General features: G+C 40.3%; 1 protein-coding gene, 1 non-coding gene and 1 pseudogene across 2 annotated transcripts; 2 read left to right on the top strand and 1 right to left on the bottom strand.

Annotated features, from left to right (window-relative positions):
* Positions 1–88,776, top strand: part of LOC142455425 (large ribosomal subunit protein eL20 pseudogene) — a 106,079-nt pseudogene extending 17,303 nt beyond the window's left edge.
* LOC142455856 (small nucleolar RNA SNORA42/SNORA80 family) lies at positions 65,217–65,351 on the top strand. Its single transcript, XR_012785970.1, has one exon. It is a non-coding gene; the product is annotated as a small nucleolar RNA SNORA42/SNORA80 family (small nucleolar RNA).
* A 47,430-nt stretch (positions 88,777–136,206) lies between the features above and the next one.
* LOC142454352 (myomesin-2-like) lies at positions 136,207–246,035 on the bottom strand. Its single transcript, XM_075555685.1, has 36 exons — positions 245,929–246,035; positions 244,532–244,684; positions 238,948–239,086; positions 238,644–238,801; positions 235,966–236,058; positions 222,925–223,013; positions 222,794–222,844; positions 219,872–220,036; positions 207,803–207,964; positions 204,950–205,091; positions 201,895–202,094; positions 201,177–201,230; positions 195,734–195,861; positions 192,242–192,425; positions 189,092–189,266; positions 187,297–187,418; positions 184,666–184,853; positions 183,949–184,075; positions 182,240–182,418; positions 180,622–180,736; positions 179,210–179,366; positions 179,012–179,118; positions 176,465–176,509; positions 175,784–175,920; positions 170,580–170,724; positions 170,410–170,469; positions 168,351–168,418; positions 161,134–161,247; positions 160,872–160,959; positions 160,294–160,332; positions 152,872–152,977; positions 139,510–139,673; positions 139,217–139,253; positions 138,463–138,485; positions 137,799–137,854; positions 136,207–136,524 (listed from the first exon to the last, which is right to left on the bottom strand). The coding sequence occupies exons 1-36, from the start codon at positions 246,033–246,035 to the stop codon at positions 136,207–136,209; spliced, it is 4,395 nt and encodes a 1,464-aa protein (XP_075411800.1).
* Between the last annotated feature and the right edge of the window lie 42,323 nt (positions 246,036–288,358).

Below are 288,358 nucleotides of genomic sequence, written 5' to 3'. Positions count from 1 at the left end.
AAAGAATACAATAGGTGATTTATTCAGGAGGTAGGGAACCCCACCAGGACAAAACAATGGAGGAAACTGGAAGGAAGGAATATTGTCTGGAGAGGAAGCCACTTTAATTTTATTCTATTTGTCCAGAAACTTTTTGAAGACCCTTTGTAATAGTTAGGTTTGCTATCAACGTGACTGAGCCAGGGTTCTCAGTAGTTTGGCCATAATCCCCCGCTATGTGATCTCAACAATGTGATCAACTACACGTTGTGCTCTAACAGGACGTAATCAACTCTGGACGGCCAGAAGTCATAGTGGAGTTAACTTCCTTGATGAAGTCCCGGCCTTGATATGATGGAAGACAACCTTTTGGGAGGTGTGTCCTGCTCCATGGAAGCAGAGAACATCACTTGTCACTTGTTCTCTATCTCAATCCTCCATCTGGTTTGTTGATTTTCTGCTATATTGCCCATTTATCAGGGGTCTATAGACTTTAGATTCATTTATCTACCCATTTTCTGGTTCAGCATCCCCTACAACTACATGACTCAGAGAAGCTTCCAGCTTGCTACCTGACCCACAGACTTGATTGAACCAGTCTGAACTTACCTGTTTCTACAACTGAATGAGCTATTTATCAATAAAACCTCCTTCTGTGCACACACAAATACAAGCATCACTGGTTTTGCTTCTATACAGAACTCAGCCTAACATCACACTCATATGTAAGTTTTGTGTCCTTTCAAAAATGAATTCTGAACTGTTTTTATTTTTATTTGGGTGTTGGGGTGTGACAAATCATTACAGTCTTATAAAGATTTCTGAGGTTGATGTCACAAAGAGTTGCATTCACTACATTCACTTTCATTATCATGCTCTTTAATTTTCAAGTGTCAGAGCCATCTTGACCCCCAAAATAGCTATATAATAAAGGAGAAAAGGAAGGAGGAAGAGAAGGAGGGAGGGAAGATAAGAAGACAGAGAAGAGAGGAGGAATTAAAAACCAAAGCTGTGGGTAAATTTCTGTGATGTATTCTTGAAAAATCACACTCAGTTATATGCTTATCCAGCTAAATCCCTGTTCTGTCTCTATAAAAGAAAAAAACGTTCTAAATAAAGGTCACCTTTGTAGATATGTGTGAGACTCCATAATATAGTTTTGTTTCTCCTCCAGGAGATATCCCTGGTTCACAATAGAGCACTTTTCTCAGCGGTCTCCTTTCTCACTCCAATGAACTCTTTCCCTTTCTTTACTCTCCCCTATGTGCAATAGTCCTTGCATACTGCAGACCACCATTAAGTCCTAACTACTAAACAAAAGGTTGGCTGTCTAAGTGCTTCAGAAGAAAGACCTACGATCCTCTTCCAAAAGGTCACTGTTGGCCATTGGAACTGTTGTTCTCTTTGCTCACAGGTAGTTGCCGTGAATTGTAACTGACTCCATGGAATTGGGTTTTTTTCTCCGTACCTGCATTTATGGGAGCCATTTACAATACCATTCAATTCTCCTTTGAGGCTGAATGGGTGTGTTCATACTATCATGTATTAATATACTTTATGGTTGCTCGTATCAACATCCCCGCCACCCCAGTAACTTATTTGCCAGGAGTTATTTAAGTGGGATTTTTATGCTGGGGTGTGGGATTATCAAAGCCTGAGAGCCTAGCATTCTTACAGTTTACCATAGCTCTGAGTGGGCAGCACTGGACGTATCACTTGAACTCTGCACTCATGCCCAGAGGTGCTAATTCCCTAAGGGATTATAATACCAATGACTCTGAATTGCCCTGTCTGTTGTCCTGGAGAGAGGGGAGAAGTGATGAGATCACAAGGTAGAACCAAATAGACCGCTAAATTCCAAAGAGAAGACAGCTTCCCTGGACAGCCGCTGGTCTGTGTCAACTCTCAGGTGGAACAAATGCATCTTTTTATATTAAGTTACTGATGTTTCACTGTCAGTGTACTATTAATTATATCTTAACATAATACAGAAGCAATAACAGAAACTGCTTTTATTTCCTTAATAGACCATTGTGGGCATAAAAACCAATGAAATTTTTGCAGGAACTGTGTGAAGCCTCCCTATATATAAAACATTTTTATCAAAGCAAAACACGCAATCTCACACACACCAGAATCCAAAGTATCCAATGCAATGAATTCTTCCAAGAAAGACACAACAGAGCCACCAAGGAAAAGAATTTAATCTTTAAACAACTGTCATCACAGAGTGCTTACTGTCTGTTCAACCTCTGCAGGCATTCTGATACCAAGTGTGGAAGCAGCAATATTGGCTCTGGGAAGCAAGGTTCAGCAATAGAGCCCCAGGGGTAGAGATGAAATGTCAAACACGGGGGGCATCAAAAATGGTCAACATTTACGAAAATAAATGACTCCCCAAAATGGAAATCAGGCACTTTAGTAAACAAGAAAGCAAACAAGGGAGTTAATTCCACTGCTTCACCTGCCATACCTTATATGCAGCTGAAATTAGTGTGTGATAGGAAAGCATAGTCATTTAATAGACAATATAACAGTGGAATTACATGGGTTTATGTTAGATTGTATATTTGTTGATATTTATTAATTATAATGTTGTAACTAGATGAAAAATCACACCACTTTTTTGACTCCAAAGAGATTCAAACCAAGAAAGTTTTGTTAATTTGTCAAATGTGAAAATGATATAGATCTTCATCGAGGATGTTATCAAATAATTCCTTACATTTTAAAGAAGTTAAGAAAAGCGAAGTTAGCGATGTCACTGGCACTCTGGTATTGAATGCATATTTGTTTATCAGCATGAAGCAGCCTTTAATCTCTGCTCATAGCCAGAAGCAATCCAAGTTAACATTTAATTAGAACATTCCAGTTCTAAACCTATTGAGGTTATTATCTGAAGGTAGTTTTACCCTTAGCAACTAACAGCGAGTCCACAAAGTGCTGTAAGGCTGGGCTGGTCACGTTTTAAAGGAAGGTAAAACTAAGCGATCCCATTCTTTCCATATGCAAAGGTGCTCATGAAGTGACAACATACAGATACATGTTCAGCGACCTCTTTGGGACAGCACTGGTGGGCTACATGTACTTACCCCTCCCTCTATTTGCACTGCCATCTCCATTCTCATATGCATTCTTTACATTCCTTGTAAAAACTGGAAAAGTTGAATGCTACGTTGTTTTCCAATTTTTAAATCATGTTCTGTAACTCTAGTGGCAGATGCAAAATTTAAATGCAGACAAAAATTTTAATTCAGATATTACCCACAGTACAGGAAGTTCGTGGCAACAGAAGGAGACATTTGGTAGGGAAGTGATAGACAGGCCTGAGGGGGTGGCCCCATTACCAACTAAGTAGATAGCACCACCCTCCCCCCAAGAAGAATCCACTTCAGAGTACAGCACTGAACCTACAGCTCAAGAAAAGGGACTTCTCTGATCGGAGCACACAGGAGCCAACGAAAGGGGAAAGGTAAAAATAAAAAAAAGTGAAGCACATCCTGAGGATACTCAATGTTCCTGCTCAGAACAGCAATGCACAGAGATGACCACAGGGCCGGCCTCACCACGGATACAGAGTTCCTCATTAACCCATTGCACCATTGGGGACAACACTAGAGACATGGAGGGAATTGTGCCTGCCATGAGCACACTATGCAGAAGCCAGCCACTGGGGGCATGCAGCAGAGCAACGAGGGGAGCAAAACAATGAAGTCCCCAGGGATAGATGTGGGGCCAGGGCATGGCACCCCATCAGATTCGACTGGAAAGCGCTCGTGAAGGACAACAAATAGATCCTGAACTATTTGTATGTTTTTCTGTGTTGTTGTAGCTATTGTTTTACTTTCTCTTGTTGCTTCATTGTACTCAATTTTGTGATAGTACATAGCATGCCTACCTGGAAGAGATAGGTGAGATAAATAAGCCGGAAGAGGGAACAACAGGATGACAGTTCTGGGGGACATGGGAGAAGGGGAGGTGGGGGGAAAGGAAGTGCGTATTAGTAAACCCAGGGGCAAGGGAACAACAAGTGATCCAAAATCAGTGGCAAGGAGGGTATAGGAGGTCTGGCAGGGCTGGATCAAGGACAGTGTAACTGAGGATTTCCTGAAACCCAAATGAAGGCAGAACATGATAGTGAGACAAGAGGAAAGTACAAAGAAATACAGCAAAGAACTAGGAGGCAAAAGGCATTTATAAACATCTAAATACAGGCATATACGGATGTAAATATATTTTTAAATGACGGGGAAATCTATGTACATATATTTATAGGTTTAGTATTAAGGAAATAGATGGACAGTGGGCCCCTGCTCATGGACTTCCTCAACACAAGAACACTTTGTTCTAACAATTGGGCAGTCTGAGATGCTCACCTTCCTGGCACGATTGCTGATGGTGCCCGGCTACTAAAAGATATAGCATCTGAAGTCTTAAAGGTTTGAAGATAAACAAGCAGCCATCTAGCTGAGAAGCAACAAAACCCACATGGAAGAAGCACACCAGCCTGTCCCGACTTGATCATTGTGGACAAAGCCGGTTCATAAGCAAAAGTGAAGAAAGCTGATATTGCCCAGTTATCAAAAGATATAGCATCTTGGGTCTTAAAGGCTTGAAGATAAACAGGCTGCCATATAGCTAAGAAACTACAAAGTCCATGTGGAAGAAGCACACCAGCCAACCCTAACCCTATCACTGAAGACAAAGTAGGTACATAAGCAAATGCGGTGAATAAAGCTGGAAATGCTTTCGCCACCATTGGACCCATGGGACTTTCCAACAACCAGCCTGTGATCTTCCTGCATTCAGTGTCACTGCATGTGCTGCATGAGTTGAAGAGGAATTTATGGACTGTTATCAAACATACGGGCTAATATCAGAATTAATATGGACTTGATCTGGACTGAGCTGGGATGTTTTCTCAATATACAATTGCTCTTTGATATAAATCTCTCACACATACCATATATACTCAAGAATAAGCCAACACAAATATCAGCCAAGGCACCTAATTTTACCACAAAAACTGCATAAAAAATGTGCTGAAAAACTCTGCTTATACACAAGGCTATACGGTATATGAGTGTCAATGAATTTGTTTCTTTAGTCCTCCTGGATTAACACAACATCATGATTGAAGGAAGTGTCCTTGCAATCTGCTGATGACATAACCTTGCTTCTGAAAGCCAAAGTCAAAGACTGGGACTCCTTAGCCCAATTCAAGATGCCTGTCAAATTTCTTACTCAAAATCGCAAAACATTAGTAGGCATCACCACTATCAAGCTTGTACTTTAAAGATTTTACACAAATTTACAATCAGACTTAGGAATAGGCCAGACACAAATGATTTACCTTAAAAAGACACCCTTCCACCCTAGATTTAGTCTTGTTGACATTTTCATTTCTGTCAAGGAGATTCATGTGATGGTGACCCCATTTGTACAAAGTTGTGACCCTAGTCACTACTCATATCAACAGTCAGTTTAAACCCAAAAAGCACACCAGTTGTCTTGGGGTCCACTCTGACTTATGTTGACTTCATGCATGTCATAATACAACTGTGTTGGTTTTCAAGGGCTGTGAATTTTCCAACAGACATCACCAGACCTTTCTTCTGAGGCACTTGCAGGTGAATTTGAACTACCAATACATGGTTTTTGGAACCAAGTATATAGCTGTCAAATTTGCAAGTGAGAATTTTGACAATTTCAGAAAGTTTCCTGAAATACTATATTATGCTTCAATGGAAAACTTTGAGTGATCCAGTCTGTATCATTGAACCAAAAGCCAGTTAACTTTTTACTTGTTTAAATACATTAAAGAAACATTTTTACAGAAGCAGTAAAACTCGTCCACCCTCTCATCAGCATGTCAGATATCACTTCTGCTAATAAAAATTGTATTAAAGAAATTAATTTCTAGTTGCTTTTGAATTTCTACTGAATTAGCTAAATAGCTACATTTATCACTAAAAATTATTGTATTAGAAACTCAAGGAGAGAGAATTTTTTCTTAGTAAAATATTATAAATATGTAATAATGACTTCCATAAATGAGAAGAAAAAAATCCTAAAATATGTGTTTAATAATTTAGTGCAGGGTCAGCAAAACCGTTTCTCCCATTGATGTTTCATACATTTATGAGAGTAAGAAATTATTCTGGCGATGTGCTACTGAGCATTCAGGCATACATCATAAGGGCCCTGATTATCATCTTGCTTCCCTAGGGAAATGTGATGGTGTCAAGGTCCCCATTTTGGAAAGGATAAAGGTAGCCTTACTGAAAAATGATTTTCATGCAACCATAAGTCAAAGAAGTCCATGCACTGGACTGTAACTTCCATCTATTGGAACTTTCAAACAGAAGTATTATTTCAATGATGCCTACCTCTGAAACAGAGATGATTGCTTGGAAATTGAGGTCACACCTGCTTAAATTGCCAATGGATGTGCAACCTGAGATAAGTGTCATTTAAGCAGTAAGAAAGCAATAAAGCAAGAAACCTGATTTATGCTTAGATTGGGTACATGATCAAATAGAAAAAGTTAAATGCCTCATCACTTAGTCAAAGACAAAATGTGATACTAATTTCAAAATAACATCTTTCATTTGTAAATACATTCTCAAAAAAAGTGTTGAATGGTGTTATATCACTTCCATATTTATTGCATTTAGCTTATGTCACATGCAGCATACCTTGATGTCCAAGAAAATCATGAAGTAGGAAAGAACTGTATATTCATTCCCATTACATAGCTAATGACTTAGAACCTCGGAGGTGAAACGCGATTTTCCCAAAATGCCCAATTCAACTCAAAATATGATAAAGGAAATAAAAAACAAAAAAAGTATCCTGAAACACTCTGACAAAATTTAGTGTGAATATTTAGTCAGTCCTTCCTCCTAAAGACCCATGACCATTGGGTGTAAAAAAAAAAAAAAGGACACACAGACATATGAAAATCTATTGTACATTGGAGTAGGAATTAACACTTCGGAGGTGATGCATACTCTGTTAGGGTGGGACCCAGGAGTTTCTATGAACACCAGGTAATAAATAGAGTCTGGCTAACACAGCTTGAGAGCCCATTGAGTCTGTTAACCTATCCTATAGTTCCCCAGCCCTAGTGTGTATAATTAAATACATTAAATTGAAATACCTGCAGTTGTAGTGAACACAACATCGGGCCTCTAGCCTATGGTGTACCTTCTACTGTAGTGGCAAGGGCCAAAAGGAAACATCTAAAACTGCCTTGCCGCCGCCACCACTCTATCTCCGGCTAAGATGCTAACTTCAAAGCAATATCACATCCAAGAGCAGGTAGGCACAACTTAGTACCCTAACTAGTAGTATAAAGTGGTGGTCATATATTAAATATTTGAGGCTTTTCAGCTCTGTACCAATTATTCAACTCTATCATTGAAGTGTGAAAGCAGCCATATATAATACTCAACAATTATGTTTGACTGTGTTGAAATAAAACATCATTTAAAAACAAACTTCTCCAAAAGGTAGTGATCCAGATTTGTCAGGGGAAGGGACAGTAAAGTGCTTATCCCTGACAATAAAGATAGTGCATAGTGGGCTCTATGATCTCTCTGTTTGACACACGAGAAATCAGATGCATCCAAGAGAAAGACTATAGATCACAGGCAGAACCAAGTTGTATCCCTGGTCACATCAGCTACACAGGATGGGTTATCATTGCCAGATGAGATAAGTAAGGTCTCAGACATGGTATATGACCACTAATTTGGCAAACATGCCCTTTTCCATTCCTATTAGAAAACAGGTTGAAAATGAGTTTTCACATATAAGGGACAGAAAACAACATTGTCATTAATGTTACATCAGTAGTATGTTTAATAGTACATCTTTAATAGTACCATTTTTAATAGTCCAATCAACTGGACCAATGGGTGTCATAACAAATGGTGAAAAGATTGAAGTTATCAAGGATTTTGTCATGCTTGGATCCACTATCAATGCTCACAGAAACAGCAGCCAATAGATCAAACGATGCATTGCATTAGGCAAATGTGCTGCAAAGACCTCTTTAAAGTGTTGAAAAGCAAGGATGTTACTTTGAGGACTAAGGTGTGCCTGACCTAAGCCAGGACATTTTCAATCACCTCATATGCATGTAAACGTTGGTCATTGCATAAGGAAGACTGAAGAATATTTAATGCATTTGAATTGTGGTGCTGGCAAAGATTATTTAGAGTAACACGGCCTGTCGAAAGAACAAGCCAGTATGTCTTGAGTGAAGTACAGTCAGAATGCGCCTTAGAAGTAAGGATAGGGAGATTTCTCTCATGTACTTTGGACGTGTTATCTGGAGAGACCAGTCCCTGGAGAAGAGCATCATGTTTGGTCAAATAAAAGGTCAGCGATAAAAAGGAAGGCCCTCAACAAGAAGGATGGGGGTGGCCTTATGAAATTTTGGTGTCTGTTTTTCAGTCTATGAAATCCAGGATGAATGAACCTATGAAGACAGCAAGGAAAATGGGGTTGTTGGTTTTATTTTATTTTTGGGGTGGGGTGGGGGGGTACCTTGGGGGAAACAGGGGGTAAAAGGGAGCTGATGTCAAGGAGTTCAAGAAGAAAAAGAATGTTATGAAACTGTGGTAGCAATTGTACAACCACTTGGTGTTAATGAACTACAAAATGCTGTGATATCTGTATTAGCTCCCAATAAGAAAGTGTCGGGACAAAAAAAGAAAGCTTAACACATTGGCTGCAACAATGGTCTCAAACCTAGCAACCATTGGGAGGAGGGTACAGGGCTGGGCTGCGGGTTGCTGCGAGTCAGAGCTGACTCAGTGTCACCTAACAACACAGTCAAAAACCAATGGTGTTTTGTTTTTGTTTTTTTCCTAAATATATAATACGTCTCAGTCCGAACCACTCTTATGGTACGTGCTCAATAGCTCCATAGGTCTACTGGCTAGTATTTTGGACAAAATGATTTTAGTCTGAAGAGACCTACCACCTGGCATCCTAGAGGACAGCACTCAGAGCCATCGTGTGGATAGCATAATGTGATCAAACAGGACAAGCAAACAGTGGCTGGTTTGCTGTAGGCTTGGGCAAGACAAACACACTCCAGGATGGGAGAGGTTTTGACCCTCAGTTTTCTCCTCCATAGTGGTTTCACTCGGTTCTGAGTCATGGATTTATTTACTTACTTTATGTGTTCTTACACCATCCCCACGTTCTTTAATACTGTAAAGGCGAAACTGAGGAACAGGGAGGAAGACGGACATGACAGGACAAGGGAAAGCAGAAACAGAAATAGCTTTATTGGGGAGGGGGTGGGGAGCTCCCTGACGAGGTTCTGTGACCTAGGCCAACAGGTCAGGAAAGTCTTGCTCAGCAGCTGGGGTTGAGGGCTTTTTAAAGGTGTGGTGAGGAACATGATGCAATTAGCATATGGGGCGTGGAAACCAGGAGAATTGCTGGTCAACTCCTTGCTGCTTTCTTTGAGCCAGAAACATCTGGTTTCACTGGTTATCTTATCTGGCGCCGGCTGCTGCTGACCTTTGGGATGTGCAGGAAAGCTGGTGCAGGGCCCGGACCTGCTTCAACTTAGTCCAGAGGGGGCTGCCTAGTTCAGACCCGACCCAAACAGATACATTGGGGTCCACAGTTGAGATTACTATGTCATCCATCTTCCTTAGCCTTGACCCCATTTTTCTGACTTTATCAAATATGATGCCCTTTTCTAGTGGTCTTTTTGATAATACTTTCCACGTCAGCAGATGAAGTGTCATTCTGGTTATATATTATATCAGATTGATTAGTTCATTCAATCTACTTTGCCAGCACAATAATTCAAATTCATTCATCTTTCATCTTCTTTTATAATTATTCAAATTTTTCATGTATATGAGACCACTGAAAGACCATGACTTAGATCAAGTACAGTGCCTGTGGAGTTGTCGAGAAAATTGAATGACTTATTATGTATGAAGTATGGAAAACAATGTGTGGTACTAAGTGTGTAGAAGGTATTTCTATTATAATCTGTGTAAAATACAATTAAGGCAAATAGAAACGAAAGAGACAAGATTTGTGGATATTTTCAAACTCATTGATGATATGTAAGTTCCATATTTACACAGCTGTACTTATGAGTTCATGATGTTTGTATAAGCTGTTCTCATCTATGTTAAAACACATTTCACACTGTTCAGAAATCCCAATGTTCCTGCAAACAACATTCACAGCTCAGCAAACTCTTCTTAGGGGAAATAGCCCAAGTAGGCCTTCTCTGTATGTCTCCAAACACGAATTACCTTGAAATTGAAAATACCAGGAGGCAATGTGGAACCTGTGAAAGCTCTTTAATCAATTAAAGCCTAGATGAGGGAGATTGAACTCGGTCTGGTTTTTATATAGGGCAACAATTCAGCACTGCTCTTTTTATTCACTACCTAAGTAAAGACCAGGCTTAATATATTCTAGATCTTTACAAAGGGATCCGAGGCAGGTGATAATAAAGCAATGTGAGCTACATAATGGGCTATAACAATTTTCGGAATTCCTGGAAAGGATTCAGAGGGCTGGGAGTTAAGTGAATATGAAGCTTTTATTTAGTGTTCAGAGAACCAAAAACTAACAGCTCACTGATATCTGCAGCTTCATAGGGAAACCACTTTCAAAATTCTGGAACCCACTAAGAAAGTGGCATGGCGGCCACGTCTGACCTCCTCCAGCTCCAAGGCTGATAGTCACAAGGCAGAGGTCAGATATGCCTCCATCTTCCATCCTTCTTAACTGAATTCCGACACCACCCATTCCTCCCAAAGCACTCTACTTCTCTCTTATTGGCAGTGAGACTTGTCCCCACCTCTTCATGCTTCTGAGACAGTTCGTTTTATACTCAGCAGAATGCAATCACAATTTAACTGTCAATAATCATTCACAACTGAATCCTATCAGGAACTCGTCCCACCTTTTCTTCTCCAGACCCCTCTGGAAAGGGTCATTTGAAAGGAGTCACAGAGAATCTGGCTAGAAGGGTCACAATAAATAAGTCACTGCATTGCATCAGCCACGTGGAAATGTGGTAGAAGTCTTTCAGACAATAGGTTTATCTTGAGTCCCTACTGCCCCCCCCCAAATATTATGCGTTCAATAGCCTGTTGGGCCATGGGCCTCGGTTCATGGGGCTCTAGTGACAGACCAGCTGTACACAAAGGACTCTTTCATGTGGATTGGAAAGTGTTTGAAATTGGTTGTTGTTTCTCTCGGTACCAGTTACAAATGTATTCCTACTCTTTTCTTTTCCTTGGTCTATTTAAATTAATGGTTTTTGTAATCTTTCATTGAAATTTCTAAAATTTCCCACAATGCTCTATGTGAAGAAAACTGATTATCAACCACTTTTTGCTGTGTTTTCAAATTGTCCTAAATGTTCCAAAGGCAATTTGGTGTCATGACGTGAAGGTGGAAGCCGAACTCCTGAAATTTATTTCAATTTGGCCACCTGAGTGAGTGAATTAGGTCTCCCTCAAATTGTTCATCTTAAAGTGGAAATAATCACTAAATCACAGATCATATGAGATAATATGTATACAATTCTCCAGAAAGTATAAATGTATGAATTTTTAAATTAATAATCTTTTTACCTATAATTTCCTTTATACCTATTAAATTAGGAGAGTTTTGTAGTTCCCTTTTTTTACTACTAGCAAGTGTCTGCTATGGAAGCTATTAACTTGAACCATGAAAGTGTTATTTTGAAGGTCAAAAACAGCCCAATAACAATTTCATATAGTGCAACCTAATATTATTGAAGAAAACAAATATACAATTGCCCTGAAGAAATGCTCTTAGACCGAAGTAGGATTATTAGTACTGATGGATTTCTAACTATTTCCACTACATGAAAGAAAGGAAAAGAAATTATGTGATAAAAATTTCTCGCTTTCTGATCTTTGTCTGTATAAATATCACTCACCAATTCTGAATAAATATAGAACACTATCTAATATAGTAAATAAATATAAATAGATTGTATTTGGTCATTCGACACACATGGTCTTTCTTTCGGTGAAACTCCCACAATTAAACGTCAACTGTGCGTAGAAGGAAGATCGACCATGCAGTTAGCAGTCCAGTGCTAAACCCACTTGACCAGAGTCCCTACGCCTTTATTTACTTAAGGATAGAAAGGCAAATCATAACTTATAATGAATGAAGTGTAATACAGTGATGAGCAGGACGGCTCCAGGTCTTTGTGGAAAGAGGGAACTCCCTCTCTCTTCCAGGGAGTGGTCTGTGGGTTTGAGCTGCAGCAGCCCTGTGTGTTAGTCTAAGGGTTTATATCACCAGGGCTCTCCCTACACTCACTTCCCTCAAGTCAGTTCCGACTCACAGAGGCCCTATAGAGAGGCAAAGCACCTGTGGGTTTCCAAGAGTGCAAATGCTTGTGAGAAGAGAGGCTGGTGGTTTCAAGCTGCTGATCTTGCCTTCAGTAGGGCAACACAGAACCACGAGGCCACCAGGATCCCTTGGGCTCTTGTTAGTAAGTGAAGAATAATTTTTTAAAAATATAATGGTGTGAAGAAGGAAACATCGTAAGATGACATGTGATCTGGACTTTAAGACTGAGCAGATTTTTCACCATGAAGAAAAGAGGAGAGGAAAGGACCCCAGACAGAGAGAACTGCAAGTGAAAGGGACACACTGAAATAAGGACAGGGGTTAGCACATGGAAGAAAGAAAGCTGGAAAGAATTGCTTAGACTTGAGAAACAGGAGGGTTGGAGCTAAGATCTTAATTTTTGAAAACAAGAAATTATCCTATTAAATTGATCAGAAGTGGGTTTGTTATTGTTGCTATTGTTTGCTTTTTGTTTTGGAATATGATTCAATCCTACAAAAAAATAAAAATATGAATTGGTAAGTGGTCACAGAAACAAATTTATATCTACTTTAAATCTGTTGTCCACTATTCAATATGCAAAATATGTAAATCACCAGCATATGTCAGACTTAAAAAGTCACAAAACACATTCTTGTTATTTGTTCTTAAGAGCTTGACTTTTTCCCCGATCAGAGGTTTGGGGGAGTAGATACATTCCCTAATGTATTTCTAGGAAATGTACACTTGAATAACCCAATTTGCTTTATGGTCTCAGATAAGTAATTTTCTATTTGTATAACATTGTCTATGCCCAAATGTAAATTACCACAAAATCTAAAGGGTCACCCATTTTTCAAAGTGAAGATGCAATTACATCTTCTGAATAATTGAAATAACTAAATATTTAGATATACAAAAAAGTCTAATTTAAATTTAAAGCACTTTCATTTCTGATTTTGGTTATACTAATTTAGTCATTGATTGTACTGATTGAACCAAGGTACAAGATTTCCTAAATCAGTTTGGGCCTCAAGCTCTTAGCGTGTCCCCACCCCATTGCAGTTTCCATAAAGCATAGGAAGCATCTCCAGATCCACTCCCCACCCTATCCCCTTTCCTAGGCACTCCTAGAATGAAGAGTTGAATTCAGCACAACCTCTATTATAACTTTCATACTTGGAAAACACAACTCTTCTAGGTCTCATATAGGAACAATACGGGAATATTCTGATTTCCCCAGCAGCTGCCTGGTTAAAAAGCTGCGGGTGCAGACCTTGTGGGACCTTTTGGATTACTAGGAGACAGTCCAGTAGCAGGAGCTGAAGGCAAATTTCCATTCCTTGCATTCCTTGATGAAACATTTCCAGACACAATGGTATCATTCAATTCTTGGAGTCCTCAACACTTCTTAAAGTGGCCACTTTTGTTTTGTGTGGCAGGTTACACACCCCAGCTGCCTTGTTGCCATCACTCTTCACTAGGCTACAAGGCAAAGCAAGGAATGAACATGTAAACCGCTTAAGTTGCACTGCCGAGGGAGGCTGAGCTAAGACAAACTGCACACTTAAAACTGAGTGTCACGTTTACATGGTGACTTACTTCTTTAAAAAGTAAAGTATAAAAGTAATTTCCCAGTGAAGGAACTTAGCAAACTGTGCCACAGGCAAATGATCAAGGTTAATCTCAGGAAATTAGTGAAATTGGTATTTTGTACTCTTACTTTGATGTAGTGAGGAGGGCACTTAACTTTTTGGCCTTTCACAACTCCAAAACCTAACCATGAGAAATGCATCATAATTCCCACAATGCAATAACTCCAGCTTAACAGTGAGAAGGGAAAAAAAATCAGACAAGTCCTAATTGAGAGACATTCTACAAAACACTTGAATAGGAGTCCTGAAAACTGCCAAGGTCCTACAGAATAAAGAACATTGGAGAAACAGTCACAGTCTTGGAGCCTGCAGCTATATGGTAACTAAATATGAGGTGGTGTTCTAAATGGGATTCTGGAAGGGAAAGGAACCTCCAACTCACTCACTCATTCACTATTATGGAGGCTATGCTGAGTCATAGTGACCCTATAGCAACCCTATAGGACAGGGTAGAATTGCCCCTATGAGTTTCCAAGTCTCTAATTTCTTAGGAGTAGAAAAACCCCCACCCTTCTCTCACAGAGTGGTTTTGAACTACTGACCTTGTGATTCACAGCCCAATGTGTAACCATTATGGTACCAGGGCTCCTAAAGGGACATTTGGAGGGAAGGAAGGACTATTACCATCTGCATAAAGTGTGCAGAGTTAAAAGCAATGCTCTAACACTGGTCCTTTAACCAGTTGCAAGTCCTCTCTGATCAACTGTGCTTCATAGCAATCTCATATGTGTCAGAGAACTAAATTCCATAGATTTTCAATGGCTAATTTTTCATATGTAGATTGCTAAATCTTTCTTTCAATGTCCCTCTGGGTGAGGTTGAACAACCAACCTTTCACTTGGCAGCTGAAAATATTGACTGCTTGCACCATCCAGGGGCACCCTTGGTCCCTTAGCTGTGACAGAAGTGCCAAAGTAATGTACAATGTAATGTACGATACACTAAACTGCTATAGTGATTTAGGGATAAGAGAGTGGATGAGAATTTTAAGGGCACTCTTTATACTATTTTCTGTAAACTTAATTCTATAATTTTAAAAGATATTCTAAAATATTTTAGTCACTAGTGCTACAATATAATGTTTTATAATATAAATCATGTAATGGAAATATATTTAAAATTATGTAGCAATATAATTATACAATATACACTATACTATATGATACAATTATAAATTATATTACCTATAATATAATATAAATATAAAATAAATTTATTTTCTACCCATAAATACTACAAATGGTAGTTTAAGAAACAGAAAACTTTCCTCATTGTTAGGAGGCTAGAAATCTCAATTCATGGTCCAAAATCTAGGCAAAACCTTTCTTTGTCAGCTCCTAGGTAAGGTCCTTCTCTATCTTTTTGACTTCTACTCCACGGCTTGTTGGTGATTTTAATGTAGCATGGCATCTATCTTCCTCTATCTCTGCTTTCTTCTTTGTACCTATTCTGTTTGGTTAATATTCAAATGAGATTGGTTTAAGAGACACCCTATATAATGCTACACTAGCACACCTACAATCAATGTCTATGGAATCTACAGTCAAGAAATAAAATGATATATTTTATTGGGCAAATCTACTGAAGAAGATTTCTTTTAAAGTATTAAAAGTAAGGCAGTCACCTTGAACACTTGAGGACACTGGAGGAAAGATCTTGTATACTTTCATCATCTATGAGGGTGGCATTCCTTGGCGATTTCCATGTATCTTGGTTCTAGGAGGTTCTCATTACAGGAACTTTAGGTCTAAAGGACACACTGTTCAGAGCACACCTTTCTTGGTGGTAGTCATGTCCCACTGATCTTTATTCACTTGTTTAATTTCTTTTACATGTCAAAAGAGACTAATGAAAAATACAATCTAATCCTTTAACATACAAACTCTTATTAACATAGGTGATTTTAATTTTGCCTTAACATTGTAGAGGTTAGCATTTGCAACATATACGACAATTACCGTATCCCCAGCATGCGTATCTCCTTACATGCATATGAAAAGTGGGCTGACCTAAGGAAGATCAAAGAAGAATTAATGCTTTTGAATTATGCAAAAAATGTTGACTAGCCCATGGAATGCCAGACAAATCTCTCATGGAAGAAGTGTAGCCAATGTACTCCTTACAAGAAAGGAAAGTGAGACTTCATCTCCCTTACTCTGAGCACGTTATTGTGAGGGCCAATCCCTACAGAGATATCATGTTTGGTAAAGGGTCAGCGAACAAGAGGAAGACACCCAATGAGGTGGTATGACACAGTGACTGCAATAATGGTCTCAAACAATTGTGAGGATGGCAGACAACTGGCTAATTAATATTCTGTCCTGCTGTGCATAGGGTGACTATGAATCAGTACTAACTCGATAGTATTTAAGATAGCAACAACACTAATAAGAGTATACAGTTTCATTACCATATTAAAAAATACCCAAATTAGATCGCAACTACAAACATTAGAGTTAGGATTTACAATACATAATTGTGGGAGACACAATTCCATCCATAGTAAAAATTTAAAAACATACAAAAATAACTGAGGGAATCAGAGAGCAACAAATGTTGGAGGGGATGTAGTGAGACAGGAACTCTTCTCCACTGCCAGTGGTCACTTAGATATGTACAAACTGTGGAAAATGATCTGCAAATATTTAAAACAAATGAAAATTGAGTTAGCTTATGACCCAGCTATCCCTCTCTGGGTATTTAACCAAAAGAGGTAAGAAATAAAAGACGACGGATCATCCATGCTCCAGTGTTTATTGTAGTGCAGTTCACAATTGCAAAGAACCGAGAACTCCAGGAAGATGGCCGCCAGATAGGTAGCTCATGCCGGGAGCTCCGAGGAGATCATGAGTGGGGAGAGTTGGGGGCGGAGTAGGGGTATCAAATCTGTCTGTTTGATTCCCAAGACCACTCAGAGCATCTCTCGAACCCAGAAGTAGATGCCCACCTGATCGCCAGGGTTCCGTGCAGACACCTGTGGTCTCTGGTGCTGTGCTCGGGATGCCTGCTTTGTCAGGACCGGCACCACAGGACAGCCAGGTGCACGTCAGAGGCTGCGCCCACCTCGGTGCTCCATGTAAAACCGGCAGTCGATAACTCCATCCTACCTCAGGGTGCACGGATCCGTGTGTGTGCTCCTGCAGGCATAACCCCCAGGCCCTGCAGATTCGGGCCCCACCGGGCATCCCGCGGTCCAGCAGGCCAGACTGGGCCAGACCCTCCCCCCTTCTCCCGGGAGGCGTACACCTGGCGCCACAGCCAGGCAGAAGACAGAGGCTGCGGTCCTGCCTTAGTGCTCTGCACAAACTGCCAATCTGACCTGCCAGCACGCTCTGAGGTCTCAGGACAGAGGTGCAGATCCGCCAGCCAGTCCTTTCCCTGGGCCTTCCCCCCTCTAACCCCCTATACTCATGCACACAAGCAGAGATTCCCATCCTGCCACACCGCTTCAGGCCTGCCAGGCAGAGGATCCAAGTCTGGCAGAACTTTCTGCAGCTGTGGCATAGGAACCAAAGCCATTGGAGCTTGCACACTGCATTCTCCCTGCTCACTCTGTCCCACCCTTTTGGCTCCAAGCAGTGCATCTGCACAGCAGTTGCCAGCCCCCCTTCTACCTGCCTACCTGAGGGAAGTGTCCCTAGCCAGAAAGAGATCACCCAACCTCCAACCCATCCCCTAAATACACTCCCTTGCACTGGGGCCAATACTTTCTATCAGACTGCAGCGTGAACAGCTGCAAACAGACATAATGGTGACTGTAGCACAAACCACAGGCCAAGGTGAGAAGGAATCCCCAGCAGGACAAAGGTGAAACCCAACCCCGCAAGACAGTTGGCTAAAGGCATCCAGCTGAAACACCAACACCAACCTCTCAAAGAGAGAGCCCAGGGCTCTGAGACACTCAGGGAAATGGCACCAATTTCCAACAAATTGACCAAAAACAACAAGCTGCTTCCACAATTTCAACAAGAAAAGAAAAACAAAATCCAATGCCAGAGGACCACCTGGACTTAACAGCAATCATAGAAAAGACAGAGGCTGTCCTCCCACACAAAGAAATCTTCAGAATGCTGCTTGGTGCCATATAGGACATGAGGGAAGCATTACAGAAAAAAAAAAAAAGAAATGATAGAGGAAATAAAGGCCCTGCACCAAAGGGAAATACAGGAGTTAAAGGTTGAGATAACAAAAACTAATAGCAAACTCATGGACTTCGCCCAGAGAATGGAGGAGGCAAAGAACTGCACCAGTGACCTAGAAGATTCGCAAGCAGAAATTAATAAACGTGAGAAAAAGTCTGACAAGTCCATCACAGAAGCTGATGTAAACCTCAGAGCTATGTCTGATGCTATGAGAAGGAACAACATTAGAATTATCAGCCTGCCGGAGGAAAGCACATCAAGGAAACTAACATCCAAAATAGTAATGGAATGCTTGGAGGAAAACTCCCTAACTTAATGAATGAAAACCAGGCAAATATTCAGGAGGCCGAAAGAATGCCAGCTAGACTGAATTCCCAGAAGAAGTCGCCAAGACGTATAGTTGTTAAACTATCCAACTATGAGGAAAAGGAGAAAATTAATGGAGCAGTTAGAGAAAAAGGGCAACCACATATAAAGGCAAGCAGATAAGAATATGCTCAGACCAATCAGAAGACACTATGAAGAAGAGAAGACATGGAACAACATATTCCAAAAATTGCAGGAAAATAACGCAAATCCAAGAATACTTTAACCGGTCGAAATATCTATCAAAATTAATAGAGAAGTGAGAATGTTCCCGGACAAGGAAAGCTCAAAGAATATGCTAAAAGGAACTCAGCACTACAAAAGATCCTCACTGACCCAGTATGGGCAGAAGAACAACACTCACCAAGCACATACAAGAGACCGCCATACAGAACAACTCCACCCAGACACCATCAAAGGGAAAACAGCCCCCAAGATAGAACTGGCTCAACAATGGAAAGAAGGCAAGAATGAACCACAAACACACATATGCACAACCCACAGAAAAGAAAGGGAGGTAGGAAAACACCCAACAGAAGAGAGATAAAATGACATCACAGAGTCCACAGATAGATGTAATAACCCTGGATATTAATGGTTTGAACTCCAGCCTTCAGAGACAGAGGCCAATAGACTGGCTAGGAAAACACAAACACTCGATCTGCTGCCTGCAGGAGACACATCTCAACATTACGGATAAAAACAGGCTGAGAATCAAAGGTTGGAGACAAACATACCAGGAAAACTTTAATTCAAAAAAAGCGGGGGTTGCAATCCTAATCTCAAATAAAATTGACCTCAAAGTGCAAACCATAAAAAGAGATAAGGATGGACACTATATAATGCTCAAGGGAGCATTACATAAAGAACCAATAAGCATTCTAAACATTTACTCACCAAACAATTGTCCAGCAGAACGTCAAGCAAACACTGCAAAGGATGAAAAAAGAAATCACAGCCTCAACAATTACAGAAGGTGACTTCAACACACTCCTCTGTGAAAAAGATAGATCACTCAGGAAGAAACTCAACAAGGAGACTAAAGATCTAAAACTATAATTAGACAACTTGACCTGATAAATATCTATAGAGCTCTCCACCCAAACAAAAATGAATTCACATCCTATTCCAGCCCACATGGCACATTTACGAAAATAGACCACATGCTAGGGCATAAGTCGAACCTACATACATTCAAGCACATTGATATCATACAGACCTCTCACTCTGACCACTGTGCCATAAGATTGGAACCAAACAAAAGGAAGATAAATAAATCAAGGGCAAACCACTGAAGAATGAATAACTCTATTGCAAAAAGAGAGCATACTGGCGCAGGTCAGAGATGGAATTAGGAAATTTATAGACACCAACAATAATGAAAACACGACATATGAAAGTGTATGGGACACAGGAAAGGCAGTCATCAGAGGAAGTCTCATAGCATTACATGCACACATAAAGAAGGAGAAGCTTATTATTGATACACTGACACAAAATTTATAGCAACTAGAGAGGAGTCAGCAAGAAAATCCAACTAAAAAAAGAAAAGAAATAATAAGAATTAAATCTGAGATTCAGGAGAGAGAAAATAAGAAAACTTGGGGAAAAAATCACTGCTGCTAGAAGTTGGTTCTTTGAATGGATAAACCGAATCAACAAACCTCGCACGAATTTGACCAAAGAAAGGAAGGAACATATTTTAATAACAAGGATGAGGGATGAAAGAGGGAATATTACAACAGACCATAGTGAAATCAAAAGGATAATTACACAGTACTATGAAGGACGGTACTCCAATGAATTAAAAAACTTGGAAGACATGGATGAATACTTGGAAAAACAATCCCTCCCTAGATTATGCCCAATGACCATCAAGAACCTCAACAGACCCATACCAATAGAAGAAATAGACAACGCTATCAAAACATTACCAACCAAGAAGACACCGGGACCAGATAGATTCACAGATGAATTCTATCAAACATTCACAGAAAAACTGACACCAATCCTACACAAACTTTTCCAGACCATAGAAAAAGATGGCAAACTCCCAAATTCCTTCTATGAAGCTAGTATAACACTGATACCTAAATCAGGCAAGGATTCCAGAAGAATTGAGAACTATAGACCAATTTCCCTAATGAATATTGATGTAAAAATCCTTAACAAAATACCAGTCAAGAGAATACAAAAATATATAAAACAAACAATTCACCATGACCAAGTGGGATTCATACCAGGGATGCAGGGATGGTTCAATATATGAAAGACCATTAGTATTATTCGTCACATTGAAATGAAGAAAACTAAGAACCACATGATAATACCAATAGATACAGAAAAAGCATTCGACAACATCCAACACCAATTCATGTTTAAGAGACTCAAGAAGATAGGAATGGAAGGAAAATTCCTCAATATAATATAAGCTATATATGAAAAACCAACAGCCAATGTGATAGTCAATGGAGAAAAGACAAGATCAATTCTTCTGAAAAAGGGGACTAGACAAGGATGTCTCTTGTCCCCCACTCCTATTTAACATCATGCTGTAGGTCCTAGATAACAATATAAGGAAAAGAAAGGAGATCAAAGGTATTTTTCTGGGGAAAGAAGAAGTGAAACTATCATTATTCACAGATGATATGATTTTATATATGGAAAATCCACAAAGTTCCACAAGCGGAGTACTGGAAGCAATAGAGGAATATGGCAGAGAACAGGTTACAAGATCAACAAACAGAAGTCTATTGCACTACTGTACACACCAGAGAAGGACAGAGAAGAGGGGATCAAAAAGGAGGTACCCTTCACAATAGCCAAGCACAAAATGAAATATCTAGGGATGTACCTGACTCAAAAAACAAACTATCTATATGAGGAAAACTACAAAACCCTATTAAAAGAAACCAAGGGAAAAAAATTAAAGAAACCAAGGATGACCCCAACAAATGGAAGGAGATCTCATGCTCGTGGATTGGCAGACTTAATATTGTAAAGTTATCAATTCTACCCAAGGCACTACATAAGTTCAAAGCTATCCCATCCATATTCCAGCAACTTTCTTCAAAGAGTTGGAAAAACAGATTACCAACTTCATATGGAGAGGGAAGAAACCAAGAATTAGCAGAGAACTTCTCGAGAAGAAGGACCAAGCCGGTGGCTTGCTTTACCCAACTTTAGCACCTACTACATAGCCACAGTGGTCAAAACAGTGTGGTACTGGTATGACGATAGATACTCAGACCAATGGAAAAGTTTTGAAAACCCAGAAATAAAATCATCAGCATAGAGACAACTGATCTTTGATAGGGACCCAAAGATAGCAATGGGAAGCGGATGCCCTCTTCAACTCATGGTGCTGGAAAACATGGATCCATAGCTGCAGAAAAATGAAGCAAGACCTTTACCTCACTCCATGCACAAGAAAAAACTCAAGGTGGATCACAGACCCCAAACTATTGGGGCCATCAATAAGGGAATTGGGAAATTTGAGAACCCTGGCACAGGGATTACATAGGCTATCGGAAATCAGGAAGGGCACTAACACAGAGGAGGCACAAATTAACCAATGGGACGTACTAAAGATAAAACACTTATATACATTGAAAGAATTCACCAAGAGAGTAATAAAAGAGACTAGAGAATGGGAAAACATCTTTAGCAATGACACATCAGACAAAGGCCTTATTGCTAAAATCTACAATACACTGCTAGACTACCACAAGAAAAAAACCGATTGTCCTCTCAGGAGGTGGGCAAAGGACCTGAGCAGGAGTTTCTCAAGGGCAGAAATCCAAATGGCCAATAAATATATGAGAAAATCTTCCAGATCTCTAGCCATAAGAGAACCACAAATTAAAACAACTATGATATACCACCTAACACCCTCAAAGATAGCCCAATTCAAGAAATCAGAAAGTAACAAGTGTTGGAGGGGATGCGGAGAAATAGGAACTCTTGTCCACTGCTGGTGGATCTGTAGGTATGTACAACCATTATGGAAATCGATTTGGTGATATCTAAAACAGTTGGAAATTGAGCTACCTTATGATCCAGCAATCCCCCTACTGGGCATATACCCAGAAGAGACAAAAAACAAACCACGGCCAGACATCTGTTCCCCAATGTTCATCGCGGCACAGTTCATAATTGCAAGGAGTTGGAAACAGCCCAAATTCCCATCAACAGACGAATGGATTAAAAAACTCTGGTACATACATACAATGGAGTATTATGAACGCATGAAGCACATCGCCACCTGGGAAGAACTGGAGGAAAATATACTGAGTGAAGTAAGCCAAGCACAAAAGGACAAGTACTACATGAATCCGCTGAGGTAAGCTCAAAAAAAAAAAAAAAATTCAAAGGGGGCATAGGGAAGAAGATGCTATATACATACGTCCCTGGGGTGAGGCCCAGGTAATATGGCAGGGACCAGACTAAACTCAGGGATGTATATGGGATACATATGGTAGCCCATTAAAAGGAAGGAGGGAAAAAGGTATGGGTAGCTGGGGTGAGGGTGTTGGTTGTGTCTCCACAGGGAAAGAGGGACCAGACTTCAACCCGGAGCTCCAAGACAAGAACACAACACGCTGACATGAAGCAGGGAACTGACAGAGAGGCCTGAGGGGCAGGCCCCATTACCAACTAAGTGTATAGCACACCCTCCCCCAAGAAAAATTCACTTCAGCGGACAGCACTGGTGCTACAGCTCAAGAAGAGGGGAAGAGGGACTGGTCTGGTCAGAGCACACAGGAGCCAACGAGTGGGAATAGGGGAGGAAAAAAGAAAACAAGAAAAGAGTGAAGCACATCCTGGCTCACCAAGCCCTGAGGACAATGTTCCTGCTCAGAGCAGCAATGCACAAAGATGACCACAGGACCGGCCCCACCATGGGACACAGCATTCCTCATTGACCCATAGCACCATTGGGGACAACACTAGAGACACATGGTCGGAATTGTGCCCACCATGAGCTCACCATGCCGAAGCCAGCCTCTGGGGGCATGCAGCTGAGCAGCAGGGGGAGCAGAGCAATGAAGTCCCCAGGGATACAGGCTGTGCCAGAGCATGGCACCCCATCAGACTTGACTGGAAAGCACCCACGAAGGACAACAAACAGACTGTGAACTAGTCATATGTATATTGTGTATGCATGTGTGTTGTTGTTGTTGTTGTAGCTATTGTTTTACTTTCTGTTGTTGCTTCATGGTACTCAGTGTTGTGATAGTACATAGCATGTCTTCCTGGAAGGGATAGGTGGAATAAACAAGCCAGAAGAGAGAACAAAGGGATGACAGTTCTGGGGGGACATGGGGTATGGGAGGTGAGGGAAAGGAGATTGTTAACAAGTCCAGGGACAAGGGAATAACAAGTGATCCAAAATCAGTGTTGAGGGAGGTGTGGGAGGTCTGGCAGGGCTGGATCAAGGGCAATGTAACTGAGAGGAATTCCTAAAACCCAAATGAAGGCAGAACATGATAGTGAGACAAGAGGAAAGTACAAAGAAATAGAGGAAAGAACTAGGAGGCAAAGGGTAGTCATAGAGATTTAAATACAGGCATATAAAGATGTAAATATATTTATATACGACGAGGAGGAAATAGATCTATGCACATATATTTATAGGTTGAGTATTAAGAAAACAGTTGGACAGTGGGCCCATCCACAGGTACTCCCTCAACACAAGAACACTTTGTTCTAACAATTTGGCAGTCTGAGATGCTCACCGGCCTGGCACCGTCACTGATGACAATGGGTGCACAAACAAATGTGGTGAGATGGTGCTTGGCTACCAAAAGATATAGCACCTGAAGTCGCTGAAGACAATGGGTGCACAAGCAAATATGGTGAAGAAAGCTGAAAGTGCCCAGTTACCAAAAGATATAGCACCTGAAGTCTTAAAGACCTGAAGATAAACAAGCAGCCATCTAGCTGAGAGATAACAAAACCCACATGGAAGAAGCACACCGGCCTGTCCCATCTTGATCACTGAGGACAAAGTGGGTGCATAAGCAAAAGTTGTAAAGAAAGCTGATGGTGCCAGGCTATCAAATGATATAGCATCTGGGGTCTTAAAATGTGATGATAAACAGGCATCCATCTAGCTAAGAAACAACAAAGCCCACATGGAAGAATCACACCAGCCTACCCTGACACAAATGCTGAAAACAAATCGGATGCATAGGCATATATGGTGAAGAAAGCTGATGGTACCCAGTTGTCAAAATATATAGAATCAGGGATCTCATAGACTGGAAGATAAACAAGGGGCCACCTAACTGAGAAACAACAAAGCCCAGATGGAAAATGCACACCAGCCTCTGAGATGCCAGGACATCAACGGGATCAGGTAACAGGCATCAAAGACCAAAAAAAATGTTTTTTAATCATAGCATTGTGAATGAAAGGGAGTGCAGAGTGGGGACCCAGGGCCCATCTGGGGAAATTGGACATCCTCTTGAAGAAGGGCTGTGGGGAGGAGAGGAGCCACTCAGAGTGCAAGTGTAGCAACGATGAAATATACAATTTTCCTCTAGTTCTGAAATGCTTCCACCCCCACCCCACCCACCCTGTTATCATGATCCCAATTCTACCTTACATATCTGGCTGCACCAGAGGATTTACACTGGCACAGATAAGAACTGGAAATACAGGGAATCCAGGACAGATGAACCCTTCAGGATCAGTAGTGAGAGTGGCGATATCGAGAGGGTGGAGGGAGGGTGAAGAAGAAAGAGGAAATAGATGACAAGGTCTACATATAACCTCCTCCCAGGGGGACAGACAACGAAGAACTGGGTGAGGGAGATGTGGGTTGGTGTAAGATATGATAAAATAATAATTATTTATAAATTATCAAAGGTGCAGGGGGAGAAGAAAGTGGGGCGGGAGAGGGAAAAATAAGGAGCTGATACCAAGGGCTCAAGTAGAAAGCAGCTGTTTTGAGAATGATGATGGCAACATATATACGAATGTGCTGGACACAAAGGATGTATGTACGGATTGTGAAAAGAGTTATATGATCCCCTAATAAAATGATTTTTAAAAGAATTAGAAACAATTTCCATTCCCATTGATAGTTAAGTGGATTGTAAAACTCTAGCACATACACACAATGGAGTACTATGTATCATTAAAAAGCACTGGTGATCACATAAAGCACATCATTTTGAGGGAAGAATTGGAGGAAATTATCCTAAGTGAAGTTAGCCAATCATAAAAGGACAAGTACATGAGTCCCCTAAGGTAAGGTTAATCAGCACAATAGATATAGAAGAAAAACCACTTATCTCACACTATACTGGTGGAGGTACAGGCAATCGGGTGGGGGTCAGACCAAACCCTTTGTGTTATTCAAACACAAAGCAAGGGAAATCCCGGGGGGTGGGGGTGGGGTGGGGAGAAAGGCACTAATTCACTCATAGGGAGAGCATTGGTTATGTCTCCACAGAATTGGGAGTGTGCATGCAGACCACCCCCCCACCACCACCACAGCGCACCAAACCCTCAGGGCAACGTAGCCATGTGGAGAAATGCACATGCAAAAAATTGGGCTCCAGGGTCGGCCCGAATCAGAGATGGAGGGAGGGGGAAAGAGAAGCTGTGCCAAGGGCTCGATAGAAAGTAAATGTAGAGAAAATAATAGTGGCAACATCAAATATGCTTCATAAAATGGATGTATGCATTGTTGTAAGAGCTGTAAGAGCCCCCAATAAAATGATGTTTTAATTAAAAAAATAACTGAGGGATCACTTCTTAATATATGAGATTTATTACAGACCCTATGTAAACAAACTCTTACTTGCTGAGAAATAATTTTGAAGGGACAAATCTCATTTATAATTGGGAAAATATAGTTTTTCAGAATTTGATTGTAAATATTATGTGATGACTGTTATTTTCCAATCACAGGTGTGTTTACCTACTGCAGATATTGCTGTAACTATAAATATTTTATGAGATAACCATGAGGTGACCTCCTTTAGAAATGAAGAAAATGGCAGACTACAAATCCTCTTCAATCTCTGGAATATTCCTTGATTGCAGACTCAGTGTAGATCGTTGACAGCTAGCGTGCAGCACCAATAAAGCAGCCAGGCGTCTCAGGAGTAGAGCAATAACAAATAACAAATTAACAACCTGAACATCTGGTCATCTGCAGGTAGGGGTTGAAGTATAATGCTGGGGACAGGAGGTCTCCTGGAGATTTCTGAATATTTTATAATAAACATCCAAGCTTACCCTTTTATTTCTATAATTAACAATAAGAGCTGTATTTCTGACCTCTTTGAAGGAGATGCACAAGGACAAAATGTCAAGAAATGGAAAATTCAGAGAAAGTGAGGTATATAAGTGTAAGTTATAAATGAGATGCTTTGAATTTAAGTACAGTCATTTGCAAATATAGATAAAGATGTATTTCTGAAGAATTCTTAAATTCTATTATTACATAAAAATTGTTTCCTTTTGGTTGGTTTTTTGGTTTTGTGCGTGTGTGTCAAGCACATTAGTACATTTATTGCCCTCATCGTTGTCAAAACATTTGATTTCTACTTGAGCCCTTGGTATCAGCGCCTCATTTTTCCCCTCTCTCCTTGCCCACCCTCCCTCATGACCCCTTGATAATTTATAATTTATTATTATTTTGTCATGTCTTACACTGTCGGACATCTCCTTTCACCCACTTTTTCTGTTGTCTGTCCGCCAGGGAAGGAGTTATATGTAAATCCTTATAATCTGTTCCCCCTTTCTACCCTACCTTTCCTCCACCCTCCCAGTATCGCCACTCACCACTGGTCCTGAGGGGTTCATCTGTCCTGGATTCCCTGTGTTTCCAGTTCCTATCTGTACCAGTGTACATCCTCTGGTCTAGCCAGATTTGTAAGGTAAAATTAGGATCATGATAGTGGGGGTGAGGAAGTATTTAAGAACTAGAGGAAAGTTGTATGTTTCATCGTTGCTGCACTGCACCCTGACTGGCTCATCTCCTCCCCACGACGCTTCAGTAAGAGTGGTGTCCAGTTGCCTACAGATGGGTTTTGGGTCCCCAATCTGCTCTGCCCCTGATTCACAATGATGATTTTTTTGTTCTTTGGTGCCTGATACCTCATCCCTTTGACACCTCATGGTCACACAAACTGGTGTGCTTCTTCCATATGGTCTTTGTTGCTTCTCAGCTAGATGGCTGCTTGTTTATCTTCAAGCCTTTAAGACCCCAGATGCTATATCTTTTGATAGCCAGGCACCATGAGCTTTCTTCACCGCATTTATGTGCCCATTTGTCTACAGCAATCTTGTTGGGAAAGTGAGCATCATGAAATGCCAGTTTAATAGAACAAAGTGTTCTTGCATTGAGGGACTACTTGAGTGGAGGCCCAATGTCTATCTGCGACCAAACCTATAAATATATGCACATAGATCTATTTCTCCATCATCATATGTAAATATATTTACATATGTATATGCCTGTATTTAGACCTCTATAAATCCCCTTTGCCTCCTAGTACTTTCCTCTATTTCCTTTTACTTTCCTCTTGCCCCAATAGCATGCTCAGCCTTCATTTGGGTTTCAGTAATTCTTCTCAGTTACATTGCCCTTGATCAAGCCCAGGCCTTGATCAAAACCAGGCCTCTTACACCCTCCTCACCACTGATTTTGGATCACTTGTTGTTTCCTTGTCCCTGGGTTTGCTAATACCACTTCCTCTGAGGATTAAGGTACACCTGACCCATACCATGATTGTTTCCGTAGCTTCATATGTACCATATATATTCGAGTGTAAGTGGACCCGAATATCAGCTGAGGCACCTAATTTTACTACAAAAAAACTGTATTAAAAATGTGTTGAAAAACTAGGCTTATACTTAAGTATATACAGTATGTGAAAGTTGGACAATGAACAGGAAAAAGAGCGGAGAATTTTATGCAATTGGTTAATGGTGTTGACAAAGAAAAATGAGAGTACAGTAGACAGTTTTGTAGACTATCAGACAAGCAAACAAATCTGTCTTTCAGGAAGAATATTCAGAATACTCCTTAAAATCTAGGATGGTAATGCTTTCATTCACATACTTGGGATATATTATCAGGAGAGACAAGTCCCTGGAGAAGAACATTGTGCTTGGAAAAGTAGAGGGTTAGCCCCAAAGAGGAAGCCATTCAAGGAAATGTACCGACACAGTGACTGCCACAATGGGCTCAAAAAAAAATTGTGAGGATCGCATAGGGTGGAGGACTGTTTCATTTTGTTGTTCAAAGGGTTGCTATGAGTGAAAACCAAGTCTGTGTCACCTAGCAAAAGTAACCAAGTGTCAAACAAAGCCACCTACTAATCCAAGGTTGAATGCTGAGAAAACAAACCAACATAGTCAGTCATAGTGCACATTGTACCAGGCCCCGAAAACCATATTTCAAATGTACCCAAATCAATTTTTGGTTTTTGTTTGTCCAGTTACCATGATGTTTGCTTCGTTCACGTTAACTGGTAATCCGCATTGAAGGCTGCAATTCCTGATCTTCATCAGCAAGTGCTTTAAGTCCTCCTCACTTTGCAGAAGAAGGTGTGCATCAAAGGTTGTCAATAAGCCTACCTCCAACATACTTACTCTTTTAGTCCAGCTTCTCTGAACATACAGACTCAATACATAGAGTGAGAGAATTCAACCCTGATGCGCATTATTCCTGATTTTAAACCATTCGGAATTCCCCTTGCGCTGTTCAAACAACTTCCTCTTGTTCCATGTTCAATTTCCACATGAACATAATGAAATATCCTGGAATTATCACTCCTCTCAATGCTCTCTGTAGTTTGTTTTTAATTTTATTGAGGGCTCTTATAGCTCTTATCACAAACCATACATATATTCATTGTGTCAAACATCTCTGTGCATATGTTGACATCATCTTTTTCAAACCATTTCTTTCTACTTGAACCCTTGGTATCAGTTCCTCATGTTTTTTTTCCTCCCTCCCCCACCCTTGATAATTTATAAATTATTCTCTTTTTTTCATGCCTTACACCAACCACTGCCTCCCTTCATCCACTTTTCTGCTGTCCATCGCCCTGGGAGGGGACCATATGTCAGTTACTATTATTGGCTTCCCCTCTTTCACCCCTCACCTTCCCTTACCCTACTAAGGATCCCTGCTCCCCTTATTGGTCCTGAAGGATTTGTCTGTTCTGGATTTCCTGTGTTGAGATCTCTTATCTGTACCAATATACATGTTCTGATCTAGCCAGTTTTGTAAGATAGCATTTGGGTCATGATATTGTGGGGAGAGGAAGCATTAAAGAACTAGAAAAAGGTTGTGTGTGCTATACCGCACCGTTGTGACCCTTCACACAGATGATGTCCAATTGATCATTGATGGACTTTGGGTCTCCACTCTGCTCTCCCCCTCGTTTCCATTGATATGATTTTTTTGTTTTGTTTTGGATCTTTGATGCCTGATACCTGATCCCATAGATACCTCATGATCACACAGGTTGGTGTACTTCTTCCAGCTGGGCTCTATTGCTTCTCAGCCAGATTGCTGCTTGTTTATCTTTAAGATCCTAGATGCTATATCTTTTGATAGCTGGGCACCATCAGCTTTCTTCACCACACTTGCTTCTACATCCATTCTGTCTTCAGCGATCGTGTCGGGAAGGTGAACATCACAGAGTGCCATGTGAGTAGAACAAATTGTTCTTGCATTGAGGGAGTACTTGAGTGGAGGGCCAATGTCCATCTGCTGCTGTGATATTTTATAAATAGATATAGCTACATAGATCAATTCCCCTATCATTCTCTGTAAATGTATCTAAATATACACATGCCTGTATTGGGTGTAGTGGGGGCCTGCTAACCAGAAGTTCATCAGTTTGAAACCATGAGCAGCTCCTCAGTAGAAAAAGAAGGCTCTCCATAGTTTACTATTATCCACAGATCCCAATGTGTTCGTGTAGTCAGTAAAACACAAATAAACATCTTTCTGGTATTTTCTGCTTTCGTCCAAGTTTTATCTGACATCAGCAATGATGTCTTTTGTTCCGTGTCCTCTTCTGAATCCAGCTTGAATTTCTGGCAGCTCCCTGTCAATATAGCTACTTTGGTACATTAGCAGAATTCTTCAGTTTCTTCATCGCTTGCTTTAATTGTTGGTGCATACATTTGAGTAATGGTTGTATGGATTGTATTTCCTTGTATGCGTTATCCCATCACAGACAGCACTGTCCTTCAGGATAGTAGTTGTATGTCCTTGTATCACAATGAATGTAACACCAGCTCCATGATACTATATTTATGCCTTCTGTTTCATTTTTAACAACTTCCAATTTCCTAGATTCATATTTTGTGCATTCCATGTTACAATTATTATTTGATGGTTGTGGCTTTTTCTTCCTACTTTGAGTTTTGCCCCTCAGCAAATGAAGGTCCTGAAGTCTACTCCCAGAGGCTTTCCACTAGCCTCATCACTATGGCCGACTCTATTTGAGAAAGTCCCTCTTCCTCACTCGTATTTTGAGGGCCTATCAACCTGAGGGGCTCATCTTTTGGTGCTGTATCTGACAATGTTCTTCTTCTATTCATGAGGATTTTAGTAACTATCTTTCAATTTTATCCATAGGGTTTTCACTGAAGTCAACAGCCTAGTTCTTCTTCATAATCTGTTCTTAGTCTGGAAGCTCTGCTGGCATTTGAAAAACAAGTGACGCAGCTTCCAGCATCACAGCAACACACATGCCACTACCTTAAGGATAAATGGACATAAAAGAGATAGAAACATAAAATTACCTTACTCAACTGTAAGACAATTTTAAAAATTATCGTGTAATTTTTCTCATCAAAGGAGAAGGGAAATAATCAGGAAAACATCTGAAGTACAAGAAACAAAAATTTTTCCCAAATATCATAAAAATGGTAAATTCACAGATTCAAAAAAATAAGTGAAGAGGAAAAACAGGTTAGACCATGTAAGGTCATGCTGTATTCAATTTTCTGTAACATAAGGCAGTATGGAAATTGGAAGGGAAGAAAGCTTTCTTTACTCACAGCTACCATGATTGTACCAAGGGAATATTAAGCAATCAACAGAAAACTTATTAAAATGAATAGGTGAATTTACCAAGGTAGCATAAAGCAAGGGAAATATATTTCTAGGTGGCAACAATAGACAAATATTAAAATATGATGTATGATAAAATATTCAAAAACTTATTAATATACAAATATGCAATACCCATACAAATAAAACCACAAGACGTTGCTGAGAAATATTTTTCTTCTGTTAAAAGATCATTTTAAATGCTAATAAATGAACAGTTATACTGTATTCATGGATCCGAAAATGCAATATGATTCTTATGCAACTATTTCCAAATTCTGCCACTCCTCTATCTATTTGTGGCAGTGTAGTGACTGGATCTTGCTGTGCCTTAGAATGCTCTGCCAGCAGGATTTCAAGCACCAGCAGGATCACCTAGGGGACTAGGTATCAGCGGAGTTTTCAAACTCAGAACAGACGACAGAGAAGGCATTTGCTATCCATTTCTGATATATTATCCACTGAAAACTTTATAGGTTTTAGCTGAAGATAGTGAAATATGCTGCTGAATGAGGACTCCTCTGGTTAGAAGGTGCTCCAAATATGATAGGGACAGAGGCACCTTCTCAAAGTAGAGTGAGCCCTCATAGTGTGGTGGAACAAACATTTCAGGACCTTAGTTTGCTGTTGGGCGTGCCTCAAAAGGAGAAGAAACAGCTGCAATTATATGTCAGGAATTGGATCCAGAATATATGAAGTATCAATATAAAAAGTGGAAGCTGTGTGACACATAGGAAATAATATTTTCTTCAGTATTTATCATTTTGTTTTATTAAATTTTGCCAGAAGAATTGACAAGATGTTGGTAACATCAAGAATATCATACATGAAGAAATTAAATACATCATACATAGGAAGACAAAAAAGAAAGAAATGAATGTCAGAAGAGGCTGAAACTTCACTGTAGCAAAGAATAACTAAAGTAAATGGGGGGGATGATAAAATAAATGTACTGAATAGAAAAATTCAAAGGGAATCTAGAATTAAAAATAAAGTGTTATAATGATATGTGCAAAAGGAAACATGCTCAGCACATTCCAAGGTGAAATACATGAAGAGAAGACTCAGGCCTTAGGCTGAAATATTGAAGGATTCTATGAGCAAAGTATGTGCAGTAAGGAAACAAAGAAGATAGGAATACACAGAGTCACTGTATCAAAAGGAATTGTTCCACATTCAACTGGCTAAAGAGGTATCATGGGATCGAGAACCACTGATATTGAAGAAAGAAATTAAGCAGCATTGAAGGAATTAGCAAGAAATAAAAAGCTCTAGAAATAGATAAAATACTAGTTGAAGTGCTTCATCAAGTTGAAAAAGCACTGTGTTCACTCACTAATTTTTGCCAAGAAACTTGGAATACAGCTACATGGTCAGATAACTCGGAGATATGAAAAAAAGGCTTACTGAGGATCATTCAAAAGTGGTTGTGGCAGGACCTGGACAGGGCACTTCAAGAAACCCAAGACGGAAGGGGAATAGGATGTGATGTGAGGTATATCATTTGCTAATATCAGATGGATTTGGGCTTCAAGCAGAGAATACTAGAAAGATGGTTATCTGTGTTTTAATGACTATACAAAGGCATTCAACTATGTGGAACATAACAAGCTGTGGATAACATTGTGAAGAATGGAATTTCATAACTATTGTGTGCATGTGAAAATAGTATATGGAACAAAAGGCGGTCATTTGATCAGAAAATGGAATACTGTTTGTTTTTAAATGAAGAAAGCTGTGGTGTGTAGGGATGTACCCTTTCACCATACTTATTTAATCTCTATAATGAGCATATAAACAAAAGAAACTGGCCTCATTAAGAAGACTTCAATATCTTGATGAGGAGAAGACTGGTTGACCATCTGCCATGTGCAGATGATACAATGTTATATGCGGAAGGCAAAGATGCACTTGCTGAGGAAGGTGAAAGACTGTGGCCCAAACTATGGATTGCAACTCCGTCAAAGAAAGAAAACATAAATTAAGAAATCCCAATGGTCTTCACAGTTAGACCCTCATGATAAATGGAAGAGATGGAAGTTGTCAAGGACTCCGTATTCCTTGGATTCACACTGGCATTAATGGACGCAGTTGTCAGGAGATCAAAGGCTGACTGCATTGAGAAAATCCGCTCCCAAGATCAATTGAGAGATGTCATTTTGAGCATGAAGGTGCACTTGACCGAGGCTTGATATTTTTTTTGCATCATATGCATATGAACGTTGGAAAATGAATGAAGAAAATTTGATGTATTGAATTATAGTTCTGGAGAAGAATATTGAACTGTCAGAAGAACGAGCAAATCTGACTTGGAAGATGTAAAACCAGAACACGTTATTTTTCTTTTTTTCTTTCCCTAACCCTCCAGAACACTTCTTAGAAGCAAGGATAGTAAAACGTCATCTGATGTACATTGGACAAATTGTTAGGAGAGACTCATCCCTGGTCTTTGAAAAAGAGCAATACCCTCAAAGAGGTGGATTAACCCAGTGACTGCAGCAATCGACTCAACCATGACAACTGTAAGGGTGGTACAGGGTTCACTCTGTTGTGCATAGCATCCCTCAGAGTTACAACTGACTCCAGGAGCAATAACAGCAACCCCAGCAGACCCAAAGTGATTTGTAAATTCCACATGATCCTAACCAAAGTCCTGGGAAGCTGTTTTAGAAAATTATTATAGCTTGATTTCAAAATTTATGTGATATTTTTATTATGCAGAATAGAAAATGTAAGTAAAACAAAGATTAAGGGATTTTTTTTAATTTTAAGACTTACTATGATTAAGTAAGTATGATATTGGAGTATGATAGGTATATAAATTAATGGAGAACAGAGTTCATAAGTAGACAAACAGTTAATTTTCTGGTGTGAAGATAATTTAATGGAGAAAAAAAATAGTCTCCTTCAAAAACAAAGTTAAAACTACAAGATTCCCATAGTGAATAAATAAAGATTATTTCTTACTTAGTAACACATACAAGATTAATAATAAAGGAGTACAAACTGATATAGCTAACAGTTAAAAAAACTACTAGAAGAAAATATTGGAGAACATGTTCATGAGCCTAGATTAGGAAAATAAATTTTATATACAACCTAAAATGTTTGAACCATAAAATAGAAAATTGATAAAATTGATTTCATCAGTTTTTTGAAAATCTGTTCTTCCATGCAATCATTAAGAAAATAAAAAGGAAGCCACAAAGATGAAGAAACAATTTGCAATATGAAAAAGTATTTCTGTTTAGAATGCATAAAGAATTCCTATAAAAATGAGGCAAATCAATGAAAAAGCATGAAAATATTTCAATAGACAATTTACTAAAGAAGATATGTGAGTGGCTAATAAATAGAAAATGCTCAAGTCAATCAACATGTAAATGCAAATTAAAACCACTATCTGATCCCACTTCATAATCAACATGTTTGCTTGTTTTTTCTTATTTGTTACTGTTGTGGGGTGCCCTGAAATCCATTCCACCTCAAAGAAACCCTGTGAACCACACAAGAGACCCAATATACACAACACTGCCTCACCCTGCACCATCCACACAACTGTTCTCATGCCGGGGTCCATTATTGTGGCAGCCATGCCAATCCATCTCATCAAGGGCCTTCCTTTTTTTTCACTGCCTGTCTACTTGGTCTAGTCTGATGCCTTTCCAGGGGCTCAGCTTTGCCAGCACTGCACTTCAAATGCAACGATTCTTCGGTCTTCCTTATTCAGTGTGCAGTTTTCACCCGCATACAGGGCAATTGAAAATACCACAACATTTTACTTGTATTTGGTATTAAGGATATTGTTCTATAATTTATATAATACAACTATTATTCTACTTTTTGCACTAACTACTAAAGCTAGGGACAAATTAAAAAATTGTATCAATGTCTTCAATCTGAAATTGTTCCAACATGCAATCAAGATGCATTGAGAATTATCAGTGATTGTAATGCAAACATTGGAAACAAAGAAGAAGAAACAGTATTTTGAAATATGCCCTTGGTAATAGAACCAAAGCTTGAGATAACATTATACAGTATTGGAAGATCAACAACTTCTTCATTGCAAATACCTTTTTTCAATAAGACAAATGGAGACTATCCACATGATAGTACTACAAGATACTACTACTCCAGATGGGGTAGGTAGAAATTAAATTGATTATACCTGTGAGAGGGAAGTTTAATATCAGCAGCAAAAACAAGGCCATGGGGCTGGATTTTCATGAACATCACAGAATGGATTTGATGACACCAAGAAGAACTCAAACCATCATTAAAAAAGTACAGGAAAGGAAAAAAACATCAAAGTGATGTCATAAGAGATTCTGAAACATTCTCTAAGTCATAGAGGAGCTAAGGAAAATGGAAGAAAAGATGAAATAAAAGAGATGAACAGAAAATAGCAAAGGACAGCTTGAAAAAACAAAGTACTATAATGAAATGTGCAAAGACTTAAGAGTTAGAAAACCAAAAAGAAAGAAAACTCTCAGCATCTCAAATTAAAATAACAGAGGAAAAAACTGAAGCCAAGAAAGATTCAATGGGCAAAATATGGAATCGTGCAGGAAACACCAAAGAAGATGCACAGAATACACAGGGTCCTTGTAGCAAGTAGAACTAGTCAACATTCAACTATTTCAAGAGGTAGCATATGAACCAAATGCTACTGAGGGATGAAATCTAAGCTGCAATGTCAGCATTAGCCAAAACAAGGTTCCAGGAATTAATTGATGCATGCTAATCAGAATGATTCAAGAAGCTAAGGAAGCACTCACTCATCTATGCCAAGAAATTTGGAAGCCAGCTACTTGGCCAACTAATTGAAAGAGATTCATATTTGTATCCATTCCAAAAAAATTTACCAGATAAAATGTATGAATTTTAGAACAATATCATTGATATCACATTATTTATTACTCAATCAGTTCTGATTGCTATTCTTTCTATGGAACAGAAAAGAATACTGTCTGGTCCTGCACTACCCTCACAATCATTCTCTTTAAACCCATTGTTACATACTTACACAACATGTCCCTCTTTTTCAATGATCTTTTATATGGCATGATGTCTTTTGTCAGAAATTGATCATTCCTGATAATGTATTGCCACCTTGGTTGTTAAAGAGAATTTCTGGTTGCACTTCATCTAATACTAATTAATTTGTTCTTGGAAGCCTACGGTATTTTTAATATGCTTTCTCAACACCATAATTCAAATGCATCCATTCTTCTAGGGTCTTCCTTATTCAGTGTTCAACTTTCATGTGCACATGAGACAATTGAAAACACCATAATTTGAGTCAAATGCACCTTAGTATTCAAAGTTATATCTTGACTCTTATACTTTAAAAAGGATCTTGGCAGCATATTCAATAAATAGAATATTAAATTTTAAAATACATATATTAGCAGGCATGTGATGCAATATAAAATGCTCAGATTCAAATATTATTTATTGAGTCATAAAATGGTATAACTAGAAAATTTATAATTTGTATTACCATTTTATAAACAATCCTTCTCCAATATATTTATAAGAAAAGAATTAAAACATATCATCAAAAATTAGTATATAAGCCCCACTCAAAGAACAATTAGTTCTTACAATGTGCCCCTGCTCAAAGCCTACTTACCCTCATTAAATAATCACTGAAGATATGGCTGCTATAACAAAGTGTGGCAAAGAAGCAAGATGAGCCCTGACTATCAGAAAGAATAACATCTGGGGTGGTAAAAGGTTTGTCTTAATACAAGCAGCAATCTAAGTGAGGTGTTAGCTAAATCCATGCAGGGAGAGAGCATACCAGCCCATGTGATCCAAGGGTTGAAAAGAAAAGATCTCAGATAAGAGGAGGGAATTGTACTAGAGACTAAATTCTAAGCACAGTTTTGTACTAGAGACTAAATTCTAAGCACAGCTAGGAGTGACAGTGAAAGCCCAAAATCTATTTGCAGAGTCCCCAGGGGATTAAGCCTCCATTGAATTCTCTTCCATCATTGACCAGGGATGTTAATAGTCTTGCCATCACACAGAGTGCATGGAAAGTGAATAACTGCACAGATAATTAGGTTAAATTTTGTTTGACCCATGTTTAATTTGTTCTAGTTTCTATTATATTCTTTTCCTTGGATTGAGGTTTTTCTGTTTCATTTTGTTATTTTGGGGCATTTATATGAAATCCAGAATAGGTAAATCCATAGATACAGTAACTAGATTAATAACTCCTTAGGGTTACAACAAGGAGGTTGGAGAGTAATGAGGAGCTAATGATAATGAGTACAAGAATGAATAAGATGTTCAAAAATGGATTGTGGTGATGATTCCTTAACTCTATTTTTAATATATTTAAGCCTTGGAATTGTATGGTATTTGAAATATATGTCAATAAAATGGTTTTACATTTTTAAAGAAATTATAAAATAGATTTGTGCATAAATATCTGCACAGCTTTATTCCTAGTAGCCCAAATCTGGGGGGGAAATATAAATATGTGTCACCATGAACAATGAGTTAATAAATTGTTATATATAAACTGACACATTATACCCCTTCTCAGCAACACAAAATACAACCTGTCGGTAAAAGTAGATATATTAATATATCTCAAAAATCTTTTTCTGAGCTAAAGAATCATAACAATAATATTGAGGCTATTAAAATTGGAATGTTATATGATCAAAAACTTCTAGCAGCTATACTCCTTCCTAAAGAAGTAAGAGCCATAGCAAAACACACAAATACACATCAATGTTCATCACATCAGAGTTCACAATAACAAGTAAATGGAAACAATCCAAATGCCTATCAGTAGAAAAATGGATAAAGAAACTAACTTATATACACACAATGGAATACTACGCAAAGCTTTAAAAAAAAGAAAACCCCGCAATGATGAAACCAGAAAGCATTGGTACCATGGGTGGACCTGAGAACATTATGCTGACTGAAATTAGCCAATCACGAAAGGACAACTGATGTATGATACCATTATTATAAGAAAGGGGGGGGAGTCAAAGACCAGAGGGTGTAAGTAGACATTGGAGCTCACCAAGGTGGGGAGACGAAGTGAAAGGAGATGAAGTGACAAACTAGAGGGTTGACAGGTGTTGATTTAGGTGAAAGGGAGGAGAGAGGTTCACAACAGGGATCAGGGGAATCAGAAAAGGGGCATGGGACAAACTGCTTCGGGGGTGATTCGTGGTTTGAACTGTTGAATGCAAAGTTGATGTCTGGTAACCCTCCACCACCTAATTCAAATTCAAAAAATTGATTAACAAATGAGTCCATTTATATGAAATATTGGGTCACGCAAGCTTAATTTATGGTGATAGAAAGCACATGCATGGTTTGCTGGAAGTAGGAATGAGACGTGTAGTTTGCAGCTGCACAAAAATGTCTTTGTTTTTATTGTGCTTGCTAGACATACATTTGTCAAAACTCATTCATGTGTATATATTCAACATGTATATTTTACTGTTTTTTATTATATTCAATAGTCAGGAGATAAAAAGAACAGCTTTCCTATGAACAAATAACTTTCCATTTCAAAATGTTGCTTTGAAATAACCCAATTAGCTTAAAACTACTCTCCCTGAAATCTCGTAACTCTTCCTGAATTCCAATCTCAGTATTCCCTAATCTCCAGGAGGATGCTGGATACTGAAGTCAGGAAACTACACGAGAGGGTTCCTATTGTCATTATAAACAATAGATATGAATAAAGGAGGTTGAGGGAAAGAAAAAAATCTAATATTATTTTTCTTAGAATTTAACCAAAGAATATATCAGAGAAACTATTTTTTGTGATAGTGTACAGAGTTGTTGAACACATGGGACAGAGGGGAGTCATATTTCACAATGTCTTTCTCCATATTTTAATTCTTTTGACGAACTCTTTTATTCATAATTAAAGAAAATTATATTGTGTCCACTAAGCCTGGCGTGTTGTGTCAAGGAGGTTGAGGTGACAAGCTGGCAGAGAAAGGAGGTCCAGCATATGCCCCTGTTCATTGGCTTCGCAGGAAGAGCATCAGCCATCACATGCGTGATAATTATACAGAAAGTTAGTGACCTGTGACAAGAGGAAATCTAGCAATGCTGCCAAAAGGGTTGTATAGTCTGGGTAGACTGGAGAAACAAATCCATGGACCACATATGTGTGTATAAGAAAGAGATTTATATACAAGAGCAATTGAACATTGAGAGAACATCCCAGCCCAGTCCAGATCAAGTCCATAAGTCCGACATTATCCCATATGTCCAACAGCAAATCCATAAAGTCCTCTTCAGATTCACAAAACACATGCAATGATGCCAAATGCAGGACGATCACAGGCCAGTGAATAGAAAATCTTTGGATCCAGTGGTGTTGTAAGTATCTCAGAGCTGGCAGGGGTCTCTACCTGGCTCCTCCAGCTTCAGAGGTCTTGTCAGCTGCAGTGTTTCCCAGGGAGTAGCAGAGAGAGGCGTGTTCCGCCTCCAAGGAGGAAGTACCAGGTTTCCTAGAATTCTCTGGAGAAGGACATGCCCATTGGTTATCTCCCTATTGAAAGCCTAGACTCCACCCCTACACTCTTAATCCTTAAATTGACACCATATTAGGTGACTGCCACAAAGGCCAAATCCTCAGTACATAGATGAAGTGCTTTTAAGAGAAACAACTCAACAGATCTCTTTAAATTAGAAAATAGCACCTTCTAAAAGACAGGACTACCATGTAGTCCAGGCTACACAGGTTTATTTGGTGGTCAGAATGTGCCAAATGCAGCTGCTTCATTGGTTTATTTCAGAGGGTAATAATAGCCTGTATTACTATTATATTAATTTATAAAAGGTACACAAATAACAAGCCAGGATCAGAAGCCAGGAGTAGACTAACATCTTTTGTTTCATTCCAATCACCATATACATTGTCTCCCACAGATAAGATTGAAAGACTCTGAAAGTAAGAAGAGGATCATCAGGATTCTCCCTTGCCTTTGAAATTAAGGTTTGAAGAAACAAATGGCACAATGCAAGCAATTATTAAATAACTTTGGTTCCTCATGTCTATTGGCATATAGATAGATGTGAGGGCCATGATACATGCATACTACTGAAATGAATGGCGTGTGCGGGGAATTTCAAAACGTTCATGGAAACTTGCATTCTCTGTTAATTGCATCTTTCCATGAACTTTTTGAAGTCCTCTTGTGTGTTGTTGGATGAGGTGGTCTGGAGATAAGAGGTGAAATAAGTAGGTCAACAGCTGAAGCAGCAGGGGAAGAAAACTCAGTAGATAAGTTTTCATCTTTTTATTGTCCTCCCCATAGAAAGATCATTTTACATTTCTGAATCTGTACAGCAGGTATCTTATAATTCCCCTGGTCTTATCCAAAAGAAATTCACAAGTCATTTTACCATTTAATGTATTTAAGTAGCACATATAATGTGTCTAGCACATGGTAGGGGCCCATTTAGCTTCTGTTTTATTGGATTTAGATTCTTTTTCTATCATTCTAGCTTTGCAGCTTTGCACTTGAATACCTCATTCCAAAACTGCCCTCCAACTATGAGGAGAAGCGGTGCCATTGAGAATGGTGGAAAAAATTGAGATGCAATTCGTGGTTATTTCTGTAAATAACAGATGCGATGCTGTTCAAATTTGGTTGAAAATACGGCATATAAATCATATAATGTGATTTGTATCGCTATAATCTGTCCCACCTATGAATCATGCAGCAAGTTTTTCCCTACAGATTGGCCTCAGCTCCTTGTTCAAAATAAAAAAAAAAGGAAGGGAGGCCATAAATCTCAAAGGAGTAGATATGCTTACGACATCTTAGTGTGGCTGAACAGAAAATATGCATATTCATGACAAAAATGAATAAATAAGGCACAATGCATAAGCATATGGGTAAAAGATGCAGAATATAATCATCTTGGATCTTGAGCTCTTAATAGCAGTAGCTAACTTTGTACAGAGGGCTTTCTTACAATAATGTTTTGTTTGTACTAACAAATCTCTAGTTTATTCTCCTCTGCTGCAAAAGTGCTATGCTAAATTGCTCCTGAAGGATGAGTTAGAATGATGGATTATAACTGATCCTGATGACATGAAATCAGAGACATACAGCATTTTTCAAAATATATGCATGTGTACAAATTTTATTTTTGTTTTCAAGCAAAATCCAGCCATATTATATATATTATATAAACCGGCACCAGTTCCTGGCAAATTGATTGGAACTCAAAGTGAGCCCATGGACGTCATAGTGGAATTTTTCTCCAGAGGGTGTTCGGTGTCTCACTGGTTAAGTGCTCAGCTACCAGCCAAAGGCTAGCTGTTGAAATCACCCAGCGGCACCTGGGCAGACAGGCATGGAGATCTGCTTCCCAAAGATTCTTGCTGGCATCTAACAACGTTTCAATGGCTGATGTTGAGGGAAGTATATTGGTAGTAGGCCCTATTCTGAAACATTTCTGGGTCAACTCAAATCTCCAACTTTTCAGTTAGCAACTGAATATATCAACCATTTGTGCTGACTAGGTACTTTATATGAATTCTATAGCATTTTGTTTCCCTTTATACTGTATATCATGGAAAACCCAAGCTTGTTTTCATCAACGAGTTTTCTTGTATATCTATGCATATACAAGTTGTCATTGGGTGACATCCAGCTGGTTTTGACTCCTAGTGGCCCTGTGGACAGCAGAGCAATGTACACTGGGCCCTGCACTATCCTCATAATTATTATATTTGGGCCCATAGTTTAAAGAAGCGTCAATCCATCTCATTTGAGGGTCGTCCTCTTTTTCGATGACCCTGTACGTTTCCAAGCATATGTCTTTTCCTGGGACAGGGCCCTCTTAACCTATGTCTAGAATAAGTGAGACACAGTCTTACTAATCTCCCTTCTAAGAAATATTCTCACTGTACTTGTTCAAAGACAATCTTGGTTTTTCTTCTGACAGCCCAATAATTTTTGTCAACACAGTGATTCAAAGACACCAATTCTCCCTCAGTCTGCCTTATTCATGGTGCAGCTTTGGCAGTTCATATGAGGCAGTCACATGATCCCTTAGGAATTGTGCCAGCCTCAAGGCCCTCCATGAATCTCCCTGTATCTCTTACTAGGTGTACTTGGTGTGGGGCAACATATTGTTTTCTGAAAGGGACGAACAAGCTCTTCATTAATCATGACGACCACACTAGCATGGGCTAAAATAAAACAACAAGCAACTGGGACCCTGAAGCAGCTGTAGACAGAGCAAGGGAAGGGAAGTTGAAGAAAAGGGAAATAAAAATAAGCAGGAGCAGGTAGTATATTGTGAGACCTGATTAACCACTCTGGGAGCACAGAGGAAGGAGGGCAATCGGAGAGCCCTGGGCAGTAGGAGAACCATGGGGAAATCCCCAAGTGAGAGCTGAACATAGAGCAAAGAGGCTAGAAGCACTATCATGAACCTCCCATCGCTTTATTATTTTGCCTAGTGCTGGCCCTGTCTGATCATATTATTTCAACCACTGTCGGTAGGAGGATGACAACCAAATCTACATCAGCAGGGTATCATTTGTCACACTGGAAAAGGTTACTTACTAAATGTCACCCTTCTGCCTTAACTGAGTTATGATAAGTAATTCTAAAAGGTAAGCAATTTACTCTGAGAGTGAGTTTACTCACCATAAAAAGCAGGGTCAATATCTTTCTCTGAAGTCATATATTATTGCCCTTTCACTCTGAACTAAGCCTAAATAAAGAGTCCACTTAATCTTTGTAGTGATATTTTTCTGATTTTTAAAATATGAAATACTCATAGAAGAATTTTTAAAATACAAATAATCAAAAGATAGATTAAAAAGTCTACTTTATATAATTAGTATCAAATTAAAAGAGCACAGAAATTCTTAGCACAGAATCTGGCACAAAATAATGGCTAATCACAGCTAAATTGTATAGAGACTTTGCTGTAGTTTTGCTTGGTTTGGTTTTTTTCATCTGAATGTAATTTAATATGGATGGAGAGTTACAATATTATAAGTAACTTGGCCATAAGCACATTTGTTGATTCACTATTTTACCTCTTTATTAATATAGCTTTTTTATGCATTCATTTTTGTGTGATTCATGATATATCTTTAAACAAAACTTGTATACTTTATAATTAAGGTTGTGCTTTTGATCTTAGTACTGGTTATGGATAGAATTCTTTGCCTCAAATATATGTGTCAACTTGACTCATCCTTCTCAATTGTTTGGTAGTTATGTAAAGATATAATTTTGGTAGTTATGTAATAATCTCCCATGATGTGATCTGTCAGGCAATTTTAAAGGGTGTAATGCAATACTCTTACTTGTTTCACAGCCTGACTTGAAATGTGACCTGCATTTCCTTTTCTCTTAGAAAATAATCTGAAGAAGTTACCACAGAGAGAGGGAGTTATTATTCACCAAGGAGGGAGAGCTAGAACCAGGTCATGTCTTTTGATCTTGAACTCCTTATGCTAAGAATATTCTAAACTCAAGAGCTTATGTATGCCAAGTCACACGAATCTCTTTAAGGAATGCTGGGCCCCCAAATTTAAGATACTCTGAAAGTCTTCAATGCCTGTCTTCTCTCCACTCTGCCATCTTACTTGTACAATTTCTGGTGCTTGCACTATTTTGAGCAAGTACCTTTACCTTGCTGCTCCCTTTCAACTTCTAAAAAATTAAACAGTTGAATTAGATCACTGTTTACCATAGGGAGGATATCACTCCATGTGGTCTCTGGAACAATCCAGAGGGGGCTCCAAAAACAGATACTTACACTTTATCCAGAATTAAAGGCTGTACTACAAAAGTTTTTTCACCACCAGGGAGCTTCTGAGTAAATTGTTTTCCCCTGAAAAGCTCCAATAAATTTGGGAACCTCTGAATTAGCTTACCTCCAGGATTCTTTATTAATCTGGGCATTCTAATCCCCACAACATATTTCTTAAACATCACATCACCACATGGAAAAAGCTTTCATGTAAAAACTTTGAGCTTTTTATAGATAAAAACCTTTTATGTAAAAAAACTTACAGAAATAGCTAACCAATGGCCAATGAGACTCCCCTTTTTTCCCAGTGAATTCTGCCTTAAAAGCATATCCACCTCTAATGAATGATGAGATACTTACATAATTTGGTGTCAATTTGAGGATTGAGAGTGTAGGAGTAGAGTCTAGCCTGTCAATCAAGATATAACCAAGGAGGCCTCTGTGTGGGCTTGGCCTTCTCCTGAAGGTTCTGGGAGCTCCTGTATTTCCTCCTTGGAAGTGGGTGACACTCTCTCTGCTCAGTCCCTGAGAGAGGCTCTACTGACCAGACACATGGTACTATGCTGAGAGGAACTGGAGGAGCCACATGGAGACCCCTGCCAGCGCTGAGATGCTTCTACCGCCTTTGGATCCACAAGACTTTGCACCCACTGTCCTATGATCTTCCTGCATTCAGCATCATTGCATGTCTTTCATGAGTCTGAAGAGGACTTTATAGATTGATATCAGACATATGGGATAATATTGGACTTACAGACTTGATATGAACTGGCCTGGAGTGTTTTCTCAATATTCAATTGCTCCTGTAGATAAAGCTCTTTCCTGTACGCATACGAGTGTCTATGAATTTGTTTATCTAGTTTACCATAACAGACACAGTGGGCATCCCACAAGCCAAGTGTACAAGATTGAAATTCTCATGTTTACTCATTGGTTGTTATATCATAAATGCTTTGAAAGTTCACCATGTTGTTAGGTGCTGTCAAGTCAGTTCCAATTCTTAGCAACCATAGGTGTAACAAAACAGTCTACAGTCTGACTACATCCTCATACTTGTTCTTATGTTTGAGCCCATTATTGCAGCCATTGTGTCCATCCATCTTGTTAAGAACTTCTTCTTTTTTTGCTACCCCTCTACTTTACCAAGCATGATGTTCTTTTCCAGGGACTGGTCTCTCCTGATAATATGTCCAAAGTGTGTGTAAGGTGAACACATCTTTGCCTCTAAAAAGCACTCTGACCTTACTTATTCCAAAAAGGATGCAAAGTCATCTCACCTACCTTGGACAGTTTGTGAGAAGAGATCAATCCCATGCTTGGAAAAGTAGAGAAGCAGCAAAAAAAGATGATGTTCTTTGACAACATGGATTGACACAATGACTTCAAAAATGGGCTCAAATCTAAGAACAATTGTGATGAAAGTACAGGAGTGTGCAGTGTTTCATTCTGCTGTCCACAATGTTGCCACAAGTCGGTACAGATTCAATAGCACCTAACAACAATAGTTTGCTCCTCTGCCATGAATATACAGAACTCACAGCCAAAATTTATGATGAAAGGGTTCTAATAAGAAAGTTAACCGTTGTCAAGCCAGTGTGAGATACTAAGGACATTTGCATATCAGGAGATGTTACACAGTTCTTGCAGGTATGCTAATAAATGCCCCCAAAGTGAAGGCTCTGCCACTGGGAGCCTCAACCTGAGAGAATTCAGCTCAAGCTCCATGAGTCAGCACACCAGCTCCCTGAATTAACTACTGAGCCCAGGCAACTCAGCCTGACGGCACTCCGCTCCACTTCCTTGGGCTAGAAAGTCCAGCTTCCCCAGTTAAGTGCCCAGAGGCAACCATAGCCAACTTTCTTCACAAAAACACTGTTTTTCATGGTCTATGGGCTGAGAAGTCCACCACTCTGTTCATGCTTTGGCTTCTGATTCTTCTGTGGTTCCTCTCATGGCATATTTGTCTGGAGTGAGAATGTTCAGTGCACAGGGATCTCAGGTCCATAATATGCTCCCCACTTCTGGATCTTGCTTGTAATGAGATCCCTCCTCCTACTTCTCAGAGGACTCATTTTATGCACAGGTAATACTGTTCACAATTATTCCGAGAAAAAAAACCCGCCAGTGTCTTCCCACACCATCATCCTAGACCCAAGCAGGAAAAGGCCTTTGGCGGGATTTAGAGACCAGCTAGAAGGGTCATATTAGATAATGAAAGCATCAATCTTTTCTCCTTGAGCATGATGTTATCTATTGGTCCAGTTGTGAAGATTTTCATTTTCTTCACATTAAGCTGTAATGTATATTGAAGGCTGTAATGCTTGCTCTTCACAACAAGCACTTCAAATCCTCATCACTTTCAGCTAATAAGGTTGTGACATCTGCATATCACAGGTTGTAAATAAGATTTCCTCCAATCCTAATGCCAAATTCTTCTTCATATAGTTTGATTTCTCGGATTATTTGCTGAGCATAGTGATTGAACACATATAGTGAGAGGATACAATCCTGACACACACCTTTCCTGATGTCAAACCAGGCAGTATTCCCTTGTTCTGATTGCACAACTGTTCTTTGATCCAATTGTTCTGCATGAGAACAATTAAGTGTTTTGAAGTTTCCTTTCTTCTCAAGGGTATCCAAAGCTTGTTATGATCTACACAATTGAATGCCTTGGCATAGTAAATAAATCACAAGTAAACATCTTTCTGGTATTCTCTACTTTGAATCAAAACCCATCTGACATCACCAACGATATCCCTTGTTTCATGTCCTCTTCTGAATCCAGCCTGAATTTCTGGCAAGTTCCTTTCATTAGACTGCTGCAATCATTGTTGAATGAAATTCAGCAACATTTGAATTGCATGTGATATTAATGATGTTTTTTTTTTTGAGCATCCTGTTGGATTGCCTTTCTTTGGAATAAGTACACATATGGATCTCTTCCAGTCAATCGCCAGGTAGCGATCTTCCAAATGTTTTGACATAGAACAATGAGTGCTTACAGAGGCTCATCAGCTTGTTGCGTCATTTTATTTGACATTCCCCCAATTCAAGGAACCTTATTTTTGGTTAATAATTTCAATGCAGCTTGGACTTCTTTCTTCAGTTCCATCAATCCTTGTTTATATGCTACCTTTTGAAATGGCTGAATGTCAGCTAATTCTTTGTAGTACACCATCTCTGTGTATTTTTTCAATCTTCATGCATCATTCAATATTTTTCCCATTGATTCTTTCAGTATTACAACTCAAGGCTTGAATTTTTTCCTCCAGCATTTTAATTTGAGATATGGTGAGAGTGTCTTTCTGTTTTGGTTTTCTAACATGAGGTCTTTCTTTGTATTTCATTATAATATTTTACTTTATCTTCTAGAGCAAATATTTGAAAATTTCTGATCAGCTTTACTTGGGCATTTCTTTCACTTGCCTTATCTACTCTGTGATTAAAAGCAAATTCAGGATTTCTTCCTGCACCTACTTTGATCTTTTTTCTTTCTTAATGATCTTTTGCTTTCTTCATATATGATGCTCTTTTTCTTAAGATTTACTAGCACTTCTTCCACATAGCATACAATTCAGTAGTTCAATCACATCAAAAAGAGTTGTGCAATAATTACCACAATCAGCTTTAGAACATTTTCTTTTTCCTTGTCTTCATTATTAATGTAATTACTTTAACTTTGGAAAAAATATACATAAAATATTCTGAAGTTCAACAAAATCTACAGGTATAATTCAGCGCCATTGATAATACTCTTCATGTTGGGCAACCATTATTGATCTCCTCTTCCAAATTGCTCCCTCACCATAAACATAAACTCAGTGCCCCCAAAGCAAAAACTCCCCCTCCTTCACCCATGGTAGCCATTGGTTAACTTTGTTTTCTTTTATTTTTTATGAATTTTCTTGAAGTAAGATTCACATAGCATACATTTCCATAGTTAAGGCGCTTTTAAGAGTCCCATATACATCATCACATTCAGTTGTAGTGCTCCCTCTCCCTCCCGCATTCATTAATTGCTTCCCAATTTCCCTCATGCTCCTCAAATCTCGTTGCCAAAAAACTATCAGATATTGTCTTTATGCATCCACTCCTTCTGGGCTTCATAAACTGTGAAACCTAACATAAATGATAAAAAACAAAAAAGAATAGAATAACAATATAAAGATGAAAATAAAGAATAAGAAAGAAAAGACCACCAACGAGATTTTAAAAGCCAGAGAAAAAAATTTATGTAGTTGAAAATGCAAGAAATACTTGAGCCTAGAGCAATCTTAGGTTGGGACAAGAGGTAGGTCAACTCACCAAGTATCCTATTGTACCATGGTTCAATCCATCATAATCAAGTTTACATTAATCTGGCAGATAGTAATGCTTTCCAAGTCACTCACCTGTGGCCAAAGGGGATCTGCCAAAGGCTTAACATGACTAGATACTTTGCAGATGGATTTGGGGCTCACTGTCCTCCACAACCTTTTACAAATTGTGAGTTGACAATTTAAGCTCTGATACTTTTCCCTTCATGGTTTTGGATTTTGTTACCATCATCTTTGGATAACACAGGCTGGTGTGCTTCTTTGTTGTGCATTTAGTAGGTACTTTCTTAGATGGCTGCTTATTTGAATACAAACCTTTAAGATTCCACACACTACTCCAACTGATGACTGGGCACCATCTGTGTTCTTTACCACATTTGTTGTAACAGTGTTATCTTCAGTGCTCTCTTCATGAAGGTGAATATTAAGCAGACCATGTTATAAAACCTAACTGTTCTTGGAATGGAACAAGAATTAAGTGTGAGCCCAGAATTCAACTGCTTGTCAATGGGTGATGCATGATTCTGGTTTACTTTGGCAGTCATATTATGACAAAAACAAAAGCCACCACCACCACCAACAAATAAGAACAAAAAAGAAAAGCATTACCAATCACCTCCCTGGGTATAAGGTGATTGCCTTGATAACAGTGTATACAATGGCATCAAATTTATGGATTTTTTATATGAGGAGTTTATGGGAGTACAATCAAACTGTGATCTGCAATCCATGAGGTTTTGCTTTGAAGAAATTGATTTTTTTAATTGATTGAATTCTGTTTGCATTAAGCATGGGAGTTGGTACTAGGGGAAACTTTACCATAACATTCTTACAAGGGCAGATTATTCCCTGTCAGTTTAATACCTGTTATATTAATGCAAGAGGAGCATTAAGATATTAAATATATGGTAATTCTCGGTCCCGTTTCATGTGACACCCTCTAACCCAGGGGTCCCACCCAAGGTCAGGGTGGCTATCCTTTGCTTCCTCTCCCATCAAGGAATTTCAAGTCCAAGTGCTACTGGTAGGTTTGATGTAGGGCCCAGTTTGTTCAGTCAGGCTTCATGTTGATTTCTTCGGTATGGCCGTTGGGGGATGCCATGTTCCAAGTGAGGCCAGAGTCTAAGGTCATCATAGTGCTTAGTCCATGGCCTGGTTCACCAGGTGTTGGGTAGACACTTATTGAAAGTGTCTACCCGAGAACATAGAACTGGATTTAGTCTACCCCGAAGTTCCCTGCAATTATTGTTTTGCATCCCTTCTGAGTATGAGGTTGCTCCTCCCCATTTACACACCACACCCACCAAACGAAGTACAAGTCCCTCCTCTGAAAAGTCAATGATTCCCCTCCCTTGGTCTTATCTTGATTTTCCAGTAAGGTTCTCCTGGCATTTCTGTTTAGTGTCTGTAGACTTGGCACAGCTTTGTCTCCATGTTGTACAGCCTGGAGTAGTCGGTCTTTTCCTTTTTCCTTCTGCTTGAAGGAGTGATCCCAGCTGATGTGAGGTCTCCTCTTGCATGGTGGTTCGTGTGAAGTACACATAAGGGGTTGATATGTGGTCCGTGACCAGTAGGCAGTGTTTCTAACTCTTTGTTTGGGAAATGGTCTCTAAGATTTGTTTAATTTGTCTTTATAGTAGTGGATTCATACATTATTTGTCCCTTTGTGATTGACTAACTTTACTCAACATACTGGTTTCCAGGTCCTTTCATGTATATGGCATTTCATGCTTTCATCACTGTTTTGAGGGTGCATAGTATTCCATTGTGTGTGTATCATGGCTTAACCATTCTTTCACTATTGAGCATTTGGGCTGCTTCCAATTTTTTCCTATTAAGAACTATGCTTCTATAAATATGGAAGAGCATACATCCACTTGTGTTGTGTCTCTTATTTCTTTGGGGTATATGCCTAGTAGTGGTATTATTGGGTCGTATAGGATTTCGACTCCCAGTTGCTCTGTGACCATCATTAGTCTCGACATCTCCAGCATTGATTGCTTTCTATTTTTTTTAATTGGGCTATCATTGTTGGTGTAAGGTGTTATCTCACTATTTTAATTTGCGTCTCTCAGATGGCTAGTGATCATGTGCACTTTCTCATGCATTGTTAGTCATTTGTACCTAATTTTTGTTCAACTGTCGGTTCATGTCTTTTTCCTACTTAATTGGGTCACTTGTTATTGTCTTATTGAGGTATTGTAGAGTTCTGTATGTTGTTGTAATTAGACCCTTGTCCAATGTGTCCTTTGTAAGAATTATTTTCAGTCTGTGGGCTTTTATTTACTCTCCTGATGAATTCTTTTGATGCATATAAGTGCTATAATTTCAGCATGTCCCAGACATATATCTTGTCCTTCATGGTATATGCATCTTTATTATACTGGGGTTTCTATGTATGTCCTGCAGTAGGACCCTTGATTTTGTTCCAGTTTTCATGTTTGATGATCTTGATGTCATCCCACAGCTCATCAGATTTTCTGTGCTGAAGATTCAATGTATCATATGTATTCTTGATATTTTCCAAAATTCAGGTAGGATATACTATGATATTTTTCTTCAGCTTCAACTTGTATTTACTTATTGTATTTAGTTATGAATGCCTGCCCCACAGTCATCCCCTGCCATGGTTTAGCTGCTGACATTAGGCTTATCCATCATTCCTTCTCACAGATGTAGTCAGTTTTATTTCTCTGCATTCTATCAGGAGAGGTCCCATTATATAGTTGCTATTTATATTGAAAAAAGTATTGGCAACAAAGAATCCCTTTATCTTCCAAAATTATATCATGTGGTCTCCAGCTTCATCTATATCACCAAGACCATATTTTCCAACTACTGTCCTTCCCTTTGTTTCCAATTGTTGTATTCTAATCACCAATGATTATCAGTTCATCTTGATATCATGTTTGGTCAATTTCAGACTGAAAACCTTGGTAGAATTCTTCAATTCTGGCAAAAATTAGAATAATATTTGTATTGGCTGGATGTATTTATATTAAAATAGATACTATCTTATCAGGCACTTCAAGGTAGATCTTTAAATGTCCTTTTTTAATGATGAATGTGACACCATTCCTCTTAAATGTGTCAATCCCAGCATTGAAAACCATATGATTTTCTGATTCAAATGACCAATACTGGTCACTTACAGGTCACTAAGCCTATAATGACAACCTTTAGGTGTTCTATTTCATTTTTGATTACTTCCATATTCCTAGAGTCATATTTTATATATTCCAAGTTCCAATCATTAGTTGATGTTTGCAGTTCTTTCTTCTCATTTTGAGTAATGTCCCAGCAGAAAATAAAGGTTCTGACAACTTTACTCCTTCCACATCATTATGGTCAACTCTCCGTTGAGAAGGAAGCTCATACTCAATCATAGAGGGCCTTTTGACCTCAGTGGCTCTTCTTCAGGCGCTATCTCTGACAGTTTTCTGTTGCTAATCATAAAGTTCTGAGTATTTGACAATGCTTTGCTGATATTTGTATGGTTTTGTACAACTAATTCTGAGAAATAGTCTATCCCTTCTTCAGATCCTGTTCTTAGTCTGGAAGCTGTACTGTTTACTTTGGGTGATCCTGCTGGTATTTCAAGTACTAGTGACATAGCCTCCAGCATCATAACAACATTAAAGACACCACAACCCAACAAAGTGACAGACAAGTAGTAGCAGTTCACCATAGGGTGTTATTATTCTTTATTGTGGTGACCTCTAAATAGAAAACTCTTCTGAAAGAAAATAGATTTTCCATGATCCTACTTGCCTTTTTCTGTCTTTAAAAAAGAAAAAGTATCAGATTGCATCTACCAATATAAACATAACTCAAGTTTTAATTGGAGTGAGACTAATTATTCCCACTTATATCATAGGGATAATGTGTTGTGTGTGCTGCCCTTTCTTAAAATGAAAGATTTATAAATCAATGTAATAGCATTTTAATCATTTCATTCTGTTTTGTAATTTAGCATATTAATTTGCCGAGACACACCAGCAGCATTTAAAGTCTTCATGAACATAAAAGGAAACATGAAACCAGGCACATCCATTATTCATACGGCTGAACAAGGTAGCTGGGAAGGCAGAACTTGATGTGTGTGCATCTAATATAGAAATGCCAATAATTTATTTCAGAGATTAACAGAAACTCAACTTGATAAAGACTAATTTTTATATATCTACAAAGGCAAGGAAGATCAAGGTAAGTATTTCACCTAATTCATTTTACTGGGCACTCTCTAAAACTATTGGAACCGTGTATGAGTTGGTTATGTGTTTTATTTTTATAAAAATGTGAGTTGAGTGCTGGGAAATACACAAGCACAGCCAGGGCAACAATGATCTAAAAAGTACCAGATGAACTCAGTAGCTATTTACTGAGATAGTGCTGCAACCTCTAGTTTTCTCAGAGAGTAGGACAAAGGGTTTCGCTTCAGGAGCATTTGATGAATGGAAGATGAGTCTGTGAAAAGAAAGGATACAAAAGGGAAGAAATTAAATCAAAGCATCCCTCCTGCTACCTTAACCTCGTAGAAAGTCCTTTCTTTTTATCTGTAAATTGGTGATTCTTCCTCACTGAATGTTTCATCATAAATAAAGTAATGTATGTGCAAGTGCCAATGATAGCTCCTGCATATAGCAAAGGAGAGGCAGCATGAAGGTGAAAGAGAAGAGGAAACGTCTACCTACCGTACTACCCAAGCTTCCTCTCATCTGTTCTCTCTCCCCCGTTGGGGGGAGGCTTTCTCACCAGGATGAGGGCTTCTACAGCAGTGCACAGCCAGAGGAGCTGCGTTTTCCTCGTCGACCCTCTCAGAGTCATTGCTAGTGCCCTCCTGAAAACTGAACAATAGAGCGCTCGAAGATACAGAGAATTACTAGTCTAAAAGAGTGACTTGTATCCTATAATGTTGCAGCTATATACCAATTGCCAACTACATTTTGGAAACAAAAAACACCTTTAGTCAACATAGCAGCAAATAAAAATCTAACATTTTCGCCTGTCTTCAATTTCATGAACCACACCTACTGTTCATCCTTCTGACCGGGCTGGTATATCCACCATGTGCTGAAAGTATTAAATAATTTTATGAAAATATCCCTTTGGCTGGAGGAGAGTAATTTTAATTCAAGAGGAAAATAAACAAACCAAACCCTATGGGGGGCAAAAATCCCTAATCAGGGAAACAAATATTTAAAAATTCTCCTTGAGAGTGTAAAACCAAGCAAGGTTAAACCCAGGAAAGCCCATCTGTTCTGCATGTTGGTTTGATAAATTAAATAAGAAAAGGTTAACTATAATGCGATCAAAAAAGGAGAAATCTGCTTAGTCTCCCCTGAGGGAATGTTAATTTTATATAGCTCGATACAATAAGCTAATTACTTACAACCGTTGCAATTTTTTATCTGTTTCTCAGTCAAAATATATAGTCATTGCCATTTTTATTAATAAATATTTATTTTAAACTCTAAGTAATATGAGTCACATTTTAAATACAAATAAGTATTACAAAAATATGAAATAAAATATTTCAATACCAGAAAGTGAAGGGCTAGATAAGCCCAGCATTGACAGCTTCCTCCAGCATAATACATATCTCCCACTTCAGCATCAAACAGCCAGAAAGCTCATAGTTCTTCTGTTACAAGGAAAGAGCATTCTTAAAGTAGCACCCCACCTTCTGTATTGATGTTATGTTTCCTGCTATCGCTCATCACTTCTAGAGGAATCCTCTGCTACTGTCTTTCAGGTGAAGACAGCTTCATCATCATCATCATCGTCGTCGTCATCCTAGGAGGTCTCATCACTTTTGTATTCATCCACATCATCATTTTTTAATGATAGACAACAATATAAATCTTAGATGTAATTTGTCTTTCCCGCATTTCTATGACATTGGACGATTATCATCTTCAATTTACAGAAAAAGAAACTGAAATAGAGAGCTCCTAAGGAAATTTCTCCATATCCTATACTTTGTAACTGGAGATCAGTTTTGGACAACAAAAATTTATGCTTCTAAAATCACAAGTGATAATCACATTCACAGTATATTCTCCAATGCATAGATGATCATAAGCATAAGTAGTTCACAAATGTGTAATTGCATATATATAAATACTTGAGAACAGTCCAGCTCAATGGTAATTAAATATAATTTCTACTTGAAAACTGTAAGTTTTCATTAAATTACTGAAAATTTAGAGAAAGGTGCTGGAAAAAATACAAGGAAGTTGTAGTTGGTATTTTTTCAAATATGTTGTTAATTCATAGTGCATTATAAACCATTCACTCAAAAAAGTTGAACTTTAAAAAATGTATTTTATTGGGGGCTTGTACAACTCTTCTCACAATCCATACATCCATTCATTGCGTCAAGCACATTTGCACATTTATTGCCATCATCATTCTCAAATGATTTTCTTTCTACTTGAGCCCTTGGTAGCATCTCCTAAGTTTCTCCCCTCTCTCTCGCCCCTTTCCCTCATGAAATTTTGATAATTTATAAATTATTATTTTGTCATGTCTTACACATCTCCCTTCACCCATTTTTCTGTTGTCTGTCCCCTAGGGCAGGGATTATATATAGATTCTTGTAATTGGTTCCCCCTTTGTACCCTCACTTCCCTCCACCATCCCGATACTGCCACTCTCACCACTGGTCCTAAAAGATTCATCTGTCCTGGATTCCCTGTGTTTCCAGTTCCGGTCTGTACCAGTGTACATCCTCTGGTCTAGCCAGATGTATAAGGTCGAATTGGGATCATGATAGTGGGTGTGGGTGTGGGTGTGGGTGGGAAGCATTAAGGAACTAGAGGAAAGTTGTATGTTTCATCGGTGCTATACTGAACCCTGACTGGCTTCTCTCTTCCTTGTGACCCTTCTGTATAGGGCTATCCAGTTGCCTACAGATGGGCTTTGGGTCCCCACTCCACACTCCCCCTCATTTACAATGATATGATTTTTTTGGTTCTTTGATGCCTGATATCTGATCAAGAAGTTGAACTTTTGTCAGCTCCCTTACCACTATTTTGCAACTAATTTTAAAAATTAAATTTTATTGATACATCTCATATAATTCAGTATTTTAATCCTATCAAAAATACTTGTACATTTTCTTCTTTCTCTAACTCATTGTTATTTTTTAAAACATTTTATTAGGGGCTCATACAACTCTTATCACAATCCATGCATATACATATATCAAATGTATAAAGCACATCCGTACATTCCTTTCCCTAATCATTTTCTTTTCTTTTTTTACATTTTATTAGGGGCTCATACAACTCTTATCACAATCCACACATATACATACATCAATTGTATAAAGCACATCCATGCATTCTTTGCCCTAATCACTCTCAAAGCATTTGCTCTCCACTTAAGCCCTCTGCATCAGGTCCTCTTTTTTTTTCCCCTCCCTCCATAACTCATTGTTATTACCTCCGCATTTCCCCAGAACCTCCCCTGCCATATCCCCAGAAAAAATTCAATCCAGTTACTGTCTCTATAGATTTACCTATCCTAGATTTCTATACAGAAAAACACACCAAAAAAATTTACCACAATAACAAAATAAAATAGATTTTTAAAACTCAATAAAAATATCTTAAAGCTATTAAAATCATTCCTAATCACTGTCTAGAAAAAAATAACTGTTAAGATTTTTAGTACATATACTTCTAGATTTTAGAGTCTAGAATTGGTATGCTTCTTCCAATACCTTTTTAATTCCACCGTTATTGCTTATATTTCCCTGTAAATTATAACTTGTGAACAATACACTTTCCATGGTAAGTGAGCACATAATTGTAGATAAAGAAATTCTACAGGTAATCTCAACTCCATTACAGAAATGTTGCTGCAATTGTAATAGATCGCCTAAATAGGGGTGAGAAAATGAGGACCCTTATTATTATAGCCATAATATTATAACATCATATTATCATATGTAAATATCACATAGTGTATTTTAAAAATCAAATTTACTCTTTAGTATTTAAAGGGTAAATGAGGGAGAGGGAGCGGGGAGGGATGGGAAAAAATGAGCTGATGCCAGGGGCTTAGGTGGAAAGCAAATGTTTTGAGAATGATGAGGACAATGAATGTACAAATGTCCTTTACACAATTGATGTTTGTATGGATTGTGATAAGAGCTGTATGAGCCCCTAATAAAATGATTTTTTAAAAAACTCAATCAAAAAGAAAGAAAATGTTGAAAAGTAGAACAGTTTTAAAATAGGTCAAAGAGAGATAAAATGATGAGATGTTAAATATAAATCTAACTGCATCTACCATAATCCACTTTCCAATTCACTCTCGTAATAGCGAAGCTATTCACATCCCTGCTTTATGGTCCAAGGGAACTCAATGGAGACTTAATGCACATGTATTTCCCCTGCACATTCTGTTTTTTTATTGAAACAGCTTTTAAGTGATTCAAGGGTGAAATCAAAAGAGATACTACATTTTACCCTAACTATATACAATAATTATCTGTTTCTTGCTACCTAACACAACTACCCTATTGACCAGAAAAGGAAAACGGAAGTATAAACAGATCCTTTGTGTTTGGGGAGTTAAAAAGGAAGAAAAGAGTATGGACTCATGGGCAAGGAGGGGGGAAATGGATGGCCATGGATCCAGTGCTATTTCTGCCTGGAGCCCGCTTAGCTGCTGGGAAAGAACAGGAAGAGAAGCTGAAGAGCAGGTATTAAATAAGGCCATCGAGGGAAAACAGGAGGGAGATGTCTTTGTTCAAATCTGGTTGCTCTCAGAGGCCCTGATCGTCCTTATGGCTGCAATAACAGAAGCTCCCACTCTAGTCTGTTTAGGAGAACTGAAATGCATTGTCACACACTTCTAAGGCCAGATCCCAAGTCAACATATGTGCGGAGTCATTGTTGATGGAGCAGTGGCGCTGTTGGAGTGGCTCAGGCCCATAGTAACTTTATGTACAACAGAATGAAACACTTCTCAGTCCTGAGCCACCCTCAGTTTTGTTACCCTGGAGTTCGTTGTTGTAGCCGTTGTGACAATCTATCTCATGGGGGACTTCCTCATTTTAGCTGACCCTCTATTTTACCCAGCATGATGTCCTTATCCAGGAATGTCCTGATAAGATCTCTAAAGTATATAAAACAAAGTTTTGTCTTCCTTGCTTCTAAAAACCATTCCAGTTGTACTTCTTCAAGGGTAGACTTGTGTGCTCTTCAGGGAGTCCACCAAACTTTCAATATTCGTTGCCAGCACTGCAGTCAAACACAAGAAAATCTCTGTGGTTTTCTTTGTTCACTGTCCAGCTTTGACCTTCATATAAGGAGACTGAAAATACTGGGGCTTGGGTCAGATACACTTTAGTTCTCAAAATGAATTTACTTTTTGACCATTTAAAGGTTTTGCACAGCAGATTTAGGCAATGCAACAGGCCATTTGATTTCTCAAATGCTGCTTCCATGAGTGTTAATGATGTGTCCAAGGAAAAAGAAGTCCTTGACAATTCACTATATCTCCATTTATTGTGGTTATCTTTTGATTCAGTTGTGAGAATTCTTGTTTTCTGTACAATTGAGTTACAGTCCATAATGAAGGTTGCAATCTTTGAACTTCAGCAAGTGCTTCCACTCCTTGCTTTCAGCAACAAATTTCTGATATCTGTATATTGAGGGTTGACAGTAAGTCTCCAAATTCTGATACTGAATTTTTCTTCATATCACTTTCTCAGGTTATTTGCTCAGCACATAGATTGAATAAGTATGTTGAAAGGATACAACCCTGAAGTACACCTTTCCCTATTTTAAACCACATGATATTCCCTTGTTCTGGTCCAACAACTGCCTTTTGATCCATGTACAGGTTTCTCATGAATACAATTAAAGTGTTCTGGAATTCCCATTCTTCACAATGTTAGCTATAGCTTCTTGCGATATGCATGGTCAAATGATTTTGCATATACGGGAAAATAAAAATCACTCTTTGATATTCTCTGTTTTCAGACATCAGCAGTGATAAACCTTATTTCGTGTCATCTGAATCAGCTTGATTTTTTGGTAGTTCTTGATAGTTCTCTATCAATGCACTGCTGCAGCCATAGTTGAATTATCTTCAGGAAAAATATACTTGTATATATTATTAATGATACTGTTTGACAATTTTGCCATTCTTCTGGGTCATTTTTCTTTGGAATGGGAGCAGATAACAAATACTGATTTCTTCTAATGATTTGATTAGGCAGCTGCCTTCCAAATTTCTTGGTATGGCCTAGTGAGGGTTTCCAGTGCCTTGTCAGTTTGTCAAAATATTTCTATTGATTTTCTGTCAATTTCTGGAGCCTTATTTTTCACCAGTGTCTTCAGTACAGCTTAGACTTCTTCCTTCAACACCATGGGTCCTTGAGCACAGTCTATCTCTTGCATTTATTGGAGGCTGACCGGTTCTTTTTGGTACAGTAATCGTGTAACCCTGCCATCTTGTTTTGCTGCTTCCTGCATCATTCAATATTTTGATTATTGAATCATTCAATATTTCTTGAGTTTCTCCTTCAGTTATTCCAGTTTGAAATATGTAGAGTATGTTCTTCTTTTTTTTCGTTGTTTTTTTTTTACCTCCAGGTTTTGCACATTTCATTATATTACTTTCTTCTCCGGTTGTTCTTTGAAATTTTCTGTCCAACTCAATAAAAACAGCTTTTGCCCGAGTAGTCATGTCACTGTGGAGAAAGAAAGGAAAATTCGGAAGGGTTAAAGGATTTCATTCGATGAAGGGTTGAAGGGTTTCTTCGTCTTTCTGTTCCTATCTTGCTTAAAAACTTCTCAGTCCTGTCCCTTGAGCGGAAGCCGTTCATTAGAAGGGAATCACATTTCCGGTCTGTCTCCGATGGTAACTTCCGAAGGTATCTTCTTCCCAGCATTCCTTGTTTACTTCCGAGGTTAGAAATGCTGAAGGGAGAGCGCGTCGCATCCCTCCACGTCTGAGCTGATCCAAAAGAAGCTACAGGGTCAAGTGGAGAAATATCGAGAGCTGCAGAAGGACTTGCGTTCGTCCATGTCCGGCGGCAGACACTTGAGGCACACGCAGCCGTAAGTAGGCCGTGCAGGCGGAGCTGGCCCTGTGGGCCGGCTCCAACGCGGGTTTGCACTGCTGGGTGCGGGGCTGCTCAAATGAGCTAGGGGAAGCCCGGGCCACAGTGGGCAGGAGGCTGGACTGTGTTACAGCCCAAATGCAGCGCTACGAACCCCAGCAGCGCGACCGAGGAAGCCCTTGCTCAGCTGCAGCAGGAGTCCCCGCAGGCCCCGGGCCACAAAGGCCCGGCCTTGTGGTGGTAGGGAGGGCAGGGGAGGGAATGAGGCAACTTTAGGGTCTATACTGTAGCTAATAAAATGTGAAAACACACACACACAAAAACTATTTGCTTTATCCAGTCTACATTCAAGATCATGTTTCATAGTTTCTACTGATATCCACTTTGCTCTTTTCCTGTTTCCCTCTCCTTAATGCCCTATGTTTTTCTTGATGTGATCCCACAATTTGTGACGCTTTGATTACCAGTGTCAGAGAACTAAAAGCATAGTGGGTTGCGTGTTGGGCAGCTACCCGGGAGATTAAGATTTCAAAACTACCAGTGACTGGGGGGGTGGGGCAGGGAGGCATTCGATGATCATAAAGAATTCCATCTCAGAAACCAGTGGGACAGTTCTGTTGTGTTTTATATTGTCATTATGAGTCAGAATAGACCCAGTGGCAGTGAGTTTGGTTTTTGTTAGCGAGATGGTCACTAAATTCAGGTGGGAGATACTGAAGGTCATATTTTGACTCTTGTGAACTTGTTTTAGTTTTCTTAAGCTTGAACCTCATTTCACTTGTGAACAAGTGATGTTCTGTTCCACAGCTGACCTGTGGCCTCTTTTGGCTGATGATAATGAGCTTCTCCATTGTCTGTTGCTGCAATCAATTTGATTGTTGTGTATGCCGTATGTGAAGTCCAAATGGACAGCTGCTTTTTGTTATTGAAAAAGGATGCTTACTGTGAAGAAGTAGTTGGTCTTGAAAATTCCGTCATTCAATCCCTACCTTTTCTATCACCAAGGTCACATTTTCCATCTACGGAGCCTTCCTCCTTGTTTCCAGTTTTCCATACCAATCATCAGTAATTATCAATGCATCTTGATTACATGTTTGATACATTCCAGACTGAACAAGTTGATAGAATTCTTCTATTGCTTCATTATCTGCTTTTATCATTGGTGTGTAAATTTGAATAATAGTTCTATTAACTGAATTTCTGTATAGGCACATAGGTATCCTGTTATCACAAAAAGCATTGTATTTCAATGTAGATCTTGAATCATTCTTTTTGACTATGAAAGTGACACAATTTTTCTTGAATTTGTGATTCCCAACATGAATGATATGCTTTTTGGACACAGAAAGGTCAATACAAGTGCATTTCAACTCACTAATGGTTAAAATGTCTATATTTATTGGTTCCATTTAATTTCTGACATCTTCTAATTTTATGAGATTCATGCTTGGTATATTCCATGTTCCTGTGAATAATTGCCATTTGTAGGTGTTTCTTTTAATTTTGAGAAATGTCCTATCAACAAATGAAAACCACTAACAGCTTCCACCAACACTATTTACACCGCCTTTCCTCTGAGGGTTATTTTGAATGTCTTCCAATTTAAAATAATATATTCCAGCACTGTTCAACTTCTATTTATGATGTTTTCAGTTGTTAATTCCTTATTAGTTTATAGACTATTTCATCTTCCTAGTCTGTCCTTCGACTGGAAGCTCCACTGACATATGTTCACCATGGGTGACCTCCTGGTTTTATTAGAAATACCAATGGCAAGCTTTCAGAATGACAACAACACACCAACCGCCATAGTATGACAAACTTGGTGGCTGATTCACGTTCCCACAGAAGTGTCTACGATAATATCATTTCCTGTCTATTGTCACTTCTGTTAGACGCGGGCATTCTTTCACTTGGGAAAGTTTCTTCACATGAAGGCTCTTCTGCTTCTCTCTATATCTTCTCTTTGTAAAGACACCATTAGAATAGGATGAGGACCATAAGATCTTTAAAGAACCAGTTTCCAGACAAAGTCACATTTGCAGATGCCTGAGAGGTAAGGATGGCAAGAATTAATCTTACACACTTCGGGCATATTTTCCAGTTCCTGGAGAAGAGGCATCATACTTGGCAGAATTGAAGGGCAGTGAAAAAGAGGAAGGCCCTTAACAAGATGGATTGACACAGTGGCTACAACAATGGGCTTTGGGATAGGAACACTTGTAAGAATGGTCCAGGACCACTCAGGGTTTCGTTCTGTTGTGCGTAGGGTCACTATGGGGCTGAACTGACCCAACGGCTCCTAATAACAAGAACAGCAATAACAATAAAATGTATGCCTTTGAGTTCTTTTTAAACAGTTCAATTCTAGTCAGTTGAAACTATGACTATATATACATTGCATACCAACCAAATCTGTTGTGCCCTTGATTTTGACCATAGTAGGCAAAGCCTCGAGGGGCATATATTTAATAAGTATATTTTGTTTTGGTTGCTATGTAATTCATAGTTACATAAAGGACAGAGTAGAGCTGCCCTATAGGGTGTTTTAGCTGCAATACTTATGAATGCAGATCACCAAGTCTCTTCATTTACAGAGAGGCTGGTGGATTTAAGTCACAGAACATGAAGGCCCATCAATTGACCGTTGTGAAACCAGTATTTAAGTTAACACCTAGTTGTAACAAAATAGGAGAGCAGCCATTATCATTGAAAAAGACACTCTACATTTTCATTGCTTGAATATATGTCCAATGAAAGGCCTCAAATTTTTCACAAAGTTAATTAAATTATAACTGACCTTGGGATTGTATTTTGCTAAACAATACACTTTGGGAGCTTGTTTAGAAAATTTTGGGTTAGGTTGTTTCTTTTCATTCTTTTTTTTTTAAATAATACTTCACCTTTCACATCTAGGGTGAGAAGTCTTTTTCACTCAGCACTTTGGACACATTATTAATTGTGATGTTGTGGGTAATAAATTGCCTACTTCTGTTGCTATGACTTCTCTATTTCCCTGTCCCCATGCATATTTGCACATGAGCATCGAACACCACTGTTGTTAGGTGAGCACCAGGAGGGCCCACATTGCACCATCACTGTTGCCAGGTTACAGAAACCAGGTGGAGTCAAAAGATGCTACATTTTCTTTTTGCGTGCATAGGAAAGAAGAATTGGAGGCTCTTTCCTCCAAATGCCAGTCACTTGGTCTCTTTAGACTCACAGGTCATATATACAGACTGAGTAAAACAATTCTTTCACACATATACAAATCTTGGAATGTCAGGTACAAGCTAGGACAACAAAATTTTGTTTTAACGAAGATCTGTGTCAGAGCTTCTGTTACGAGGGACCACAATCTCAAGGAGTTGGGCTAGGTTTGCAGGTCCTGGCCCTTAGCGAGAGGAGGGAGGAAGACTGGACAATATCACAGGATGCTCTGAGACAAGATAGAGGGGATTAACACAGGATCACAGCTATGGGGGATTTCTAGCTCAGGATAGCTAAACAATGAATTTAAATTCTCCTAAGGGCAGTATGTTTCCATCACAAAATAATAGTGAATTGACTCTTCAGGTCACACCCTATCATGCTCCACTCTTCATCTTAAGTTTTCAGATTGATGAGATCTGTTTATGATGAAAATATTCATATTCAGAAGGAACTCAATAGGAACCTAATTTATTTGAGAACTTTTCAATGGATCCTACACCTTACTATTTTACTCTTTAAAGTACTGAAAATGTGAATAGATTACAATTTTTCCTTCCTATTTATGGATTACACTACTAATATTCCTCAGACCACACAGGCTCATGTGCTGCTTCTGTGTGGGCTTAGCGGACACTTGATTTAGATGGTTGCTTGTCTTCAGACAAGCCGTTGAGACCCAGGCACTATTCTTTCTGGTAGCCAAATAGTATTTGATTTTTTCACTGCACTTTTCCATGTACTTACATCTTCAGTGATCAAGGCATGAGGTGCTGAGCATTGAGCAGGGTGACACAGTAAGAGCTCACTAACTCTCCTTAGTTTAGGCCTTAGACCAAGTGTAAGTTTTAGATTCATTCATATGTCTAAGGTTTACCTGTATTTGTGGTTCACTTTAGAGGCTGCATTATTAGCTTGAGAAATAGTGTAAATAAACTTCTATACCAAATACATTTGGTATTTTAATAACAATATTAGATAATGGTATAGAATTTAAATGCCTGTAAAGCTTTTTAGACTAAAATACATTCAAGTTTACCTGCACATCTTTGAAACAAATGGCAGAATGCGGTTCAAAAAATCAAATAAAAGGCACACTCACTTGTATGCAAAATGAAGACATATCACAGACAGCAAAGAAAATCTGAAAATGGAAAGTATATGGGAGTCTCAAGTGGTTAATCACCGGGTAATCTAAAAGCAGTAGAAATTTGAACTAACATCTAACAACTCCAGGGTCTACACTTGGAGACAGAAGTCCTTTGCTTCTTCTACTAGGGCACTGCAGCTAAAAGTCCAAAGGAGTATTTCAGTTCCTTTTCATTTGGTGGAACCTCTGGAAAAAGTTGTATAAGCCCTTCAAGTCCCCAAGCGAGCAAGTCTAAGTTCTAGGCAGCTTACCACATGAGTCTTAGATCACTAAAAGGCAAGGGGAAAATTCTGTCATAAAAATATGGTAACATGACACACGGCAGATTCTCTCCTTGGGAGCCTATACAAATGAAGTTAAGCATTTCTTCTGTGGCAGGCTGCTCTTCTGGAGTTTGTTTACTAGCAGAAGTAGATCACTCAGGACTTTGTACCTGCTCTCAACTCTAATAATGAATCTGATTTTCTTTTCTTGCTGTCCGTTTCTTTAAGCAGCCTGAAACTTTCAAAAGAGTACAGTGCTTTGACTAGTATATTGCCGGACCTAGCAAAATACTCCGCTCCTTTTCCTGGGCTATCATTTAAATTCAAAATGACTTTCAAGTGAAAATTTTTGGTATATTAAGATTTAAATAAAAACTTAAAAGAAAATATTAATAAGCAAATGGTTCACACATGGATATTTTAACTTCTAAGGAAGCCAGAGGCCAAAAAAGCAAAACTAATAATATTAGGCTAAATGTTTGCAAAGAGAATGGTAAGTATCACAAAGTATATGTCTATTTTCAAACAACTCTAATAGCAGTTACCATCCATAAAACTTCAGGTTCTATATGAACAAATAACTTAGTAAGAAATTTGACTGATAGCCTATTTTATAACCTATAGTTAACTTTACCAGTTTATGCCACCATTATTTTATAAATTAAATCTGCCCAAATAGCTTTCCATCTGAAAACCATGTTTTAAACTTAAAAATTAAACAATCTGATAAAAAGTGAAGAAAATAGTTACATACCAAGGAAACCTTTAAAATACCCACAGTACAGTGCCCGGGTTTGGATTTATGGCAGGCCTCGCCCCATGGGCCTCTCATCATGTCCCATCCAGAGCAAACCGTCGCCCGGAACCACTGCCTTGCCTCCTAGCTCATGGGCTTCTGGCACTGAAGCGGGTTGCACAATGTTTAAAAAAATACCCACAGTATATCCACATATAGAATTTATACACACATTCAGTCTATTTGATAATTAAATATTCTTGGCAAATTTTGTATCAGCTATTATTCACAATCTCATCACCTTTCAGAGTTCCAGGAACCCTGATTTAGACTTGTGGACTCCAACTCAGACTATTAGTCCTTTTAATAAATCCACCAGAAATTTCGGTTCAGTACCTCAGTAGATTCACAAATCAGAAGTTCATCTGTACGTGGCAAAGCGTGACATGGCCATGGTTAAGTCACAGTCAGATATATAAATAGATACCATTTTTAAGACATAAGTGGGGAACTCACAAACAAATGTAAACTAAAAAAGTCAATTAATAAAGGAAGCATCCCAAAATACCACATTCAAAAGTTTCAGATATAACTAAACTTCAGTTACCAACATTTTTTGTTGCTGTCTGTCAAATATATGATCGAGACAATGTTGGAATGACTTATTGGTGAGCTTTTTTCAACTTTCCTCCACTGGCCAAACACACCTGATAGGATCATTTGCATTTACTATTAGAACGAATAATCATGCATGTAATGTTTGTAGCGATCCACAGCGTTTCTCTATCCAAAATGTATTTTTTTTCCTTATTCCAAGAATAACAATGCTACAGAGGTTTCGATCTTTTTCTTGCCTCTTCCTTTTTACATCAAAAAAAGTTTATACTTTCACTCACTTTTTTCAGATTACTCTATCTTTCATATCCTGACCCCACCAGACAGTCTGTTCTAAGACAAGACTACTTTCTTTATTCTTCTAAATAGAAAAAAAAAAAAACCTTACCATCAGCCGTTCTGTCTTCTCTCCAGCTCCTTGCCCCAAGTTATAGTAAGTGCCGTCAGGGGGATTCTCACCTAAAGTGTTATACTTTACTAACTGAAAATGACACATTTTAAACCATGGAAGACAAAGTAACCTGAAAAGGCACTAAGTCAAAAGGCCAATCCCAATCCAGCCTATAGGCAAAAAGATAGGTCTAAAAGAAACAAGCCCACAATCAAAACCACACCCTATTATAAGATACTCATAAGATATATTATTATAGCATACAGACAAAACAGGATGCCAAACATTTACAGTAGTTTTACAGTATTCCTGTGCATCTAAATGAGCTCATGGGTAGAATACATTCAAACTGTAGAAATTCAGGAGCAGCCACTCTTTCTGAAACCATGTCCTTGTTTGGTAAATCTAATCCAACCTCCATCTGGAAATCAGATCATTTAGACAATGAATTCGATTTCTAAACTTGTTGCTTTTTCTTTGTGGCCTGAAATTTAATTCTTTTCTTTATTAATGATCATTTTATTGGAGGCTCATTCAGCTCTTAAAACACTTAATACATCAATTGTATCAAGCAAATTTGTACATATTTTGCCATCATTATTTTCTAAACATTTACTTTCTTTTTTAACCCTTAGTATCAGCTCCTCTTTTTTTCTTTCCACCCGCAAGTCCCCTTTATAAATTATTATTTTCCTTATCTTAGACCAACCACTATCTCCCTTCACACACATTTCTGTTGTTCATCCCCCTAGGCTGGGTGTGTGGTGTGTGTGTGTGTGTGTGTGTGTGTGTGTGTGTGTGCACTAGCTATGCGATGACTTTTGTGATTGGTTCTCCCTTCCTCCCCTCCTGCCCAACCCCCACCTTCCCCCTTTCTCCTAGTATTGCTACTCCCATTTCTGTTCCTGAGGGTTTTATCTGACCTGGATTCTGTTAGTCATGAGCTTTTATCTGTACCAGTGTACATGCTCTGGTCTAGCCAGAACTGAAAGGCAGGACGAACATCAAGATAGTAGAGGATGAGGAAGCCTCAAAGAACCATAGGAATATTGTGTGTTTCATCATTGCTATACTGCACCCTGGTTGACTCATCCCTTCTGTGATGAGTTATGACCCTTCTGTGCGGGGATGTCCTATTGCCTACAAATGGGTTTGGGGTCTCTGCTTGGAACCCCTCATTCGCAACAATGTTTTGTTGTTGTTTTGGGTCTTCTGATGCCTGTTACCTGATCCCATCAACACCTCATGATTGCACAGACTGGTGTGCTTTTCCATGTGAGATTGTTGTTTCTCTGCCAGATGGCCACTTGTTTAACTTCAAGCCTTTCAGACTCCAGATGCTATATCTTTTAATATAACAGGCACCATCAGCTTTCTTCACCACATTTGCTTATGCACCCATTTTGTCTTCAGCAATCTTGTTGGGAGGATGAGCATCACAGAATGCCTGGTTGTTAAAACAAAGTGTTCTTGCATTGAGGGAGAGCTTGAACAGAGGCCCCAAATCCATGCACTTCCTTAATGTATTGTCATATAATTATATATACATAGGCCAATGCCTCTAATTTTATGAATTAACATTACATGAGTGCACACTTCAGTTTATACCTCTATCCAAACCTTTGCTTCTTAGAGATTTCCTCTGTTTTCTTTTACCTTCCTCCTGCCCCACCATTACCCTCGCCCTTCTTCTGCCTCTTAGTAATGCCTCTCAGCTAGATTGCTGTTGCTCCAACACCACCGGGATCTCTACATCCTCCTCATTTTGTGGCTTTTAATTCCCTAATTGTTCCCCTGTCTGTGGCTTTGTTTCCTCATGGCTCCTTTCCGCTGCTTCTTCCTCCCCCAAAGTCCCTCCAGTACTAGTAGTCCCATTGTTTTCTCCTAGGGCTTGCTTCCTATGCCTATCTTATATTCATAGTCAAAACAACAATAACGAAGACAAAACAAAAAGAAAAGAAAACATTGAATAAAAAGAGGGGAAAAAACTGAAAGAGCATATGAAATACAGGTCCATCCGCTGACCTTTATGACTATTAAACTCAGCAGTTCTGAGGAGTTCCAGGAACTGCTCTTCCTAGCCTGAAGTCTGTTTGGGGGCTCATCAGGGGCTTTGTGGTTTGCTTTGCTCCTTTTGCTGATCTGTTATGCTCCCTTCTTGTTCCACCCCACTGTGAGGTGGTTTCAACCGGACTTACTCCCCACCTTGTATCCCCAGTATTGTCCTCCATCACAGTCTGCTCCAGTGAGGGGACATCATGCCTCAAGCTGTTGTCAGCCCCACAGTCCTCTCTGTGTCGTAGCAACTCTGTACAGAGATGTTGTTCTGAGGGCTTGGTGTGCCGTAATGGAGTCTAGTCCCTTGCTCTCTGTTTTTCCTTCTTGGTTTGCTTCTGTGTGGATGTGGCAGGCCGGCCTTTCTCCCCAACTTATAGGTTTTGTGTTGTTTTCTGGAGCACATACTTCTAGGGAGGGGTTCAGTTCGACTCTGATTGGGGCTGGCCCTGTAGACCTCTCTGTTCATGAGTAGCTCCATGTGGTTAACATTGCCCGAAAGGTTTGGCACACTGTGGTGGGGTCTGCATTCACACTACCATTTCTGGGGAGCCATAGGTCATACCCTACACCTGGGTAGATGATTCTCCCGTTGCCATTGTGTTTCCCCTTCCCCCCCCCCCTCCTTTATCCCTGCCCTCTGTCCCCTTCTTGGTGTTGGAATGGCATGTACATCCTGGGGTTTGATATGTCTCCAACCTAACTGCCTGTACCTCAACCCATAAAGTGTGAGATAAATGACTTTTCTTTTATACTTACTATGATTATTATACTTACCTCAGTGGACTCATATTGCACTTGTCCTTTGTGTTTAGCTAATTTCACTTAACACAATTTCCTCCAACTCTTCCCATGAGATTATATGCTTCATGCAATCATCAGTGCTTTTTAGGGATGTGTTGTACTCCAGTGTTCTAATCCAGTCATCTATCAATGGAAATTTAGGTTGTTTCCAATTCTTTGTGATTATGAATTGTGCCAATAAACATTGGAGTGCAGATGACTGGTTGTGGTCTATGTCTTACGTCCTCTGGGTGTATCTATATACCCAGTAGAAGGATTGCTGGGTCATAAGGTAACTCAATTTCCATTTGTTTTAAATATTGCCAGATGGTTTCCAAAGTGGCTGTACATAGCTACACAAACACCAGCATTGGAGGAGTGTCCTATCCTGCCACATCCTATCCAACATTTGTTGCTCTCTGATTTGGGCTATCCTCAGGGGTACTAGGGGTATCTGATAGTCATTTTAATTTATATTTATTTGATGGCTAATTAATAAGAGCATTTTTCATATGTTTATTAGCCATTTGGGGCCCCTCCCCTCCCCTACCCCCAAGAAACTTCTATTCAGATCTTTTGCCCACTTTCTTAAGGAATTGTTTTCTTACTTTTGTATGATAGGAGGATATTGTAGATTTTAGTAATAAGCCATTTGTCTTTTGTGTCATTGTTAAAAATTCTCTCCCAGTCTATAGGTTCTCTTGTTACTCTCTTGGTGAAGTCTTTCGACACACAGAGGTGTTTTATCCTTAGTATATCCTATGTGTTGATTTCAGTTTCGTGTGTGTGTGTGTTTGTGTGTGTGTATCTGTGTATCCTTCCCTGTTATAGTTAGTCTATTCCCTGCACAAAGGTTCTTGGTTTGTCCCAATTCCTTCATTGATGGTTGAAGTCCATTTTGTCAGGGATAAGGATTGCAACCCCTGCCTTTTTTTAAGTTGCTGTTTGTCTGGTATATATTCTGCCAGCCTTTTACTCTTAGTCTGTTTTTGTCTGCAAGCTAAAGATGTGTCTCTTACAGGCAACAGATTGATGGGTTGTGTTTTCTGAGCCAGTCTGCGAACTTTTGTCATTTCGTGGGTGAATTCAGGCCATTAACATTCAGAGTTATTACACCATTTGTGTTTTCATTGCTGTTGTGTTGGATGTTTTTCTAGCTCCATATCAGTGTGCTGTGTTTTTGTAGGGAGCTTCATTCTTGCCTTCTTTTACCTCTGAGGCAATGTTATCTTGGTAGTTGTTTTCAACTCATTAACTTCTGGATAGAGTTGTGCTATATGGCAATCTCCTGATTGTGCTTTGTCAATGTTGTGATTTTCTGCATAGTTGGGTATGTGTGGCTTATTCTTTGAGTTTTTCCTTGCACAGGCAAACACTTTCCTAATAGATAGTTTGGCAGAGTAGAGGATTTTCGGATTGGCGTTTCTTTTCTTTCAGCTTTTGGAAGATGTTACTCCACTCTCCCCTCCTCTTCATGGTATCTTCTGATATTTCTGAGCATATTCTTGCCTGAACAACATTGTTTGTGACTGCTTTTTTTTTCTCTTTATATTCCTAAAATTTTTCTCTTTTTCATCGAAGTTGAATAATTAAACTATTATATGCCATGGTGAGTTTTTCCTGGGGTGTAGTGTAGTTGGCATCCTTTCTGCTTCCTGTATGAATGTCTGATTCTCATTCATTAAGGTAGGGAAGTTTGCTTCCCATAATTCCCTACCTAATTTAGTTGTAGGCTTCTTTGTTGTGTCTTATCCTAGAAGACCAAGTATTCGAATATTGTTCCTTTTCATAGCATCTGTTATTGTTCTCAGGTTTTCTTCCACCTCTGATGATCTTGTTTGACTGTCTTTCCTGTTGGTTGAAGTCTGTCTGATTGTCCTTGAGATCGCTCAGTGGATTTAGCACCTCTTCTACTCTGTTGATGATGTCCGTTATCTTGTGTTTTCCTTCTGTTACCACATCCATTAGTTCTTGTATTTCCCTTTGGTGTTTGGACTTCATCTGCTCTATTGGGGACTTCATCTCCTCCATAATTATGCCCTTACTCTGCTTTGCTTTCCTCATATCCTGCATCACCCCAAACAGCATTCTGAAAATTTCTATTTGTTACAGATCCCCTGTTTCTCCTATAAACATCATTAAGTTTAGGACTTCTTCCACTGTCACATTTTGTTTTTCTTGTTTTATTGTTGAGATATGTTGCTGTCTGCATTTCATTTAGAAAGAAATGGGCACCATGTCCCAGGAGACAAAGGGGCCCGAGCCTCTTTCTCTGTGTGACTGGTAAGACTGTTTTCAAGGACTACCTGTGGCCTCCTATGGTGGTGGGTCAGAATACTGTGGAGGTGAGGTGCTGCAGCAACTCAGTGGCTGACAGTGGTAGGGGGAGCTGAGGGTGGGCTGAGGCCAATGACAGTAGGTATGCCACTGGGCAAGATTGGGGTGGACCTGAAGCATAGGAATGGGACTGGTCTAGACTGTCTGCCCACAATTTGCAGTCTTTTAAAGACTGCAGGGTCCCAATCTCATAGAGCCAGTTCTTGGCTTGGGCTGTGGCTTTCAGCCCCTGGCTTTTCCTGTTTTGTTATGTTAAAATCCTAGGCTGTGCTCTAGGATGACAGTTCTTCCTGTCTTTTTATGTTAATATTATGCTACTGGATCAGGTTTCTGGCAGCTTACATTCAAAGTTACACAAAGGAACACAGCTTAGAATTGTAAGAAATTTGTTTTTCTTTTTATAATAGGTCTGTGGCATGCTGTGTGCTGTGCTGCACTCTCCCCCAGGGGAGGGACGCCAGATTAGCCTAGTGGTTGGGGGGTGACTGGATCTGAATTCTCCCTGGCTGCACTCTTGCTTCACTTCTGACTCTATCCTGGACACCTATGCAGGCTCTATTTTGTTACAGGTAAAAATATCCCAGGGGCTCTTCACTTGTTGCAAATTTGTGGCTAATTATCTTTTGTTACCCACACTGACAGGCTTGGATTTAGGGAAATAGGGAAAGGGGATTGGTGATGTAGTCACTCCATTCCAGTTTGAGAGGATTCAGAGCCCAAGAATGCAGCTTCAGGGTAGATACCAAAACTCAAGTGTGAGGTCTTGTGTCTAGTTCTTGGTGGCTGTCCTCAAGCCTGGGATTATGACTACCTCTAGATAGCAGAGTGGGGAAATTATTGCATGCTGCAGGTCTTGAATCTTAGGCATAGTAAGGGATAATGGAGCCCATCTTGCTCGATCTGGTAAGGCAGTAGCAGAGCCCAGGGTCAGACATAGTGAACCTAGAGCATTTCAGCCAGCTCTCAAATCGCTTCATGGGTGAAAATCACAGGGGGAGGTCTAAACCAGACCCCAGTACCTTGAATCTGCTTTTAGTACCCAGCCTCCAATATTGGCCTCCTTACCTCTTATATTTCTGATCTAACAATAGGAGCACCAGATGGGTGATTCTACCTGGTTTCCATTTAGACTTTCCTCTTGAAACTTAACTCTTTGTTAATACTTCTAATTAAATTTTCAGTCAGATTGGTAAAGTTTTAGTTATATTTAACAATGAGTACTTAAGTCATTCTTGTATGCTTCTTATAAGAACTCTTTATAGTTAGAAAAAATGAACACACTAACAGATATGTATACTGATGTATGTATATCTGTATATTAATCATATACTCATGACCACAGATATGTATTAAATTTATTATAATATCAAATTACCTAAATAGTTTGAAATTGTTTTATGTATTACAAGGCACTACTAAAATGTAGTTAACTAAGTTTTGACATTTTTTTTCTATCCAAATTCAGCTTCCTTAAATTCTTTAAAATTCCTACATGTTGACTTAAAATAAACTTGGTTATTGAGTTGATTTAAATGCATAGAATAACCTTTAAAATAGAGAAAAAGTAAAGTGTTTCCCAAGGTTTCATAGGTTGTAAAATTCAAACCTGCCCCAACACACACACAATTCTTTTTCTAAACAAACAAGTGCAGTGAGCCTACATGGTTTTAAAGGAGCAGACTCCCAGTTCACTTTTAAACGTGAAGCTTAAACTGGCGAATGGTGCTTTAAACAAAGGACCCTTCTCAAGATGCAGGCAAGCTGACCTCGCAGTAACTAAATCTCCGAGCGCAGGAGAGAAATATTTCTAAAATGTTTCTGCCACCGGTGGGTGGCGCAGAGCTAGCCAGTCGGACAAAGAGACCTGTTCCATAACAGATGGCTAATATTAAACTAGGCCACAGACAGAAGGTCTCTCTCACATGGCACAGCCATTAATGAGCTGACTGCCCTAGAGCCATCAGCTTCCAGATGAAAGCATTTTCTACCATTTCAGTAGATTAGCTCACTATGAAACTAGAATTGCAAATTTATTTCAGTATTCAGATTGACAGACAGTGATGAGATTTCTTAGACATTGTCATGACACATGAAATCACCAAGATTCAGCCCTAAGAGGTTAACAAACTCTGAAGAAATACCTCAGATTGCCAGTGACACATATGAAATCTCCCAGATTCAGCTCTACAAAGCCAAAAGATACCGATGCGGTTTCTTAAACAGATTTCCAATGACATAAAGGAGAACTCTCAGATTCAGCCTTCTCTCCAGATGAGACAGATTTGAGATTTTTACAGATACAGAAGTGCAATTGATAAATAGAGATAGACGTGCACTTACTCAGAAGAATGGCCAAACCAGAAGTTTAGAATCCTGAATTCTGGGAGAAGGCGAATAGGAGATGGAGGAGCACCAGCCTGAAGAGCTTTTAATGGTTAGGGCCCCCTTGGAAATCCCTAGAGGTCTTCAGGGATCATGTCTCCCACCAGTCTAGTCCCAGTAATTTATAGGAAGCTCCCAACTAGCATGGAAAAGGTCTCCAACTTGGATTTTTCAGCTTACCTGAGGCTTTTGCAAATTTCCTTTGGTGTACACCAATAGGTTGTTAGGTGGGTACCAAGAGGGCCCACGTTGCCCCATCACCATGGCCAGATTACATATACCAGGTGGAGTCAAAAGATGCTACATTTTGTTTTCACATGCATGGGAAAGGAGATAAGGGGGCACTTCTACAAGTGCCGGACTCTCTTCCCTACTCTCTACAAGTGCCAGACTCTCTCTCATCCTGTTCTCACAGGATGTATATACAGGCTGGGTGAAACAGTTCTTTCACACAGACACAAATCATGAATGCCAGGTACAAACCAGGAGAACAGTATTGTTTTAACAAAGATCTGTGTTACAGAGTTTCCATTATCTAGGGACCCTAAATCTGAAGAAGGCAGACAGGTTAGGTATGCAGGTTCTGGCTGTTAGTGAGTGGAGAGAGGAAATCTAGACACTACTACAGAACACTCTGTGAGACAATACCGTAATATACTCTGTAAAAAGCAAGGTCACAGGGTCACGTCTGTGGAGGATGTCTAGTTAAATTGATTATAACTCTTAACTATATTTTATTTCCATCATGAAAAAAAATAAAGGATTGGCACTTCAGGTAACCGTCTACCACCACTGCATACAATTTAAGATTGAGCACAGGTTTCCTGGCACAATCTAGAAGTGTATTAATAAGAACAGAGAAGAACTAAACAGCTGCTATAGATGACAAAGATAACTTACTGTTGTTGTTAGGTGTCATTGAGTTGGTTCTGGCTAATAACAACCTTACATACAATAGAGCATACAGCAGTGAAGCACAGCCCAGTCCTGCACCTTCCTTACAATTGTTGGGGTTTGAGTCCATGGCTGCAGCCGCTGTGCCAATCCATCTCAAACGTCTTCCTCTTTTTCTGCTGACCGTATACTTTATCAAGCATTAGGCCCTTTTTCCAGGGACTTCCCTATCCTTATAACGTATTCAAATGCTACCGTATATCAGATGGAGTGAGAAAATATTGCCTTCTCCTTTTTTTTATGCTTCCTAGTGTTAGATGTCATCAACTTATTTCTGACTCATAGTGACCCTATGAGTCTTAAGAACCTAAGAACAAACTACAAAGAAGGACTAGGCTGCCCACATCAGAGGAAGTAGCCTCTGAAAACGTTACACATAGAATCTAAACTTTGTCAGATACTGAGGGCCTACTAAAAGGAAGCAGAACCATTTAAGAGATGTGCCTGAGGATGGGCCCCAAAGAATCGGTGGCACTTGAAATGTGATGGATGAGGAATCAAAGGTAGAGTCAGCCATGGTGATATGAATGGAGTAAGGCGTGTGGGAGTGGAGCCTTTGGGATTTCATTTGCTGATGGTAAGAATAAACAGCTGGTGGACCTTCATTTGCTCAAGGTAAGAATAAACAGCTAAAATAATTTCTAATATTCAGAACTCTGACTATATGAATGATCAATCTGAGAATATTGAAAGTCATCACAAATGAAATGGAACACTAGCAGGTCACTATCCAAAGCATTAGTGAACTGAAATATACTGCTCTTGGTCATTTTGAACTAGCAAATCATGTGGTTTTTTATGCCAGGAATGACACAACCAAGAGGAATGGGTGTGCATTTATCATCAAAAAGGACATTTCAGGAGCAATTCTGAAGTACAGTGCTGTGTATGATAGAGATATATATGTATCCACCTCAACTCCAATCAACACAATTATTATTCAACACAACTATTATATGCACAAATCACAAAACCTAGTGATGAGGAAATTGAAGAATTCTACCAGCATCTTCAGTCAGAAATTGATAAAATGTGCAATCAAGATGGATTGATAGTTATTGGAAAATATGTTCTTGATGATAGAAAAGATGGCGATTCCCTGATAGAATTTTGCAAGACTCTATTTTAACAATGCAAAAGTCAACTATACCCTCAGACTTCACCAGATTGAATACACAGAAATCAAATTGACTACCTCTTTGGAGAGAGAAGGTGGAAAAGATTAGTATCAGTAGTTAAAGCCAGGCCTGGGGCTGACTGTGGAAGAGACCGTCAATTGCTGATATGTAAGTTCAGATAAAGCTAATGAAAAAAAAAAGTTGCAGTCCATGAGAGCCAAAATATGACCTTTAGTTACTCCACCTGAATTTTGAGAATGTCTCAAGAGCAGATTTTATACATTAAATAGCAATGAGAGAAAATCTGAAAGCTATGGGAGAACATTAAGAACATAATTCTTATAAAAAAAAACATAATTCTTGAAGAAAGCGAAAGGTCATTAAAAAGACCAGAAAGAAAAAAAATAAAAGATCAAAGTGGATATCAGAGACACTCCAAAAATTGCACTTAATCATAGAGTGCTAAGTCAAATGTAAGAAATGATGAAGTGAATCAATAAGAGCTGTATAAAATTTTCAAAAGGCACCTCAAGGAGGCAAGATCAAATATTATCATGAAATATACAAAGAAATAGAATTAGAAAATTAAAAAGGAAGAACATGCTCAGTATATCTTAAACTGAAATAACTGAAAAATGAAATCAAGTCTTGTATTTCATTGTTGAAAAATTTTATGGGCAAAATTTTGTGATGTAAGAAGCATAAAAAGATGATTAAAAGAATACACAGATGTCCTCACCCCAAGTCAGTCCTGGGTCTTCAGGGATCGGCTCAAGGGGAGTCCCTCTGGGACATGGGGGTACAGTGAATGATATGACCCTTTGTTGGGCATGCCTACACAGTAGGGTATGCTGGGGCCCTCTAGCGTTTCCTGTATGGGCTCCAATAAATTTCTTCCCTTTGCTTTAAAAAAAAAAAAAGAATATACAGAATCACTGTGCCAGGAAGAGCTGGTCGGCATTCAACCATCTCAGGAGTAAACATGAGCAAAACCCAATGGTGTTAAAAATGAAGTTGAATGAAAGAACTAGGAGGCAAAGGACACTTATAGTGCTTTAAATATAGGCATGTATATATGTAAATATATTACACTATAATATTAGAGATATAGGTTTATGTACATATGTTAAGTATTAAGGTAGCAAATGGACATTATGCCTCTCAAATCCTCCCTCAATGCAAAAACACTTTGTTCTAATAGCCTGGCGTTCTGCGATGCTCACCTTCCCAACATGATTGCTGAAGACAAAATGCGTGCATAAGCAAATGTGGTGAAGAGAGCTGGTGGTGCCTGGCTATTAAAAAATCTGCAATCTATCAGGGGTTGGAGGGGGTTATGAGAGAGATAGAAAAAAAGAAGAGCTGATCCCAAGGGTTAAATGGAAAGTAAATGTCTAGAAAAGAACGATGGACTATATGTACAAATATGTCAGATACAATTGATGTATGGTTTGTACCAAGAATTGTAAGAACCCCAAATAAAATGATTTTCAAAAAAGATACAGCATCTGAGGCCTTAAAGGCTTTGAAGTTAAATAAGTGGCCATCTAGCAGGAAAGCAACAAAGCCAACCTGTAGACAATTGGACATGCCCTCACAGAAGAGTCACAAGGAAGGGATGAGCCAGCCAGGGTGCAGTATAGCACCAATGAGACACACAACATCCCTCTACTTCTTTAATTCCCGCCCTACCCACCCACACCCGCCCTGCCACTGTCTTATCCCCAGTTCTACCTTAAAAATCTCGCTAGACCAGAGCATGTGCACTGATACAGATAAGAGCTCTCAACACACGGAATCCAGGACAACTAAAACCCTCAGGAACATTAATGTAGGAGCTATACCATGAGGGTAGAGGGTAGGTGGGGAAAGAAGGGGGAGAAAGGGAGACCTGATCACAATGATCAATGAATAATCACACACACACACACACACCATGGATGCAAACAACAGAAACATGGGTGAAGGGAGACAGCGGATGGTGTAAGATATGAAAATAATAATAATTTATTAAGGGATCATGAGGGTGGGAAGGGGGGAGGGAGGAAGAGAAAAGAGAGGAGCCTATACCAATGGTCAAGTAGAAAGAAAATGTTTTGAAAATAATGGCAACATATGCACAAATGTGCTTGATACAACTGCTGTATGGATTGTTAAAAGAGCTGTAAGAGACCCAAATAAAGTAATTTATTAAAAACAAAACCAAAAATATGAAGTTGAAGCTGCACTGAAAGCATTAACCAAAAACAAGGCTTCAGGAATTGTTAGAAAAACCAACTGAAATGTTTGAACAGGCTCATGAAGCACTGGAAGCACTTAGTCGTCTGTGCCAGAACATTTGGAAGACAGCTACTTGGCCAACTGACTGGAAAAGATCCATATTTGTTCTCATTCTGAAGAAAGGTGACCCAACAGAATGATCAAATTATAGAACAATATCATTGATATCACATGCAAGTAAAATTTTGAAGATCCTCCAACAACGATTGCAGCAGTACATTGACAGGAAGCTGCCAAAGGTTCAGGCTGGATTCAGAAGAGGACATGGAAAAGGGATATCATTGCTGATGCTTCTGAAAGATGTTTACTTGTGTTTTATTAACTATTTGAAGGCTTTTGACTGTGTGGATCATAACTGTGGATATACTTGAGAAGAATGGGAATTCCAGAACAGTCATTGTGTTCATGTACTCTTCTACAGGGATCAAGAGGCAGTTGTGCAAACAGAACAAGGGAATATATTGTATGGATTAAAATCAGGAAAATAATTATTCAATATGTATGCAGACCAAATAATCAGAAAAGCTGTATTGTATGAAGAAGAATGTGACATCAGGATTGGAGGAAGGCTTATTAACAACCTGTGATAAGCAGATGACACAACTTTATTTCTGAAAGTGAGGAAGACTTGAGACTTTTGTTGATGAAGATCAAAGATTGCAGCCTTAAGTATGGATTACAACTCAGTGAAAAGAAGACCAAAGTCCTCATAACTAGAAAAGATTGCATTAAATAATTTTATCTTGCTTGGATCCACAATCCACCCTCCTGGAAGGATCAGTGAAGAGATCAAAAGATGAGTTGTATTAGTAAATCTGCTGACTAAAACTCCTTTAGAATATTGAAAAGCACAATGTTACTTTGAGGACTAAGGTGCACCTGACCCAAACCATGACATTATCAATTGCCTACTATGCATGTGAAAGTTAGTCATTGAATAAGGAAGACTGAAGACCAATGCATGTATTTGAATTGTGGTAAAATTCATGTATTTGAATGGTGGTACTTGAGAATAATATTGAAAGTACCATGGACAGCTAAAAGGACAAACAAATCTGTCTTGGGAAATGTATGCCTGGAGTGCTTTTTAGAGACAAGGATGGTGAGACTTAATCTCATGTACTTTGGACATGTTATTAGGAGAGTCCAGTTCCTGGAGAAGGACATCATGCTTGGTAAAGTAGAGGAGCAACAAGAGAGGAAGACCATTAATGAGATGGATTGACACAGTAGCTGCATCAATGTGCTCCAGCATAGGAGCAATTATGAGGCTGGTGCAGAACTGGGTAGTGTCTGGTTCTGTTGTGCATAGGGTCACAATATGTAGGAACCAACTTGATGCCACCTAACTATAGTGACCCTATGCACAACAGATGGATACACTGCCCATTTCTACGCCATCCTCAAAATCATTTGAACTCATTGTTTCAACAACTGTGTCAGTCTATCTCCTTGAATGCCTTCCGCTTTTTTACTGGCCCTGTACTAAGTATGATATTCTTCTCCAGGAACTGATCTCTCATAGTAATATGTTCAAAGTATATATGAAATGAAGTTTCAACACGTTACCTGTTGATAAAAATTTTCAGTTACTTCATTTGCTTTATTGTTTGGTGCATAAGTTTGAATAATTTAAAGAACTGCTCTTCCTTTCAAAGACAAAAATAACCAAAAAATACTTTGCCTTTAAGTACATTCCAAATCATTATAATCTTATAAAATAAAGTAGAACTGCCCTTGTTGGTTTCTGGGACTATAAATCTTTACAAGAACAGAAAGTCTTACCTTTCTCCCATGAAACTTCTAATTAGTTTGACCTTGTGGCATATGGATACTATCCCATCACAACATTATACTTCAATATAGATCTTGAAATATTCTTTTCAACAATGAATTTAAAGCTATATAGCCTCAATTTGTCATTCTTGGCATAGTAAACAATATGATTGTCTGATTCCCAATGACAAATACCAGTCTATTTCAGTTTACATATGCTGGGGACAAGGAAGATGGAAGAATTGATGCATTTGAATTGTGTTGATATGCAATATTCAAAGTCCTATTGATTACTGGAATAATGAACAAATCTATATTGGAACAAGTATAGTAGTCACAATGCTCCTTGGATGTGAAAATGACACTCTCTGTCTAGCATAATTTTGACCTGTTAACGGGAGAACAGGCCCTGGATATAACACAGCATTCTTAGTAAAGTGGCAAATCAGAAAAAAAAAAAGATGAAGATGCTCAGCAAGATGTATTGACCTAGTGACTGTAGCAATAGGCTCAAATATAAAAATTGTGAGGATCAGACATGTGTAACTGAATTAGAAATGACTGGACAATTGGACGGCACCTAAAAAGACCAACATCCTTCCCTAGGTTTATTATTATTTATGTAATCCATTTCATTTTTATAACTTCCAATGTTTGTAGACTCTTACATTTTATATTTCATGTTCTTATAATCTGTGGATGGCTTCAGAAGCTTATTCTCATTTTGAGCCACCCTGTCAGCAAGTGCGGGCTCTACACACTTTGCTTCAACCATGTCCTTAAGGTCAACTCTACTTTGAGGAGGCAGCTCTTCTCCAGTCATGTTTGGAGTCTCTATCCTCCTGAGGAGTTCATCGTTGACACTACATCAGACACATTCCTACTGTTAGTCTTAAGCTATTCACAGGCCAGCTTTTCAAAAGTAGATTGCCAGGTAAGTTTTCCCAATTTATCTTAGCCTTAAAGATTGGCTGGAACCTATTGACATGAGAGACACTGCTGGTTATTGAAATACCAGTGGCCTAGCTTTTAGGTCCACGCTAACACAGAAATTATTGCTGTATGAACAGGAGAGTTATGGCATATTTTTGTAGCTTATGACAAGTTCATTCAATTCATATGAGGGAGTTTCTAAAAATGGAATTAAAATATAGTAGATTTTGTTTACAAACTTTGGAGCCCTTAATATTTGAGAACATTTAGAATATGTTTCAAATAAATTGTATCCCACTTTCTCTTCCAGTTCCTTTCCCAATACAAGTGAAGTGCCTGCCATCTATCGAATAACGTACGTCTTTTCTGAAGACTTGCTCACATTGTATTGTCCTTGGGTGCTAACTCAGAGATAGATTGATTTCTCATATCAAATCATTTTATAAGATTTCACCATGCCATTCATTTGTGTCCTAATTTTTTTTTTTCGGGTTAGGGTTAGGCTTAGGCTTAGGCTTAAGCTTAGGCTTAGGGTTAGGGTTAGGGTTCCATTTGTGTCCTAATTTTATCTTTGAACTCTCTCTTTATATTTTGTTAAATACTTAACTTTTCTTTTGGAGGGGTAGGGAGAGCAAATCCCTTCCAACACATTTTAAAATGAAAGAAAGCATACTGTGATTAATTTGATGATGGTATGATAGAAAAATATCCTGTTTTAAGTATTGGTAATCTAAGTCTGGGGGAAAGAATATAAACCAAATTCTGAGCATATATTACCTGCTTTGAGAGGAGAAAAGAGAAAATTGGAATGCTGGTGAGGAGAAAATTATTTTCTTTTTACTAATCCCTGACATTGAATTTTTCCAATGAGAGTACTAATTAATTTCAGTATCTTAAAAAGGTTAAAGAGATCAAATTGAATGTTGCTATTTTCACACTTTCTTTGCTTCTAGTGACATGTCTTATTTTTGTAGACCTACTTTTGTCTTAGTGAATGAGTGGTATTGAACTTTTTCCTTGGGTCTAACGTCATTGTTTTCTTAAACGATGTTCACTCACTCAAGTTTGTAATCTCTGTACCTGAACATTCCATGTAGTGCAGTCTAAAAATCTTCCCTATATATAATTCTTTCCTCAATAGCATTTTAAATTCTATACCATGGACTAAATTAATGATATGATTTATTCTCACTCATCCCATTGAGTCCATGCTGAGCCCCCTGTGGGTTGCTGGGACTGCGTCTGTTTATGGGAGTCAAAAGCCCAGTTTTCTCCCTCGGAGTTGCTGGTGATTTCTAACTGCCCACTCTGGATTATAGCCCAGTGAGTAAACACTACACCAGTATTGTTATTACAACGACGGACTGTCCCATTGAGATGATCTGTATTATTTCTCCAGAAACTGATCATTATGCCCACACCTTTGATATACTAATAGATTTTTGGACTTTCACTTAATCATAAGCCTAAATCTAAGAACAACTAGTTCTTGTGCTCTGGCCCTGCTTTGTACATACCCTAATAGAGGGATCACGTTAGCAAAGTGTGCTAAAGAAATCAGATTGTGAACGGCTATCAGATTTATCTTTTATGTATGGAAGAAAGAACACAAATTGAGTATCTAAAATTGGAGGCAGAACAGAAAGAGATCTACAATGGTTTTAACCTAAGCTCCAAAACAACCTTGGCGATATGGAGGGTTTTTTGTACATTTATAGCAGATTAGTAATAACATTCATTAATGGTTTCTAGTAAGTCATTTTATATTTGTCTTCTTAATATATACAATTTATAATAAATTAAAGGAACATAATATTTTTAAAATAAAATATATTAGTAATTTAGGAATATTTGATATTTTATGTGTTTGATGAATCCTTTAATTTCTTTTCAAATGTTAAAGATAATTACATCTATTTACAATAACATTTTTTAAAGTCCTCTTATATGTACACACACATAATTCTCACTTCCTTCTTATTGTTTCCTCTAAGTTTTCCACTTTCACACAAACTCCCAAAATAAATTTTACTTTGAATAGTACCTTTCCCACATCATCAAAGTGAGTTAACAAAAACAATAACTTATTTAAGATTTAGGAATTACAATAACCTGTAAAGAACATCATAGAAGAAAGAATCATTAGACTGTAAGATGATGATTCTACAATTCTGAGGCCAAATTGTGGAGTAATAACACATTGAAGCGTTAGATAACTTTGGATCTAACAAATTACTCTGACTTAAAGGTATTTATAGAATGTTGAGTTACATAAGACATACAAATTTCATTAGGAAAGAATGCTGACGGATTCATTCTGTCATTTGGAATTAGGTAGGACACCTGGTGTGTGTTAAGATCATTGGGGCCGTGTTGCATAAGTTCTTGCTAAAATCGTCAACCACACCCTTTACCTTGCTTAGTAACTGCCAGAAACTTGGCACAAATAGTCCAATATACAGCAGTCTCTTTATTATCCTTCACACCTCAGGACTATCACTGCTCTAAAAATAAAGTTACATTGCCTCTACATTTGCAAATATGCAATGACAGCACTAGGTAGCAGGAATAATTTCTAAATTGGCTAACATTTCCAATAAGACAGGAATCATATTCCTTTTTAAAAGATTCAGTTTTGCTCTGGGTGCATATATTATTGCACATGGACACTAGTTTCAAGAAGATGTCAGTTCACTGTAAAGCACAATTTCCTAGAAATGTGAAGGAAGTCAAGGAGAGAAGTCTAAGTACTTATGTAAAAGAATTAAACCCAAACTTAATAAAGTTTGAGAACTCACAATTAGAGAGATCTATATAATTCAAAGGCCATTGGCTTTTGTATAATTTCTTCCATATCTTTGCTATGTTAAATTGGGGAACTTATGGTCAATGCTTAAAACAACACTACAGGAGTTGAGATTTCAATTTTACAAAGGAGAACTCAGATAAATCATTTAAAACCCTAGCATTGATCTTAGCACCTATTCAGTTGTTAGTTGACTATAAGTTAGATCACCTTTTATTATGAAAGCATGATGTTTAATACATAAAAATGATTGAGCATTTCATATTGATTTTTAGATCATCTTTTATTATGAAAGCATTATGTTTAATACATAAAAATGATTGAGCATTTCATATTGATCTTTAGATATTTTCAACTTAAAACTTTGCAGTAAGCCAAAGGCAAAACTGAAGCAGCAACTAAGCAACTCCTGTTTCGCTGCCTCCACCACTCAAGAAGATACTGAAAATGGGAAAACTTCCAAATGCCAAATGTACCACCGTTGAGTCAATTCTGATTCATAGTGATCAGACACAGTGATCAGAATCACATAGTGATTCACAAGACAGAGGAGAACTGCCCGTTGGAGTTTCTGAGACTAAAAAGTTATGAGAACAAATAGCTTCCTCTTTCTCTTCCAGAGTGGCTGGTCAGTTCAAGTCGCTGACCTGTGGCTAGCAGCAAAATCAGTGCCATAGTCCTCTGACACTGTGAACACAGAATACAATACCTTAGATAATTCCAAATACAGTCCACTCTAACTAGCTACAAATGTGTTCTGTAGATCAATTAGAACAATTGGTGATGGGCCCCCTGGTGATCCAGTGACGACTGCTGCTAATCCAGCATTTCAAAATTGTGAGTCTTTCCTCAAGAGAAAAATTCGACTTTCTACTTCCATAAAGTTACAGTTTCCAAAACACACAGGCACAGTTTTACACTGGCCTGTGGGGTCACTATGAGTCAGAATCAGCTTGATGTCAATGAGTTTTGCTTTTTATCTTCTTGCAACACTATTTTCCCTTCCATTGCTATCGTTCCAACAAATGTGTGATAGAAGTTCAGGTATCCATTAGAGACAGTAAGTTATTAACCCTCTGATTTGGAAAAAGCCAGGTAAAGTTTATGATCAGGGATAGCTTCTAAAGGGGATCAGTATGTTTGCTCAGCAAGATATTGTGCCAATTTTGACAACAAATCAACCAGGTCCTAATTTCCATTATGCCTAAAAGCAAGTGAACTTTTTATTACATACTGACATTGTATTTTTAAAATTCAAAATTATTTAATGAATACTAGACCTGTACCAAAGTATATAGTTTTCTAGCTGTCTTTCCCCTTCTTATGTTTACTGTATCCAACAGATTTTACAAGTTTCTCATCTTTAGTACCACTCAAATTTAAATGCCTTGTCAAGTCTCCCCTAATAACATAGCAGCCTTAGTCTTCCTCATATATGTTCAGTGTACCAGTTTTATAATGCCACTGTAGGATCCATCATATTATATCCATTACTTGGTTGTTTATATGTCTACCTCTCCCAACAGTCCTTGTAATTGTAAATAAATGGATATGTACCTCCAAAAGCTACAAAGTGGCCCTGGATAAGATTGACTGTGACAAATGGCTGCTTAAATTGTCAGTCATTTCATGACAGAACACAGGTTAGCCTATGACTAGAGATGGAAGGGAAAGAAAGTGTGCAAAACTAGATGCTACATTATGGAAGAGGAAAGCAACCAATCGGTTGCCATCAAGTTGATTCCAACTCATGGTGAATGTTTTAGAATGATTAGACTGTTCTGTAGCTGCTTCTAGGTGGGTTTGAAAAGCCAACCTGCTGGTTAGCAGCCCCTTGCTTAACTGTTTCATGCGGGAAGAGTAGCTAACTGACTTAACTCCACTCATGACAGCAACCTGGAGCGACTGGCACCACCGATCTCCAATTTTCTCCCCGCCCCAACCAAATGCCCAGCTCACTGTCGTCCAGTCAATGTCCACTCCTAGGGACCTGTAAGACGTGCATAACTGCCAGTATGAGTCTCCAAAGCTGTAACTTTTACAGGAGTAGAAAGCAATCAAATTCCCAGCAACTCCTCGTCCCTCTGACCAGTCAGAGGAAATGTCAGTGGGAGAAGAATGTAGGACCCCAGCCTTGATGGAACTTTGAAATTTTCTAATTCCTTCATATTGTGGCATAAAGATGAAGAATGAAGTTTGGGCTCAAGAACACAGTTTTCCTGAGCCACTAGGGGAGGGCTAATTCTGGTACTGTTTGTTACTTGTTCTAGAGTGGCATTTTACATTTGCCCTGTGGGAAATTGAGTGAGTGTGCTCTGAGAGATTAGTGCTTTGAGTTCTACGGTTTGGGCACAAGCCACAGAAAGTTGAAGTTGCTGTGCACATAACAGACTAACCTTGATCTGTGTATAGTAAATGGGCTTAGTCATGTTCAATGTATTTATGTTCAGGTCAGATTTTACAGTGTTTTTCAGTTGTTTTCATTAACTAAAAGATAGTGTTCCTATTTCTATCCAATTGACCAAATCAGCATTTTCTACCTGTGTCTCACAAGATTTAACGCTACAGCAATTTGATAAATCAACTTCTCAGAAAGAATAAGGTATCAGTAGTTTAACTGATTCGACTAATTGTCCCAACCAGCCCACGAGGCTTCATCTGTTAATTAAATACATACTCTTAAAATGTTCTTCTAGATGCTGTGTGAAGGAGGGAGAGCTGATGGTTCTGTAAGCTCCTTAAGATCAAGAACAAACCATTTGAAAATGCTTTGCATTCAATGAAAATTTTTATTAATAGTATTACTATCTTGGTTATCAGTGTCAAAATATGGCAAAAGAATGGAGGATGGTGCAAAGAAGAAATAACTAGAGTAGTCCAGGTGATTATAAATGACTTCATGACAAGACAAGATTCTAAGAAGTAGATGCAGAAATACCTCCGAATGCCAAGGAGTGCTGTAACTTCCCCAAGCCACCGCATCCCGAGAAGTACAGTTGCTCAACCAAGGTCACTTTCATTTCGAATCTGCTGTTCTCAAATAAAGAATAAGCACTTAGTCGATTGAAATCTTATAAACTTAACATAAACAGTGATAAACTCAGTAAAATTAAAAACAAAATTATCCTACTTGACATGTGATTTCTATTGCCTCATTGGCCAAGCTCTCTTCTGTACAAAGTTTTCCCCCTGCTTTATAATATCAAGCAACAAAAGGAAGACAAACTAACTTATGAACACTAAAAGACCCAGATTTGTGCTTCATTAGTGAAAATTTTCTGTCTTCGAATAGGTATTATAAGAGAATTGTGATAGGAAAACCTTGTTGATTAAGGATATTGACATTGATGCCAATAAATTATATACCTGTTGTGCTAGTTAAGGTTTTGTATCATGTTGGGTGGACCAGGATTCTCAGTGGTTTGGGAGTTAACACCAGTAATCCTCATGACTTGACCTAATGTAATGCAATCAACACCAATTAGTTTTAAGCCTCCTTGATGAGATAAGATTACTTATATAATACTCTTTCTCAGGTCACGATCTTGATTCAATTAAAAAGCACTTTCCTTAGGGGTGAGATCTACTTTCAATATAAGGACTCTGTAGAAAAGCTTGCTTTATTTTTTGTTGGGTCTGAATCCTGCATCTGACTCACTGATCTTCAGTTTTCTGTTCTTGATCCAATGGCCTGCCATACTGACCACTAATCCTGGGTGCCATCAATGGCCTCCCATCTGACTTGCTGACCTTGGATTCATTCACTTTTATAGCCAAGAGCCTGGAGTCATTCTGTCTGTCTTTGGTTCAGTAGCTCCCAGAGCTACTTGAGTCAGCAGGAGCCTCTAGCTTAATATCTGACCCACAGACTTAGTACCTGCCAGACTTGCCCTTATGTACGGTGTGTGAGAAAAGTGTGCGTGAAAGCAGAAAATACCAGAAAGATGTTTGGGTGTGTTTGCAAAGATACTCAAATAGAGACATCATAGAAAACTATGTATAACCATACAAAGAAAGGGAATTATAGACCATTTTGTTTTGCTAAAATATAACATGTACACAGAGCAAGAAGATACTGTTTGAAAAGAACATAAAAATACAACATTGTTGAAAATCAGGAAAGATTTCATGGCTGAATTCTTTCATTATACTCATTCAATATGCATGCTGAGCAAATAATCCAAGAAGCTGGATTGTATGGAGAAAGACAAAGTATTAGGGTTTCAGGAAGGCTTATTAACCTCCGATATGCATATACAACCTTAATTGCTTAAAGTGAGGAGGACTTGGAGTATTCAGTGTTGGAATCAAACACCACAGGATTTAATATAGCTTATAAATCAATGTAAAGAAAACTAAAATTCTCACATTGAACCATACCGGTAATAGACACTATCGTGATAAATTTATGATAAGTAGGGAAAAGATAAAAGTCTTAGGAATTTCATCTTACTTGGATCCACAGTCAATGCTCATGAAAGAAGGAGTCAAGAAACCAAACAACATGTTGTATTTGGAAATCTGCAGTACAAGTCCTCTTGAAAGTGTTAAAGAGCAAATGTGTCACTTTGAGGATAAGATGTGATTGATCCAAGCCATGATATTTCCAATCACCTAATACACCTTCAAAAAGTGGACAATGGCCTTTTGCAGGTCGGGACGAGCGCGGAAGGTCCGCCCTGAAGGCCTCGGGCATGCTTCGTGAGTACAAGGTGGTGGGCCACTGCCTGCCCACCCCCAAGTGCCGGACACCGCCACTCTACCGCATGCGCATCTTCGCCCCCAACTACATCGTCGCCAAGTCCCGCTTCTGGTACTTTGTGTCACAGCTGAAGAAGATGAAGAAGTCTTCCGGGGAGATTGTGTACTGCGGGCAGGTGTTCGAGAAGTCCCCTCTGCGGGTGAAGAACTTTGGCATCTGGCAGCGATACAACTCCCGCAGCGAGACCCACAACATGTACCGGGCGTACCGGGACTTGACCACCCCAGGCGCCGTCACCCAGCCCGGGCCCATTCCATCCAGATCATGAAGGTGGACGAGATTGATGCTAGCAAGTGCCGCCGGCCTGCGGTCAAGCAGCTCCATGACTCCAAGATCAAGTTCCCATTGCCCCACCAAGTCCTGCGACGCCAGCACAAGGCCACGCTTCAACCCCAAGCGGCCCAACACCTTCTTCTAGGCTGAGACCTCCCACCCCAGTCTGCCCAATAAACGCCTCGGGGACCGGCAAAATAAATAAATGAATGAATTAATGAATAAATAAATAAAATATATAGATAAAGAAAGGAAAAGTGGACAATAAACTAGGAATATTGAAGAAGAGTCAATGACTTTGAATTATGGTGCTGGCAAAGAATATGAAAACATCATGGACTGTGGGAAGAAACATGTATCTTAAAGTAAATTGGTCATTAGAAGACTTGTATTACATGCTCTACATATGTTACCAGGTGACACTAGTCCCTGGAAAAGGACATTAAGCTTGGTGAAGTAGATGGTCAGAAATAAAAGGAAGACCCTGCTACAATGGATTTACCCACTGGCTGCAAAAAATGGGCTGAATATAGCAACAATCGTGGAGACAGTACACCACAGAGAAGTGTTACATTCCTTTGGATAGAGGATAGCTATAAGGGAGAATTGAGTTAAATTCCACATACCTGACAGTATATAATCCAGCCAACAGAAGTCATTGCTTACATTTGAATTCAAGGCTTTCTGATTCTAAAATTCTGTGCCCGTTCTGTGCATTTTCACTGACCTGTTAAGTGTTAATTTTTGCAATCATGAAAAAAAAAAAACCCAAAACATTTTGGGAATATTTTTATTTTGATTTGAAAAAAAAAGTTGTGTATCCTATTTCATAGCCGTCTTTAATGACTAACTCATCCACTTATAATAATACAATCATTACTAATATTTGAAGCATATACTTAATGTGCTGCCTACACAGTTATTTCAACGTGTCTTTGGTTTAAAGCAGTGGTTCTCAACCATCCTAATACCATGACCCTTTAATACAGCTCCTCATATTGTGGTGACCCCCAACCATAAGATTACTTTCATTGCTATTTCATAACTGCAATTTTGCTACTGTTATGAATTGGGTAACCCCTGTGAAAGGGTCTTTCGACCCCCAAAGGGGTCATGACCCACAGGTTGGTTTAAAGTAAATAGATGGAAGCATATTTGTAAGATGTCTAACTGTCAGTAAAATTGGAAAACTACGCAGCTTTAGTTTTGCTTACTCGGGTGTGTGGGTGTTTCATTTTCTTTTTGATAAAAAAAGTGCTGAAATCCTTGAAAATATTTACACAGTACCACTGTGTATAGAAGTAACACTGAGCCGCTATCCCCGGAAGAATTTATTTCAGAGGACAGCACTGAATCTGCAGCTCAGGGAGAGGGTCATGTCTGATCAGAGCACATGGGAGCAAAAGAAGGGAAAGGAAGAGAGAGTGGAGCACATCCTGGCCCACCAAGCCTTGAGGACAAGATTCCCGCTCAGAGCAGCCATTCCACAGAGAAGACCATATGGCCGGCCCAACTAACATGACATCCCTCACTGGCCCATAGCCCTACAGGGGACAACACTGGAGATACAGTGTGGGAATTCTGCTCAATCTGATCCCACCACGCAGAGGCAAAACACTTAAGGACATGCAGCAGAACGGCAAGGGAACAGAGCAACAAAGTCCCCAGGGAATACCAAAAACAGACTTTGGCGTCAGGGCTTGGTGCCCCATCAGAAAACACTCCTAAAGGCCAACAAACAGTCCTTGAACTAACTTCAGACTTTTTTCCTTGTTGTTGTGATTTGTTCTCTTTTTTGTCACTGGCTTGTTGTTGTTTTGTTTTATTTTGTTGCTTGGTTTTGCTATGTCTTGTTTTTGTGCATGTTATTATCTCTACAGGTCTGTCTAAATAAGATATTCTGGATGAACAATCTGGAGGAGAAAACAATGGGACCGACAGGTCCAGGGGGACATGGGAGAGTGGGAGGTCGGGGGAAAGGTAGTGGTGTTAACAAACCAGGGACTAAGGAACAACAAGTGATCCAAATCGGTGGTGAGGAGGGTATAGGAGGCCTGGTAGGGCATGACCAAGAGTAATGTAACCAAGAGGAATTACTGAAACCCAAATGAAGGCTGAATATGATAGTGGAACAAGAAGAAAGTAAAAGGAAATAGAGAAAAGATCTGGGAGGCAAAGGGCATTTATAGAGGTCTAAATAAAGGCATGTACATATGTAAATATATATGAGAATGGGGAAATAGATCTATGTGCATGTATGTACAGGTTTAGTATTAAGGTAGCAGAAGGTTATTGGGCCTCCACTCAGGTACTCCCTCAATGCAAAAATACTTTGTTCTATTAAGCTGGCATTCCATGATGCTCACCTTCCCAACACAATTGCTGTAGACAAAGCGGATACATAAGCAAATGTGGTGAAGAAAGCTGATGGTGCCTGGCTATCAAAAGATATAGCATCTGGGGTTTTAAAGGCTTGAAGTTAAACAAGCAGCCATCTAGCTCAGAATCAACAAAGCCCACATGGAAGAAGTACACCAGCTTGTGTGATCACGAGGTGTCGAAGGGACCTGGTATCAGGCACTGTCAGAACAAAAATTATATCATTGTGAATTAGGGGGAATGCGGAGTGGAGACCTGAAGCCCATTGGTAGACAATTGGACATCTCCTCGAAGGTTGGGGAAGGAGACAAGCCAGTCAGTGTGCAGGGTAGCAACGATGAAACATACAACTTTCCTCTAGTTCCTAAGTGCTTCCTTGCCCCCCCACCCCCCACCCATTATCATGACCCCAACTCAACCTCACAAATCTGGCTAGACCAGAGAATGTACACTGGTACAAATAGGAACTGGAAACACAAGGAATCCAGGGTGGATGTTCCCTTCAGGACCAGTGGTGAGAATGGCAATACTGTGAGGGTGGAAGAAGGGTAGGGTGGAAAGGGGGAACCGCTTACAAGGATCTACATATATCCTCATCCCTGGGGGATGGACAGCAGAAAAGTGGGTGAAGGAAGACACTGGACAGTGTAAGATATGACTAAATAATCATTTATAAATTATTAAGGGTTCATGAAGGAGGGGGTAGCAGGGACGGAGGAGCTAAAAATGAGCTGAGGCCAAGGGCTTAAGTGGAGAGCAAATGTTTTGAGAATGATGAGGGCAATTAATGTACAAATGTGCTTAACACAATTGATGTGTGTATGGATTGTGAGAAGAGTTGTATGAGCCCCTAATTAAATGATTTTTTTTAAAAGAAGTAACACGGAACCCTTCAACACCAGCAGTGGGAGTGGCGACACCAGGAGGGAAGGGCATGTAGAAAGGGAGAACCAATCTCGGAGATCTATGTGTAACCTCCTCTCTGGGAGATTGGCAAGGGGGAGGTGGGTGAGGGGAGACGCCGGGGAGTATAAGATAAGATATAATAATTATTTATAAACTATCAAGGGACCAGGGGTGGGATCAGGGAGGGAGGGGGATGGGGGGAAAAAAAGGGAAACCGAGCTGATTCCAGGAACCCAAGTGGAAGGTGAATTATGAGAGTGACGAGTGCAACGAATGTATAAGGGTGCTTTGCTCATTTGATGTATGCACAGATTGTGATAAGAGCCTTATGAGCCCCAATAAAAAGATTTAAAAAAATGATTAGGGCAAAGAATGTACGGATGTGCTTTATACAATTGATGTATGTATATGTATGGATTGTGATAAGAGTTGTATGAGCCCTTAATAAAATATTAAAAAAAAGAAGTAACACGGGCCTAGGAGTTGGGCTGCTAACTGCAAAGTTGGGGTCCAAGCTCTTCATCTCCTCCTTGAGAGAAAGATGTTGCTGTCTGTTCGTGTAAAAAGTTGCAGTTTTGCCCGTTGCTGGCCCTCATGGAAAGATTACCAAAGACATGAGTGTCACCGCAAAGTGTGCCCTGCTTTCAGAAAGAATAACATCTGCGGTCTTAAAGGCTTGGCTTAAAACCAACAGCTATCTAAATGGAGTGTCAGCTAAGTTCACATAGAAGAAGCACTTCAGCCTGTGTGATCCCAGGAATGGAAACAATAAAATTCATGACCCAGAGAGGAAGCATAATTAGAGCTTAAATTCTGAGCACCCAGTTGGAGAAGGCTATGAATGGCAGTAAAAGGCCAAAATCCACTTTTGAATGCAAGGCTTCCTGCAGGGTCCCCTCCTGGATTAGGGCTTCAGTGAATCCACAGTGACCAGGCATCTGCATAGTCTTATCATCAGACACACTGCATTGGAGAGTGGACTGATGCAGATGCAGTTAAACTCAAATTTAATACCTTATCCTTTGCTCTTCCTTTTGAGTCATTTTAAAGTTGTTCTCATTTTTAACATTTTCTGCTTTCTTTTGATTGACGTTTTCTGTTTATTATTGTTGCTCTTGGGTTTACAGGTTTTTGGTGCTTTTAAAAAATGTTCTGTATATGAAATTCAGGATAGATAAATCTATAGAGATAATAACAGGATTAATAGTTTCTTAAGGTTATTACAGGAGAGGTAGGGGGAAAATGGGGAGATAATTTGTGCCGGAAAGAAAATATTCAAAAATGGATGTGGTGATGATTTTACAACTCTTTAATATGATTAAACCATTTAATTATATGTTATATCAATTATTTGTCAATAAAACTGTTCAAAAAATATGTATAGTCTTGAGAGATGTTACCAAGAGAGAGCTCAAGGTTTCAAAAACTCCCCTTCTCTAGTTTTTATTTTGTTTTCCAGACATATTTCAGTCGAGAGACAACATTCAAACCATAATCAAAGAAAAGGTTAGAACAGAGTGAACTTATTGAAGGATATACTTTTGGAAAGTAATCTAATCTAAAGGTCCCTCTCTCACTCACTGAAATCCCCCTGTGGGTTTCCAAGACTGGAACTCTACAGGAGTGGTGGTTTTGAACTGCCAACCATGTGTATCGCAGCCCAGTGAGTAACCACTACACCACCAAGGCCCCATAGCTAGTCTAAAGGCCTGCTAGAGCTGGGCCTTTATTCAGCTAAGGGTAGACCTCTCACAGTTGACAGGCTTTCCAGTGCGTCTTCTGTTAGTGGTTTGTCTTCTGAAGTGTACCTTTGCTTGCCAGGTATGTACATCCCTGCACCCCTACACCCTAGACTTCATCTTGTGCCCTTGTCTCCAGACGCCAAACCCAAAAGTCCTTTCAACCATTTGGGAGTAGTTTGAATGTACTGTCTTTCCCCACCCACACTTTTCACTATCTCTGGACTTTTCCATAATGAAAAAAATGTGTCTCATGTGCCCTTCATCTTCCTCTGTGCTGAAGAAGTATGTGGGAAATGTGTCTCCCTGCCAGCTTCACCTTTTTCCCGTTGCCTTGTTCTGTCTAGCGAACCGAAGCTCTGCATGAGGTCACTAGGAGTTGTTGTGGACTGGCTTTTGGATCTGTGTGCCAAGAGCTTTCCTAGGTATTTTTAAATGCTTCCTCCACAATGGATTCCTTCAGCATAAGAAAAGGCAGAATTCACCTATTCATTACTTTCAAAAACCGTTGATATATCATCAGCTTAATCTTAAGAGGAAATATTTTATTACCTTAAGTATTTCCCCCCTGGTACAAACAGTAATGGATTATTTTTTCTCCATGACCCTTGACCTAACATGATTATAAGCTGATATTATCTGGTGTATGAAAGATATACATACTAAATCTAAAGTGAGAAATGTGATGTACTATTGCTCTTGCATAGATTAAAATAGGCTAATAGATGTTAAGAATAACTTATAAGGGAATATGTTTTATTAGCATTACTTTAAAAGACCGGTTCAAAATCAACCCAAATAAATTTCTACAGTATTGAAGTCATTATCATTTCTAGGCTAGGTGACCTACTTTTAACAAACATAATTGACTCCCAAGTTGATTCTATATCTGTATAAAATGGAAATGGCAGAAAGCTGAATCGGGTGTGTGACACAGTCGCTCAAGGGGTGATACTTCTTCACAGAGAAGTGACTGGAAACACAGTTGAACCAATTCCAGGTTCTCACAAACAAGAGGAAGGCAGAGCCAATATCACCAAGTAAAGAATCCTAACTAGAGTGGATGACTTAAGTCTTCCCAAATCAGAATCTAAATGTGCAAAGCTTATCCTTACACAGTTTATGACAGCCTCTTTGAATGAAAAGAAAGAAATCCCTGGAATTAGCCTTTCTAGTTTTGTTGTTCCCAATGTTTTAACTGCCATTATTAATAGAGGTGCTCTTCCTTTGACTTACTCTTTCCTTTCACCTTCTCTCTAGCCTATTTCATGAGAAACAATTTCCATTATTTACACTCAAAATAACCTTCTAGGAAGCATCCACCGATGTCCTGAGTCTAAAATAAGAGCATAAACAGATCTAAATAGTTAGATCCTGAAGGTTCTGTTTATTTGGGGCAACTAGCTACTAAAAACTTCAAATTCAATAAATTTCTGTGATTTTCCTATCAGGTTACTGACTAGAAAGTATTTTTTATCTTGTCATGTATATATACTGAGTTCGGTGTTTTACAAATATTTCATATAATCTTCATGAAAATGGGGTAAAATGGTGGCATTATCATTTAAAAACTAGGTAAAAGATGTGTGTGTGTGGGGGGGGTATCAACTACCCATGTCCCATGGTTAAGAACAAAGTCCAGAACAGAGCACTGTTGCTTTAAAATAGACCCAACTTCTTAGACTTACATTGTTGATTTGTATTATATATATAAATCATATTTCTTGTTTGTCAAATCAGAATTAATTTTCACTGGGGAAAAAAACGACAAACCAAATTGAACACAATCTAGATCTAGATGTACTGAACGAGCTACTCTATTCTGCTGCTGCCCAGCCCCAGCCCTCAGCCCAGGCACACTAGAAAACTATGAAAGCAAAGATTTACGTGACTGCATCTGGAAATCAGTTCAGGGGATGTATTTGAGTTTATATTTATAATGTATTTTAATATCTATTGTAAAACTGAAGAAAATTTGTTGAATATCGAAGAGGTTTAGTCTTCCAAGCCTCCAGAGTAAATAATGAACTCATACATTGAGACAGTCTTAAGGGAATATTTGAATTTGTCGAATTGAAGGCAAATGACATGTTGATTGAGCAACAGTCTCAACAATTATCAACTAAAGCCACGTTGTTTCCAGGAACAGGAAAAGTAATTAATCTGTAGAGGGCTACACCCTCCAACACCCTCAAGTAGGTGCAATTTGGTTGAAGCATATAATTTTCAATTACTCAGTAGTATCATTGAGATATATTGGGATATAACTTCTATCTGTTACACCAAATATTTTAAAAGCAGTTTGTTTAGTGTTCACTACAGACTTTGAATCATTACATCTTTTATACCTCATGTTAACACTGAAGCTTTGACCTTCTGCTATAGTTCATTTGTGGGCTTGTTAGTTTATTATTTGATATTTTTAATTGCTACCCTCCAAAAAACATGTTAATATTTCACCAAACTTAAAATATACATATTCATTCTAACAAGATGTTTCATTAAATATTCATACTATAACAAAAGAAGAAAAACAGATAAAAATAAGTAAAAGATTTGAGATAAAGGGAAAATGAAAGTAAAAGAAAAAGCAAGGATTCCAGGAGGAAAAATTAATACCCAATATATCTGACTTAAGCTCATGTGTGCTTTACTAGTGTTGAGTTGAAACTTTGACTCTGAGGCTTGTATAGCTAATTCTAAAGATTTAAAGTCTTTTCCCTTAAAAGATAAATTAAATGTCACTGTTATCATACCCATAAGTCTCGACAAACCACTTAATTGCAATATTGGAAGGAGATTCCATTTTCTGGCTAGATTCAATTGGAACTATACTGTTGTAAAGCTAAAAAGTTGCTAGTTTGCTTGTACACACACAAAAAAAATCCATGAAAAAGGAAAACTAGCATTGTGTAGAATTGAGTAAAAGTGAAACCTCAAGAAATATATTAATAAATGGAATGACATATATGGGAGTAAGGGTTGATATAAGTAAATGAAGATATTTCAAGGCTACATTTGAATTCAGGACATAAAAAATAGGCTACCGTGGCTTCACACCAGATGGACAGGAAGAAGCTGTTTTTATTCATTAAGGATCATGAGTGAGATGTGTACCCAGTACAGCTCAAAACTGAATTGAATTCTCCGAGCTTTGAACCATGTTTGGTGGTTCTCTAAATAGGGGTCTTGTCAGGTAGGAAATCCAGTGATGTTAGGCAGACAGCATTCAAGGAAGTGTGGTTCAGTAAAATCAAATGTTGAAGAAGTTCAAAGAGCGGTCTGAGAACTGAGTTCCCTGTGGGTCTTACCTAAATTACTCCTATGTCATGGTTATTCAGTCACAAAGAGGGATGGAGACACCAAACCAATCAGGCTCAACCACCTCTCTAAAGGTGAACTAGAGGTAATTTTGGCTGGTCTACAAAGCACAGAAAGGCTGCACAATATCTAGATAAGATGATGCACTTCCTTTAAGGCAGCGGTTCTCAACCTGTGGGTCACGACCCCTTTGAGGGTCAAATGATCCTTGCACAGGTGTCGCCTAAGACCATCAGAAAAACAAATATTTCACAATATGTAATTATATATTTTTGTGATTAATCACTGCTTTAATTATGTTTATTTATGTTCACTTTGTAACAATGAAAATATATCCTTGCATATCAGCTATTTGCATTACGATTCATATCAGTAGCAAAATTACAGTTATGGAATAGCAACGAAAATAATTTTATGGTTGGGGGTCACCACAACATGAGGGTCGCGGCATTAGGAAGGTTGAGAACCACAAAATCCACCAAGATGGAACAAAAGAAGTATGGACTAAGCACTATGCAATCATATAAACTAAATGGCATATGAAATTATAAGCAAAAAGAATTTCCATGAAAACCTATAACCCATATAACACTGCTTAGATTCCACACAGAGGAATCAAAAATAACTCCATGAGCCAGGAACATTTGAGCTTAGCCTTGGATAATTGAGAGGATGTAGACACTGAGAGAATTTTAGATTAGAAAACAGGTAGAGGAAGTTCCCAAAAGAAATGAGTTAGGAGTAGCCAAAGACAAGATCAACACTGCAAGAATATAAGATAAATGTAGCGAAGATATTGTGAGGCGTCGGTGAATTAAATATTTGCAGGATTAGATAATTGATTGTATTAAATTACAAGGAATTCTGGTGGCATCTTAGTGAAAACATTCAGTTGTTGACAAAGATAGATGGTTTAAAGCCACCAGTGGTTCGGAGGGAGAACGAGGTGGCAGTCAGCTTCCATATTCAATTCACTGCCATTGAGTTAATTCCGAATCATACTATCAGATGTAGTGGATCAGCCCCTTCTAGTTTCTGAGGTCATAAAATTTTACAGGAAAAGAAAGCTTCATCTTCTGCAGAATAGCTTGTTGGGTTTTACAGTTAGCAGCCCAAGCTGTAGGCCTGTACGCCCCCAGAGCTCCATTGCCTAAAGGATACAGCCTCGACAATCCAATAAGGTTTTATGGGGGGAGTTGTTTTTATTAACTAATTATCAGGCTTGAGGAGGTAAAATTTTAACCAGCAGGCAAAAAGGAATAATTTAAGCTTTTTTGAATTGAAAATCTCTTTATTGATACTATGCTTTAAAAAAAGTAATCAGGCAACAAAAGTGAGAGTCAGATTGAGGGAAACCAGATAATGAAATGTGCAGGTAAGATAAGACACCATTGAATTAGTACAGAGAACTTACAGTTGAGTGATGCCAAGGAACTTTTAAAAAGGATATAGATTAAATGTAATGAGTTATTTAACAATGCTCCATATTATCCATCTCTTAAAGGATTGGCTACTCTCTGTTCTAGAATATATCCGAGCCTCAGGAATTTAGGCTTCTTTGAAAGATAATACTCTTTCAAATGATAATACTTGGACAACAGAAAAGTGGGTGAAGGGAGACGTCAGACAGTGTAAGATATGACAAAATAATAATTTATAAATTATCAAGGGTTCATGAGGGAGGGAGGAGTGGGGAGGGAAGGGGAAAAAATGAGCTGATGCCAGGGGCTTGAGTGGAGAGCAAATGTTTTGAGAATGATGAGGTCAATTGTGTTAGGGTTCTCTAGAGAGACAAAACCAGATTGCTAATAATTTTATATATGTTTATACAGACAGATATATAACATAAGAAATAAACAATTAAATTATAAAGCAGTACAAATGGCTCAGTGCAACTCACTCCCATGAGACAGTTGTGAGACACTGGCAGTCCTTCAAGTCTTGAGGGCCGCCAAGTAGCCCTCTGTAGAGCAATGCAGGCTATCCAGACACTGGCAGCAAATAGCAAGGCAGGTCACCAGCAGTCAGCCAGATGACAGGGTCTGACAGTCCCTATCTCAAGAGATATAAATTCCAATGGTGTGGCGAAGCAGGTCTTGAAGGAACCTCAAATTTCAGCGGCACAGTCCACGGGTTAGGTGTACCACAGGTAGTGTGGCTTGCAAATGGAGGCACAGAACAAGCAAGGCAGCCGCACACTGGTCTGATGATCAAAGAACGAGAGACAAGAAAGATGAGTCTCTCCGAGCCATTTATCTCTCCGCCCTTCAATTAATCCCACATGTGTTTATCAGCCAGGTTGGCACAATAAACTAACTACCTCAATCCACCCCTTGCCAACTTGACACCTGTACACAATTCTTTCGCAATATATAATTATATAACTTCCAGACATTAATGAAATCACACTTATACACTGACAATTACACTGACAAATACACTGACAATTACAAACCTCGCTTTTGCAATTGATCACATGGTAATAGCTGATATGTAGAACTACCTTCTTCTACTACCTATTCTGTATTACCTTTACCCTCAGCAAGCACCTCAGCTTGCTGTGGTTTTTTGCTTGGTGGGGTGACCCAGACCTTCATTCCTGAGGGGTCTAGGTCATTATAAGTCCTGTCAGGATTGGGTTGCTGTAACTTATCATTTAATTTAATTACAGGGCATGCTAGCTTTAAGAGTCGGCCTATGGGATCTCCTGGATTCCAGATATATTCTTCTTTACCTCCATTATGTAGCACCAGTCCAATTTCTCCTTGGTAATCGAAATCAGTCACACCACCTAGCACAGTGAAACCCTTCCTGACCTGTTGATCCAAAGGCATGAGAAGCCCAAAGTGGCCAGGGGGCATTCTCAGCTGCCAGTTCAGTGAAATTCGTGCTGTGTTTCCAGATGGGAGAGTTCCTTCCTTCGGGACCAGGATCTCCAGGCTTGAAGAACACAGGGTTGCTGAGACAGGAAGCAAAAATGCTGCAAGGGGATCACTAGGAGTAATAGTGAGTGGTGCCACTCCAGCTTCCACCCCTTGGTTCCTGGACCCATGAATTCTGGCTATTGGAGACACAGCACCATATATTGGCCGCAGGTTTAGAGCGTATACAGCTTCCTGGAGAACATTGCCCCAGCCCCACAAGTTGTTGCCACCCAGTTGCCAGCGTAATTGTGTCTTTAGGAGCCCATTCCATCGTTCTATCAAGCCAGCAGCTTCAGGATGATGAGGCACATGATATGACCAGTGGAGTCCATGGGAATGGGCCCATTGCCACACTTCACTTGCTGTGAAGTGAGTTCCTTGATCTGAAGCAATGCTATGTGGGATGCCATGCCGGTGGATGAGGCATTCTGTAAGTCCACGAATGGTAGTTTTGGCAGAAGCATCACGTGCAGGGAAGGCAAATCCATATCCAGAGTAGGTGTCTATTCCAGTAAGAACAAAACGCTGTCCCCTCCATGATGGAAGTGGCCCTATGAAATCAACGTACCACCAAGTTGCTGGTTGATCTCCCCGAGGAATGGTCCCATATCTTGGACTTAATGTTGGTTTCTGTTGCTGGCAAATGGGGCACTCAGCAGTGACAGTGGCCAAGTCAGCCTTGGTGAGTGGAAGTCCCTGTTGCTGTGCCCATGCATAACCACCATCTCTGCAACCATGTCCACTTGGTTCTTGTGCCCATTGGGCGATAACAGGAGTGGCAGAGGAAAGAGGAGGACCAGTCTCCACAGCGCATGTCATCTTATCCACTTGATTATTAAAGTCCTCCTCTTCAGAGGTAATCCTTTGGTGAGCGTTCACGTGAGATACAATTAACTTTACTTTCTTGGCCCATTCAGAGAGGTCTCTCCACAGCAATGAATGTACAAATGTGCTTTACACAATTGATGGATGTATGGATTGTGATGAGTTGTATAAACCCCTAATAAAATGATTTTAAAAAAACAAGAAAGATAATACTCATTAATAAAGGGTTTTACAAAAATATGTAAAACTTACTAGCAAATAGAATCTGTAGTAAATGGAGTGATGTTTAAAAATCTCAATTACGTAAAGGAACACTCATCTTTCGTTTTAAGTAGGAAATCACAGTGTGAAACAAAGTATGTAATAAGCAATATTACTACAAAATCATGTGCATAATGGAAAAAATCATCTAAAATTAGGTGGACTGCCACAAAAGCTATTTTTTCAGAGCAAGGATATCAATAAGATATCCATTGTTTTATCCTTCAAAAGCCCATGTATTTAATTGAAAACACAGCTTTACATTTCTGATTAAAAACTTTCTACCATTGTAAATAGTTAGTCCCTGAACTCACAGGGGCAGTACTTCCCTGTCGTATAGGGTCACTGTAAGTCAGTATTGACTCCATGGCAGTAAGTGAGTAAGTGAGTCTAGGTTGTCTAGAGAAACAAATTCATAGACACTCATATGTGTATAATAAAGAGCTATATACAAGAGCAATTGAATATTAAGAAAAATTGAATATTAAGAAAACTTTTTGCTGAACAAAGCTGAGTACCTAGAAATGCTGTACAGTTTGTGAGATGAAACTAGAAGAAAAACAAGTCATGGATCCAGAAACAGTAGCTGGAGACTCTAGTTAGAGTAACAAGATATAAATGTTTAGCTTTAAGTTTATGTATTATAGTACAAAATTTATGCAGTAAAAAGACAGGCTGAAAAATAATTAAAGAAGTAAGAAACAAAAATATCCAATAGAGGCAGTGAGAGTTGAAGGAACGAGATGATAAAATAGGAGAAGAAATGAATGAAAAATTAAAGAAACCATAGAAACCAACAAAAATGTGCTGCTTAAAGAAATTTAAAAGGTGAGAAAACGAGAAAGAATGAATAATAATTTTGCAATCCTGAATGAAAATTGGATAGCACACAATATTAGGAATAAACATGAGGGTTTAATTACATACATCCAAAGTCTAAAAATCACAAGAAAATATTAGAAAATTCAGTGATAGTGAATTGACAAACTTATATAAAATGAACATTATAATAAAGACATTGTTCTTATAGTGTCAAAAGAAATAAAAACACTGAATAGACTTATAATCGTTTAAAAATAAAAACAAAGTATATTACTTCTGTATAACATTATAAGTGAATCCTACTGAATTTTCATGGGAGACATAACCCATGTTTGATACATTAAAAGTAGCAGAGATTTAACTGCAGGGCAATGTTACAGAAATCCAGTTACATGTATTTGCAAAAGAAATTCCCAATAAAATACTGGTAAACCCGTGCTGTTTATTTTTAAAACACTTGTTATAATTATGTGTCATTGAATCAGTTCCAACTCATAGTGATCCTATGCATAAAGCAGTGCTCAGTCTAGCCCCATCCTCACGATCATGGTTATGTTGAGCCCACTATCATAGCCACTGTGTCAATCTATCTTCTTGACAGTCTTCCTCTTTTCTGGTGACCTTCTGCTTTAAAGAGCATGATGCCTTGTTCCAATGACTGCTCTCTCCTATAAATTTCCAGGGTACATGAAATGAAGCCTCGCCATCTAGTTACACTTCTTCCAAGACAGACTTGCTTGTTCTTCTGGAAGTCCATAGTATTTTCAATTCCTTTTGCCAGCACCATAATTAAATGCAGAAGCTTTTCTACATTCTTTCTTATTTATTGTACAACCTTCACCCATATATGAGGTCATTGAAAATTCTATGGTTTGGGTCAGGTGCCCCTTCATCTTTAAAGTGATCATCTTGTGCAGCAGATTTGTATAATGCAATATATTCTTTAATTTTTTGACCACTGCTTCCAGGAGCATTGATTGTGGATCCAAATAGAATGAAATCTTTGAAAACGTCAATCTTTTCTCCATTTATCTGGATGCTATCTGTTGGTTCAATTGTGAGGATTCGGGTTTTCTTTCCATTGCATTGTAATCCATACTGAAGGCTGCAAGTCTTGATTTTCATCAGGAAGTGCTTCAAGACCTTCTGAATTTGAGCAAAACAAGTCTGGGCCATCTGTATATGGCAGGTGGTTAGTAAGCCTTCGTCCAATCCTGATGTTGATTTGTTCTTCATACAATCCAGAATCTGATAGCATTTTCTCAATGTACAGATAAGGAATTCACATCAGTAATGGAGATGTAATTCACAGGAGAATGAGAATTATTGTACAACCTGAAGAACGTAATCAGTATAACTGAATTGTACCAGTTTCTGTTGTTAAGTGGGTGTATATTTTGCTGTGAAAATTTTCTTTCTTTTTTACATCATTTTATTGGGAGCTCTTACAGGTGTTATAGCATTCCATACATCAGTTTTATCAAGCATATTTGTACATATGTTGCCATCATTATTTCCAAAACATGTTCTTCTTGGGGCCTTTGGTCTAAATAAGCTCTTCTTTTTCCCTCTCGCTCCCTACCCTCCCAACCTTGTGAATCCTTGATCAATTATGTATTGTTATTATTATTATTTCATATCTTACACTGTCCATTGTCTCCCTTCACCCACATTTCTGTTACTCACCCCCTTTGGGGGCAGGGTTATATATCCAGTCTTGCAATGGGTTTCCCCCTTTCTCACCCTTCCCCCTCCCTGACCATCCCCTTACCCTCATGATATCCTTACTCCTACTATTCCTGAGGGAGTTAGTTATCTGTCCTGAATTCCAGGTGTCAAGAGCTCTGATCTGTACCAATGTGTGTTCTTCAGCCAGATTTGTAGGGTAGAACTGGGTATTGGTAGTTGGGAGGACGAAGTATTCAGGAACTGGAAGAATGATGTGTGATCTGTCGGTTGAATCATCCCTTCCTTTTAACTCTTCGGTGAGGGGGCTTTGGGTCTCCAAATGTGAATATTTTCAACAACAAAAATAAATATAAGAAATTATTTTCAGTATACCACAATTGGCAATCTAGCAAGCCATTAGAAAGACATATCAAGTATGTTTTTACTGTACCATTGTACTAGATATTTAGGCTGTAAGTGTCATGGAATATATGTGTTGTTGTTAGGGGCCATATAGGGACACAACAGTGTTTCCACTGCCCAGTCCTGCCCCTCTTTATGTTTTTTGTTATGTTTGATCCCATTGTTGTAGTCACTGTGTATACACAAACACATATACCCACAGATATATACATATATAATCTAAAATTTGTGGGAAATCCAATTCTTTTACATAAAATTTCCTTGAATTTTTAAGCCCACATCAAGTTCTTTTTTTATTTCAAACTGTTTCATTGGCACATAATTTGCATATCATACTTGAATAAAGTTCTTTTGATATTTTATTTCTTTCCTGTCCTTTCAGTGACCTTTTGCTTTCTCTTTGGTGATGTTCTGGGTGTCATGCCACAGCTCATCAGGTCTTCTCTCATTAAAGTTCAGTGTTTCAAATCATTATTGAGATTCTCAAAATTCAGCTAGATAAACTCAAGGTCATATTTGGCTCTTTTCGATTTGTTCTGAATTCTTCTCAACTTCAACCTGAACTTACATACGAGCAATTGATAATCCGTTCCACAGTCGGCCCCTGGCCTGGTTTTAGCTGCTCTGATATTGAGCTTCTCCATTATCTCTTCCCACAGATGGTGTCAGTTTGATTTCTGTGTGTTACATCTGGAGAAGTCAATGTGTATAATTGCCACACTAGAGTTGTTGGGAAGGGTATTTGCGACAAAGGTTTTTGCCTTACAAAATTCTGTCATGTACTCTCCAGTGTCATTTCTATTACCAAAACCTTATTTTCCTACCACTGTTCCTACTCTGTGTTCTCAGTTTTTACATTCCAATCACCAATAATTATCGATGCATCTTCATTGTATGTTTGAACAATTTCAGACTAAAGACATTGGTAGAATTCTTCAATTTCTGCATTACCAGCTTTAGTGTTTGGTGCATCAATTTCATAATATTTGCATAGACTGGATTTCCTTGTATGAGGATACATAAATTCCTATCACAGATAGCATTGTACTTCAAGATCTTGAAATGTGTTTTTTATCAACACGATAAATGAGATGCCATTCCTCTTGATTCTGTCATTCCCGGTTTAGTAAATATTCCTGGTATAAGACATTCTGATTCAAAATGGCCAATAGTGCATTGTAGGTCACTAATATCTGCAGTGTTTATCTTTTGGTTCTATTTTTTTGACAATTCCAATTTTCCTAGATTCATTCTTTGTGCATGCTAATTTCCAATTATTACTTGATGTTTGCAGTTGGGTTTTTTTTTTCACTTTTGAGTCATGTTCCAATAGAAAATGAAGGTCCTGACGACTCTAGTCCTATGTGCTTTCACTTCACCTGTGTTTTCAAAGCAGTTGGCTCTGCTTTGAGAAGGTAGCTCTGCCTCCATAATATTTTGAGTGCTTTTTGACCCAAGGGCTCATCTTCCAGTACTATCTCTGACAATGTTCTGCTGCTGCTGCTGCTCATGGGGTTTTTCTTAGCTGACAGTGTTTTGATGCTATTCATAGAGTTTTCAGTGCCCAGTTCCTCAGAAGTACACAGCCTATTCCATCTTCATAGTCTGTAGTTTTCTGGAAGCTTTGCTGAAATCTGTCCACTTTGGGTGACCCTTTTGGTATATGAAATACTAGTGACATATGTGCCAGCAACACGCAGACCACCATTGTACAACAAACTGACAGATAAGTGGTGGAGAACAAAGGGTACAGTAGGTATAGAGAAAGAAGCACCAGAGGAGGGATACACGTGTGTCATATAAGATCAAGGAACTGAGGAATAGAGGCTGAAAAGAAGCACGGACCTTCCCCCAGAGCTGACAGATACAGAAAGCCAGTGTCCTGAATTGGGACTTTTAGCTTCACTACCTGCCAGAAAATAAATGTCTCCTTGTTAAAGGCACCCAATTATTATATTTCCATTATAGCAGTGCTAAAAACCTAAAACAATCAAGATTATCTTTTAAGTTTGAACAGTGTCACAACGGTTGCGCTTGATTTGGCTATGCACGGACAGACACATGCTCAGTTTGGTAGCTAGATTACAATATGTATGGACGTTCATTTTAATGGGCGTATAGACTAAAATTAAAACATTTAAGTAGATATTTTCTTAAACAGCTCCAGCAATGCAAAGTGGGCTCATCAGGAAGCATCTACTGATGTCTTTATGTGTTTTATTTCAATTTATTCATGTCAGTAGAGTATCTATCATGTGCCAGGCATGATTCTCTGACCTGAAATTACAGTCATGAAAAACATGAGCACTTTGCCCTCATGGAGATACAATCATTATTAAAGTCTTGCCATGTTGATTCGTTACATGCTTACAAACAGTGCTTAAGTGTTCTTCAAAACAAATATTAGTGCCAAATTTTCTCCGGTGGTCTTGTGTGTTAGTCTATGTTTTCTAGAGAAACAAAACCAGTGACACTGATACATGTATTTAAGAAAGGACTTTATTTTAAGAAAGAATTTTATATCAAAAAGTGGCCCACCATAGTCCAACGCAAGTGTGTGGGTCTGGTGATAGCTGGAGCCCTCTTTAGACTCGCACGGGTGCCTGTACATGAAGCAGGAAAGTGACATGGGAAACCGGCAGATCACAAGCTGGTGGTTTCAAGTCTATGGATTCAAGACCTGGAGGAAATGTCAGGGCACCACAACTCCCAGGGTGAGCAGGCCACGTGGGCTACCAACCCTGAAGCCAAGTGCACAATCCAGGCAAGTAGGAAGGTGAAGAGCAAGAGAGAAGTTCTCAGTTGCCTCTCATAAAAAAGCCACAACCCCGAGGAACCATTATCAGACCTAATTAATGGGTTGGATTTCACCCCTACCGCCCCACAAGAACTATCAAATTTACATAAAATCGAATCCTCACATCTTGTTTGCCTCATTATTTGCCAGAAAATCCGCTGTTTGTGGGTAATTTTAAAAAATGTATCTCAATGCCAAACTAAGTTATTTCACATTTCAACTAAAGGGGTCCAAAAAAACCTTAAAATTGTATGAGTTTTGTCCACTAATGAAGTAAAGTCTTAATTGGAAAGAAAGCAATGCTCATTCCTGATTAATTCAAATAACTAATGAGCACCTGTAAGATGCATGAACTGGACTAAGTGGTAACATTGCATAATGCATGATGATCCCAATACTTAGAAATGAGTAGTTTAATGAATGAGCGATTCCATAAATACTTCAACAGAGGTAGGGCTTATCACTTTGTGAAAAAAATTATAAGGAAGGTAGCCAGCAATCCTTGCCAATGTTCAGCCATCCCATTGATTTTGGCTCATAGAGACCCCATATGCCAAAGTAGAAATACTCTGTCACCATAATCTTTAAAGAGTGAGAACTTTGGAGGTATGTGGTTGAGCACATGATTGTTAACTAAAAGGTGGGCATGTGGAACCTACCAGCTGCAACCCAGAAAAAGATGTCAGTCTCCTTCCATAAAAATGCCAGTTTTGGAAAGCCTTTGAGGCAGTTCCATTCTGTCCTAATGTTCCAGATGAGTTGGAACGCACACAATAGTAACGGGCTTTGACGCAGTCATTAAGAGGAGTGCCTCACCAGGCCTCCCCGCCTGTGAAATCTCCAATCTGGTGTGAAATGTTTGGTTGCTTGGCCAGTGTGTAACCACTGAACCATCAGGGCTAATTAGCAATAGTGTAGGGTGAGAAAAATTTTTTTAATAATTTTATTGGGGGCTCTTCCAGCTCTTATCACAATCCATACATACATCCATTGTATCAAGCACATTTGTATATATGTTGCCATCATCATTTTCAAAACATTCTCTTTCTACTTCAGCCCTTGGGATCAGCTCATTTTCCCCTTCCCCAACCTCCCTTCCTCCCTCATAAATCCTTGATAATTTATTTTAAAATATTCAGATCTTACACCAGCAGCTGTCTCCCTTCACCCACTTTCCTTCATCTGGTCCCCCGGGGAGAGGGTTATATGTCTTCCATTGTAATTGGTTCCGGCTTTCAACCCCCACCTTCCCACACCACCCACCTACCCACCCCTACCCCCCAGTATATGAAGAGCAGATACCATGGAAGAATCCATCTACATCTTAGGAACTCTTGAGAAAAGCCTAGGCTAACAACAAAGGATTGCTTTCCCCTACAGCCAATAGAGACAAAGCATAGCCTTATTGATGGTCTACATACAGACTTCCAGCCTCCAGAAGTGTGAGAAAATCAACTTCTGCTCTTTGATGCTACTCATTGCCATTGAGTCAGTGCTGATTCATAGTAGCCCTATCGGATAGGGTAGAACTACCCTGTGAGTTTCTGAGACTATCACTCTTTCCAAGAGTAGAAAGCCCTTTCTCCAGGGGAGCTACTGATGGTTTCGAATTGTGGACAGCAGATTTCAGCCCAACCTGCTAACACTACTCTGGCCACTAATTTATGGCAGCCACAGAAAGATAAGGCAATAGTGGATAGTTTTCTTCCTCCCTTAATCGTTATAAGGAAAACCAAAGAAATATATGCCTGTGAAGTTTCTTTCATTTAAAAAAAGAAGCTGCAGCAGCAAGGCATTTTGAAAATAGTCGTAACTGAGAGGAATTACTGAAACCAGAATGAAGGCTGAACATGGTAGTGGGACAGGAGGAAAGCATAAGGAAATAGAGGAAAGGAGTAGGAGGCAAAGGGCATACAGAGAAGCCTAAATACAAACATGTACATATGTAAATATATTTATGATTATGGGGGAAATAGACCTATGTGCATATATTTATAGATTTAGTAGTTGGGTAGCAGGTGGACATTGGGCCTCCTTGCGCACAATCCCTCAATACAATAGCACCTAGCTCAGCAAATGGTCATTCCATGATACCCACCTTCCCAACATGATCATTGAAGACAGACCTGTGCATAAGCAAACATGGTGAAGAAAGCTGATGGTACCTGGCTATCAAAAAGATATAGCGACTGGGGTCTTAAAGGCTTGAAGGCAAACAAGCGGCCAGCTAGCTCAGAAGCAACAAAGCCCACAGAAAAGAAGCATACAAGCCTAAGTGAACACGAAGTGTTGAAGGGATCAGGTAGCAGACACCAGAGAACAGAAACCATCATTGTGTGATCACCTTCCCCACATAAACGATGAAAATGAATATGTGCATAAATAAGTGTGGTGAAGAAGGCTGATGGTGCCCTGCTATTGAGAGATATAGTGTCTGGGGACATAAAAGCTTGAAAGTAAACAAGCGGCCATCTAGCCCAGAACCAACAAAGCCCACATGGAAGCAGCACACCAACATGTGTGACCATGAAGGGCCAAGGGGACCAGGTTTCAAGCAAAAAAGGGGTGGGGGAGGGGAATCATATCATCGTGCATGATGGGGACCCAATGCCCATCTGTAGACAACTGGACATCCCTTGCAGAGGGGTAGTGGGGAGGAGATGAGTCTCTCAGGGTTCAATGTAGCAATAATGAAACTCACAACCTTCCTCTAGTTCTTAAACACTTCCTCCCCTCCACTATCATGATCCCAGTTCTACCTCCCAAACCTGGTTAGAACAGAGAATGCACAGCAGTACAGTTGAGATCTGGAAACACAGGGAATCTAGAACAGATGAACCCCTCAGGACCAACAGTGAGAGTGGCGATACCAGGAGGGAAGGGGGATTAGAAAAAGGGAACTGATCTCGGGGATCTACATACAACCTCTTCTCTGGGGGATGGGCAACAGGAAAGTGGGTGAAGGGAGACGCTGCACCGTGTAAGATAAGATAAAATAGTAACTTATAAATTATTAAGGGTTCATGAGGGAGGGGGAGCGGGGAGGGAAGGAGAAGGAAAAAGGGAAAATGAGTTGATTCCAGGAACCCAAGTGGAAGGCGAATTTTGATGAAAATGACGAAGGCAACGAATATATAAGGGTGCTTTACTCAATTGTTGTATGTATGGATTGTGATAAGAGTAGTATGAGCCCCAATAAAATGATTTATAAAAAAGAAAAGAAAATAGTCGTTCTGGGATGGTAGATGGCAGAAGTACATGAAGCAGCATTTGAAATGGGCCTTCTAGAAAGGACCTCACCTTGACCAGCATGCAGCCACCAGAGGCAGTGCCCCTCCCCTCCCCCAGGTAGAGCAGACATTGCTGAGGCCACACGGGATGCGCATTCCCTTTCCCAGGTTCCAAAGACCACTGGATTCAAGTCTATTCCGTTCATTCCAGGAGCTCTGTACCTTTCTTGCTAATCTTTAGAAGACTTACTCTTCTTCTCTACATTCAGATTCCTGTGAATGTGATTATCTTACTCTCCTTTTAATGTCCACACTATTCTGACCCCCAAATTGGCAGCTACTCAGCAAAGGGTTTTGCAGCATAATCTGCTTAATTGATAAACTCATCTTGGTTGAGTTCCTCAGGAATTGATTTATTGTTTCTGATGCTGCTTTCTGTAGGTTTCTGGTAAATCTTGAAAACATGTTCTAGTGTAACTCATTTATTTGATTTTCACTTAATGAGCAATCAGAAATTATATGGCCTAGAAGGAAGCCACCAGTATTATGTTTCTCATATTATAATCTGCCTCTTTTAAACTTTCTAATTGAATAGTATATGGGAAGGAGGTCAAATAAATTGATAAATGTTAATGATTGTTGGAACAAACGATGTCAGAATTGATCACTGAGTTTATGCTATCATTGAACTAAGAGAAAATCCTAATGAAATTAAGGATTTCCCGCCCCCCCCCTCACTACTGCCTTGAATTGGCAGCCATAAAACAGCAGAGAAACAGAAGGTCAGAAAGATACTGATGCATTCACTCCTGTTTGCATCTGATTGGCATAGCTGTATTCAGCCCTCAGCTCATCTAATGTTGAGGAGTTAAGATTATAAATGTATTTTGTCATATCTTGCCCTATTCGGGGTCTCCCTTCCCCCCTTCTCTGCTGTCCCTCTCCCAGGGAAGAGGTCACATGTGGCTCCTTGTAATCATAACGAGGTATAAATTACCAAGGGCATATGAGGGAGGGGGGAAAAGGGAGGGAGGGGGGGAAAAAAAAAAAGAGGACCTGATGCAAGGGGCTTAAGTGAAGAGCAAATGCCTTGAGAATGATTGGGACAGGGAATGTATGGGTGTGCTTTATACAATTGATGTATGTATATGTATGGATTGTGGTAAGAGTTGTTGGAGTCCCTAATAAAATGTAAAAGAAGAAAAGAGGAGAAAAAAATGATTAGGGCAAAGACTGTACAGATGTGCTTTATACAATTGATGTATGTATATGTATGAACTATGAAAAGAATTGTATCAGCCCCAATAAATTGTTAAAAAAAAAAAAAGATTATAGATGTACAAATCATCAGAAACAGAGAAGCGGACATTATGCTACTCCAGAACTATAGAGATGAAAAGTACACTAGAAAATCTTTGGAATACTTGCTGCTAACTGAAAAATCAAACATTCAGAAAAGAAATCATAGTGGGAACTCCAATATACAAGAATAAGGCCATACATACTTCAGTGATTAGCAGAAGTGTGTCAAGTTGACCATCACGGATGATGTACGATGGCCCATGAATAGAGCTTAATTGAGATCTGCTACTCTCACTTTCACAGATAAGGCAACAGAGGCACAGAATATTAAATGCAACCTAGCCAAAGTTGCATAGCTAGTGTGTGACAAGCCAGACCTAGCTCGAATTCTGTGTCCATCCCACTCCTCCCTGTGTTAATAATTTTTCAAAAGAAATATTTGGGGGGATGTTTGCATGACTGAGGAATAAGACTAATCTCTTTAATAAAATAAAAGCAGAATATTTAGATATGAGTTGTGAGTTAGAGATAAAGTAGGGGAACTGGTGGTGAAGAGAAAGTCAAAGGGTACTGATTTTACTGCTGGCATCACAAAATAGAATTTACTGGGGAGAGTTTATTCAAATCTCAATTCTTTTTAATACAATCATTTTAATCTTTAATATACTTTGATATATACTTTTCAATATATTTCTTTTTTAAAGAAAAGTGCCATGGTTCTACCGAAAAAGTGATGTTTAAATGGAATTTTTAAGGCAGTGAAAAATGAGATCCTTATATGCAATCCTGTTTCATCCATTGTTTAACTATGTCTCAAGCAGTAATTAAATTAAAAATGCAAAAGTTAGCCATGTTTAGTCACCATTCCTAATGCAGAGAAAATTTCTAATGCCTCCCAGTGCCTTCTTCACCAAACTCTCCATTATGAAATAGTCATTAAAATTCAGAAGCACTATACGCGCTGAGAAAGTGTTCAAGGGCAAGCAAGGACACCTGGGTGAACATAGCTCCCTGGAGATCCAAAACTTCCTCTGGTCCAGACCCTCCATCACCGTATGATAGCTTTGCAGTATCATAGGTTTAATGTGAGAGATTTCAATGCTGTAATTTACTGCTTTGAAAAATGAGTGAGGCTTCTGCATTTGACATGCCTCTTTGAAACATGGAATATTTAAAATTCATATCCCAAACTTAATGTATAGATAGATCACATATTTTTATGACTTCGCTGATGTAATAAGAGCCTTGTAATATCTCACAAGGTATGTTTTATTCCTTCTAATGTGTATCATGTGAAGATTAAGAGGGTATATTATTGCCTTCAAAATGACCTGCTATTTCCTGGAAACAGTGATTTGCCGGACCTGTCCTTGTCACTGGTGTAAGTATAATGCCTTTAATAATCTTACATTCACTAAGTGATGTGTTTGTATCAAAAAGATGGATCTAGTTTAGTACCACAGTCAAGAGTTTAGTACCTGTTCTTTGAGTGCCATCTAGAGGTTTCAGTGAACTACGAAATGCAATGAACTCAAAGTTTGAATACTTTTCCCACATTCATTGAATAGTAACATTTGAAAGGAAGGGAAAGGATAAATCTAAGGGTATCTTGTAAATGTCACTTCCCATAAGAACTAAGAGAAACCCAGCTGAGAAAGTAGCATGCACCATAAAAGAGATGGACCCCGGGTTCTTGGCCAAGGTGTATTATGAAAACAAGGACCACTATTTAAAACTCTCAAATTAGTGGCCAGCAGTCCTTTGAGCTGCTAAATCAAAACCACTTGGAAATTGGTCTTGGAGAATTTCTAATATGGAGTTCTTTTTTAATATCGACATCAAAGGTGAGGCAAGGGAAGCAAAGCCTTAAAAGAAACACCCCAGGTAGTGGCTCCTTTTAGTACTTCAGTCTCAGATAAAAGTTGAGAGAATAAAGCTGACACTACACCTGCCCTGCTGACAGGCCTGCCCACTGTGTGCTGCCAGCAGCAGCCCAAAGGAGAACGGGTTATTTTAGGACCTGTGGGAATCCATGAAAAGTGATTCTAGAGATTATGAATCCCCAAGCTAAGTATTTAAAGCTCAGTCTTGTCATCTGTGTATGTGGGTAGAGATGCACGCTAAGTGTCAGGTTAAATATAGCTCTGGATATCTTGGAATCTGTTTTTAAGTCAAACATAGATGGTGAGAGATATATTTTAACGATTGGCATTAAGTTCCCCAGACTTAGTTATATACCACCTTTCTAAAACTTTATACTTTAGAAAGTAAGCCCTGCAAGGTTAAAGACAGAAAGGAAAACATCCTCTCTGGCTGAGAGCATTGTAAAATATAATAACTTAACATTTGATCTCCATTTGGACCAATTTAAAATATTTATACAAGTGTTTACTATTCTCTGCTTTCTTTTCAAATGAGGTACTTCTCGGTTTTATTTTGTCATTGTGGGTTTTTTTTTGTTTTTTCTTTCTCATTTTTGTTTTAAGGGTTTTTCTGTATATGAAACCCGAGACAAGTAAATCTATTAAAACACTAACTGGATTAGCAACCACTTACAGGCTTTCCAGGGGAGTTTGGGACAAGATGGGGAGCTAATAACGTGATCAAAAGACAGAAGAAAATGTTCTAAACTTGATTGTGGTGATGACTGTACAACTCTTCTCAAAATACTTGAACACGAAGCTGTGTGATAGTGAATTATATGCCCATAAAACTACTTTTAAGAGGAAAGGAAAACCTTTCTTAAAGTCTCCTGAGTTTCTGTGGGATGTTGTAGCAAATCACATAGCCCAGGAACAATGGAGAGTAGACTCAAGGAGGGAGTGGATGGAAAATGGAGCAGAATAAGAGCTGGATTCCAGGGACATCATCTCCAACTCTATGCAATTAGTCTGGTTTTAGCTCTTCTAAAGCGAATTATTACCACAAGCTTCCTCCTCAGAGAAGTGTCTACACTGTTGGCATGGATGAAGCAAAGCTTTGGAACCTTCATTTGCTGATATGGTGCAATGAAAAGTGAGAAGAACCAGCTATAAGACTCATTAATAATCAGTACTTGGAGTGTATGCAGTATGAATCTAGGAAAATTGTAAATTGCCAAAAAGGAAATGAAAACATAAATATTAACAGTATAGGCTTTGTTGTTGTTGTTAGGTACCATCTAGTCAGCTCCAAGACATAGCAACCCTGTGAACAATAGAATGAAACACCGCACAGTCCTGCACTCGCCTCACAATTGTTCCTAAAACAAGGCCCATTGATGCAGCCACTTTGTCAGCAATCCATCTCATCAAGGGATTCCCTCTTTCATCCACTGTCCACTTTACCAATCACGATGTCCTCCAGAGATGGGCGTCTCCTGACAGTAGAGGTCTAAAGTATGGAGTGAGCTGAAATAAACCAATATTGGCTATTTGAGAGTCAATCATATGACCTGCTATGGCCCACTATACTAGGAATGATCAGTTAAAGAATAGCATGACATTCATTGTTAAAAGAACATTTCAAGGTATATCCTGGAACACAACACTGTACGTAAGCATGTCCTTATGCCTCCAAGGAAGCCCAGGTTATACGACTGTTATTCATATTTATTTACCAAGTGCTAATGCTAACGCTGAAGAAATTCACCAACTTCTGCAGTCTGAAATCTACCAAAACATACAATTAAGATTCATGAATAATGACTGGTAATTGGAATTTCAAGATGGAAACATAGAGAAGAATCGGTTAGAAAAATATGCATAGAATTATGAAGGGAATGATGTCTGAGACCTCATGAAAAAATTTTGTTAGACCAATGACTTATTCATTGTAAATACCTTTCCAACAGCATAAAAACTGACAACATGTGTGTTCATGTGGAACCTAAGCACAGATCAAGAGGCGGTTGTGGAATCAGAAATGGGGCATAGTGCCTGGAATAAAATTAGGAAAAGTTTGGATCAGGGTCATGTCCTCTCATCAGACTTTTTCAATCTGTATGCTGAGCAAATCATCAGAGAAGCTGGCTTATATGAAGAAGAATGTGGCATTAGGAAGAAAGCTTATTAACCAACTGAAATGTGCAAATGACACAAGTTTGCTGACTGAAAGTGAGGAGAACTTGAAACATTTGCTGGTGATGATCAAGTGCTGCAGCCTTCAGTATGGATTACAACTCAAATAAAGAAAACCAAAATCCTCACAACTGAACTAATGGGGAACAGGGTAAACAGAAAAAATAAAAGTTGTCCAAGATTTCATCTTCTTTGTATCCACAATCAATGCTTACTGTGTTAGTCTGGGTTGACTAGAGAAACAAATCCATGGATACTCATATGTGTATAAGAAAGAGCTTTATATAAAAGAGCAACTGGATAGTGAGAAAACATCCCAGCCCAGTCCAGATCCAGTCCTTAAGTCCAATATTAGCCCATGTGTGATACCAGTCTATAAATGCTCTTCAGACACATACAACATAAGCAGCAATGCTGAATGCAGGAAGATCACAAGCCAGTGGGTGGAAAGTCTTGTGATCTAGCGGCAGCAGAAGCATCTCAGCACTGGCATGGATCTCCAAGGGTTTCCTCCTGCTCCAGGACTCTGGCTTCATCAGTGTAGCTCATCTGGCTTGTCAGGTGTGTAGCAGAGGAGTGTGTGTCCCACTTCCAGGGAAGAGGACCAGAGTTCCCAGAATCCTCTGGAGAAAGTCATGCCCACACAGAGGCATGATTGATATGATCTGATTGGCAGACTTGACTCCACCCCTCCACTCAAGTTGACAGGTGATTATGTAACTGGCAAACACAGAATCAGTAGTCATGAGATAAAAAGATGCATTGCATTGGGTAACTACTGCACAAGACCTCTTTAAGATGTTGAAAAGCAAGGATGTTACTTTAAAACCAAGATGCTCCTGACCCAAAGCACAGTAATTTAAAATGCCTCATATGCATGTGAAAGTTGAACATTGAATAAGGAAAACCAAGGAAGAATCAATGCATTTCAATTATGGTGCTTTTTGTCAAAGAATATTAAAAGTACCATGGATTGCTTAAAGGACAAACTGTAAGATGTATGGCAAGAATGCTCCTTAGAGAAAAGGATGGCTACACTTCATCTCATGTACTTTGGATATGTTGTAAGGAGAGACCAGTTCTTGGAGAAGGAGAGCATGCTTGATTAAAGGGGCAGTGAAAAAGAGGAAGACCTTTGTGTTAGTCTGGGTACATTAGAGAAACAAATCCACAGAAACTCATATGTATAAGAGAGAGTTTTATATAAAGGCTAAATGTGCATCAACAAAACATTCCAACACAGTGCTGCCTAAGCAAGTCCAACATTAACCCATATGTCCTACACCAATCCACAAAGTCCTCCATCTCACAAAACACATGCAATGACACCGACTGCAGGAGGAAAGCCAAATCAGTGAGTGGGTAAGCATCTCAGTGCTGGCAGGAGTCTCCACATGGCTGCTCCAGCACCCAGCGCTGCATCAAGGTAGGTCCATGTGGCTTCTGCGGAGGAAAGGAGGGCCCCCAACAAATCATCACTGGTCCGGTAGGTGCAATTGTACAGTGATAACAATTAAAGGTTATAGTGAAGTCATAGAGAGCATGAGAGATAGAGGAGAGATTGGAGTAATGGAGTCAGACACAATTCATGGTGGCATGCTCACCTCAGCCCCACTAGGTGGTTCTCGTGGGGAGAGCCCAGGCATGAAAGCAGGAGAGACTCACTTTATTGCTAACCCAGGCTTATCACTACTTAGGGGGAGTGATTACAGGTAACCACACATCCCAGGAAGGGGCAGTAAGTACAATAGGCATTCACATCATAGGAAGGGAATTTTACGATAGGCATGAGCATGACAGGAAGGGGATGAGCTAGGGGTGTGCACATAGGAATGGGAGAGACTAGAGGTATACATGTGACAAGATGGGCGGACCCTAGATTCATGATGGCGGCCTAACCTTGGTCACCCTTACATAGGCTTGACCTCTCTGGGGTCTCCTACAAGGAAACAGACAACTACTATCCTTATCAGAAGGGAGTGGGTCCTATTTGTGGGATAGACAGTGGTGACTGCTTGCTCTGGATGGCTGATAACCCTTAGGAACAATAACTCCTGATCTACCTCTGATGACCTCCAAGTGTGTAGTCATTCGCAAGCAGCTAAGTTTGGCATATATTTGGGGGAGACAACTCGGGAGAAATCTTTCTTTTTGCCACAGGCTTCTCCTCAGGGGTGCCTTGCAGGAAGTAAGCCTTGTCAGCTGAAGCAGGAAACTGGCTAAGGCAGCTGCACCTTTGCCCAACCAGCAGAAAGCAAGAGACCTGAGAGCTAGAAAGGCAATGCTCACCTAGCCATTTATCTTTCCACTCTTCAATTAACCCCACATGTGTTTATGGACCAGGTTGGCACAATAAACTTTAACTATCTCAACCTAGGACTAAAATGGATTGACACAATGGCTACATTGATAGGCCTAACATGAGGAGAGTTGTGAGGATGGCACAGGACCAGGTAGTGGTTTCCTTCTGTTGTGCGTAGGTAGTCTTGCTGAATCAGAATTGACTTGATGACACCTAAAAACAATAGCATACATGTGGACCTCACTGTGTATGGGATACACAGGAATCAAATCAACTAGGTATATGTAAAGAGATATTGAAGAAGTGCAACATCAATTAGGACAAAATCAGGTGCCAGCTGTAGAACAGACCATCAATTGCTCCTTTGAAAGTTAATGTTGAAGCTGAAGAAAATTTAAACAAATGCACATAGCCAAGTTACAACCTTGAACATATCCCACCTGACTATAGAGACCATCTCAAGAATAAATTTGACATATTCAATATTAATGACCGAAGGCCAGATAAGCTGTGGAATGACATCAGGATATCATGCATAAATCAAAAGATCATTTAAAACACCAGGGGTGGACATGGAGACCAAACTTGATATTATAAGAGACTCGGAAATTTATGCTCTTGAATGTAGATAGTTAGAGCAAGGCAGAAGAGTGAACAGAAGATTCCAAAAGAAGCCGGGAAAGACAAAATAAAGTTGTATAATGAAATACACAAAGAACAAGAGCTAGAATACTAAAATGAAAAAGCACACTCAGCATTTTTCAAGTTAAAATAAATGAAATATTTTAACTAGAGTTTTGACAGTGAATTCTCTTGGCAACATGTTGAATGATGCAGAAAGCATCAAAAGAAGAAAGAAGGGATCTATGGAGTCATTTTACCCAAACATAATTGACTAATGTTTAATTATTTTAAGAGGCAGCATGTGATCAAGAACCAATAGTATTGAAGGAGAAAATCCAAACTGTGCTGAAGTCATTAGTGTACAACATGGCATGAGGAATTGCATTGTAACAATTGAAATATTCCATCAAACAAATGCAGCACTAAAGGTGGGCATTGGTCTATGCCAAGAAATTTGGGAGATGTCTGGCCTAGTCAACTGACTAGAAGGTATCCTTAAACATGATTACTACAAGTAATGTTGATTCTATCAAATGCAGAAAGTATCTGACAATATAATTAACACAACACACAAGTAAAAATTTGCTTACGATAATTCAAAAACCATATATGCAGTACAATGGCAGGGAGCTGTCAGATTTCAAAACTGATTCCGAAGAGCACATGGAACAAGATGAGATGGATATAGGCTAAAGCAGAGACGATCATACAGATGTTTACTTGTGTTTTATTGATTGCAGTGGGGTTTGTGTCGTTGAAATTTTTGTGAATAATATTATTAAGAATGAGAATATAAAGGGAACCGATAATAGATCAAGAGGCTACTTTTGGAACAAAGCAAAGGGATAGTAAGTTGTTTAAAATGAGGAAAGGTGTGTGTCAAGGTTGTGTCTTTTCACTATACTATTCAAACTGTATGCTGAGAAAATAGTCTAAGAAGCTGAACTACATGAAAAATATAGCATCAACATTGAAAAGACTCAGTAGCAACCTTTGATATGTAGATGATACAGTCTTGCTTTCTAAAAGCAAAGACTTGAAAAATCTTAATGATGCCATTCAAAACAGATTTCACCTCAACATAAGAAAAATCCACATAACTAGGCCAGTAACATTATGATAAATGGAGAACAATGAAATTATGAAGGATTTCCTTTTCCTTGGATCTACAATCAATGTCTAGGGAAGCAGGGGTCGGAAAATCAAAAGACATACTGAGTGGGCAAATCTGCTGCAAAAGCTCTCTCTAAGGTACTCAAAAACAAAGCCATCACTTTGAAGACTAAGGTGCACCTAACCCATGTCATGGCCTTTTCAATTACTTCATATGCATGCACAGATCAAAGAAGAAGTCATGTCTTTGAAGTTAGGGTGTGGGCAAACAATATTAAATATTACATGGATTTCAGAAGAATTAAAAAATCTGTGTCAAAAGAAATACAACTGGAATGTTCCTTAGAATTGAGGATGATGAGGTTTCTTCTCATGTAATTTTGACATGGTCTCAGGAAGGACTAATTGTACAGAAGGACATCATGCTTGGTAAGGTCAGGGGAAAAAGAGACAGACCTTTACCCAGTGAATTGACACAATGGCTATCATAATGGGCTGAAACAGAGCAGTGGGTGTGAGCATATCACAGGCCAGGCAGTGTTATGTTCTGTTGTATGTAGGATCATTAAGTTGAAGAGATTCAACTTAACATAAAAACAAATGCTTGGTATCTTTCTTTCATGCCCTGTATGAATTATGGAGGAGAGATCCCAGGCCATTTACTCAGAACTTACTTTCCCAACCACTGGTACCCAAAGATGAACTAATGGCAAGTGTTTTCAGTCCTAAACACATTTCCATATCCCTTTTAGAAAAAGATAGGAGAGCCACATTGGTTTGACAGGGCCAAAACTGGCTGTCAGAAGTTCCCCATTTATGTGAGAACTGAGAATAAAAATGCCCATCCAACACAAAGCTGGGGTGAGAGATAAGGAAAGAACACAGTACTGTGTTATCACATCATTATAAATGCACAAAACATTTTTAGAAATGCATCTCAATAGTAACTCTGGCTCCCAGACACTAACCCAGAACCCTAAAGTGACAAGAAACTTCATGAAGAGCAGTAAGAAAATACCAGCACATGGGCTATAGATTTCTTCTTCATTGACATACACACAAACTGACTTTCGTTTCAAATTAGTTGAATCAATATCTTTTTTAAAACGCTTTTACAAAATGCCCACCCACTTATGAAACACTGAGTAGTTTTATGTCACAAATATGAATCTCTTCATTTGTTTAATGCCATCATTATTGCAAGTGTACTTTTATGAAATTTAATTTCTAAATCTATTTACGGATTTAATTTTCTAAGCCATTAGAGTTCACAGACAGATTCCCACTGCACAGCTGGGTTAAAATGTTTCATTGGAAAGATACAGGCTTTTCTGAACGCAGCATGCTGGTCACCATTGAACGTGACAGAAGAATTAAATGTGGTGCCATCGATGGCATATATTACACTCTCAGGCATCAAAAAAAAAACGTCAAAAGTGGCCATTCCTTTGCAGAAATAGAAATGCAGCTGGAATATCGTATAAGAAATATGTCTCATTTTAAAGATTTGCAAACAGAGGAGACCTTCTGTGAATGCTTTGGAAAGTAACTAATTCTTTTCAAAGGCCATGACTTCCCCTTCATTTTTCTGTGGACAATCTAGAAAATCAGTGCAGGCAGTTCCTGTGTTTTGAATACCTGATATATAAACAACCTATAGTTATAAGTAAATCCCTGTAAAACCTATTATATTAAAATTTTTAGGTCTGTGAAATTATTCTTAATAACAAATGGACAGTACAATGTGACATACTGGAGCCCTGCGGCAAAGTGGTTACGCATGGTGCTGCTTACCAACTTCTTCAGAGAGGAAGCTGAGGGTTTGCCGAGGGTTTCTACCCCAGTACAGAGCTGCAATCTAGGAAAACCACAGAGACAATTTGACCCTGTCCGACAAGGCTGCCTTGGGTCAGAATTGACTCCGTGATAGTGAGTTGAGAATTGAGTTGTGACGTGCATCAAAACATTTTAATTCTTATTGTGTTTTATATATGTTTTAGTGTATCTGGAATTGTTTGTTCCTTGCTTTAGGGTTATTTATTTTTCCATGCATTGAAAGGTACACAAGCCTTTGAAATTACATATTAGCACAAACTAACTATTACAAACTTATGTATAAAAACAATCTAAAGAAAAATATTTAGAAATGGAATTCATTCACCATCCAGGGACTGCCAGCATTTATATTACTTAGAGTTACATATGCTTAATGATATCATTGTTGTTAGATGATGTAGAGTCATCTCTGCTTCATGACGCTCTTATGTACAATAGAATGAAACACTTTTAGATCTGGCACCATTCTCACAATCATTTCTGTGTTTGAACCTATTTTTGTAACTTCTGGGCCAGTCCATTGTATTCAGGGTCTGCTCATCTTTTTCACTGACTTTATACCAAGAATAGTATGTGTACCCAGGACTAGGTCTTCCTTAATACCTAGAAACTAGAACCAGATCTCCACATCCTCCCTTTGAAGGAGCATTCTGGCTGTACTTCTTCCAAGACAAAATTGTTCTACTGAAAGATGTATTCAATATTATTTGCCAATACCATAATTCAAATCAATCCATTATGCTTTAATCTCTCTTATTCATTATGCACCTCATATCAAATGTGTTTCTCATATCAGATGTGGAGGTGTTTGAAAGCACCATGAAAGCACTTGTGTCAGGCATACCTCTGTCTCAAGGGGATGTCACTTTACAGAGACCTTTTGCAGCAAATGTACTCAATGTAATATATTGTTTTATTGCATTTTACTGGTGCTTCCATGGGTGGTGATTATTTTTCATGTAATATAAAATCTTTGCAATTGCAATCTTTGTTCCATTTAACATGTTGTTTATTGTTTCAGTTATATGGATCTTTGTTTTCTTTGTGTTGAAGTGCAATATATATTGAAGGCTATCGTGTATGATCTTCAATAAGTGCTTCAAATCTTCATTTTCAGCAAGCAAGATTGTGTTATCTGCATCTAAAATGTTATTAATTGGCTTTCCTACAAGCATAATGCCACTTTCTTCTATACATAATCCAACCCCTTAGATTATATTTTCATCACATAGATTATGTTTGGTGAAAAGATAAAGCTCTCTCTTGACTTTCACCTATCCTAGATTTAAAATCCTGAAACATATCATGATCTGTTCAAACAATTACCTTTTAATCCATATACAAATTCTTAGTATAATCAAGAGCTCTAGAACTCTTATCAAAGTTTGTTAAAATCCACATAGTCAGATACCTTTGTATAGTCCATGAAACACAACTATATATCTTTCTGCTATTCTCTTATTTCAGCCAATATTCATTTGATGGATCTAGAAATTAAATTCCTCACTTCATATCCTCCTCCGAATCTGGTATGAATTTCGGGCAATTCCTTTTCAATGTATAGCTAGAAACATCTTTACTTACATGAGATCTCAATGACATTGCTCAATAATTTCGGCCATCTGATGTACCATCTTTCTTTGCAATGTGAATGCATGTTGAGCTTTTCCAGTCAGTCTGTTAGCTGTCTTCCAAATTGCTTAGCATAAATGAGTGGTAGTTTCCAACATTATATCAATTTGTTAAAAAAAATCGTATTTTAAGTCCTTGCCAATTGCTTTATCAATAGGATAATATTGATTCACTTATCTGCACATCTTTTATACTTTTTAATTTATTTGTATCCTCTTTTATTTTTATTTTTTTATCATTTTATTGGGGGCACATACAACTCTTATCACGATCCATACATCCATCCGTTGTGTCAGTCACATTTGCACATTTATTGCCATCATCATTTTCAAAACATTCTCTTTCTCCTTGAGCCCTTGGTATCAGCTTCTCAGTTTTTTCCCTTCCCTCCCCAACTCTTCCTCCCTTAAGAGCCCTTGGTAATTTATAATTGTTTTTCATGTCTTACACTGATCAATGTCTTCCTTTATCCACTTTTCTGTTGTCCATCCCCCAAGGAGGGAGTTATATTTAGATCATTGTGATTGGTTCCTCCTTTCTCCCCACACCTTTCTCTTACCCTCCTGGTATCCCTACTCTCATTATTGGTCCTGAGGGGTTTATCTGTCCTGATTTCCCTGTGTTTCCAGCTCTTATCTGTACCAGTGTATATCCTCTGGTCTAGCCGGATTTGTAAGGTAGAATTGGGATCATGATAGTGGGAGAAAGGAAGCATTAAAGAAGTAGAGGTAAGTTGTATGTTTCATCAGTGCTATACTGCACCCTGACTGGCTCTTCTCTTTCTTGTGACCCTTCTGTAAGGGAATGTCCAGTTGTCTACAGATGGGCTTTGGGTCTCCCCTCCACACTCCCCCTTATTCACATTAGTATGATTTTTTGTTCTGGGTCTTTGTTGCCTGATACTTGAACCCATGGTCACACAGGCTAGTGGGCTTTGTTGCTTCTCAGCTAGATGGCCGCTTGTTTATCTTCAAACCTGTAAGATCCCAGGCTATATCTTTTGATAGCCGGCCACCATCAGCTTTCTTCACCACATTTGCTTATGCACCCGCTTTGTCTTCAGCCATCGTGTCGGGAAAGTGAGCATCATGGAATGCCATGTTAATAGAAATAAGCATTCTTGCATTGAGGGAATACTTAAGTAGAGGCCCAATGTCCATCTGCTACCTTAATACTAAACCTATACATATATACACATAGATCTATTTCCCCATCATCGTGTGTGTATGTATATATATATACACACACACACGTGCATGCCTATATCTAGACCTTTATAAATGCCTTTTGCCTCCTAATTCTTTCCTCTATTTCCTTTTATTTTCCTTTGGTCCCACTCTCATGTTCAGCTTTCATTTGGGTTTCAGTATTTCCTCTCGATTTCATTGCCCTTGATTAAGTCCTACTAGGCCTCCTACCCCATGGGTTTTGGACAACTTGTTGTTCCCTTGTCCCTGGGTTTGTTAACACACACTTCCTTTCCCCCACCTCCCCTCTCCCATGTCCTCCCGGAACCATCAGTCAAGTTGTTTTCTCCTCCAGATTGTTTAACCTGCCTATCTTATCTAGATAGACCTTCAATGATAATGATATGCACAAAAAACAAGACAGAACTAAACAAAGCAACAAAAGGAAACAAAACAACAACAAAAACAACAACAGCAAAAGCCTATAAATAGTTCAAAGTCTGTTTATTGACCTTTAGGAGTGTTTTCTGGTCGAGGCTGACAGGGTGCCATGCCCTGAACCCAAAGTCTATTTTTGGTATTCCCTGGGGACTTCATTTTTCTGCTGCCCTTGCTGTTCTGTTGCACACCCTTAGTGTTTTGCATTAGTGTGGTGGGATCACATCGTGCACAATCCCCACACTGCACTGTGCCTCCAGTGTTGTCCCCCATAGCTCTATGGGTCAGTGAGGGAGGTCGTGTCTTATAGTGGGGCCAGCCCTATGATCCTCTCTGTGCATTGGCTGCTCTGAGCAGGAAGATTGTCCTCAGGGCTTGGTGGGCCAGGATGTGCTCCACTCTCTTCCTCCCCTTCATTTGCTTCTGTGTGCTCTGATCAGACATTTCCCTCTCCCTGAGCTGTAGCTTCAGTGCTATCCTCTGAAGTGAATTCTTCTGTGGGGAGGGGGGACTGTCCATGTAGTTGGGATTGGAGTTGGCCCCTCAGATCTCTCTATTGGTTCCCCTCTTCATGCTGGTATGTTGCATTCATGTCTTAGAGAACCAGGTTAAAGTATAATCCCTCCTTCCCTGTGGAGACATACACAATACCCTCCCCTTAGGTGGGTTAGGGCCCTGTTCCCTTGCCACCCATGTCTTTTTTCTTTTTCTGCTCCTCCATGTTAGTTGGCTACCACACGTATCCCTGGATTTGGTCTGGCCCCTGCCATACTACCAGAACCTCACCCCAGGAATGTTTCCCTATGCCTCTTTTGAATTTTTTTAAGCTAACCTCAGCAGACTTTACTTGACCTTTTGTGCTTGCCTTAATTCGCTTAGCATAATTTCCTCCAGTTCTTCCAATGCAGTGATGTGCTTCATGAGTTCGTCCCTGCTTTTTATGGAAGTATAGTATTCCATTGTATGTAGATAACACAGTTTTTTAATCCATTCATCTGTTGATGGAAATTTGGGTTGTTTCCAACTCCTTGCAATTGTGAACTGTGTCACAATGAACATTGGAGCACAGATGTCTGGCCATGGTTTTTTTCTTGCCTCTTCTGGGTATATGCCCACTAGGGGGATTGCTAGGTCATTTAGTAGCTCAATTTCCACCTGTTTTAGATATCACCAAATCAATTTCCATAGTGGCTATACATACCTACAAGTCCATCAGCAGTGGATGAGAGTTTCTGTCTCACCAAAGCCCAACAATTGTTGCTTTTTGATTTTTGAATTGGGCTATCTTTGAAGGTGTCAGGTGGTATTTCATTGTTTTAATTTGCATTGGCCACAATGAACATTGGAGAACAGATATCTGGCCATTGTCTGTTCCTTAATTTTTCTGGGTATATGCCCAGTAGGGGTATTCCTTGGTCATTTAGTAGCTCGATTTCCACCTGTTTTAGATATCACCAAATCAATATCCATAATGGCTATAAATACCTATAAGTCCATCAGCAGCGGATGAGAGTTTCTATCTCACCAAAGCGCCTCCAACAATTGTTGCTTTCTGAATTTTTGAATTGAGCTATCTTTGAGTGTGTCAGGTGGTATCTCATTGTTGTTTTAATTTGCATTTCTCTTATGGCTAAAGATTGGGAACATTTTCTCATATGTTTATTGGCCTTTCAGATTTCTGCCCTTGTGAAACTCCTGTTCAGGTCCTTTGCCCACCTTCTCAGTAGGCAATTATTATTTTTTTCTTTTTGGAAGCTAGCAGAGTATTGTAGATTTTAGTAATAAAATCTGATGTATCATTGCTAAAGATGTTTTTCCACTCTGTGGACTCCCTTATTCCTCTCTTGGTGAATTCTTTCAATGTACACAGATGTTTTATCTTCAATATATCCCACTTGTCAATTTGTGACTCATCTGTATTTGTGTCCTTCCCTATTTCTGATAACCTGTGTATTCCCTGTGTAAAAGTTTTCAGGTTTGTCCCAATTCCCTCATTGATGGCTCTAATAATTTGGATTTTTACCTCGAGGTCTGTGATCCATCTTGAGTTTATTCTGTGTATGGAGTGAGATAAGGGGCTTGCTTCATTTTTCTGCAGGTAGATCCCCATTTTTCCCAGCACCACTTGTTGAAGAAGGCAATCACTTCCCATTTGATATTTTGGGGCCCTTATCAAAGATCAGTTGTCTGTATGGTGATGATTTTATTTCTGGGTTTTCAGTTCTTTTCCATTGGTCTGAGTATCTGTCATTGTACCAATACCATGTGGTTTTGACCACTGTGGCTATATAATATGTGCTAAAATCAGGTAAAGGAAACCCTCCCACTCTGTTCTTCTTGAGGAGAGCTCTGCTAATTTGGGGCTTCTTCCCTCTCCATATGAAGTTGGTAATCAGTTTTTCCAATTCTTTGAAGAAAGATGATGGTAATTGCATCAAGATTGCATTAAACTTATGTAGTGCCTTGGGCAGAACTGACATTTTTACTGTATTGAGACTTCTAATCCACTAGCATGGGATATTCTTCCATTTGTTAAGGTCACTCTGGGTTTCTTATAATAGTGTTCTATAGTTTTCCTCATACAAATCTTTTGTTTTATAATCAAGTATATCCCTAGATATTTCAATTTGTGTTTGGCTATTGTGCAGGGTACCATCTTTTTGATCTCCTCTTCTGTGGTCTTGTCCAATGTGTATAGCAGTCAAATAGACTTCTGTTTGTTGATCTTGTATCCTGCCACTCTGCCATATTCTTCTATTGCAGTGGCTCTCTACCTTCCTAATGCCGCAGCCTTTTAATACAGTTCCTCATGTTATGGTGATCACCCAACCATAAAATTACTTTTGTTACTACTTCATAACTGTAATTTTGCTACTGTTATGAATAGGGCAACCCCTGTAAAAGGATCCTTTGACCCCCCCCCCCCACAAAGTGGTTGCAACCCATAGGTTGAAAACCTCTACTCTGTTGCTTCCAGTACTCCTCTTGTAGAGCTTTTGGGATTTTCCATATATAAAATCATATCATCTGCGAATAACAACAGTTTCACCTCTTCCTTTTCCAGGCAAATACCGTTGATGTCTTTGCCTTATGCTGTTACCTAAAACCTCCAGTACAATGTTAAATACGAATTGAGATAAGGGGCGTCCTTGTCTGGTCCCCTTTTCAGAGGATTGTTTTTGTCTTTTCTCCATTGACTATCACATTAGCTGTTGGTTTTTAATATATAGATTGTATTATATTGAAGAATTTTCCTTCCATTCCTATCTTCTTGAGTGTCTTAAACAAGAATGGGTATTGGATGTTGCCGATTATGTTTTCCACATCTATCGATAATATCATGTAGTTCTTACAGTTTTTCATGTCAATGTGGCAAATAATACTAATGATCTTTCGTATGTTGAGCCATCCCTGCATCCCTGGTATGAATCCCACTTGGTCATAGTGAATGATTTGTTTTACATACTTTTGTAATCTATTGGCCATTATTTTGTTAAGGATTTTTGCATCGATGTTCATTAGGGATATTGGTCTGTAGTTCTCAATTCTTTGGGGATCCTTGCCCGGTTTCAGTATCAGAGTTATACTACCTTCATAGAAGGATTTCGGGAGTTTGCAATCTTTTTCTATTTTTTGGAACAATTTGCGTAGGATTGGTGTCAGTTCTTCCCTGAATGCTTGGTCGAATTGTTCTGTCAAGCCAGCTGGTCCAGGGGGTTTTTTGGTTGGTACTCCCTTGATAACCTTGTCTATTTCTTCAATTGCTAGGGGTCTGTAGAGATTTTGGACATCCATCTGGGATAGTCTAGAGAGGGATTGTTTTTCCAAGAATGTGTCCATGTCTTCCAAGTTGTTGAATTCATTGGAGTATAGTCCTTTGTAGTACTGCGTAATTATCCTTTTTGATTTCATTACAGTCTGTTGTAATATCCCCTCTTTCCTCCCTCATACTTACTATTGATATGTATTCCTTCCTTTCTTTGGTTAGGTATGCCAGTGGTCTGTCCATTCTGTTTATCCTTTCAAAGAACCAACTTTAGCAGTGTTAATTTTTCCATAGTATTCTTATTTTCCTGCTCCTGAATCTTAGCCCTGATTTTAATTATTTCTTTTCTTTTGCTATTAGTAGAATTGTTCTGTTGACTCTGCTCTAGTTGCTGTAAATTTTCTTTTCATGTGTGCATGTATTACTATGAAGCTTCCTCTGATGACTGCCTTTGCTGTGTCCCATAAGTTTTGGTATGTCGTGTTCTCATTCTCTTTGGTTTCTAGAAATTTCCTAATTTCATCTCTGATCTCAGCCGGTACACACTCCTTTCTCAGTAGAGAGCTATTAGGCTCCAATTGTTTGCCCTTGTTTTCTTCATCTTCCTTTTGTTGATTTCCAGCCTTCTGGCACAATGGTCAGAGAGAGAGAGGTCTGTATGATATCAATGTGCTTAAATTTATGCAGATTTGACTTATGCCCCAGCATGTGGTCTGTTTAGTATGTGCCATGTGGGCTTGAAAGAATGTGAATTTATTTTGTATTTAGATATCTGTAGATATAATATCTAATTGTAGTGGTTAGATCTGTAGCCTCCTTCTTGAATTCCTTTCCCTGTGATTGATCTTTCCAAAAGAGCAGTATATTGAAGTCACCTACTATAATTATTTTCCTGTGATTTCTTTTTTCATCCTTTGGAGCATTTGACTGACGTATTCAGTGGGTCTCATGTGCGGGGAAAATATATTTAAAATGTTCAGTGGTTCTTTGTCTACTGTTCCCTTGAGCATTATATAGTGCCCCTACTTATCTCTCTTTATGGTTTTCACTTTGAGGTCAGTTTTATCTAAGATTAGGATTGCAACCCCTGCTTCTTTTGAATTGTTGTTTGCTTGGTATATTGTTCTCCAGCCTTTGATCCTCAGCCTATTTTTGTCTAGAATCTTGAGATGTGTCTCCTGTAGGCAACAGATGCATGGGTGTCTTTTCTAAGCCAGTCTGCTACCCTCAGGTTTTTAATGCCTGAGTTCAGTCCATTGATAGTCAGGGTTATGACATCCATCTGTGCACTCTGTGATGTCATCTTATACCTTTTGTGTTGGGTGTTTTCCTATATCCCTTTCTTATCGGTGTGTTGTGCATGTTTATGTGTAGTTCATTCTTTCCACTCTTAAGCCAATGCTGTCTTGGGGGCTGTTGTTTCTTTGTTGACCACTGGGTGGGGTTGTTCTATGTGAAGATCTCTTATTTGTGCACAGTGAGTGCTGTTCTTCTGCCCATACTGGTTTGGCAAGGATCTTTTGTAGGACTGGGTTTCTTTTAATGTATTCTTTGAGTTTTTCCTTGTCTGGTAAGACTCTTATTTCTACATCTATCTTGATAATTTGGCTAGGTATTCTTGGATTTGCTTTATTTTCCTTCAATTTTTGGAATGTGTTATTCTACTCTCTCCTCTTCTTCATAGTATCCACTGATAGGTCTGAGCATATTCTTACTTGGGAACCTTTATATATGACTCCTTATTTTTCCCTAACTGCTCTTATGATTTTCTCCTTTTTCTCAAAGTTGGATAGTTTAACTATTATGTGCGTTGGTGACTTCTTCCTGGGATTAATTCTAGCTGATGTCCTTTCAGCCTCCTGAACAGTTGCCTGGTTTTCATTCATTGATTAAGCTGGGGAACTTTTCCTCCAAGAATTCTCTCACTGTTTTTGTAGTTCAGTTTTTGTTGTGTCTTCCTCCAGTAATCCAGTCATTCTGATATTGTTCTTCTTCAGAGAATCAGACATAGCTCTTTGGTTTTCTTCAGCTTCTCTGATTATCTTATTAGACTTTTGTTCATGTTTGTTAAAGTCTGCTTGGCTTTTCTCTAGGTCACTGGTGTGGTCTCTGACTCCTCCAGTCGATTGGTGAATTCCACGAGTCTGCTACTGGTTTTTGTTATCTCGTCCGTAAGCTCTTGCATTTCCCTTTAGTGTATGATCTTTATCTCTTCTATCATTTCATCCTTTTTCTGTATTGTTTCCCTCATATCCTGTAGGACTCCAAGCAGCATTCTAAAAATTTCTTTCTGTAGCAAATAAATGTCTACGTCTTCTATGTGCATCGTTAGGTTCAAGACATATTCCAACATTGGCTTTTGTTTCTCCTGTTTTGTTTTGTTATTTGTTGAGGTCATTGGAGCTGATTGCTCTTTGGTTGTACTGCTTTAGAGGAGCCCAGTGCCATTTTTCTGAGTCGAACAACACTGGGATCTCTCTGGGAGACTCGTGGGAATGCTTTTTCAAACTGCCTGCAGCTAATTGCACTATGGGATTGGTCTGCTGCTTTATCCTCATTTGGCTACACTCTTTCCCTAGTCAACCAGTGTTCTGTTATTTGGAAAGCAATTTGAATGATCCTCTCAGGGGACGCTTGTTGGGTAGTTGTGGACCCACGAGGATGGTGCCACACTGAGTGATCTCACAAGAAGCCATGATGGTGTGGCCTATGACAGCTTAGGATGCTACAGAGGGCATTAGGGGTTGCCTGATGTACTGGGAGTGCCACAGAAGGCAGGTGGGTGTGCCCGCTTTGGTATAGAGCACTGCAAATGGTGGGCAGAATTGTCCTAGTCAGGGAGATCGCTGTGGAGGTTGGGCAGAGATTCTTACAGCAGTGTGGAGGGCTGGAAAGTGTTGGCAGAGCTTCCTTAGATCATGTGAGGCAGGAGGAAGTTCCCTCACTCACATGGGCCCACAGAGGACAGGTAGGAGCTCCCCCATCCATGTAGTTGGGACTTCCCCTGGAAGATGGGTGGAATTTCCTTTGGAGTAAGTTGGGTGGGATATAGACACTACATAGGAGCTCCCCCATCCACACAGGCAGGACTTCCCCCAGAGGAAGATAGGCGGGCTTTCCCCAGATTCTTGTTATGCTGCAGAGGGTGGAATTCCCCCAGCTAGGTGGAAGGCAGGTATGAACGCCCTAGGCAGGTACAGACTCCTAAGGGGAGTGGCCTGAGGTCAGCAATGGCATATTAGAGAACCGGGAAGATAAAAAGAAAAGAAACAAAAACCTAAGGCCAGTGAGACTTTGAGAGAAAAGAGGGGAGACAGTAACAAAAGTACAATATAGCTGAGACTCGATCCCTGACTGTGGTGCTGCAGGGGTTTAAACTCTGCCCCCAAGGTGGCAGCAAGCTATGGCTGTGTTGAGATAAAGCTCTTGGACCAGCTCCAAAGGATCCCGGCTCTGGCCGAGACATTGATGGGGCTAAGGTTAAACCCTAGCCCGCCTTCAGAGTGGTAAGCCAAAAGTCCCTAGCTTCTCAAAAGCTAGTGCATCTGTCCTACTTATCTTTATTATGCTCCTTTTGTGAGCTGGCAGTGTGAAATTTCCCTCTTAGTGACTCTTCTGCAGAGTCCCTCTGGTATGTGTTATTCAGTCACCATCTTGCTGGAAGTCCTAGCTATTCATTTATAAGGACAACCAGTTAATCAATCAATCTCTCTCTCTCTCTCTCTCTCTCTCTCTCTCTCACTGCCACCAAGTCGATTTTGACTCATAGAGACCATATAGGACCAGTTAGAACTGTCCCTGTGGTTTTCCAAGACTGTAACTCTTTAGGGAATAGAAAGCCTCATCTTCTCAAGAGGAATGGCTGATGGTATGAAATTGCTGACCTTGAGTTAGCAACCCAGTGTGAAAGCACTACTCTAATGCGCCATAGAGTTATAAAATTTTATTCACCAATATTAAGGCCAATGATAAATAAATTAAAGCTTATTTATCAACTTAGTCTGGAACTGATCAAACATGCTGTCAAGATGCATTGATAATTTCTGGTGATTGAAATGTGAGTGTTGAAAATAAAGAAGAAGATATTAAGGGCTCAAGTAGAAGGCAAATGTTTTGAGAATGATAATGGCAACAAATGTACATATGTTCTTGACACAATAGATGTATGTATGGATTGTGATAAGAATTGTACGAACCCCCAATAAAATGATTATATATATATATATATATATATATATAAAATCTTGGTGATAGAAACAATGCTAGAGATATCATGATAGGATTTAGCAAGACCAATGACTTATTCATTGCCAGTGGGTCTCACTGAGTAAAAAACAAAGGAATCAAATTAACTATGTCTATGGAAAGAGACACTGGAGAAGCTGATTATCATGAGTTACAACAAAGCCAAGGACTAAATGTGAAACAGGCTATTAAGTGATCCTATGCAAAGTTGAAGCTAAACAAAATTAAATAAGTGCTCAAAATCAAAGTACAACATTGAGTATAAACCATCTGAATTTAGAAACTATCTCAAAAATAGATTTTACATATTGGACACAAATGAACAAAGACAAGATGAATTATGTGAAGACATTTGAACTCCATACATGAAGAAAGTAAAGGATCATTAAATATACATGGTGGAGAGTGGGGTGGGGGACCAAAATGATGTCAAAAGAGATTCTGAAATCTGCTCTTGAATACAGAGTCACTAAAGTGAACAGAAGAAGCCTGATCAACTGATTTTGGATTCATTGATCCCAGAACCACAAGCTTGTCATCTTCCTTGTTTCATCAGCCCCAGAACTGAAGTCATGTCCCTCCTCAAATCATGCCTTTTATCTATAAAGAAAGAGAGAAGTAAACAGATGGTGACCTCACAATCATTAAGAGAGAAGAACTGGGGGTAAAGTGTGATCTGTGGATGCAGAACTCCTGAGCTGAGAATCTTCTACTCAAGAGATAGAATTGTAACATCAAAGACAAAGAGAGCAAGAAGTAATGGAAAGCATATGAAGGCAACAAGAACAGGAGAGTGACAGAAGGACAGCAAGAGACAGCACAGTGAGCTTCTTGCTCTCTGTCAAGAAGCTTGCTGACAGAGGGGTGCTTCTATGCACGTGGTAGAGCCAACTTTACTAACTGATGGAACTAGAGCTAAGTACCTTAAGGTTAAAGCTAGCTGAGTAGAGAGGATGCACTTGCATATTTATCCACACAGCAAAAAAATGTTTTGCAAAACAAGCAGAGGATGGCTGAGCAGTCGGGAGCTGTTGAAAGAGGTATGCCTACAGCCAGCTATTCTGATCAAGGAACTGATCCTTAATTGTGTCATGTTACTTCATCTCACATATTTTAGACATGTTATCAGGGGGGCACACTTCTCTGGATAAGGACATCATGCCTGGTAAAGTAGAGGGTCATAGGAAGACCTAAATGAGATGGATTATGAAAGGCTCAAACATAGCAGCCATGGAGAGGATGGCCAAGGACCGAACATTGTTTTGTTCAGTTGGACACAGGGTTTCTATGAGGCAGAACCAATACAATGGCACCTAACAACAGCAACAATTTTCCTGGTAAGCAGATAATTTTAAGTATTGTCTATAAGTTCTGTGTGGCCATTTCAACAAAGTATCAAACCCAGTGTCAACATAGATTATGCCCTGGAAGGAGCAGTCGGTGTCAGAATTAGTTATATTAAAATTTAGAGAAATAGAAAATAAATGTATATGTACAAATATGCTTGATACAATTGATGAATGGATTGTTAATAAGAGCTATAAGAACCCCCAGTAAAAATGATCTTTGAAAAAGAATGGAGAGAAGAATGTCTGCCCTCTGCCCATGGAAAAGAGGAAGCCTTGGAGCTGACTCTAATCTCTTCTGAAGCTAAAGGATGCCAGATAATGCCTCTGCCAAGCTATTTCTACAACATTCTATAGGATAACCTATCAGTTACTCAAAAGATGAGACTGTCTGGTCACCTGTTAAGATTTAGTTTCAGGATCCCAAAAGATGAGTTCTACTCTGCCCTACAGGGTCATTATGAGTCAGAATTCACTCTATCACATGGCCTTGGTTTAGAATTGGATAACTGGCCAGTACTTCACAAGACCGTGAAGTCCATGAAAAGAAAAGAAAAAAAGAGAAGACTAAGAAACAGTCCCAGCAGAGGTGACATGACTATAATCATGATTAATGTGGATTGGATCCAGGAACACAAAGAGACTACAACTGGAAAAACTATGAAATCTCAGTAAGTGTGAGTTAGTAGCAATGTACCAAACTCCATTTCGTAATGATTACAATTATAACATAATCATAGTGGCATTGCCTATATCAGGAGATATCAATTTGCACTAATACAAAAGCATAAATATGTGGCACTCATACAAAGGTAAGATGTAAAAAACAGAGGAAGTAGAAGGAGGTCTGCCTGAGGACTCTCCTTGCAACTCTTCTGTAAATCTAAAATTATTCCAAAATTAAAAGTTTATTAAAAATATATTAAATAGCTTTAAGAAATTCACAGCCATTGGAATTCTTTCCTTTGAACAATATAAAATAAATTATCAGGAAAATTGAACCCACAGTTGCTGTACTAGAATGAGAATTTAAACAGGAAAGTAAGTGAATCCTGTTAAGCTAAATCAAGGCCGTCTATCCACGACTACACTTGCCAAAGATGTTTTTGGAAATCCTCCACCTGCAGTAATAACAAACTCAGCTAACATTAACCTGAGTAACAAGGAAGAAGGGAATTATGAAAACTTCTTGTTGATAATCATTTAACCTGAGCAGAGACCTGCTCCACTGGCGTTTGTGCTGTAAGGGACGTATTTAAATTTCTGTTTTTAATATCATAGGGTTGTGACTGGCCTCAATAACACAAAAAGAAAAGTATTCTGAACTAGTGAAGCTTTCTGTGTCACAAAGCAACATATTTACGATACAACTAAAATGTTAAAATGGGACTACTATGGCAGAATTTCAATGTCTTCTTAAAATAGCAAGTAAAGCTTCAAGTACGGCAATATTCATCCTACACATTTTCTCGTGTGATTTTACTGTGAGACCTTCGGGAGTTAGCCAGGTTTTTATTTTTCCTCCATGGCTACTGCAATGATCATCTCAAATGACTATTTTCTTTCTTCTTAATTCTTTTGCTAATTGATCAGCACATTAAATAAAACACATGGTTATCTATGCATTTAAGTTTTCTCTGCTGGGAATTTTGGGTTCCCAGAATGATACCCACTAAGTATTTTGATGGCTTGCACACAGATACACTCTGTCTTAGGTCTTATACTGGTGTGAGTTCCTCTCGGATCCAGGTGTTGCAATCGCCTTGCCATTGAGCCCTAAGGATAAAAGGGTTTGAGGGAGCTCTATGGTGGGTGTGATTGCACATGTCGGGCTCTGTGAATTGGAAGCACACCGTCTGCATGTGCTGAAATGCCATAGTCATCCATAATTAAACAAGCCAAGGAAAGGAACAGAAGTAGTTAGGTATGATTTGGTACAGGAAAACCATGACAAGGTGCCTTTTAAAGTTTTATTCGCCTAAAGCAAGAGAATACAGAGTGTAACAGGGTATACATGCTTAAGTGATTCCACAGCTCAGACTGCAAAGAGCTACTAGAACTTTCTGATTACCAAAAACACCACTATCAGCATGACAACAGCCTTACAAAAGACCCACCACATGCTCCTATTGCACTAGTTACTGTTCCATGTGCAGATAGCAATGAACCTGTTAACTTTCACCTTTCTAGACATGTTTCCAGTGTCTGCCGATGAGTCGTATGGAATTATAGGTTGCTTAGTGCTGTAGAAATATTTTGATTTTTCACTTAAATGACATAAAATAGTAATAAACAAATACAGATTAAAAGCCTAATTATCTACCCACACGTGACTTCCCTTAAATTATGGTTATTCATTTGGAACAAACACACAGCACTCCAGGCATATGCACACGTGTATTTTGTTTCCTTCTCCGGGTATGTGCTGCTTCTATTCAGCGGGGGATGAGCTGGATGCAGGGATGAGCTTTGGTTTGGCTTGCTGGGGTAGTGATGCATCTGGTATCTTCTCACCGTGCTTGTACACGCTGATGGTGATGTCGATTTTTTCACCTCCATATTTGTTCTTGACGTTGATGCTGTACTTTCCTGAGTCCTCCGAAGTCACACCTGTGATGGTCATACTGGCATACTTAGACTGCTCCATCTTGACTGCAAAGTGATCGCTCAGTTCAATATCCTTGTCATTCTTGAACCAAACCACTTCAGGGTCAGGGTTCCCAAACACCGTGCAGGTCAGATTCAAAGTCTGCAAAAGGGAAAAGTGGCAGAGAAGGAAGAATTAGAAAAAGACAGGTATATTACCTATGTGGAGTCCATTAGCTTTCAGCCTGGCCGTTACATTAGTAGGTTCTTCGTGCCATTTATTTAGTCCATTGTATTAGACACAATGTATCCATAGGATAACAGGATGCAAATAAGTTCACAATGTCATAAGGGAGCTGATAAGGAAAATCAATGATAAGTTTTTCTGTTTACTCTCATTTTGAATTCATGGATGGCCCTAGCTCATTAAAGAATTTAAAGGTGATTAAGGACTACATTTTACAGTATATATATATTTAGCCTGTTTCTAAATGTTCTTCATCTTTAGACTTATGGGTCTGTTTTATCAGTCTCAAATGAAATTCCAGTAAATATATTGCCTGATAACCAGTAAGTTCAAGGTAGCAAAAGCATCCTTGACACTGAGTTAAAATGTGCTTTCAGCCTAAAATAAAGTAAAATGATTTCTATATTCTCAATTACACCTTTATTATGAAATACATAATTATTCCTTCTCAGACCTATCGAGACTTTCTTTAACTGCTTAAGAAAAGGTCTATAAATTTTTGTATTTTGGGCCTCATAAAACTCTCTCAAGTAGCTATGTCCTAGTGACATTGAGGTAGACTCACTGGAGCAACCAAGAAGTACCAATTAGATATTGATACTTTCTCTGACAAGCCAACAATTGAAAACTCCAATAAGACGCTTCATCTATGTATTCGAGAATAACCTTGAAAATTGGAGCAAGAATTTTATTTTCATTTTCTAAACATGATACTATTTTATTTACACTTGAAGCTGTATGCCTTACATTTTCGTACAAGAGTAGTAGTGCGTGCTTACGTTCGCCTCACTCCTAGTAAGCTGTTCTTTTAAATGACTATGGAACCGAGGGCATCAGAACCTGGTGTGGACCTAAGGTCCTCAACAACAACAACTTCCATCGTTCTGCTTTCAGATCCCTGATTACACAACATCTTCCCAGTGGGCTGAAGACACTACCAAATGTTTCAGAATATCAAGATGTTATATCCTTTTTAAATACACAAAAATGATCAGAAGCAGCCCAGAATAAGGCAGAGATGGGAGAGCAAGTGCGGAGTTCTGAAGTCTCTGCAGGCTGAAGTCCATGTAGCACATAGCATGCCCTCGAAGCTTCCCATGACTAGGCCGTGAAATAAAGGGATTGTAGTACGCCATGCATAAACCCCCACTCTGCCCCGGCTTGGTCTCTGGCTCTGCATCCTTCCTTACCTTGCCTTCCATAATGGTCACCACGTCAGGTAAACCACCAATCACCTTGCCACGATCTGGAACATTAAAGTGATTTCATTGAGGAAGCATGAAGTGAGTCGGTCCTATGTCAGCACCAGACTAATACGAAGATGAGTTCAAAGAGGTGTTTGCACTCTGCAGGCAAAGGTCACTAAAGCAAATCTATATAGTTGAAGTATGAACCAAAGGCCAACAGAAATCATTTATGAGGAAGTGTTCTGTTCCTGGGAGGTCATGTAAAGCTAGAGAAAGCACGGTATGTGACCTGGCGTTTGAGGAGGAGCAAGATGTCACCAAGGTTTAACATCAGAGGAAAGCCACACCATCTATAGCCACAATACATTAATGAAATAGAGACTCTCTCGGGTGGCTGAAGGGCTGGGTTTCTGCCAGCGGAGGTTAAGAAGGGGAATAAAAAAAGAGGCCAGATGAACTCATAAGGAGCTAACGTGGAGGCCTGGTAACAAAAACTATGTTGTTAAAGAAATATATGTACCTGTATATGAAGGTCATAAGAGTTTTCAAATTGGGGTTGAGAGTTTGCTGTTTGTTATTTACTCTATAAAATTAATACTCTAAAATGTGGCCCCTTTGCCCTATACAAAGAAGAAATTGCTCTTGAAATAATATAGCATTTACTTACTCTTCTCTGCAAAAGCCGCTGCCCTAGAAATTAAAGGAGGCAGGAAGGAAAGTGAGAAAAGAACATTGAGAAAATGCTAGCAAAAACAAAAAAAAATCACACTTTTAAGGGATTTGGTAGAGATGAACGCAAAAGAAAGAAAGAAACATGTTTGATTTCTCTGTGAAGAAACGTGCTTAGGTTAATAAAGATCTGTGAATTCACATTGGTTTCATGCCTCCCACTACCCATTTTGAGAAGGAAATAACCATATTTCCCAGATGCTAAAACATAAATTCCAAAGCAGAAGTTGGTGAGATATTTTCCCAATTAGTTCATTAAATTACACTGAAGATATTTTGATATTTTTAAATCATTTGGTTTCATATTTATCTTAGTCATTCAACTAATTTTAATTAAATATATAATATGGATCAAGAACTGTTGGATATTCTATAATTCAGACACTAGACGCAAAAGAAAATATCAAGTTATTCCTTTTAAATTGCTCTGTGTGGTGTCTTCCCATGATTGTCACTATTTTATAAATCTTTCTTTTTAATCATTTAAAGTAGTCCAGAGTGATTATGCCTCTTGAAGATTAATTTATAAATGTTAATTTTTAAATTTATAGTTTATAAGAATGTCTGCTTTGCACAAAGTGATCACATTCCTTGAATCTTTCCGACACCGACAGACGCTCCCACACATATACAACGTGGCTCTAAGTCAACGAGATCCTAAGATTACGTAATAACCAAGCATGCAGACTTACTTGAGTTGCTGGAATTCTGCAAATGCATCATCAAAGGCTGCAATGAAAGATTTTTTTTGTCATTAACTGTTTCAATGGGCTTAGCCTTTTTTTTAATTCATTCAGAAGCACTGTTTTGAATTCAGTTAATGAAAACGGAAAAAAAGCTAAATGAGTAAATTGATTCAGAAGTAATTTCCTTTGAGCAAATGTTATCACATCATATTGCTTCTTGACATACATCTTTCCTTTCAGCATTCTAATTAGATCACTACATACAAAATAATTAGTAGTTTAAAAAGTTGTCAGCTTACCTTGTCCAGATAGGTCAAGAGTACGTTGATGATTGTCTTTGCCATCAAAAATCTCAAAGGTGTATTTTCCCTTATCCTTCTCAGTAGGCTCACAAATCTGCAGCCAGGCCATCTCTGCACTCCCTCCTGCTCGCATATGCTCACTCGATGCAATCTTAGCATCTCTTTAAAAAAGCAACAGGAATAACCGATGTCAATTCACAATTGCCACATTATATGAAAGATGCCTATGGAGCAATATTATAAGTGTTTGGGTGAAAATCTTTTCTAATGTGTTGCTAATATCACAGGAAATGTATTAACTACATCTGTAGTTCAGATCTAAAAATGTTTTAAAACTAGTAGACTTGGTACTTTGTCAGGATGCACTATCATTAATGATATCATTATACACTGTCCCCAGAATGGACTTGGAAACACTCGATATGACTCCTTTCTTCTAAGGGAGTCAGGAGAAACAGTCACCATGAGTCGGCATCGCCTCTGTGGCAGGGAGAAAAAGCAGCCGTCTGGCAGTTGCAGCATGGAAATTCGACGTATTTACACCAGGCCTATGTATATAAATTACTTCCCAGAGCTACTTGACTTCGTGAAAGAGGGGGAAGATTGTCAACAGTATAGCCAGGGGAACATAAAGCAAGGGGCTTCAGGGATAGAGTGAAAATGAGAATGTGAATCTATTTCTCACGTGTACCATCTCCAGAAGAGTGAAGTTACCTCAGCAGCTCCGTAAAGGTGCCTTCTCTGGAGTGAACCGAGATACCATGTCTGGTTGTCAGGCATGTGATATATTATATTACCTTTGCAACTTGCCAAGTATTCGCTGCATCTAGTTAGGGAAAGGAATTCCACGGGCTTCCTCACCGTAATATAATTGTGTTCCTTTTTCTCCTTCATTCAAAAAACAGTATCAACCCACAATAAATACATAGAGACATTAGTCAACTGACTACTAGTCAAAAATTGGTGGTTTGAACCCCTCTCGATGCTCGTCGGCAGGCAGACCTGCCGGCCTGGTCCGGATGAGCCTGTGGAACAGGTTCTACTCTGAGCACGTGCAGTAGGTGAATTGGAATCACCTTGACAGCAGCTCACAGCAGCAGTAGTTGTCTTCATAAGATGTGTTCTCTGCAAAACACCCACATCGGTGACGTAAATGGTGCGGAGAACAGGGAGAAGTTACCAAATACTCATGAAAGAAGTAGCCCGTAGAGCATGGTATTGAAGAATGGGTAGCTGTGGCCCGCGGGCTACTAGAAGAAAGAAGCCCAGACAGAGGGGCAGGACCCCCCGCGTGTCCACAGCACAGCTGAGACACTGCGCAGCCACGAAGCAGAACTGGACCGGAAAAGTGAGAGCTTTGCAGATGGACATAGTTGGATTTTCCATCTAATTTTAGAATAAAATTCAGTCAAATAACTTAACCTCTCTGATCCTCTACAGAAAAAAAAGAAGGAATGCCTACCTTCTAGGATTGTTTAAAAAATCAATCATTAATGGCAACTTTTTGGCCAATATCTGACACAGAGCAGACAGTCAAAGCATGGGAGTTGTTTCCGTTCCCATTAGCTGCGTCCCAAGAGCCCATCACCACTTCCCATCGAGTTGATTCCAACTCATGACAAACTCAGGTGTGTCAGAGGAGAGCTGGACTCCATAGGTAGGGGTCCTCAAACTACCGCCCCCGGGCCACATACAGCCTGCCGAGGACATTTTTCTGGCCCACCGGGTGTTTTGGCCCCGTTTTGTTTTTTACTTCAAAATAAGGTATGTGCAGTGTGCATAGGAATGTGTTCATAGTTTTTTTTTAAACTATAGTCCGGCCCTCCAATGGGTCTGAGGGACAGTGAACTGGCCTCTGTTTAAAAAGTTTGAAGACCCCTGCAGGGGTTTTCCATGCCTCATATTTTGAAAACAGATGACCCGTCTTTTATTTCAAGGCAACCCTGGGTGAGGTGGAGTAATCACCCACTCGTTAACTGAGCACAGTAACTGTCTGCACTAACTACCAAGGCAAGCAGAGAAACAAAACAAAGCAAAAAACATATTGCCAACTCAGTGACCCTGTGAGACCAAGTAGAACTGGCCCACCAGGCTTCCAGGAGTGTGCACCTCTCCAGGAGCGGACGTGCTCATCCTTTCCCGGCGGCACAGCTCAGGGGGGAATCACGGACTGCAGTTACCAGCCTAATGCTTAACGCACTGTTTTACTAGGGTCCCTTACTCCCGTGGGACTTCTTACCAAAAGAAGGTCATGGTAAAATAAAACTGCATGATCATTAAAGAAACACGCCATCTTGAAAACCTAAACCCTTCAAGTGATGACCCTAAAGCATCACTGAAGATGAGACCAGGCACAACCCCATATATCTTGGTCAAATAACTTTTGTTAACCTTCGGTCATATGCCATACACGAAGCAGGAAGAAAGAGAAAGCAGCAATATCTCACCAGCGACTGCAAAATCAGGGGTGAATAGACCAGCACTTAAGAACATGGTGTATGAAAGCAGACGGTGCTGTGTTCAAACTGCCATTTTGTCCCTTGCTGGGGGGGGGGGGGGCAGGGACAACATGAATTAGCCCATGTTCCTCATCATTGGGTGGGTGAAAGCACTTGCGAGTGCTCAAGGTCACAAGTACAGAAGGTACATGCCCCTGGCCAAGTGTCCATGTGTTCAAAGTAGGAGAGTTTGTGTGAAGGTGATAGAGAGGCCATTCCAGCATTCGCGCTTACTGTTTTCTATGTACAAAAGGAAAACTACATTCTGAATAGTCATTCTCAGTTCTAAAAGAAAAAAATCCTTCCAAAGAAATGTACTGTGTGGTGGATTGGGCAATCAATCCTAGACCTTGAAACGCTTGGACTAGTGAAAATCACATCTGTGCAAACACCCAACATAAACAGACATCAGTGCACAATAGGGAAATCACAGCTTGATTTCCAAAGATGTCTCTATTCCCGCTATGTGCCCACAATTGGGGATTTTGAAAGGCCAATCACTGATTGTTGATCAGTAGGGAACTGAGCCGGCTGTCATGATTTATAGGCTACCGTACGACATTCACAAAAACATCAGCTCAACAAGTGTGTAGAGCCTCCTCTGACTCGACTATGGAAAACTCCTTTTCCTCCCCAAGCACTACCTAATGCCTCTAGCCATCTTGTCACACTGTGCTTGTTTGAGCTGGTGAGGTGAGGGTTAGACTGCATCTCAGAGTTCAAATAGATGCATGCATGTGTGTTCATGTGCATAGGCTGCACACATGCCCCCACACACAAACACATGTCTTATCCACAGGGTTGTTTCAGCTTCCTGAGCAAACCACAATGTGTTGATGAGGCGGGGATTTCCCTATTAGTTGTGATACATCTATAAAGTCCTCCATGTTGCCTGTCCCGACTCACTAAATCCTGTGATAGAAACAACACGGCCTTCCTGCTCTGCACTTTCTGGACATTGCTTTGGGATTCACTCCTTGATCTGCTGAGGTGGGGATGGTTTCAACCCCACCTGGGGATTTGCATTCTGAACTGTAAGCTGTGCCTGGTGACAGCTGAAAGGATAAAAAGGTTGCCTATGTTTGCTAAGTTCAAGTTAAGGCTGGTCAGCATTCCAATGAGAAGAAGCACCAATTACTGCAGTCCCGTTTTATTCCAGTGGCACTTGATACACAAGTCCCGGAGCTGGAAAAGTTGTTTATCCCATTAATTCAAATATGTCTTACTCAAAGCACTAAACAAGATGCCCAAACTGCTGTACTCCTGATGTATACATTAAGATGCCCAAAAGTCTCTGCTCTGTGTGGATAAGAGAAAGACAGGCAGACAGAGACACAGACAAGACAAACAGAGAGAGCCTGACTAATAGTCCTTCAGTGAGGAATGGCTAGAAACAGCCTTGAATGGTTTAGCTGTTGTACTAGACAGCATGAAAAAAAAAGCTAATAGAGTTTCCATTTTTATCAGCCGCATCGTATACAGCTTTATTCAAAAGGTGAAACTCATTTGACCTGAGATTCACCTTACAAATGCTCCTGGAAGTAGAGATGAATTCAATCTTTTAGGTGGTTATGTTCAACTTAAATATGCCCCGTTCTAATAGTGATCTATTCCCCTTACAAAATTAGCAATTTACTTATAGAATGTGCACGTGATTACCTGATTTTCATTTATATTGAAAGTACCTGATTTTTTTAGGGGAAGGGAGGAGTGTTCAACCACTTAAGTAAATATCTGTTGACAGATTAAAGCAGTCACAATGTTACAATAAATAGATGCAAATGCCTCACTTGCTATGATGTAATTGAATACAGATCCCAGGTGGCAAAGAGGAGCCCTGGTGGCGTAGTGGGTAATGTGTTGCGCTATGACTCGTAAGGTCAGCAGTTTGAAACCACCAGTCACTCCAAAGGAGAAAGATTAGGTTTTTCTATGCCCTTAGGAGTTCCAGTCTCAGGAGCCACAGAGGGGGGCAGTGCTACGCTGTCCTACAGGGCTGCCATGGGTCACGATCAACTCAATGGCAGTGAGTTGGTTTGGGGTTTGACTCAGAGTAGTAGAGACTGACTGTTATGAACTATTCCACTCTGCCTCACTTTGACCCACTGAGCCGTAAAGATGATTTCATTTTTAAGTTTGACTTCAGTCAGCACACTATTGGATTGAGTTTTATTAAAGCAGCCTCACAATTTGGGTAGACCATTTGAAAACGCGCGTACCTGTAGCCTCAATGCAGCTGGTGTTGAAAAGTGAAAATCTTTGCAATGGAAAGAGAGGTGTCCAGAAAATGCCGTCATTCATTGACTGACTCCGTGCAGTACCTCAAACCCCGAATATTTTACTACTAAAACTCCAGGCTCTGGTACAACCCCAGGCTTTGACTAGGAGGCAAGCATGGTTCCATGAGCCAGCAATTCCATCACACAACAGCCGGCAGTGCTACTCTGTGCTCCAGAAACAAGTTAAAAATATTCTCTATCATTATAAGAAAAGTAGATTTTTAAAAATACATGTCTCTTCTCATTTGTGCAAAAGAAATACAAGAGATTGAATACCTACATCCAGGTAGGTGGGAAAGGAGGGGGAATGTGGACAAATTAGTAGGAATGGAGATTGTCATTGTCTGGGTTTACCTTTCCATTATTAGGCTCTGATTTTTAAATGCTTCCTGAGTTAGTTTATTGTGCCAACCTCGCAGATAAATACATGTGGAGTTTTTGAAGGGCGGAGGGATAAATGGCTCAGTGAGCCTCGCCTTTCGAGTTCTCGGGTCTCCTGCTTTCTGATGGTCAGACCAGGATGCAGCTGCCTTAGCCAGTTCTTTGCTTCACCTGGCAAGACTCACTTCCTGCAAGGCATCCCTGAGGAGAAGCCACATGGATCTACCCCGATGCAGCCCTGGGTGCTGGGGAAGCTGTGTGGTGACCCCTGCCAGCGCTGAGATGCTTGCACATTCACTGATTCAGCTTTCCTCCTGCAGTCGGCATCATTGCATGTGTTTTGTGAGATGAAGGAGGACTTTGTGGGTTGGTGTCAGACATATGGGTTAGTTAATGTTGGACTTGTGGTCTTGGGCAGCACTGGGTTGGGATGTTTTCTTGATGTGCACTTAGCCTTTATATAAAACTCTCTCTTATACATATGCATTTCTGTGGATTTTTTTTCAGACTAACATTTCCCATACGAAGGAAGGAAGGAAGGAAAGAAAGGAGGTAGAAAGGGAAGGGGAACCATAATGAACCAGAATGCAGAGGGAATCCAAAATTAAAAACAAACGATAACAATTGGAATTTGGAAATTGAGCAGATAATCAGAGAGACTGGCCAACATAAAGAAGAACTCAGCATCAGGATTGGAAGAAGATTTATAAACAACCTGGAATATGCACATGATAGAACTTTGCTTGCTGAGGATGAGGACGACTTGAAGCCCTTGCTGATGAAGACTGAGGATTGCAGCCTTCAGTATGATGACAACTCGATGTCAAGACCCACATCCTCACAATGTATCAATAGGCAATATTAGACTAAACTGAGAAAAGACTGAAATTGTCAAGGATATGGAAGTAGCAGTCAAGAGATCTAATAACATATTCATTGGGTGAATCTGCTGCACAGGATGTCTTTAAAGGGCTGAAAAGCAAGCTTCCTTCTAAGACAAGGGCAGGAAAAATGCAGGATGACTGAAATGTGTCTTGTTGACCCAGAAAGTAAGGAATTACTTACAACGTCGGGGACATGTTAAAAGAACACAGAAGACAACCTGAAAAGGTTCCCAATGGCCAAAGAGGAAGAATGTGAGTAAATAAATGAATGAATCATAAGAATGGCAGCATGTGATTGTAGCCTTAGTATAAAACAAATATCTATGAATCCTTATTAATACAAATAAATAGGAAGAAGCGGTAGGGTTTCCTTACCAAGAGTTCTAATTAGTTAATAGAGAGGAAATAAGGGGCCTAGAAAACTGCCTCCATAAAATAATGTGGCAATCAAAATATATTACCGAATGCTTCTCTTACCATTCAGAAGAGATGCTAAACCCCAAATATCATTTATGAAATCTTAAACAGGCAAAGGCAACACCACACCAACTAGATAAGGAGGACCCTTAGCCAAAGGTCATCATGGTGACCCAGGGTTTGCAGAGAATGGAGACTTAAGGAGGACTGGCAACAGTGTGGTTGCCAGCAGGTAAATGCAACACAGTTGCAGGTAGGGCCCTATATGGGGCTGGAACCCTGATCAGGCCGTGTTCATTATGATGGGTAGAAGGCCAAGGCTGATGGGATGTGACTTGTGACCATGTGACCTTAGCACCCACTGAAGCTTCATCTGGAGCATGCCCAGACCAGTCCTTGGGGAGGGGCTATCCAGCTCTTCCTCGTACAGACGAGGGGAATAGCAGTAATCCACTCTCGAATCGACTTTGACTGAGGAAAAAATTATTCAAGCTGCCGGTTAATACAATTCAGCTCACAGCCCTAGAGTGGATTCCAACTCACAGGACCCTGTGCAACAGAGTAGACCTGTCCCTGGGGACTTCTGCGACTGTAAATCATCATGTAAATCATCATGACTCTTGGAGACTAGAAAGTCTCCCCTTTCTCCTGAGGAATGGCAGGACTCACACCTCCACCAGGACTCCTATTGGTGGATAATGATCAGAAGGAATTCAAGGGAGGCTGAAATTATGTGGAGTCTCATCAATGGATTGTGTGATTCCACTGTGACTTAGTGGAAACTCAGTCTCTGAAATCTAAGTTCTAATACCATCTGTCCAATTTGTGGAAGAAAATTTGGGGAGGCATCAGATGTTTGCAGTCTCGAAGTATCTTCAAGATACTTGGTAATTACCAAAGAGGACACAGTGGCTGCACGCAGGAGAAGCTTGGCAAATAGCACTTCCCTCCTGGGAAAGGATATTGAAGGCAGCATAACAGAAAAAGTTCCCCTCTCGGCGGGGTCAGGAGTTGATTAAGGAGCAAGTGACGGCACCCCGCGGTGGAACTAGAACGCCGCACCTTGATGGTGGGAACACAACATGAAAGTCATTTAGAACTTTGTTTGTTCTAATGTTACATTTATGCCTATCATGTGCTCCAGCCACTCCTCTCAGGTGTCCACTTAAGATTTGACACATATAGGACCAACACAACTTACTGATCAACAGAGGATCAACATATAGGACATATATTGGCCCTCAAGAGGTGACTAGATAAACAAATTGTGGTTTCTTTATACAATGGCATGCTTCTCAGCAATAAAAATGAAGCACCTATTGGCAGATATTACAAAATAACTAGATTTGAAAGTAACTGTGTTGTGGGAAAGAAGCTGGACAAAGAAGATTACACACTGTGTGATTCTAATTCTAGAAAATTTAGCACTGATATGAATCAACAGAACACAGTTCGAGGATGCCTAGGGAAGGGAGTGGAGCTGGGGAGAGGATTACTAAGGAGGATGAGAAACTTCGGGGGGTGCTAAGCTCACTATCTTCATTCTGGTGACGATTCCACCGGTGTATACTATGTCAAAACTAGCTGAAGTGCATGCAATTAGACATCGACAACATTGATTTCTGTTTTTGCTTTGTTTCATTGCTGTTGTTGTTTTTACAGTTTAATTGAAATTTCAGTGGGGAGAATTTGCATATTGAAGCTTTGTGAGGGGAATTTCCTTAGTTGAAGTAAAATGTACATTCTAAGATTAAAGGATGCTTTCTCTTTTCTATAAAGGCACTGGGATTTATTTAGTGGCCAATATACTTCTAAGTTATAAATTGTCAATACTTTAGCAGCTTGAGATTAGCCATTCCTACATGACATATTAATTTCACCTTTAAGCAAGACAACAGAATCCTTTTTCTGAAGAACATTTTTGCTGAGTTCTACTTTGTGTGCTTCTAACTCATTTTGAATAGGTTTCCAACTCTTCCCTTACAGTGACATTCTCTACATGCCTTGATATATTACTCGGCATTCTTAACCCAAAAACAATTGCCCTTGCTTGCGTTCCCGTTTCACAAAATTCTCATCATACACTATTGCTGCATCGTCACCCATTAGCACAGTCTTCGCATGCCCACAGTACAAAGCTGCGGCAATCACAGGCCTCAGAAGCCACAGAGTAACTTGGAGCAGATTGAAGAAATGTTCATATTCTATAGTTTTTCAGTTGTTTTCTAATACAAAGCTATTAAATGGTCAAATACTAAAGTATAACAAATGTGATATTTTAATGACAAAATGTAACTCTTTCATGGCTGAATGCTTTTCTGCCTTGGACTCATCTATACCATATGTTTTCAGTAATGAAAAGCATTCTGAGGTAAAGGGAAAAGTATTTGGGAGGTAATATGAATGTTTGACACCCTATATGGGTCGCATATGTCTCAACTGGACTCAGATGGTAGAATTCTTTAAAAGCATGCTGTTAGTAATACTGCGTTACCTAAGCAGACTGTTAGTAATATTACTAGGTGGCAATATGTACTATGACCGGGATAGCATATCCCAAAAAAACTGAGAAGCTGAAATTTTTGATGGGCAGTATACGTCCCCTGAGTTACAAAAGGGATAAACTATAGTTTAAACTGTACTTTAAACTATGGTATTCCATTGTTTAATAGTCCAGTGTAACTAAAAGTTATGTTTTATTTACAATTTTTTAACTGCCATCGAGTCAACTCCAACTCATTGCACACCTGCAGTACAGAGTAGCTTTGTTCCCAAGAATTTCTGAGACTGTAAATCTTCACTGGAGCAGATGCTGCCCTCCTTCTCCCCCGGGAGACTCTGGGCTTGACCCCTATGCCATCAGGGTGCACTTACTTACTGTAAAGTTAAATAATTCCTATGATTTGGGGAACAAATTCTAATTTAGAAACAAAATATTAATATAATACCACTTTTTTGAGTCTGTAGGAAACCAGGTGGCACAGTGGATTAAGTATTGGGATGTTAATTTAAAGGTTGACAGTTTAAAACCAACTCTTGCACTGTAAGAGAAAGATGAGGCAATCGGCTTCCATAAAGATCTACCACATGGGGAACTCCAGAGGACCTTCACTCTGGCCTTTAGGATTGCAGTGGGTCTGAATTGGCTAGCCAGCAGTGGGCTGCCATATTTTTTATGAATATGTATGGAAGGTTACTCATAAAAGCAAACAAAGCCACTGTTCCTTGGTTGGTTCCAACTCATAGTCAACTCTAGTGACCTAGATGGAGTAAAGCATCGGGACTGTTATGTGCTGATGTGACGCGACTCAGAAATGAAAAGAAACAGCCGTAAACACCCACTGGTAATCAGAACAAGAAATGTACAAAATGTGCGCGTAGGAAAATGGAAAGTCACCAAGAATGAAATGGAATATATAAAGATCTATATCTTAGTCAGTGTCACTCAAAAACCCACTGCTGGCAAGTCACGGCTGATTCACAGCAGCTCGCACGGGCCACTTTGAATGGGCAATCATATGATTTAGTATGCCGGCAATGACAAATTGAGGAGGAATGGTGGCCCATCCATTGGCATAAAGAACATTGAAAGGACTATACTGAAGTTCAGTGTTGTCAGTGATAAAATAATATTCATGAACAAGGCAAATTAATAAGATTGTCATTCGAATTTACCCACCAGCTACTACAAACAAAAATAAAGAACTGAAGAAGCCCTGGAAATGCCCACTGAGCTATCCCAAAAAAATTTGAAAGATAATTCCTGAGTAGAAGAGATCCGCGTCTGTGCCCTTTCCAGACAGAGGTGACCAGACAGAATGTGAGCTTCATTAAACAATGCCATTCAGAGCACGAGTGTAAAGTTTTGCTTATGATAACTATAAAGTAATTGCAGTAGTACATGAACAAGGAACTACCTAAACTTCAAGCTGGATTCAGAATAGAGACAACATTGTTTGTGTCAGATGGAGCTTGGCTGAAAGCACAGAATGCCAGAAAGATATTTATTTGTGTTTTATTGACTATGTAAAACACTTAATTCATGAATCAGAACAAACTATGAATACATTGCAATGAATTATAATTCCAAAGCAGAAACTATACATAGATCAAGAGGCAATCAATCTAACTGAATAAAGGAATATTACATGATATAAAACCAAAAAGTGTGTCCACCAAGACTCTATCATTTCACCATTTTTTCAAATATGTGTGCTGAGCAAATAATCCCAGAAAATGGACTGTCTGAAGAAGAACGTGGTGTAAGGACTGGAGGAAGGCTTATCCAAAACCTGGAAACACTTGCTAATGCAGAGCAAAGAATATAGTTTTCAGTATTGAGAAGAAAGAGTAACGAGTAAGAATCAGTAATGAGAAGAAAACAAAGTCCTCACAACTGGATCATGAAAATAAAGGGGGGAAAATGAAGTTTTCAGGGATCTTATTTTGTTGGATCCTTAATTGATGCCTTTGATGTATTGCACTGGGCCAAGATGCTGCAAAAGGTGTTTGTGAAGCATGGAGGATAAAGGCTTTGCGGTACTTTGAGGAAACGGGAGAGCCCGATTTGGGCCACGGCATTTTCCGTGGTCTCATATGCATGTGACAATGAATCATAGATTATAAAGGAAGACTAGAGAAGAAGTGATGCATTCAAACTCTGAAGTTGGATGATAATATTAAAACTAACATGAACTTCCAGAAGAAAAACCAATCTCACTTGAAAGAAGCACAACCAGCTGCTCCTTGGCTAGACTTCATGTCAAGAACTTTGGGTATGTGCTCATGAGAGATTAGTCTCTGTGGAAGCTCTCGGTAGAGGGTCAGCTACAATGGGAAGTCTCAGCAAAATGCACTGATACGGTGGCTGTAACAATGGCTCAGACATAACAAGTGTGAGGCTAGGGATTTGTTCTTTTGTACCTAGGGTCACGATGAGTCAGAACCTACTCTACCTCTCTCCCCCCAACAATCACATAGAAAATTATGATGATACCAGTTTCTCTTCTTTAACTTAGTGGGTTTTTTATCTTATCTATGCCCGTAACTGTCTACCTTTTATCTATCTATCATCGTTCTCCCTACTAGAGTGAAGATTTATACAGTATTCTAACAGTGGTTGCAATGAGGCAAACTAGCATTTAAATATCTTCTCTTTCTCTTACTTAATGCGTGACTTGACCAAAATTGTTTGTGTTTCTTTCACTAAGTCTCAGTTTCCACATCTAAGGACTAGTAATAATGAATTCATCATGCTTTTGTAAAAGTAACGTAATGCTAACATGCACTCGCATGTATATATGTGTTCATATAGGAGGGGTGTGTGTAGATAGAGGTGTGTCTACCCTGCTCCCTACAATCAGGACAGAGCATGCTATGCACAATGTGCCTGGCACTAGAAAGATAACGCTGAAGAAGAGATATCCTCCCTACCAAGGGATGAGTATATTTACAACTGACTGTAGGACATATATTACAACTGCATACAACTAACTACAAGGCAATAGGCTGTAAATAACAGGGAAGCACCGAGAAGGGTGTGATTAATTCTCCTATTTCAGGGAAAGACTTGATTCAGCTAGAAACATAGATTTATTCATTGTCTTAAAAAATAAATCCTTACAAACAATTATATCACAGAAATACACCAGAGTTTCAGTTGTGAAATCCTTGCTATTGGACTCCCTGATAAAAAGACCCTGATTTTAATTGACTTCCCTAACAAATTCTATAATGATTCCACCTGATTCTATATTCTACACTATTAAAAATACAGAAGCCTAAGATTCCAAATAAGATTCCTATAAGATTCCAATATATCTTATTGTCTAATGTTTCCAAACATTTTAGAAAAAGCATGGCATGTAAAAATTAAACAGGCAAAGCAATGAAGAATCTTTGTAATATCTTAATTTAGTCATAGATCCAACTAAATAAAGTAAAAACTTGAAAATTAAAATGATCATAAATGGCAATTTTCCTCCTCTAATTAGTAAATTATAAAGATGAACTCTCTAAGGGTGTGCTATTATAAGATCTAATATATTAAGGAGCATAATATTTTGATATGTATACATCCTTGAAAACTGCCCTGAAAATGTTACCCCTGTTTTCTTCACTTAGACGCACAAAAGATGTGGTCCGTGGTTCAGCTGCGCTCCTCTCTGAAATCTACTTTTACTCTGTGGTTAGCGCCTCTGAGAATGAGAATGTCAAAGCCAATGCTGTTTTCTGCAGGGGCTCTTAGATCCGGGTGTGCTGCCTTAGCTGGTTGTTGCAGATAGAAGCTTCCGATACAAACATGAAAGAAGCTGGGCACAGTGTCTGGGGAGGGCAGGGTTCATCTGATGCGGTGAGCCCGTGGTACTCACTCACATAAAAATCTGGCAGCTGCCTTAATAGTGATAATTACCCAGGTAGAGAAGTGACAAAGCAGCAAATGTGAAGTACGGAAAATGTGCTCTTTACTCAGGTTGATCTTGCTTTCCCACTTTCTTCTTTAATGTTAGTTATTGGGTTAACTTGGGCCCTCTGCTTTTTAATCAAGTCTAGTGGGAAATCAACAGACTGGAAATGTTGTGTGTGGTTTCTAAATATTGCTATTCCATTACCTCTCTGCTAACGTCCAGTCAAGTGCATGCTCCAAGCGGAACCACCTTTGGTAACAGCATTGCAGAAACGTGTTTCTTTCTCATTATCCTCCCCCCTTTGGCATTTCCACTGCCCTGGTTACCCAACCACACCAGAGCCAAAGGTGGTAAATATTTCTTGAAATCGTGGCTTTTTGAGAGGACGGTCAGGGCCACGTGCTTTAGGTGTGAAGCACGGTCTCCCCAGCCACCAGCCTTAGGCACCGTCCTTGTATACAGCATGGTTACAGCCAACTCATGTTTTACTTACTTGTGATACCAATTCACTTTCATTTCTTCTGTAAAGTATTTCATGAAACACTGAAGTCGTATTCCTTCTGGGGTGCAGAGTATCTTTAGTGGAGAAGCAGATGCTCCTGCAGGAAATGAAAATACCCAGATCTAAGAGAAGCAATGTATGCTGTGTTACACTGGAAAGATGCTATTTCCAGCTGTCTCTGCTATGTCCATCTGTAGCTCGTGTCCACATTCGCACAGTGATACATTTTCATGCCTGTCAACCACAGATTCTATGCATTTTCCTTACCATGTTCATTCACTAAATACGAATTCACCATCCCACGATTTTTCAAAAGTTCTTTGCAAAATACTGTGAGGGATACATAATCTATACAAGAATCATCATCTGATCTTTAACACCTTAAGAAGCTTAATAAGAGGCAGCAAAGTAGTATAAATAATACTCTTGCATGGTCAATGCTACAGGAATTTATCCGGATCTCAACTTTGGGGGAAATCAGTGAAAGGGAGGTTAAGAGATAATATGAATGAAGAGGCCAATGAGGTAAAACTAGGACTGGTCTTTCAAGATGAGTAAAAAATAGGTAAGAAGGAAAGAAACCATAAGAATGTCAGCAAGAAAAAAAAATCTAAGAAAAAGTATTTTGTGTGGAGAAAATTTTAGGCTGATTTGATAGGGATAAATCCCTGGGGATAGGAGATAAGATGAAAGGAATAGGGGAGATTAGGAAGTAACATATTATATGAAAGACTGAATTTATAGTCAATTGTCTGAGACATATAACCTTAGGGAGTTTTCCCACACATATGGTGCTTCTTCCCTTGGAAATTATATTTATATAATTAGTGAAAATAATATGATCATAAACTGGTTTCGAGCGTGTTATGAAAAAAAAGTCTTTTTAATACTACGTTTAATGTTTGTGAGTAACCTGAAAATTTAAGTCATGCAGTGTCTGTGGTTGGTGGATAGCAGGAAGCAGTGCCACGGGCAAAAGGGGCGGGGTGGAGAAGCAAGGAGAAGGTGGGCAGAGGCCGTCCACATGCTCCCTGGCTGGTCATAAAGTGAAAGGGAGAGATTGGAAATTAATAACTAACCAAACATCTCTTCTCCACCACCCTCCCACGTTATCTTCTTAATAGACAGAAAGGAAAATCAAAGTGAAAATAACCGACAGCATAGAGGAAAAAATAGGAAGAACACAGGGCTTAAAATGTTGCAGATTTGTGAGAAAGGGGGAAGAAAATTAGAAGCCCAAGAACAAAGAGCAGAAAGCTCATTTTCTCCTGAGTCTGCTTCTCCTGCGTGTCTTTCCCTGTTGTTCCATCACACACATTAAAAAGGCTTGAAAGGATTCACTAATACCTGTTTCTTCTTGCACAATACATACCACAGAGGTGAGGACCCTGGACACCTTGGAACACAGAAACTTTGTAGTGTGGAAAAAGACCAAACAGTGGGAAGTTTAGAGTCATTTTTCAGATTATAGTAGAAATTGATAAAGGATCATAGGGACAGAATGTTTTCCAATGAACCAGAGAGAGAGGAAAGGTAACAAATGAAACCATAGAGTGGATCCAGGAAGAGCCACACTAGGAAATTTCTCAACTCAAAGGCAGGGACCTTGCCAAGTAGTTTTCCTAAATACTGATAATCTACCCCTGAACACTGAGTTAAATTATACCCTACAGAAACATATGGGTTTCATTATAGCTAGCAAATCAATGGATAATTAACTTTCCAACCACCGAGAGGAAAGGACCACAGGATACATTTTCCAAGTAATCAGATTACAAGGGCCTAATTTCCAAGAATGATAGTGGCCATGGCAAACATTGACTAGTATGCTTAATTCTTATTTTCTATCATTATTAATACCTGGTTTTAAAGGCTTAAGAAGTCTTTATCCTTTATTGTACAACATTTTAACCAGGTAGATATATAATGTTTGCAATATGCCATGCCAAAAATAAACAGTCATTTAATGCTTTTGTTTTAATCAACTGATTTTCAGATATTTGATTAGATACTGTAGAGTTCTATAAATATAAGTAAAACAAGGAATATACTTTTAATTTGGCCCAATTTAAGTAATATTGCACTTTTAAAATCTTTTATAATATATCATTTTCAATGTGAAACAATTGTGTGGGTTGCTATTAAAACTCAACTGCCATAAAGTCAATTCTCATTCACAGTGAACCAATGTGACAGAATAAAATTACTTTTTAGTTTTCTAAGACTAGCAATAATTAAGCAAACAGCAGCCTCACATTTTTCCCACAGAGCAGCTGGTGCCTTTAAACTGCAGACCTTGCTGTTGCAGCCCAGCGCTTTACCAACCGCACCGCAAAGGTTTCTTGAGTTACTGTTGCTGTTGCAATTACTAGGCATTAAGTCAGTTTCAACTTAATAATCATATGTTCAACAGAAATAAATATTGCCCAGTACTGCACCATCTTCACAATTGTTACATGCGAGCCCATTGTTGCAGTCCCTGGGTCGATCTTCTTAATGGTCTTCCTCGTTTTCGCTGATGGTCCCAGAACCCTGGTAGCATAGTGCACTACACGTTGGGCTGCTCCCCCAGGTGAGGACTTTGAAGCCAACTGCAGTTCCTTGGGGAAAGGATGAGGCTTTCTACCACCATGAAGATTTAGGGACATGGAAACCCACCGGGGAAGTTCTACCCTATCAGGAGGGTACCTGTAAATTAGAACTGACTAGATGGCAGGACGTTTAGCTTGGGTTTATTCTCTCCTGGTCACACATCCAAAATTTATAAGACGAAGTCTCATCATCCTGGCTTCTAAGGAGCATTCTGACTATTCTTCCTTCAAGGCAGATTTGCTTGCTGCTGGCAATTTCTACCAACACAACAACTCAAATGCACCCATTTTCTTCCACAGGCCTTCCTTATTTGTTGTCCAGCTTCCAGATGCATAGGAGGTGATTGAGAATACAGAGACTTGGATCAGAAGCACCTTAGTCTTCAAATGTATAGCTTTTCTCTTTAAATAGAGCTTGGGCAGCAGATGCACTCGATGAAACAATTCATTGATTCCTTGACTGCTGCTCCCATGATCATTGACTGAGGATCCAAGTAAAATGAATTCCTTAACAACGACAGTCTTTTTCTCTGGTTGTTGCGAGGCGAGGTCCAGCTGTAAGGAATTTTGTTTTATTTACCTTGAGTTGCAAACCATACTGAAGGTTGTGGTCTTTAATCTTCATCAGTAAGTGCAACATACAACTCCCCCTCCCCCAGGGGGATGAACAACAAACATGGGTAAAGGGAGACGGTGGACGATATAAAATATGAAAATAAAAATTATTTATAAATTCTCAAGGGTGGGAGGGGAGGGGGGAAGAGGTACTGATACAAAGGGCTCAAGTAGAAAGAAAATGGTTTGGAAATGATGGCAACATATGTATAAATGTGCTTGATACAACTGATGTATGGATTGTTATAAGAGCTGTAAGAGCCCCCAGTAAAAGGATTCATTAAAATTGAAGGGGGAAAAAAAGTGGCTTCGAAAGGGATTATTTGAGCCAGTTGACTTCAAAGCAGAGAGGTCAGCTAAGTAGATTGTGGTGACTATTTGGGGGGCAGAAAAGAGATATTTCAAAAGGGTAGTTTTAATAGATTTCCTCATAAGATACAGGAAGATCCTGGGGGCTTATTATGTAGAAAATAAAAACTGCATTTGGTGAGAAAGCTAGGAAAATTGCACCAATGAATTTTATCTTTCACAACAATGCTGTTCATTATTCTAGAGTAGCAAGGATCCCTCTACACACGTTATTGGGAAACTTTCCCCCATTTACCGGAAAACCAAACAGATGGCATCGAGTCAGTGCGGACGCCCAGCGATCCTAGGGCAGCGGAGACCTGCGCTGGGAAAGTTCTGAGACTGGAACTGTTTGCCTTCGTAGAAGGCGCCTCTTTCTCATTCGGAGTGGCAGGTGCTTCCAAACTGCAAACTTTGCCGATGGCCGCACAATGAGTATCGACTTCGACACCAGGGCTCCACCCACTCGCCCTAGATCCTGTATATTGATACTTAAGTCTCCTTGCCCCCCAAACATTTGTGTTTCATAAAGGGTTCTGTGATTCCTTGGCAGTGTTTTATTTTTTGCTTATCCTTGTATAGAGGAAGGGACATTAGATTCCTCATCTAGGATCACTGAAGGTTTACATTCTCTCATTTGCTATGGTGCTAATTAACTGAGGGATGAGAACAAATCATCTGTCTGTGACACTCGTCCTTACCCAATGTTATGTATAGGCTTTTGTAAGATTGTGTGCAAACAAACGGACTTTGTCTGGCTTTTTGCTAGGTATAGTTCAAGGAGATATCTAAACCGAAGAATTTTATTCTTCTATTTTGCTTTCTTTGTATCAAAAGTTAACAAGGTAGAATATAGAGATTTTAAAAGTGCATAATAGGCACATTCACGGAAACTGAGGATTTAAAAGCATGGCATGTACGTGTGTCATCATACAAATAAATATAATTGATGTGCACTTTTTATAATGTGCTAAAACGTATACATTTTTAAATGGCTGCACTTATGATAGGGGGAGATGTACTAAGGTTACTTGGTTGAGAGTGTGTTTCTATTTTAAGTGTGTTTATATTGTAATTAAAATTGAAGAATTTTAAATCCTGAAGAGATTTGGGATATCATCTATCCCAAATCCTTTATTATATAGATGAGAAAACTGCAGGGAAGTGGGGTTCAAAAACTCTCTATGCACAATGAATTTGATAAAAGCTGGAACGTTCCTAACACCAAAGAAGAAACCATTTTATTCTGTGGGCAAGCTAGAGACCGGCATGAGGACATCATTTGCTCTATTGTTACACACAATTCCTTCAGCTTCCCTCTGGAGATTGACAGCTGAGCCTGGAAGTCCAAAGGTTGAGAATCCCATATTTTAAAACCTTAGAGAACAATGCATATAGGCTCTGTCAACCAAGGAAGATTTTAAATTTGGTTTAGAAGTTAAGAAAAATACACATAGTAGTTCCCTGGCTGTGACAGATTCCTGTAAGCATTCTTCTTCAGATGTAACATTCCTTTACATTAACCAGGTATTATACCTGCTACCAGACATAATTATAGAACTTGACCCCAAACGCCTCACCTGTGAAAAGGTAGGTCGTCCCTCAATGAGGCATAAGGCCACTCTAGCATTCTAATATGTACAGTAAGGCTTCTCTAGCCCAATGGTTAACTTTCAGCATTTCCCTATGGAAAGTGTTCATAATCACAATTGTCAGAGGATTCATTAAATGGCATAAATGTAATGATCGCTTTTATTGTTTGGACCAAATAAGATTTCTTTCAATCAAGAAATCAATTGATTAGACTTAACAATCACACCCATCTGAAAACCTAAACAGAAAACAATTGCAAAATATTGAGTTAAAAAATATTACCTCATAAAGTACATGAGCTACCAATAAAGGACCTTGTAAAATTGATAGTCTGTTGTCCCAACTTTCCTCAGGTTAGTTCAGAAATCTGAAATTATTTTGTAAAATTAAGAATGTGTGTCCTCCATGGAAAAGCGACCCACAGCAGCAGCCGGGAGACAGTGCCGATGTGGGTGCACCCACGTTTTCTGAGTGAAACAGGCTGCGCCAGGGGCAGAGCATGTGGGGCACGCTCGCTCAAACACCCACACTACACACAGTGCCTGTCCCTGTGGCAACTGCGGCGCACCTGCCCCAGGCCTGGGGTTTTCAGTTGTCGCCCGTGCCGGTGAAAGCCGTACACTGAAAAGGGGAGGACCGAAGAAGATTCGATGCGTTTGCTTGATGGTGTTGGGGAGGAATCCTGAAATCACCACGGGCCTCCAGAAGAACAAGCAAATCTCTCTTGGAATCAGTACAGTCAGAATGCCTTTTGAAATAAAGATGGAGAAACTTCACAAACTTTGGGCAGGTTCTCGGGGGGATCAGTTCCTGAAGAAGAACATCGTGCTGAGCAATAGAGTGGGTCAGCAAAAACGTTTTTAAAAGAGGAAGGCCTTCAATGAGAAGGGTGGCTGCAACAGTGGGCTCAAACGTATGAACAATTGTGAGGATGGCATAGGACCAGGCAGTGTTTTGTTGTATTGTGCATAGTGTCTCAATGAATCAGAACCGATTCAAAGTCACCTGACAGTAACAGCCTAAAGTGACAACCCCAAGATGTCTTTCCAAGATTAACCCAGGAAGTCGAGCTTTATTGGGATCACCCAGAAATTTCCCTGGCTAATATATCCTCACTCAGCCTGCCTTAGAGGACAGAAAGACCATTCCCAACTAGCACCGGAGAAACGCTCTCGAGTAAAGGAGTCACAGAGGGTCTTTCCATCACGTGAGTTCCAATCAAAGACCATGAGGCTGCAGCGGGAAAAATGACTTTGTCTTCATTTGGCCCCTTTTGCAGGTGCATTCACTTGTTCAAGCTCCCATCGATTACATTGGAATTCTGGGGCTTTTTAGAGTATTTTGCGATAGTTTAAGGCAATATAAGTGGAGTGTAAGAGTTATTCCATTCTTCAAATGACTTAATTTACCTTTGCAGAGCATTTGCCTAGCCATATGGTACTATCTGGCTCATTAGTAATGAAGAGTAAAATTCACATTTCAAATGTAGTCATTTATTTGGCAAGCAAAAGCAAAAAGGAATGAGATCTACCTCCCAGGCAAATGACATAATAAACATAAAAGTTTATCAGAATGCCAGGAAAGAAAAATTATGTGAGACAACGGTTAATCCTGAGACTGAGGCGGCAATGTGAGAGATTCTAGTTAGAATCACAAGATGGCAAAATACTCATGAATAAACCTCTTAACTGCTCTGGGACCTAATTATTTGATCTGAAAATATAAACTGATTATTTTTAAAGAATCCACAGTAATAAAAGTTTATCATTCCTAGCACAATAAATTATGCAAATAAAATATTATTGACTTAATAACCAATTACTCTCACCATTTCCATGGAAAGGCAAATGGAGAAGGTTGAATTATTTGCAAAACTAAAGAGAATATGGTTGAAGGCATAGGACCAAGGTCAGAGGTTTCAAAATTCATCATTGCTATTCCATATGTGTAGTAAAGATGCTGATAGCAATTAAATACAAAGCATTCATCCAAATTAACCTAAGGCAAACTGGAAGAAGATGCTAATCAGGAAGTCCAAACCAGGTTTTCTTTGTTCTTTTTTTTTGTAAATATAATGGCTGTAGGGTCCTTAAAAAAGCATCACTACAGCAGGCAGAGAACTGTTCTGCCTCTTAGTCCTGGGCCTGTCACAGGATACGCACTACGGTTCCATTAGCTTCCTCCTCTTGCGGTAGTAAATTCCCATCTCCGGAAATCGTGGTTTTAGCACCCAAAATGACTTGAAAATCAGAAGGCATTTACTTACCACAGACTCTACTCATTGCCAGAATCATATCATCATACACTGAAAGGGAGAAGGGAAATGGATCATTACGATATATAATTTTATCAGAAAGCAGCATTTTCATGTTTAATTAAATTGATACAGGAAATCTTGATGTTCATTTGAAAAATGAAACATTAAAATGGCAGTATTTATCCATAAAAGGTTTATGTGTATAATAAATCCTTCTAACTTATTCACGTTTTAAACAAAGAACAAGAACATTTCACTCAACATAAATCCAACTATACATTTAATTGAACAAGTTCAACACTGTATCAATCATTTTAACTACATTAGTACTGGAATAAAGCTTGGCTTATGATGATGGACTAAAATGACATTTCATATAAACCAAAGCAATATCATATATTTTTCTAAAACACTGAACCAGCTTCGAATGCAACTAAAGTGCAAATATATTTTCTTCCACTGTGTCACTGCTAAAGCAGCAATATGCACGACAGCTGAACATACATGTGAATGGGACTTCATAACATATCCCATCCTGTTGGTGAAATGGATTCCGTTTTAGTAGAACAAAGAAGGTTTTCGTTTACCTTTGCCAGCTACCTCAAGGATAGAAACATCTTGACCTCTCTCATCTTTCAAGGATGCTTTGTATTCACCTTGGTCCTTCTTTGACAACTACAAATAAAACATATCCCACACTTGTGTAAAATCAATACTTCACTATAAAATATAATAAATGCTAATGCATTTCTTTGAGAACCATGAGAATTCGGGGTGCAAAATGGAAGAAAATGCAAAATGTATGATTTACATGAAAGACACATGCTTGTTTTGCTTCGATGTCTATACCTTTGGTATAAGCAGCTCACAGACTCCTTTTTCGAGATCAGGCAATGTTTCCGTTTCATAAAGAACATCATCCTTTAGCCATTTGAAAATGGTTTCCTTCTTAGTGTTCGCCACCTGCATGACAAAAATCATAAGTGTAGAATGTGACTTCCTCTTACTCATAAAAAAACAAAACTAGTATTAGAATTTTACATCACAGGCCTAAAACTTAAAACAACAAAAACAAAAACAACCATTGCCGGCATCGAGCTTTATTCCAGACATAGCTTCCGACAGAGACTCATGGAAAAGCTGTCGCTCTTAAAAGCAAATATATTTCTAAATCCCAGTCTCTAAAACAATTTAAACCCTTGCGATTGTATATCAAAGAACAAAGCATCCCTCGTCATTCTGGCTGATGAAATTCGGTAGTGTAAGATCAGTTGGTTTACATGCAAGGGAACAGTAAAAGCAAGTCACAAGCAATACGCTTGGCTACTGGTAAAATAGAATATTCTCAGAGGCCTGTAAAACCGATGAATGACTGCTTCTGGTCAGACACCACTCTCCTGTGTCTACATAAGGAATCTGAAAAGCAAAAGGCCAGATGTAGAGGAAATCTTTCGTTCGACTCAATATTCTCACAATTGAGTTCCTAGCATTAGCTAAACAGATTACTTACTTCAGCCTAGAATTTCAAATTTTCTTCAGAGTTTGGCATCAATCTAATTTCTTACTGTCGCTTACCACAACTCAGATATTTTTAATTGTTGGCATTCTTCTTCTAAATAAAATTATTTCTCATTACTTCTGAACTCTGTTCTCAATGATAAATATCCGCAATTCATTGATTTGTCAGAGAGTCCAGATTGACTGGGTGACGATGAGTGCGGTTTTGAGTTTAGAGGTGGGGTTTCTATGTCCCTAGCGAACTCATTTGTCTCCTTGCTGAAACATTTTCAACTTTTCTCTGCCACTCGAAGATGTGGGCAACTCTAGCTGCACGTCCATGTGTAGCACAGGCAAGACTGTTCGTTCGATAGCACTCCCTCCCCCCTAATTCACACTTGCTAGCAGCAGGTGCTCTCTCACTCTCCACTGCACGCCACGAGAACGTCCCAGCAGATTTCCTTTTATTTATGATTGGGGTCTCGCTTATCTTAAATATTAGTCATGAGAAAATGATGTTCTATAAGTTATAATATGAATGTGATTTTCTATAAAGTTATGCTATATCCTTGCGTATTTTTACTCACAAGTGTTTTATGTGAGTAGAACAGAAATAGTTGTCACTTAAATATTATTAAACACAAAATTAGGAAAACGTTTTATAGAAGCTCAGGATTGACAGGGACTGTGTATGCAAATTCAGTGCATCAAATTGCCAAATGCCCAATCTCTGGTATTATTTATTTTCTTTCTCCAATAGCAATGTTTAAAGATTTATGGATGACTTCACTGAGGGAACATAAAATGTGTTTAAATATTTATAGAAGGTTATATACCATTAAAATGTTATCAAAGCATATTTTGAATCCGTCCCTGCCAGCGTGGGAGTAGATATATACTCATATGTAATCTCCCAGAATCAGAAGAATAATAAACCACACTCTCCTGGTTCTAGTATCTAACATAAACAGCCCCTGGAACATTTCCCTTAAGTTGCTACAGAGCTGATTTTTTCTTTACGAGCTGGTACTAAGGTCCCCTGGTGGCATTGTCTGCTAAGGGCTGGCCTGCTCACTGACAAGTCAAACCTTCCATCGTTCCAGGGAAACAGAGGATAGCCATTCCGGTCACGCTTTACAGCTTCTGAAACCCAACCAAGGCTCACTACTAGTCAGAATGGGCTTAATCACAGCGGGTTAGACTGGGGTGTTTAAGATTTGAAGATCTGTATCTCTGTATACACGATGATCATTTCGGAAAACTCCTAACGTAAACAGCTGATGCGGAGTAGCTTTATGAGGTTCCCCTCCCTTTAAATGTCCGTTGTTTTTCATTTGTGGAGACAACCCTTCTAAGATCTATCTCCCTTTCAATTGATATGCAAATGTACCCATTTTCTTTTAAAAATGCTTTTGTTTCTGAGGCTACCTTTAACACACTACTTCAAATAACTGCTCACTGCTCATAAAGTCTATGTACTTTCCTTAAAGCAGTTACAAGAATAACATGAAACATGTTAAGTGTCAAAACTGTAATCATTTAAAAAAATGTGCTAACAGAAAATCTAATCATAAATTAATGACCAACCCTAGCAATAATTAGAAGAATAGTTAGGTCAATCTAATCACATAAAGTTTGAGGATTAACCTAGAAATCAACAAGGGTGTATTCGGAACCCTTACCCCACTGGGATGGAGTCACGTTCAATGTATTGTGACAAGGAAGGCAGATGAAAACTGTCCCATAAAATGTCTGTGATATTGAGCTTTGCAGACGCACACAGCCTCATCCATCTTCTGCAAAGCAGTGAGAAGATTTGAACAGCCGACCTTTCAGTTAGCAGCCCAACATTTACCCTACAGCACTGCCAGGGCTCCACAGCCATCACTCTGCCAGATTTAAATCATAAGTCTCTGTCCTCTTATCCAGCCCCTGCACAGACCCCACACCTTCCTCCTCTGCCATCTCCAGCCTTCTGCTCCTTGAGTACAGTGTCTCATGCCAGTGCAGAGAGTTGCCGACCTCAAAAGCTTACCACATCAATGTCCCCCTCAGAGGCAAGGGGTCCTATTTTCTCCTTTCTGCTTTCTTTGGCTCTTGTGCGTGTGCTCTTTAACCTAAGGATCCTGCATAGTGGATCCTTGTTTCCTCTTGAATGATCTCTTTCTCACTTATTTAGTTTCTTTTTTTCAATTGAACATAGCTGATCACGTTAACCACAATTAGACTATATGCAAGGTACCTAGTAAATCTATAAAACTCTTCATTCTACCAAATCCCCCCATCAAATATCTGAATCTTTCTCCATATTAACTAAGTATATCTAGAAAAATCTATGCATGTGCACAGATTTTAGCACTATAAAATTGCTTTCTGTATGATTACTCATTAGATCTATTCAACAATTGTTTTAATACTTGTGAACTCCCTCTCATACCTCCTTAGTGATTGATTACAATCCTCTCCGATGACCTATATGCAGCTCATGGGCCTCATTCTTAACACTCCTAACTTTTTGCTGTAAAGAGAACAATTTGTCTTTGCTGCTTGGTTGGCACTGTGCTGACTCCCTCCTGTCAGTCCCCCTTAGTGCTTCAAGGAGTTGCCTCTGCTGGAACACACCGTCCTCTCCGAGGCTTCTCTGCATTTCTGCGTCCCCTCCTTTATGACACTGCCCTTCATACACCTCTTCTTGCTCCTTTGTCTTCATCTTGTCTTCTTGTTTATTCCCTCAGCCTATAAACAGGATTGAGTTTCTAAACGAGAATAAGAAAAACTTCCTTGTCTCCTCTTTTTCATTACTGCCCAGCACCCACTTCCTCATTTATCTTTCATTTCATCAGCAATTTAAACTCTGTCGCCACTAAGTGGTGACGGGAATAGTCTTACAAGTCTGACGGTGATATTTTAACCTTGCTCTTTTTTTTTCAGTCAGTTGAAAAGTTTCATTTATTAAAAGTTTTATTTTAATTGGTCTAATTATTTTAATCCTCAAGTGTTTTAGATTTAAAACTCATTTTTAAAAATGTGTTTTCTCTTGTAAGCAAAGGAACATTTTTTATAGAGTGTGCTGAAAATTAGGGAAGTCAAGGGTACTGGTTCTGTCAGGTGCAGTGTTTAGAGTGTTGTTCTGATAAAATCCGGTTGCTCTGAGATGGCCTGAGAATGCCAGTTCCTTTGGAGTGAAATTGCAGGGAAGAAACTCTGGGATGGGTGAAAAGTCCCCATAATCACTTGACTTGGTTTTATACATAATCATCTGAGGTTTTGATAGTGAGGTAGCTGTACAGAGTGTCTTTGGGTCCAACATACATGAAAACACAGGATTGCCTGGATTCACACAAGGAGATACTTGTTCAGATTTAATTTCTGTGTCTGAATGTGAAGTTGAAATGATTCTCAATTCCTCCCAGACGACCATGATCTCAGCAGCCAGGTCCATGCAGAGAGAGTGAATACATTTCCAGTTATGGCTTTATATACTTCGGGGATGTGCAAATGTCCCTAATTTCATCATGACAGGAAGGGGTTTTCTAATAGGAGGGGGACAAGCTAAGGCTGTGCACGCAATAGGAAGGAGAGGAGCTAGGAGTACACATTTGACAAGATGGGCAGATTCTAGAGTCAAGATGGCAGCTTAACCATGACCCTCCTTGAGTTTGCTTGACCTTCTAACCTTGCTCTTATTAAACCTCTCTATGACATAGACTCCTTGGAATTCTGTCTTCAAATTTGTTATCAGGCCACTTCTTTTTGTTTCTCCTTTCTTTCTCCTTAAAGAACTCCAAGCACGCTCCTGTTAGACTCTGATAATCAGGTGTTTTCTAGAATTCTATAATTCCCCATTCCTTTTCTGCCTATAAAGTCTGTCCTTTGACATCTTATCCACCTACAAGGTTTTTTACCGCAGATGTATGATGACTCATATATCTACAATGTTCATTCATTGAGTGCCAAGTGTATGACATCAAGTTCAAGCTGGTTATATTCTATGAGCTTAACAAACTGAAAACTTGAAAAGCTGAATTTATATGCAAAATCCTAAACATCAGAGATCGTATAATGCTGATTCAAATTAGCAGTACACCCTCCTACTCAGTGATATAAAATCATTTACCAAATGCCGGAAGTTTCAGCTCCAAATCTGTTCTTAATCATTAAATTGTGTCCCTTAGGTGAAAGCGTACCTAGAAAGTTAGTTATCCAATCAATAATTCATACAAAAATTGTTCTGCGGCATTGGTTGTGATCAATCACTCTCTCATTTCCTTCTTGAGACAGTCATTTTCATTCATCCAGTTTCCTTGCCAGTTGCTGCCGCTCATTTGAAGTCTGGGTACAACTTTCCCTTTTGGTCTTGTGTAGATGAAGGTTCTAAGGAGCAGATTCTTCAGGGATGTTGTTGTTTATTTTCTTAGCCCAATCTTTTGTTTGGCTGAGGAGTGGCCTTGAGACTCAGAATTGTCTTGAGTTTCCAGTTAGAATGCAATTTCTGGGCAAATTCTCAGGGGTTCCCGTAGTCTCTTCCATACATACATCTGGAATTTTTTTTAGCTTTGTAATTATATAATTCAAATACCATAAAATTCACTCTTGTAAAGCATACAATTCCGTGGTTTTCAGGACAGCCATAGACTTGGGCATTCTCCAGCAGTATCTATTCCCAAAGCATTCTCACCACTTCAAACATTCTCATCACTGGGCCACTTTAGTTTTCCTTTCAAGGGATAATGAATTTTTTTAAGTAATAAAAGATATAATGTTATACTGTTGTTATATAATTATGCAAAATATCATAAGAAATGGGATTTTTTTCATTTGAATTTTGTTCTATATTTCACTCATTCTAACTGGGCTCTCTGTGCTGGTCCTGATATGTGTGGAAGATCGTGGTAGCCAAGCACCAACCAGCTTTTCTGTCCCAACTCTGAGGAAGCCGGGGTCCCTGCAGGCCATTGTTGTTATGAGTTGCCGTTGAGTGTGCTCTGACTCAGCGACCTTATGCACAACAGAAGCACACTGTCTGTCCTGCACCATCCTCACAATTTTTCCTATGCTTGAGCCCATTGTTGCAGCCAAGGGTCTTCCTATTTTTCATTGTCCCTCTCCCAAGCATGACATCCTTCTTCACAGATTTATTTCTCCTGATAACATGTCCAGAGTATGTGAGATGAAGTCTCACCATCCTTGCCTCTAAAGAGTATTCTGGCTGTACTTCTTCCAAGATAGATTTGTTTGTTTTTTGGCATTCCATGGTACTTTTAATACTCTTTGCCTGCTGGAAATTCAAATTTATTGATTCTTCTTTTGTCTTTCTTATTCAATGTCCAACTTTCACATGCATAGAGAGTACTGAAAATCACATGACTTGGTTTAGTACAGAGGCCCTTCTTTGAGAACTTTCCCTTCTATTTTTATTTTGCTGAGTTTTTGTTAGGAAAGGGTATTGGATTTTATCAGAGACCTATATCTCAAAGTATCCTTCTTTGGGGACTATACATTTTAAAGGTTGTATTTCCAACTCTAGCCTTTCTCTTGAGAATTCTGCACTCTACAATGTATACCACATCAAGACACCAGTATTAGGATTCTCAAGGGCACAAGTTCTGTTCATTTTCAATACTCCTTTAACTTGGGGACAAAAAGGTATATGAAGAGGCACAGCAGGGTTGTAAGGTGGGGAGGGTCAGGTTTGTCCATGACATTCTCATAAGACAATCTTTGCTGTCCTTGGAGAAGGGGCAGCTTTATTGCGACAGAGAAAAAGCCTCTTGATGCAACTTTCTTAATGTGACTCTCACCGACGAATCTTGTTCTCACTAATGTGGCTTTCAGTTCGGTGCCAGTTTTTGAAGCTTCATGAGTCCCTTTTACCATCCTGTGTCCTTTTTAGAACATTTATCAAAATCACCCCTTTGAAGATAAATTTCACCATAACTTTGTGAGTGAATTGCCCAACAGACTCTATTTTGTTTGAACCTTTTAAAAAAGAGATACTCTAACACAACTCAGTTAAGTTTATTATGGGAAATCTTCCTGAAGACATCCAAGATCACAAAAACATATGGTTGGGGTGGGTGGGTTTGTTTGTTTTTTTAATAAGCCAGACATGAAGAAACTGGAACCGAGTAACAATACTTTTTTACTTTCTTGCATATTTGATACTGAACTGTTCAAGCAAAACTTTTTTAAAAAGCATCTTTTTACCATAACACACTTTGCATTTCCTAGTGAAATAATGCTAGCATGAAAATAGATGAGTGTCATCCCTGCATGGTGACTCAAAAATTCATTTTCTAAAATTTTAATGAAATATTTTCATAAAATACCTATGAGAATCTTCTTTTCTATTCCATATTCATTAAGAAATAAGATAAACATCCAAAGTCTAAGTACTAAAAACATACCAGACCCAGAAGCTGCTCATTCTATTCATGTCTAATTCAAATTTCATTTGTACACTTTATCATAAAAATATGATTTGAACATGTGTACTTTCATGAAAAATCTCTATTCATATTTTCAAGGCTGGTATTATTAGTACATTTTTGTAAGAACTGGTTTCTCACCTTACACAAAAGTCGAACTTCACATTCTTCTGTAACATCCCAGTGCAGATATTCAACAAAATGAGAACCTACGTAGCAAGGGGAGAGAGTAAAAATATAACCCCAAAAAATGTCCTTTTAAATAAATTTAATTTTCAAAATATAGATATCTGAAAGTATATTTGGAAGAAGAGTATAGATGTGTAGTATAGAACTTCAGGCCTCAGAAGTCTACACGTGTGAACTATTTGTTTACTGTACTCTGCCATTGTTACTGTACTCTGCATTTCCTAGTAGAAACATATCGGCTGATCTCTGCTTCTTACTTATATCTAATATCTATTGCCTTTCAAGAGAAGATTACTGAAACCATGACATTTTCTTTCTCATATGTTTAGCTGAATATGCAGCAACATGGGATGTTTAACTGGAAATGCAGCATTATTGGATATGAAATCTTAAATGAGAAAAATTAATAGAGATGAGATGAGCAGTGTAACCTAGCAATTTCCTAAACACACAATCTCTTATTTACACAGAATTCAAAATCAAAGGCAGTTTTATATTTCTCTTTCTTAAAATACGTGTATAAGCCACAACTAATCACCTTCATCCTGCATAAAAGTACAAAGCAGACTTAGAAATAACTAACTTTCTCAGACATACAGTCTGCAAAGTGCCTAATTTTTACAATGTAAAAATAAACTATTCTTGTCAGTTAAAATAAATCAGTAAAAAATAATGGATGCCTTGATTTTATATTTTACAAATAACATAAAATTCCATGAATAAAAAAATAGTTAAATAAACTTTGGATTATATTTTGGTGTCTGAAATTTATCTATTTTCTTTTATATCTACTTCATATGCAATTTTTAAAGTAATATTTTAAACCACTTCTTTCTAAAGATATTACGTAGACTAAACAAGTTCTTGGCAATTGAAATAATTTCTATTGTCCTCTTAAAGTAATAAAAATCCCAACCAACCAACCCCCATTCTTTTAAATTTATTCTTTATTCTCAAAGTTGCTAAAATTCATCCAGACATTTAAGATGGAAGGACCCTGTGCTTATTATTTCCCAGTGGTAAATTTTCTTTAATATTGTTTTGGTATCTGCAATATGTTCATCGCTGTAAAAAGTGTTATGGGTGTTATAACATATATACAAGAAGTCTATATTTTGAACTCCTGAGTTCAAACTAAATGCCTCTGATAATACATGCTACAGGATGTCAGAAAAATGCAGAGTCAGTGGGGGTACATGCAGCCAGGGAAGACTATGGGGAGAAGGGAAGAACCATTTTGGAGTTTGGATGGTGACACAGTTTGAAAGGGTGGTCACTAGAGGAGTTTTCCAGAATGACAATAGTCCAGAAAGACAGAAATTCACATGATGAAAAGCAGAATGTTAAAGAATTCCAACTGATTCATCCAGAAAGTTGTTTTAGAGCCTGGTAGGAAATACAATGTGGTAAAACAGAATAGACTTGAATTATGGAGAGTCTAGGAAGTCAGAATGCGTTGTGTAAATTTCCCTAGTAGGCTGTAAGAAGTGAGCAACGTTTTTTAAACAATGAAGTATCTAAAAGAACTAAGTGCTTAGGAGTACTAGCTATCACATCAGCCACTATTTCTTTGACTAAGGCAATAACAGGGGTCCTGATGGTGTAGGGGTTATGCATTGGGCTGCAGTCCTCAAGGTCGGTAGTTCAAAACCACCAATAGCTCCACAAGAGAAAGTGTGGCTCATGTAAACAGTAACAGTCTTGGAAACCCACAGGCAGTTGCTATGAGTCAGCATTGACTCAATGGCAGCGAGATGATAGTAACAGGAAACATGAAAAGTAAGTAACAGATTCTAAGACTTTCAAAGCTAGAAACAAGAAAAAATGCTCTTGCAATATAAAGGACAAAGTACAAAAAATATACAAGTTTCTACAGCTAAGAAATAGTTATACATTGACTGTTTTAAATAACGTTCAGAACATTGACATTATATAGGATCTGCTTTAGACAAATTTCAAAGCAAAAGTCTGTGTTGGGGGCTACTAGGGAAGGAGTAAGTCAACTACCTACCTTGCTTCCTGAGATACTCTTTCCTCTGAAATTCAGCCTCCTCTAGGACTGCCTTGAAGGCTAAATTCAATATTTAAAGAAAAACAATATAAAATCTGTTTGGTTCTGTCTAGTCAAAAGAATTTTTTGAATCATCTTTTATGAGCATGAAAATATTCAATATAGCATACCATCTCCAATAAGAACCAGAGAAGATTGATTTTTGGCCTTTCCATCTTGAATCTGCACAGTGTAGGTACCTTCATTTTCAATAGTAAATCGATCCATTACCATCTCAATTATGCCAGTCGATTTATCACATTTAATTCTATGTGTCTGGGAGCAAGAAGGGAAATACAGAATTACACAGGGAAATTATTTCTTCTAGCTCTGTCTCTCAGCATTTAATACTGACCCACTACGATGGCACAGGAATCGTGGCACAAAAACACTGCATGAAAGTTTATCAACGAATCCTCTTGGTCACAAAGAGGAAATCTGAACTACAAATTTTCATTCACAGTGATCAAGTCTAATTTCTGTGTAGAAGCAACCATAAACCTAACAAACTCCAAGCGTATTCCCAACAGGAATACCACATTCCCTCCAGAACTTGTAAATAATTAAACACATTAAAAAAGGAATAATGTAGTTGATGTAGCTGATGCCCTATCATGAGCTGATTACAAAACCACGCACACATACCCTGAACCCCACAAAAATTAATGGATCCCGATGACCATCGTCCCCTCCAGCTCAGCTCCTCTTTCAGCAGCAGAGGAGAGCGCTGATGCAAGGCCGCATAGGCCTTGTGACCGGGCTCTGCCTTCTACCCTGTGGCATGGTCGCCAAAAGGTCTGTTTCACCTTCGATTGTTCGTTATAGACTGTCCTCCTCCATCCCGGGGCCTCCCAGTCCTCTGCGCATACCATGCTTCCTGTCACTTCCGGACCTTAACATAACTGGGAAGGGCTTCTCCCTCCTCTTGCCATCGTTTTACACGCTCCCTCCCTCCGGAGTAGTTCCAGGAAGCCGGCTGGTGCCCTGAGCAGTGGGCGATGTGCCTCCCTGTGCTTGCCCATGCACCCCGGCCCCCCCCCCCCCTTCAGAAGAATCAGCACACCGGGGCCTCCAACTAGCTCGCATGGTATCTGACAGCACGACTGCGCCTTCGCTCGCGTGGAAGCTTCAGCAATGTGTGGCAGGTAACAAATGGGAAACAAATGCTGCCGGGTTGTTCATGCGAAGGCGCTAGGAGAGTTAGCTCACTTTGCCTTCGACGTCAGTCAGCCGGCACCACTGAGTAATGCAACGGTGTCTTCTCCAGGGAGATTCTGATTCCTTACATGTTATTCGGTGTTCTTCCCCAGCGTTGTTATTTTCTAGTGTGCATGCTGCTCTGCCCTTAATACTCTGGGCCGACGGATTCGGTGTGTTCCACAGCGGAGACATGGAGCCACAGAGACGGAGGGGACTTGACCACTGACCTCGGGATCTTACAGCCAAAGAGAAGCAGAAGTGGGCGGTACTTCCTGCAGCTACAGAAGCTGGGAGCCCTTGGCGAGTCGGAGTTGCGCCTTTGCAGACCAACCCTCCCGGGAAATCAGGTAGTTGTCCTTCATCTCCGCTTCGGAGCCCGCCTCGCCCACCTCCACGCCAGCCCCTTCCATGATACCCCCCTGGAGGAGTAGGCCCGGGCCCTGGGGTTCCCCTTGACATTAGGAAGCTTTCCCCGGGCCACCCAGTTCATTCCGAACTTACCTTCCATTCAACAATCTGCTTTCTAATGTTTAAATGACCTAACAGATGCGGATATGTTTTATGGTTGCTAATGGATCATGTTTAATTCTACCCTTGGATAATGTAATCTCTGAAATTAGACTGGGGCTTGAAGATATCACATCCAAATGAATGACTCACCTTACATACTATGGTAATGCAGGAAGAGGGTCACATATAGGACAGCATGATTCTGAGTTATCTTCAGTCATACTACTCAGGAAATCACAATAGGACTGATTCCATTGGCCTTGACCTCTTCAAGCAATAGGATTTAGCAATGGGATAGTAAGATTTGCTATCGAAATTTCCTGGAGGTATTCATTGGAGCTGTCAGACCGAGTCCAGTTGGAATTTAAACTACTTCCAATCTGAATACTGATCTTACAAATGAAAGTAGGGCTTGAAGCCGTTATAGAAAGATGAGCCACGAACAGGATAGAAAATAAAATGTGGTAAACAAAGCAGTATTACCATAAGGAAACGTCATCAAACTTCTGAATCTATGCTCCTTTTACAACCCTCACAAGATTCAATTAAAATATTTAAAATAGTTTCTATCGGTAGGTAACTAATCCAGCCGAGTTTACTCATTAAAAAGTCATATTTTTCTGATATACAATGCACATTTATTATCACAATACTCTTTCTTCTCTCTTTAAAGGCTTATTTATGCTTGATCATCTAAATGCCAGGATAGCAAGAGCGAGGTTAAAGTACCTACTGTCAGAATGTCAACTTTGTTCAGAGTTTATCTCAAAGCTAATTTCACTCTGCCTCATTTTTAACGTCGCCTGCCTGGAATTCTTAAGCATGAAAATAATCTCTCTCCAGTTAGCCCATCCTCTTTACTTTCCTGGATCAAATGCATTTCCAGCTTGGTTATTCAAAACCACCAGCTGGTCCATAGGAGAGACAGGAAACTGTCTGTTCCCATAAAGATTTATAGGCTATCATTGGCAGGAGCCCCGGGTTGCTCTGAGTTGAAGTCCATTGGATGGCAGGGTGGTTTTCTTGGGAGGTTTGCACAGCATGGAATACCTCATGCTCTTCAGCTCCCAAATTCTACCTGCATACTTCCCAAACTTTGAATTCTCCCTTAACTACTTCAGCTCTCCAAATCTTGGATTTTCCAGAATTTTGAACATCTTTGCAATACTGTTTCAACATATCCTCAATATTCCTAACTTATTCTATTGTTGAATTTGTGTTTCTTCAACTCTAGGATAAGGTCCATTAGGACCAGGTGATTGTCTTACATTTATGTCCCTGCTGGTTTGTTGGCTGCTCTGTAACCAGTGAATGATTTATAGAATATGTAATGCCATCTGTTGGTGTAAGAAAATGAGTCCCCAAGAGCGTCAAAGGTTAACAACGGCCCTTCATAGTCTGCTTCATCAATTAGGAATTTCGGCTTTTAAGTGAAAAGGCACACACACACAAGCACAATCTTCCTAGATTTTAATTCCCAGTCTGGTACACATAAAAAAAATTACTTTTATGATTAGAAATTCCAATCTTATTTGAAATGTAAACAATAGTACTTGAAGATAGTTTCTTAATGGAAAACTCGAGCATAAAATTGGTATGACTAAAATTACAAAGGGAGATAGAAATTTATAGGAAAGTATGACCTCAGATTTTTTTTGAGAAGATCATTTTAAAAAATAATATCAATTACTGTAAGCACATGAGAGACACATTGGCTCCACCCACGGAGACTAAAATAGTTCTTAGAGGCAATGTAAACCGAAACTGGAATATTACAGCTGTAATGAATGCACATTCTCCGTGGTCTTTGAATTTCTACTTTTGAGTGTTTACTTTTGGATATACAGAGCAAAATGCAAATTGATAAGAAAAATAGACTACTCTTATTTGTATTATATGATGCTCACTTCAAACATCTATATGTACAGAACGCTAGGAGCTTACTCTACTTGCATATGCAAAATAAAAAGGTCTGACACTCACCAACCAGATCCTTAACAATGCAATAGCCTTTTCAATATTCTCAGCTACTGCACTGCGGTGTATGGGCAGGTTTTAGAAAATAATTAGGCTTCTTGCTATTGCCATTATGCAGCAAGATGGAGTTCAATGATTTTATGAGTGCCATAAATACAGGGTTTTATGTGACTTTCACAAAATAGCATCAATCTTCTGATGTAAAAGTCACCTGTGGATGACTAATTAAAGAAGTGAAGTAGTATAGGCACAGTCCAGCAGATTAGCCAAGTAGCAATGGCATCAGTTAAGGGGAAAAAACAAGCTTTAGAAAGCAGGTAGGAAATGTTCGTCAGAGATGTTTAAAATAAAGTGAGGCTATACTAAATCCCATCACATTTTGTGGTATCATCTCTTCCCAAAGAAAGTGCCTCAGTTGTCTTGATCCTGCAATGTGCTCCCAGTCAGTATTTGTACTTTCAGGCAGAAAAAAAGTACATGCTTTTTCGCTTATCAGCGAGCATTCCCATCTGTGCCATCCTTAACGAAGTGTCCTTATTTCCATGAAAAAGAATAACTAAATAAGAAAAGGCACATGATCTTTGCACGTAACACATTGTCTATTGTAGGCAAAGAAGGCTCAGAGGGGAAAAGATGGTAGAATTTGAGAGCATTAAAATACCACTCCACAATAAAGAAAAGTTCAATCAAGCAGACAGTCCTCAGGTACCCTATCATTAGAGAAGAAGCTACATATGAAAATAATCAATGTCTTCTCATATGTTACAAAGTCGAAATACTAATAATGGTTCAGATTTAGTTTACACAATTAAAACACAAGAAGGTCAAAAGTGTTTGCATTATAGCATAAAATATATATTTTAACAATTCTGCTTCTCTTTGTTACTTCTGTGGCTTCCACAAAAAGGCGTTTATGCGATAATCAACATATAATCCCCCTCCCTGTACCAGGGGGATGAACAATAGCAATGTGGGTGAAGGGAGAGAGTGGATGGTGGATGGTGTAAGACATGAAAATAAAATGTTATAATTCACCAAAGGGTCATGAGGTTGGGAGGTGGGGAGAGAGGGAAAAACGGGGAGCTGATACCAAGGGCTCAAACAGAAAGTAAATGTTAGAAAATGATGATGGCAATAAATGTACAAACATGCTTGATATAATTGATGTATGGACTATTATAAGAGCTATAAGAGTCCCCAATAAAATGATTTTTTATAAAGGCATTTATGACGGGCTGAAGGAGGGAGAGTGCACCTAACAGCAGAGTATATATACTGTAAACCATTATTAAAAATAAATAAACTGTTTCATAAAGTATATCTTCCCCAGGTAAACCTCAGTCTTTTTATAAAACCAAGCTGAGCATCACTAAAGCATAGCTTGGCCTTGTTTCTTTTCCTTTTTTTTTTTTTTAATTCAGAGAGGCTTGGATTTGAAAGACCCTGATCTCTTATCTAGCTCAGACCAAATCTCTGAACATTTCAGGAATCAAGCATCTTTCATTCATCTTGTCAACCTTCGACACCCCAATTTCTCCAGCTCCAAAAAGGATGAAAACAAACACAGCATATTGACTTTAAGTAACTGACCTACCAGAGTAAAACTTGGCTCTGTCCAAAGCCAGAGATCACTCACACATGAACTTACCTCACTGTCGGAGACTGCTCGGTCATTAATAATAAATCTGTAGCTGGCATCTGGTGATAGGTGCTCAGCCTGGAGCCAGAAACGAACCTGGCCCTTATCAAAAATCTCATAAGCTAATTCGGATTTCAGAGGAATTGCTACAGGAAGAAAAGAAATCACGAGTCAATAATGCATGAATCCTTGTGAGAAAGCATCGCTGTCGATGGTAGGAAAATATCAATCCTAGTTATTAAATTGTGAGATTGTGAAGCCCTGGAGTCTTGAAATGGATTATAAAAAATAAAAATAGAACTCTAGTTAGCTGTTGTTGCGCTTAAGCGTCATGCAGAGTGTGAGCTGCCGTCCGAGGGCAAGCCGGCTTTCTCTCGGTGCTCAGTGACTGTAGCTGTGTGGGTTCTGCTGTATTTCAGTTGTGTTCAGTGGCTGAAGATTAATTCGATAGACATCTCACTTGAATTAGGAACAACTATCCTAAACAAGAATTCAAAATACTTGCTAAGCAATGAAATCTTCTATGAGTTGTTGTATACAGTAATATTTAAATCAATAGGTTACCACCTGTAAGCCCTGAACATAAAATGAGGCCATCATTTTCCCACCTCCCTTCGAGAGCTCCATAGGTTAATGTGCACAGCTCGAGCTGGTTTGCCGTCGTACATTCAAGGTCATGGCTTTACTTACTGGGATTTTTTATTTCGTTGCTCAATGCCATCAAACGTTCAAGCTCTGAAATTTAAAAAAATAGAATTTAACGCAGGTAATTTTCACCCATCCCTTCAGACACTTGTAAACAACAGCAGAGATGACATAACACCAAATATTTCACATCGCCACACTCCAGTTAGAGGATGTAAAAAAAGTTTTAGCTATAAGAGCAAAGGATGCATAGGCTAACAACAAACTTTGAATAGTCTAATGAACTATCAGTTTTCTGCAACTAACATCTTCAACCCTTGGTTAACATACTTCCTACAAAACAGGTTAGGATAACTTCAGGTAAGAGTCCCATTGGATGTGGAAGTAGTGTGGAAACTGCAGTGTGGAAAAACTTTCCAGAGAGATTTAGAGGGATTCATTTTCACATCTTCAAATTCCCTTTGAAACCTTTGCTAAAATTAATCTACTTAATATTTTGCTTATGTTTCCCTGACTTTCAAAAATGTTTCCTTCATTCTTAAAGAAAAAAGTATGCATGTGTGTTTGTGTGTGTGTGTTCCATTCAAAATCTCACTATGGTACATCGCAGTAGGTGCAAAAAAAGAAGAAGAAGAAGAGGTGATGTTCCTGAGTCCCACAGGAGCAACTGTAGAAAACTTATAAACGAAGCTACTTCCTGGGTCTTTCCTTTTGTCCATCTCACTCCCTGTCTTCCCTTCTCCCTTTCTCTTTGGCTTTAACTTCTTCCATCTTTCTTAAAACTAGACTTCATGTGATTGCATGTGAACATGTTTATTTGAAGTGAGAAAGGAAGGCAGACGTTTCCCGACAGGAAGCAAACTCCATTTGGTTGATTGGTTTGACAGCAAAGACTTTCTCGATTAGATCTCATGGTGGACACTTACATAACTCGAATGAGTTCATTTTTGCAGCTCCAAGGTTTCACTTAAAATATATTTAAAACCTAGATATCGTATAAAATATGCTGGGAATTTCCTTTGGAATTGCCTTTGGAAACATTTAAAATTAAAATGAAATAGTCATGTCAGCTTAAAAGCACATAACTAAGAAGTTCATAACTTTTTAAAATTCTTCATAGCATTATTTTTACTAAAGAATGGTCTTTTGATTATAGAATCAGTATCCGGTGGGAGTTGGGGGGTAAAAAAAAGCTTAGAGAAGCCTTCTGGTGGACTCTAGTTCCATTTCCGTCCTTTGTCTGTGAACAGCAAACTGAGAAGTCCAGAAGGTTTACTGTGTGGGTTCCTCTCTCTCTTCTCTTCTCTTCTCTTCTCTTCTCTTCTCTTCTCTTCTCTTCTCTCTCTCTCTCTCTCTCTTCCAGTGGAGGGGGGAGGCGTGGGGGCAGAGGAGGAGGGAGGGAGGTGCTTCTTCTCTTGTTCTCCATTTGGTCCTGGAAATTTTGCATGGGTCTATGGACACCTCCCACATTGGCTACTCCCCGCATTTTCTCTCTGCCTCCCTCTAGATTCCATTCTGTGTCAAGGTTCCTCATCGCCACACCCACAGCACATTGCCAATCAGGATACTGATTAATAACTAAGAATTTGCTTAGAAAGCTTAACACATCCCACAGACTAGCATTTTAATAGTGGACACTCAACCCCTTATCACAGGGGTGGGGGTGGGGGTACCTTAAAGATCCAAAGAAGCTCAGGTCTGAGGATTGGGTCCAGAACCCACGCAGTTCATTCCACATTACTGACCATTTAGTTTAAAAACGTGTAAGGCTGACTCGGACCTGTGGCTAAATAATGGACTGCCACAAATACATGCCATCCTGGGCAGTAAAAAAAGATCAATTCCATGCGGTATTATCCTTTGCTATTTGAACTCAGATCTGTGAATTTATCTAACAGAAACGATTGCTTTTATCTAGTCATGCTAAAGAAAGTTTTAGGCTAAGTTCTACCTGCTGCTTTCTTTGTAAAGGGGATCGTGACTAAGTAAAATTTCAAATAGTTCACACTAAAATACTGTTCTATTTTTAGGATTACCAGTGTTAGAAAGCAGTGGAAGGAATTTCCCATCTGTTTATTTCTCATTAAATATTATTGCTTTATTGTTACAGTACTTTCTTGCCATAGGATTGAAATGTGACAAAAAATCATCTTAAAAAATACAAGTATAAGGCTATATAAGCAATATGTCCTGGACCAATGTTTCACTTGGTCAATTGAGTATAAACTCTAGAGTGTTTAATTTCTAAAGTAAATTTAAGCTTAGTTATTATAAATATGCCCTATTACAAGCGTGCCACAAAACACACCCTTCTCCCAAACAAGAATGTCTTTCCTATCTACAGTAAAACCTCTGAAAGCCAGAATCGACATGAGGTGAAAACCTCTCAGAGAAAGAACATGCGAAAATTTGACAGCAACCACGTGGTAGGAAGTGGTAAGATTGCAGCCTGTCAATGGTAGGAAACGTGCCCGACTCAGAGAAACAATGTGGTCCCGTCAAGTGCCCGCTCTTACAGGTTTCATGGTATTAGTATTCATCTTTCAGTGGTATAAAACCCAATAGCTCAAGCATAAGCCGTGTAGACATTACCTTCTTCATCCAAAACAAAACTGGAAGACACACCATCTGTATCACTTACAGACACAGAGTAAGTCCCTATGTCCATTTTTTCTGGGTTCTTAAAGTACAGTTTTGAACTAAAATGGAAGGAGAATAGGCAAAAGTTAATTGCTTGTGTTTCAATGACTTGTAAAAGTTTACAATTGCCAGCTTCTTTGTAAGACTTACTTCTCTCCCACAGTGTCAATATTAAACTTCTCAGCGTCTGCAATCTCCTCATAAGATTTACACCAAGTGAAGTGAGATGCATCTGTCATTTCTTGGCAGTCAAAGCTGAGGTAGATATTGCCTCCCTCATCCACGCCAGCTCTGATTTCCTTTGTGCCTACACAGCAAAAAATGTCATTGGAACATCTTAGGAACACGCTGTTCTTTGCATCCTTTTTTTCCCCTTTGTGAACGGGGAGGGAACAAACTGCAGCTTGCTTTACACTGTCCACCAGGAGTGACCGTCAGAGTGAGGAAGGAGCCAACTTCCTCGGGAACTGGTTACTATTAGAGTAGGTTGGTTGGGTTTTGGGTTGTTTGGGTTTTTTTGTTTTGTTTTTTCCTTGTTTTTGCTGTTGATTTAAGTCATGGGATTGTTCTCTATTTCTGCTTCTGTTTCATATGCTTCTGTAGAGAACATTTGGCCCATCCAGGCTATAAAGGTTTCTCCTCTCTCTTTTTTCTTTTTTTTTTTTTAAATTTTATTAGGGGCTCATACAACTCTTTTTTTTTTTTTAAACATTTTATTAGGGGCTCATACAACTCTTATCACAATCAGGTTTCTCCTCTTTCAGAGACCTGATTCCAGCCCCACTGTCTTCAGAGTGGGCCCCAGACTGACATCATGCCGCTTAATGGCTTCTTTTATGCTGCTTTTGGGGGAGGCTGAGAGGGCTGTTTGTTCACTTGGCAGGTCGTGACCAAGGTGGAGTCCTCGCCTAATAGCGCCCTGTCAGAGTCTAACTTACACAAGTTAGAAAATGAATGAAATGTATCTATGCCTCTGCCAGCAAATGGAACGGAGGCCATTAAAAAAAAAAGTTTTACCAAAGATTCTGTAGAAGAATATTGATCAAAGGGAGGGAAATTCAGAACAGAATTTCAAATTCTCATGTAATGCAGACTTTCTGGCGGCATACATCTATCTTTAAGCCTTAAACTAAAAACATCTGCTGAAATGCTCTTCAAACCGAACAAGAAATCTTCATAGCTGGTGATGAATGTCTGCCTTGAGCATCGTACTCTTTTACAAACTGTCTGTCTGTGGTCAACTTACAACAAACAGCTCAAGAGATTAGCCCGAAACCTTGGGGAGAGATGAGGTTCTGTTCCTGGATGAGGGAGGGGAACAGCTGCACTGCTTGAAGAACGGAATGCACCCCAGTGAAGGTCAGCATAGAAACCTTTCAATTACTCGGAGTCCTGATGGGTATATTCTCAACAAAAGTAAAATACCGTTTTAAAGTTTTTGTTGTTTTTTTTTAATACAGACCTGTGAAGGTCGTTTAAGAAGCATCAATGCATACCTTCCTTCTAAATTATTACTGTGCAAAACAGGTTGCTATTGTTAGCGCTGAGAAGTAAGATCTTACCTGGTTTTGCCTCTACCAGCACTGGCTCCGAGCTGTCTGATGGCTTCCCCACGCCACTTGCATTCACTGCCCGGACTCGGAAGACATAGGTTTTCCCCTGGTGCAGGTCACAGACCTTAAAGTGGCAGAGAAAAGCGCCAAAGAGCCATGGCATATGCCAAAATTAAAGATGATGCTCATCTTTCTCCCAACTTATTATGAACATACTGTCTTGATTTAAAGTAGTATATTTCAAGTTGGAAAGCTATGCATGCCAATAGGGGTAAGATTAGCAATCACTCCTGATCTCCCTTTTGTAAGAATTTGCAGAATTTAAGTTTATTCTCTGTCGTTATCTTTTCTCTGAATATTTAAAGCAGGATTAAAATCATCCTAAACAGTTTGCAATCTGGTGTTCATATTTAATATATCTTCTAACTATTATCTTAACTGTGATTTTTTAAAAATAGTCCATCATTTTTTCACCTCTAAATTAAGTTAATCTCTTCTTATTCAATCATAGATCACTTACAGCATATCGTACAGCACAATACACCAAAACCAAGTGCATTACCACGGAGTCCATGCCAGCTCAGAAAACTGTACTTATGAGTTTCTGCCTGTCATCTGGATGGGAGCAGGAAGCCCCAGCTTTATCCCATGCGCAGCTGGTGGCTTGTGACTGCTGTCCTTGCAGGTAGGAGCCCAAAGCAAAACCACTGACCCACCAGGGCTCCTTACAATACTACCTACTACATATAATTACATTTCTAATTAATTCTGTGATATAGAGTCTTGGAATCAGCCATATTGCACATTGCCAAATGACTCTTGTGAAGGCTGTGTATATTTACAAACCAGTTAATTCGCCTCCACATACCTGTCTCAAGTGTGACCTTTCTTTCAGCGTAAAGACGTACGCTACATTTCTACCTAAAGGACACCACAAAGTCCGAAAGTAAAAGAGGCAGGCATCTGCATTAAGACAAATGAGCCGCATTAGCATGTGGACCTGCTCTCACAACTGGGCCGGTGACTGGCAAATGGTGAGTCCTTAAAATAGAAACATTTGGAGAAAGGGAACCCACAAGAATTTAAACATGATAATATCATCAAAGATAATAAAACGGTGCAGATATATGTAAACATGTGCATATGTATACATCTATGTATGTATCAAATAAGTTTCTATTACATAATCATATAAATAATAAATATGAGACTCAAATATGAAAAGACATCATATACCATTACTGAGACTCGTAGAAAAAATGAGTAGCGCCCTTAGCAGTTGTTAGACTGCACTATGGGAAGAAAAGGCATGTCCGGACCACTCACCACAAGCCAATAGGGTCACGGTGGGTGAAGAACATGTCATTTGCTGAAGGCACGTGATTGCCCTCTGCTGGGAAGTTGTTGTAATTGTTACACAAGCCTGCGGTTAATGACACCCCTTAGGACTACCGCTGCCCATCTGTAAGCAGCACAGCACGGCCGCCACGGTCGTCGCCGCCATTCAGAGTATTTGTTCTAACGGGTTCACCTTGAGGCTCTGAGCTAAGCCTGCCATGGGAATCAAAATCTTTCCAGGCACGAGGGAATAAATAAAACGAATGAACAGATGAATGAGTACTAGCACCTTTAAATAACGATTTGCAGTTGTCCTCTCGTTTACTGTGATCCATTCTTCGGTATCCTCTTCTTTATAATCCACAAAATATCCAGAAACAGGGCTGCTACCCGAATACACTGGGGCTTTCCAAAGCATTACCAGTGATGTATTCCTGACCTCGCAGAATGTCAGATCGTAGGCCGGACCTGGAGGAAACCACACCCGCACTCACACAGGGAGTCGATGGAGGCCCCGCCGCCGACGCCTGCCACTTCCTTACGTGCCCCACACCACGGGCATCGCCCAGTATTCCTCGTTCAACCTCACATCCCGGGTTTAAGCAAGACGTTGGGGAGGAAAGCCTCCCCGAGTATTTCTGTAAGCCTTCTCCTATGAGGCAACCAGGTGAGGATGGGAGTCGGTCGAATAAGTCATGAGTTCCCATGGCTCGCTAGGGACCAGCGGCGACACGTCACCCGAGAAACTGACGGAAAGGGAGTGGACCTCACGTCAGTCACAGGACGAATCCTTCAGAGAACCTGAAACACCTGGCCAGGCTAAGCACATCTGTCCGCTAGCACATTAACCGCGGTCGCGTCGTCTACAGATCGCCACAGCGAGTCTAACTAACGGTGGGTCGTGCTGAGTCCCCAAATGCAGTGAGCACTGACGGTCCTTGACCAATCGCCCTCCCTCCGTCCAATGTCCCTGGGCCAGTTCCTAGGAAGAAGCCTTCAAAGAGCCTCTCTAAACTCCAACAGATTGTGCCTTCGTTGCCTTCTCTACGGAACAAAAGTTAATTCCATTCAAACAAATATCAAAGAGCAAAGACAAGAAAGGCCGTCTAGCACAAAACCGAAAAGCAGTCTGAATTTTAAGCGTCTTCAGGTTCGTCTTTAGTTTTGCTTTGGTTTGGTTTGTTTCCCATGAGCATCTATATCATTCATCTCATGGGGCTTCTGACGGGCTGAATAAAAACGGGCAGTAGAACGGGAGGGTCTGTGAGCACAGGTTTTACAGGGGGGCCCTAGATAGATGCAGATTTGCAACAAGCGCGCGTGGTCCAATGGAGCCCACAAGACGCCGCATTGTCTGGGAAGAGAACAGCTCCGGCTGACATCCAAATGCGGACCCTAAGTCCAGCTGTCTCCACTTGGGGCCGAAATCAAACCCAAACCGCTGCCGTTTGGGGAACTTTAACTCAGTCGTGATCGGGTAGGACACGGTAGAACGGCCCGTGTAGTCCGCAAGGCTCGATAGCGTTACTGCAGCCCACTGCGCCGCTCTCCCGTGGAGCGCCTGGGGCTTCGAACTGCCAGCCTTCCGGTTAACCTGCTTTAATCACTGCTCCAGCCTCCTAATTTTGGGCCCATATTCCTTTCGTATGGAACCTCTAGCTCCCTTCCGGATCTCTTTGGAAATACTTCTTTCTTCCTCCAGGTGTCAGTATTTATTACTCTCAGTACTTAGTAGTTATCCTTTCCTCCTGTTTGCTCAAGCCTGCAGACCGCCCAGAATATTGTCTGAGGGTAGGAAACTTGTGTCATTCTTACTGTGAATCACCAATGTTTGACACGATGGCAGTTATGCCAAAATATTTGTAAAGCATGTCGCAGCTGTAAGAGGTCTCCCATGCCTGAACTGCTGAGATCGGGTTAGTGTCTACAATGGTGAGTCCCCGTGCGTCAGAAAGGAAGGAGCCCGCTGGTGGCTCGGCCAATAAGCAAGCCTCTTACCAGGCTCTGGCATGGTCCAAGCTTCACACTTGAAGTGTTCGCTGGGATCTGACGGCTGTCCTATCCCCGCCAGGTTGGTTGCAGCAATTTTGAATTCATATAATGAGCCTTCTGTCAAGCCCTCCACCTATTTCGATTCATGTTAAATTAAGACACGAATTAAAAGATGCAGAACAATTCATTAAGGAAGGAAGTGTTCATGATTGACTTATAAAATAAGATCTCATTAATATATTAGAACAAATAACTTAAAGATGGCTGTTTATGTTTGTTATATTGCAGCCACTGTGCCAAACCCTAGATATGAATTTTAATGCACTCATCCAGTACAGTGTATTGGTTTCAGTCTAGCTGGCCCTGACCCATCCAATATAAGCAAAGATGAAAATATATGCAAGATGTGGTCTGCTTTTAATGAACCCACAATTTACTAGATATACACCTCACAATGGGCCTAGGAGACCCGGTGCTGAGATTGGCGATGTCCTTAGCTCCTGGTTAAGCCAGTTCAAGTTACTTGCTCTCGGCTTCTTCATCTCTTCTCAAAAAAAAATGTTTTAAAATTGTTTACAAAATCTTTTCAGTTCTCAAATGCTATGATCTCGTTATTCTAAGCTATTTTTTGTTTCTGTATAAAATTATGTAATTGTGTCAAGTTCAAACATTCTCTCTAAAATATATAAGCGCATAACAAAAGATAAACCTTTAAAAACCAACCGTAAAAATCCTCTCTTTAATCGGTGAAGAGTTGACCTCATGCCAATTTTTATGATGTGCTTCACGCTTGTCTATGTAATACCCAAGGACTGCCGCACCTCCACTGAATTTGGGCAACTTCCACCCCAGAGTCATAGACTGGCCATCACAGTTGAGCAGCGTAATTCCATAAGGATGAGATGGAACAGCTAATAAAAATAAAAGTAAATGCAGAAAGTTACCCAGAATCCCAGTTAAGAATAGTCCCAATATTCTTTATCCCACCAGAGTTAATTCTAGCCTTTCAAACGTCAACTGAAAAATAGCCTGTATGTCTGTTACGTCTTCTATCGCTTCTGTGGCCTGATTTTGTTACCATCTTTGATGTTAATTTATCCTTTTTTAAAAATCATTTTATTGGGGTCTCATACAACTCATCACAATCCCTACATGCATCAGTGTGTCAAGCGCATTTATACATTCATTTCCCTCATCAGTCTCAAAACATTTGCTCTCCACTTAAGCCCCTGGCATCAGCTCCTCATTTATTCCCCCTCCTTCCCCGCTCCCCTCTCCCTCATGAACCCTTGATAATTTATAAATTATTATTATTTTGTCATATCTTACACTGTCCAAGGTCTCCCTTCACCCACTTTTCTGTTGTCCATCCCCCAGGGAGGAGGTTATATGTAGATCCCTGTAATCGGTTCCCCCTTTTGACCCCACCCTCCCTCCATCCTCCCGGTATCGCCACTCTCACCACTGGTCCTGAAGGGATCATCTGTCCTGAATTCCCTGTGTTTCCAGTTCCTATCTGTACCAGTGAACATCCTCTGGTCTAGCCAGATTTGTAAGGTAGAATTGGGATCATGATAGTGGGGGCGGGGGGGGGGCAGGGTAGGAAGCATTTAGGAACTAGAGGAAAGTTGTATGTTTCATCGTTGCTACAGATTTTCATTTATCTTTTATCAAGAAGATTGTTTTTAAGTTTTCCGGTTTCTAAATACTCCCAATATTCCAATCTTCTGAAGGCAACTCATTACATGAGAAGGTGTAAAAAAAAAAAAAAAACTGTGGAGAAGTCCCACTATCTCTAAATCCTATTTTTCCACAAAGTTTTCAAAGTCCCAGGTTAAATCTGACACAGCCATTTCTAACAACAAAATATCTCCCATTTTGAGAAAATCTTTGAGAAAGAAGTTTTTCTTTCCTACAGCATGAAAGCAACACCTTTCCTACAGCATGAAAGCAACACCTTTCCTACAGCATGAAAGCATCACAGACCTGATGGTCTGTGATGATGAATATTATTTAGACTATTAAGTTTTAATTTCCTGCATATTTACACAAAAACCCACTGCCATCAAGTCCATTCTGGCTCGTGGAAATCCTATAGACAAAATAGAACTGACCCTTAGAATTGGCAAAACTATCAATTTGTAAAGTAGCATACACAGCCTCGTCTTCCTCCTGCAGAGCAGCTCCTGGGTTAGAACCAAAGACTTGGTCATTTCACAGCCCAACACTATTTATAAAAACTTCAGATTCATTTTAAATGAGTATGAGTTCTTTTTTGTTTGTTTGTTCTATTTTAAGCACCATGTTTGAAAATAAGCAATCTTTCCCTAAAAGGTTGGGAAGCATGTATTGTTACTTTTCCCCTGAGTCTGTAAAGCTAAATATGGTCCTCCTCTGGACCTGCGATAAGCCTGCGCTATAAATAAGCTATTTGGGGGAAGTGAAAACTGAAATTGGCATTTATTTAGTAGGGATGACTTTAAAAGGTAAATGGGACTACTTGAAAATCTCTCCTGCCAAGAATTTGAGGAGAGATCCGAATAGCAACTTTAAAGCAAAAGAGTAATTGCTGGCCATTGTGGTAACACTGCTGTTAGAAGACTGATTTTAACCTCTGAAGATGTTTGTAAGTTTAAAGACCAAAATAATAGTAATTATTATTATTAAGGCTTACAGATTTCTCTTGAAAGTGAACTGCTACTACTGTGCTTCTTAGTTCCTAAAATGTAATATTACTATTGCCAACTGGAATATGTTTAAACATGGTAGTACTTTTACCTAAAGACCAAGAGCAACATTTACAAATATAGAGCTTTATTGGATCAATGTTTCTGTGGATCGCCACTGAGATTCAGGATCTGAATTGTTCAGTTTGATCACACGAGTGATAATTTCAAGAGATTACTATAAATCTAAAAGTTTCACATGCATTGGAAATTCTCAGAAATAATTTAATTTTTTAAAAAGACATAATTTATTGAAGTTTCTTGAACTGAGCATAGCTCAAAAGGCTATTGATGCTGTTCTACTTTAGCATACATTTTGAAAAGAGAACTTCGTACACTATAACGTGTTTTAATGTAGGTATAAGTGTTGGAAAACAAATGTGACCTCTAATAATATTTTGTTTTTTTAATTTGCAATTTATTAGCATATTATCATTTCTCCCTCTCACACAGCCATTTCCAATTGATGAGAGGTTTCAACAAAATTGCGTGTTCTCTGTTGAACAATTTACATGCACTTTTTTCCTCTGGTAATATTCCAAATGGCACCATAAATGTTTATTCATGCAGAAATTAAAATATAGTTGGGAACTCAAAATTGGAGTTGGATAGCCTATGAATTACTTACTGAGGGCAGCCTGGACTTTTATGATATCAGACTCTTGTGAATTTTCACTTGTCCCAACAGCATTAACGGCTTTCACTCGGAAGATGTACTGCTCACCCGTCGTTAAGCCATGCACAACAAACCTGAGCAAAACATGAACCGGGCCATGATTCCAATCGGCAGCTTTTCATTCCTCCCCCAGCACAAGTCGAAATCCTTTAGCAGACTTAGTGTATATACATATTTAACTGGAACTAAAATGAAGTTTGCTCTTTGAGTTATACGTGCATATAATACATATGTTTTTATTCTCCATTTTACTCAGTTAATTCAAAGCAATATTCCATGACCAATATATAAGACAGCAACACAGTTATAAATGGAGATGACACAAATTCAATTTCTAGATACACATTATTAGTTGCTGGATCTGGGCCTAAGAGATAGAAGCAAACCTATCGCCAGTCGCAAGTGGCCTTGGTAAAGTCACTTCCTCTGTGACTTCCCCTTCATTTACGAATTGTATGAGTTTTAACCAAATCACGGATACATGATTAAATAGAATTTAATTGGTTACTTAAGAGAACTATGTGTTTTGTTTGTCTGTTTTTAATGTAACCGTGATAGTCTGAGACTTTGAAGTCAGATAGATTGGGCTTTGACACAAATTTTATGTCCTTAATCAAGTTCGGTAACCTCTGTAAATTTCTATTTTGCCATCTACAAATGGAGAGTATAGTCCCTATCTCACAGCATTTATATATATATATATATATATATATATATATATATATATATATATATATACACACACACACACACACACATTTATTCATTATGAAAACCTAAATGCTCAGCAGTTTCTTGCATATGGTACATATTCAGAAAATGCAAGCAATTATCTTATTCATTCAACAAATATTTACTAATCATTTATAAGCCTTCGGCAATGTGATAATGCTTAATTTCTTGTATTCTGTTATGTCTTTATTTGCTGGCCAGTAACTGGAGAATAACTTCTAACTGTTACCAAATACATCTTCTTTTCTAGCCATAGTTTTGTGGGTTTTTTTTTTCAAATTCATTTTTAAAAGATTTAAAGAAGAAAAATGACTAGGCAATAATTGACAGCCTATCCACAAATGGTGATTCTGACAGCTGCCTATATTTTCCTAAGAAGCATAGCATGGAGAAAGCTTAATACACACAGACACTCCCTGCACACTCAGCATGAAACCAGAGGAAATCAATTCCAAAAGTAGAACTGCTCACTTTCCTCCGAAAACAAGCCAACATCCTTCTGCACCGGCCCCTCCGAGGGGGAAACGGAGTCACAGCAGTTCTGCCTCCACTGGAGGGCCAGAGAATGGGGCTGCCAGTTATATGAAGACAGCAGTTTTTAAAGTTTGGAAAAAAATCAATGAGGAAAAATAAAATGACTACTTTCACATTGTACTTGCTCTTTAATTCTCTGATTCAGAGATAAGTCTTAAATGCTAATTATGTCAGGAAAGCCAAGGTACAAGGAGACAAATCATTTCAGTCAAGGGTTTAATAACTAACTCGTCAAAACATGTCAAATTTAAGCTTTCAAAACTTGTAAATTATGTATTCTCATGTGTGAATAAGAAAGCAGGCTCATGTTTATAGACTGAAATGGTATCGAAAGTTTCTACCACAGTCAATTCTGCTGTGAGTTCTGCTAGGTGGTTAATGCCTGGTTTTGTGTTTTAAGAATTAACGTTGTTTATTCCAATGCTGTGATTTCTCACACTCGGGGCGACGAGAGTCTCTCACACTGCAGCCTGTAGTGTACCTGTTATAATCTATGGGCTTGTGATTACACGGCTCCCAGTTACTGGTTCCTGCCACGCAGCAGTCGACGTAGTAGCCCAGTAGTCCCTCTTCCTGTCTGGGCCGGTCCCACTGCACCACGACGGACGACTTGGTGTTTCTTGAGGCAAGCACACGACCGGGCGCAGAGGGAACGACTTTGTAGAGAAGATAAAATGATACGTGATACATGGTAGAAAAAGAGTGAATGATTTTTTATAATCATGGGATGCTAACTCACTAGCTAAATAAATTTATTTTTTAATGTAACTGTTGGACTAGAATTTTGGAAGCCATAGCAGAGGTGTTCAATCTGGTTATGCCACAAGAAATGGTCGATCACATATTCAGCTTTGAATGAAACCTGGACAAGGGGGAAGGGAGAAGGAAACACGCATGGGCTTCCAAGCAGACCGGGGCAATAAGGGTTGGTAGATGCTCATTTCCTCTCTTTCCGGTTCTCTACAGACTTCTGACTCGAGGAGCAGAAAAAGCATTACATTCATAAAATCTCCTGGACCTCCACCAGGTTGAACACACTGTTCTGGTCCACAAACATGTTTGCAATGTAAAGTACCAATTTTACAAAGAAATAGAACATCTTTCTATAAGACTCCTGAGAATCAGTGCCAACAAAAACGACTGCCACAGAGGTGGCCTAACACATAGCGACCCTACGCGGGATTCCCAAGGCTGCGAGTCTTTATGGGAGCCAGTTCCTTTCGCAGGAGTCAGTAAAGGGGTGCACAGTCCAATCAAGATGTGACTATCAAAGTGTCTCAGCCAGGGCCGAAGGCCACTACTGCACTTCAAATGAGCTGCAGTGAACTTGGTCTTGGCTCACTTCAGTTCTCGCTACAGTAGACGCCTTGGGCCCATTCCCTCACCCAAGCCCAGGGTTCCATACAGCACGTCTTCTATATTTGCCATAAGTGCCATATTGTCATGACATATCCTTATGACGCCCTCTTGACAGAGAGACAAGTTCTTTGAAACTTCTAATTCTGTCATTTTGTAGAACTTCTCTCTGGATGCGAGATCTAGCTGCAAAGGACTATCGGTGGAGAGAGGTAAGAGTCCCAGCAAAATGATACTGCACCATACTAGGCCTGAAAGTGGCCTTATGAATAGATTCCTCACACGGGGGGATGAAGGGAAGTTTAAAACCAGGGTGAGTCGGGTTCCAGTTCATAGAGGCACAAGATTACGCCAAACAAAACGTGTTTGAACACGTCTCTGAGATAAACAGCGGCTACAGACACGTTCTATTGGTAATATACTTGACTGCTTTTCCTTACAAATCAAGCAACAAAAATAAAGTCACCGCAATCAATTTAATGCCGATTCCTAGTGACCCCATCTGGGGTTTCCCAGGTTGTAAATCTTTATGACAGTAGACAGCCCCAAGTTTTTCCCAGAGAGAGGCTGGTGGGTTTGAACCAGCAACCAGCCGTGCGGTTAGCAGTCCAATGTTTATAGTACCCTTAGGGTGCCTTCAAAAATCAGGTCCAAAGTGGTGGCTTCTGAGGGGATCTGCTTGGACAGTGACATGCGAAGAAGAGAGGCTCGCTCAGAGATTTGGGTGACTGCTTAGGGGACAACAAAGGGGAGTCTTGAATGGATGTCCTCCAGGGGCAGAATGAGCACAGGGACTGCCGAGCATGGAGTTGAAAGAAAGGTGAAAGTTGCACGGATGAGAAAAGAAACCCAAGAAAGTTACAGCAAGGATTGTTTTCCTCATCACAGCAATGCATCTGCCCATTCTTCCAGGACGGCCAGGACTGTCCTGTGATGACTCCACTGGCAAACCTTATCCCAGCCACCCTCCAGCCTTCATCTGACCCCTCCAGCCTTATTTTTGGTCCCGACAACTCAAAGAACACTAAAATGGAACATGATTCAGATCCTTCGAAGATGCACAGACTGCTGCTGTGGCTTGGTATAAGTGGAAGAACACCGAATTCTTCAGGAAAAGGGTTTTAGTGATGGAAACACTGCTTTCAGAAGTGTGTGTACTTCAATGAAGGATAAAATTATAGGAACCGTTACTGAACAAAAGCATCAGTATATAAAGCTATTGTTTCTTTAAGTATCTTCCATTGAAGTATATACACTTCTGAAGACAGCATTCCATCTCTCTGTAAGTTTTCACTTACCGTCACGTTATCTTGTATATCTTGATATTTTGCCCATTAAAAAGATAGCATTTCCAGTTATTCGAAATTAGAGTTCCTGATAACTAGGATGTCTCTATCAAAATGGCTCAAAAGTATTTCAAGAAATTCTCTTGGTATTGCTGTAATGCTGAAGTGAATCTCCATGCAAAATTTATATCACTTGTGTTTTAATCTTCAGAGAGAGGATGGGCAGAAAACTAGTGCATTTAGAGTTGGAAAGTTTTAAAGAGACCATTGCCTTAAAACATTTCAAGCCATTTATTTTCATAAGGCTCTCTAGGTGGTGCGGTAAAGTATTCAGAAGCCAAGTACAAGGTCAGCAGTTCAGACCCAGCCAGTCCATAAGAGAAAAATGTGGCCATCATCGTTCTTAAAGATTACAGACTTGGAAAAACCTATGGAGCAGGTCTAGTCTATTAGATAGGGTCGCTGTGAGTCAGACGTGATTTGATACGATAAAATATTGCTTTCAAAAAAGACGCTAGGACAGAGAAACATTGAGAACCAATTGAAGCACAGCATGGAATGCGGGTAGAAAATGAAATTTTAAAGCAACTTGAATTTTTTCTCATAAAACATTAATGTATTTATTAGTATCATTTAGTGTTTCTTCAGTGTCATCTTAAAGTTTATTTGTTCGTTGTCAGCTGCTGTCAATTTGTCCCTCACACCATCAGCTCAGGGCACTCCCCTTCATGATCCCAGGCACAGGATATGAACTACTTACTGCCCACTGCCTGGTTCTGCCCCATCTTTGTGTTCGAGCACATCTTCATTTGGAACCCCTGAGACCTGTCAATCACAATAAAAAGTGGAAGCCTCCACCAGCCCATTATGATGACCGCACACGAGGCACGTTGGCTGGGAATCCAACTCATGGCGCCAGCAAAGGACACGAGATGGTGCCATGGAAACCCCGGGGCTCAAAGGTTTAGCCACTTGGGGAAGGAGCTTACCGACGGTGTCTTGTGCTTGAATGGGGGCAGTTATTTCTGATGGGTCGCTCAGGCCGTGCTTATTTGCTGACAAGACTCGAAACACATAAGACTTCCCTTCAGCAAGATCGAACACTGCGTACCGAGGGGATCTCACCGCCGTCTGGGCATTGACCCGCTGCCAGCTCCCACTGCCCACCATGGACTAGAAAGAAAACAAGAGTTTACAACTAATCAGATGAGGGAAATGATGCCATGTTGTTTGCCTGGTTTGTTCAATTACATTTAGGAAGCAAGTGATTTACATATGATAAAATCCCCAGCGCGTTAACAACTCTAACGAGAAAATCGAGCTATAAATATATGGATGATATGTGACCGGTGGTGATGTTATACAATGAAATTACTTAGGATGTTAACTTCATCCTATATGACTGCTCTGTGTTTTCCAAGTTTTTTATGCTACTTGTTTGAATTTTATCAGTTTTAAAACCTTGCATATTTACCCTTAGAGATAAAAGATTTAAAAAATCATTTTCAAAGTATTTCTGAGAAAGTTAAATTCAGATGTATATTGACCTGTCAACCGGCTGCTAAAAATAAATGTTAAATACATTCCAAACCACAACACAGGCTGCAAGAAACTAGATTCTCATTTAAAGACATTTCTCTCCTTTGAGCAATGGCGAAAAGCACTCCCCGGAAATGGAATTCGGGTGCTCATTGGACAAGCTCCTCCCCCTGCTGGTGTCCTGAGGCATTCAAGGCCATTGCCCGTGTGCTTTTCTACCACGTGGGCGACATTGTGAAGGCTAAGAGAGAGAGGAAGAGAAGGGAAATAAGTTGAACGTCTCCTCTGCCGGGAGATGGGCTTGAACAGAGGGGAAAATCTGGTTGCCATCAAGACAGTGTGACTCATGGCATCTATAAGCGTCCCCGTGTAGCACTGCAAGGCTTCCCTTGGTAAACAGTCGCAGCTCACCAGGCCTTTTGTCCAAGGGCCTGCTGGGAAAGTTTCAACCACCACCCTTCCAGTAAGTGGCCTGGCACTTAAGTGGTGTCTGGGCCACCCAGGGACCTGGAGAGAAAGACCCTCATGTGAGAGGAAGGGGAGATGAGGGGGAAAGTGGGAAGGAAAGCAAGATTTGGTCAAAGAAGAGGTTTAGAGCCAAAGTCAAGCCATCAGGTGTATGTATACCTTTTGAACGAAACTCAAAGGTATGGAGCGCTCAATATCTCCAGTGTAGGAAACGGTCCATGCATACTTTTGGACCATATGAATATGAACAAGGCTTCGCAACCTTCATTACAAATAAACCACCTACGTGGATATCAACCATCAGACTCCAGATTCCGTAAGCCTCAGCTTTAAAGAAATAGTTAATGTGCCACAGATAAGTCTATGAGGCAGCACCAAAAAAAAAGGAATTTTTTTTCTCAAATAAATTTAAATTTATTTTTACAAAACACTATTACCGCCTTCAAAGTATTCTCCATTACACTATGAGTTGACATTTTTGTCCATTTGGAAGTTGACAGGTATCTAGACTGAGGCTTGTCATCAATCGACATTTTACCTTTTTGGAAATGAGAAAACCACTCATACACTTTGGTTTTTCCCAAGCAGGAAACAAAATTTCACAGCCGCACACTGTTCTCTTAAATCAGCCATCACAAAGAAACAAGGTTCAAGAGAACCTGCTTTTGTGCAAAAAGCACTGTGACTAGAGAGGATCTTCCGAGGGGATGCCACTCATTTTTAGGCAGCAGATGTGCTCCATTGTATTTTCAGCGACTGGCCGTTCAGTAATGGATCACCAGGACTTTCTTCAAAAGCACCTTTGAGTGGTCTGACGTCTCCAACGTTCTAGTTCGCAGCTGGGCACCCTCACAGTCTGCATCACTCCGGAACTTTCTGGAGCACAGTTCTACTCTGACACACATGGGTTCACCAGGAGCTAGGATCCTCTTAGTGACAAACGTTCATGGATGTACCTAAGCTCCAGGCCCAAGCTGGGACTTGGTGCTACTCCGTGTTTGCCTAGGTCTTAGAGAATCATTCACCTCTAACTCTATTGGGAAGTTACCCCTTCTTACTCAAATTGAGATCCTCACTGACCCACCACACAGAAGCTGTTCAGGCACTATGTAAAGCAAGTGCCTACTGAATGAATCCTTGTTACCATGCTATCTTGGTGTAGAAAACCCCAAACCAAACCAAACCCACTGAAGCACAGTGGCAGAACAGAAATGTCCCTTAGGCTTTCCAAGGCTGCACATCTTTACTTAAGCAGGAGGCTCCATCTCTCACCCGTGGAGCAACTGTGAGTTCAAACTGCCATCCTTTTGCTCTGCAGCTGAGTGCTCTAATCTCTGTGTCACCAGGGATTCTGAGGAAGGGAGAGCTTTTAAAATTCTTTCAATAAAACTTGTTATTTCTGCCATCAGTGGTAAATAAGTAAGAAAATACGAATACCTCCAAAGAAAAGACTTCGATGTTTCATCTTCTGACACACCAACTATAGACTATGTAGATTCTCATAACAAAATAACTGTATTTCACCACCCCATATTAATAAGGTAACCATTTTCCTTGAAATACTTCCAATTACAGACCCACAGATAATTTAAGCATTGCTTTTAAGTAGTGAAGGCCAGAGGGCCACTGCACATTTTGGAATCTGAACTATTTTGTTAATTTACATTTTTCACTTCTAATGTGCTTCATTTAATTGCACTATATTATAGATTATACTGTGTTCTCTATATAACACCCATACATTACACACAGAAACTATACAGCATTGCATATTGTACTATAACTGAGTCTCACAAAACCACAGTTTTAGTGTGGGTAGCATTCTCAAGGTTTTCCTGACTCTGAATCTAATAGTGGGACATGAAACAGAATGTGTCCTATGCAGTATTCAAATTGGACCTACTAGATTAAGCAGGAGAGAATGCATACCATAGTAATGATGTAGTCTGAATTTCTCTTTAGTTAAATACATGTGTGTACAGTACAATGTGTGGCAATGTACAGTATATTTCTTTATATATATTATCTAGCCAAAAGAGTCTTCAAAGCAATGATCTAATCGTTCTAAATCTAATACATCCCCACCTGAAGTATGAATTTCTTCTACAAGGTTGCCACCAAGTGGCCAGCCAGTTTAGGAACAAGCACTACAAACCGTGGCAAACGATCTTCCTCCTTCAAGGCCTCATGCATACCTCAGACTCTAAGAGCTTAGTGTTGACATCCATCAGGTTCAATCGCTTCAGCTTGCAGTGGCATACGAATGGTATCAAGGGACATCATTGTCCTATTGCCAATCCCCAATCTATAATCCCCTTCACCACATCAGATGACCCCCCATGGTCAGTCCCAATTACAGAATAATGATACAATGTCTTCTGTGATTGATGTGATAGTTTCTTCTCTTTAAAACAACAAGATAAGGTGAGACAGTGCCCGGTCTTGCTTTTTCTGGAAATGTGATTACACCGTACCTTCTCGATGAAATACATTAAGGGCTCCTTGCCACGGGGAGCAGGTGGTTCCCAGCTGAGGACAACATATGTTTTACTGATTTCTGAAGCATGTACATTGGTGGGAGGTCCTGGAATCTGAACTTCGCCTGGAGGAGCAACACACACAGTAAATGCTAAACAGTACACGAGCCCCGGGTCGGCACATCCATCCCCTGAATGCAGCTTGGTGAGCACTGTCCCTTCAGGACCCTGGCTAGATCTTTAAGGAGCTGCCATTTCTGGGTTGTACTTTCCCTTGCTTCTCTTTTGGGAAAGTAAACAGTGTCAAAGTATAGTGTGCTAGTAAAGATCGTCCAATTATTTCTGTTTCAAACTTAGACCAGTTGGTAAGAAAAGAGTATAATCTGAAAGTCTTCCAGATTTTCAGCTGCAAGCACGGATAAGGACTGACCCAGAAGAAATGGGGCATTTAACTAGAAATGGTGCTTTGACTGTACTGGGAATTTGTGCAGAGAAAGTATTAACAATCTGTGTTCTGCAATATGGAAGCATTGCAAATGTAATTGTACTGTCTCTAAGGACCCCCTCTGGTTATTTCTTCATACTGTATGCCCTCAAAGCATTTAAGTTATATATCAACCTCTAAAGTGCATTGTTTGTCCCTCCCTCGGTAGATCTGTACCACATTCACAAGCACCATAATCCATGCCTATCTCTTTGAAATTCTGGAACGATCTGGATAAGCCTTTTGCAAATAGCTAAGATATTGGCATTCAGGTGTCCCTGTACCCCTCTTTTTCTGACACGTGTTTATTTTTTAATACATGAAGTGTCAATAGGGAGTTGTGTTTGTATGTGTGAGGTACTTTGTAAGGAGTGAAGCTTATCCTGATGTACAATTCTTGTCATTGTAATATAAAAAATATTATGAACTTTGGATTAGATTAGCGCTTGATTCAAAAGTTTTCAACTTCCCCAGGTCATCTTTGAATCCTTCTAAATACCCAGTGCCTCCCTCTGGACTCTGCCGCAAACAAGGAATGGAATGGCCTCATGAAAACAGCACTAAACAAGATTGTGTTTCATTTCATAAGAGTCCTATTACAGAGTACATCAAATTTTAAAGACACCACCAGCCGCGAACCTCTGCCAGGCTTTATCTGGGATCATTTCTGGCGAGTGGGTTGAATTGCAAACAAGGAGTCAGAGTGTCTCCAGGAGAGTGCCGAGATCTAAGGGGCACGGGGTGGGGGGTAGGGGGGGCTCGCAGGACACTTCATTAGCTTCCTCTCAATCCATGTTCTTCTGACCATGTCCAGAGAAATCGAGAGAGAGAGAGACGCTGCAGAGAGAAGGTAGTGGGAATCTTATCTTAGAATAATATAGGCTAAACTTCCCTAACTGAATCATGGTTTATTGCCAACATATCAGACGGCATAGGAAGCAAACCAAGAGAACAGAAGGGAACCAGGCAAATAATAAAAGTAGTGTGTGAAAGTGTGAATGCTTAAAGGCAGAATTGTCTTTCACACACTTTCGGATCTGAAATATCTTGCTAATTTTAGACCTGGCCCGGAGCTTTTAGGAACAGGGGGAAAAGATGAATTCAAAACATTTTATTTGATGCCAACACAAGAAGAATCTATTGTATGCAACAGGGAATTCTCAATCAGGTTGAAATATCTTCATTTAGACTTTCAGCATCACCCTGAGTGATACCTGGCATGAGCTATGTTGATTTACAGATGCCTCAGTCGTGGACAGAAGGACCCTAGCCCATCAAAGATTGGGATTCAAAATGAGCCCACTGTGCCAAGGAGTTGCTGTTGCTAACTAGTACCAAGCCTGTTCCAAATTCATGGCAGTGCCACACACTACAGGATTGAACGGTGGTGACACACAGGCTTTCAGAAGTCCATCTTCACGCCTTCCTTCTGAATCCACGTTAATCCGGAAGCTCCACGGAAGCCTGCTCAACAAAGCGTGTAGAAACAAACAACTCTCCACTGACAGTCATTGAACTGGACATACATTGACCAAGAACTGGACGCAGGTCTCCTGCAGAAAAGGCACAAGAATTCGCCCAGCTACCATGCCCACTGAGCTAAGAAAGAGCCAAGGAAATAAAATTATATTAATGATTAGGAAACCGGCTGAGAAAATCATTTTGGGGTGGGGGGGGGCAATTAGCGATAAAGAAAATAAGAGATTGACAATTGTTTTTATACTCATATTTTCCCCATGTTCTATTAAGTTAGAGATGCTACCCTTAGTTTCTGCTTCGGTAGCATAATATTTTTCAGTAGCCCAGTTCCAATATTGGTGAAAATACTAGTCAGATAGATAGATAGATCGATAGATAGATAGATGGATGGATGGATGGATGGATGGATGGATGGATGGATGGATGGATGGATGGATGGATAGATAGATAGATAGATAGATAGATAGATAGATAGATAGATAGATAGATAGATAGATAGATAGATAATAGATGACAGATGACAGATGATAGAGAGAGAAAAATGATTTTATACCTATTATTGTATTTGATGCTTGCCACATACGGAGAAGCATATGATTTCTCCCATTTAAAAAATCGTAATGGTAACTATCAGACTAACAGCCTTCATGAATCACAGCCCCCCCACCCTGAAGGCAGAACTAGATGGTGCCCACCTACCAATCGCAACCATCCCAGAGAGAATGAGAGAAAAACATAGGACGACATTTAAATTCTTTATTTAAAAAAAAAAAAAGCATTACTGGGCTGGTTGGGACAAGAGGGAACCCTGAGATTATTGCTGTGAGATTCTCTTTGAACTTTGAACTAAAGCTACTCCCAGAGGTCAACTTTCAGCTCACTAGCAAATGGACTCATGAAATAAGATGTATCACCAGAGAGCACTGGGCAACGTTTTTTCAAAAGCATCGATGTGAGACCAAATGGTCGCCACTTCTCCGAGAGTAAAGAGGAGCTGGTAAAAAGGATGTCATGGGAACTAGACTAATGGAATTAGGTACAGAATGGAAATCATCAGAATGCTGATTCGCCACAAAATATGTAATCAGTGTCACAGAACAATATGTATAAAAATGACTACAAAGAACCTAATTTTCTTTGTAAACTTAGAGAAAATTCATAAATGAATTCAGAAAGACCTAGCACTTTTCTAAAAGCACCCAGACCTTACATTGTTGAATTAGAGTTTCAACTGGGTCCTTCTGAGTCCAGAGCCGGAGTCCTCGTTATCAATTGAAGGAACCAGTCTCTAAGACTTCTCCAGGTACTGTTTCTCTACCTCAATGACATACGAAGCTCATTTGGAATTTGTGGACCTTAAGATCAGAGAGTTCAAGACTACCAAAAACATGACAGAATCTAGAACCTTTCTCTCTCTACATTTATTTTAATTAGGTATCCTTTTTCAAATGACTAATGTATTTTTAATGACAGATAAAATTTCCAAACCTCGATTATCAAGGCACCTAAAGTCTTAGCTCAAACCTATTTTGTTTCAGGACATGGAAATGGAATCCCGACTGCATGAAAAAGCCTCACAGCAGAGAGGGGGCCTGTGTGGCTGAGCTGCAGACAGTATCTCTGTCCCACGTCAGACAGTGTTGCTTCTAAGTATCCTCCCTCGGCTGCTCGTGACCAGCTCCATAAACAGCCTCTGACACGTTTCCCCGAGTAGGAGTCATGGGCCACCATGCTCAAAAATGCATCAAACAAAAAGGAAGCCACAGAGCCAGAGTGCAGAGAAGCTGCCTTTTTATAAGAAAGGAAACAAAATAAATGAGAAAAATGCTGCTGTGGCTCCCTTCCACGTGAAAACAAGATCGGCGGTGTCTGTGCACCTCACTCCAATTTCAGCGAGGGAAAGGCCAAATCTTGAAAATATGGTATGCCTTTATTAGCACTTGATAATGGCTGGGTCTTCATATCTCCCTACACCTATATCTATATGTGAACAGATTGTCACCCCCCACCCAACGGCATAGTTCCTGTTTTGAAAGGTTTATTAGATTTATCATTTTATATTCCCCATGCTCTTCACAATGACCTTTACATAATGCAAATTTTATCATAGACATGTCACATTTATAAAGCAACTTACACCTTCACAGTTTAGGCCATTTTTATCAGTTTGAATTCCTACATGACTACTCAAGGCAACCCAAACTACATCTCTCCTCACCAATCCTATATACACGGGAGGAGGAGGGGAAAAGAGAACTTCATTTTCCTCTGGCATGTCCCAGACTCGTGTTTTTCAGAACAATCTACTACAAGACCAACTCTTCCAACACAATTTGAAATTATTGCAGGGGGGTGGGGAGGGTAGAGGAGGGGGTCAATAAAATACCTTTTAACTATCATCCCCCCAAAATGTTGAGAGTTTACTAGGCACCATGCACTATGCTAGGCTAGTCAATTATGTTTTATGGTTCTTTATTGATGAATAATATTTATTGATGAAGCATCTTTGCTGGTTTCTGACTTCCTCTGGAAGTAATGGTGTTAAGAACAGCTTATCCTTGAAACGTTAAAATGGAATTAACCACAACTCTTAAAGAGTGTTCTTCTGGAAATTGTATGTCTCTTATGGAGGATCATTGGAATAGATTTTAATTTTTGAGGTTACAAAGAGAAATATGGGAGCAGAAGTTACAGGTTTTTGGACACAATTTTTGGATAATCTCTTCACTACAAAAGTGAAAATCAGTCAACAAACCTCTCCTGGAAAGTTCTGCAGCCTATTTAGGAAAAGAATATTTGGGACCACAGCAATTTTAGAAAGAGATCAAAAGTATACCTCCTTAGTTGGTGACTGGTTGGGGAGTTTGGCTTTCTTAATGTGCTTTCATGTTTTGTACTTTCTGAACTCTAATTACATTCACCACTCATTTTTTGAACTTCAGATTAATAACCCTAGCTGCTCCTTCTTATCAAATATTTCTAGACCTCTCAGGGGTATTAAAGAGATGAAGTATTCACAAAAACAAATATAAAGGACCATTCTATAAACATTCAAAGCAGGAGCATCATTTGACAGGACAAACTCAATTTATTTAAGTTCAAGTATTAAGGATAAATTTTTGCTTTAAAAAATCCCAGTAATGAAATATCTGTGACAAGAATACCAACAGTAGCCAGAAATGAATTCTTAGTTTGGGTTTTTCTACAAAATTAAAAAGTAGCCAAAAGAATATATTTATAAACATTAAAACAAAAGTGAGGCAGTCCACAACTTGCACCATATTCTCACTGCTTTATTTTGCCTTGCTATTTCCCCCCTTTTTTAAAACTTCTATAGAAATTAGCATTTGAATTGTCATTTTTATTTTTGCACATAAAAGAGTGTGACTAACAGGCGAAATTTATTTTCCCTCCATTTCTTAATCTCTAACTTTAATACTAAATGTCTAAGGTATACTCACGTAAAGAGCTACTTACCTTCAAGGTCATCCTGATAAATTACAATTTCTTTTTCTCCCTCCAAATGAATTGCTGCCGAGAGAAAAGTTGATACAAAGTTTGATACCTACAGATTTCCTTTTAAAAGCACTAATTTTCCTGATTGACTGCAAGGTCCTAATCACCTTTGCTTTATGATTTCAATATATGCACCACTGGGAAGGAATCAGAGCTGATATTTTGGAACTGGTGCTAGTACTACTGAGCACCTCTCAGATCTCAGCAGCACATTCAAAAGATCATCTGGAAAGGGAAATATCGTGGCTCATTTAAAACCAAAATTAAGGAATCATTCCCATTAAGGAATCTGTGTCATGTGAAATTAATATTCAGAAATAGAGTGACTTGGTTTCAAGGCCTTCTAAGTCTCATTAAGTGATGAAATTATATCATCAGTGGACTAAAAATATGTTAAGGGTCTAATTTTGAACCAATTTAACAAGATTTAGGAAAAGAGCACTATCAAGGTGAAGCACATTGGTGTTAAAGTATAAATGTCAGTCTGGCTATATCCATGCCTTGATTGACATTGATGGAGACTTAAGAGGCCTGTAAAATATGGCTGGGCTGTGCTCCTCACTGGAAGACCTTCTCCGTCTCATTACCAGGCTGGGGAGTAAAAGAAAAGAATAAATCGCACATAAAACACCCCAAAGTCTCCCAGTCAGGGTTGGAACTTAACATTTGACTGACCTACCTTGTAACCTCTTGAGGTCAACGGGGTCAAGAGCTGCCACTGCTTCAGAGACCCTAGAGGGCCTGCTGATACCTGCGTTATTGACGGCGCGGACCCGGAATACGTAAGATCTGCCTTCAAAAAGTCCAGTTACCGGGTATTTGCAGAATTTTACTGGTGAATCGTTGCACTGAATCCAATTATTAGTTCCCACTTCACACCTTCAAATGGAAAGAGAGAGTACAGAACAGCAAATATGTCTGATATGCACGGATATATAACAATTAAAATTGGTATCGATGGATACAGAGAGCAGGAGCCCTGGTGGCGTAGTGGTTTGTGTGTTGGACCAGAAACCGCAAGACTGGCAGTTCAAACCTACCAGCAGGTTTCAAGGAAGAAGATTAGACCTTCTGCTTCTTTCAAAGATGCCCAACCCCGGAAGCCCCCCCGCAGCTCTGTCCTGAAAGATGGCGATGAGTCTAAGTGTCCCGCCCGACAGTGGGTTGGGTTGGGTTGGGTTTAGGTAGACAAAAAGTAATATAAACCAACTTTAAAAGGCAGAACTATTTACCACGGCAAGGTAGCACAATGGTTCATTGAAAAGTCAGAGGATTGAACACACCCAGAGGCTCCAAGGAAGAAAGACTGGGGATCTGTTTCCTAGGGACACACGGGGTCATCTGAACCCTTACATGCAAGTGTCTGAGATCAAGGTCTGCCTTCAAACAGGTAACAATAGCTGTAAAGTCCTTGCAAACAAGAGGGGAAAGCTTACAACAGTGGCTGTGAAGTGATTTGCAAACCCCAAAGGAGATAATGATGATGGATTATTGTTAGATGGCAGGGGCTGGAGGGCTTGGGGGTCAGTGGGGAAGGCCGGGAACAAACCTTTGTGCTGGGTTATTGGGGCGGGGGAGGAGGAGATTTGAGAATCTGATCTTTCCTGAGAAAACATTTTCCCTGAAATGGACATTATTTTATTGTGATGTGTGTGTGTGTATGTATGCATACGTAAACTTAAATTTCTACCAGTAACCATCCTTTTTATAATATAAGATTGGCCATCCTAGTTTAATTCTAAATGTATTTTAACCATATTTTAGCCCAATGATATTTGAAGCATAAATCACATATCTAACAAACTCACTAGGGAGAAGTTTTGCTTATGAGGCAATGAGTTTATGTTAATAGAGATGATATTTTTTATTATTTTTTTTTGGAAATCTATTTTTTATTATTTTATTAGGGATTCATATACCTCCCATCACAATCCATACATACATCAATTGTGTAAAGCACATTTGTACATTCATTTCCCTCATCATTCTCAAAACATTTGCTCTACACCCAAGCCCCTGGCATCAGGCCTTCATTTTACCCCTCCCTTCCCCTTCCCTCCTCCCTCATGAACCCCTGATAATTTATAAATTATTATTTTGTCATATCTTGATCTGTCCCACGTCTACCTTCCCCCACTTTTCTGTTGTATGTCCCCCAGGAGGAGGTCACATGCAGATCCTTGAAATAGGTTCCCCCTTTCCAAACTACCCTCCTTATGCCCTCCCAGTATCGCCACTCACACCACTGGTCCTGAAGGGATCATCCGCCCTGGCTTCCCTGTGTTTCCAGTTCCCATCTATACCAGTGTACCTCCTCTGGTCTAGTCAGGCTTGCAAGGTAGGATTCGGATCGTGACAATGGGAGGGGGGAAAGGAAGTATTTAGGAACTAGAGGAAAGTTGTATTTTTGATCGTTGCTACGTCGCACCCTGACTGCCTCGTCTCCTCCCCAAGACCCTTCTGTAAGGGGATGTACAGTGACCTACAAATGGGCTTTGGGACTCCACTCCACACTCCCCCGCTCATTCACTATGGTAAGATTTTTGTTCTAATGATGCCTGATCCCTTGACACCTTGTGATCGCACAGGCTGGTGTGCTTCTTCCATGTGGGCTTTGTTGCTTCTGAGCTAGATGGCAGCGTGTTTACCTTCAATCCTTTAAGACTCCAGATGCTATATCTTTTGATAGCCAGGCACCATCAGCTTTCTTCGCCACATTTGCTTATACACCCATTTGTCTTCAGCGATCATATCAGGGGGTGAGCACAAAATGATACTATTTTTTTGTTCTTTGGTGCCTGATAACTGATCCCTTCAGCACCTCATGCTCACACAGGCTGATGTGCTTCTTCCATGTGGGAAGAAACTTTTTAATTGTAAAACTTGAAGGATACAATCAATACTACTTAATTATATGAGTGCATGTAGAATTTATCCTATTGGTAAACGTTTTCTTGTGCATGTTTGCAGCAAAATTAAAAAATAACTTACAAAAATCCACTGGCTTCACTCAATCTTCTTCCCCGACTTTGAGCACTCACAAAGCAAATTCCCTGCCATTGAGTCAATCCTGACTCACCACAACCCTGTAGCACAGGGGCAACTGCCCAAGTGGGTCTCCAACACAGCATCACTTTTCTCCCCAGTGATCCCTAGAATGAGCTAAACTTAAGTTATTAACTCAAAGATAAGTACCAATAGTTTATACTTCAAAGTACTAAGGGTTTATACCTGAAATCAAGAAAAGAACTATATTACTTAATAGATAAAAATAAGAGCTTTGGATACAAATGTATCAGCATTCTTCTTAGCTACATCTTATTTAACAGTGCCGCTCTATTTGGGGGGAGGAAGAAGCCATACTGAAAGGTAAGCCTATAACACAGAGCCCTCTGTCCCAACTTCAGAGCACAGGCCTGAATGCTGGACAAAAGCAGAAAAATCAAAATTTTAGAATATAACTGGAGACATAGAATGGGATCTGTTACTTGGTTGGGAAAGGTAAAGAGGCTCCAATCCCAACCTAACATAATCTAATGTTACATAGGCTCAGTCTATTTGACAGTATTCATCCAGTGTTCCTGTCAGGGGGATTGAATAACAAACATTCCGTGTATATCTTGATGCACCCCCCACAAAAGGAAATTATGTTTAGAAAAATATTTAAGTATAGTTCCCATGAGCATGCTCACTTCAGGAAAGAGTTTGTCCTTGAAAGAATCAGGTGCACTCACCTATCAATGAAATAGCCAATGACCGGACTCTCAGTGGTTGTGTTGGGCGGCTTCCAGGTCACAATGACGTAATCGCGGTTTGCATCATGGCATTGCAAATCCATGGGAGCTCCTGGAGCCCCTGTAACTAATGGATCTGCATCTGAGGTGGAGGAGATAGAAAACCAACTTGTTTAAGAGAACTGAATGGTCATCTGAAAGCCTATCAGTTTGATCAAACTCAAAATCATATATCCTTAATTTGATCCACTGTTGAATCAAATTGCCTGAATACATGACCTCAGACATCCAACTAGCAACATTAACTAAGTAACACAGATTAATTACAAATACATATTTATGAGTAAATATTTTTTAAATACTCACAATATTTAAACTTCTATTATGAGTTTATTATTTTTTATCATTGGATCCAAGGTTGAAGCTACATTTTTATTGATTTCATATTGTCAAAAATTACTGATGAAATGATACTAAAAATTTACACTTTTTCCCATCTGAGAAATATTACATCAGATACTTCTATACTTCAAATTGTTAAGAAGTTATTGGGGTTTTTTTGGTGTGTTTTTTTTATTTCATCAAGTTTGGAGCAATTGTTTTGAGTCTATATTTATTTATTTCAGTCTATTTATGATCATAATGCAATTAGGTTTTGTTTTCAAATTTTAATTACAGCTGCACTGAAGGCTAACAGAGCTATTTAGAAAGTTAATACACTGAACATTTAATATCCTTATCTAAAATATGTATTTATTCAGTAACCATGGTTGTGTAATACATTCTTAGCAGTGTAAGCATTATACAGTTTCTTGTTCAAGTCTTTTTAGCATATTAAAAGCACAGGGTTTTTTGACACTGAGCCAAATATTTTTTCACACACGCAAAATCTTCAGGAAATAATCAGAGTTGTTAAACTCCCCCAGACTTGCATTATTTTCTTCCTGTTGGTGGTGCTGAATAAGCAAGGCAATTTAAGCTATGTTGTATTTATTGCATTTTTATGGGGCGAAACATCTTGCCAGAAGGCAGACACACAGAACGGAAGGTACATTTTAATACCGACCTAATAAAAATGGTAAAACTTTGTGGAAGTGCCTAAAATCAAAGCCTCGCTAGTGTATGTTATTCCACGCGGGTGGGAAAGGGGAGGTATATTGGTTGTGTTATTATTCCATATTGTCTTCTTCTTTTTTTAATATAGTATTCCCTAATGATACCAACTTTCCTTTATCCTCCTATCAAATGGATCTAGTGGGCCAGTGAAAAGTAGTAACTAATCGCATTGTTATCACTTGAGTATAAATTCGGAAAGTTGGAGATGAGTTGAATGTGGGGGTGAACAGATAGAGAAGCACTAAGTCCCAGCCAATCCAAATGGACATCCACCATAGCTACGGAGCTGGGGTGGAGGGAGCTCTGTGGATGAAGAAAGACTCAGGAAACTCAAGATAGTCCCTATTAACCCACTTTAGAAGCTCTTGAGATATTCATAACAGGTGCAGCGTGCCACAGAAAGGAGGCAGGCTCTGGAACAGATGCAGGGAAAGGCCAGTGGTTGTTGCTAAAATAAGTATTAGCGAGCACCCTTCTCAGAGGTCGCATCAGACCCAAGGGCTAGGACTTGGCAGAGGGAAACTCAGGCTCAAGGTTCTCACAGAACTTTAATCTCTACCCTAAAGGAAGAGATCAAAATGGTAATATTTTCTTAACGTGTGTAAATATGTCTATATTTAAATTTTCATATACAGATACTTATACCTATATTCACATATAAACCCCAAAGCCCATGGGAACCATGGAGTTGGTTCTAACTCACAGTGAACACATAGGTTTCCAACGCTGTGGTCCTGGTGACATAGTGGAGTTATTCTTCAGTCTGCAAACTTCAGTCACCAGTTTGAAACCAGCAACCACTCCAAGAGAGAAAGATGAGGCTTTCTGCTCTCATACAGTTAGGGAAACTCTGTCTTACAGAGTTGCTATGAGAATCAACTCAATAGTGGTCAGTTTACTTCTTTACAGTTTTAGATCTGTAAAGACACAAAGATAACCTCATCTTTCTCCTGTAGAGTGCCTGCTGGGCTTGAACAGCCAACCTTGGTTAGCAGACCGGTGTTTCCTCATCAGCGTCACCAGGACTCTATTCTTATATGATCATCATAGCTTTCATTTATATAGCCCAACACGGTGCCTGGATTATCCTGAATGTTGATTTTCTTTTGATAAAACAGGGCTAATAAAGCCTGAATTAGCAATGGAGCCATGGGGTCATTGTGATGATTAAAGGTGACAACACAAGTAGAGTTGCCATTTTCACTATTCCTATAATCACATTCAATACAAATGTGATTGCAGTTAGGGGTGAAGAATAATCATAATAAAGCAGTGGTTTGTCTGTGTCCCTTCTTGAGCAGAGTCTAGGGGAGTGAAGAAGAGATAAACGGGGTTCCCTCACTGCTCTTCCCTGCCGGTGTCAGCCTGCAAACCCTCCGCTGTTGGCCTGAAGTCCCTGCAGGAGAATGAGTAGATATAGTCTACTCATTTGGGTCTATCATTAGTGGCCTTTTGGAAATTTCATCAACTTTATAAACTGTTTTAGAGAGAAAAAAGATACATTGCTCAAAATTATTCCAATTAGATATTACTTATTTTATTGCTCTAGTATCAGGAAGCAACTCCATGTATTTATAGCAAAATATACCTACCGTACTACTAGCTAAACTTCTAAGAAGCAAAATTCGTTTTCTAAATTGTTCAAATGCCGTGCTTCTTTCTCGTGGTTTCCTATATCTTTATGACATGTCATCATATTGCGTAGTCATAGGTCTTGGCCATACCGGTCTTCCTTACCTCTCACAAACATAAAGGCACTGTGGTCACTGACGCCACCTCTGGAGACAATTCTCAAGGTGTAGAGGCCCTCATCATCCTTATGCAGGTGGCTGAACGACAAGGAGGCCTGGCCTTCCCCAAAGAACATCTTTGTCCATTTTGATTCTTTCACCAGCACATCTGAAAGAGCATTGACACTTGAGATTTGCCTCAAAACTACTAGAAGAAAATGTGAATGTCAATGTGCATAACGTCGTGAGAGAAGACAATTATTATATCTGACACCGATGAAAGAAGCTTTAATTTCACAAAAATCTCAACACTGCTTGACATAGTGTGTGCACAAATGAAAGATCAACGGTGAAGAAGCAGGTGCAGGGTTAAACATAAGGTCCATATGCTGCACGTATGCAGGCAGAATGGGACCTGGGGAGACCGCTAGCGGAGTTTGCAGAGAAGCCTGGGTCCGTGCTTCTCAGCTTTCCAAGTTCCATTTTCCTCGCCGAGTGCCCAGTGATTGAGAGGGGCTACCCCATACGGCTCTTACGTGCAGTGGACGTCTCCACGTACCGGAAGCACTGCCGCCCGACCGTAGCTCACGAGAAGACCTCGCCCAATGTTACCCGAGACGAAGCATAAAAACAAAACCACAGGGAATTTCTAATAGAAGAAATGCCAATGGGTAATCTGCTTCTGCAAAACGCTTTAACACTCATAATCAAGAAAAAGCAAACTGAGAGAATGAGAAACTGTTTTCCACCCACGGTGCTTGGCAGATGAAAGAGAGGGCGACATCTGTCACGGGGAAAGGCAGAAAGACATGCTCGCGTCCTTGCTGCGGGAGTAGAATCACTTAGAGGCCAAATGAGAATGCTCCTCAGAAGCCATGAAGCACACATGCAGTTTTGGAGACCAATAAAAATGCTACACACGGAAAAGAAAAAGACACAGAGTTTGCCCAGTTCATCAGCACTGGGACAGTCCCCCAGCAAACCTCCCGCGGAGGCGCCCCTGTCTCCCCACCCCGCCTCTACCCTACCTCTTCCGTCCTCTTCCTTCCGCCATCCCGGACTTCAACATGTGCTTCTTTTAGTGCGAAAACTATTTTTCTTAGTTCTTATATCACATTGGACTTGTTGTAAGCTTACAGATAGTCTTAGGCAATGGGTTGCTGTAAAGGGCTCCAAATTCCAAGCCTACCCCCAGCCCCCACCCCCTGATCCACACTGGATAGGACTGGGAACTGCAGAAGAGAAATAACTACTGTAAGACGCTTCGTTTTCCAGTGTTTGTCTCTTTCCCATAGGTGGACAATGCCGGATATAGTGTGAGTGCTAAAAAAGAATTAACAATAGAAATTAAGACATCCAAAACATAATTAATGGAAAGGGCAGATGGAAATTAATGTTAGACCCTGATTCGCTTTCATTTGATTAGTTGTGTGTTGTTAATTAAATCCTAGATAGAACATCTTCGTAGAGACTGTAATACTCAAAATAATAATACAATCATCATAAAAGGTGGGGGAAGAACACATATAGTCAAGTTCTTTCTAATTATAGATATGTGATTAGAAAATTACAATGAAATGTGCTCATTTAATGTCTAAATTATACAGTTGCAAAAAACATAGCACAACTCATAAGCTGTATCAAAGTTTTTTTTAAGCCTTACACTTTTTAGTGTTAAAAATATAGGGTTGTCTAGAACACTATATATTCTCTCAATATCATATGTTTTAATTTAATTTGTGGTATTGTTTGACATAAAGCTGAACTGAGTGGAAAGGCACCAGATTTCACAAAGTCAAATGCACTTTAGGTTTATGGACTAACATAGCCTTTCAGTGTGCATTTATGTATACTTAAAAATATTAGCAAAATCAAGTGTTAATTTCTATAGACTCAAATTCTCACAATTTGATCACTATATTTTAAACTCTTTTACGTTTCTAAAGAAGAAAAATTACCTTGAGGGTCCAATAATAGTGTATTCCAAAGGTCAAACATTCCTGTATCTAATCGAGGGTTTCAATGACATCAAAGATATATGTACCATGATCCGTAACCATAGTAAACTAGGCTAATTTCTATGTCAATGATGACTGGATTTGCTTTGTGTACTGTGATACCTGAATAATGGATGCTTGCATTTACTAGTGCCAAGGCTAACCAGAATCGAACACCAGTTCATCTGGTCGGGGGTACCTACCACTACTTTCCTTACAAATCACATGCCAGCGAGATCAATTACTCAGACTACACTCCTGCCACCCTTGGTGTTTCTCAAATACCATTTATCCCTCAGTGTGCAATGCAGTTGTGCTCAGCATTAGCTACACATTGAAATCATCTGGGAAACCCAAACAAATTACCACATTCCACCTCAAACGAATAAATTAAAAATCTCTGACCCAGGACAAGGTTTGAAATCTCCCCGGGTGATTCTAATGAACACCCCAGAGCCAGAAGCTGGACCCTGACCCTCCCCGCCTGCCTCTTCACAGACAAAGCCAATGGAAAGGTCTACCGTGGGGCGTTTAAGGAGCTCATTACTAAAGTGTATTAACATGAAGTCTAATTTGCTTGCCTATTATATTCCAGTTCAAATGATTTTACTGTGGCTCTTACGCTTCTATTTTGGGTAACAATTTATCTTTCTGTTGTTGACTTACCTAGAAAACCCAAGGGAACCTGATTAGTCTCAATTAGTTTGCAGCTGGACCCTTGGGCCCCTGCTGGCACACCAGTTGCCTACTGTAGCCGCTGTCTGTACACTCAGCAACTGCTCTCCACGCCTCGGTGGACTTTTTCTATCCTCGTAACTAGTGGACAACTTGATTTAGGCAACTTAATTTGTGGTCTTGACCCCTTTCAAAATGGCAGTTCCAAATTTGATTAAACTTCCTACAGTTAATTAAAATAGGAGATGCAACGCCTGGAATACATTCCTTTCTGTAAGGGACTAGATCAATTAAACAAGCAAAATGGCCTTTCTCCGTGGTTCCTGGGAGATCTTTTAAATGCCCTGAGCAACAGAGGTGCCTTCCTGTTACCTGAGTCTAAAGCCTACACCGGAGCATCTGTGCTGATGAGTGAGGGGCTAGTCAAGTCACAAAACCACTTCCTGGCCTGCTCTCAGCCATCCTCTGGCAGGGGAGCATGGCTGGGTCATGCATGTGCTTTAACATGTCCATTATAATTATGTGGTGATGCCAAGAAAGCCTCCGAAGACAGCAGTGCCAGAGACTGGAACCTGGTGATTAGCAGTGCGGTCCTGCTTGGACACCGAGGTCTGTGTTGAGAACACTCTTGTCACTCCCCCTCCCAGCCCACCCACCCCCCCCCCCACCCCCGGCAACTCTCTGACGTGCTGGTGCTAATTTGTGTCATTTTGCTATGACAAATCTGTAATTATTTCAGCAAATGGTTGAGCCCAAATGAGTCATGCCAGCCAGCCAGGTGGGAGTGAGGGCCTCGGAGAAGGCCTGCTTGGGCTTGCACCCCGAAACAAAGCGGGGAAATCCGAAATTGTGTTCAGGAGGTCAAAACGAGTAGTGCCTATGCACGCCTAACTTTGGGCTGCCATCTGCCTACTTGGCAATCTAGGGCTGATGTCCTTTTAACATGTCAGGTCTGACCTGCCTCCAGGTGGCTTGTGTCAGAGATGACTGAAAAGTGGGAAAGTGGAGATTTGACTAATCCTCACATTTGGAGGACTGGATTTATGTCCACTTTTATCTGTGAATCTTCTCTCCATAACTAGTCTTTATCTTTCAAAGGTAAGTTTGGCTCCCACCTCATCCATGTAGCCTGTACTGATACCTCTAACACATTGTGATTTTTCTCTTTTATAAGATTATAGGACATACTTAATCTTGTAGTTAACATTTTTCCCTGTGCTGTATATTACCGTGTATTCTACCAATCTGGAGGGTCAGTAAACACTGAGGAAGACCATCAAGGAGATGAACTGACACAGTGGCTACAGCCAAGGGCTCAATCATGGCAGTGATCCGGAGGATGGTGCAGGACGCAGCAGCGTTTTGTTCGCCTGTGCACAGAGTCCCTCTGGGGCACAACCAACCGCATGGCACCTAAGAACAACCACCTTGGATGACATAGAAGTATAATCTTAGAGATAACATTGAAAGCTACAAAAAGTGCCTGCCACCGAGTTGATATCCCTCACTTAAGTTATAATTGTTCTTGATTGCTGTGTGATGCAAAGGAATTGATTTAAAATTCATAGCGACCTCTTATGACAGGGAACTGTCCCCATAGCATGTTCTGTGTTTTCATCTTTATGGAAGGAGATCACTGGGTCTTTCTTGTGGTTCTCTGGGTGGATTCAAACTATAAACCCTTTGGTTAGCCACTGTGCTAGTTACGGTTTATTGTGCCAACCTGACCGATAAACACATGTGGGATTAATTGAAGGGAAGTTGCATTGAAGAGTGGAGAGAAATGGCTCGGTAAGCCTCGCCCTTCTAGTTCTCGGGTCTCTTGCTCTCTGATGGTCGGACAAGTGTGCAGTTGTCTTAGCTAGATCTCTGCCTCAGCTGGCAAGGTTTACTTCCTGCATGCCATCCCTGAGGAGAAGCCACATAGACCTACCCTGATGCAGCCCTGGGTGCTGGAGAAGCCTCGTAGAGACCTTGCCAGCGCTGAGGTGCTTATCACGGCCACTGGATTCAAAGACTTTCTACCCACTGGCTGGTGATCCTCCTGCATTCGGCATCAGTCACTGTGTGTGTTTTATGAGGTTGAAGAGGACTTTGTAGATCAGTGTCAGACATATGGGCTAAGTCGGACTTATGCGCTTGGACTGGATGGGGTTGGGATGCTTTCTTAATGTACACTTACCTTTTATATAAAACTCTTTCTTATATACATGAGTTTCTGTGGATGTGGTTCTCTAGTCTACCTAGACTAACACAGCCACTAACCACTGAACAGTGGAACCACCCAACACTACACTGCTAGCAAGTCAGTTCTAATTCATAGGAACCCTATAGAACCTACAGGGTTTTGAATGCTGTAAATCTTTATGGAAACATACTGTCAAAACTTTTCTTCTCACAAAGCGAATTGATTGGTTCAAACAACCAATATTACAATTAGAAGTGGAGCTTTTCATCTCTGCCCTACCAGGGTTCCTCCTGGATCCACCAACAAAGAAACAAAAGAAAACAGAACCAGCTGTCATATTTCAGACTCATAGTGATGCTACAGGATAGAATATACTGGTTTTAATTTCTAATACCGTTACCGATTCGAATCATGGACCTAGTAGCCCATTACTTACACAACATCACCTGACTATTTTACGTTAGGCTATTATTTAATTAGGAATTTTACATAAAACTAACTGATTAGTTCAGGTATGTCCTCAGTACGGTCTATACACATTAAATGGACTCAAGTGTCCCAGGGTTTTAAATACCCTTGAATGGCAGAGACTCTCATTACTTAATTATTTGTCCCTGACCTCTCTCTAAAGCTTCGAACTCATGAAACGTCTGCCTACTCAACATGTCAACTGGGATGTCTAGCAGGCATCCCAAAATTATTGTTTTTGTTAGATGCCATCCAGTCAGTTCCGATCCTTCGTGCCCCTATCTACAGCAGAACAAAATATTGCCAGGCCTTGCCCCAGCCTCACAAGTGTCCCCATGCTTGAGCCCATTGTCGCAGCCACTGTGTCAATCCATCTCCTCGAGGGCCTTCCTCTTTTTCTCTGCCACCTACTCTACCAACTACGATGTCCTTTTCCAGGTCTCTCCTGACAACATGTGCAAAGTACGTGAGATGAAGTCTCACCATCCTTGCCCCTAAGCAGGGCTCTGGCCGCACTTCTTCCAAGAGAGAATTGTTTGCTCTTTTGGCAGTCCATAGTGTTTCCAATACTCTTCGCCAGCACCATGATTCAGATGTATTTCTTTTTGTTCAGTGTCCAAGTTTCACATGCATATGAAGTGATAGAATATGTCGGGCACACCTTAGTCCTCAAAGTAACAGCCTTGATTTTCAGCACTCTAAAGGTCTTGTTGTGATGAAGAAAGCTAATGGTGCCTGGCTATTGAAAGATAGAGCATCTGGGATCTTAAAGGCTTGTAGTTAAATAAACAGCCATCTAGCAGGGAAGCAAAAAAGCTTACATGGAATAAGCATACCAGCCTGTGTGATCATGAGGTGTCGAAGGGAAGAGGTATCAGAAATTCAAAAGCAAGAAACCAAATCAATGTGAAGGGATATGGATGTAGTAAAGACCCAAAACCCACCTGTAAGATAATTAGACAGTCCCTCTCAGAAGGGTCACATGGAACAGATGATAAATCCATGGTGTGGTATAACACTGATGAACCACATAACTATACAGTGATTCTTTAATATTTCTTCCCCTTACTCTCATGATTTTTATTTGTTTTACCTCATTATTCATGTTAGATTTGTGCATGTTCATCTGTATATTTAAGATCATTTGGTACATGAAATTCAAGATATATAACCCTTCAGAAACAGAGGAGTAAGAATTCCCAGGGGGTAGGGGAAGTGAGGGGCAGGGGGAGTTGATAACACTGATGACTGTATAACCCCACTCAATGGGATTGAACAACAGAATTGTATGTGAATGGATATATTGGGTTCTGTAAGATATGGCAAAAATAACCCAAAAACCCCTACTATCAGGAAGATAAATAAAGGTTCGGGGGGGGGGGGGTAGGTAAGGAAGGGGCTAAAGGGGAGCTGATATCAAGGAATTCAAGAAGAAATAATGTTCTGAAAGTGATTTGGGGATCAATTGTACAACACTGCTTGATGTGACTGAATTATGGAAAGTTATGATATGTATAAGAGCTCCCAATAAAATGATAATTAAAGAAAAACAGAGGTCTAATGCAGCAGATTTACCTAATTCAATAAATATATTTTTTTGATTTCTTGACTGCTGCTTCCATTGATTGTGGATTGATTGTGGATCCAAGCAAAATAAAAACCTTAACAATGTCAATCTTTTTCTCCATTTATCATGATATTATCTATTGGTCCAGTTTTGAAGATTTTAGTCTTCTTTACAATCAATTGTAACACACACTGAAAGCTGCAACCCTTGATTTTTATCAGCAAGGGCGTCAAGTCCTTCTCACTTTCAACAAGCAAGAGTGTGTCACCTGCATTTCACAGGCTGTTGACCAGCTTGCTTTCGATCCTAAAGCCAGATTCTTCTTCCTATAATCCAGTTTGTCTGATTATTTGCTCAGCATACAGATCAAACAGGTATGGTGGAAGAATCCAACTCTGACTCACACATTCCCTGATTTAAAACCATGCAGTGTTCCATGGCCTTGTTTGCACGACTTCCTCGTGATCCACATACAAGTTCTACAGAAGCTCAAGGAGATGTTCTTGAATTCTCAGTCTTCTCAAGGCTACCCATAGTTTATAATAATCCACACGGGAGAATGCCTTGGCATAGTCAATAAAACACAGATAACTGTCTTCCTGGTGTTCTCGGCTTGGAGGCAACATCCCTCTGACATCAACGATAAATAAATTAATACAAAATAGATATCATAACCTTCCATAATTCAATCACATCAAGCAGTATTATAAAATTGCTACTATAGTTTCAGAACATATTCTTTCTTCTCGAGTTCCTTGTTCCCACATCCTCTTCTGAATCTGGCCTGAATCTCTGGAAGTCCCTATCAATATACCACTACAATCTCTGTTGGATGATTGTCAGTAGAATTGTATTTGCATATGATATTGTTCTGTGATCTGAAAATTCTGTTGTGTCGCCTCTCTTTGGAATCTTTTCACTTCTAGTCATTTGGCCAAGCGGCTGGTTTCCAAATTTCCTAGCATAGATGAGTGTTTCCAGTGTATCATTAGCTTGTTGAAACGTGTCAGCTGGTATCCCAGCAATTCCCGATGTCATGTGTTTGGCTAGTGCTTTCAGTGCAGCTGGAACTTACTCCTTCAGTATGATTTGTTCTTGTTCATATGCTACCTGCTAACATGACAGAACGTCCACTAGTGTTTTCGGTGCAGTGTTTGTCTGTCTGTGCTCTTTCCATCTTCTTTGGATGCTCCCTGCATCTTCAGTGTCTCCCCCATAGAATCTTTCTATATCACAACTCAAGGCATTATTTTTTTTTCAGTTCTTTAATTTAAGATATGCTGGGCATGTTTTTGGTTTTTATTTCTAAGACTGTGCACATTTCATTCTAAGATTTAACTTGTATACAAGGTTGTAACTTTGTCCTTTTGAGCTCCCCTTTGAAGTTTCCTGTTCACCTATTTGACTATCATTTCTTCCATTGGCCTTAGCTAAATTAAATTAAATCTCAGAGCCTCTTCTCATGGCCACTTTCATCTTTCTTATCTTCTGAATGACTTTTTGCTTTCTTCATGAATGATGTTCTTGATGTCCTCCCACAGCTCATCATGTCTTCTCTCATGAGCAACACACAAGCCACCACCGTAGGACATGCTGACAGGCAGATGGTGTGTCTCAAAATTAACATCCTGAAATTGAACGTAAGGAGCCTTTGTGGCTAAAACAGCTTGCCATCCACTGCTCTCCAGAAGGCAAGGAGGCTCCATTGCAGCCAATGGTTTTCAAAAAGGCCTGGAGAGCTGCTTCTGTACAGACTACATCCAAGAAAACTGTAGGAATCTTTTGTATTCCTACTGAGGATAGGGGGCTAACTCAGCAACCGCTAACAACAAAATTGAATTCTTGAATCCCTATTTCTAACCTTCAATGAGATGAATTGACACAGCGTCAGCAACAAGTGGCTCAGGCGTAAGAACAGGGGCAAGGCCCAGAATTGTTTCGTTCTGTTGGAACTGTCCACAACAGAGCCAACTCAGCAACACCTAGCAACTGTTTCATGCCCCCAACGTCTCTACTAATAAATTACCAGTCACCTAATTTCCCAAGCTCAATTCCTAGGAGAAAGCAAGTGATTCCTCTCTTCTTATACCTCACTTCCAGTGTTTAAGCAAACCCTGTAAGAACCAACAAATCATGGTGAAATTGCTGCTTCTCACCACCTCCAGTCCTCCCCCAATGGCAAGGTTCAAGTCACTAGAGCCGCTCCCCTAGATTCAGTCACAGCTTCCTAAATGGTACTCCTGTTTCCGTACATCACCCCCTCCCTCACACACTCAATTCTCCGCTCAGAAGTAGGAGGAACATTTTCACAATAGGATTTTAAGTTGTTATTCATATGTTGTTCCTTTGCTTGAAATTTTCAAAACACTTCCCATAAAATCCAACCTCCTCACCATAATAACATAATAACATCTGTATCTTAAGCCTTATTTCCTTCTTTCTTCTCTCTCTCTCCTCTCCAAGAGCATGGCTCTTGCCTTCCCTTGAAGAACCCAACATCAGAGGCTTTGCTTTTGTTCTTGTCCCTGTCTGCAGTGCTCTGGGTGTTTATAAATCTGCTCCCTCATTTTACCCAGGTGTCTTCTCAAAGGTCACAACTCAGGGACATCTTTGCATTGCAGTCATCTCTCGCTCCTCCATAATTCTTTACTCTCTATCCCCTTTCCTGGCTTTATCTTGTGTCACCCTCATGAGCCACCAACACCCACTACCACTGAGGTGACGTCAGCTCAGGGCAACCTCTGGGTAACAGAGTCGAACTGTTCCTTGGGAGGCTGTGGGCGCAGCCAGGATTGTTACTGAAGTCAATGGGCAGATCTTTCTTCCACCGCTCCGCGGGGATGTACTGCCAACCTTTGGGGTGAGCTTAAACCATGTGCAATATATAGGAGAGAGACAAGACATCCGATCTCATAAAGTTACAGTCTCGGAAACCCACAGAGCAGTTCTACCCCATCCTGCAGGGCTATTATGAGTTGGCATCGACTCCAGGGAAATAAGTTAGGAGTTCGTTGTCTGGCAAGATATGGAGGTCACAGTGACCTTCAGCTGGATCATTTCTTTTGTTCTGCTGTGCTTAGGCCTATCATTTGCCCACGAATATGAGTTCCAGAGAGCTAAGGCCTTTGTACGGCTTCTTTTCTGCTAATTTTTCAGGCCCAGAAAAAAAAGTCTGACATACTGTAAGAACCCAATAAATATTTGTGGAAGGACAGACTGGATCAGAGGTGAAGGCTAACACAACAGCTTTTCATATGTCTTGTGTGCTCATCAGCTGTCTGTTGCCAGCTGGCTGGTGGGAGTTACGCGGTATTTGATTGCCAGCGTGGCTAAAATGAAAGACCCAGATGTCAGGGGCAGTAACTGTCCTATTGACTGCCAGGTCCCCTGGGTCGAGCATGGCAGACTTCACCGAATGTGTAATTTCAAAATCGTCAAATTACGTTAGGTTTGCTAAGCGCTGCCAACAGGGATGGTTTGAGCGGTCTGTCTAGCAGTTGCCCTCGACTGTAATTGACAGAGTTGCTAGCTGTACTGGGAGAAGGAGCCGGTTCTCAGGAGACTGCACAGCTTTCTGATAACCAGTCATTGAGTGCTCACTCCAAACTGCAGAAACTGTGCAGAGTTCTCCTAAAGATGAAAGGCAGGCTGTGGGTCTGCGGCATGTTATACGCCAGAAGGTGCCCTCCAGTGGGGCATCACTGTGTGTGGAAACTTCAAAACTGGTCTACATTTCCAAAATAAGGCCAAGGCACTTAGAGTGAGCCATTTCCCAGGCACCTTGTCAAGGGAGCCTGTTTCTCTCTGACAACATTTTCCCCATTACGGGATAAAATGGCTTTCATTCTTAAATATGTCGGCAATCTAGATCAACTTGCAACAGAATCCAAAGGTCAAATTCACTGCTCAGCATTAGCAGGATGTCGGGTTAGAAATCAGTTCCTGGAAATAAGGCTGGTTCCATTGTTTGTAATTACCTTATTATTGCTTACCACAGCAACCTCAAGTGCAGATCACACTCAAAGTCGTTTTAGGTTTTACTATAAGTAGCCGAGGTTTTTCTCTTCTGTGATTACTGCAGTCTGCTAGCTTTAGAGTACTAATCCATTTTAAATTGTGTCAGTAATTCCAAATTTCCTGTTTGCAGAGTCTATTTCTTCATATCTGCTGGCGGATTTCATTCAGCTGACTGACATTGCCTCTGGGGCTTACCAGCCACCTGGTGACTTTCAGCTTATTAATTTTAAATAGTAAAAAGTATCCCCTTGCATTTTAATGTCTAAAAATAAGCCAAAGAGGATTGTCTCCATTGCTTTCACTTGAATAATAAAGTCTATGAAGACCTGATTATGGCTGCTAATATGTAGCTACTTTTATAAATAAATCCCACTCAAATATCACAAGGCTCTAAGTAGATATGGAAAAAACAGAAGTCAGAAGAAGAATTTTTATAACCATAGATATTCCATAAAAATTAGTTAAGTTTTATAAAACTGCCATGTTACCAGAATTCTAGGCTCCAGAAGATAATTCTATTTCTCTTGAAAAAGTTAACGACCATGTTAAATCTACCTGCCACCACAAACTCTCATGGTGTAGAGCGAATAAGAACAGACCCTCGAACCACATTCCTGGCTTCAAATCCCAGCTGTGCCACTGGTCGATGGAACACCTAGAATGTCTGATTTCATTTCAGTGTCTCCTGCTTTAATATGGAAGCCATAACAGTGCCTCCCTCCGATGGTTGCCATAAAGATTAGATGACATATTACATGTGCAGCCTAATACATACTAAGCTTCAGTGAATATTAGCTATTGTGTGATTTGGGGGAGGAAATCCACGAGACCTATCTCATGTAGATAACATTTTTAAGTAGCTATTAAAAAATACTTGAGACACCCTTCTAAATTCAAATGCCTCTCAGTTAGTCTCTTAGCAATTCCTCTGAGTGAATTTCCAGATCAGTGACTCTGCAGCCAGTTCTCTCTCTAGTCTAGTCCCTCCTGACTGCGTTCCTTCCTGCGGGTTATGCCATGGTAGGAAATCTTGAAAACCCAAGGTAGACGAGGCAAATTCCAAATTGTTATCAAATTCATTTTTATACAAATAACTTACACTCCACTGACCCGTGCACAGGAAGCCGTGTTCGCATGGGAGCCCGGGCCTGGCGGTGTACTTACTGTCTCGGTACCATTCGGCTCGCGGCTGCACCCTTTTCAAGTCCGGCGTCACCAACAGGGTACACTTGAGAGTAACGGTTTCTCCTTCTCTCTTAAAGGTGACCCCAAATTTATCCAAAAACTGCACATCAAAGTGCGTGTATGGAATCACAGACGACAAAGGCACTGTACAAATTAATCAGACAGTTGACGTCAGGTGAGTAGATTTTGAGCACCACGTACAGATACAATGCTGTTACCACAAACGTGTGTTTCATCATGGCAGGGGTTGGGTTAGTTTTCTCAGCAGAGTCAGCAAATCAGCTCTGGGATTCTTATTTTGCCATGTATACAAAAGAAGGTCCCCAGCCTGGGTGTCCCTGGAGGCCACTTGGAAGCTGAACCCTGTCTTCCGTGACTGAAGTTGTAGGTTGACCCCAAATGTGTGCATTTAGGAAAACTGCATCCACTCTGAGGTCACACAGTTTTTCCTCTTCCAAATAAATTGTGCCATGGCTGGCAACAGAATGGCATGGGTTCTAAAAGACAAACTCCAACTCACTGTCATTGAGTCCATTCCAACTGATAGCAACCGGACGGGACAGAGTAGACCTGCCCCGTCGGGTTTCTAAGACTGTAAATTTCTATGGGAGCCGAAAACCTCGTCTTTCTCCCAAGGAGAGGTGGTGGGTTTGCACCGCAGACCTGGTGGTTACCATCTCAACGCAGGTCTCTGATGTCACGCATACTGCAGCCCGTTGCAGCTGTACGTATCACTGTGCATAACTCTCAAAAAGAAAGTGTTTCATCTTTTTTCTTAAAAAGAAGTGAATTACAGGAGAAAACAGTGATTTACTTATATTTAGAGCTTACAAATTCTTGTGAGCACTTCAAATTTACCAAATAGCTGCACCCTTCCAGACCCTCTCTCAGGATGAAGTTTGGGGAAGAGGCGAGGCTGAAGGGAAGGGTGGTGCTTGGATCGTGTCAGTGCTATATTTTACCTCTTTAAAAGTAACCGAGGCTGCATCGAATAGAACATTAAAATGATTAGTTTTATGTTGTGAACATTTTGCCTCAATAAATTAAAACAAGATACTTGAAGTTGACTACTAACATTTTTAAAATATGGGTAGTGAATACATGAGCTTCTGTTATATTTTTACCTATACTTATCTATGCTTTTGAATATACGGCAGCATTTTTATTTTAAAAGTTAAATTTTTAACAAATAGAAGGACGCAAGCGGATAGGGCCAGGTAAACGCTGAGAGCCCACGCAGTTTCATGGACAGGTGGGGACAGTTGCTCCTCCCCTCAGATATTGGTGAACTCGCAAACTCTCAGATCTCGCTGTTTTCGCCCGACCTGTTTCTATTTGCCAGTTAGTGGTCTTGGACACCACCCAGTGTTGAATAGAAGCCCATACACTACAGTGGGCACAGAAATGACCAAAAGTAAACTAGACAAGAAGTACTTGATGGGTCAAGACAAAATTTACATTCAATCACTGATTTAGTCCATTCTCCACTGACACATAATTCATAGCATCTGTGTACCAAATGGTAGTAAAATGAAAATTTCTATGAGACTATGTAATTATTCCGTAGAAAATTCATGTAAAATCTAAATCTCAAGCCTTAGTAATAAGTCATATTTAAAATGAATATATCAAGTCATAATTCTTCAATGCCATCAGCATGATTGCCCTCTACAATCATTGACGAGATAACCCATCATCTTGGTCTTCCAGTCTAAAACTGGTCCTGGAATTCAGAAACAAACACATCTTATGACAGGGTCCCTGTGGCTCCATTGATGACGCTGTGATAGGATAAGACTATTTCTGCCACTGCTGGTCAATTGAGGAATCTCGTGGTGTGGTAGGGTACACGTTGAACTGCTAGCAGAAATGCCAGCTGTTTGAAAACAGAAGCTCTCTGCTCCTGTGAAGTTTAGAGTCTCATCAACCCAAAGGGGTGATTCTGTTCTGCCTTCTAGGATCACCCTGAGTCCAATCTGCTTGGTTGATGGCAGTGGGTTTTGCTTGGGGTTTCATTGGGGGTGTTTTGGTGTCCTGGGCAACCTTGGCAACAGGGAAGTGGGTGAAGTTCATCATCTGTAGTGTCGCCACACTGTGGAATAGTGCGTGCCACATTCAGTAGAATGGCTTCATAGGAAACATGAACATGAAAACGATAAATGAAGGAGCAGGCAATCGCACGAAGAGGAAAGTCTCGAATGCTGCCTGCACATAATTGAGGACGTGTTGTGTCTAAGCCAGAGCAGGCAGCCCAGTCACAGAGGGGGCTCAGCACTGGACAGCGAACCAAAGACGGGCACTTCCAGCCCAACAGCCTCCCCACCAAACACAGAGGAGGCAGTCTGCCCTCGTACATAGAGAGAGAGGCTCTGAAGGCCGAGGGGGCAATGCTCTATCTTACAATGTTGCTGTGAGTTGAAATAGACTCAATGATCATTCAATGGCAATGAGTTATAACAAAGAATATTTTTTAAACTTTTAACATCAAACCTAAAACCCGTCTGAGCAAGCAGCTATCACTGCACATTCTATTTTGATAAGAAGTGACATAAGAAGTCAATGACAGCAGAGTGTGGTGAGAGGAAGCAAACCTTATCCTTAACTGTAAAATATGGTCATGTTATACATCCAGGTCAAGCATATGAATTCATTTTGTGGAATGTTTTAGGTTTGTGGGTTTTTTTCTCCCAAATTTAAAATGTCCAGTCACTCCAGGCTACAGTTTCATCATTTTTGAAAAATATCAACTAATTACATGAGGAAAAATTACTGAAATTCTCACACAGCCACTAAAATATTGGAAAAGCTTTTGAAATATGATTTTTAAATTGACTCTTAAATTATAGGCATTGTTTTGTTTTTAAACATTTTTCCCCCAAGAAAGGGGTGGGGAATACTTGCATCCAATTGGCAGTCCCACTGAGTGGAATGGCTCCTCATCTCCTCTAAACCCTGTAAGATAATGAAGTGAAAACTGTAAAGAGAGAATGACAACAGTGTGGCTGTTTTTTCTTTTGTCGAGGAGTACTCACTTCTCACCATCACGGCAGCGTTGGTTGACACTTGTCCATGAACATTAGTGGCCACAGCTGTATACGTTGCAGTATCATCAAAATTTGCCCTTTCAAATAAAAATAAGACAGGGTTCTCAGCATACTGTGGGCGTTTTCTATCATCACTGGTGGCCTAAATTTGAACAAAGCCATTCTTCAAAAAAATGTATGATGTGGATCATTTGTTAATGAATTATGTGTTTCAGAAAACCAACTTCATCCTTGGAACAGTATGAGAGCCTACAGGAGTATTTATACATGACATGGGCAAACATTTGATCTACACTAAGGTTTGGCTTCAAATTATCGGGGAAAAGTTATTAGCACTTTCTACCATCCCTTTATCTCATTCTCAAAGAGAAATTTACATTTCATTCAGGCCTTATGTTTCCATTTCCATGGAATTAGTTGATTATCTTGTCAATGAGAAGGCCCCAGTTGTATGAGCTAGCAGAAATATTCATGATGGAATAGTGAGTGAGCAGACCTCAGAGAAGCTGATAACTGTTCTTTAGAGAAGGAAGCTGTAAAATGACTCAGGGTCATTGAGTCAATCCTGACTCATAGTGACCATATAGAACCGCTCCCATTGGATTTCTGAGAGTGAAAACCTGCATGGGGCTAGAAAACCTCATCTTTCTTCCTTAGAGCAGCTGGTGCTTTTGAATTGCCAGCCTTGCAGGTAACAGCCCAGTACATAACCCACTATTCTATTGGGGCTCCTTTTGTAGATGCCAGACCCTCTAAATCAATGCTATTTCTGGACAAACTCTCTGTGAATCATCTCAAGTGCTATTTCAAAGGCAGGATTTTCACTTATAATTAACTTTCCTAGGCCATACTTATGCACACTAACACTTGAGAGCCATGCCTTGCATGATCCTCACAATTTTTGCTTTAAAATTTTATTTGGGTGAGAGATTTCATGCTGGTAAATTGCTAATTATACTTTTCATTTGAGATGCTTGAGTGTAAATGTCAGGAGACAATAACCTTTACAGGCAACTTCAGGGATAAGCTGAAGGTGAGCCTTTGCAGGCCAATGGCAGAGGTAAACCACTAGCTATAGGAGTCTTGTTTTCTCTATTTCTTTTTCGTAATTTTACTTATTTTGTTGTTATTATTGAGAATATACTCAACAAAATATACACCAACTCAACAGTTTCTATTTGTACCATTTTCATATGATATTTTCCTACAATTCATTGATTCTTGCATACTTGCAATTCCTCACTGCTTTCTTCTCCTCTATAACCCAATTTCTCAAAACCAAGCCCCCGTTTTATGATATTCCATGTTATATTGATATGGGGGAGTCAGGGAGCTTAAAAGAGTTTGTAGAATATTTAAGTTAAAAGATAAATGAATTACCCAATGAATATCTTGAAGTCCTTTCATATTTGGGGAAGAACATTAAAATGATAGTCTGTTTATGATGCCATCATCCCAGAATCTACTGGTTTCCATTACCAAAGCCCCTTTAAACTAAAACCCAGAAAGAGACAGCCGAGATCAAAGCCCCCAACCAGAACTTATGTGAATTTATGTGAATCAGGCATGAAGAGATTATTAGGTAAGTGCAGAGAGAGACATTTAGTTCCTTAAGTGAGAAACTCTCTACCAAGGAGCTTATATGAAATTTTATTCAGAATCTCAAAGTAATATTCAGATAGGAATCACTCTCCAAGGGTCTTGGGAAAATGTCTATGTTGGATCACCCTTGAGGTTGTCCTCCTTAAGGAGTTATGGAGGGATGGACGCGTCGTCATCCCTAGAAAAAAACATGGCACAGGAATTGCCCATGAACCCAGCTTTACAAAGATGTAGCTCTTCAGACTTCCCAAATCCACCGTAAAAAAATCCGGAAGCAAACACATTGTCCTCAAGTTGACGGCTACTCATGGAAATGTCATGTGTCACAAGAAAGAACTGAACCACATAGAATTTTTTGGACCCTTGATGGTGCATTGGTTAAAGTACTCCCCTGCAACCCCCAAACTCGTTAGTTGAAATCCATGAGCCACTCCTTGGGAGAAAGACATGGCAGTCTACTTCCATAGAGGTCACAGCCTTAAGACTCCTAAGGGGCAATTCTACTCAGTCCTATAACTGTGAATTGGAATTAATCCACTGGCCACAGGTTAGATTTTTAAAGAAGACCATTGGACCTGTTTTTCACAATGCCAATGAATGAATTTGAACCTGCAACCGTTTGATTAGTCGTGAAGCCAAAGCTAACTGCACTGCTCAGAGACCTACTATCTCACATTATCTGAAGCGTAGTTTCTTAACTCTGTGCCCCCTCCGTTTCCCCAGCACAGTCTGCTGAAGGAAGGGGCTATATGAGGGAGACATCGTTACTACACTTTGAGTAACTTGCAGCCACTCTGCTAGGTACTTTGCGTTTAGTATTTTACATAACATTCTCAAGCGCCCTGAAAACGGAAATGACTAACCTGCTAGCCAGGATGACAGGAGCCCTGGTGACACGGTGTTTCTGTGCTGGGCTGCTAACTGCATGCTCAGCAGTTGGAAACACCATCAGCTCCTTGAGAAAAAGATGAGGCTTTCCACTACCAGAAAGAGTTACCATCTTGGAAAGCCACAGAGGCAGTTCCACCCGGACCTATAGGGTCACTATCAGTAGAAATCCACTTTGTGGCAGTGAGTTTGGTTTTAGGTTTGTAACCATGATGAGAAAGTTGATATTTTAAGAAGCTTGCTAAGCAGGGTCCAATTGACTCAGAAATTTACAACTTTTCTGATAGTTCCTAGTGTCTTTCCAAGAAGGGGCACAGTGAACATTGTGCCCATCTGGGAAGGGAAATCTAAAATTCCTAAGTAAGAAGCAAAAAGGAAAACAAACAATCATTTACCCAAAGTCATGTACTCAAGTCTTACTTTTAAAAAGCGCGATAGAGTCAGTGTTCCCAGAGATAAATCCAATTGTTATTTGGTCGTTCATAATTTTATTTTCTTCTCCATTCCACTTGAAGCTCAAAACATTTTCTCCAACTAAAAGTCCGCAGTGTCATCAGTAAAGGCGCGAGGACATTTCAGAGACCTGTGCTATCTACTGAGAACTCCTTCATGAAGTTCAAATGCAGCTTTAATGTGTCAATGGCATACCATCTGGCCGCCTTTAAATGCTACGGCTCAAGGGAGAAATCACACAACAGAGCCCAGTCCGTGCAGATTTACAAACTAAGTTCATTATCTCCTAGTTCACCTTAGAGGGATACAAACCTAACTACAAAGCCCATCAACAAAACTACAATTCTAGCCTGGACTCATTAGAAACTACTTTGCTATGCATTTCACAAGTGCACGGCAGGTATCAGCATATCCTCAGGAGCCAAGTAATAGAGGACGTGTGTAACACACATAAAAATTCCACTGTATAGAAGCCTCTCTATTGCTGAACATTAACATTGTATGCTCATTTATCCATATAACAAATGCATACTTATACCCACACGAAACAGGATAAAGTAGCTGACTTTCGGGAGTAAACCTGGAGGACAGGGAACAGACGATGACAGGAAGAATTAGCTCTACTATAAATCCTTTTCTATTGCTTGATCTTTTTTTTATCTTGTGCTTGTGCTACTTTATCTAAACAATTAAACCACTGCATTTTAGTGAATGAATTTACTAAAGTAGAAGGTATTTCTCTTCTGGGATCAGCCTTAAACCTTACCCTGAGACATTCCCACCTGGATTAAGAACAGCATGAGGATTGGGAGAACAGAGGAGCATCGAGGAGAGCACAGGAGAGGAAGGAGAGCGGAGAACAGCAGAGAAGAGGGAGGAGAGCAGAGGAGAGGGGGAGAGCAGAGGAGAGGGAGAAGAGTAGAGGAGAGGAGAGAGAGGAGGGCAGAGGAGAGGGGGGAGAGCAGAGGAGAGGGAGGAGAGCAGAGGAGAGGGAGGAGAGGGGGCAGAGGAGAGGGGGGAGAGGAAGGAGAGTAGAAGAGAGCAGAGGAGAGGGAGGAGAGCAGAGGAGAGGGGGAGAGCTGAGGAGAGGGGAGAGCAGAGGAGAGGGGGAGAGCAGAGGAGAGGGGAGAGCAGAGGAGAGGGGGCAGGGCAGAGGAGAGGAGAGGGGGGAGAGCAATGGCGCACAGTGGGAAACAATAGACATGGAGAGGTCATTGGAGAGGAGCAAAGCAGTATGCGAAACATGGTGCTGCAAATCTCCCAGCCTAGAGCACGTGTTTTGACGAGATAAAGACTAAGGTTGATAGCGGAGAGCGCTGTGCTCTGTGCCCTGTGCCATGCATTCCAGCATAGTCCAGGCAAATGGGGCAGATGTGGTATGGATTTCACCAGGGAAATCTGGTTGACCCAGCACAAAAACTGCCTCTTTAGCCAAACGCATTAGGCTTGTTCTCAATACCTGAACAACCAGACTCCTTAAACCCTAAGTCTGTGTGAAGTCGTTGGGCAAAATCTATACTTACTTATCTTTTAGCGTTCATCTACCTCTATCAGTCTTTTTCCATCTTGTTACGTGCCTCAGTCAAAGAACCCTTCTGGACATGAGTAAGAGCAGCTTTCAACTTGTGTTGCAAACAGCATTTCCCAAATGTGCCACAAATTTGGGTTTTAGCATTGTTTAAATGGTAGTAAAAAATGTGCATTACATATGAGGATAAGGTATAAAAGTATTACTACAAAGTCATAAAAAATTGTCAAAATATGATATTGGCTCTCAACAAATTATCCATCACGGTCTACATTCTCCAGAGGGCAGTGTTTTCATCCTGTGATCCTGTCCTGAAGAAGTCAGCCCTCTCGAGTGGACAGCACATGAAAGTGAAGTTTGCTCCTTGTCAGGGGCTCAAATCCCGCGAGAGCAGGGCTTCTCCACCTCCCTCAGGCCACGACCCTTTCAGACAGGTCCTCATGTGGTGGTGGCCCCCAACCATAACAGTATCTTCACTGCTACTTCATCACTGTCATCTTGCTACTGTTGTGAATCGGACGACCCCTATGGAAGGGTTGTTCGACCCCACAGGTTGAGAACTGCTGTGTTAGATGTTCTTTGAGTTGGAACAACAACAACAAGTCTGAGGGTCAAGACCAGAGCTGTAGGGCTGATGGAGTAATGTTTTCCTATGAGCAAGTGCCTTCTGGTGATGGAAAAGAATTCACTTTTACTGGCCTTTGCTCACCAGTGCAATTTTCCATTTTGTTAAAATAGGTCATAAGCCTCATGATTGTCCTGTATCCTTCTAGAAAATCTATCAAGCTCACCATTGGGAATCCCTATAAGCAGCCACTGCAACTTTGTGAATTGGCCTCTTTGCTTTGAATTTAGCTGGCCCGGTGGGCCTGCTCAGAAGCCACTGCTTTGATGAGAACTCTCCTTTGGAAGGGACCATACTGAAACGTCGCTGGTGGGTATCATCAACAAGCGTGTGCACAGAGCAGAGCATCGCTCAGGCCAGCGCCGTGCTCACACTTGTTCCTCTGTTTGCACCCATTGGTGCAGGGGCCGTCTCGCTCCGTCATGTCCAGGGCCTTCTGCCCTTTCGCTCCTTTACAAAGCATAATGGCCTCCAGGGCTGGCCCGGCCTGGTAACGTGTCTAAAATGCAGGAAACAAAGTTGCGCCATCCATGGTTCTAAGGAGCACTCTGGCTATCCTTCTTCCACGACAAAATAAGCAGTTCTTTGGGCAGTCCATGTCACTTTCAATATTCTTCTCTCCTACCATAATCCATATGCATCAACTCTTCTGCATTCTCAGCAGATTCACCCAACGCAGTGTGTCCGTTGATCTTGTGACTGTTGCTTTCAGGAGCATTGATGGTAGAGCCAAGCAAGACACAATTCTTGACAACTTCACCATTTTCTTAGTTTACCAGGATGCTCCCCACGGGGCCGGCTGTGGGTATCGGAGTTCTCACCACATTGACTTTCAGTCCACACTGAAGGCCGGAGCCCTTCATCTCCATTGGACAGTGCTCCAGGTCCTCCTCGATGTCGGCAAGCAAGGTTTTGTCATCTGCAAGCTGCAGGTTGTTAATAGACCTCTCTCTAATCCTGATCCCACGGTCTACTTCATATAACCAGTTTCTGTGATAATTTGCTCAGTATACAGATAGAGAAATGGCCACATCTGTATTACAGAGAGAATTACTCTCATAGCCATCCACTGATCACAGAGACGTCATTGAATACCTTTGGAACAGACTCGTGTACGCATGAAAATGAACTCGAGTTGTTGCTGGATGCCATCGAGTCAGCTCTGACCAGTAGCGACCCTATATACAACAGACCGAAACACCGCTCGAGCCTGCGCCATCCTCACCATTGTTCCTCTGCCTGAGCCCATTGCTGCGGCCACTGTGTCGGGCCATCTCATTGAGAGCTTCCCCTTTTTTGCAGCATTTCTACTCTACCAACGATGACGTCCTTCTGCAGGGACTGGTCTCACCTGACAGCAGGTCCAGAGTATGTAAGACAAAGTCTTGCCATCCTTGCCTCTAAGGAGCACTCTGGCCTTACTTCTTCCCAGACAGACTGGTTTGTCCTTGTAGGAGGCCATGGTGCTTTCAATCTCCTTTCCCAGTACCACAGGTCAAGTGCAAGAAACTTTAGTAACAGCACATTTTATGTTGATCCTGGTACTAGTTCACTGGTGAAGTTCAACAAGAGTTTTGTCCAGCAGCCTAATTTGTTTCTTCATGACCCTCAGGTAAGGTTTCTTAACCATCGCTCTTTAACTAAATAATGTATGGAAATTTCAAGGTAAAATTTAATGCTTCCATTTGCAACTTCTTATCTTTATAAATCATGATTTTGTTCAATATTGTATAATCAGCATAAAATCCAGGATTTTTTTAAAAGGTTGATTTCTGAGATTAAGATGATAAGACTATAACCAGCATTAACAAATTCTAAATCTATGTGTTCATTGGAATAGCCTGATCATCCTCATTTGTTCACTAATAAATAGCATACATTTTAAGCTATTTAAAGACATTTATTGGTGACTTTGATGATTAAATAAATATATCTCTTTATTAATTAAAATATATATATCTCAAAACATTTTCTTATGTCTAAGAATTATATTAACTTTATATATTATTAATTAAAATCTATTAGTGGAAATCATGGACCAAAATCTTTAAAGGATAATCCTACACAAAGGCCTTCTTCTTGTCCATATTATTACAAAATAGATTCTAAACAATTTAAGAACTGCAATTAATTTCTATTTCACTGCTCCTTGCCAGAGGAGAAAAATAAAGCGTATAATAGAATGACTGGAAATTAATTATTTGTCCTAGGAGAAAAGAAGAAATCAGAACAAGTCCTTTAAGCCAACGCACAGCTTTTAGGCTTGTTTTTCCATTGACTTAAGGTTTTAAGGCCTGGCAAGGAGGAGGTGGGGTAAGCTGCCTAGCACATTAGCACTGATTATTTTGTCAAGTAACCAATTAGCACTTACTACTTAGCTGTAAAAGGAGTCCTGGTGGCATCTAGGTTATTCATTAGAATGCTAACTGCAAGGTCAGCAGTTCAAACCCACCGGCAGCGCTAGAAGTGAAAGATGAGGCTTTCTGCTCCAGAAATGATTTACAACTTTGGAAACCCGAGAAAGCAGTTCTATTGGACCCCTCGCAGGTCACTATGAGTCAGAACAGAGTCGATGGCTGTAGGCAACTTGGCAGGAGAGAGTGGGATCAGAGGAAAGAATGTTTGCACTGGGAGAGAAGAACAAAGTCAAATGTCAGACCTCTCAACCATGGAGAGTTGAATCCATTAACCTTCTACAGGGTACACAAAATTTTCTTGTATATTCTTAAGTCGACTGACTCGAAAGTGATTTAAAAAAGAAAGAAAGAAAATGGTCCCAGCTTTCCTTTAGTGAATGAAGCCCATAAACATGAAAATATGCAGACCCACTCGTTTACGACAGTGATCTCCACTATAAGGTCCACTAAGCTGAGAGAATACAAAATAGTTTACTGAATAGAAACCCCCCCAAATTAAACTTCTCATTCATTTTACACTCCCTTTGTATTATACGATATAAAATATGGTTGACGCTAGATACATATATGAGTATATATTTTTATAAATAAATGTAATGCATCTATCAAGGCTGAAGACTAAAACTTTGTGAACTCTTGGCCACAGCAGAGGCATTTGGGTGTCACAAACTGTGCTGACTACTCACCTGAAGTGGGAGGTACGACACTTCCATGCTGATGTCATGGAAGAAAGGCCTAGTGATCTTGTTCCATAAATATTGTAACCAAGATACCCTTAGGACCTGATGCAAGGGGCTTAAGTGGAGAGCAAATGCTTTGAGAATGATTGGGGCAGGGAATGTGCGGACGTGCTTTATACAATTGATGTATATATATGTATGGATTGTGATAAGAGTTGTATGAGCCCCTAATAAAATGTAATAAATAAATAAATGGGGGAAAAAAAGATACCCTTAGGGAGTCATTCTACTCAGACTCCTCTGGACTGCAAGAGCGTGTTTGTTTGTCTGTCTGTGCCGCAATTGGCTCGTAGACCACTCTTAGTTGAGAACGATTAAGAAACACAGACGCTTGTGGACAGCAATGAACATAGACACTATGTACACAGAGAGGAAAGGCTTGGCAACCATTGAACATACTTGGCCTAAATGAGAACTCTGTCCACAGCTCATGTTGAGACTGAGCAGTTTGCCCCCCATGTGTTACTACAGCCCAACAGGACTCTGTTTTTTCTCTCCTTTCTCGTCTCTCTCCCCGTCCCAGTGCATTTAGCCAGCCCACAAAATCTAATTCTAGCCTTCACTTCAGGCAGTAAGAATTTGCAAGCAACTGATTAAGAGGCAAAGGGTTTATTTTTCTGTTTGGACAAGTTCCCAGAATAGACAGAGAGCGGGTTTTTTTGGTCTCCAATTTGACAGACTTCCATGCGGCACAGTAGCATCCCAACATTTCCATTTGAAGTACCCCCAAAACAACTTCATGGAAGAAACCAAGAAGACTGATCTATTTTAAAGATGAACAGAAAAAAGCTTAAAAGACAAATTTGTTATGGGTAGACAAGGCTCAATGTCCTCAACTTATAAGAGGATTTTAAGTTTATCTCAAATCAGAATTTGAGCAACTAAGTTTTATATACATATATATATATATTAAAAGTTTAGTCCTAAATTCATTCTGCAAGACAGGTGGAAGGGGGGATAATACAGTGTGGTGGTGTGACTAATAAAACACAAGACTGGCTATTGTAAACATCTTTGCAAAAATATGAGAACAGTATATAAATTCTTTGAAAAATAAAAATTGTATTATGAGTCCCAAGAGAAAATCTTATGAGCATATAAAATAGTGTCAATTACCCCTTTGAATTCAGACAGTCCCAAAGGGTGAGCTTCCTTTTGGGCACTTGAAGAACTCGGCTGTGGCAGCCAAAGAATATTCGTAGGAAGAAATGTCACTCTTGTAACAGAAGGCAAGCTCGTTCCCATGCCAGTCAAGAAGCGGGAGGCCAGCACATTCCTCATCACCCCAGTGGCCACAGATCAGATGATGCGGAGCTCAGCAGTTTGGTATGAACAGCTGAGATGAGCTTAACTTGTGGGCTTCCCCGTTACTCTTTTTTCTAGAGAACATTCATCTTTCATTTGTTTTTTAACTTTCAGTATGGATTAAAATGCTGAGAAAAAAAATAGTCCTGGAAATTTCCTTTATTATTTGCATATATGTGCAAAATCTAGTACATCAAAGGCACCTTAGATGTGGGGATCATCTGGCCATGACATTACTTGTAAATCTACTTTACTTAGTTTACTTCATTCATTCAAAGTCTATATTATCCCAAAAGAACATTTAATAGTTGACAAGAGTGGATATGATCATTTTCTAAACATGAGGAAGGGAAATACTCTCCTTTGGAAAATAAGGATTAAGATAAATTTGGAGACCAATTTAATTTGTAATTCAAACTGACCTACTTAATCCTCAACAATGGGAAAACCTGCCTTACATCAGAAAATAAGCAATCCTGAAAATAAAAAAGTCCTCTTCAAAATGATGATAATGGTTCTCTTTCTGTATATTATGCTTATTGTCTACCAAAATTTCAGAGACAAAATTTTTAATACTTTCAAAAGAATATAGAAATGTTATCCAGCTGACTCTACACAAATGAAAAGCTTCCCACCTTCTACATGAGCTTCTTAGTGAGACACACCCTGCTCCCCCACAGCCGTCCCAATGCATGAGCCTCACCTGGGAGAGGCTGCCTTATTTTTCACTGGTCTCCATGCAGCGCACACGCAGCTCTGAACGAGTCTCTGCTCATAATGCAAGCATATCTCACTACCTTTCCTGCTCCACTCGGATCGAAGCCCCATCATCTGTTTGGAATAACTGCCTCATCAGACGCAGCCCCTTCGCTTGCAATCTATTCATAATCAGTGGTCCTTTCAAAAATGCATGTCGGCTAATTCACTCCTGTCCTTAACACCCTCTCCCCACTGCCGACTCAGAGCAAATTTATAGAACAGTGTAGAATGGCTCCCTGGAAATTCTGAGAATATAAATTTTTCCAGAAGCAGACAGCCTCATCTCTCTTCTTGAAATGTAGAAGCTCAATGCCTCCTCTACTACACCACCAGAGCTCAATCAGTCCTGACAGTGCCTCCTTGCCCTTAAAGTAAAAGCCAGTATAGTTGCACTGGCCTATGACAGTGGTTCTCAACCTTCCTAAAGCCACGACCTTTTAATAGCCCCCAACCATAAAATTATTTTCGTTGCTACTTCATAATTGTAATTTTGCTACTGCTTTGAATCGGGCAACCTCTGTTAAAGGGTTGTTCAACCCTCAATGGGGTCGCGACCCACAGGTTGAGAACCACTAGCCTATGGGGTCTTGATTACCTACACTATGCCTGGCTACCTCTCTGACCCCCTACTACCACTTTCACTCACCTTCCCCAGCTGAACTAACCTTCATGCTATTTCTCTTAAGTGGGGATATGCAGCCCCTTGGAGCCTGTGTCCCAGCTATCCCCTCTGAGTGAGATACTCTTGCCACCCCTCTATAGCTCCGTATCCAAAGGTTCCATCTCCTTCAAGTCTTGTTCACGTGACCACAACTTCCCCTACCACCACACCAAAGACTCTCCATCCCTCATCCATACCCAGCCCTCAGCATCTTCTGACTTTCTAGACAATTCACCTTTGTAGTGTAAGTAGGGTTCACCGTCTTATGTTAAGTTACAGCCTAGCAGACAGGAAATTTTGTCTTGCCCACTGGTGCACCCCACGTGTCTGGGATAGAGACTAATACACGGTAGGTTATCAAGAAACAGAGCAGAATGAACTTAATAAAGAATAGGACCTAAAGCCTTGGGCCGCACATCTTTCTAGAGGGAAAATAAGTTAACATCCGATTACAAATTTTGCTCTTAATTCCTTGTTCTAAATTATGTGCATATGGAATTATTTCAGTAGTAGAAAGCCTGCCAGATTTCTCTGAGGCTTCTGCTAAAGCTCTTTTGCATTCACTGCAGAGAAGGTGAGGACTTGTACACAGAAGAAGCAGTGAAGTTGGGTCCGCCTGCTAGCATGTGGAACTCTAATTTGCGAAGTTCAACACCACTCTGCAGACAACATCCAGGGGAATCCGGAGCGCATGACATCAAGAAGTGAGGGGTTAACTCCATGGCCCCAACAAAGAAGTCAGAAAATACTCATATGGTATTGTCATATTTGCTGCATAAGTCACCCCTGGAAAGTAATAGATACATCTATCTCTAAATTATCTGAACCTAATTGTGATGCAGTCACAGTGTTACAATGGAGTAATTGTCGGTTTTAAACATGCTTCTTCCTTATTATACCAGCATCCCTCAGTTTCTAAAAAGGATTTGATGTAATTTACTTCACCCATGAACCCATACACACACACACACACACACAAACACAGACACACACCTGCCAGGTGTTTATGTAATGATCTCTCCTCCCTGGGAGTTTCATGTGCAGACTTTTATTTGACTGACACCATAAGTTATTAAGCATACAGAAAAGACACATTTGTTTCTGCCTCTTGGTAATTATTTTCAGATTAGAACATTACATCTCAGCGTACTTAAAAACTTATCTCAAACCCAGGTCTTCAGGTTGCTAGAAAAAATGTTTAAGTTTAAAATTATCCCGCATTGAGTGCTCACGTTCGTTTTGAACATGAACCACTGAGCCATGGAAAAGCGCGACAATAGACTATTAATATTAAAAGGTAGATTGTATATAATGTGGTGAATTTTTTAAAACAACAACTATGGATTCAGAGAAACAGAAAAATGATTATCATGATCTTAAACTTAAAGACCAGTGTGTGCTGTGCTGTGCTGTGCTGTGTTGTGTTTGCAGAAGAAAAATGTGAGGTGTGCAGGAGGAGTCCCTGGGTGGGCCAGATGAATAAGTGCCTGCCTAAGAGCCAAACGTTTCCACTCCACGTATGGGGTCAGCAGGAGCTCCCAACAATACAGTCACCACCACAGACACTGTACACCTCTTCATTTTCTACTTACAGCCATTTTTTCTCAAGTTGCAGTCAAATAATAATAATGACAACTATGGGAATTTTTTAATGTGAATTTAGGGATTCTTATTTAAATTAAGTGGCAAGATAAAACCCCAATGCCAAAAAGGTGTACATGAAATCTTCTAGGATTTCCTTGTAGACTTTACACCTAGATATATCCTCATCATTCTTCAAGCTAGTTAGTTCTGTTGTTTGCAGAATGGGAAGCTTGACAAGAGTGACTGATTGTGCATTCCTCTGGCTTCCCGACCAGGAGAAACAAAGGGCAGCTTCCAACTCAGTTACCGTCTAAGTACAGCTCAAAGGCAAACACTTTTCCAGCAGGTTGGGAGTCATTTGGCCTTCTTTGTTATTATGATTTGATTTCCTATGTGGGGTTCCAGATGTAAATTATCTTATATGAGGTGTTTCAGAGTACACCACCTTGCCCACAGGGCATTCTTACCTGTTTATCTCCAGTGTGTGTACACCATACTTGCTCTCAATTAGGTATTTTCCTGGCTCTCCTGCTTGGCAAATCAAGCTACCATCTTTATACCTAAATAAAGGAAACATTTAATTTCATTAGAAACAGATGTGTTTTTCTTATTTTTTTCCCATTCTTTGTTATTGGTATCTCTAACATGCTATTATTTCTGTACTACTACATTCTTCATCAGAGGTGGGTGCAGGGGCAGTGAATTATTTAACATGGCATATCTAGCCAAAGTCTCTAACTCCCGCCAGACAACCTTTTCCTTCATGGGTCTGTAAGAAGGTGGGGGATGATACTGATATTATTCACGTGTGAGTAATTGTGGACAGTGTTCCCTCATGTACACACCTGCTGTACATCCTCTGAGAAGCAGGAGGAGGGAGTTCATTACCAGCAAGAGGACCCCAGATCCCTGTGCTGTGAACCACCTAGATCCAGAAAACAGCTACACCATAAGAGGACCAGCAGCCAAAGGTGAGAGCATGGAACCAATAGATGATCTTACCAGTCTATGAAGCCAGTAAAGCCGAGTGCTTTTGTGCAGGAGACTGGCTTGCAGAGTGCAGTGCCTCTAGGCTGGTTGGGATGTGGGGTTTTCTGGCTCATGGGTGTGGGGCTGAGTATCTTTGGGTTGAGGCTCCTGCAGTGGGATGCTCTGAGCACTTAGAGTTGGGTTTGCTGCACACGGACCTTGAGCTGAATGCCTTGGGGTGGAGGCTTACAGTGGAATGGGGCATTGATTAGCAGACCTGGAAGAGCTGGGTAAAATATCCTAATGAAAAACTCCACCGTAAGCATTTATCACTCACATGACAACTTGCTACCTTTCTTAATAAACCCTTTCATCATGAATTGAGTGTGTGAGTTCTGTAAGGCCAATGCAATGACTGTTAGGACCCAGTGAGATGAGAGAGAAAGCACAAATTAAGACCACACAGGAGGCTGGAGAAGGGGAAGGAAAAGCTATAGTAAAAGATTCACTGGAGACGAGGAAAAGCTATAGTAAAAGATTCACTGGAGACGAGGAAAAGCTATAGTAAAAGATTCACTGGAGACGAGGAAAAGCTATAGTAAAAGATTCACTGGAGACGAGGAAAAGCTATAGTAAAAGATTCACTGGAGACGAGGAAAAGCTATAGTAAAAGATTCACTGGAGACGAGGAAAAGCTATAGTAAAAGATTCACTGGAGACGAGGAAAAGCTATAGTAAAAGATTCACTGTTTTTAAAGAGAAGAATAGCACTTGCATAATAAAGACTGTGTGGGCCATCCTCAACCTCTAACAGGTTGTCTCCAAAAGGAAGCTTGAAATTTGACCATTCTGAACAAAAAATGTAATTCCATCACTGAAAAATATAAACAATGTTAGATCATACTTGCCTATCCAGGCCATATTGTCCAAAACTCCAAACCCACTGCTACTGAGTCAATTCTGACTCATGATTATCCTCTAGCGCAGTGGTTCTCAACTTTCCTAATGCTGCAGCCCTTTAATACAGCTCCTCCTGTTGTGGTGACCCCCCCAATCATCAAATCATTTTTGTTGATACTTCATAACTATAATTTTCCTACTGTTATTAATCTGGTGACCCCTCTGAAAGGGTCTTTTGACCCTCAAAGGGGTTGCAACCCACAGGTTGAGAACCGTTGTTCTGGAGCAAAGTAAAACTGTCCCTGTGGGTTTCTAAGGTTATATATCTTTACAGGAGCAAAAAGTCTAATTTTACTCCTGTGGAATGGCTGGCGGGTTCAGACAGACAACCTGGTGGTTAAGTAGTATCACACCTAGCTGACAGAGTCACCAGGGCTCCCTAGGCAATATTGGAGCTGAGCTCTAGTAGCGTTCTATTGGACCTAACCACACATAAATCCCGTCTAGAGGAACATGGTGCACCCCAGGATCGCAGGCCCACAACTACCTCCAACACACTCTTGGCATCAAACAAGAGATTATCAAGCTCCTAAGTCTGCTGTATAAATAGTCGAAGAGTTGACTTTTTGTTTTGTTTTGCTTTGTTTTGTTTTTTGTGCTGCTGTTCAATGTCCCAATTCCAGTTGCTAAGAATGTGTTTATCATTTTTGGAGCAACCAAGATACTTGCTCCATATATCTGTGTATATAAACTTGCTCCATATATCTGTAGAAACAGATATAGAGAGAATTCTTTTAATTTTAGCAACAGATAAACAATGAAAGGGGGCTTTGGAGCTTAAGATTTAATTCTTAAATCAATCATTGAAGAGTTCAATTAACTATAATACTTAAGTCCAAAACTTTGGAGGTTCAAGCTTCTACTTATTGGTCTTCTTCTACTTGAACTCATAGACTCTTAGTGCCTTTGACAGCAGCTGCGCAAATGAACACTCCAGAACCATTATGCACATGAGCACATTTCGTATTTTCATTTAAAAATAACCCTGGGAAAGCAGTTTAATCAAGTTCACTAACATAAAAATGCTGGATCTTATTTTAAACGGATAAATTACGAGTTTTGTATAAAAATACTTCTTATGGAGGGTTTCAAGTGCTCCTGTCTCTTAAACGCATTATGTAGCATATGATCCCTTCATTTTCATCTTGTTTTCGGTGCACCTTGTAGCCAGCTTCGCCAGCTTCTTAAGAGCCCATAAGAACAGAAAAATACTGACCATTGTACCACAGGGGTAGGAAATCCTTGGACGGTGAAACAAAGCTTCACAGACATCTTTTCCCAAACAGTATGGGACCTCAGCCTCACCAAGATCTCAGGGGCTCTCCTCATGCGTTCTTCAAATGCATGCCTTTCCCAGGCCTGCTTATCCTCCACCTGCCACCAGAATGGAAGAAGAAGACCAAGCGTTGGAAAAAGAGCTATGTTTCATAAAGGAGCGTGGCCCCAAATGATGAAGCCACATCAGCTTAATGGGGACAAATGACAACTTAATCCACACATCTAAAAAGAGATGTTCCTACCATGTATTGGACAGCATATTTGTCCAGCCTCTCCTGAGCCAGTGACCGTGCCTGGTGAACATTTTCTTCTAGCTGAGCCAGTTCACTGAGAAAGCGCTCCCGCTTGGCTTCTCCATAAGAAGCCATCATTGATTGGTACCTGCACGATCGAAGAAGCTACGTGATTATTGTGACACGCACATGCTCCCTGAAGTCCTCTTCTCTTGCCCAGGATTTTCTTAAGTGGAGTGCAAGGAGAAATCGTAGAAATACCATTTAGAATTCTTTTGTCTTTATTTTAAGCATACATTTTGGTGAATTTTTAATGCCGTACATAAAAAGTTGTAAAGGATAGCTATGACTCACCAATAAAATTCATGAGGAGATGCGTGCCCCTATTTCTTTTTATCAACAAGAATACTCCATTCAAGTATTTTAGAGACACACACAAAGTTTTCAGAAAGTGTTATGAGTAGGCCAAGTTCTATTGTAAGGGTCTCGATGTGTTTGAATGTTGAAGAGACTCACGTGTCTATTATAACCAACAAGCAGCAAACCATAGCAAGCACGGGACCTGAAGTAAGAAGAGTAACATGAGGTTGCTTACACATGGATCTGTCAGGCGTTTACACATGGTAACTCTGATGATGTCAGTGTTCAATAAAGACCTGACAGCTGCAAGCAAAACGCTTGACCTTTTCAGAACTTCGTCTCTTCATTTCTAAGAGATTGGAGGTTCCGAACGGTTAAGAAGCTTGGCTTCTAGAGTCAGTGCCATACGCATTGACAGCTTAGGAGTTAGCAGAGCCCCTTCCGCAAGAGGGAGTTTTCTTCTACTAGGCATCATACAAACATTATTAATGGTTCTGAGACCTCTAAATTTAAGACCGAATTAAAGTCAATTACTTAACATGTACAAATGAGAACTCAACCTGTAGCCTAGAAAAATTAAGAGGACAAAATGGAAGCTTCCACTTGGAAGGTCTGTGCTGACAGAATATGATGTACCCACTCTCTGTGCTCCACACAGAGGTCTGTCCCCAAAGCCCAGGTGACCCTCTTCCAGTCTCATATTTTCTCTGTTTTTGTGTTCCCTATGCACTAGCAAAGTGAGAATGCTTCTTGTCATTTCACTTACTCTCTGCTGATGCTGACCAGGCCTCAGAAAAAAATCCCCGCTTTCCTTCAAGGCCCAGCTCAAAGCAATCTCTCCCAGGAAGTTCTGGCTAAGATCGACTTTCCTTTGAAACTTCACAGCTTTTTGAGCTTCCCTTACGGCTTTTATGACAACAAAATCATCCCTGCCAAAAATCGTAATTTATGTATAGCTTTTATCCTACTTTCACACTCACCCCCGAGCAGAATAAACTCTTTTGGGGAGAAAGATGCACTCCATGTCATGTCTATAGCCTACAGATTGTTTACCAGATTATCCGCCCATAGTAAGGACCAGTTAAGTATCTGTGGTAGTTACATAACCTGGTGTCAACTTGCGGAGGGGTGGAGTCTAGCCTGTCAATCAAGTCACCGCTTGATAACCTCATTTGGAGGCATGAAGGAGATAAACAGCTCGCTGGAGGCAGGAGACACACTCACTCCCTGTGAGCCATTACAGACTACGAGCCTGATGGAGCTACGCTGATGCAGCCAGAGTCCTGGAGCTGGAAGAGCCACGTGGAGACCCTGCCAACACTGAGATGCTTCTATTGCCACTGGATCCACAAGACTTTCCACCCACTGCCCTGTGAGCTTCCTGCAGTCCATGCCATGAGTCTGAAGAGAACTTTATATGTCGGTATTAGATATATGGGCTAATATCGGATTTATGGACTTCATCTGGCCTGGATTGGGATGTTTCCTCAATATTCAATTGATCTTGTATCTAAAGCTCTTTTATATATATAAATGAATTTATATATTCATAAATATATATATGAATCTCCCTAGATTTGTTTCTCTAGTCCATCCAGACTAACACAGTATCCAGTCATCTATATATACTGGGTGGGGGAAGATAGGTGTCAGGGAGCCGTGAGAATCAGGAAGCTTGCGTGAGTTCAGAGAGGGCTCCAAAGGTTGTGGGAAATGGTGTTCGAAGATAATGGGATTTTGTTTTCTATGAACTTTCTGAAGCCCTCTTACCAGGCATATAGGTACATGGGAAGGAACAGAGACATGCAAGAAGCTGTTTGTGCAAGAATAAATTCTTTGCACTATAAATTTAGTTTGGGGACTGAAGAGATTGCTGGACATATGAGCAAGTTGGAGATATATATATATATATATTCATGCCTGCGTTTGTTTGTTTGTTTGTTTAGACTAGTAGAGATGTTGTGAAATGTCCCATAAAATACTGCAGTTAAGTGTAAAATCCTATTCAAGAAGTTGGGTTCCATGGCTCCCAGTGTAACACCTTTCACAACATGACCTTGCCCTTGATTTCTGATTAGTACTTCTCTAACTAAACAGTATATAAAACTGTAAAATAATGCTAGTCATTTGGGAAATCTGAAACCTAATTCAGAATTTCAGAAAATTGTGTAGCTTTTTAATACAGAAATGTGTTGAGAAATTAAAAATTAAAACATGACCCCATATTTATATACTCTTCTTCTTTGCTTCTTATAACACACAACCTCATTTTCACACCACTCTCATTCTCACTCACACGCCTCACAAACACTGGCTATCTTTCAGCTGTTGGAGAGAGACCGTCTCTTCACGCCTCAGGTCTTTCTACTCGCCCTCCGCCTACTGCGGCATTGTCCCAACTCCCAGCCAGGCTAACCCTACTGATCCTGGAGTTTCAATACAACCCTTACTTCTTCAGGTTATCTTCTCTGGATTCTACATCTCAAATATACCTCTGCCCCTTTTCCCAGCACCTTGTTCTCCTCCGATATACTCTCCACCCCATGTGTATATATGTCAGTTTACAGCCTGTCTCTCCTCCTGGGCTCTGCACCCCAAGAGAGAGGATGCAGTGTCTGTTTATTCCCACCTTATGGCCACAGCACCTAGAAGAGTGGCAGGCACTCGGAGTTCTGCCAACACTGGTTGAACAAATGAAAACACACACTGCCCAAGAAGTTTTGCAGAAAATAAGTCATCGAATTATCAATGATTCTTACTGAAACATGGTGGTGAAAAACACGAAGCATCGTCATGAAAAGCTTCAAGGATCAGAAGTCCAGTCGTGACGTCAATTAGAATTTCTGTGTGCCTTTTCCATTTTGCTTACCAGAGTCTCTGGTTTATTAAGTCAATAGCACCACCATCCCATAACATTTTACAATATTGAGCAAATATTCAGTCAGAATATCTGCCTCACCACACTCCTGCTCAATCCCCACTACCCAATATTCTGATTCAGTACATTTCTGCAGATTTGTAATCAGTCAACCATAACACTGCCTCTTTTGTACAGAATTATGTAATTCATCAAGCATTTACTCTCAGTGACAAGCCCACTGGCAACCTGAATGATTTAGGGAGACACATTCTCGCTTGGGCAGAAGTCAAGACATCACAGGGACATTTCAGTCTGCCATATCTTCCAGAAGGACATGCTGACATCCTCCCAAGCACACCAATGCCTCTTCGATATTTATTAGACATGAAGATAGAAGCAGTAGCTCAAATTGACAAACCCACAAGTTCATCTTTCTCAAAGGACCAATTTGTCCAATGCTTTAAACTAATTTCTGCCATGGGAGGTTAGGAATAAATAAGTGCTTTCCATAAAGCTTAGGGCTAGCATAAGTGGTGAATTATTAGAGTAAGAGCCAAAATTCATTTAACTGCTCAAATCACTGTACACACTAGGGCACATTCATTCATACTTGGCCCTCCTACGTGATAGGAGCAGCGCTGGCGTTGCTATCAAAGTGAAATTAACTCTGGCCCGACTAAGCAAAACCTCCAATTACTTAGATTTACTTTTAAAGGCAGAAAATTCTCATTTCAAAAAGATCTTTCACATGTACAATATGCACATGAGTTATGAGAAAAAAGCTATTCTGAGTTTTCTGAAAAGATGCTATTCCACAGCACGCACGGTGAGCTCAGGATAGAGCTAGCACATTCCCTCACGTCTTCCACATGGATGTCGCTTGCACTTCCCAAGGGCGACTGACATTTATAATGTGCTTAAGAGGCACGGTAAAATTGTAACTACTCATCAAAAATTAAAATACTTTCTTGAGTTAGATTTAATATCAAAAGAAAGTAGACAGTTGTACTTTAGGCAAGTTCACAAAAGTCATCTTTGCTAACGTTGTATTCATCACAGCTCCATGTTCCTGGGCCATTCTATCCAATTTTTACACTCGCCCATGTTATCAGTGGGGAAATTGGGGAATAGAATATTATGTCATATTTTCTTTTTTTTATTATGTCATATTTTCAAGGACAATGTATAATTGATTTTTAAATGATAAAGTTCAAGTCTTCTCACTCCAAATCCCAAAAATTTATATATTACCTACATGTAACTGATCTATATCTTACATCTTATCTATATAAAATCAATCTAATACATAGGAATGCAGATTTTAAATGTACATATTGGAAGTAGTTCTTTTACAACATAAATCCTGACTGTGATAAAAGCTACTTACAAGGAACTCTAAAAGTTTGAAATTTTCTAAGTATGGGTTAATCTTTTCACCTATACCCTTTTCATTAAATAAAGGAATCATAACACAAATCTCAAAATTAAATATATTTACGGTACTCCATCACCCTTAGAGTTTTAATATTTTAAGAGATATCTTTAAAAATTCTACAAATCACAGGGATAATGAAAGGAAAGAGAAACAAGTGCCATGAAATGAGTCATTTAATATATGCAATTATACGTTATATGGTTAAAAGATCAAAGTAATACCACCACCTGTTTTTGTGTTTTGTGATCTGGAAATAATTTTAAGACTGGCATTTTTATTAATCCATCTCATTCCCATGACATCTTACCCTCAGAGCTGACTCCATTGAAATGCAAAGTATGACAATTTATAGAACCTCTTCACAACTCTGTAGTTTACACATGGACAACTGTTTCAAAACCTGGCTCCCTCTTCAGAAGTTGACCTTGCTTGAATCGACAGCCCTTCACCACTTTTTTTCTTTTTAATAAGAATAAGTGAAGAGACTGTCGGTGAACGTTCCACGTGAATATGCAACTTTTAGATCTTGATTTTGTTTCCCCCTCTTACAATGCCATTCCTCAAGGGAAGGTGTTCAGTTCGGTGTAAGAGAGTCACAAAGACCTACGATCGATCCCAGCTCTGGCATTGACGAGGTCTGTAACCTTGGACAATGTAGATGACGTTCTGTACCTCAGTGTTCCCATCTGCAAAATCCTCTTAGGAGGGTCAAATGAAATAATAAATTACATGATAGGAAAGTAAGAAAAAGTGTAACCTTATTTTTTTCATTCCTAGAAAGTACTACCTTCAGGTTTCGCCAAGCAGTCAGCTAATGCTCTCAGTCGGCTTGCTCTGGCCTAGAGAGGACCCCTCCTCTGTTAAGCTCAGGAAAGGTCTTGCCAGCGCCATGAATTGGACGTGAACGGGCAATCCGCGAGAGCCAACGTGGCGAGTACCTTTTTGTCCTGTCACGCTCTTCCTCTTCGGCCGAAGCCCTTTTGGCACAAAGCCTGCAAGTTGTTCCTCCAACCGACGCCTGGCCGGATGCTCTCTGGGAGGATGACTTGTGTGTCATAGACTTTTGGGTGGATGACTGCGTTGAAGCTCGCCTTTATGGAAATAGACATATTTAGAAGACAGACTAAGATATATAAGTAACAAAATAATCAGGGTAGCAAACTCTATAGCTCATGCACAGTGTTATCTGCTTTCTCCACACTCAGTCCCTGAAAAACACACACACACACACACACACACACACAAAATCTATTGCTCGGCACAGCCACGGCTCTCCATTCATCTTCTTTGTTCCACTGTTTTGTGGGAAACTTCTCCAGGCTGAGTTTCTCTTTGGATCTTGCCATTTTTTTTTCAGGGGTCATTTGGTAGCTTCCACAGACTTTTTGGCCTAACTAGATGATCATATATGAGGCACTTCAAAAATGAAATGATTATGGAATTTTCCCATGAATATTTGGAAGCCACTTTGTATATTTTTAGGGATTTGAAACTCCTTTTAAGTTACTGGGAGGTTACAGTGAATGCTTGGCTTTGTTTGTTAAGAGGTATGGCAACCAGATACAAGTACTATAAAGTGTTGCTAAATACAGGGTGTTCACAACATATGGGCAGGCACCAGAGTGGCTGGAGAATGCCAAGCTTTGCAATTGCTATTCTTCTTCAGCACAACTTTCTAATTATCCAATTAAAATAGTCAGATCTGTTACCACATAGGTAGAGTAGATTGTAACACGTGTTGTTGGTCTGTGAGGACTGACTGTACTGTAGAAACTTGCAGAAGGAAATGTGGACTTGATGTCAGGCTATCATGCGGACACTTACAATACATCAGCCCATTGTAGTTCACTTTTACTACGTTTATCACCAATTCAGTGAAAGTACTGTTGCTATTGGCTCCATTCAACCTTGACTTTGGAACTCACGATCTTTTCTCCTACCTGCAGTCTTTCTCACTGGTTTCCTTCTCTTGCCCTTTTTCGGGGGGCGACTCTAGATTCTACCTCTGAAAGGTCTTTTAGTCAGCGTAAAACCAACCAGCATTTACTAAAAGCTCCCTGCATTCATTCCCTAAGCCAAGGGTTTGGGACCAGTATTTGAGTAAGGCTCTGCCAGGAAAGCCCGCAGCTCTCCACCCTGGGTGCTCGGCCAGGCCTGGACCTGAGCCCCATCCCTGCCCGGTGTCTGGAGCTGTGCCTCAGTGAGCACACCTGATTTCCAGGCCCCATCCCACACTGTGATCTCTCAGTTTCTGGAAACTAGATAAATGTGTCTCGATTTTAAATTGGGGAATACATCAAAGCTCTATGACTCTATTTCATGAATTTCAACTTACTTTTTGGCTGCATATTCATCCAGGAGGTATCTTGTTTGGATGTGACGATATGACTGGTCAAAGTGTCTGTGTCTCTTTTGGTAGAAAGGTACTGCTACGAGTGACATCCTGGTGGCTTCCTACAAATAAAAAGGAGCACAGATATCGCTGTATCTCCTCAGCTACAGGCATGCTTTGCAGTGACTCGCATTAGTACTACTAATTCTTCCGAAGGAAGAAAATCAGCTCAATTCACGGAACCTATTCCAGAAAAAAGGTGAAGAAAAAACTGTACAGGTGAAGGTTATATTGGATTGGAGTTAAGAAACCTATTAACTTCCTATAGTGCTGAGTTCATGTGAATTCAATGACTATTTTTAGAATGCCTCATTTATTAAAAGGAATATTAAAGCAGTGGGGGAGGGGGATAAAATTCTTAAGACACAGATGAGAGAAGTAAACAAATTCTTTAAGCACAATAAAAGATTTGATGTGTGCCAGTGAACAGCGAGCAGGAGCTCGCACCAGAGTGCCGGGGCCAGGAGCAGAGAACACCTGTAACAGGAGAAGCCGGCACTCAAGAGGAGGGCCCATGAAGTTGGTGACATTTGAGACGGATAGGACTCTTCCCAGGCTGAGATGGGGGTGGGAAGCAGGGCATTCCGTGAGCAAAGGTAAGAGGTTGAAAAATATAGGTTCTCGAAAGAATATAGGTACTGGAAAGAATGTAACAAGAAATCACTCTGTGAAGTGTGAAATCGCCTGTAGAGGGCTTTGGATGTCAAAAGGGGGGACTTGAGGGGAAAATTCGTCTCCAAAGCTCTTTTCAGGACCATCCTTCTAAAGCCACTTCTCACTGGTGCCTGGTAGAAGGGCTTGGTGCGGGTGGGCAAGAAGGCTGGGACTGGCTCCAGCATCAATACCTCATGGACTTGGAGGAGAAAACATCAAGTTTTGATTAAATTCTCCCAGGAAATAGTTGAGCTCCTTCCTTGTCTCTGGAAATTTGAAGTAGTGCAGCTATTAGACATAGTCATTTCTCTCACATATTCATCCAAAATTACTAGAATGCAACTTTTGTTATTTGATTCTATGGCGAAAGTTATGGAGACTGTATATGGCATCCTTGTCATCATTAATTTCCCAAACGAAAGAGCAAAAGAACTCCAAACAGAGCTCCGTTTTGTGGTTTCTGTTTAAATCGGAACAATCACTGGCTCTAAAGAAGGATCTCTTAAGTAAAGGCCCGCATACAGCCCCGAGGATACTGTTCACACAGAGGACAGTGGCAATAGAGGCCCCTTGAACTTAAAATGTCCCAATTCTGCTGTAAGATTAAATAGTCTTCTATTCCAAATTAGTTGAAACTTTTATGTATATATTAGAAAACTTACCAAATGTGTCATTTTTTTCCAAGTATACTTTTTGATCAACTTTTTAGACTAGGCTTTTCCAGAATCACATAATTAAGAGCTAGGAAGATCCTTCCAAACACAAGGGCCAAGAAAATAGATAATTCTTTAAACCATATAGATAGAATTAGCCCACCCAGAAGTCATCAGACTACTGTTTCTGGATCTTTTCTATTATATCTCACAAATGTATCCCACATTTCCTCTCAACTAATCAAGAGATAATGAGTACCTGACATGTGCTATGTAGTGTAATGATAAATTCATTATAAATATATAATATAGTGGAACACAGTGAAAGCATATGTCCTTCATTGAGCCCAATTTTGAAATCAGCATTATAATACAAAAGCTAAGTGTACAGGCTTTCACATCTGAGAGCCCTGAATTCAAACTCTAATATGCACTATTGGGTTGCTTCTGAATTTCTTTAACTTTGATACTCCATGTTGAATGTAAGATAATAACCTCGAACTGTATTTGTCATTTTTACTTTATTATTATAATTTCATTATTAGTAAATAGAATTCTGTAAATAGAAAAATGCATATTAAAATCTATCACTTTAATATTTTAAATATTGAAGGAGTTCCTCATTGAATGTATAAAGGTAGATCTTTAAAAAGCTTCCTGCCATGAGGGTGGACACCCCAGACTCTGTCACGAGAGTCTAGGTGTGTGGTGTTAGGAAAACTCATTGAATTGAAAGCAGACAAACAATATGCTCTGACCACATTACTGAATATTGTGAGACATCTTTAATCATTTTGAGCCGATGTTTCCTCTTCAAAATGTCCTCTCTCGTTGTATTTTCACTGAGAGTGGGACATTCTGCTGCAGCAGAAATTTTGAATGACCTTCACAAACACTACTTTGCCAGGTTGTTGTTCCATATCACTGTATTTGTGATAAACTTGTGTTTATGTTGGGTTAACCTTCAATTTGTGTCCCTTGGCCAAAGGACAAGTCCAAAAATGGCCTAGGTGACAGAAGAGAAGCCATCATGAAACACTGACACTGAGCCACCCAATATCTAAAGAAGCTATTCCAAATTTGATTACAGCCATGCTCGTGTTTGCATGTAAGCTGTCTGGTGAAGGTTATCATTGCTCACAACTTTATAACGCGGTGACTGAATTATCTCGGACTGGTTTTCAATGCTCTGCCCTGAGCTAGAACAATCAACACTCGATACATCATTGACTTAATTTGACACGTGGTTGTGTGGGCCTGGAAGTCTCCAAACACTTCTTCTGTGAAGAACATATCCTTTGTAGTGATTAAACAAGTGGATCTGAATCAAGTGTCTACTTTCCCATATTCCTCCACCTATGCACTTACTGTCAAACAGTTCCTCTGAGTTGCAAGTATTTTCCCCCATGATATCTTTGGAGTACATTGGTAATAGAGAATTTTGCTAAATTTATTCCCATTTTATTCTCTACCCATGTAATGAAATGTTTGCAATTATCCTTATTTCCACTCACTTTTTCCTTCCAAAAATACATTTGAGCACCTGCCAGGTGGAAGCCAATATATGTCACAGGACCATAGGATTTCAAAGATTGGAACAGCCTTGCTTCAGACATGGGATCAAACACATGCCTCCTATGGAACTGGTGAAAATGTGTCCTCAGCTCTACTTTCCTTTTGTGACTTTCACACTCACGTGCCAAACATGGATAGACCAGCCTCAGACCATTACCGGTCTGCTTATTTTATTCCTCACTGTACTACTTCCATCTCTGCAAACCAAAATCTCAAGGCCATTGAGTCAATTCCACCTTATGGGGACCCTATATGGCAAGAGTGTAACTTTACCCCTCCATGACCTTCAAATTTTCAGAACGTCCCCAGGGGTCCCTAAACCAGCTTGCTGAAAACTCCACAAAGCCATACATGATGGAGACGTAACGCATATGCTTGGAGACATAGTCCTGGAAGGCACAGAGGGTGTGCAATAGACAGCTACAGTCATGGAATCACAATGCATTTATAACTGAAATTAAACCAAAAACAACAAACTACTTATTATAACAGAATGAAGAGTCACCTAGAGCCAAATCTATGACCTGAGTCACAGAACCAAGTAATTCACAAATTGCTATAGCTTAGAGAAATTTTTGAATCATACATTAGAGAAATCTAATTCAACCCTTGCATTTTCAGCGAGCACAGTGAGACCCTGGGAACTGGCAGGGCTGTCTGAGGTCTCGGACTGCTCCTCCCCACCAGGGGATTCACACCTAAGACCATGCACTGAGACAAAGATCTTGTCACTCTGCTTGTTGCTTACGGGGGGGGGACCATACTTCAGACATGCTAGATCTGGTTTCATTGGAGAGGAAGATGGCTTCCCATCAAGAAGCAGAGAAATCTGACAGCTTGCTGGCATCCGTATTTCACTCTTCCTTTTGGTTATAATAAGTTGTTGTGGAGTCTGGTTTAACTCCTCTCTATGGTCATTTTCACTTATAAATTCATTGCAAATCCATGGCTACAGACTATAGTGGAAGAAAGACGGGGCTTTCTACTCGTATCAAGTAGATCTTCTCAGACCCACAGGCCTGGTGCGACCCTATTGTATAGGATTGCTGAGTCAGAACTGACTCAATGGCAGTGAGTTGTTTTGAGGTTTGTGTATTTTGTTGTTGTTTTTAATGGCTATGTGCAACACAGCACTATCGGTACTAAACTTCCAAAATACTGAAGATGGTGGAGATCAAGCAGATCCTGTCAGTCAGAGATATGCTAAATACACTAGGTGGTGTGTGTGTGTGTGTGTGTGTGTGTGTGTGTGCGGGGGGTGTTGTTTGTTTTTAATTTAGTTTTGGGGTTTGTGTTGTTTTGTTTTTAACAAATTTTGACCTCACACAGTTTGATATGTAGTATCATCCTATCTTGACTTTACAGATGATAAAAGTACAGTTCAAAAGACTGTAATAATTTGCCAAGGTTACAGGTTAGTCAGTGACAGAGGGGAAGCTCCAACCCAGATCTTCTGACTTACCTACCACTCTTCCCCGCACCCCTGCCTCCAGCTCTTTTGGCTCCCCGGACTATTCACGGAATGCTCCTGACACGTTTGGGAATTATGATACCAACATGAAATGTAATACTGTCCTCAAGTAGAGGGGGCTGTGTGTCTATGATATGCTCAGTCCTAATCCCTTCCTGAGAGGAAAATGTGGAACCAATCTTTTATGTCACCCAGAAGGATTTTAATTTGTGAAAATATTTCAGGTACAGAGCTTTTACTTCCATTTAATGAAAGAAATCATCATTTGAAAAGCTAAAAATGCCCAAGTCAATGCACACCCCAAGTTAAAACAGTTCTAGGGAAAAAGAAGAGAATTCATTGCTAGAGTGTTGGTCAGCATTCCATGTGGCGAAATGCTTGGATCCTAAGACAGGGTTTGATTCTAACTTAATCACAACGTGAAGTACTTCCTCCAAAGAGTCTTCCAAATGCCTTATTTCCAAAATTAGCTATAACTGGGCAAAAAATGATATTTTAAATAATTATCGGTGATTAATTTGATATACTTTGATATCTATTCTCTGGCAGTGAAATTCTCAAATCTTCCTCCCAAGTGGCCTTTGAAAAACAATGATATGGAAGGAGTCTGTTCAAGCAGCTCCTTGAGTCACCTGCTTGTTTTGCTTCTTAAGCCATCGGACTCATTCTGTCCTACCGCTTTAGCGACGTCGGAGGAAGGAGAAAAAGTAGACATAATGTCTAGCTTCCTGGGCAGGTCAGCTAGGCAACAACCCAGAGATGTAAAGTATGTCTTTTCTTCAGTGAATTTAAAATAATCCAGCAATTATAAGAATATTTCATTCCATGCAATGTCTATCCATGGGAAAGTTTTCCTCATGTTTGTATAAAAGAAGGTGTCTAATCCAATGTTAGTTTTATGCACATTCCCTCCAAAATCATCCAGATTCCATTTATTAAATGGCACCTTTTAAATTTCCTTTACTCCACTTGCTCTTTAATTCCTGCTTCACTTCTCTTCAGTAAGGAGCCATGAAGCAGTGAGATCAGGGAAGCTGGTGGATTTTACCCACTGCAATCTCCTTGCCTTCCTTCATGACTGCCCTTTTTTGCCTCCTGAGTAGACTCGTCCAACTTCACTCTCTTCTCCTGTCAGGCCTGGTGTCAAGAGCAGGCCTATTAGCCCTTGACCCAGGCTCTATCAGAACTGAGCTGGAAAACCATAGCATATCAAAAAGCACAAAGAAGAGCAGAACTATAAGAAAGCTGAAATTTTGAAGTAAAAATTGGAAAGTACTGTTTATAAAATATTGTCTAAGTCTAAATTATATGGTTTTTATTTCTTTTTTGGCCTTAAGAATATATACCATTTTATTTTGTATGCTTTCAAATCTATCATTTCCTTAAAGAATCTCATGAAATTTGCAGACATCAGTCAACTGCCTCGTAGGACCTTAAAGACAAGGTTATGGAAATCAGGGCTAAGGCACAAAAGCAACATGAAGGGATCTTAAAATGTTATAACAAAATGAGCATGACCATGGAAAATAAAAAACATATTAGTTGAACATAACATCTAATCAGATAATACAGACCTCGACTAACCAGGTGCCTTTTGCCTTTCTATTCTCTGTAGGAAATTATGAATATGATGGAGTATCCTGGTGAAATCTTTACCCAGAAAAGAAAGGTCCAGCTGGCACATTTGAGGGTCACTGACTTTTTGCACAAATTATTATTCCTTTCCACAAAGCCACAAGTTAGAAAAGTCACAAGTTAGGAAAGAAGTAAACAGAAACTTACCCAGAAAGAAATGAAAATAGCCAAGAGGAGAGGCACTCTGCCCCACCCAGTTCTCCAGGCTCCCCACCGCAGCTGAGGAAAGCACAACTGATGTCCCTTCGCTCCGTTTGTGGCCAGAGAGATGCTATATATAGACTCCGGGGAGTGCCTCTCCCCAAACTGATACCTGCACAGCAGATCCTGAGTCAGGGCATAAGGAGAGGACACTGGATCAGCACTGAATCACAAAGTAAACTCTTCTTTTCCTAGTGAAATTCATATGACCATTCTGCTACTCAAAAAAGCAGGGAGGAAATCAAGTATTACCTCTACCTGGCTCTCCCCTCGATTCATTTTCCATTTTACATGTTAATGCTCAGATGTATTATCTATCCTTTCCAGTACCCCAGGCAGGTAAATTGACACTCCCACAGGAATCTTAATAATGGCTCGAATTACAATAAGCGCTTTTTCCATTTAATAGTGATTGTTCTCTGAAAATGAAAGAAAACTGTTAGCCATGGGTGAAATAAAGTTCAAAGTCTGTAGATTTTGGAGGGTTTTTTTATGTTTTCTTTTGGGGTTTTTTGTTGGGTTTTTTTTTGGTTGATTTCCAAACTATTCAAGTTTTCACTTGATTTCATTCTGGAGTTAATTTAGCAAGAACTGCTTACCTAAAGAGGAGCTATGCCTAGTCGGCAAGTTGCACCTTATTTATAGTTACTACCACAGGCCGACACTATATCTAAATAGCACAGACCAATCCAGCGCGCCCGTATTTTTGCACAGCATGTGTTGAACTATAAATAACACATCATGGGACAATTGCGTGCTGTAACATGGCATGTATGACCTAGAGGAGGCGCTCAGTGGGATGACCACTTGAGGAAATGATGACACGGAGACCTCATCTGACGTCGCAAGCGGAAAGAAAAATTCACTGCGGCATCGGCCCAAGAAAGATGTCAATGTGGCCGAGTTCAGACATGCCTCCACTAACTTTCTTTACCCTATTGGGACACCAGTCAACTGTCCCTCCCACAGCAGTTCTTCTGTGCTGTTTTCAAAAGTTCATTGCCACACAGAACCCATAGACAATAACAGGTTACACATGAGGTTCAGGAATATTAAGGATACAGTCCTTTGGTCTGCAGTGCCTCTTCTTAGAGATGCCTGCAGGTATACCACTCTACCTCTCAACCATGAGGTCCCCTGCCCTTTGCCCTGATCAGGCAAGTGTTCCAAAATTCCTTTAGCAATGAAAAATGTCCAAAGGGCATTTTGCAAGCCAGCCTCATGCCCTAAGGAGTCACCTTTAATTATGCCATGGACAGGGATGCCTGCTGCTCTGTTTCATGCTCCCAGTGCTTCTCCATGCAAGGATATCAGACACACTCTACTCTGGGTTCTTCTTTCTTCATGGTTAAAGTACTCTCCATTCCTGCCCCTGAGATGGCTCAAGCTATACCCAGTGAAAAGGCAAAACAGACCATTCCCCACGTGAGAGTTCCTCCCACCCAGTCATTCGTGGGCGTTGCAAACACTGTGACTAGACGAGCGGTACGGAGCACTTCAACTGCACCGCATAGCTAGTCTGAGTCCCGGAGAACTGCAGCCAAATGCCAGCTTCCCCGAGGAGATGCTGAGCTTTAGAAACATTCCACTTCTGTTATTCTGTTTCTACTTCTCTAAAATGTCTTTAATAATAGCTTCCTATAAATGTGTTGTAAGCATGACAGAGTGTTTTATATGAAAACAATACAGAGCTAGTAAAACAAGTCAATAAATACACTTAATACAACAAATGTAGAGGAAAAAGTTTTTTCCTTTACTCGTTTGAGAACCCCTCAGATACTTAATTATGGCCTACCTGTTTTTAATTTTATGCTATATTTAATACTGCGATGAGCTAGTCATAATTTAATAAATAAATGTTTGTAGACTGTGGCAAATAAGCAAAGGTGGTCAAAAATAATCAAACTCCCTGCCATTAAGCCAACTCAGACTCAGAGCGACCCTACAGAACAGACTAGAACTGCTCCTGTGGGTTCCAAGACCGCAGCGCTTCATGAGAATAGAAAGCCTTGTCTTTGTCCAGCAGAGCAGCTGATAGTTTCCACCTGCCGACCTTGCAGTTAGCAACCCAGCGCATGACCACTCCATACTAGGGCTCTCTTAATCAAAGGTATTGGACATGATATTTTTGTTCATCAGCATCCCTTCCTTAAGGAATTCAATCATCCACATCTTCCCTAAGGTCATTGTTGAACTTCATTCGGACTTCCCTAAAGGACACGGACTGCAAGAGAACACTTAGTATGCCCCAAGGCCAGGTGGCACCTTCTTATCTGATTTTCATTCGTAGCCTCTTCTGAGGAAATAATCTCAAGGTGAGGCATTTTCCCAAGAGAGCAACCCACACGTAGGTTTCCCAGGCAATCCTCCTTATTTAACTGTGAGCACTGCTAGGGCCCCTCTCCTGTGGGACAGGAAGCACCTTCATTGGAACACAGTGTCTGAGGAATTCTGGGGCTTATGTCTGTATCTGGTCCCTGGGGGCACAAACAGCTGATACCTGACTAACCTAAAGAAGAAGCCATGGTGACACAGTGGCTCAAGAGTTGGACTTCTAATTGAAAGTTTTGCAGTTCAAGTCTACCAGCCACTTCTCAGAAGAAAGACCTGGTAATCTGATTCCATAAAGATGATTGCTTTCCAAAGTCTATGCAGACAGTTCTCCTCTATCTGACGGTGTTGCCAAGAGTCAAAATCAGTTCATTGGCAACAAGTTTACCAACATAAAAAACCTTCACATTCAAATCCTTTTCTTAACTCTTCAGAAGAAAGGCCTGCCTCTATAAAGATGAATACCATGAAAGTCCTATAAAGTAGTTCTGTGACACATAGGATTCTCGGAGTCCGATGGTAGAAACACTAGACTACTAACTGAAAGGCTGGCAGTGACAATCCACACAGAGGCCCTCTGAAGAACAGTCTGGATACCTGCTTCCAAAGTGTCACAGCCTCAAACACCCTAGCAAGCATTTCTCCCCTGCAACACTTGAAGCTGCCATGAGTCAGAACCAACTGAGAGGTAACTGGTTGGTTGATTGGTTGATTGGTTGGTTGGTTGGTTGGTTGGTTGGTTGGTTGGTTGGTTGTTTTGCTTGCTTTGTGTGTTTGTTTTTATAGCCACATTACTCAGAAACAAACAGAAGATCCATACATGAAAAGAGATTAAACCTTCTTTGGCAAGCAGGAACTATTCTCTCTCGTTGTTCTCAAAAACCAAACTCACTGCTCTGGAATAGATTCTGACTCAGAGAGACCTACAGGACAGGGTGGAACCGGTCCTGTGAGTTTCTGAGGCTGTCGCGTTAGGTGGGGACAGAGATGGGGAGCTAATAACGAGTCCAAGAATAAAGAAAACATTCTAAAGCTGATTGTGGTCATGATTTTACAACTCTTCTTGATCTAATTGAACTACTGAATAGCACAGTACATGAATTATATGCCAATAAAATTATTGAAGAAGAAGGAAAAGGATGATGGTTTTGAACTGCTTGCCTTGTGATTAGGAGCCCAACACATAACCCACTACGCCACAGTGAAATTGCTCTATTGGTATTTAGTGCGTGAAATGGACCTGCAAGCAGATTGAAACCAATAAGCCAAGAGACTAAAGGAGACAAAGCCTAGATAATATAATCAGAAACATAAGACCCAACCATTCTCCACTCTTGCACTTCCTAATTTACAAACTGAAAAGTTCCTTAGAGTTGGGTTTTCCTCATGTGTCACCAGAAGAATCCTGGCTAATATAAACCAAAAATTCAATAATTTTTAATGCTAAATCCACAACAGCTAGAATTTGCAGATTGTTCAAGAAATAAGAAGGATGTTAATTAGAAACTTCAAATGAATGAAAAGGGAAACTAAAATCTAGGAATATAAGCATATCAATCTCAGGGGGTATATAATCTAATATAGCACAAAGTAAAACATGATGGGCAATTTAGAAAATTCAATTTGAATATTTGAAGAAATATTTTAAGATTTTTGTTAGTTTTCAAACATTGGCAGAGAAAAAAATATTATGATCTAATACATTTTAGATGTCTGTCCACACTGATCAAAGCTCAACACCTTTTTATGTTTAAAGACATAACAGTTTACCGGTAAAGGAGCTTCAAAACTTGAAAGAACAAGAGACTTTCAGCAAGACAGTGGACTAGGCAGGCACACTGCACAGACCCTCCGCCATAAAGACAGGCGGACCCAAATGAAGCAGACAGAGCTACGCATCCTGGAACTCGGGCCTCCAGAGAAAGCGATGGCAAAGCAGAAATGCTTAATAGGAGAAGAAAGTGGACAACAGTGGTGAAAGAGGAGACACCAGTGAATTTCCAGCTGATCTGATGCAATGCAGCCACCTTGAACTTTCCCGAGAAGCATTCAATGAAGACAACTGTCCAACGACACAAACACACACTGGGAGCTGACAATGAGAAAGATGGACTCCTCCCATGTGCCCACACCCTTCTGGTGACCCGTGGTGTGGAAAGTCGCCGCCCTCACCCACCCAGTGGCCCGTTACCACCCCTTTCCACTTGCACAGCCCAAATTCTGCCTCAAGTTAGAGCAGCAACCTCATGAAACAGCTTCTAGTACAACTCCCTGGGTTTGGAGGCATGCGAACTCTGTCTCAACAGACAGCAGAGCACACTGTACCGAGTCCCTAGACACCCTAAGAACTCCTTCTGTAACCAGCCACCCTGATCTGAGCTACCCTCTGGGCCCGAAAGAGCTGCTTTTGGTAACAAACATCCTGATTTCAGTCACCCTCTGAACTGGCTGAAAACTGCAAATCAGGTACCTGATCACAGACAATATCTAAGGCAGCAGGAACACTATCTGGAACCAGGTATCCACCCATGAACCTTCCTCTCCTGACCCAATAAACTTCTTTCCTGGCAAAATGTGCCAACCAGTACTTGGTGCCTGCCCTCCATGCTGCTATCGTTTCTGGGTCTTGACCCTGCCCCCATTTTCTCCTTTCTTTCTTTGTTTTTCTTTTAGTTTTTCCCTTTACTTATTTTTCAGTCTTTTCTTTCTTTTCTTCAGGTTCATTCTCCATTTTCCCTTCTTTAGTCATCCTTTTTTCTTTTCTATTAATTTTTTCTCTTCTCCGGTCTTTTCTCCATCCTTAGTTTAGCTTATTGTATTTTTCCCTCTATTATTCTCTCCTTTAGTTTTAATTTCCTTTTATTTTTTTCTATTTTCAGATATTAAATTACTTTTTCTTATTCTTTCTTGCTAATATTTTACCTTTCTTCTTCTTTTTTAGTGTTTTCTCTTTCTTCCCCACCCAACAAGAGACAGCATTCAAGTCCACACAGCCCAACCACCCCTGTACCTCATGCAGTCCACCCACCCTGAGGGTCATGGCCTGCTCTTGTCCTGCCCAGTCATCACTAGACAGCAGCCACCACCCTCAGTCTGCTACACCAAGAGAGAACTTCAGACTCTCACAGCGGACCAAATCCACCCGGAGACAAATGGTGAGTGCCTAAGAAGACACTACCAAACAATGTTCTATTAAATATAAACACAATACCACAAAGCCTAAGAAATACCAGACCCTCTCAATTCACATCCAAACAAGACAGAGTGGCTTGAACAAGTTTCTAAAATACAGGGTCAAAATACCTTTCAAAGGAAGACAAAACATTAGAGCTACCAGATAATGAATTCAAAATAATAATACTTGATAATCTCAATGAATTGAGAAGTTGAGAAAACTGCAGGTGAAATCAATAAAACACAAGGAAAAAATTAGATGAATTCAGGAAAACACTACAAGAACAAATACAAAACATAAAATTTAGAACTTACACAATTAGCAACTGTAAATCCAGATGAGTAATACTGAGATTTCATAAATGCATAATACATTGAAAGGGCAAAGAAGTGGATTGTTTCAATAGAAGGCCAACTTAGGGAGCAGAGCATGAAGACAAATCTCCTAATTCTAATCTCCTAGAGAAATAATAAGGGGAAAATTATTTTTAATCTAAAGAAAGTCTAAGAATTGTGTGGGACAATATCAAGAGGGGTAATTTACATGTGATTGGAATTCCTGACCAGAGAAATAACAAAAAACACAATGAAAAATGCATGAGTTGTTGGAAGAAAATCTCTCTATTATCATGAAAGATGAGAAAATACACATTCAGGAAGCATAACAATATAGAACTCCTAAAGTAAATTACCAAGACATTTCATAGTTAAAAGTTCCAAAATTGAAAACAAGGAAAGAATCCTGAGGGCAGTATGGAAAAACAACGTTATTTCCAAAGGAGAACAAATGGCATTGAGCCACCACTTACATATCAGTTTGTCACACTGTGGTGCCTTGCTGAAAGCTGTGTCACTAGTAGTTACCAGCAGGGTCACCCAAAGTGAGCAGATTTCAGCAGAGCCCCGGGACTGAGAAAAACCTGCAGAGAAGAAATTGGCTGTCCATTTCTGAAGAAGGGGACACTAAAATTCTTATAAATAACACAAGAAATTGTCAGATACTGAAAACTTCATGACTATCAGCCAGACATTGTCAACTACAGCAAAGAAAAATGAGCCCTTCAGGTCGGAAGGCATTCAAAATGGGACTGAGGAAGAGCTGCTTTCTTAAGCTAGAACAGACCCCACTGAGGTCAAGGACCTGCCTAGCATGCAGGTACCATGCATCCGCTTCTCTATGCACATCTTGAAAGGCACTTCAACAGAGCTGTCCTCACCGTGGCTGAAGTCAGTCCTTCCTGATGTGGGGAGAGCGAGAAGATCGTTCAGTTGCCGCCGTACAACATTGTGCTAAAGTCACTCCAAACCAACAGATATTCCTACCAGAGGGACAAGTGAATCCGACTAGAAATGCAAGTCAAGATGGTGAGGAGGGCATGCATGGATGCCTTCAAGAAGGCAATTGCATTTCTCTTGGTAGTTATGGTGGTCAGATGATTTTATGTCCACTAGACAGCCATGGCAAAGGGTGGAGGCAAACTTGTCAATCAAAGTTAGACCAGAAGATGTGCACTGGCGCAGATAGGAACTGAAACACAGGGAATCCAGGACAGATGAACCCCTCAGGACCAATGATAAGAGTGGTGCTACTGGGAGGGTGGAGGGAGTGTCGGGTAGAAAGGGGGAACTGATTACAAGGATCTACATATAACCTCCTCCCTGGGGGATGGACAACAGAAAAGTGGGTGAAGGAAGACGCTGGACAGTGTGAGATATGATCAAATATCAGGGTAGCTTCATATGGCTTCTCATCAGAAATATCGCACAGGGAGTAAGCTTGTGTATGCCTCCAATGAGCTATTTATCTCTTTAGCACCTTCAGATGAGGTTATCAAACTGCGACCTGATTGACAGGCTAAACTTCACCCCTTCACTCTTCATCCTCTCAAATTGACAACAGATTATGCAACTACCACAAATACCATAGAAAATGGCTGCATTTGAATTGTGGTACTGGAGAAGAATATTAAAAGTACCATGGATTGCTAAAAGGACAAACTGATGTGTCTTGGAAGAAGTACAGCCAGAGTGCTCCTTAGAGGCGAGGATGGGAAGACTTTGTCTTACATACTTTGGTCATATTGCCAGGAGAGAACAGTTCCTGGAGAAGGACATCATGTTTAATGGAGCGCAAGGTTGGGGGAAGAGGAAAGCTTGAACAAGACGGAGTGAGACAGTGGCTGCATCGATGGGCGCAGGCAGGGGAACGGGTGCAGGGCCAGGCAGTGCTTTGTTTTGTTGTGCGCGAGGGCACCAAAGAACACCAAACGGTATTTCACTGGGCAAATCTAATGGCAAACATTATTTTTAAAGAACGAAAACTGATAGCTACCACTGCTATCGAATTAATTTTGACTCATAGCAACCACAGAGGACAGAATAGAAATTCGTAGTGTTTCCAAGGTGTACATTTTACAGAAATGAGCTATCAGGGATAGCTATCCTGTGGAGCTATTGGGGATATGGGACCATAGGCCTCCCAGTCACCGTGGTTGCTGGGCACTTGCAGACCACGCCGCCTTTCCAAACGTCATTCCATCAAGGCAGACTCTCTGCCCTCGAGCTGGTGCCGCCTCACAGCAACCCTGGAAGCTTGGGGAGAGCTGCCTCTGCGCGGGTCCGACACTAACCCTAGTCGAAAGCCCTGTCTTTCTCCTGAGGAGTAGCTTATGGTTTTGAACTTCTAACCTGTCAGTTAGCAGTCCGATGCATAAGCCGGGGATTGAAAAATAAAATAATGTGATACCCTACATATCTATAAGAATGCCTAAAAATCAAAATACTGACCGCCTCAAATGCTGAAGAGAATGTGGAGTAACAGGAAACTTTATTCATTTCTGACAGGAATGAAAGTCACTGAGAAGAGGTGCTCTATTCATTTATTATGAAGCCAAACAGAGGCTGACAGGGTGAACCATCAAGCGTGGTGTAGGTATGTCCCCAAGTGAGATGAAAATGGTCACAACCCAAAATTGGACGTACAGACATTTAGAGAAGCTTTATTCATAACTGCAAAAAATGAGAAGAAATCAACATGACCTTCAAGAGGTAAATGGCTAATCAACTAATAGCACATCCACAGACGGGTCTTAGTCAGCAGGAAAAAGGAGGAAGGTACTTTAAAGATGCTAAGTGAATGCTAAGTGAATGGAGCTGCTCGCTTCTTGAGGAAAGTCTCATGATTCCACATCAATGGCGTTCTGCACAGACACAGAGATCGGTTAGGGTGGTAGTCTGTGAGTAGAGGTAGGCAGAGAGATGAACGTATGGAGCACAGGGGGCCTTTAGGACAATTAAGTTACCCTGTGTTGTACTATAATGGCAGATATTTGACAGTATGTATTGTCAGAACTTACATGTAACTTTATAATACAGAGTGAGTCTTAATGTAAACTATGGACCTTAGTTTAAAAACAAAACCCTTAGCAGTCCTTCCATTGTAACAAAAGTGCCACACTAACACAAAACATTAATTGGGGCTGTGGGGGGGGGGGGTCCAGGGAAGAGGAGTATTTGGACACTCAGTACTTACTGGTCAATTTTCCTGGAAATTCAAAACTACTCCAAAAAAGTTTATTATTTGCAAAACAATCTATCGAGCTTTCAATAAGTAGCTTCTATGATGAGGACCTAGTGCTTACACTGCTTGCAAAGATTCCAACTCTTCTTTAGACTGTTCATCTCCCTGTCATGGAGAGACTTCACTTTTCCTTATCGAAGCTTTATCCAAACGTTCCCAATGGAGCTGGATGAGGCTGACTTTCTAGCCGGCTCCTTTGAAGCCAGGAAGCTGAAGCACAAGTCCTACTTCAGCCACACACAAAAAAAATGACATACAGATGTTTATAGCAGCTTCATAAATATCAATCAGACATAACCATAATGCCCTTCAATAGATTAATGTTAAGTCATCTTCTTTTTTTATTATTAGGGGCTCATACAACTCTTATCATAGTTCATACATACATCAATTGTGTAAAACACATTTGTACATTCATTGCCCTCATCATTCTCAAAACATTTGCTCTCCAATTAAGCCCCTGGCATCAGCTCCTTGGTTTTCCCCCTTCCTCCCCATTCTGCCCCTCCCTCATGAACCCTTGATAATATATAAATTATTATTTTGTCATATCTTGCCCTGTCCTATGTCTCCCTTCACCTACTTTTCTGTTGTCTGTCCCCGAGGGAGGAAGTTACATGCAGGTCCTTGTAATCGGTTCCCCCTTTCCAACCCACCCTCCCTCCACCCTCCCAGTATAGCCACTCACACCACTGGTCCTGAAGGGATCATCCTCCCTGGATTCCTTGTGGTTCCAGTTCCTATCTGTACCAGTGTACATCCTCTGGTCTAGTCAGACTTGCAACGTAGAATTGGGATCATGATAGTGGGAGGGGGAGGGGCGGAAGGAAGCATTTAAAACTAGAGGAAAGTTGTATTTTTCATCGTTGCTACATCACACCCTGCCTGGCTCAACTCCTCCCCAAAACCCTTCTGTAAGGGGGTGTCCAGTGACCTACAAATGGGCTTTGGGTCTTTACTCCGCACTCCTCCCCTCATCCACTGTGATAAGATTTTTTGTTCTGATGATGTCTGATACCTGATCCCTTCGAAACCTCATGATTGCACAGGCTGGTGTGCTTCTTCCATGTGGACTTTGTTGCGTCTGAGCTAGATGACCGCTTGTTTACCTTCAAACCTTTAAAACCCCAGACACTGTACCTTTTGATAGCCAGGCACCATCAGCTTTCTTCGCCACATTTGCTTATGCACCCATTTGTCTTCGGCGATCATATCATGGAGGTGTGCAGCCAATGATATGATTTTTTGTTCTTTGATGCCTGATAACTGATCCCTTCACCTCCTCGTGATCACACAGACTAGTGTGCTTCTTCCATGTGGGCTTTGTTGCTTTTGAGTTAGATGGCCGCTTCTTTACCTTAAGACACTAGACGCTATATCTTTAAGACACTAGACGCTATATCTTTTGATAGCTGGATACCATCAGCTTTCTTCACCACATTTGCTTATTCACCCGCTTTGTCTTCAGGGGTTGTGTCAGGAAGGTGAGCATCATAGAATGCCAATTTAATAGAAGAAAGTATTCTTGCATTAAAGGAGTATTTGAGTGGAGGCCCATTGTCCTTCTGCTACCTTATTACTAAACCTATAAATATATGCACATAGATCTATTTTCCCAGACTAATATATAAATACATTTACATATGTACATGTCTTTATCTAAACCTCTATAAATGCCCTTTGCCTCCTAGCTCTTTCCTCAACTTCCTTTGACTTTCCTCCTGTCCCACTATCATGCTCCGTCCCCACAAAGGTTTCAGCAATTCCTCTTGGTCACATTAAACTTGATCATGCCCTACCAGGCCTCCCACACCCTTCTCACCACCGATTTGGGTCACTTGTTCCCTTGTCCCTGGATTTGTTAACACCACTACCTTTCCCCCCACCTCCCCCTCGCCTATGTCCCCCCGGAAACTGTCAATCTTGTTGTTTTCTCCTCCAGATTGTTCATCCAGCCTATCTTATTTAGACAGCCCTGCGGAGATAATAACATGCACAAAAACAAGATGGAGCAAAACCAAGTAACAATATAGAGCAAAACAACAACAACAAACCAGTGATAAAACAAAACACAAGAAAGAAAAGCTTGTAGTTAGTTCAAGGATTGTTTGTTGGCCTTTAGGAGTGTTTTCCAGTCCAGTCTGTTAGGGCACCACGCCCTGGCCCCAAAGTCCACCTTCAGCATTCCCTGGGGACCTCGCCGCTCCATTCCCTTCCTGTTGTGTTGCACCCCCTTAGTGTTTTGCCTCGGTGTGGCGGGCTCAGATCGGGTGTAATTCCCACACTCTGTCTCTGGTGTTGTCCCCTGTAGGTAAGCCATCTTCTTAGTAGATATTATTGAACATAAAGCAAACAGCTCAAAGCCATCAAGCCCAATGCCCACTCCTAGTGATCCTCTAGAGCAGCAGTTCTCAACCTGTGGGTCGTGACCCCTTTGGAGGTCAAACGACCCTTTCACAGGGGGCGCCCGATTCACAACAGTAGCAAAATGACAGTGATGAAGTAGCCACGAAAATAATTTTATGGTAGGGCGTCACCAAAACGTGAGCAACTGTATGAAAGGGCCGCGGCATTAGGAAGGTTGAGAACCACTGCCCTAGAGGGATGCTGAGACTGTAAACTCTGTACTAACAGACAGCCTTGTCTTCTCCCAAGGGACAGCTGGTAGGCTTAACCTTGTGATGAGCCACCCAACTCACCAACTGACTGACTGACTTAAGTCAGTCCGTTCAGGCCCTGGTTTGCAGGTCGTTGGGACTGGCGTTGACTTACCTGAACATGAAGGTAAATGCACAGTTCTGTTACTGAAGCGCTAATAGAATTCTACCAAACTGCCACAGGCAATCTTTGCTTCACCACTATTTTAATCTACTCAAAATATTAAAGCTATGCATAAAATTTCTTTAATAAAAAAACCTGTTCTGTCTACAAATAATGTGATAACACATGGTTTCAGTTTCTTAAGCCTTGGACACTGTGATATGCCCCGAGACTGTTTATAAGATTAGCAATCATATACTGCTGATCTATCAGTGCCTACTACATAGTGCTCACTGCATGGGAAGACCCCCGGGGGCGTAGCAGACTACCCACTGAGCTTGGCTTCTGGTCACAAGGCCTGTGAGTGGAAGCCACCAGCCTCTCCACAGGAGAAGAGCAGCTGCGGACTCCTGTAAACATGTTGAGACCCGGAAAGCCCAGGGGCACTCTGCCCTCTCCTAGAGGGGTGCTGTGAGTCAGAACCAACATGGCGGTGATGCATTGAGACCACACATCAAAGATGTGTAAGCATGTATCATTAACACATGTACTCAATACATAAGTAGGATGAGGAGATGCTAACCACTGTATTGTAAAATATACACGCTTGAACGTGTTCTCAGGAGAACCCAGTCCGTGGAGAAGTACTTCATGCTTGGTAAATAGAGGCGCAGCAAAAAAGAGCAAGGCCCTCAGCCAGATGAACTGACCCAGTGGCTGCAGCCCTGGGCTCAGCAAGCCTAGGAACCGTTGTGGGGACGGCACGGGAAGTGCTTCGTTCTGTCGTGCATTGGGCACTACAGGCTGGAGCCAGCTTCATAGCCTTTATAACAACGTGATAGCAGAGTGACATCATTAAAGTCTGAAAGGAAAATATGGTTATACAGCACATGCTCTTGATTTTTACTATCTTTGTGTTGTTTGCGTTATAGTTGTGCTTTTAATACCACACCGAGAGAAAGGCAACTCTAAGCACTTCCTTCCAATGAGAATCTCTCAGAAAGACTTGCAGCTTTTTTCTAGAAATGGCCGAGTTCCCCACCAAAGAGCCCGAAATTCGAGTCTGTCCTTCTTCACTCCCTTCTTCCCCTACAGCCACCGTTCCATTAGGTCAGCTTTGTTTCTTTTTCACATATTACACCTGAGTCTCCTAACATGTCTGTTCCTACCCTGGCTTGCGTCACAGAGGTGTGGTGGTGGCAGTGGCGAATCCTGCTCGTTGAAGCTTACTCCACAGGCCCAGTACCATTACACTGCGGGCTCTAGCTTCACAGCCGCCCGTGAAATAGGTATTACAAATGAGGAAACCGAGTCTCGCAGAAGTCACATAACTCCACCACCACTGCTAAATAGCAGAGCCCGAAATGGAAGCGCAAACACTCCCATCTGACATCTTATCCTTATGCGCAGCTGCTCCAAAGGGCTCTCGGGATTCTCTCAGCCTTCTCAAAACCACCCCACACCAGGGCACAAAGATGATCTTTCCCCGCCTCGCATGGCAGGCAAACGCTGCTTGCAAGGAAAATGTAGAGATAGGAAACTCATCCCAGCCGATGGTTTCCTCATTGCCTCACACTGTCATTCCTGGAAATATGAATATAAGGCACCAGAGTGCTTGGGAAAATGTCTTGGGTTCCTTTTTCTCGCTTCAGAAGGGCTTTCTTCTGGACCACGGAGAGAGACGCTCTGTGGGTGCCTGCGGGGTTCCATATTTAGAATGCGAAGGAGGTGGTTCAGCCCTTAAGAAGAGCCCGCCCCTAGAAGAAGGAGCTGCTCTATTCAAAGCTAACCTTTGGAAAATGTTGCTCGTATGAGCAAGACCTTGTTTAGAAAACTACTATCACCTTTAAATTCCCAAGAAGTTCAAAAGCTGTTTCCTCCGAAGCCACACGAATTCGACGGGTGAATGAAGTAAGCGCTGCCATCTGGGGGAAACGCCTTTTGATAGTCTGTTCTCAATCTGCCCAAGACGGGAGCACAGGAAACTGTAGTGCAATAATGCGAACTCCTTCATCACTGAAAGTATGTCAAACTAATATTTCTACCACATCTGCCTTATTTTTTAGAGAAAGTTGGGAAAATGAATTCTTCTGATTCCCGAAATTATTTTTGTTTGTTTTAACATGTTTTGCTTTATTTTGTACTCCTTACTAAGATTATCTTTGCGGCCAATGGTAGTAGGACACATTAAACTTCAAGTTCAAAGCCAAGGTTTCCCTAACAGCACATTTACTTCTTTCCAACATCTCCAGCAGCACACCTGGGCCTCTTCTCCACAAATCATATCACATACTGTGTGCACCCAGAATAGGTGCTAGGTTCACACACACACACACACACACACACACACACACACACACACACAAAATGAGTGGATTAGAAGACATGAGAAACGTGATTTAGCTAAATATAGTAGTGAACAGGACCTCAGAAATAAGAAATAGTCAGAATAGGCAGCGCTGCAAAAGAAGAAACACTTTTATTACTTTTATTACACAACACTATCAAAATATGAAGCCATCGTTTCGCAACATACCCCTATTTGGTCTAGACACGTCCATTTCCCTAGCCCTTCCTCAAGGAGTTCTGCCCCCGGGGAGCACGCCACCCCAAATGAAAGGTGTGCATCCTCGAGGGGCTCGGGTTGTGTTGCTTTTCAATATCCTTGGAGTTGGAAGAAAGGGGCCCTGGGCGCCCTGCCAGGTGAGTGTTAGGCCGCCGAGATAGCGTCAGCGACGCAGTCCCTCTGAGGGGAAGTAAGACGGTCTGCTCTGGAAAAGAGGAATCGAATCGCCTGAGAAATTCCATGCAGGGTGAATTGTTATGAAGAGAAAACAATTTCTTCGCACAACTTTCTTTGCTTTTTCTCACCGATGCAGTTTTCAGTTTTCTAAAGCCTCGGTCACCAAGAGCTCCTAGGATCGCCCTGCGTCCTACAAGAAAATCTATTAAGATGACTCCTTTCTAATCCCAAAATTCCGTTACTCGCCATAACCTTCTGCCCTGAATGTAGCCAGCCCAGAAGATCCCGTCTGAAGGCACTGCTTCGATTGGCTTATTTTAGAAGACCCCGCCATGAGACGGAGGCAAGGATCTGACGAAGAGAAGTGTGTGCTGCCATTCCCGGATGGCCGATACATTCGAAAACATAGTTCGTTAGAAATTACCCATGTATGAACTGAACGCCCAGTAGCCGTTCTCTGCTTTACTTACTGTCCTTGCCTCAACTTTAGTGTTTCACGTATGGTTGTTCTTGTCAGGGGCCATTGGAGGGCTCATTCTGTTGTTCGCAGGGCGGCTGGGACTTGGAACCGAGTGGATGGCACCTGACTACATTCATCGATGAGACGTCCTAACCAGCCGGTCTCACAGACGTGCCCGTGACCAACAAAGCTTTGCTGACCACGAAACTCCAAGTCACTAACTCAGAACCTGCCACACAGAATGAACTCGACACACGCTTGGTTACAAAACCAAGCAATCAATCAAGTGAAGTGTCTGATGTTTTCCCCTTACTGTTAGAAATCAGTTTCGTAGTGACACTTTTCCTGAAATTTAAAGCTGTTAGAGTGGCTGCCATTTCAGTATTGCTCAACATCTCTGTAATGGAGCCCAAAGTTTTTCCATATTTCGTAAATCTAAACATATCCTCGGAAACCTGGCAACAGCTAACCATGCCGCTTGCAGGTATCATGTGTACATTCCCTTTGGTATGACCTCTAATGTATTCGTCAAGACTCTGGTGCTCCAAACTACAACCATGGAGGACCTAGGACCCTTTTCGCAGAGAAGTTGGAAGCGTCCTCCCTGATTCACAACATCCGTTAATTAGAGCAGGAATATTTTCTTGGATGTGGGCGTTCCACAGCCGAGGGAATGAGGCCTAACCTCACACAGATGAGGAGCAGTCTGAGTCTTGGGTCGTTTGTAGTTTATACAGGCAACCACAGATGCCTACCCACGAATACAATTCTAGAGTACAATGTGACTCTTACTGTAATATTTGTGATTGTTTTAAAACTATGACAACTGTTTACTTGACAGGGTTCCCACTGCTACTCAGTAGGCTCTGACTCATAGAGGCCCTGTGTATGACTTCTAAATCTGCATGGGAGCCGACTGCTTCGCTTTCTCCCAGGGAGCAGTTGGTGGGTTTGAACCACCGACTCTCCAGTTAGTAGCCCGATGAGTCTCCACAGCACCATCCAAACTCCTTCATAAAACCGAATGAGAGCCGCATTATGTGACTCAGTTCTTCAACACTGATCAGAGATTTGTGTGAAGATGATGGTTGGTATAGTTTTATGACTTTGCTTTTAATGTGATGAAATCAGTGTCTTACATATGAAAAACCTCAATAAGCACGTTTTTATTAAGTATAAAAGCACAGCTTTTGTCCAGGAGATTCCATTTGCAGTTTTATCTCTATGAGTAGATTGGATTTGGCCTTTCTCGTGGGAAGTTTGTCTCTGCATGGGCATTAAGCAAGCACGATAAGGTGATGAGGTCACGCGCTGGCTAAAGAGCCTGGAACTGTTTGTCAAGGACACAGGTATAGGCCTCCTGTGCATGTTTGTTGGAGCTATGTGACATAGGGAGTGGATCGTCTTCCCGTTTACGAAATAAGAGCGGGGTTCGCTGAGCCTTGAGACTCTTTCAAGACCCAGAAGTCTGTGATTTCAACCCCTAATGACCATCTCAGTGGAGGGCGCAGTACACCCATCGTGACTGAGTAACCAGCTGCCTGGCTCAGATCAGGATCCGGGAAACAGAAACCAGAACAAGGGCTGCCCAGGCCAACGGAGAATTCCATTCTTGAAGTACTTAATGGCTTAAAGATTACCAGTCATGTAGCCAAGCCATGTGTTTATAAGAATAGTGGCTGTAATAAAATAAAAATGGATTGAAGGCTTAAGGGTGCATTCAGCTGGCAGGGGCTGGCCGTCCAGTGCTGAGCAGGAGAGAGTTCACTGGCCCCCTGGGTTCCGGGAGAGCAAGCAGAGCTGCCCCGAGGGTGAGATCAGGTGACGCCAGCAGCAGAGGAGTCCCAGAGCTGGAAAGATAACATCCAGTCGATGAAGGTTGACTCCTGGATATTGAGGCCCAGAGAGGTGTTACAAAAAAAAAAGATGGTCTCATTTTCTAATCATTATTTTTTAGCCTCCCCGAAAGAGCTCTTAACTGGGAGAGTGTACAAGTCAAAAGCAATAGGTCAAGGTCACAATCCAGTTCAGCAAATAATTCTGTCCAATCCCAAAGATGTAACCAGACGTGAGAGAGTCATGTGTGTGGCTGCCAAGTAAAGGGTAAGGATTCTCGTCTCACACGAGGTGGAGGTGATGGGGAGAAAACCCTGGCAATGAACTTGTGAGAGACCAGCCATGACATAAACCCCTGCGGCAAAGCTCAACGCTAACACGTGGGGTTACCGTGGGTCAGAAACGCCTCAGCCACAACCGGTTCTGGTGGTTCCGGGAAAGAAAGTCAGCTACATGGCCTAGTGTCTGTGGTGGGCTTGGCAGGAACTATTCCCAAAAAATGCACTCTCACGTCAAATTCTGTTTAAATAAATAAAAATCAGAAATGGTCAGTAAAATCCAGTGACATTGAATTAGCCTTATTTTCATGGGTTTATTATCTATTCCTGGTTCCTGACAGCATGGTACACATTGTGAGAAAACTATTAAGGTCGTGGGCCAGTGTGCAGGTGATTGAACCAGGCTGAGGCACTGAAAAACAACAACAGATAGAAACAGTAACTTCCCAAGTCAGATAGAATGCCGTATGTACTTGAAGGCGAGACTGTGATTGAAGCTTGCTCAAACCCTCGCTATTACATGCTGATCAACAAAACCCTAGATTTTCCTAATACAACCAAAAAGCATGCTCATTTAGCAAATGGATAGATGCAGGGATTAAGCTATGACCCAAACCAATATCTTCCTGTCAATCTGAGGCAACCAAGATACTGGATTCCTCTCTAGTTAGAATGCAACCCATTCCTCTCACCAGCCCTTCCTCGGGAAAAGGGAAGCCAAGTCCTCAATTCAAATCTGTTTATTATAGCAGAGCACCCCTCAGCAGTCAGTTTGTTGTTCTGTGCTGCCTTGCATGTCTCTGTGATATTGGGAGCTAGGCCACTGATACTTCAAACACCAAACTAAGACAGACTGGAGGGGGGTGCGGGGGGGTTATGGAGCTGACTGGCGGTCTACTTTCAAAACTAGGCAATGAAAACAATGGAGTTGGATGGATGTTCAGTGGCCTACACATGGGCTTTGGGTCTCCACTCTGCACTCCCCCCCCCCATTCACTATGATAAGATTTTTTGTTCTGATGCTACCTGATACCTGATCCCGCCGATACCTCGTGATCACACAGGTTGATGTGCTTTTCCATGTGGGCTTTGTTGCTTCTGAGCTAGATGGCCGCTTGTTTACCTCCAAGCCTTTAAGATCCCAGACACTATATCTTTTGATAGCCGGGTACCATCAGCTTTCTTTGCCACATTTGCTTATGCACCCATTTGTCTTCAGCGATCGTATCATGGAGGTGATCACACGATGATATGATTTTTTGTTCTTTGATGCCTGATAACTGATCCCTTCAGCACCTCCTGATCACATGGTCTTGGGGCAGAGACGAGCCAGTCAGGATGCAATGTAGCAATGATGAAAAATACAACTTTCCTCTAGTTCCTAAATGATTCCTTCTCTCCCCTCATCATGATCCCAATTCTACCTTGCAAGTCTGGCTACACCAGAGGATGTACACTGGTACAGATAGGAACTGGAAATAGGGAATCCAAGGCGGATGATACCTTCAGGACCAGTGGTGTGAGTGGCAATACTGGAAGGGTAGAGGGAGGGTAGGTTGGAAAGGGGGAACCCATTATAAGAATCTGCATCTAATCTCCTCCTTGGAGGACAGACAACAGAAAAGTAGGTGAAGGGAGACATCGGGCAGGGCAACATATGACAAAATTATAAATTATCAAGGGTTCATGAGGGAGAGGGTAGTGGGAGGTAGGGGAAAAATGAGGAGCTGATGCCAGGGGCTTAATTGGAGAGCAAATGTTTTAAGAATGATGAGGGTAATGAATGTACAAATGTGCTTTACACAATTGATCTATTATGGACTGTGATAAGAGTTGCATGAGCCCCTAATTAATAAAAAAAAAGATGGCTTAACATTCATCTATTGAAGAGCATTATGGTTATATCTAGTTGTTTTTTTATTGATATTTATGAAGAAAACATAAAGCTGGAAAGAAAACATGGAGTTGTAAGCTGTGCTTCAGGACTGGAAGGCTTTTGAGACTCACGGAGGCTGCAACAATGAGGTCCAGCGCACCAACAATTGCGAAGCTGCTGCAGACTGGACAGCTGTTCTGTTCTCTGACCCCGAGATCGCCTGGCCTGGAGCCAAATCAATGGACCTAACAACAGGATCATGAAACTGATCGAGCAGAGATGTCTTCTCATTAGGAATCTATAGCCTACTTGCCTAAGAGCCTGGTAAGCCATGGGAGGTCTTCTGCCAATACTCCAAAGGGATCTACTAATGAATAGGCAATCTGTCTAGAACAATCGGGTAAAAATGCCAACTAAAGCAGAGGATATTTGCATTTGGTACTGGCCTGTTCTTCAAAGGCTTGAGTGCTACTTGAACTCTGTCATTCACCAATTCTATGATATTAGATAAGACATCTAATATTAGATAAGGCATCTGTCATCTCCAGTAAATTAAGGTTGAACATTAGGGAGTTAGACAAAGGGATCGCTAATCCCTATCCCAGCCCCAGATGTTCTATTATAATTTGCAAACCATATGATTCATCATCCACATTGGGAAAATTTTAAGAGTAAAAAGAATGACTATGATTAAGAAATACTCTAGGCAAGAAGTTATATGCCTAGTGTCACCCACATTAATCAGCTTATAATGAGCATCTAAGAAAGCAAACGTCGTCATTCTTTTACATTTTGGAGAATGATAGACATCATCATGTATAGATTGTACACATTTTAGATATTGTTGTTAAATAAACAAACAAAGAGAACACACTGCCACTGAGTCGGTTCTGCCGCATGATGACCCTCCTGGGTGGCACTGCCCCTCTGGGTTTCCCACGCTGTGCCTCTTGAAGGAGCTGCAAGCCTCCTCTTGATGCCCTGGTGGAGCTGGGTGTTTCAATCTGCCCAACAATGGCCAGTCACCAGCAGGGCTCCCAGACATCACTGTAGAGACTGTGTGCATGTTACAGGAGTGCAGGCATAATTTACTAAATAAATGAACATCCCTAAAAAGTGAACTATTTCAGAAGCTATTTCTCTCTGTCATGATGGCTATTTAATTCCCCAAAGGACTTATTTTCTCTTCGGGTTTGACTAGAATTTTGTAACTCTTTCCCATGTGCTCTGTACATAATTGATTTTTATTGTAGTTAAGGTGGAACTTTCATAGAATTCTCTCATGAAACATGGGTTTTAGGTTGTCATTCAGATGGGAGCTGGAGGCACAGGGAATCCAGGGCGGATGATTCCTTCAGGTGTGCTTGACACTACTGATGTGTGTATGGATTGTGATAAGAGTTGTATGAACCCCTAATAAAACATTTTTTTAATTTAAAAAAAGTACTTTTTCTTCTTTCCTTATTTACATTTTTTTATTACAGAGGCCCTTTAAGAAACCATACAAGACAGTGCAGTAGGGCTAAAATATCTTAATGGGAGAAAGGTAGAAAGGTTGTATACATAAAATTAAGTTATGATTTCATTCAATGATTTATAAATCACAGACAATTGTATCTTGTGCCTTAAAGTGCATAATTATTCGTAGATAACCTCCCTAAGTTGTCTTCCAAGTGAATGATTTCAAAATACATACAGATGATTTTATCCTTCCCTTCTAGACCATGAAGTTCTAAAAGTCAAACGGGATTCCTTACTCTTTTTGTATTTCTGGTCTTTGTATGTAGTGAACATTGAATACATATTCCTTAGTTGCATCTGTGAAATAAATAAAATGAACTGAGTTAGAGCAATGTGATAATATCAAAACTGAAATCTGCTTTTGTACAATTAAAATTGAAAAGATATGTATTGACTATAACCCTTTTTGAAAATTGAAAAATATGTATTGACTATAACCCTTTTTGAAAATTGAAAAGATATGTATTGACTATAACACTTTATGATGCACTAACAGAATTATGTCCATGTATAATTAAAGTAACAGTCTGCAAACATTTACTATCATATGATGAAACTTCTCCATAGAGGAATGCAATGTCATATTTTATTGTTAATTATGTGAAGGTTATCACAGTAGCCCAAACGTTCTCAAACTTGGTCTCATGATCTCTTTCCATTCTTAAAAAATTTTAACTTTATATATATATTAATCATATTATACATATAAGTTAAGATTCTGATACTATGATAATACATTTTAAATAACAGTAAAGAATATAATATATTTTAGTGCTGGAAAAAAGTGAGTAGAGTGGATTATTTGATGTTAGTCTGGGTAGACCAGAGAAACAAACCCATGCACATACATATGTGTATAAGGAAGAGGTTTATATACAAGAGGAATTGAACACTGAGAAAACATCCCAACCCAGTCCAGTCCAAGGCCATAAGTTTGATATTAGCCCATATGTCCAGTATCAATCTATAAAGACCTCTTCAGACTCACGAAACACATGCAATGAAGCCAAATGCAGGACGATCACAAGCCAGTGGGTAGAAAGTCTTTGGGTCCAGTGGCATTGTAAGCATCTCAGGGCTGGCAGAGGTCTCTCTATGGCTTCTCCGGCTTCAGAGGTCTGGTTGCGTCCATGTGGCTTGTCTTCTGCAGTGTCTCCCAGGGAGTGGCAGAGAGAGAGAGGGTGTCTTCTGCCTCCAAGGAGGAAGTCCCAGATTTCCCAGAATTCTCAGGAGAAGGTCATGCCTACACAGAAGTCTCATTGGCTACCTCCAAATTGACAGCCTAGCCTCCACCACTACACTCTGAATCCTTAAATTGACACCAGATTAGGTGACTACCACAGACGTTTCTAGAAAACTTAATATTTGGTTTAACAAAAGATGACTGGGTTCCCATATATGCTTTTCCATTCAATTTGTTGCAGTATAAAACCTTATGGAAACATATGAAGAAAATCCAGTCTCACGGAGATATATAGTCGAAAAGGGATGGTAATTTGAATAACAGTTTCAGACCCCTTTGCACATATGTGTTCTTTTCTTTCACTGTGTTGAAGTTCTTGAAGTAATTATTTCTCAATTTTTAAAGGTTAACTGCAATGTGAAATCTAAAACCATATCAATGAATTTTTCGCACTAAATCACATTAAAATCCTTTGATCTCTTTTTGCACTTTGAGCGGATTCTTTTACCACTGCATGGTTTTATAACCTCATACATGGCTCACTTGAAAAATGCTAGTTTATTCAGCTATGTAGATCTTTCCAATTTCACTCCGCACTAGAAAGGCTTCCTCTCTAATAGAGCCACCTCATGCTTGATGAACATAATGGTCTCACTGTTAGCGCTTAAGCGCTGGGCTGCAGTCCTCAGGGTCAGCAGTTTGAAACCACCAGCGGGAGAAAGGCTGGGCTTTCTGTTCCCTTGAACAATTACAGTCTCGAAAACCCAGAGGGGTCAGCATTGACTCAAGGGCAGTAAGTTTGTTTTGTTTTGTTTGTTTGTTTTGTTTGTTTGTTTTCTAAGCTTATTGGAGATCCCCAGGCGTCTCTGAACCCCCTTTGTAAGGATTGCTGTTTGAGCATCCTCTGCAAGTTGTCAAGGAGCACAGTGGCAGAGTGGTTATGAGATGAGCTGCTAACCCAAAAGGTCAGCAGTTCAAAACCACCAGCCACTCCGCGGGAAAAAAACTGAAGCTCTCTCCTTTGATAACTCTGAAAACCAATAGAGCTCAGTTAGGTTTGGAAGTCTTAACTGTCCTTGCATTTCTTTAGGAAATCTTGCCTAAGTGAATATTCAACTTTTGCCCACTAGATGGAGCTCCCACACCATCTGAACTATTTTTACTTTCAGTCTCTGAAAGCCTGAGGAAGTGTTTTTCTGCCCTGTAGGATCTCTGTGAGTCGGAGTGCACTCCATAGTCGCGAGTTTTGACAGGGGTTATGTGAGGGAAATATTTTTTTAATCTTTTTATTGGGGCTCATAAGGCTCTTATCACAATCTGTACATACATCAATTGAGCAAAGCACCCTTATACATTCGTTGCACTCGTCACTTGGGTTCCTGGAATCAGCTCGGTTTCCCTTTTTTTCCCGTCCCCCTCCCTCCCCGATCCCACCCCTGGTCCCTTGATAGTTTATAAATAATTATTATATCTTATCTTACACTCCCCGGCATCTCCCCTCACCTGCCTCCCCATTGCCCATCTCCCAGAGAGGAGGTTACACATAGATCTCCGAGATGAGATCGTTCTCCCTTTCTACACCCCCTTCCCTCCTGGTGTCGCCACTCCCACTGCTGGTGTTGAGGGGTTCGTCGTCCTAGATTCCCTGTGCCTCCAGATCCCCACTGCACCGCTGTACATCCTCTGATATAACCAGGTCCGCAAGGCAAGGTAGAATTGGGGTCATGATGATTGGGAGGGGAGGAAGCGTTCAGGAACTAGAGGAAGGTTTTGAGTTTCATTGTTGCTACACTGAACCCTGAGTGGCCCATCTCCTCCACACTACCCCCTCTGGAAGGGGTGTCCAGCTGTCTACAGATGGGCATTGGGTCCCCATCACGCACTCCCCCTCTTTCATGGTGATGTGATTCTCACCACCACCCCACCTTTGTTGTTGGAGACCTGGTCTCCTCTGCCCTTCACGGTCACCTATGTTGGTGCGCTGCTTCCGTGTGGGCTTGGTTGCTCCTGGGCTAGATGGCTGCTTGTTTGCTTTCAAGCCTTTAAGTCCCCAGACGCTATAGCTCTCAGTAGCCGGGCACCATCAGCCTTCTTCACCACACTTGCTTATGCCCACTTTCGTCTTCAGCGATTATGTGAGGAAGGTGATCACACAATGATTGTTTTTGTTCCTTTGTGTCTGCTACATGGTCCATTCAACACCTTGTATTCGCTTAGGCCGTGTGCTTCTTCTCTGTGGGCTTTGTTGCTTCTGAGCTAGATGGCCACTTATTTGCCTTCAAGCCTTTAAGACCCCAGACGCTATATCTTTTTGATAGCCGGGCACCATCAGCTTTCTTCACCACGTTTGCTTACACACACGTCTGTCTTCAGTGATCATGTCGGGAAGATGGGTATCCTGCAATGACTGTTTAGCAGGGCGAGGTGCTATTGTATTGGTGGATTATGCATGAGGAGGCCCAATGTCCATAATAATTCAAATGTATTTTAAAGGAGAAAGGTAATGTAGTACCAGTACTTTTTTTCCCAATTTTCCCAATTTGGGTCCACCTAGTTGTATCAGCTGTCTCCAAATAACATTTAAATGTTGTTGTTGTTGTTGTTTTCTAATCAAAGTTAAGTTATTGCAGGCCAGTTTGGGGATTTCACTTTTCACTGTAAATAGATTTTTAAGAATCTGAAGATACTTATTTTTGCAAACATTGAGGAGCTGACAAGGCCATTAAAACGTGAGGCTAAAGAGATGGGAAAATAAAGTTCTGCCAGGGGACTATGGGAGCATTTTGCCCGTCACAGAAAACTCATTTGACCACCTGACTTAGGAGGAGAGAAATCAAAAGCCCATGGCTCAAATCTAGTGGGTGACTTTCCACAGCAATTCCAGAGGGGACCTTCCAAGGATGCCTCATTTCAAATCCCAGATTCTCAAGAGAGGCTTAAACCTGGAATTTGATTTACTGTGGTCCAGATTGATAGTGCCACCTGCCTCGGGCATTTGGCAAAGTTTACTGTAATTATATTCTGGGGAAAAGTCCCCATCGAAGATTTAAAATTATTCTTGTAAGTAACTTCTCAAGGGAAATGACTAGTAAATCCATTATCAAATGTAAACGGGCTTATATGACAACTACTTTATTATTATGAGAGCCAGCAGAAAGGATAGATAACAAAGCAGACCCACAGAAGTAACAAACTGAAAAACAAAAGTGGATCTAACATTCATTCCCAGGGAAACGCACATTAAAACCACTGTGCAGTACAATTCCACCTTCACCGTGGTTGCTAGGTGCTGTGGGATCAGTACCAGCCCTTAACAACCCTAAGTACACAAGACCGAAACTCTGCCCACTCCTGCTCCATCCTCACAATTGTTGTATTTGAGCCCATTGTTGCAGCCACTGTTGCCAATGATCTCATTAAGGGTCTTTCTCTTTTCTTGCTAATCCTCTTCCCCTAGCATGATGTCCTTCCCCTGGAACTGGTCCTTCCTGGTTTGCCATCCAAAGTACATGAGAGAAAGTCTTATTACCCTCACGTCCAGGGACCTCTTCTTCCAAGACAGACTCCACTCTTCCCCTGCCAGTAGTCAGCCGCATCAATCCCGCTCCGTCTTCCCTGTTCATAGGCCCCTGTCCACATGCACAGGAGGTGGAGAATACCATGGGGCGGCTCAGGCACACCTCAGTCCTCAAAATCACATCCTTGCTCTCTTAACACTCTAAAGAGGTCTGCTCAGCATCGTTGCAAAAATTCCTCTTCTAAGCTATGTAAATTATAAGGTTATTGGATTTTGTGTTTGTTTTTTGTTATTGGTATGTAAGTTTTCAATCAACAGGACTCTACTTTAACTACAACCGCAGCTTGTTCCCCTTAGACCCCCAAAGAGTGTAATGAACAGTGGGAGTGTGCAGAACTCAGCTTGCAAGTGAAAACCTCCTAACGATTACCCAAGGCATCTGACTTGAAAAGTCATTTCCCTAAGTGTACTTACAAAATTATTTCAGTTTGGGGATGTTACTGTCCCCTGTCTGAAAAGGTGTTTTGTTTGTTCTGGTTGTGTGTGCCTTGTGATTTGGTTTGGGTTTTATCGTCAGTCTGTTTTAAATGTCTGTCTAAAGCTCTCCTGTGCTGTAAGGTCCTACAGTAATAAGCGCAGTGTGCACCTGGCTCAGGACCACTCGAACTTCTGCAGCAACAGGGAGGTGAGCTCAGCACATTTACAGACACGGAGGACCCTACCAAGTTCAAGATGAAATACGGGGTCGTAACATCCTACCTCCAGAGAGGACAAGATGACCACTGGATCATCGGCATGGACTATGGAAGACACGTAAGCCGCTTAGTACTCCTGCCGCCTCCTGCACCCAAGGCCCGTGTGCTGTCTGTCAGCTACGCCTCTGTGTTTGCCCGCGCCCCCACCGGCGGCCCCAGGAAGTGCAGGGAATCTTGCGGCGGAGTCCGGGGGAGCTTTGTCTGGGAGGAAAGTACAGACTGATGGTTCACATGGGTGACTGTGACGGCAAATCAGAAAGAAACGTTTTGTAGCCACATCGTGGATATAAAGCTCCATTTGAAAATGTCCATCAACTCCGGCCTTATCTTCAACTAGCTCTATTGACCGTAGGAGCTTAGTTTGCCCCTCTCTCTCCCTCCTTTGCCTCAGGAAGTACTACTAGACCCTGGAGACACACCAAAACATGCATATGGATAAGTGAAACCGTTTGCCGCCAAATGTGTATCTAGACCGGAGTTTTATGAAAAAAGAATCGGAGACGTAGGAGTCCAGACTTTGATTTATGGAACTATCATAACACATTTCCTAATTAATAAACATTTATTAATAAATAAACAAACAAATAAATGAAATCCCACAGTAATCCTGCAGCTTGATACAAAACGTTTATGTGCAATCAGGCAAAACTTCGAATTGCAATCATAAATGTATAGAGAGCCAGTAGAGATGCTCTGCCTTCACTTTCCGTGAAGAAGGTCCTGTGAACAGCTGCATTCTACGTAACAACACAGTAGGGCAGCGACCAGGACGGCCCGCAAGGAGATGGATGGACTCCGTGGCTGAAACGATGCCTTTTCAGGCTGGCCCAGACTGGGCATGCTACGCTCTGTTGTTCACCAATGCTACGTCACCTAACACCACCACCACCACCTAGCAAAAGTGAGTTCATTTTAAAATGAATTCTAAAATCAATGCAATATTAAGGTGTGCTAGTTAGGTTTTCTGTGCCAACATGACACCTGCAAGAAGATAGGAGGTGAGCCTGTCAGTTAAATTGAAACTTGATGACCTCATTGGAGGTGGCACCAAGTTAAATGGCTCTCTGGAAGCAGGTCAGTCTTTCTCTCTGCCTGCACCTTCGTACCAGCGAGTCACGCTGAGACCTGCACAAGCCCTGGAGATGTGTCCACTGCCATTGGATCCACAAGATTTTGTATCCACCGGCCTGTAATCGTCCTGCATCATTGCATGTGGCTTCATGAGTCTGAAGAGGGATTTATGGACTCAAATTGGACTTATGGACTAAGATCAGACTTATGAACTTGAGTTGGAATGGGGTGGAATGTTTTCCTTATATACAATTCCTTCTTGATATAAAGCTATTTCTTATACATATATGAGTGCTTCTGGATTTGTTACTCTTGTCAACCTGGCCTAACACAAAATGGTAGAACAGAACTGGTATATATGAGTATTACTTGAAAATTACAAATAATTTTTGTTTGAAAATGTGAATGTATATGTGTGTGCATAAATGTGTGTGTATTGATATATATACCATTCACTAGTGAGGGGGAAAATGTCTATAATGTTAATTCTTTCTTCTCTTCAGAATTTAATTCAGTTCATCGTTTGGTTATTCTATCAAGTGATTTAATTTTCAACAACATCCCATATATATGTGTATATGAATATATATACACAGCAAAATAAAACCTCTGCCATCAGTCAACTTGGACTCATAACAAGGCTGTCATTCTTGAGGGAAGCAGATAGCCCCCTCTTTCTATGAGTGCCTGATAGGTTTGAACTGCCAACATCGAGGTCACCCAATGCTTTTCCAATAGCACCACCAGCGTTCGCTGGCAGCACTGTTGAATAAGCACTGGGCTTATTCAATAAGCACTGTGTATGTGTGTGTGCTTGTAAATAGTGGTTCTAAGGTTGGGCCGCAATCCCCTGGTTGGCAGTTCAAAACCACCAGCAGCTCTGCAGGAGAAAGACTGAAATTTCTACTCCCATAAACAATTACAGCCTTGGAAACCCACAGTGGGTTGCTGTGAGTTAGCATTGACGCAATGGCAGTGAGTTCGGTTTGGTTTATATGTTATGCATATATATGTGTGTATGGAACCATCTTGATGGTAGTGTTTGGAGTTTTCTGGTATAGATATATAGCTATAGATACACACACCTATATATACAGCTATAGATACACCTATATAGCTATAGATACACATCCACAAACTCACTACGGTAGTGAGTTTGGAAATTTGGCGTATACATATGTGTGTGCCGATGTGTGTGTGTGTGTGTGTGTGTATATATATATATATTTACCAAAACACTTCACACTCACTGCCATTGACTTGATTCTGACTCATAGCAGCCACATATACATGAGTATACACACACACACACCAAAAGAGGATGTACTTGGTATATTATCTTGATTTTTCCATCTAATTCACTTATAATAATCCATAATATTTATATTTGTGTTAGGCTGGGTTGTCACCTGTGATACTTTATCTGTATGAGAAAGAATTTTATATCAAGAAATAATTTTATACCCCAGCCCAGTCGAAATCAAGTGCATGGATCCTATGCCAGGCAGCCCACGTCTCTTCAGACTCATCATCTCTGCAGGGAGAGGATGCAGAAAGGTGAAGTGAGATACAGGAAGGGCACCGACGGTCACAAGACTGGTGAGTACGGTCACATAGATACAAAGTCGGTGGGTACATGACAGGGCGCCACATCTCCCAAGTTTGCCCCCAGAGCCAGGGGCCCACACAGGGCCACCCCTGACAGCAGACACGGCATCTCAGCAAGCAACGAGGGTGAAGGGCCAGAGAGAGAAGTTCTCACTGTCTCTTTATAAAAAGGCCACACCCCCAAGGAGGCACCCCTAGGCTACGACCTGATTGACAGGTTGGACTCCACCCATACCGCCCTCCAGATACCATCAAGTCGGCACTAGATCCAAACACCGCAGTCTTATTTCCCAAAGAGGGCTGTACGAACCTCCGTGTGTGCGGGAGGGAGGTCATGGCTGTAACTTCACGTACTTGCGCTGACCAAGCTAGATGAAAGTTGGTGCATTCACTAGATTTCCCAAACTGAAAATTTTACTTTATTTTTCTTAAACCGAAAAAGTTTATGTTGAACTGCTTACCTGAACCTATTAGTGCAACACAAAATACCATGTAGATATTTTTTAAAACACAAAACACTACATAGATATTTTTTAATATTTCCAAAGAAAAATCGGTGCATTTGAATTATGATGCCGGCAAAGAATATTGAAAGTACATGGATTGCCAAAAGAACAAACCAATCTGTCTTGGAAGAAGTACAGCCAGATGCTCCTTGGAGGCAAGGATAGCGAGACTGCGTCTCATGAACTTTGGACATGTCAGGAGACACCAGTGCCTGGAGAAGAACGTCGTGCTTGGTGAAATGTTATCCATCTGTTTGCAGAAACCGTCGCCAGTGGCAGGAATGCTTGTAAAGGAGAGGGGAAGAATAGAGAGTGTGGGTCTTCGTCTAACTTGGTCGTCAGAAATCCAGGCAGTTCTTCTGCTCCAGTTCCCAACGTGCAGCTTGGAAAGCCCTCATTCATTCAGCAGCACGGAGTTACCGAACACTTAAAATCAAACGCACCGCCGTCAGGCTTATTGCAATTCAGCTCGAGCCTGTAGCACAGAGGAGAACTGCCCTGTGGGTTTCCAAGACTGTCCATCGTTACGGGATTAGAAAGCCTCTTCTTTCTCCTGACGAGGGGCTGGGGGCATCAAATTTCCGACATGGCAGTTAGTAGCCCAAGTTAATACACTCCTCCACTAGAGCTCCCCGGGCACTATTGAGGTCCTGGAATGATGCTAAGTTCAAAACAAGCAGAAACCCGCACTCCCGGAGCTCACACTCTGGCATGATGCGGCGATGCAGAAATAGACAGTCCTATGGTCATTCTGCTGCGGGTGCTCTGTGCTCTGGTGAGAGCCATCGTCGGTGCCTCTCGGGGAGGAAGCATGGAGGAGCCAGGGAGAGATAGGGCTTTACCGGGGTAATCAAGGAGGGCTTCCCTAAAGAGACAGCACCAGAGTAGAGACAGTGCTCTAATACAGCTTAGAAAGCGGCATCTCATCCACATGGTTTTGTGATAGATATTAATGTCTCATATAAGTTTTCCTTCAGATTGCTAATATTTTATATTGTAAATAATTGATAGGATTTTTCTTGCCTGTCTTTGACAACTCTGATGATATTTGGAAGTTTTCCAAAAGGCTATTTAAAATACCTGATGCTCAAAGGAATCCACTTAATGTTCATTCATTGTTGTGACTTTCGATTAGTAAAAATATGTCACAACAGCTACCAGTTAAAAGGGATCTACAGTGTTATATTATTAACACAAATATGCATCATTATATGATTCAATTAATCATATCTTGCAATTACATTTAAAATTTTTAAGTGTATTCAGTAATTAACTGAATAATATCAGATGTGATGAAGAGATATTTGAAATTACCTTAGGGTCACAATTCATTTTATAAATCCCCAATGTAATGGATTTTTTTTTCCTAATTCAATGTCCTGAGAACTTTCTTCATATTAATGTTTATGTTTTCACTTTTTTTTCTTTTTTTTAAAAACATTTTATTAGGGGCTCATACAACTCTTATCACAGTCCATACATATACATACATCAATTGTATAAAGCACATCTGTACATTCTTTGCCCTAATCATTTTCTTGTTTTTTCTCCTCTTTTCTTTTTTTACATTTTATTAGGGACTCATACAACTCTTATCACAATCCATACATATACATACATCAATTGTATAAAGCACATCCATACATATGTTTTCACTTTTATAATGAAATACTTTATAATATTGTATAGTCACCACAAGTGGTGGTATTGAATACTGTTCTTTATGGAACTTTGGTTTGTGGCTTTTATAATCATAAACAGATATCAAAGAGAGCCCAGAGCCATACTCTGCACCTTATCACCGCAAGGCTAGGCGAACTTTTAGAGAACATTTTACTTTCTTTCCCCCCTGGTTTCACCATGAGAAATTTTCTCAAATTAGAAATCATTGTAGTGGAATGAACCCTGAGTTTGTAATCACCAAACAGCTCACCGATAAGGAAGGAAGGAGAAGGGAATGGAAGAGTGGACCGATGCAAACCCTCCTGCACAAGTTTGCCTTGCGTTAGGTTTGCAGCTGCATTTAGAACACTGGCTTTCAAATTTCTTTTTATAACTCATAGTAATAAATGCATAATACATTTCAAACCAAAAGACACACACCATCTCTCTGTATATAGAATAGCTATTTGCTTTTGCATAATGTAATAACCTGTGATGTTTAAATTTTATTTTATTTCAATTTTTAAGAAATATTGTCTCTTACTATATCTATTTTATGACCTATGAATGGGAATGGGTCCCATCTGAAGTTTGAAACACACCAATCTGAAAGACAGTTATTTAAAATTGTGTGTTGCTTAGAAAGTCCTGTAGCTGTGGGCTGCATGGACCAATCAGCTAACCTTGGGACAGACATCTCACAAGGACTGTTCTAATCCCAGCTTGCCCCAGCTTCAGACAACTTTCCTCTGTACCCGTCAGCTCTTACCTCTTATTCTACTGTTGAAACTTCATGCACGTCTTTGTTCATTGAGTCAAGACATCTCTATTAAATAACTGTTGTAGCCACGGGTGAGGGCTGTTTTTCTAGTCACTTCTCCCCTTCGACTACAGCAATGACTATTAGCTTAACTCATGTCCAGCTTCCCTTGATGGTGACCAGCGAGGAGATGTGGAACCTCCAGGCCTTGTCCTTGAAAGCACGGGGGCTGCCCTTCTTTGCCTTTTCCTCTCTGCTGTGTTTTAGAATGTGAACTTTGTGGCCACAGGTAGCAGCCTAGAGATGGCAAGGCAACAGGACAAAGGAGTGTGGGTCTCCGTCTACCTCTATGACACGGAGATGCCATGCTAGCTGTGGCCGGTCTGTGTATCTGACTGACTGACTGCGATCGTTAGGTTCTGTATGCCAACATGTCACCCGTAAGAAAATGTGGGTGGAGAGTAGCCTGTCAATGAGGTCACAGCTTGATGACCTCCTATCGGGGGGTGACGGGGATAAATGGCTCTTTGAGGGTGGCCCTTTCCTCTCTCCCCCTGACGATCTGACCAGCTGGCAGCCTGAGTTAGCTGTTCTGCCTCGCCATGTGCTGTGCTTCCTGTGGGCCAAGCCAACCCGTGGACCATGATGGACAGCAACACCCATACCACAGCGTCACCCACACCAGGAAGCCACCCCACTTTGCCATGTCAGCTGCCTGCGGGCCAACTCCACTCATCTTGCCACCACTCCAGACGCCACACACCTCACCAGCCACTTGGCATCGCCATACCTTGAGGCTCCAGCTCCACTTGCTTCCTCCGCCGGTGCCTCACCCCCACTTCTCCTCTTCCTGCGGTCCACTTCCCTGCCTGGTACCAGCAGCCGGCATGAGCTGGAAGACCCTTCAGAATAATCACTGTCCCATGAAAGTGAGTTGGACAGAGCTGTCTGTCCTGCTGTGTGGACTAATTTGCTATTGTCTTCCTGTCACTACTCCAACCTCTCCTTCCATGTACATAGAGTTAAAAGTGTCCTGGTTTTGTTTCTCTAGAGAACCCCGTCTAACACACTGCTCCACGGAGGGGAAATAAATTACTACTCCAGGGCGTGAGCCTCTGTTGAGTCGGGTCTGCTTTATACACTATCGCTGGCTTACCAAATACTGGAAAAGCACGAAAATGGCAGAAATGCTTTTTGTCCTTGAGGAACTTAGCGCTTAGCAGAGCAGACTAAGAATAAATTGAATGATAAGTTGATTAATTAATATAATATTTAGTGGATTGTTGGCTAATTTGATTACCATTTGAATAAGTCATTTTAATAGTTAATTATCATTACTAATTAAACTATAGAAATAACTAACTAGAATAATTACAAATTGCCACAAGTCCTATGAAGGAGAATACAAAAAGGTGTTGTGGTTGGAAACAAGTAGAAGTTGTCTGATGTGATAGTCCAATAATCATTTGTCAATTTGAGAGGATTCTGATTGAAGAGGTGGCATCTAGCCTGTCAGTCAGCCCGTGAAGTCTCTGTGTGGGCATGGCCTTCCCCTGAGGATTCTGGGAATGGTTGTATTTCCTTCTTGGAGGCAAGAGACGCTATCTCTCTAGGCTCACTTCCTGAGAGACCCTCTACTGACAAGGCACATGGGACTACGCTGATAGACTCTGTGCCCTGGGAACTGAGGGAGCCACATAGAGACCCCTGCCAGTGCTGGGATGCTTACAACACCACTGGACCCACAAGACTCCCCACCCACTGGCCTGTGATCTTCCTGCATTTGGCGTCATTGCATGTGTTTCATGAGTCTAAAGAGGACTTTACAGATTGGTATTGGACACTTAGGCTAATATTGGATTCATGGACTTGAACTGGACTGGGCTGGGATGTTTTCTCAATATTCAACTTTTCTTGTTTATACACCTCTTCCTTGGGAGGGGGGCAATGAGGAGCTGATACCAGTGGCTTAAGTGGGCAGCAAATGTTTTGAGAATGATGAGGGCAATAAATTGTGTCAATCTGGGTACATTAAAGAAACAAATGCACAGAAATTCATGTTTAAGAGAGAGTTTGATATAAAGGTCAAGTGTGCATCAAGAAAACATCCCAACCCAGTGCTGCCCAAGCCCACAAGTTCAACAACAACCCATATGTCTGACACCTATCCACTAAGTCCTGCTCCACCTCACAAGACACATGGCAATGATGCCGACTGCAGGAGGAAAGCCGACTCAGTGAACGTGTAAGCATCTCAGTGCTGCCAGGGGTCTCCACTCGGCTGCTCCACACCCAGGGCTGCATCAGGGTAGGTCCATGCGGTTTCTCTTTAGGGTTGTCTTGCAGGAAGTGAGCCTTGCAAGTTGAAGCAGGGAACTGCAGCTGCACCCTGGTCCCACCATCACAAAGCAAGAGACCCAAGAACTTGAAAAGTGAGGCTCACTGAGTCATTTATCCCTCCAACCTTCAATTAACCCTACATGTGCTTGTCATCCAAGTTGGCACAATAAACTAACTACCTCAGAATGTACACATGTGCTTTACACAGTTGATGTATGTATGGATAGTGATAAGAGTTGTATGAGCCCCTAATAAAATGATTAAAAGAAACCAAAAAACCTCTTCCTTATAAACAAGTGAATGTGCCTATGAATTTGTTTCTCTAGCCCACCAGACTAACACACCTGAGAGGCAGCAGAAACTTTGAGAAGGTGAGAGGGTCCAGGTGTTGTAAATTTAGTGTTTGCAAGAAAAAAAGGCATGCCTGTTTTCTCAATGAAATAGGAAACACATAATCTATGGTAGATAATTAAATGCTGGAGAAGACAGAAAACAAAATATTTTCCTCAGGGAAAGGAAAATTAAAGATAGGTACCCTATCGATATTTACAATACTGAACGTAATACTGGTATTGTTGGGTGAATTCTCTAGGACTGGTGAGCTCCGTGGTAATAGATAGAGAAGGCTGGTGATGGCTGGACCTGCAGGTTTTATGAGAAAGGTGGAGGATTAGAGGCTCAGAGTGGCTGAGACTTGGAGAGGGGTGGAAATTCTACCAGAGCACAGGGTGATACGAGCAGAAAGAATGCTGGGAGAGCCCAGCGGAGGATGAGACGGTGGCACCAATGGGGGAGGGGCGCCGATGAAGTTCATATAGCCAAGAAACGTTTGAAGAAATAGACAGTGGGGATGGAAAGAGAGGGGATTGAAACACCCGTCCGCTTTAGGTGTTGGCAACGTGCTGGGTGTGATCTGAAAGTGGATCACAGGAAAAGAATGAAGAAAAAGTGATTAGAGGTGAGGAAATCAGGAGCTGTGAGTTCAAGGTTGCTGGGTCAGACTGCAGTCATGGCTCCTGCAAGTCTGGTCTCCGTGTGGAATGCAGTGTTCCCAGCTTCCCCCTCTCTGCCACCCCTTGGGACAAACACACTAGCTCGTTTGTTTCAGAGATTTTAAGAGGAAATGGAGAATGACCAGTTAGAAAGTTTGTGTGCCTGGTCCCTGATCCTTGTGCTTGTTAGGAGGCACCCTGGTAAACGAATATTCCTCTCTGTCCCCCACGCACCCCCACACCCCCAAAGAAGGAGCTCACCAAACCTCTGCTCCTCCTTCTGAACACAGTTATAAGATGAAACAAGTGGGGCCCTTCCTCCACCACTGCCTTCTTCTTTGGGTCACTGACCTTGAGGCAGACGTCAGAAAGGCTGCCATCCCAAGGCTCTCCCATGTTCCTCAGACTCTCAAAGCTCCTTGGTACATTTTCCTCAATTTATATACCTTCTAAAATTATAACCATCGGCTATCATTGAAAAATTCCTCAACAAAACAATTTTACCAAACCAGATCCGACCAATGGCATGTTTCCTCCGAAGCCATGGTCAGCCCTGGATTTTAACCTGGTGGGTCCACTCATGGCGTAGCGTTCATACCGCCCTCGCCAGCACGGCCCCTCGTCTACCTGGCAACCGTTGTCTAAAGTCTGATCTTGCTGAAAACAAAGCTCTGATTTGCCCTGGCCCTTAATAAATCTGCTGTCTGGACATGTATACAACACTTCCTGTTCCTTTGTCTTGTCCTACTTCACCATCTCCATGGAAACAGCCAAAGTCCACAGTCCAACTTGGTTGATGCTTAACCGAGTGCGCTCCCTCAAACCTGCCACTCTCTCTCCTTCAGTTCTGCATCCTTGCCAGCGCTGCGCTGGGCACCGCTCTACAGCTGGGGCAGGACTGCATGCTTCAGGAAACCTCGTCGCCGCCTCACAATCCCTACTCTGTCCAAGACCAAGTAGCGGGCTTACCGGGAGTCCACCCACACATCTCTACCAGGCCTCATCGCAATGAGGTGACATCTGTCCTCCCCTCTAATCTGTGGCCTCTGCACAGCACCCACTGGAGCTTATTCATCTCTGTACTGCTAGCACACAAGACCACCCTACTATTTGTTGAAATAATAACTCCTACTAACCCTTTCACTCAGGGCGACCCTATATGTCAGAGTAGAACTGCCGCTCTGGGATTTCAAGACTGTACATCACTGTGGAGCAGAAAGCCACATTAGTC

The sequence above is a fragment of the Tenrec ecaudatus genome, chromosome 8 (assembly GCF_050624435.1).
Source record: "Tenrec ecaudatus isolate mTenEca1 chromosome 8, mTenEca1.hap1, whole genome shotgun sequence".
Classification (NCBI taxonomy): domain Eukaryota; kingdom Metazoa; phylum Chordata; class Mammalia; order Afrosoricida; family Tenrecidae; genus Tenrec; species Tenrec ecaudatus.
This window is presented reverse-complemented; position numbering and strand designations above follow the sequence as displayed.

Bases quoted from the DNA above. Each gene is read 5' to 3' on its own strand.
- LOC142454352 (XM_075555685.1), bottom strand. From the start codon at position 246,035: ATGTCACTCGTAGCAGTACCTTTCTACCAAAAGAGACACAGACACTTT. The intron at 239,087-244,531 runs GTACTCGCCACG...TCGATCGTGCAG, and splicing joins GAGCGTGACAGGACAAAAAG to GTACCAATCAATGATGGCTT. The intron at 139,674-152,871 runs GTAAGTAAAACA...GCTTTTTTAAAG, and splicing joins AAAGTGAATTGGTATCACAA to AGATGCTAAGATTGCATCGA.